General features: G+C 35.1%; 9 protein-coding genes and 2 long non-coding RNA genes across 21 annotated transcripts; 5 read left to right on the forward strand and 6 right to left on the reverse strand.

The window, feature by feature from the left end:
• Positions 1–13629: 13629 nt before the first annotated feature.
• Positions 13630–26314, reverse strand: LOC127858321 (uncharacterized). Of its 2 annotated transcripts, none has more exons than XM_052395359.1 (10): positions 26148–26314; positions 20196–20311; positions 19489–19552; positions 19091–19285; positions 18093–18249; positions 17431–17568; positions 16523–16561; positions 16206–16291; positions 15668–15884; positions 13630–15413 (listed from the first exon to the last, which is right to left on the reverse strand). In XM_052395359.1, the coding sequence occupies exons 2-10, from the start codon at positions 20269–20271 to the stop codon at positions 15294–15296; spliced, it is 1092 nt and encodes a 363-aa protein (XP_052251319.1). In that variant the 5' UTR covers positions 20272–20311; positions 26148–26314; the 3' UTR covers positions 13630–15293. The 2 variants fall into 2 exon arrangements, with proteins under 2 accessions (XP_052251319.1, XP_052251318.1); XM_052395358.1 differs by having other exon boundaries at positions 26122–26313.
• A 1357-nt stretch (positions 26315–27671) lies between these two features.
• LOC127858333 (uncharacterized) lies at positions 27672–28918 on the reverse strand. Its single transcript, XR_008038854.1, has 3 exons — positions 28701–28918; positions 28083–28147; positions 27672–27812 (listed from the first exon to the last, which is right to left on the reverse strand). It is a non-coding gene; the product is annotated as an uncharacterized LOC127858333 (long non-coding RNA).
• Positions 28919–31106: 2188 nt separating this feature from the next.
• LOC127858322 (SPRY domain-containing protein 3-like) lies at positions 31107–126981 on the reverse strand. 6 transcript variants are annotated; one of them, XM_052395363.1, is made up of 9 exons: positions 126964–126981; positions 36705–36813; positions 35973–36036; positions 35314–35517; positions 34833–34986; positions 34192–34329; positions 32542–32564; positions 32264–32364; positions 31107–31929 (listed from the first exon to the last, which is right to left on the reverse strand). In XM_052395363.1, the coding sequence occupies exons 2-9, from the start codon at positions 36772–36774 to the stop codon at positions 31742–31744; spliced, it is 942 nt and encodes a 313-aa protein (XP_052251323.1). In that variant the 5' UTR covers positions 36775–36813; positions 126964–126981; the 3' UTR covers positions 31107–31741. The 6 variants fall into 6 exon arrangements, with proteins under 6 accessions (XP_052251323.1, XP_052251321.1, XP_052251322.1 ...); XM_052395361.1 differs by lacking the exon at positions 126964–126981 and adding an exon at positions 55154–55619; XM_052395362.1 differs by lacking the exon at positions 126964–126981 and adding an exon at positions 51407–51424.
• LOC127858332 (uncharacterized) lies at positions 66591–68600 on the forward strand. The gene is made up of 3 exons (XR_008038853.1): positions 66591–66692; positions 67682–67906; positions 68450–68600. It is a non-coding gene; the product is annotated as an uncharacterized LOC127858332 (long non-coding RNA).
• On the reverse strand, positions 86159–141165 carry LOC127858320 (histone-lysine N-methyltransferase SMYD3-like). The gene is made up of 11 exons (XM_052395357.1): positions 141008–141165; positions 138234–138297; positions 135616–135781; positions 132144–132274; positions 130605–130672; positions 118606–118714; positions 116073–116183; positions 115359–115425; positions 89279–89410; positions 87479–87653; positions 86159–86718 (listed from the first exon to the last, which is right to left on the reverse strand). The coding sequence occupies exons 1-11, from the start codon at positions 141106–141108 to the stop codon at positions 86490–86492; spliced, it is 1353 nt and encodes a 450-aa protein (XP_052251317.1). The 5' UTR covers positions 141109–141165; the 3' UTR covers positions 86159–86489.
• On the reverse strand, positions 98324–111373 carry LOC127858319 (uncharacterized). The gene is made up of 3 exons (XM_052395355.1): positions 110654–111373; positions 105981–106957; positions 98324–105784 (listed from the first exon to the last, which is right to left on the reverse strand). Exons 1-3 carry the CDS (start codon positions 110983–110985, stop codon positions 105432–105434), a joined length of 1662 nt encoding a protein of 553 aa, XP_052251315.1. The 5' UTR covers positions 110986–111373; the 3' UTR covers positions 98324–105431.
• Positions 141166–141168: 3 nt separating the features above from the next.
• Positions 141169–154813, forward strand: LOC127858318 (uncharacterized). Of its 3 annotated transcripts, none has more exons than XM_052395353.1 (14): positions 141169–141249; positions 141792–141992; positions 142840–142928; positions 143758–143864; positions 145133–145329; positions 145895–146078; positions 148642–148767; positions 149599–149731; positions 149942–150060; positions 150484–150600; positions 151539–151650; positions 151771–152132; positions 152298–152399; positions 152854–154813. In XM_052395353.1, the coding sequence occupies exons 2-14, from the start codon at positions 141814–141816 to the stop codon at positions 153652–153654; spliced, it is 2628 nt and encodes an 875-aa protein (XP_052251313.1). In that variant the 5' UTR covers positions 141169–141249; positions 141792–141813; the 3' UTR covers positions 153655–154813. The 3 variants fall into 3 exon arrangements, with proteins under 3 accessions (XP_052251313.1, XP_052251314.1, XP_052251312.1); XM_052395354.1 differs by having other exon boundaries at positions 141183–141423; XM_052395352.1 differs by having other exon boundaries at positions 141183–141411.
• Positions 154814–156500: 1687 nt separating this feature from the next.
• On the reverse strand, positions 156501–166251 carry LOC127858492 (uncharacterized). Of its 2 annotated transcripts, none has more exons than XM_052395679.1 (6): positions 166118–166251; positions 164622–164795; positions 162457–162536; positions 161078–162113; positions 160400–160618; positions 156501–157981 (listed from the first exon to the last, which is right to left on the reverse strand). In XM_052395679.1, exons 2-6 carry the CDS (start codon positions 164776–164778, stop codon positions 157764–157766), a joined length of 1710 nt encoding a protein of 569 aa, XP_052251639.1. In that variant the 5' UTR covers positions 164779–164795; positions 166118–166251; the 3' UTR covers positions 156501–157763. The 2 variants fall into 2 exon arrangements, with proteins under 2 accessions (XP_052251639.1, XP_052251638.1); XM_052395678.1 differs by having other exon boundaries at positions 156501–157984.
• A 1255-nt stretch (positions 166252–167506) lies between these two features.
• On the forward strand, positions 167507–177721 carry LOC127858212 (BTB and MATH domain-containing protein 42-like). Of its 2 annotated transcripts, XM_052395191.1 has the most exons (4): positions 167525–167692; positions 172272–172446; positions 175451–175582; positions 176836–177721. In XM_052395191.1, exons 1-4 carry the CDS (start codon positions 167567–167569, stop codon positions 177120–177122), a joined length of 720 nt encoding a protein of 239 aa, XP_052251151.1. In that variant the 5' UTR covers positions 167525–167566; the 3' UTR covers positions 177123–177721. The 2 variants fall into 2 exon arrangements, with proteins under 2 accessions (XP_052251150.1, XP_052251151.1); XM_052395190.1 differs by lacking the exons at positions 175451–175582; positions 176836–177721 and adding an exon at positions 174224–174801 and having other exon boundaries at positions 167507–167692.
• Positions 177722–197041: 19320 nt separating this feature from the next.
• On the forward strand, positions 197042–200428 carry LOC127858705 (uncharacterized). The gene is made up of 3 exons (XM_052395935.1): positions 197042–197279; positions 199841–199923; positions 200262–200428. Exons 1-3 carry the CDS (start codon positions 197120–197122, stop codon positions 200355–200357), a joined length of 339 nt encoding a protein of 112 aa, XP_052251895.1. The 5' UTR covers positions 197042–197119; the 3' UTR covers positions 200358–200428.
• A 5595-nt stretch (positions 200429–206023) lies between these two features.
• On the forward strand, positions 206024–239950 carry LOC127858144 (transmembrane protein 272-like). Its single transcript, XM_052395108.1, has 4 exons — positions 206024–206196; positions 238615–238680; positions 238840–239034; positions 239255–239950. The coding sequence occupies exons 1-4, from the start codon at positions 206142–206144 to the stop codon at positions 239461–239463; spliced, it is 525 nt and encodes a 174-aa protein (XP_052251068.1). The 5' UTR covers positions 206024–206141; the 3' UTR covers positions 239464–239950.
• Positions 239951–253519: the final 13569 nt, after the last annotated feature.

Consider the following 253519-nt stretch of genomic DNA (forward strand, 5'->3'; position numbering starts at 1 on the left):
ACTACTATATGTACATGCATGTTATACAATCTCCATTATCAAAATCGATTTCTTACCTAAAATAAGTAAACGGGTAATGCTATTGTTTTAAATTCCATTGTTGTTTGGGCGCCAAACGCTACTGTCACTTGAAATAATGTATCGTATACTATTTAAAGTATTACATTTGCTTTAAGATATGACTCAATGCTCCGAGTGCGGAAAGATGTTAAAGACCAGAGCTGGATTATTGCGCCACACTAGGACACACGCTCACTCTGGGAGTTATTACTGCTGTGGGAAAGCATTTCAGGTTAGCTAAAATAACTTAAAAATAGTTCTATTTTTTGCACAGTTATACTTACAAACAGATGAACGAATATGCTCGGAAAACACCCCACACATATACAATATATCTCGTCTATCAGGTTAATATATATTTTAAAATATCTTAATAATCGTCAAATCGTTGGTAGCTTAAAAATAAAGAACGCGCATCTTCTGATACTAAAATTTGTGAATCAAAGAACTGACGGTACTGGTGTGACGATGCTTTTGAGAGGATGGATATAAAAGCATCAAGTTAAGTGTATCTACATCACCACAATTGTGTATGTTGGTACGTAAAAACAATTTGGTACAAAAATTGTGCGAAAAAAATTTGGGTATGAAAACAAATTTGGGTACGAAAAAATATTTGGGAACAAAAAAATTGGGTACGAAATTTTTTTGGGTACGAACAAAAAATTGGGGATGAAAAAAAATGAGTACAAAAAAAACATTGGGTACGAAAGATTTTCGGTACGGGAAAAAATTGGGGGAACGGAAAAGTAGTACCTGTGGGGAACTTGACCCACACTCGCACATTTTCGGCCCTTTCCGTCAAACATCAGATAAGTTCCTCAAAGGCAATAGTATGAATACACATTTCGGAAGCGGTAATGCGGTCCTACTTACGCGCGTCAAAATGTAAGCGAAATATGTACACAAGTCTGTCAGGAATGATTGAATTAACGAAGAAAATCGTGTATTGATGTAAGTTTTTTGAAGAAATGTGCAGAAAATATATTAAACAAGAGCTGTGTTTGTGAAACACAATGCCCCCTGCTGCGCAGCTTTGAAGCCATATATTTTACCTTTGACCTTGAAGGATGACCTTGACCTTTCACCACTCAAAATGTGCAGCTCCATGACATACACATGCATGTCGAATATGGAGTTGCTATCTTCAATATTGCAAAATTTGAACTTTGACCTTGACCTTGAAGGATGACCTTGGCCTTTCACCAATCAACATGTGCAGCTCTATGAGATACGCATGCACGCCAATATTGAACAAGTTATGGCCAATGTTAAAGTTTTTGGACAGACAGACAGACGCTTTATATTTGACATTTGACCTTGAAGGATGACCTTCACCTTCACCTTTCACAACTGAAAATGTGCAGCTCCATGAGATGCACATGTATGCCAAATATCAAGTTGCTATGTTCAATATTAAAAAGTTATGGCCATTAAAGTTTTCGGACGGACGGACAGACTGACACACTGACTGACTGACTGACAATTCAACTGATATAGGCCACCCTACCGGGGGCATAAAAAGCAATGGCGATATTTTTCTCAGCCACATAATTGTTAATAGTTTGATATCACAAAATGAAAGTGACAGTAGAACTGTCAAAAATGACAACCTGTCAACGTGTTGTTTTTGCTGGCACGAGAGGGCGATTACACTCAATGTGTTCACATTTTGACCATAGGCTTTGTCAATGACCTTTACAGTATGGGTAGCTTTGATATTATTTATTGCTATCATGTAACTGCATGATTGTGTATATGTTTACAATACACAAAGCAAAAATAATGATATAAATATACTGATGCAGCTTATAATAATTTGAGAACTATACCCAGGTCAATTAAGGACTTAAAATACAATTTTGTGTCCTGATTTCATGAAGAAATGACCATGCATGTCCTAGATTTCAAATTCAAGGCCCTGGTGTGACACATTGGTAGCATTACCGTTAAACTGTTACCAGGCTTATGAAATTAGTTTTTATTGAACTATCTAAGGAAATCTAAATCAGGCACTGATTTTTCTTGTTTTAATACAGTCATAGATCAGTTGTGGCCTCTGAGTAATGACCAATTTTTGCTTACTTGTCACACCCTTAAAACTTTCCACACGTCTATAATAGCAAATCTGGATTTAGGTGATCTTCAATGGTACATTTAAACTTTAGCTCTGTTACAAGAGTGCTGGTAAAGTCCAGTCACATATTTAAATCTAGGCCATGTCAAAATCAAAGCGTCAAAGACAAATGAAAGATGCGTTTATTAATTATTGTCCAGTTGTTTACTTCTGCTGTAATTTTTTTTATAATATGACTGATGAACATCATGTGAGAGAACATTCACATTATCATTGTATATCAGGTTTAGCAGCCTTTTAGATAACAAAGTATGCTAGTTTTCAATGTCGCTTCTGGGGATCAAACCCGTAGGGCTTTTAGGAAGATTCAGAAATTTTCGATCCCTCGAGAGCAACCAAACCAAAAATTAAGTCAAATATTGCCGACTCGGTTTTTTGAGTCGGTTCATGAGGGATAATGGAGCTCGATTGGTCATTGTCGGCTCTGATACTACTAACTTACATGTACCCCGGGTACTATTAAGTATACTAGCATGTACCCTGGTTACTCTATGTACACTTACATGTACCCCAGGTACGGTAAATAAACGTAATTGTACTCGGTCCATATTAGACTGTACCCGAGTTGTATTCGCGCCCAATCCGATGTGGTAAAACGCGCAACCGATTATCTTAAACACACTTCTCTTTAAAAAACACTGCATCAACATGCTTTTTGAGTATGTGTTCCGATAACATAGAGACCATTCTACAGAAAATTGACATAAATGTGCAGGGCTTAACACTAAGGCACGTCCGAACGACATTCACTGCCTGTACCTTGGTCCGGGCTAGCCAATGTCCCAGAAACATGCCCGACCGGTCGTGTGTATTTTGGGCGGGATTATATGTTCTATATCAATAAACTGCGTTTTAAATAAGCTTTTCAAAGATGCAAAAATCTTAATACAGTACGATCAGATGACAATTAAATCGCAGAGTGAGTTCGGAGACAACAAACGGATCGTATCTCGAAATAGATTCGGAACCTCCTAATTGCAATCAAAAAGAGGCCGACAATTCAGAAAATCCCCGGCGGTTTTCCTGGTAAAACACGTCAGTACCTATTTTTAAACGGAATGCCGCTAGACACGGTTTTTGATTGGTTTCCTCGAAGTGACGTGTTTTCTCAATGAAAATACGTTTGAAACTAAAAGCCGGGATCGCCCAGGATCGTCCGGAATGATGAAGGTATAAAACTCGACATTAACACAAAGTAACTATAAAATTAATATTTATTTATCAATTTTAAATAATTTTAATTTGAAAAGTTATTCCATCCTTTAGACGATTAATAAATCCATTTAGAGAAAGATAGAGACTTTATTTAGATAAGAAGTGTTTTAACAATCTTTTTTACGCAATTCAATTAGCAAAACTAATATTAATGGTCGATCCCGGCTTTTAGTAGAGAGTTAACTCTGTACAATTGTTACAACTACCGTAACACGTTATTTTGCTAAGATTCACTGACCACTTCTTGTAAGACGGTAACCCGGCAAGCTATGTAAAAAAGGTTTTAACGTTCATGTCGTTGTTTAAGTTTGGCTTTACGGGTGGGGATGGGGGTTCCTCGGATACGAAAAGAAAAGGGAAGGAGGAAAGTAAGAGAAAGTATGAGGAAATAAAAAAACATGAAAATTTCTCCAGAAATGGCGTGAAGATTGCAAATAGATGTCTTAAATAGATGAATATTGAAATCAATAGCATTAGTAAGGCAAGCTAATTAGAATGATTTAATCATAATTGCGCATCTCCAAGCACAAGAAAATACAAGTTGAATGATAAATATAAAGGTTTTTATAATACTTGGGTCAGGACACATGAAAGATTGGTCAGGGCTAGTAGGTTCTGCATTTACTAGCCCGAACGGGCTAGTTGAAAAAAGTAAGTGTTTAGCCCTGATGTGTATATATAATTATTACAAAAAATAGTCGACAACGACTGATTTAGTGTTAAATTTCACGGGTACATTTTAGTATATTTACCGTACCCGGGATACATGTTAATATACTTAAGAGTACCCGGGGTACATGTACGTAGTACCCGAGCCGACAATGAACAATCGAGCGATACTGGAAGGTGCAACCTCTCTCACGCCCCCTAGCATCGCCTTTAGCAGTATTCAATTCTCGACAGGAAAGTGCTGGAGTCATTGATCCCGAGGGACAAGAAAACCAATTGATTAATGTTCGAAATAAATAATTTGATTCATGACAATTCTATTATTTGAGCCATGTCACAGGAAAAGCGCAGTCAAATCAGTATCCAATTAAATTATTTGTTATTGTCAGAAAAACGCTTTTAAGCAAACAGCTTTCACGCGACTGCAGGCTGATCTAGATCCAAACTGGCCACAATCGCCTTAATGTCTCTTTTACTGTGACACAGTTCATTTAACTTTAAAATGATAAAAAGTACTATCACTAAGAAAGAGTATATACAAACCGGTAAAGAGTTTGAAATCAATGTTGAATTTCAGGACAGCTTGGTGATCTACAAATCCCCGATGAAATGTTGATATCGGGTATCATAGTCATTCAATAAGTCGCAAAATGCTCGAATACAATTTATAAAGCACAATGTGACTTATATTGATAACTAAAAATGCCAGTATGCCAGTTTTGCCGTGTCAAGCTGTTACGATCGAGAAAGTCCTTCATTCACATCGAGTATATACCCTTCGAACTCCAACTATTGTTGTCATAAGCGGAGATTTAGTGAATAAATAATTCATATATCCTAAATGACAGCTTCTAAATAGCGAAACAAGCCAATTTATGCAGTAAGAAAGTTTTGAATCGAGACTCTCATGGTGGCGGCCATTGTTGAATGTTGAAACACGAACGACAACTCTGCTTGGAGAATGTTATCAATGACGAGCAATCTCCTACGCAGTGGCGAATGCGAAAGGGAAGTAACTGAAATCTCAATCGGACTGGCTCGGTCTTTTACATAGGTCGCCATTGTGAAAAAAAAATCATGGTTATGATTGGACGATGCTGTTCGCATCGTCAAAAAGCGTGTTTACGCATTGCAATGACACGTGAATAAAATGGGGTTTCATGTTTATTTTTCTCAGGATGCCTGCCATCTTAGAAGGCATATGGCGTCAAAACACGAAGGTCCCAAATGTCACGTGTGTGTTAAGTGTGGCAAAAGCTTTGCGGACAAGTACTTACAAACGGCCCATGAAAAAAGTGAAAGTGAAGAAGGGTTCGTTAAATGTGACCAGTGTGGGTTGGAAGTGAGGAGTGCGAATGACCTAAAAGAGCACGTCAAGACCCACATGCCGGATAAAAATTATAGATGCGAGGAGTGTTTAAAGACCTACAAATATAAGACCAATCTGTCGCGACACGTTCGAACTGCACACACATCCGTGAAGAGTGCACAAACGTCTTAACAGTTTACATTTTACCCTGGAAGCTTCTCTTTGCCACTTGATTATCGGTTTACGTTATTTTATTCATTGTTTTATTTTTGTTTTACTTTCAAAGAATAGTGTGTGCTATTTCGTTCACCGATTTGTCGGCACCTACATAGAAATCTTGTTTGCTTTTTTTCCTTTTGTTTACTTTATGCATGTTGTCTTTGCCTCTTTCATACTGGTTCAATGGAATTATAACCTAGACATCCTTACTTCTTTCCCCAATTTCTCAGGTCATAGTTATCAAGAACCAACCATAATACATATATCATATTAAATTTGCACCACATGCTAAAGTGATGAATTGATTATCCATAATTGTTCGAAGCTCTACCTGTATAAGGTGAGTAACATATGAAATATTGTTTTAATTTAACACAAAATTGGCCTACTGTCAAGTATTAGGAGCAATATATTGTCTTTTTTTCCAAGACTATATATATTTTATTGGGTTCTTTCTTAAATCGCCCTCTTTTTCATAACTGCATGCTTTCTGTTTTAAGAACACCGCACTATCCCTTATGTTTTGATATAGTAGTGCTTTCTAACAGTTAATGTATACATAAGCAGTTGCTTTTGCGTGTGATGTCTTAATGTGAATATAAACAAACGTTTAATGATCTGTTTATCTTGTCAACATGTTCCGGTTCATATTTTACATAATGCTTGTAATAAGACATTACTGCAACCAATCTATTTTTCCTGATAATAATACCTATTATTTGGGAACCTTATTCTTATGTCTTAAGCTAGAGCATTTGTTTTTGTGATCAGTAATATGCTCTATTTATCATCTTATTAGTTGGAATCCATGCAATTTTTGCATTTTATCAGTACTTAAACTGATATAATATACTATGCATAAAAATATAGCTACCCCTGCTAGCATGACCCGTTGATGTTTCTTGATTTATGAAAAAATCTGTTTAGTACATATTCAGATGTTTTTTTCCTTTTCTGTGTGCATATTATCCAAAATGTACATATTCTTCATGTATGCTAGTGTTAGCATTGTACTTTGATACACCATCTTATGCGTGTAACAAGAATCCAGTGAAACTATTTAATTAAGACTAAAACATATTTAATAATAATCACATATAATTATGTAACTTAGGATGACGCTATTCTTTTTGATGGGTTTTTGTACATGCTTAAAATATAAATACATCTGCTATTGTCAAATTCTAACGCAATACCCAGCCATTCAGTGTTACCAATCACTCGATAACTTATGTACTTTAATACCTTCTAGTCGATAGTTTTCATTTAATAGGTTAATTTGAAATGTATAGTTTTTAAAGGTATAAAAAGTGGAGGACTTAAATCATCCTGTTATTTTTTTTCATTTAACAATTTATAACTAGCAGTTCTTCATTAATATATTAACAAACTCTTACTTCATTTTAAAATATGAAGTTTTTTAAGTGTTGAGTGAAATTTGGATGTAAAATATAATTACACTGTCTGATTCAATACCACCGTCTTCCAGAGTATTCTCTTTTCTCACATAGATCAGTTACACAATTATTAGAAAAAGAAACATGCTTGTCAAAATATGTTCCTCTCCTACATGCTGATTAAATAATACTGATACTACAAATTAAAAAGGAATTAAAACTGATTATCTAACGACAAGCACAATACGTTTGCAATAAATTTATTATTTAAGTTAGGCAAAATATATGTCAAGGCTGAGTTTAAACAACAAATGCATAGTTATCTTTTGTAAGGCTGAGTTTAAACAACAAATGCATAGTTATCGTTTGTAAGAAATAAAACATTAACAAAAATTATACAATACAATTATGATAGCTTATATCCCCCGACCCCGGAAGGATGTGTTATAATAGGATCATGCCAGAAAAAGATGACAAACTTTAAATGGTGTTTTCAAGGCCCGAGTAAAAACCAGAGATAAAACTTCACTCAATGTAAAATAATTCTGGAAAACTGTACCCGAAAACAACCAATATTAGAATGTAACTGTGGACATTGTGTAACTCAAACATAACTGGTAATTTTAACTAATTTATTAATGTGGTTGGAATTTCAAAAAGTAAAAGTTTACTGATCAAAGTCTAGCGTAGAACTGACCAAAAAACGAAAACCGTGCACAAATCTCGCCTTAGTGACCATCACTCACGTGACAAACATACGCATGTACGAACCGCCCATGTACCTGTTTTTGTGCGGTGCGTGATGTTTAGACATACGTTCTGTGCAATCAATCAAGACCCCGATACCGGAAGTCACTGATTCAGTTCTTAACACAGGCAGCACTCTAGCACCGGAAGTCAATAATATATTCAATCAGTCTCTGATCAGCCTTGACGACGATAGGAGAAGGGAACACGAAGGCATGGAAACAATTGCATTTTTTTTCCACAAATGACTCGCCAATTGATAACAAGTATTGTGTTTGTCACGATGTATTAGGTTTATTGAAATTGATCTTATAGACATATGTGAGAAATTATTGTTTGACATTTAATTTTGTCTTATCAAGAAGAACTCTGAGCTGTATATGTAGCCAAAGCTCAGAGCATTCAAGAAGAACTAATTCTAAAACATCATATATGCATCCAGCACTCAAGCTTTGGAACTTATCAATCTTACACTAGATAACGCTTTTGTCTAGAGGAAAACTTTGGTTTCCATTCTCGTTTTGAAAAAAAGACTAAGAAAATATTTAATTAAACTACCTTCGGTTCAAAATTATATATGACATATTTAATGATATATTGAATACGTTTCTAGATTGGTCGATAAAAAATTAGTATATATATATATATATATATATATATATATATATATATATATATATATATATATATATATATATATATATATATATATATATATATATATATATATATATATATATATATATATATATATATATATTGGGAGATATTGTGTATTGGATATGGATCTTGATAAGGGATTATGAGATGTCAAAAATTACAACAAAAAGTCAAGATAATCAAGAAATATTATTGTTGAATTTGTAGTCCCTTCATGAAAGATATAAATATGCAAGTATTATGACAGGAACAAACCGTATACACAACCTTTGTATTCTTCTAAGCTTAATAGATTTATTTATGACAACGACTGACGCATTCAACACATGATTATCTCAAGGGGCATACAGCAAAGTGTCTAATCTGAATCGATCTATTGCTGAATTACTTGGAAGAAATATGTGGACATTAAGGTCGCCGTGGTGTAATGGATATGGTGTCCGCCTAGCGACCGGGAGGTCACGGGTTCGATCCCCACCGTGGGAGCGTCCTTTAGATCTCCCCAAAAGACACCAAGTACTGGTTTTAGGCCCAGGAAACGGACTCGAGAGCGTTTATATAAGCCTTAGGCTTACGATGCAATCGAGCTAAAAAAAATAGGTTTAAACTAAAACGAATCTATAACGTTCATATTCTGGAATAATCTTCTAATTCGTAGTTGTATCGACGACATCATAAAAAGGATTTTTGGCCTGGAGCATAGCCCCAAGGCCATAGTAATGATACAAATTTCTGTGCCTTTTCGAATTGGCTGACTGCCAAAATTCGAATTCCCAAAACTCAGATTTACCTCTTAATTTATGCACAATAAAAGTAGTTCATCGAACATCTCAATAACCCGCCTTATAAATACAGAACATCACAACACAAATATTATTGAAGCAAAATTGCTAAGCATTTGCTACGACATTGTTTTTATTGTTAACATATTCATACGAGACTAAGTTCCTCACTTGACGGTCTAGGCCGAAAAGATTCGAGTGTTTACGAAGACAGTAAGAAGATTTTTTTTCCTTATGTTTGGTATTTATAAACATATTTTAGAATATTGATATATTATTTTGCGTTAACAAGACATTCAAGGAAAAAAAAAATGAAAAAACAACAACAAATATTCACGACCATTCTCGGAAATAGACGAAGTAACCGGATATGGTACTTCACTGCGCAGATCGAGCGTACAAATCGAGCACGCAAAGTTTTACGTGAGATAAAGTACACAATCTGTACACCGTTCTTTATCATTCTTTGGATTTGTTTTTGTATACACAATACAAAGGAAGTATGATTGTTTCCTGATCTTTTAACTGTTAACTATGTAATAAACAGCTCTTTTAGGCTATTGAAAGGGATTTAATTGACGCCAACAATAACATTTTTTGCAGCCATGTTGTTGTTGTTGTTGTATATCTTCACCGCCTATGTAGACGAACCTCTACCAGATCTGTAGAGTTGAACATGAGGTTATCGTTCCCACCACCAATTTCGTGTAGTCCTCTACCGCCTATGTACACTGTAGTATATACACACATATTGTCTTTTCTTAGAGTCTCTGAGCTTCTGCACTCGACCGCTAGGATTAATCCGTATAAATTCGGACAAAGGGAGAAATTCGGACAATACTTCTTCCCAAGCACACTTAATCTAGCCCCAGGCCTTCAGCGACTACAGCGTCCTGATTTAAGATAGCTTTGTACAAGAACGTCGGTCTAATACCAATATAATGACCGTTAACAATTTGTTAATTGATGATATACTAATTCTAGTTGTCGCCAATGCTTCCATACGATTTGATTGCCAACCTCTATACTTTACATGTATTCGTTCATTCTGTGTTTGTGTTGTTTTGTGTTGTTGTTTTTCTTAATCGGAATATTGATCCATATTTCGACGAGTTAAAATATCGAATTTTGTGCTATTTTCGTATTTCGTTGAGAACTTTTTTATGTCTTGCATGATTGATTTCATATACATTGAATTGTTAGTAAGTCCAAGCAGATGGTTATAATACGTAACAAGTAAGCATATTTATAATATGTATCATAGAGTACACTTAAAACGTATAAGTGGACCAATACTTAAAGGGACCATAGCGCGGAACACTGGTCTCCTGTGGAAATCTGAAAAATATTTTTATAAATTACTAATTAATAAAATACTGTATTCATTATATAGAATAGAATGTACAACAAACACAGTATTTTGATTGCAAGGAAAAAGAAAGCAGTATTATTACTATAAGAAATATCAATTGTACGTGTATATATTTATGTATTTATTTATATATCTCATCGCTTATTAGTACTCCTGATCTCTTTTGTCACTGCACCGCCACATATTTTATTAAAATAATTTGTCAGGATTATATCCCGTGGCAGTAATTCTTGTTAACTCATAGGGACGTATTAGCAGTTGTGAGATATATTTTGATTTAATGAAACCTTAAACAGGGTTTAGTCACTCTAAATCAGTCAACAATTTGAAAAGTGAATCCCTAATCATATTTTGTCACTAAATAATTGTGCGAAACATATAAATTAATTACCCTGAAATGCATACATTACACGAGAATGAATAACAGTGTATTAAACGATTACGAATATAATTGTTATCCTTATACATGTTATAAGTATGATATTTCAAAGTTTTTACTTTACATTGAAATAAACTAAACCCGCTGTCAGAAATTAAATAAATTGACTGCTAATTAAGATTGTTTCTAACGCACTTATTCACATACAAAATAGTCAGTATACTGACTTGATTGAAAATATTTATCCAGCAATCTGAGTTTTAATGTTTATTTGAAGATTGATATTTAATAATGAAAAATAACATTATATGTTACCACAGATCGTGTTAAAACAGACATGTGTCTTTGTGGATATGTAAAATATTGATTATGGATAAATATTTGTTTTTATTTGATGCGGTTATGAATTGATACAGCACCTGATACATAACGTCACATTAAATGAGACACTAAACATAAACTGTATTCGGTAACAAGGACTAATTATCCCATTACTAATGAATAATAGTCAATCAGGGAACAGTTTGAATGATTCTTAGATATAAAATATTATCACATGATCAATGTTCATCTACTATCTTTCACCGTGGAATTCCCTTGACAAAATGCATTAACCTTATGTTAGCTACTTTCATAATTATCAGATATTGCTGACAATGCAGCTATTGAGATTAATGGTAAACATTTACAGCAGCTGCATACACATACTAAGTGTCTGAAAATAAGTGCCGGACCTGAATGAAATGTTAAGAAATACAATTATTTATATCGTCTTTCAATGGTGCATCGATAAGGTTCTAATAACAAACACTGTACACCAGATGCAACTAGCTTGTGCTATAAATACAACTCACAGTATGACAGAAAGTATTGCTTCAGTCTAGCTCAAGGCTTAAGCAGACTTTTTCAAAGTAGATAAAAGACGATGCAGATAAAGGCTTGAAAATACATCCATCATTTTTATAAATATATCATACGCTTACCTTACATATAGCGATGAATTGTCCAGTCATGGGTTGGTCATATACATGAAGTGATTAATAAAAATGCGTCGGTGTGTTTTAAATTGAAAAAAAAAAGTAAAGAACAAAACCAATAACAATAAGTTTTTCTTTAAATATGTATTGTGGTTTACGAAATTCTTATTTATGAAGTGGAGCTATCAATAAGAGCATCGCTATTATGTATTTTATGTGGTTTAAGCTATTGCCATAATTTAGCACGACATCATTCGAGTGCCAACTGTCCAACAAATGAAAAGTTGACCGATTAATGCCTAAAAGTTTAACACGTCAGTGGGCTGACACAAACGATGACAAACACATGCCACTTAGCATTATACTTTGTTTTGATGTGTTTCCGTGTATTCAAAGACGTAAAAATCGAGTGAACATGCATATAATTACGCTTACATGAAAATAGGTATCAATCAAAACCAAGCCATTTTGTCACTGCATGAAGTAAGCTTTTGCGTGTCAGTAGTGATAAACAAATATGTTTCGATATGTCTAAGACGGTATTGCGGCATGTGTGATCAAATGGTGTCAAGATTAATTACGTTTTTTATAAATGTATTGTCATTAGAACACGTTAGCCAGACATGATTTATAATCGTTCGACAACGACAAAGATGTATTAAACATTGAGACTGTCGCACATAAAGAGAAGAACGCGTCTTAGAATCCGATTTTAACCAATATTTTTGCCAGTTAGATTTCCAGTGAGATTGTATATAGTGTATTCTAAGTCGTTAGTAATGGTCTTTTAGGAGATCCATTTACCTGTCGGTAGATAAAATACTATCTAAAATTAACATGCAAGTTGTTGCCAACTTCATTCAATCACATAATGTTGAAAGGTTTTCTTTTAAAACGTTTGCCTTATAGAAGAATGCGAAGTATTGCATCAGCGCCTAGTCCTATTACACAAGTTAATAACAATTTCATAGATCATTATACCTTTATAATGAAGCACGCGGTAAAGTATGCGATAAGTGATAGGAAATTGACTCATGGGTTAAAAACTCATGTTTCGAATCATGATATATATTGTTTCTATGAAACCAAAATAGTTTTCAGCAAATCAGGTCTTCATGTTTACAATTTGATTATGTGGAATGGTTATTTAAGATACTCCCTTTTCGCCTCTGTCTAATTTCAAAATGTACCATTGTATTGACTTTCTTTTTTAGAAAAAAAGACAAATTGAAGCCTCAACCTGTAAGCGATGTGTTGAATTTATCGGAGTATTTTAAACGAGGTAAATTTGAAACGGTAAATTCATTGCAATATTGTTTAAAACGATTCCATGGCATGGATTCTCGTTTTTGTATCAAAATGGTGTAAAACCATACCATCATGTAGTTCAAAAGTCAGTTGGACAAAATATTTATGCATTTGCAAAAGCAATCTGAGCGATTGATTGCATTAAAATGTAGCTTTCCATGGGCTATTTTTTCACAGTTTCTATAGGTATACCCACCGACGTCTGTCTATCTGTATGTACGTGACACTGCTGTTCGCAGAAATTGTTCCTGTGCTTTACCAAAGACAATACAGAAGATACTTGGATGAACGTAGGTATACAAATAGAGGCCGTTGTCAAATCGTATTCGAATTATTTTTTCACATTAGGTAAAACGTTAGGTCGCTGTAAGTTAAAATAACAATAACATAAAACGAGATCAGGAAAATGAATATATTTATTTTGTAGTAAGTCGCATTTGGTCTGTCAATCCTTTAATATATTCACACATCCACCGGTCTGTACTTCAGCATACAACAATAAAATTTTTAAAAAGTACACACAATATAATTATGAAGCTTGGTTAATATATTAACATTGCTCTGCGGATTATGTGTTATCCTTTCTGGCAACGTAAATTATCAGACGATTGTTGCTGAAAAAAAAACCTGCATTCACAAATAATGTTTTTCTAACGATACATAAGATATAATCATAACACAAAGTATAGCTATGTTGCTGGAAACCATTGTAATAAATACCATTTATGGGTGAATTGAAAAAAACTTAATAGTAATATGTAAGTGCTAAATAGACATTGTGTTTTATAATAAGCGTCAACGAGTGTACAGATTAAGGGCAATATGAAGGCAATTCTAATTTCTGGTATGGGTTTCACATTACCGGTATTCCGTACAGTTCTGTCAAAGTTTTGTCTATATAAGCTCGTACAGCTCACATCAATCGTTTTGAAGTAAACGATTATTTTTCACACACATGCAGCATATTTTATCAAATTTATTTTAAGGATGGCGTTCAGTGACATCTATTCTCAATTACTCACTGTGGCGTCTCAGCAGTTGTCGTAATGATGACGTAGACGCAACTTCAATTGTAACAAAATATACTTCCTAGATCACAAACGACCATTACTAAAGATGAAAGGATAAACCGTAGAGTGAGATGTTGTAATTTTAATATGTGTATGGTCATTCGTAAGATATTTAACAAATGCATTGAACGTTTACATAAATCTGATATGTTTAAGAATTTACAGTTTGGTTGCTAAATTATGAATTTATTATGTAATGTGTTCATACTGTAGATTTATAAGAATATTAGTCGTATTTAGGAAAAAGTAAAACGAACAGACACATTTTTCAAAATATTATAATATGTTTATGTTTGATTTGGTAAAGTAAAATAAGTTTTACAACGTTTGGATTGCACATATGGCATACAGAATATAACGTGTTTGACTTTCTCCGTATTCTTTAACGTATTGAACCGGCAATTCCTTATTAAAAGCACAATATTGTACATTTAAAGATGTGTCATTAAAATAAAATTACACTTTTTTATTATTTCAAAATTGTACATGTCGTTTCATTCGACCTTCGATTGCAAAAGTATAAAGAATCACATAAGAAGAAAGATAAACGTGGGCCCCACGTAGTACATCACTCAATTGTTTATGTCATTATGATCACTTTATCTGCGTTTTGTGTCTTTGACGTTATATGACATATTTTTGTTTTGCAATCCGCAATACCTAATGCAAATTCACACCTAACTATATGTAAAAATGAATCATTAACTTAATATAACGACTTAGCCTCAAAGAAAGCCTTTAATAATGAATGGCTTCAGAATGCAATATTGGGCGACTTATTGAAAATAAGAAGCTTACATTACAGACGTATCTGCCAATTCATTACAAAGATTTAGAGCCAAAAACAACTTCATAGTTAAATTAAGTAATAGGATACTGAAGAATGCATAAATTACATAAATAACACATTACAGAAATTGACGCAACTCAAGTTTTTCATATACAAAATACCATATATCTTAAAGAAAAGATTCAGATATCGTACAATGCGCTCATCCTTGAAAGCGCACTTGGGTCAGACGCACATCGCCGTCGATTCTAATCATGTCGTACTTGGCGACGGGATGGAGTCGATGGTGGAACTCGAACATATGCTGGTTGTTTATAGCAATCTGGTGAATAACAAGGAACATTTGCGTCGTTATCATCTGTTTATTATTGAACTGTCTGTTGTATATTATAAGAGGCTCTTTTTAAGTAAGGCTATGTCCTTTATAACGTCAAAAGACGATTAATAAGCGAATACAACACAAGATAACTCATTATAAATAAAATAATTTTGATCAAACTAAATAAACGACAAAATGATATATTGTGTATGTTTATTTAATTTGCGAAATGTAACAACTACTGTAAAGATGTCTACCGTGAAGTGATTATGCTCCACCAATATCGTCATTTCGAACGGAACGTTCGGAGCAAACGGAAAGTAAGGCACCGTCCTCTCCTCGGAACCCCAGCCGCCCTGCTTGTGGTTGCGAACTAAGGTGTTGGTTTCGTTGTTGAACCAAAACCTAGAATCCACACACATCGCAATTTCGTGGGGCTCATGGTGATTGCCTTGTTGGATGTACACAGTGAACCTTAAAAACAAATTGCCTTGATCTTTAACATCGGGTGTTTGGTGTCGCAAGTATATCGTAAACGAAGTGTATCAAATGTTTTAAAAAGCCAACAAGATATACACACATACACACACACTAAGCTCAGACATATGTTAACACCATAAAACGGTTAAGTAAAATATTTACCGATTTTTTAATAGGTGCGACTCACTTTATTGGACACATGGCGGTTTATACATGCAAACATTCTAAAGTTTATTATGATCAGTAACTTTCTACTAAACATATCGTGACGGACTTAAGAGCAAGCAAAATGATGACAATTTACCCGACACATACCTGGACGGATTCGGAAAGGGAATGCCGTGGATGACAATCATCTTGTTGGGATATAGTCCGCCGATATGATGAACAAACGGAACAGGCTGAAAAACAACGATGATAAAGTTACAAGACACGCTTTATATGCAAAGTGGTTTGTAATTAACATAGCATCGAAGTGATAAATTAAGAGGTAACACATTTTTAATAATGCATCCTTATAACAGGATACTCATAATAACAAATACATCAACAACAATATCTCATTTATTAATTTTCTTTGCTTTATATATTAAGTGGCATTCCGTTTTAATAAAAACATTAAAAATTCTTACGGGATTATGTATTGGACTAGAACCAGGATAGCTCGGTGTCTGAAACAAAGGTACAAGAAATTCAAGAATATTTCACATATGTGAAATGTGTCGTCAGCATAATTTCAACATTATGCAAACATATCACCAATTTGGCCTTTAGTGTGAAATTAGCCTTTGTCAAATGGGTGACCAACCTACTCCACATGGTGAAAATTGTTGGTACAATATTTGAAAAATGTATGATGAATGCTGAATTTACAGTCCGGACAAGCTGTTTTATGGCAAAATGTAACTTTTGACCTATAAGTTTGACCTTGACCTTTGATGCAGTCTCCACGTGGTGAAATGTGTGGTCTATTATTTTTTAAAGTGCATGATGAATGAAGTTTAAGTCTGGACCAGAAGTTCTATTGTCAAATTTAACCTTTACCCTTCAGTATTACATATGACACGCAGTCTCTAAATTGTGAACATTTGTGGTATTTTTTTCACTGCATGATGAATGATGCAATTACAGTCCGACCAAGCTATGAATTTCCAAATATAAACCTTTGACTGAAAGTGTTACTTCGACCGTTGAGGTATGAAGACAGGCATTACATTACAAGTTCTGATTTTATTCGACAAAATGTAATTTGTTAACAAACATTTAACACAAACTCATATTGGAGCACAAATAATGAGGTAGCACTGCCATGACAGTATGATTGATTAAATATCCCTAAATTTGGGTTTACATAAACAATATTTAAACACCTTTTGGAAGGAGGAGAAATAATATTTATATCATATGATCTTAGATAAGTGTTTTTTTTATTAGAGCAATTTAACATTTTTGGTAAAACAACAGAGCACACAGGGCTCTTTGTCCTTCGAAATCTAGGATCATATGATATAAATATCATCTTAATATTAATAGAGCGTACCAGTCCATCGAGATTGCTGGCGTGCAATTCATATTGCCACTCGGCGTCCAGTATTAGTCTCACCTTCGCCCCGTCAGATTCCATCCCCACCGCTGGGTACAGGCCCCCAGGGGGATACGGAACAGTCACTGTTCCCACCTGCCCATGTGCATTAACATGAGTAGACTTGTATTTGATTAAATATAACAGTATGAAGTCTTCATAAAATCAAGGGTAACATCTAAGAATTTCATTTTCTTACCCATGGGTAATACTAGAAATTATTCTTGTTTATTAAATGTTGTGCAATAGAGTTAACTAATGACTTCCAAGAACATGTCTATACTGATGTCAAACGCAATTTTTTAAATGGCAGTGTGACCTCGACCTTTAAGTTCTAGACGAATCAAAACGTCCCGTTGTGCATTATGAATTAGGAAGTTACTGACAGGTTAAGCTGTATTATGGTCAAGTGTGACCTTTGACTTATAAGTATGTCATTGCTCTTTAAAAAGTGGCATCATGTAAGCTTCAAATTGTTCCACTATATTGTTTTTATAAATAAATCAAGTTGCTATTGAACTTAAAACGAATTTTTGCAAGACAGAACCGGGATCACGCAATAAATTTACTTATATTCGTGTGAATATTGTATTCATTTACACACGCAAACATTTTTTTACCTCCTTGCCATTTCTTGTGAACAACACCTGAACATCGGGATCAAGCTTACGTCGTTCCTCTTCACTTTTCGAAAACTGTATACCACATCCCATTATATCGCCAATGTTGCACTTTGCACCAAACGGAATGCCGTTCTCACCAGATTCCTTATATATGCTATACATAGTAAAAAATATGAAGCTTAAAGGGGCCTTTTCACAGATTTTGGCATTTTTTAACTTATTCATTAAATGCTTTATATTGATAAATGTAAACATTGGATCGTAAAAGCTCCAGTAAAAAATCAAGAATAAAATAAAAAAAAGGAAAAGAACATTGCCCGGAGCAGGTTTCGAACCAGTGACCCCTGGAGTCCTGCCAGAGTCCTGAAGTAAAAACGCTTTAACCTACTGAGCTATTCCGCCGAGTATACATAATAAACGTATTTTATACATTATATAAGCAATCTTCGTAGTTTCACAAAATTTAACGACAAAAACAGAACTCTCCAAATTTTTCAATCGTTTCGCGTTGCAACGCTTTATAATTTTAAGGTTTTAAAATCGTCAAAAGATGCATATAATAGCTATATTAGAGCATGGTAAATGTTCAGTATTACTGTTTCCTCACAAATATCATAACTAAAACGAAAATTTGCGAATCTGAAACAACTTTTTTCAATTTTGTAAATTTACCAAAGCGTGAAAAGATCCCTTTAAGAAACCCTATCAAGAGTTATTGTTTTACCTTCAGCTATTATTATACAATATAGGAAATGCATAAACAAAAAAACAAAAACATTCACAATATGTTTAGCTTATTTTACACAATATGTACTGAAAGTTAGCGTTGTCAATACTAAATTGTGCCTACAATATTTCTTTTTTATGTTCCACAATAGTGTTCAAACACAGCATATCATATTTTGTTACACAAAACGTACAGTTTGGAAAACATTATGAAGCTATTAACTGGTTGATGATGACCAAGCGGTGTCGTTTGCAAAGCTGAGACTTACCATCCATCATCGGCGTGATATCCAACTGAGTATGCTCTCCATCCAGGCGCGGCATCCAGTGGATACTTGTCGGGTACAATGCCCATTGCAATGCAAGAACAATTCCCAGGGTCAACAATTTCAATTTCAAAGTAGTAATTCTCTGGAGACAGCGGCTTTGCAGCAACATAAAGACCAGTCATCTTGCCATCAAAACTGAAACATAAATGCATGGCTGGTCCGGATATGCGCTGTCAGTATAAGGCATACGAACCATTTGCGAATGTCGTGACTCATTTGTATGCTATCAATCATATTTGTTTTATGAATAAAAGCAATATGTCATTGTGTATTGCCAATAACTTCATTTCAATCTGTGCCCCAAAAATCGTTCCGTCATGAAAAATCTGACATGTTACCTCAGATGGTTCCCATCCACGTTGATACGTTCATGTCTGACCTTCCAAGAAAGATCTCTTGGGGCTAGAAAATAAATGTATGATATATCTGCTTAGCACATTGCTCCTAATTCTAAACGCGTATTGATGTATATAATATTTTTATGTAACTGTTCACATCGACAATGTTCGCGAAAAAATACGTTGTAGCCATTAAGACTCGTTCTACAAATATCGTACGTGATGAACACATATGAGAATGCATGCTTTCATTACATTATAACCTGAAAGTACTGTAACGATGAATCGAAAAACATGCAGTTGTTTTCATGTTTATGTTGATGTTGTTTTCCTACATTAAACCTTGATTTTGGATGCAATATTCTGCCTCACCGTGCTCAGAACGTGTACAAAGTAATTGATTATCCGTCAACGCCAGCGTTCAGGGTTAATTAAATATTATCAACGTTTACCATTGAATTGCACCTAGAACTTGGATCAAGGGAACTTGATTTCTGAACTATTGTGGATGGATGTGAGAAAGTGAGCAAGCGAGCAGGCGGGTGTTTGAGCGAGTGGAATAATGAGTTAATAATTAAATACATAAATTTCATGAACAAAGAAGCGTGTATCCGATGCTTCGTTTATGCACCTTCGACCAATATGTTCGCTTCCAAGTTTAGTGAACTGCATATGATGGATCGATGATATACAAAAAGTGTACATACGTATTTCCGGAGTATCAGCGCAGTCCGAACCCGTTGAATAACTGTCCGCAGAGTCAGGTACAGGTTTTCGAGACATCTTTTTTTCAACAACCCAATACAATGATCCAGATACTATTCTGCAAAGGCATACACGTGTGAGAAAATGATTATTTAAAAATCTGCAACAACAATTTAGAGGAAATCTCATAGTAAAGCCATCGAATGAGCTATAATATATATATACATGAAATAAACAATAGAATACATGAGCAACAATGGAACTTCTTGTAGATTTTAAAAGTTGTGATGCATCACCTCAGAATCGTTAATGGTCTAAATCACCAAACAGAACAGATGGCGGAGAAAAAAGCGATTAATTCCACGCCATCGTGAAATCACTTCCTTCGTATACCAGAGACACGTCCGACTTTCTGAACAAAATACATTATATACAGCCGCCTCTTCGAGAAGGAACAATAAACATTTGTTTGAATGTCCACCGTTACGATGTCACTTCCGCTGTATTATATATCACGACATAAATGATGCCGCTGAAGAAGGCCGTGAAGTCAAAAGCTACTGCTAAATGTACTAATAAGCGTTTTAATTATGCAAAAAGCCATCCATTTGATAAAAGATCTTGATTGGAACTCCACAGGCCAAGTCAATAGACCCCGCCCCAGTGTGAAACAAATGAAAAACATGACTTGAATAATAATCAAACACTAGCAATATGTCATAAAACAACATTTTAAACACTTTGACAAAATGGAAATTTCTGATATAATATATATCCCGTATTCCCATAGTACCGGCCCTCCTCATATGATCAAGACTTAAACAAACAAAACATCAAGAATTGCTGGATTTTTCCACATCTTTTAGAAGTTTTAATTTGTTTGATGGTTATCCATGACTATATATAACGACGATCATTCTCATGATTTCCGGTGTTAATTGGACAGAAGGTCATGTTTATTCCAGAGTTAGGCTTGGATTTTTAAATACGTTACACGCCATTATGTTAGTTTGTTTATGGTCTTGTAGTTGCTTTATCAAATGTTTTATATGTCGTTTATTTTTGGGGAAAAAAGTAAAAGTATTTTAAGAACAGCATACAATAATATTTATAGAACAAGCACATGCGCACAGTAACACACCTTATCAACGTATCAGAAAGCCTTATATTATAAGAAACATTGGGTCTTTTCTAAGGGCTAACAAGAGTTGTCGTTCGTTCGGGACGGTATTGGGTAAAACTGGTAAACAAACCAAACGAAAACACGTTCTGCACCTCCGATCGGCGAAACTAGAATATTTAAAGTTCATTTCAATTCAAATTTACGTATACAATTATATGTTCATTGATTGATTTACTTATATTTCTAGTGTGATGGTATTTGTGTTTAAATTCTGCTCTGCCATATAATTTCGCGACCTGAGACTTTTCACCTTTAAAAGTTTAGAGACTCTGATAATAGCTTTCTTCTTTGAAAACACTGCCTGTTTATTTAATTGATACCCACCATTTATTCCGTCGCTGTAAGGTGTTTCCTTGATTTCTAAACAGTATTAATGTGTGTTAAGTTTAAATATTGATTGATATTATTTTGTCACTGGAACACTTAACTATCAGTATCTGGAAACATTTGTTTTAACAGAAATGTACATACCAATAAAGCGTAAATTCTAGATATTTCAATAAATAAATTATGCTGTCTAATGAAATGGTTTCTGGTTTAAATATTATCTAAAAAATACTGTGTGAGAGTGATTTGATTTGTGATAGTTCAGTGTTGTGTTGTTTATTTTCATTGTCCACTGCCAAAGTTAATTGACCGAGTTCTTCTTCAGATACAGCACTCCTTCTAGATCAAAGAATTTTTGCCCAACAAATAGAGTTGATCTATTCAGCAAGTGCCTTATTCTACTGCTTGCTTAAAGATTCTGATCGAATTTACATTCATTTAATATTAAATTGTCATTTTAATTGAAGAATGTACTACATGTTATATTGTTATTGCAAATCTGGGGGAAGTTTCATTTATTTCAATTCTATCTGAGTTTTGTTTGTATTGTAAAGATTGCAACAAAAGAAGTCATTGTTTTTTATGATTAAAATTTTCATTCAGCAATAAGGTTCAAATGGTGTCTTCAAAACAACAGTAACAGGTGTATAGAAAATGTTCTTAAACTTACAACTTAACAATATCAGAAATAGCTTACATGTGGTAGAAATTATTGTGGCATAAGGGGGAAATCCTCAAAATGAGCACTCTTTCTTTATCCCACAAGTTTTATAGTTGCATGCCAAAACCTCGGTATATTCTGTGATTGTTTGGTGATTAGTTAAAGGGGTCTTTAAAAGTAAACAACTGGTATGTTGTTTTACAACTATTTTATTGATTGTATTCATTACAATCTTTTAATAAACCAACATTCTAATAAGCACCCAAAACATGGAGGTTTGTTCAAAATTTAAAATAGTTATCAGTGGAAATGTCTTTATTATTATATGCACCTATTATTGTATGTATCAATGCCTCTTTTCATCTGATAGTTCAATTGAAACATCCATGTTGATCTATACACACTGGAATTGGTCTTTTTTCATCTATATACCATAAATGTTTTTTCAACACAAAATTTCATGACTTAGATAGCTAACCTTAGATGTATTACATATGCTATTCTGTGCATTTCTGATTGTATTACATGCTTGTGTTATTGTTCATAATTGTATATGCAATCTAGAAATAAAATGTGTTGAAAAAAAAAGTTTAAAAAAATAAATAAATAAATAAAATCAGTGGAAATATATTAATCACCTTTGTCTTGAGCTCTTTATAATGCAATTCAATGAATCATACAAATTGGAAACAGTGTTATTAAAGGGAAAATTGTATGCTACTTTCAAACGTAATTTTGAATGAATGTCACGCAGGTGGGTTATTTTATTATGATAGAACATTGAAAAAAAACATGAAAATAACATGACCTAAGAGATAAGTGTAAGGCGAAGGAAATTGTTATCCACTGGTTAAATCATTAAAAGAGTTAAAACATAATGTTTTATACTGATCACATGCTTGCAGAAAATATATGTTTTCACTTTAAAAAATAAATTTTGGAGCACCATCTTGAAGATCTGTATATTTTACATTGAAAAACTGCAAATAATAAATTGTGATAATATTCTGGATATGCCTCAATTATATCAATATAATTTTAAAATCAACATAGGCCATATTTAGATTAAAAGTCTGTATGAAAGAGGTATTTTGAGAGTGATATTATAACAGAAATAAATTGTTTTTATTGTGAACGAATCATTGGATACACATTTCAGAACAATATAATTTACAATTACAATCCTCATACTAAGGATTTTTAACAAAATAAATACATTCATTGAAAATTGAGAAGACTTGCCAAATTTTGACCAAAAATTATATATTATATATATATACAGACTAACATTAAAAAGAAAGTAACAAGCCATAAAGAAGAGAAACATATTTATAAAATATTATTTCACAACAGTGACAGTCCAGTTTGACATACAAAATAGAACTCAGAATTATTATATATTGACTGGAATTTTTTTCATGCACTCTTGTTCAAACTTACTTTATATCAGATGGCGCCAGTGCAGAATAGTTCACAGAGCAAACAAAAATATCGAATGTTCAAAAAGAAAATTGTTGGAAATAAACTACGTACATTTTGTTATAATGAAGTAGGAAATACTATGCACATGTTCTGGAACAGTCGCGAAAGAGGAACTGGGTTATCATATATAAAGAAATGTACTGCAATACATATTTGTGTTAAATAACCTTTGTTTACAATGATTTACATTGATATATTGGTCACTTCGGTCCATTTTAATGCATGTTTAGAAAGAAAATGTTAGTTCCTCATTCGATTTGAATAAGGAATAAGGAACTGAGTTATAAATAAATAAAACACAGTGCACATTTTTTGTAATTAATACTTTTAATATCCCAGGTTAACAATGCTTTTTATTGATATGTGGTACACTTTGGTTAAATTTCAGTTTCCTAATCGGTTCAATTACTTTATCAGGCACTGGTTCCTTTTTCCTAATTCAGCCGCGAAAAAGAACTAAGTTAACATAACAATTTTTTATAACTAACCTTCATATAAAATTATTTGTGTGTATATATTTTACACTTGGTTCACACTTATCTTTTAATTACAAATGCTAGTTCCTTTGTTGGCTTAATAAAGAATGCTTACTTTCCCTTTATTCAGCCCCTGCCAAAAGAACTGGATTATAAATATAAAAAAAACATGTTTAAATGTTCCTGTTTTATTAAATTCACATTAATGATAAATAATTCTATAGGTTTAAAGTTGGTTGATGTGAAGTTAGTATTCGAAGTTGACATGTCAGTTCGGCTTTGAACAATAAATATTATGAAGCGAAGCATGAAGCATAATTATGATTATGTATCATAATACATAAGTTAATGTATGTGTTTATTGTCTTAAGAATAGTATGTATTATTTTTTCTTAAAACCCCATATATCAAATACTTTAAGTTTGCATAGGGAATAAAGAACTTGTCCTTATTTCTTATTGGAGGGAAGTTAACCTTATATGGCTTTATTGAAAACTATTGAAGTTACATTTGTCGTCCAGTGGACATGAAACTTGCTCAGAATGTTTGTGTTAACGATATCGCAATTGAGCTCGAAAATGATTCGGTCTTTTAAAAACTCTTCTGAAACAGGATATGTTGTTTAGGTTGTAAACATTTTGGCTCAGGTGAAACCTTTAAACACAGGTTGAAGATGCTCCTCTCTGAAAACGATTGCAACCATTAAAGAGATACAATGATAGTGTGATGTTGAAGCTGTTTTCATGATAATTATGATCATTGTGATACTGGGGATGGATTCGGAAACTTGTACAACATTAATTACTAATGATAATGAAATACTGAAGTATTTCAATTATTTCAGATTATTATATTTATTTTTTGAGAAAATCAAATATTGATAGTGGAGGTAAAGCAACAATAACTGTTTCATTTGATTCTTATTTTACCTTTCCTTCTATTAACATGGTATGTCACTAGCTGTAATTGGAATCTCTCACATTGATCTATAAATGATTCACAAGTGACCTATTGAGATTTGTATTGGCAGCCTCTTTTGCAGGAGAGACAACCAGCTACTGGCAAACGGGACTGTTCCAGTAAAGTTGTCTTCCATAATTAAAGCTAAGGTTTAAATACGTTCTGTTTTGGAAATATTTTAAAATATCAAGTTTGTCATAATAATGTGTCTATAGATTAAATATTATGTTTCATAAAGTACGTTATTTCATAACTCCACCTTTTTAGAATAATTTATTCATTCGTGTCACAAGTGAGCGCTTTATAGCTCATGACCCTTTTGTTATAAATACTTAGTATTTAATAAATAGAAACTCTTAAAAAAAGAATTACGGGAATACGTTTATGCAAAGAATTTTATTTCATTTAGCAGGTTTGACATGTTTTTGTTTTCAAATTATACGGTTTATTTAATTCATGGTCTTCTTCGACTTTAAGTCCTTGACCAATGTACATTTTAATTGGTATAGAGACGTACAATCTATCTATGTCTCTGACTGGAACAGTGCAAGAAAAACACAGCAGGATTAGCCTAAAAACGAAAATGTATTTCAACTCGAACGGAATAAAGCTACCCGTGTGCAATACATTTTAAGCAAGACATACATTTCACTGATGTTAGAAGGTATTACAATTTGTGATCGTATTCTACGCGACGCTCAACAGCCGGAAACACACAATCTCTGACTGGAACAGTGCAAAAAAAAACACAGCAGGATTAGCCTAAAAACGAAAATGAATTTCAACTTGAACGGTGATAAAGGTATATCCGTGTGCCATACATTTTAAGCAAGACATACCTTTCACTAATGTTAGAAGGTATTACCATTTGTGATCGTATTCTACGCGACGCTCAACAGCTGGAAACACACAATTTCAGTCAGCTTTCGTCCCAAATAAATAATAAATTTTTGGAAAGAAGCAATAAAAACTTAAAATAATTTCACTGAAAACGAAAGTTAAACTTTTAAAAACAAAACAAGAACAAAGACAAGGAAATTATTAACTAGGAAGTTTGCGAAGTGAATGGACACAAGGGCCTACTTCCGTTGCATAACATTGAAATTGCTTCTTCCGTTGCTTTGCGTCGGAGATTTTCGATAATTCAGCAACATATGAATCATGCATGTATGCTGTATAAAACAGGATAGGAAACAGCGGCAATTCTGTCAAGAGCAAATGTGGCGTGCAAATAGTTCGCATGATTAAATCATTTGTAGAAAAGTATATATCTTTATCACGGCCGTTATGCAAGGGCCCCACCTCTTTTTTGAAAAGCATTAACAACTTAGCCAATGCTACTTCCGAGGTGGCGCTAAGGACCGGATGTTTTGAAAATTCACGGATTAAACTACAGGGTGAGTAGGTTTTATATGGGTTTTTTTCGACATATTTCGCATTATTTAAAAAATCTAACAAAATATAGTGCGGTTCAACGAAGATTAGTTAATTCACAGATGTACAGACACATACAATCACAAGTCATTTGGGGATTTGGAAACGTGATGACCTTTATTAGTTGTAGCATGGCAGAGTTTTTAAAATCTAATCGATGCCTTTTGCCTGTGTGGCAAGCAAATACCAACTAAATTTTATCGCTAATTACATCAAACGATTGCTTTGACCATGGACAAGTTGTTGTATGCTTCTGGTCGCTGTTATAGATACTTTTGCATTTTTCCAAAGAAATGGAACCAATGCTAAGAAGGCGTCGCTAAGAACAGGAGGTGGTTCCGATTGAATATTCCAATCGCGGCTTTTGTTCGAGCGATATTTGTAGTTAACGCTAAGATAGAATGTCCGATATTCCATTAATTGTGCCACTGGTATGAAATAAAATGTTCCTGTTTGACAAATGAGAATTGTAATAAAAGTAAATGGAAAGGCTTGGTCCTTGCTTCACGGAAATGATATATTATTGATTAAAAGAGACATTTGTTTGAATTTCCACTAAGTACTTCTTAAAGAACCCGTGTATTTAACGCATTGTCAAAATTACTCCACATAAGAGAAGCATAACTATATTCAACTATATTTAAAAGCGAGATCGATGTCATCAATCGTGCGACGACGGGGTTCGCCATTTGTTCACAAGGTAAAGTAATCTAGAAAATGTGACTTAATGTCAGAGGGGTAAATTATAATTCATCATTGAATGAAACTAACCTATACCTAGAACACAATATTGTTAAAAACGTAAAGCTGTATACAATATGTAAATTGGTTAAGTAATTGTAAAAGTTAGAAGGTCCTTATAAATCCAATGGAGCGACCAATGGAGCGTCCGTTATCCTACGCACTCTGAACCTGAATTACCAGTATAAAGTGCAAATACCTACCATCAACTGCCCTAGTTTTATATCATGGATAGAAGTGATGTAGAATTAATGCCATGACCAACCACTGCACGTTATTTGTCATGGCCAGGAGTCGAACCTGCGATACTCGGATGTGTAATCAAATCCTATACTACTGAGCAAGCCGCCCGGGTCTAAAAAACAAACAACATGTAGTCAGGTTTACAACAAATGTCCGTCTCCACATCAACACATTCGTAGAATTTACCTCAAGAATAAATACTATGCTCTAAAATGTTAATTTCGGACGTTTTAAAACAAAACGAAACATTGCAATCAACTACTGCATTGTAAACGTAAATATTTCATTCTTCATTGTAAGTTTATTTTTGGTCTACAATATAAAAGTGGCATCTTGAAAACGGACTAGGATTTTAAATTCGCAGAAAAAAACATGTACTCACCTATTTCAGTAACGGAAACACTAATGAATTACACGTCGTTGCCATGCAACTATTTGATATCATAACTGAAAGTGATCACGATGATAACGTTTCTAATTAACATGCACTATAAGACAAGTATTATCTATTAAAAATATACTACTTGTTAGATTCAATACACCGATATGAATCAACAAAGTCATATTACGCGATATTTAGGCCTTTACATAATCAAGAATTGAAACGAAACGACAACATTAAAGCAATACAAGGATATATATTTAGATGGTAATGTGTCTCTTTATAAAGCACAAAACCGTTATAAATCTTTGTGCAAACACCGTCAACAACCCGGGTGAATCACTTCTGTTGAAAAATTAATATCTTGGTACATGTTTTAAGTCACCTATATATATTGCTCAAACATTTTCCCGCAAGTCCGGACGTAATAATGAAGACAATAACCTGTTTAATATCTCCTCAAAAATAAGCTTTACCCATTTTTATTGTACCCTTGAAGATTTTGCACACCCATAAGTGTGTTGTATGTCGTTAATTGAACTGAAACGGCGGTTGCATATCAAGCACATAGTTCGTCGTATAACCGTTTGATGTTAACATTTAACGTTTAAATGTTACCTGCTGTTGTTAGTGTATGAGTTGGTACAGGATCTGCATGCATATCTATTATCGTTCCATTCTTTACTCGTTTTTTTGTTGTTGCTGAAATGAAAAACAAAAAGCGTCAAAATTTTTGGAAACGAATCAATCGAGCTAAAACCATACATCTTGTAACAGAAAAGCATTTGTTACAAATCTTTAAACGCGTAAGTGAATATATAAACAACTTTGCTGACAACTTGTGAAGTATTCAATTGTGAATTGATTTGTTAACGTTTCAGAAAACGTATATATCACAATGATAATTTACTTCAATATTGCTAAAGGGCCGCTTACTTATGCGATTCCTCAGAAGTTGTCATATATAAATCATGCTTTGGTTTTTTGTACTGACGATGTACATTGTGCAAGTCATAATAAAACACATGTTTTGTTCTGTTCTGTACAATACGTCGTGACATTACAACGTATAGAAGAGCACAATCATGTTATCATTTGTGACGTAGAAGCTTCCATAAGTTAAATACTTTACCGAAACCTAGTTTATTCAAATAATATGCAGGAACAGAATAGTTTGGAAAACGTACCAGTATACCGCTGTATTTCTTCCAACAATATAACGTCGTGTTTACCTTATCAAAACACAGGTTGCTTGTGAAACAAGGCAAAAAGAAGCATTATCAATCTTATATTAGTAATATGATGATGGTATTGTCATACAACTGTTAATTCAAATATATTGTGCATTAGCTCCACCTCCTGTTCTTTGCGCCACTTGGTTGGAAACATGCATACTCTATTATATCTAAATGAAGCCAATGGGTTTACGAATTCAGCAACTAGTATATGTTGAACGCAATCTTTTGATATAGTAAGAGATTTAATTGGGTGGACAATCGCTCGTCACGCAGACAAAATGCATCGATTTGCTTTTACAACCTCCATCATCCAACAACTTATAAAGGTTCTCACTTTTCCAAATGGGTTGTGATTGTTTGTTTCTGTGCATCTGTAAATGAATTTATGTCCGCTGAATCGCATTGTATTGCCCGACTTTAACAAAAATACGAAATCCATTTTTAAAAATACATATAAAAACAACTAATCCTATAGATAAATCCGTGAATTCTCAAAATATCTGGTCTTAATGCATCTAAAAAAAGAGGTGGCGCCCGTGATTACCGGACGTGTTTATGACGTCCTATGTCTGCAAAAGTACTTTTTAACTTGCAGATTGAATGAATTTGCTTCTGGTTGCGCGTTCAGGAAAGACATCGTTGTGTACGTTTGTTATATGCTAATTAAAGTTACAGTGACGTTGACCTTTATCCAACTGTTCCAGCTGTTCCCAGATGGGATTTCAAGTTAGGCGTACCTTAAAGATACATACTCATAGTATATTCAGCAAATCCCTCCATTTAAACTCAAGCTATTAAGCAGAAACCCTTCTTATGTTTTTAAATACAGTAACCTTGACCTTTGCATGACTACCCTTATTGAGCTTCCATGGTATGTCTGCATTCCAGCAACATACACGAACATATAATCAACCTACACACAAAATTCCCATGCAATCTCTACACACAAACACACGAATTCACTGGAAACTGTATTTGTATTTTTATTAAAAGTAACATTGGCATGGACCTGACTGGCCCTTAAAGCAATCTCAAGCTAGGAATTCATCAACGCTACGTCCACACAAAATGTCAATCAAATATCTCCATAAAAAATAAGTAATTAAACAGAAGCTTTTGTCTATAAAAATCAATGACCAATGACCTTGATCATGACCCGATATAACACAATTACAATTCCAAGTTAAGTTTCCCTGCAAACTTTAAAATTAAATCAATATTGGTATATGAAAACTTATTTTTTTTAAACAAATTGTCTAAAATCGTCAACCCGCACAAACGCCCGCCCTTATAAACATTTTATCCATGATTTTTAAGTTTTTGAAAGCCTTGCTAAAATAGGTTTGTAAGGTCGAGTAATAGTAGTTGAGTAAGATCTACCTTACCTTTTAATTTGAATTTCCCGCGACGATATCCGAACATTTACGAGCGCAAGATTGGCTTCGGGCAACTTATGAGAACTACGTCGTGCTTCCGACGCTGCCCGAAACCAATCTCGCGTTCGCTTGTAGATGTTCGGATATCGTCGCAAGACATTAACATGGACTATATTGTTTAAAAAAATAAAGATCATTTTGTATCTCGTTAAATCGTTTACAATACATCATCTAGCGTTGGAATTTTGGCTATTGCTATAAGAAACATTATTTTGGATTAAATTTATTTTACGAAATATTTTACGAAATATTCGTTGATTTGTAGTGGTAAAGGGCATTAAGAATAAAAAACAGTAATCTTCTATAAAACAACATCATTTCCTCCATGACTTTAAACTGTTTAAGATCATAGTAGGGATGGCTGTTTTTTATTGCGTAACATTTTATCAAGAAAGATTGTGTCATCTTTATTTACCGTTTTGTATTGATAATCAGAAAGCATCTATTTTTGGATAATACATGTACGTGGGAGTTTATATGCGAAACACCCCCAACAAATCATACAACTGTAGTAGAACGGCGACATGTTTGTCAGTTTGTCTTGGATGAATACATTAATTGCAACTTTGTATAAAATGTTTTTAAACAACAATATGCGAAATTTAAAGAAAACATGTTGAGCCGTTTTTTTTAGAAATTATATAGTTTAATAGTTCAATGATATTTTATTTATTTATTCATACACATGTATATATTATACATATACGCATAAAAGTGAATAGAAGTACCATACAGTGAGATTTACATAATTATAGACGCTTGAACATACTTAATAGAAGTGTCTAAAATAGAAAAATTTCTATTATTCAATTCCGTTTGTTTTTTTTCGTTTTTTTCCCAATACTACTCATCACAATAAAACGCCTCTTATAACTTTACAACAATGGTCCGAAATTTTTAGGGGAAATGATTTCACAAAGCGTGAAGATTCAATCAATTGCAATAGTTGAGTTTTGCTTCTTTCAGAATTCGTGAGGTGTATTGTTTAAAATTTCTGTTTGATTTCCTTAAGTATTTGATCAGAATATCTCTCCATCAACTGCTTATCAACGGGTATTTCTACACCATTTCGTTTCACCGTGATGTTCACACTCCAATTTGTTTTGCCAATTTTTGCCAGTTCAAGAGCGCTTGTCAAAAACTGTATACGCCCTTCTGAAGTTGATGCATCACCTGAAAACAAATTTTATAGTTACATATTTTCTCAATGAATCGGTAATTGATAAATAAAGTCAGTTCACTAAGTCAGTATTTAATCAATTTAATAATTGTTAGCATGTGTATTTCTTAATATATTTTTAATCAAATATGATTTCAATAGTCAAAAAAGATCAAATTTAGTATAGAATGTCCTTTTGGAAACCGAGAACACAGTTCCATTCCTACATTTATTTTAGGAATCATAACTTTTTAACTTTGCTATGGCTTTATCTTGTTCGACACTTTCTAGCCACCGCGGTTGAATATTTACATGATGCTATGTGAGCGGAACCCTAGACCTTCGTACCTTGGTACTGAAACATGTTGTCTGCCTGATCGTAGGAATCTTGCACCTCTTTCCATGTTTTCAGTCCCAGAGCATTCAATACAATCTTCTTGAGCTGATTTCTGTCACAATGTTATAGATATTGCAATATTTATTAGATTAATGCAACGCCGATACAGCCTCCAGAGAGAAAATCTTGTTACCGTTCATTTATCGTTTTATTTAAGGCGAGCGACCTTTACGATACACAACAATACGTACAACAGCAAAATACTTGTATTGTGTTATATTAAACATACCGTTTTGATAGGTCATCACGTCCCTGAAAAAGTAAAAATACTCGGTATTTATCAAATCTTCAAAGTATCGCTTTGATATGCCTTTTGAAACACGGGTCATGATTTCCCTTAAGCACCAACCTAAGTTTAATATACACCAATGGTCGAAGACTAAATCTTTTGACCTAGTGTTTGACTCCACTTAACCTAGGTTCAAAGATGGCCTTTAAATTGTCATTTTAAACATTTTGACAATGATTCATCCTCCGGGTAATCTGACCCCCAAAATAACAAGACTACACCAAAATGTCGAGCTTTAGTGTGTACAGAACCTTTTTTCCAAGAGACAGAAAGCTTGCGGATGACATTGATGGTTATTATTTATTTGATTGCATGATGTATGATGAAGTTATAATCCTGGCACTCTGTATTATCCCCATATTTGGCATTTGACCTTTATGTGTGAGCTTGACCTTTGTGCTTGGAGACAGGCAATGTGCTATCTGCACATGGTGAACTTTTGTGGTAATTTATTTCAAAATTGCATAATGAATTATGAATTTGCTATCCGAACAAGCTAAGTGTGACCTTTACTTTGCACATGGTGAACATTTGTGGTCAATTTTTTTTTAATTACATGATAAGTGATGAACTCTCAATCTGCGCAAACTGTTGTATGGCCAATTTTTATTCTTTGACCTCAAAGTTTGATTCTAACCTTTGAGGTACGGAGACGGTTGTTAAACGTTACTCAATGTCTCCACATGATGTACATTTGTAATAAATTATTTCAAATTGTTAAATGAATGATGAGAGTCCGGTCAAGTAGAAAGTCGAGTTTTACACACCACGAATCATCTTTTTAAAGTGGATAATTGTGGTATGTTATTTAAAATTTGCAAAATGAAAGATGAAATCAGAGTCTAGACAAGACAAACGATTTTATTTTAAATTTGACTTTTGACCGCTAAGTAAAACATTGACATTTGAGGTGACGAATTTTCAATGCGAGAGGCTATATGTTTCATGGCCAAATATGCCAATTGACCTCCTAGAGAAATCTTGACATTGGAGGTAACTCGACGAGTGTTACACGCAACAAGATGCCTCCATATGGTGGTAAATGCGGAACGATGGACAGACGGACAATGACAAATCAGAAAAAAACACTCTTAAAGTTGGTGCATATAAAGGCAAGTCTTTGATGTGGGATCTGCAAGCCCTGAAATTTTTCGGCAAAATGTAAAATTGTTAACGTACATAAAACCTAAACTTATCTAGAAGCACATAGAATGAGGCACCACTGCCATAACAGGGGTATGATTTATTAAATATATCGGGTGGGGGAGGTGGCGGGGTGGATACCCTACCCTCAATCTGGGTTTGCATAAACAATCATATTTAAAACACCGATCAAGTAAAGTTTAGAACTACTTGCAAAGCAAGATTGCAATTTAAAAATGGAAGAAATCACCATTTAGGAGGAGGATGAATCACACCCATGAATAATATTGATTTTTAAAATCCAACATTTTGAAAAACAAAGAGCCCTGTCTACTCTGATGTTTAACCAAACATGTTAAATTGCTCAAATATAAAAAACAATACAACCTTATCTAAGATAATATGATATAATTACCATATTAAAAAAATAATGTATATATAATATACCATTCCAGCGAGTTCGTTATCGTGTAACTCATACTGCAACTCGGCGTCCAGTATCAATCTCACTTTCGCCCCGTCAGAGTGCATCCCCACCGCTGGGTACAGGCCCCCCGGGGGATACGGAACAGTCACTGTTCCCACCTGCACAGAGGCATGAACATGAGTAGACTTAAAACAAGTATAACATTAGGAGATCTTCATAAAAACCAGTAAAACTTTTAAGTTTTCAGATTACAACACAATTCCCCTGGGTAATTCTAAAATTATTATTGTTTGTTTAATGCTGTGCACCAGAGGTAACTAATTACTATGGAGAAAATGTCTATACTGATGTCAAACGCTATTTGTATTACAATTATTTAACATTTGCGTCCCTTTGTGAATTATGAATGAGGAAATAACAGTCCGGTCAAGCTGGTGTATGCTCAAATATGACCAATTAATTATAAAAGTGACATTGCTCTTTTAAAAGTGACAGCATGCATGTTGCAAATTGTTCCACTACACATGTTTAAAAATAAATAAATCAAGTTGCTATTGAACTTTAAAACTACTTTTACAAGACAGAACAGGGACTACGCAATTAATTTTCTAACATTCTTGTAAATATATGATTCATTTACACACGCAAACATTTTTCCTACCTCTTTTCCATTTCTTGTGAAGAACACCTGAACATCATTAGCAAGCTTCCGTCGTTCCTCTTCACTTTTCGCAAACTTGATACCACAACCCATTATGTCGCCAATGTTGCACTTTGCACCAAACGTACTGCCATCCGAACAAGCCTTATATAAGCTATAAAAAGTAAAATCAAATAAACTTAAGAAACAATATCAGGAGAGTAATAGTTTTCGCCTTCGGCAATTATTATACAATAAAGGAAATACATAAACAACAATATTCACAGCACTATATAGCTTATTTTACACAATATCTACTGACAATTAGCATTGAAATACCAAAGTGCAGCAAAAAGTATGTATTTGTTGTATACAATACGATAAAAGCTCTATCACACTACCGGTATATCATAATTTCTATTCAAAACATAAAATTTTGCAAACAATTTGCAGCTGTAAACCAGTTGATAATCATAAAGCAGTGAGCACTGCTGAGACTTACTCCCCATCGTCAGCGCGGTATCCAACTGAGAATGCTTCCCATCCAGGCATGGCACCCAGTGGGTACGTATAGGGTACAAGGCCGATCCCTATCTCCGAGTTTAACCCATTGTCATCAATTTCAATTTCAAAGTAGCCATGCTCTGAACACAGTGGTTTTGCAGCAACATAAAGACCATCCATGTTTGTGTCATCTGACACAAAACTTAAAAAAGAATCATCTTTAAGTATAATAGTTGTCATACAAATAATCTTCAACAGTGGTATTGACATGGTATGTGTCAAGATTTTAATGCAAATGCTTCAAATCACTTTGAAGGCTAGAACTTTGTTGTCCTGTAACAGCATTTGAGTCGCGCCATGATAAAGTTGGTATAAAGCCATTTGCGGTCAGGGTTGCTCCAGATCAGCTGGTGCAATCACACAGTCTGGTTAGGAGCTACCATGCACGCTATAAAGTCAAGCAATATTTTGTGGTCTCATTAGCGGAAAGAGAAGCTGCTGATCAGACTGTGCGAAGGCATACGGTGGTCCTGATCTACGTTGTCCGTATGTAACATAATACCCTTTTTCGCATGACGTAACTCATTTGCATGCTATAAATCAAATTTGCTTATATAAACAAAGGTATTATGTGCAAATCTTGGCCGAAAAAAATACCTCAGATGGTTGCCATCCACGTTGATACGTTCATATCTGGCCGGCCAAGACAGATCTCTCTGGGCTGGAAAATAAATGTATGAAACGTCCGCTCAACACATTGCTCTTTATTATAATCGTGTATTGTATTATCTATAAAATACATTTAAGTAAACAGTTTACATTGACAATATTCGTTGGGGCGAGAAAATAAGGTGAAGCCATTTAGACTCGTAATGAAAGTATTCTACGTGATTAGCACGTATGCTCATGCAAGCTTTTCATTACATTACATGATGGGGTTCGCCAGTTTGACTCGTTCTGTTAAGGTGAATCGACACAAATGCAGTTTTGGTATGTTTATGTTTTTTCCTATATACGGACATTGATTTTGGATGCAATATTCAGTCTCGTCATGCTTAGCACTAGTACAAAGTATTTGAGAATCCGTCAACGCTAGACAAAATTACGCTAGCGTTCTTGATTGATTTACTATTATCAACGTTTGACATTGAAATACAACCTAGAACTTGAATCAATGGGACTTGATTTCTGGAATCTTTTTGGATGGATGTGAGAAAGTGATCAAGCGAGCAGGCGGGCGTTTGGGTGAGTGAATTACGGATGATGAGTGATTTATTAAATACATTGATTTCATGAACGAACAAGCGTGATTCCGATACAAGATTCATTGCATTATGATCAACGTGTTCACTTGAATTGCACATGCTGATATATAAAAAGTGTAAATACGTCTTTCCGGAGTATCAGCGCTGTCCGAATCCGTTGAATAATAGTTCGCTGAGACAGGTTTTCGAGACATCTTTGTTCATAAACCCAATGCAATGATCAACTCACTATTCTGCAAATACATACACGTGTGATAAAATTATTTTATCCTACAATTGAATGTTTAATTTTCAAATCAATATACCGTATGTACATAAAAGCCGTAATTTATCAATCCAAATGCAGTGTTTCTTTAAAATTCGTTTAGCTAAAAAGAAACACCCTGATTGAACTAGTGTCCCCCGCGTGGTAACCAGACACTTGTATCGCGACGCTAAGAAGCTTACACAATTCCTCATATGTTTTACAACACAGCAAGTGCTTATTTTAATAGAAAGATATCACTTGATTACGCAATTCATGTCCATGACGCGTATGTCTGCATTTTGTACGAGTGTGTGTGTTTTCGATGGATTATTATAAACAAAATGAATGCAAGTGCAAGCCTCGCCATGTTAACCTTTCTTCAGCTCGTCGGATAAATTCAAGTACACGAGCACACTAACATAGTATTCTATATATATACAAAAGTCTGCAACAGCAATTAAGTGGAAATCTCATAGTAAAGCCATCGGATGAGCTATGATATATAATACACAATAGAGTACATAAGCAGTAATTGAACTTCTTGTAGATTTTAAAAGGTGTGATGCCTCCACGCACAATCGTTAACGTTTTCTTTTTAAAGGTGAAGGGACCTATCTCAATACTATCAAAAAGGGGGAGGGGTGGGGGTTGAGAGGGGTGTATAGTGTGGGGTGGGGTCATTTATGACATTATCTTTCAAACATAAAAGGGGGATTTATGGGTGGGATGGTGGGACAGTCTTTCAAAAATATAATAACAAAATAAATAATTGTGTTCTTTTTTACCATGTTTAAAAAAACAATTGGGTGGGGGGGGGGGTCGGAGGGATGAGAGGGGTGTATAGTGTGGTTTGGGTGGAGTCTAGTGTGGTATGTCAGGTAAGTGTTTTGTCAAAGTATTAATCAAATCTGATCATAAATAAAGAAGTAATGGCAATTTTATCAAAATTTAATACTTTGACCTTGAAAGTCAAGGTCATTTAAAGGTCAAGGTCAAATTAAACTTGCCAGGTGAAGTACCCTCATAACAATAAGAAAGTATTTGAAGTTTGAATGCAATAGCCTTGATACTTAATAGAAGATAAATGGATCTAAACACAAAATTTAACCAAATATTCAAAGTTATTGAGTCAAAAAAGGCCATAATTCTGTCAAAATGCCAGTCAGAGTTACATAACTTTGCCTTCACAGTCCCTTTATGATATTTAGCAGGTGTTTTAAGTCTGAAAGCAATAGCTATGATAATTTAGGAGTTAAGTGGACCAAAACACAAAACTTAAACAAATTTTCAATTTTCTAAGTAAAAATGGGGACATAATTCTGTAAACTGCAATAGTTATGTTACTTTGCCTGCCCAGTCCCCTCATGATAATAAGTAAGTGTTGCAAGTATGAAAGCAATAGCATTGATACTTTAGGAATAAAAGGGACCTAAACACAAAACTTAACCAAATTTTCAATTTTCTTAGTATACAGTACGTCTAACGCGATTTCTGCCAAAAACACAGTTCCGCCGTGGACCATTTTTCGTCAGCGTGGACAATCACCGTGACCTGGATATCTTTTCAACGTGATAAATCGCTATGACAGTGGTTGATCACCGCGGGCGTTCTCGGGAAATCGATCTCACGGTGGACCGCCGCGATCGCGGTGGATCACCGCGGCCTCGGTGGTTCGCGGTAAAATACAGGTAAATGTGAAATTCACACAGTATATTTCGATATTGCAGACCGTACATGTACATGTATGTTTGCAAAGTTCATGAATGCTTTGTTACATTTGTATGAATTACTTTATTGTAAACAAACGCCAAAATGTTCTCTTTTGTTTACCCTCGTTACAGAATCAGCGTTAGGACGAGTATAGTTTGCGTGTCATACTTTATGTTTTGTTTCAATTGTTTCTGCATGTAGTTTCACTTGTTGTTTATTTAAAGATTCTGTGTTCACATTTCGACAATGCTTTCTTGTTTGTCTTATACTGGCCTATACTTAAACTTTATATATGCACGTCTGTCTTAGAATACTCGTTTATCAGCTTCAATATTTAGTGAACAAAGAGAATTAAAAACACACAAAGTATTATTCCGTCAGACGACCAACTGTATGAGCCTAAAGTAAGCAAAAACAATATTCTTAAAGTAAGCAGTAAGACATTTAGTGGCAATTGTAATTTTGTAGACATCTGCAGACTATTAATTAATGTCTATACATTAACTTAGAGTAAAGATTTCCTTCCGCTGAGACTTTCAGAAATATAAAGCGAGAACACAAACTTATTTATAAGTACTGTTCTTGTTCGAACATGTTTAAGATTGAATAAAACATACTCTTTCGTAAATATTGCTTCTATGCCAATCTCGGCAACATCAAGGATAATGTTCAATGAAAGTCTGTCGTTTTCTCAAAATGTTTTACGGTTCATAATAATCGACACAGAACGGAAGAAATCTGACTGGATTTATTGAAACATCAAATACAACTTGCGTTATAATAATGTGATGAAATCAAAACAAGGGCATGTGTAGATAAAAGGGACCTTGGTGTGACAGGATGCTGCACCCCTGTGTTAGGCCCTAGTCTGTATGGCAAGCGAAATGCACATTAAATCCTTAAACCACGGTTTAACAGTTAACTATATAGTTAAGATACTTTGAACCCGGGTTCAAAGTGCCGTTTGCACATTAAATCCTTAAACCCGAGTTCAAGAGTTTGAACCGCAGTTCAAAGTGTGTCTAAAAATAGATACAAATCTGTTATCTGAGACAACCAATTAGCGGAGCTTAAACCACAATTAGCTATATATAGAAGGTAAATGCCGCGATTTCATTGGTCCTCTCTTAACTATAGGGTTAAGAGACTTTAAATTGCGGTTCAAAGTCTTAAACTGCGGTTAAGAGGCGCGGAATGCACATTAATTATTTAACAGTTAATTATATAGTTAAGAAATTTTGAACCCGAGTTCAAAGTGCCGTTTGCACATTAATTCCTTAAACCCGAGTTCAAGAGTGTAAACTGCGGTTCAAAGTCTTAAACTGGGGTTAACAAGCGCGGAATGTACATTTATTACCTAACTGTTGAATATATACAGTAATAATACTAGTTGTTAATTCATGTTGTCGTTTTATTACCAAATGTATGGATGTAATCTCTAAATTATCTCAATTTCTTAACCCGGAAGTGGATAGTTCCGATTTATTTACGGAACCACATACATTGATAAATATGAAAAAACACTAGTTTAATAATATAAATCCTTTATTAATCAAAATCATATGTTCAACCTCTCCTATACCACTTTACCATTGTAACGATTTGGAAAACAGACCGGACTAAAACATCCGTATTAATAATAATAATAACAACAAATAAAAGCTTTATTTTCAAAACGTTACACAAAAAAGAAAAATGGAAAAATGACATGACAACATTTTTTTATGACAATTTAACTTAACTTATACAAGAATAATGGTTATGCATTAATTAAAAATAATTTAACAAAGCGGGATGCTAAGAGTTCTTTATCGACGCACTCCCACTCAATGAGGTCTATTAATGTATAAAGTTTCAAACTGATGCTATTAATACTTTTTAACGAGACAAACGACGGACAAGTGATCCCTATAAGAAAACATTGGTTAGAAAACAATATTAATGCACAGTATTCGATACAAAAGCATTTGTTCGTTAACAGAAAATACTATAATTGTAACATAATTATACTATGTACAACAACCTCAAGGTAGACATAATGTAATACAAATTTGTAGTTAATTAAATAAATAAAGTATAAAATGAATCATAAACATTATTGTCTCGCGTTCTGAGAAAACTGGACATAATGCTGGTGCGTAAATTGTCATCCCAGATTAGCCTGTTCAGTCCGCACAGGCTATTAAGGGACGACAATTTGCTCTTTTATGGAATGTTTCGTTTTAATAATGTCTCTTCTTAGCAAAAATCCAGATAAGGCGGAAAGTGTCACTTTACGCATAAGCATTATGCCCATTTTTCTCAGAACACGACACAATTATGCATGTTCAAAACCATTTCTAGCTACATTTTCCCACATTCTCTTTCACTATTGCTTTAACTTATATTTTTATGGGACCGTTTCATCAAAGATCGTACGACAATCTTAATATATAACTTAAATTTAAAAACTAAAAATATACAAGCTGTTGATAAATAGCTCCGCAAGATATAAGCCATCGGTAAGAAAATGATGAAATAAATGATTTTACTTGAAATAAGCAAAAATATGCTTCGGTCTGTTAAAATAATGTTTCTTTGAAATTTGTATCGTATTCTAAATTTGCCGTACGATGTTTGATGAAACGGCCTATAAGAATATAAGTTAAAGCAAGAATTTGACAGTATTTGAGTGATCTCAGCTATATCACACTCTTGGACACACTCAAATACTGTTTACAGAAAATACTATATTTGTAACATAATTATACTATGTACCACATCCTCAAGGTAGACATAAGTGTAATACAAATTTGTAGTTAATGAAATTAACAAACTATAAAATGAATCATTAACATAATTGTGTCGCGTTCTGAGAAAACTGGTCATTATGCTGGTGCATAAATTGTTATCCCAGATTAGCCTGTGCAGTGTGTAAACTAGGAATAAATCGGCCTTTTTTGTGGAGATAAATAACGAAATACACTTTTGTACAAAGTCTACATCTTAACGTGTCTTTTTCGATCGTAATAACCTACCATTTATTGACCTTTTTGCCATTCAATAAAGCATATATTAAATTAAGAGTACGCTTTATGGAATGGCAAAAAGGTCAATAAATAATAATGCCGGTTTCACGGTCCTGAACAAGGGGTATATATGAAAAAAAAACTGCATATTTTACAAATTGAACTTTCTTTGCATGTACTTGTATATTGAAATCTGTTTACTAGTGATAATGAGTGACAACAATCTAGCATTTAATGATACCATAAATCTTTACTTTTAATTTATTTTATGCAAGTATTTTATATCCCTATTGTGATCAAACGTGATTGCTTGTTTTCATGATATTTCGAACACTGCAGTAACGTACGATCTTTAAACGTAATAGCAGAGGTTATATTTGCCAGTACCCGTTCAATACGTTATTATTATGTTAAAACTGGCTAGTATATATACTATAATACTATGTAGTTCATGTTCATCCATTTCGGACAAATGTCTTTTTGTATGCCCCTGAAAGTGGGCATATAGTGATTGCACTGCCCGTCTGTCTTTCCGTTACACTTTGCGTTTAGGTTTCGAAAAATGTGAAAAAAGGGGCTTATGCTATCCTATGGTGGCAAGCATTGTTTAAACATGTTAAAATATTTTATTAAAGCAACTGTTTAGTTATTGGCTTTAAACTGTGGCTTAAATGTCTGCTCAATATGCCAAGAGATGACATGAAGGCATCATAAATTGTGTTTAATGACCTGCCACATGTGGTTTAACTTTATTCAGGGACCTACACAAGTATGGGTCCCTGGAAAGGCCTGGATTTATGACACCCTGTTTTAGTCTGGACAGTATCCGATCATATCGAGATAATCGGTTTGTGATGAACGAAGTGGCAATTAAACACTGGGTTAAAAAGGCTTAAACAAAGAGTGTCAAAATTCGTGTGAACAATAAAAAAAAAACAATTACATTTATCAAGAGGATTTATTTAATCTGTAACAAGGTAAGTTTTTACAGACATATAAAGGTTCAAATCAGTTAATACTATATGTTGATTACATAAAATCAATCTTTTTGTTGTTTGTTTTCGTCCTTATTTCTGTTCGTTCATTGAATTCAATTTATTCTGAAAGAATTTCCAATCTGAATATTTTTTTGTTCTTAAAAATGGTCGCGAAGATGTGCCAAATAGAGATTGTTATGGTAACCGTATCACGATGCGGTTCATCAAATGCAAACAATAGCGAAATGGCCGCTGTCTTGACGGCCAAACCTTGCGCATGTGAAAACCTGACGTCATTATCGGAATCCCCAAAACCTCCTATGATATTAATAAGTAAAAACATCATTTTGAATGAAAAAAAATCAAATTATAGCGAATAATCAATTTCTCTGAAAACACTATTTTCACTATCAAATATAACAAGGTATTCAACTCAAAATGACCCGAATATAGGGTGCATCGCTTTGAACAGCTATTACTTCATCAAGTGTGCAGCGATTTCCATGAACTCGGTCTTATTAAACGCAGAAATAAGCGATCCTGTAATGGCTGAATCAGTGTACCATGACATTCGCGCTGTAAACAAATAATATTTGTTGGAAATTTAAAACCGCTGGCATGTTTCAATAAGAAAGACATTTGTCTTTCGAGGTTTAATAATTTAATTACTGAATGCATTATGCATACGTTGCAATGAGACTCGAAGTCACTCGGCTTAGCTATCCGTTATACAGTCAAGTTACCATTACCGGATCAGTAGCGTAATAAAGTTGTTCTGACGAAAAGCAATAAATGTTTTGAGACTTCTTTTGCATCAGTTTGATTAAATATTACTTTGCTTACTGATTCAGCACATAGTTTTATTTTTAATCGCAGGCAAAATGTATTTGTGATACCTTTTTTTCACCGCAGAATTCATGCATTAACGGATCAGTTGTAGCCATAACGGATCACGTGATCGAAACCACTCCGGGGGCATCTAACATGCTATTTGAATTGTCGACACATGAACTGTGTTGTTTACAATGACCAAGTTACATTGCCAGTTATAAATAATATTCATTATTTTTGTATTGTTTTCTATATGTGATCTTGTATATACACGTTTCGCATGGTGTTCTTGTGTGAATTATCTGTTGAAAAACCTAAATAGATCGAAAAGATGGGCATCTTATAAACCATGTTAATTGTTTTAATCATATCTAATCATCGGTATTTGAACATGGAACATAAATAAAACATTACGAGTGAGATCATTTATTGAAAGAATCAACAAGATGTGCATATATTTTTATATATTATATTATCAATACGCATATTATCACGCTTGATCCGTTATTGCCCTAATTCTTCATTTCATTTAAGGTGTTGCAAAATCTTAGACACGAATCAAAACTGAAACGGACTTTTGCAGGGAGAAAGACTACTAAATGGCCTTTAAATCAATGCGTAAACTCTTTACTTTTCAACAGAGTTTTAGAATGTGGCCGCGAATAATGTTAAACCTCTTTTTGGAAACGAGACGGAAGTAAACAAAGTCGTATATACATGTCGCCAAAACATACAAAAATGTTTAACAACGAATAGCTCCAATTACGACTCAATCAATGCATTTAGAAAAAAAAACGGCCTTGAAGATGCTGTGTGCAAAATATCATCTAAAAATGTCAACTATTTATCGCGATACGCATGGTCTTCAACATCAAAGTGATGCGCTATGGGTAATGATCAGGAATGGTAACTTGACTGTACAGTCAGTCAACCAGTTTAGAATAACCTGGCAAAAAACGTTAATTCACAAGTCCAGTCCACAATAATTTATTTCGGGATTTAGTGTCAATGTGAGATGATGTAAAAATAAAGGGTAAAATTTATTTTGTATGATAACAGGTTAGGCCAGACGGCATATGCATTTTTTTGTCAAAAATAGCCAATTAAAGTTCACCTTTTCGGAAAATTATTTATAATCTTTCAACTTACAGAATTAGTATTTCAAAACATTATCATGGCATTTGTTTTCAATCAGCAATTTTTGTATTTGAAAATAATAAAGCCTTCTATTTCCATATGCGCATTTCAAAACATAACTCATTCAATCAGTTCTGGTTAACTTTTTGCTGCATTTATCCCCCCCCCCCCTGTAAGCATAATACAAAAGCTTTCTTACTAAAACTTTGTTACTTTATTCCTTTATCTAATGTAGAGCTTAGACACTTATCATTTTTTTTTATTGGGGAATTATGGAAAATTAAATACAAATTAATCGGAACTGCTGATTTTCCAGAGCTGATTGACAAACTGTACACTAATCCGAATCGACTGTATTTCGGTTAGGGGTATTTCTATCAGATTTATACCATAAAAGGATCACAAAGAAATTATATAAATATAACCTTATTTGCTGCAATAACCTCACACTTTTGACGAAGTCTGCGTTGTCTGCAAAACCACTTTGAAGTTTTCTTTCTATATCTTGGAATGCTGTTTCAAACGTACGTAATAATTCACTAACTTCATCTGCCGCCATCTTGATAGAAATGTGCCAGGAACAAAACAATATCACATGACGATATTGGTTAATAATTAATGTGCAGAGACAACCAAACACCTAAAAGTCTTAACCTATTTTTCAAAGTCTTAAACTGCGGTTCAAAGTCTTAAACTGGGGTTAAAACGCGCGGAATGCACATTAATTATTTAACAGTTAACTATAGAGTTAAGAGACTTTGAACCCGAGTTCAAAGTGCCGTTTGCACATTAAATCCTTAAACCCGAGTTCAAGAGTTTGAACCGCAGTTCAAAGTGTGTCTAAAAATAGATACAAATCTCTTATCTACATAATTCAGAGACAACCAATCAGCGGAGCTTAAACCACAATTAGCTATATATAGAAGGTAAATGCCGCGATTTCATTGGTCCTCTCTTAACTATAGAGTTAAGAGACTTTGAACTGCAGTTCAAACTCTTGAACTCGGGTTTAAGGATTTAATGTGCAAACGGCACTTTGAACCCGGGTTCAAAGTCTCTTAACTATATAGTTAACTGTTAAACCGTGGTTTAAGGAATTAATGTGCATTTCGCTTGCCATAAGTCTGATAGCGATCAATGTTTATAAACAATCCCAGAATCGATAAATTGACCGCCGATGGCTATCACGTGACCCGCTGCCATTATGGTACCGAAGAATTTGGCATATTACAGCGTAATCATAGTGTACATCCGCTTTATTCCAATTAACAGTATTTTATGACGTCGCACAGTAGGTTCGAAAACAAGTCAAGCATGTAAAAAGGTTTCTATATGTATCACATAATTAATCAATAGAAGTTAAATAAGAAAAATACGCGATAGATTAATAAAATATGTGTTTCTGCAAAAATATTCAGTGGCAACACGTACTGTTTGAGGTCGATTTAGTTTTTTTAAGCACGCCTGTCAGTAATGCCTATGCATAAAATGTAAATATTTCTTTATGGATTTAATTATTCAATGATACTTATAAAGGTTATATCAATATCTAAAGTCAGAAGTAAACTTTGTGTTCCGGAGATACTCATTAAGAAACTTTGTAAAATTCAAGACCTAGGCAGACTTTCTTTATTAAATAATACTTTCTTTATTGAATAATACATTTGTTTGTTTGTCTAAACATATATTATTTCGTTATTAATATCTCCCTTGTAAGTGTCATTTTAAAGGTATAAAACAATCTATAGCCGAAAAAAAGCACTAAAAAAATAGGTGATGATTTTCTTCGTTAATTACGGAGTATCTATTTAAACAAGATAATGGTCATGCAAAAACATCTGCGATAGAGGCACGAACGCATTCGCTCCATGGGACATAGGTATGTCCGTGTCACCACAGGTCTGCACATGTGTCATACCGTTATTTAGATAAGATATCACGCGTCACCTTCTAATAGCATGTCAAATCACAATCAAGACCTAATTAATGATGAGTTTTCTTACTCTCAAAAGAATGCAGAAAAACCTTGTTTCTATTATATATTTATATTTTTTTTTGGTTATAAAAACGACATTTCTCCTTTAATATTGGCGATCTGTATAATAAGTAAACTTATTTGCGTCCATGACTCAGTGGCGAGTTTAAATGAAATTATGACTCGTGAAATTCACCGCGATTTCATATCAACACTCCTTATCGATACTGTATCAATTTTATGTACATTTACATTGCATTGCACAGTGATTTACATGTATATCAATCGAAATGCATAATTTATATGTTTCACTCAATGTAATGCACAACATTAGTGTAATGCAATATGAACCATTACACGTATATAACGATTTCTTCTTATCCATTTTTACATACAGTGTATGTTTTAAAATGAACTTGTTATTGAAAAAATAACAGGTATACAGATAGTAACTCGCCAACATGGCAACTGATCTTTTCGGATGACTATGATATTAAAAAATCGCGGAATTTAATACTACATGCGGATGTCTCGAATTTATACATTTACATCTGTTCAATCCAATACATATCACAGAAGAAACAGGAAATCGTTAAATAGTCTGATATCAAATTACATGTTTGTATGTAATTGTTGGCGATTTATATAAGTACACAACCGAGCAAGGGTTTTCAAAAGGTTAACAAAACACAAATCTTTAATTAAAAACAAGTGAAATTACATGCAGAAACAATTGAAACAAAAAATGAAGCATGAAACGCAATCTATACACACGCTCGATGTATGACATGTCAAATGATTCTGTGAAGAGGGTAAACAAACGAGAAAAGGATTGAATATTCGGCGATTTAAATATTAAGTACATGTAATACATGTACATACAAAGTTTAAACAAACATTATACGGTCTTCGATATCTGAAAGTACATGTTCATGTGAATGAATATGTACATTTCGATATTGCAGACTGTACAATTGTATTATGTTGTTGTTGTTGCTGTACCTGTATTTCACCGCAAACCACCGAGACCGCGGTGGTCCACCGTGAGATCGATTTCCCGATTACGCCCGCGCGCGAGTTCTTATCAACATTTTTATAGCGACTAGAAACCGCAATTCACCACGGCGACATCACCGTGTTCCACGGTGTATCGGGGTGAGATAGTAATCTTCCACACTGGGCTGAATACGGTGATGCGTGGAAGAAGGCAGAAATCGCGCTAGACATACTGTAAAAAGGGGACATAATTCTGTAAAAATGCCAGCCAGAGTTATGTTACTTTGCCTGCCCAGTCCCCTCATGATAGTAAGTAAGTGTTGCAAGTATGACAGCAATAGCGTTGATACTTTAGGAATAAAGTGGACATAAACACAAAACTTAACAAAATTTTCAATTTTCTAAGAATAAAAGGGACCAGAATTCTGTGAAAATACATGTACCAGTCAGAGTTACATTACTTTGCCCGCACTGTCCCCTTATGATAGTTAGTAAGTGTTGCAATAATGAAAGCAATAGCTTTGATACTTTAGGAATAAAGTGGACCTTAACCCAAAACTTAACAAAATTTTCAATTTTCTAAGTATAAAAGGGGCCATAATTATGTCAAAATGCCAGTCAGAGTTACATAACATTGCCTGCACAGTCCCCTTATGATAGTTAGTATGTGTTGCAAGTATGAAAGTAATAGCTTTGACACTTTAGGAATAAAATGGACCTAAACCCAAACCTTAACCAAATTATCAATTTTCTAAGTATAAAAGGGGCCATAATTCTGTCAAAATGCCAGTCAGAGTTACATTACTTTGCCTGAACAGTCTCCTTATGATTGTTAGTAAGGGTTGCAAGTATGAAAGCAATAGCTTTGATACTTTAGAAATTAAGTGGACCTAAACACAAAACTTCACAATTTTTTTCAATTTTCAAGTATAAAAAGGGCACATAATTTTGTCAAAATGCCAGCCAGAGTTAACTAAATTTGCCTGGCCAGTCCCGTCATGATAGTAAGTAAGTGTGCCATGTTTGAATGCAATAGCTTTGATACTTTATGAGAAAAGTTGACCTAAACACATAAATTAACCTAAACACAAAACTTAACCGGACGCCGACGCAGACGCTCAGGTAATGACAATAGCCCTTTTTTTTAAAAATAGATGGGCTAAAAACGATTAATTATGCTCCACCGTGACCTCACTTTCGTTGTATACCAGAGACACGTCCAACGTTCTGAACACAATACCCTATATACAGCAGCCCTTTCGTGAAGGAACAATAATATTTTGTTTGGACGTCTAACGTTACGATGTCATTTCCGCTCCATATATATCACGACATATATGATGCCGCTTAAAAAGGCCGAGAAGTCAATGGCTACTGCTAATGTACTAATAAGCGTTTTTAATTATGAACAAAGCCATCCTTTTAATATAAGATCTTGATTGGAACTCCACAGGCCGAGTCAATTACCCCCCCCCCCCCCTTCACTATCCCCACCCCCATGTGAAACAAATGAAATACATGACCTTAAGAAGAATCAGACACTAGCAATACGTCATAAAACAACAGGGTTTTTTACAAAATGGTAATTTCTGTTATGATACAGTCGATTTGTGTATAGCGGATAGCTAAGGATTCCGAGTCTCATTTCAGCGTATACTCAATGCATTCAGTAATTTTAACATTAAACCTCGAAAGACAAATGTCTTTTCTATTGAAGCTTGACAGCTTTTTTAAAATCCGAGAAATATTCGTTGTTAACAGTGCGAGTTTCATGGTACACGGATTCAGCCATTACCGGATCGTCTTTTCACAGCTACAAATAGGTGATGGCATTTTGGTGTTTAAATAAAATAGACGTCATAATCATCACGAAGATTTATGATGAAATAACTTGAATGCACTGGGACATTTTAGTAACGAATAAATTTGATACAAACATTATCTGTGAGATCATAAGGTTTAATCGATAAAAATGATTGACAAAACAAATACTGTCTTTCAAAGAGAATCATTGACTAGGATTACAGACAAACATAACAGATACAAAACAAGTGATTGCCAAGCAATATATATAGTCCCCTACCGGTAAAACTCCACCATTGTCAGTATTTTGTATATATATTTGTTGCCATAGCAACCAGAATTCTTGACGTAGGAACAAAATGAAATGACATGCATAATCTCCATATTGCCATCTATCCATGTTTCAAGTTTCATGAAAAAATATGAAGTAAAAGTTATCGGAGGATCCAGAAAAGTGTGACAGACAGACTGACAGACAGAGCGCAAACCATTAGTCCCCTCCGGATTCACCGGTAGGGGACAATTAGAATTATAACTGCAAAAAAACACAGCAATTATGAAGTTCAATCAGGTTTCATTGACAAAAATGATTGGCAAAACAAAACAGTAAATCACAGAGAACCATTGACTAGGATCACAGGTTAATATATATGGAATGAGTGATGTATTGGACGTCATCATTGATGACGTTCATTCGAACGAATGATAAAGGGGGCTAAGTTTCGTTAAGCTGAGGCAAATCACTGCGATTTGGGTCTCTTGAATACTGGTCAGTTACTTTTGCTGAAATTTTGCATGTATATGGAGAAGAATGCGATCTACCTGTTGGCGTAGGCGTTATACCTGGGAAAAATCTAGTTTTTTTATTAAATCACGTAAAAGTTTCGCAAGTTTGACAAAACCGGATTTACAAAATGCGGTATGTGGATATACCGAATTCCCTACCGAAATCCCCGAAATCAAACTTTGATAAAACAATGTTTCATTAGTGATTTCAGTGTATTTCGCAACGATCTATATTAAAATACGCAGTTTTTCAATACACAATCAATATTAATGGGGATTTCGTCGGATCTCGTGGTTTTCTGCGGATTTTGGTAATTACGGGAAATTCGGTATTTCTTCACACCCGTCAAAATGGTCGACTTCGTCAGAATGAACGCTTAGAAAGTATTTACAAAAAAAATCATCTCAAACGATGTAAAGTGAACGCTACTTATCTGTTTTGTAGATAAGTATACGATCCATTGGAAAACACTAACATTTGACATAAAAAACCGCCAGTGGATATGGAAATCTTCAGCGGTCGAAATAGCAGACGGCGTCGACCGATTGCTGCCAATACAGGTTCGAAAAAAACGCGAGAAAGTATTAACAAAATAACATAATTAAAAATGATGTAAAGTGAACGCTAATTCGCTGTTTTGTAGATAAGTATACGATCTATTGAAAAACCGTAACATTTGACATAAAAACACCCGTGGATATGGAAATAGCAGACATCACACGGCGTCTCATCTGATTTTACGCTGTTTGCCAAGGCCGATAATATAATGAATGGAAATGCACAAACTCAGTAACTGGCAAGATTATATGCATTAGTAGGTTGTTTCGTGATTATTTAGAAACAACTGCATAATTCTTTTGGTTCAGCCAGTGCAACTTAACAGAAATAAGTATAATAGTTTCTACACCTGACAACAATGTGCCAACTTATACAAGGTAAGTTGTTTACATTATTTATATTGCAAGCTTACAGTATACAACAATAAACAGCTGGTACAATGTAATGTCATCGTTTTAATTTTAATAAGCCCGTGGTTAATTACCCTTTTTTATCTTATGGATCAATGCATCTCTAACACCTTCAATTGACTTGTTCATGAAAAATATACACCCTCAGTGCATGTTATCCCATACACCATCACTCACTTACTAAGGCTCGATTGGTCATTCTTGGCTCGGGTACTACTTACAAGTACATGTACCCCGGGTACTCTTAACTTTACTTACATGTACCCCTGGTACGGTAAATAAACTTAAACATACCCGCAAATATTAGATTGTATCCGAGTTGTATATCCGCCCAAAACCCGATATCGTTAAACATGCTACCAATTAACGTAAAACAATATTGTTTACCTTAAACAAACTTCTCTTTTAAAAAATCTGCATCAACATGCTTTTTAGTATGAGTGTTGAGAGGACGCCGTAGGAATAATCAAGTAATCAAGAATACGTCTCTGTTTCTGCTTTTATTTCCTTCATGTATAATGATGATAAGGATTGACGACTAACATTGACAACAATGATAACAAGCATTGAAAACTAACACTAACGACAAGCATTGGCGACTAGATGTAACATTGACGATTCTCTACAATAAATGAAATTAACAATAAAGAATGAATAATAAGATTATAGTACAACAGATCTGCTATTCGAAGTATAATATGATAGCATACACTCATAAGAATAAAAGGTTTCATAAATAACAATTTGAAACATTTTCAATAAATATCGAAATATCTTATACAATATTTATTACACAGCATGAATTAATTGTTAAAACATAATATAAATACCAAATATGGTGTTCCCCATTTAACGGACCTCGCAAACCAAAAAATGTTTCTTTAAAAAAATCTATGACGGTAAAAAGTGAACGTGCGACGTCGCGGAAAATATACTTGACAACGTCATACAATGACGCGACTTCAAACAATTTAAGATTTTAAATTGAATCACATTGATGATTTTAAAAATGAGTTTTGAAAATACATTGTTTAAATGCCATTTAACAGAAAATTGACATAAATGTAAACATAATTAATTTTTACAAAATAGCCGACAACAACCGATTTAGTGTTTAAATTCCCGGGTACGTTTTAGTATATTTACCGTACCCAGGGTACGAGCCTTACTAACTGTATTATTATTATATCTCACCGACTACCTTTACCTTGTTGTGTTTCAACCTGAAATTTATGTAAAATCCGGCTTTCTTTACTTTTATTTTTCATTCATTTGATTACGCAATAGTTGACGTATCTCGTGGAAAAATATTTGAATCTTTGAATTTTAGTGACGACAAGCTGGAAGTGTGAATTTATTTTAAAAATGAATCTTAGATGTATTTAATTTTTGTGTGTTTGTCATGCATAGTTCAGTGTTTTCCAGAAAAAATTGAGTAGCCAGTTATATGGCCGGCAACTATGCAGTAAAACCAAAGCATTTATGACATTAACTTGATATATTTGGGAAAAGTAGCCGGCATCAAGAGTTAATGTAACCGGCAAAATCGCTAGCTGCCGGTATTTAAAGAGAACACTGATAATAGTAAACTAAATCTCTACGACGGGATTACAGCTTTGTAAAATTGTTTTTTGGGTGATAATGGTTAGTAATTCATACTAATGTTATTAAAAAATATTGTGCTTTAAATTTAATTTTGAGAATGGGATGGAAGAACAGAAAATGAAGAGCATACAGGAATGGAAATAAGTGATTTACTGTGAGCCCGGGGCAAGTATATTTTGGCCTGGGCAACTCAATTTCAAAAGTTGGTAAACTTCTTTTTTTTAAAGCTTAAAACAATTCACTGCAATAAAAATTGAAAAACAATTGATCACCATGGATCAATACTAGTTAAATAACATTCATTATTTAGGAATAGGACATGATTCAATTCAGGCTCATAATAAAACATCATGCATTGAACATGTGTTGTCAGCAAATGTATTTAATTATCTATTATTTTATTAAAAGAATGTATAATATTCACACGTTCATATTTCTGGGCTCGTTATTCTTTATCTGGGCAACCAAAATACTAAAGATGGTTGCCCACAATAGTAAACAGTTAGTTTCAATCCCTGGCATATCATTGTATCTCTATTGTTATAAGCATTGCATTAAAGTTGTGATTGAGGTTAGCTTGTTGTTTATAGTATATTTACATTTTAGCTTGACTGTTATATATGAAATATATATAGTCGAGCTATCCTACTCAACCCGGCGTCGGCGTGCGCGTTGGAATGTTTGCGTACCACCTCATTGCCTCAAATATATTTCCTATGTCCATTGACATATTGCTTTTATATTTTGCATACTTCATAACCGACATAACCCCAATCTATAAACAAGAGCAGACAACTCATTAACTGTATCAAGCATTTTAACAGAATTAGGCCCTTTTTCACTTAGAATATGCATATTATTGATAAATCTATGTTAAAGTTTGCATATGACCTCAAATATTTTTTATGTCCCTTGACATATTGCGTTCATACACCATGTATTTTGCTTATTAACCAACATGACCCCAATGTATAAACAAGAGCAGATAACTGTATCAAGCATTTTGTAACAATTATGGCCTTTTTTTCACTTAGAATAAGCATATAATTGATAAATCTATTTTAAAGTTTGCGTACCACCTTTAAATTGCCATAACTTGTTTATTATGCTTCCCCCCCCCAAATTTTTTAGGGGGAGCATATAGTCGCCGCTTCGTCTGTCCTTCCGTGCACAATTTTTGTCCGGGCTGTTTCTCAGCAACTAATGACTGGAATTCAATTAAACTTAATGGGAAGCTTCACTACCAAGAGGAGACATGCATGTTATCAGCCGGTTCTGGTCGGATGATTTTTCACAGAGTTACAATGTATGGCCCTTTGAAATTTTCCATTAACTGTACATAAAGTGCAATTCTTGTCCGGGCTATTTCTCAGCAACCAATGACCGGCATTCAATGAAATTTATGGGAAACTTCACTACCAAGAGGACATGTGCATATTATCAGCCGGTTCTCGTCGGATGATTTTTCATAGGGTTATGGCCCTTTGAAATTTTCCATTGAACATATAGTGCAATTCTTGTCCGAGCTATTTCTCAGCAACTTATTATGGGAATTCACTGAAACTTCATGGGAAGCTTCACTACCAACAGGAGATGTGCATATTATCAGCTGGTTACTTAACCATCCATTGTATTATTTTGTCCAAAGTTATGCCCCTCAAGACGTTTCCTTTTATTTGAATATATAGTGCAATATTGTAACCAAAAAACCTTTGGGGAGCATCACCCGTCACCGATTGTTTCTTGTTTATCATCAAATTTGATTCATGCTTTGACAAAACAACACTAACCTGACATACCACAATGGACACCACCCAAACATGAAATAAAATCTTATTAGTTTGTTTTATGTCTTTACAAATGTTAAATGTTTTCGTACCAAAATAGTTTTCGTACCTTCATTTTTTTTGTTCCCTATATTTTTTCGTACTCTAATTTGTTTTTGTAACCAAATTTTTTTTTCGTACCCAAATTTTTTTCGTAACCAATTTTTTTCGTACCCAAATTTTTTTCGTACCCATTTTTTTCGTACCGAAATGTTTTTCTTACCCAAATTTGTTCGTACCCAATTTTTTTTTCGAACCCATTTTGTTCGTACCAAAATGTTTTTCGTACCCAAATTTGTTCGTACCCAAAAATTTTTTTGTACCTAAATTGTTTCGTACCCAAATTTTTGTCGAAATAATCGGCTTTCAATTTGATTTGATCTCCCCACTCATTCCATCCCGCGAAACCCTTAAGGTGTCGCAACTCTAGTAAATATATAATTTAGTTGTCCAATATGTTATAACAGCTGAAACTTGTACAGGTTAATATAAATAAGAATAAATAAATAAATACACAAATAACCTGTATATTAACGTGCAAAAGTTTCAGCTGTTATAACACATTGGACAACTAAATTGATTGTATACATGTATGTAGTTTGAGACAACCCCACATTCCTGAATATGGGTCACCGCATGTCCGCTATCACTAAATCATGTGTTGCAACCCTCACGCTTATTTTTACATGTATATGGTACAAACCTTTGGAAGGGAAAGACCGCCAATATTATTCATCACAAGAAATGCTGCACGTGTTGAGAATTAAGCTGATATGTTCCATCGTGCAATTATAGATTATACATACATGTCAAATAATATCCGTTCAAATAAGCAATGTTTGATATTTTATGTTTCAATTTTCAATAATGTTAATTGTTCAGGTGGAGACATCTCAAATGTTCATCTTGTTCATTGTCCAATTAAAACTTTTCAATGAATAAAAACTTAAATGTTCAAAATGTAAAATATACATTCACTTGTATTTTTAAATCGCATACACAACGCATAAAACTTACAAATGTGCAACGGTAACTTTAACGAACCGCCAATTTCCACTGTTAGCATGTTAACATGTCTAGATTGGTCAACGCGTATCTTTACACATTGCAATGATACAAGTTTACATCTGCACAGTTGTAATGTCGGTTTAACAACAATCTATACGCGGTGAATAATATTGGCGGTCTTTCCCTTCATATACGCGGTGGACGCGTCAAAATTATTTTTCGTCTTAGCCAGGAACCAATGCCTCGCTTACGGGCCGGGAACAATTGTAAATGTAAACAACCAGTCTTCTGGTGCACAAGTGTTTGGCGCGTAGCCAAGTCATTATAACACTATCAATATCTCATAAAAATGTTTTCAACATTTTGACCAAACTGTTATATATATACATGTATATATATATATATATATATACATATATATACTAATACATAGTGCCAGTTACGCGGTCTCGTTAGTTTTCAGTCTATACTTAAGGGGTCAAAATTAAAAACGGGGTCTGTATACAAACCCGCGTTCTAGGCACCTTTGATTACTATGAGGGGGTGTAGGGGAGGTAAGGTAATGCAGTCAAATGTCACAATAAGGTCTTGTATTGAAAACCACAATCACGTCTGAAATTGAAATTGTGTATACCTCGCAATTAATGTTGCTATATATTTCCTTGTATTCGACGTTAAATAAATGACGTATTTATATATAAAACTATATAAGGTACCCCTATATACCCTAATTCGTGTTTATATCGGATAAAAAAGGGTATGGGGATACATGTATTTAAAGTAGGAACCCCATGACCTATTTCTAAATCAGAGACCCCGTAACTGGCGATATATATATATATAAAAACACATTTGTGTTTTTTGTCCACACCAAACAATAATATAATCGTTATGTTTGAATGTTTATTTCAATCGTGTACGATGATCCGTCATTCACCTTATGCTATTTATCCAACTATTGATTCCGCGCCTCAGAGTTACCGAATACCTGAAACCGAGAACCGTATTTACCTTAAGCGTCTGATCGACATGGGGCTGGACTCGAAATTGCCGATAAATAATTCCCGATTTACAACGATTTCGACGTTATAACGCAAAAAAAGGATAAATCTGTGTTGTAAATTGATAAACTCGTATTTGTTTATTGTACTCATGTGGATTATATTCGGTAGCTGGGATATTTCGATAGTTTTACTCTTGTAAAATGTGGCACTGAACGTTCGGTCAGACGAGAGCCGACCTTGCATTACTGCGAGTTCGAGAAGTGTTTTCTTGTAGTTTATGTTGCCAAGTAGCCGTTCGTGGTCATTTTTCGTCACGAGGCAGTCTTTCCTAACAAAATGGTACATAGTTTTCGAAAATAGACCACCATTTAGGCACTTAATGGCTTAAAATGTTGATGTATGTCATTTCCTGTGTCAAGAGATACCTAAAATGTTGTTTTATGACTTATTGATAGTGTTTAATTGACTTTGCCACGCGCCTAACACATGTGGCTACTACTAATGACAATTTGTACCCTAACACCGGTTGACTTGAAAATGCGTTGTCATATGTTGAATTGCGATTCGTCAACTTGTATTCTGTACAATTGTATAGTGTACACTTGTTAGATGCTGACTTGTAGCAGATTACTATAACCGATTGTACAACTTAGAAAATATTCAACATGCTAATGTAGTTTGTCATCAACTTACTTTCAGACGGATCTATTATCTTTTATTTATTATCATGACTATAATATAAGGTATATAAAGATGTAGACTTCATATATGCAGTATCTTCATTGTCAGATCTGTAGTTTAAGAAGTTACATGTTTGTTTATAAACATTTAAACATTTTGTAGAATCGGAACATGCAACATTGTACACTTTACAATTGTATAAAACAGATATTAAAATGTTGCATTGTTGCATTTTAAAATTTCTCTGTTCAACAAATGAGCTGAATTATTCAACACGTGCAACATTTCTGGTGTTGAATAATATTGGCGGTCATTCCCTTTCATACACACCGATCTGGTTTCTGAGTAGCTTACGAAACTTTAGCGAACAGTTGATATAGTATTGACTTTAAAGTCGCGCCAATCAAAAATCATAAAAACGCGAAATTTAAAGTTATGGTAGCCAGAGCTAGTTTCTGAGCGTTCTAACGTTTGTACAGGACACCTTTTATTACAATATTACAGCCATGAACATTATATTTACCAAACAAAATCTGCAAAATTCACGAAACCATTCGTCTGAACTTTAGTCTCGTCACAAAAATTGTGCGTAAATAACGCCACATTGTTTTGCTTTCGAAAAAAGAAAAAGTTGTACAAATTGACACACATGAATATACTGAAAAATAAAGCCTTTTTGCAATCAATTCGAAGAAAACTATAAATTATAACATAAATAAATGCATTTTGCGCTGGTACCGCACCTGCAACCCATTTATAATACATACATAACGTCATATTACACGAATGCAATGCAATCTAAATCTTTGTACCTAAATATTAGTGAAACCCTTTTTTTAATTTTTGTGACACGCTGAAATACTTAAGACAAGACACGGGGTCACGTGTAGCATTGGGGAATTTGATGAGCCCCGTATTCTGGAATGGGAAAACAACAGCCTTTGAAATACAAGTATATAATGGATTCACAATAAGATATATTATTTTTAACATTTGGCAGAACAGTGACCCGCATAATATTGAGCAAACAGGATCGGATATTTATTTATGTAGTGCATTTTCAGTCGTGATGTGTTGGAACTTTATTTATTGTTTGACTGTGAGTTGTATTTTGAATTGTAATAGTGAAAAAAGAACCTGGTGACTTAGTAAATATTCCCCTCTAAAGGGGGGGGGGGATATAAAATTGGCCTTGTCCGTCCGTACCTTAGTTCGTCCGCCCGTATGTCATAAACAAAATGTTGCGGGGGATATCAAGTCAACAAATTTGCTTGTTTATCTGGTTTCTTATTTCTCATTGATAACCCACGACCCATTTGGCTAAATTGGAATGAAATCTGTATGCGGGAAGGCATTACAAGTTGAAAGTACGAAATTATATATTGTTTAATTTTCCGATTAACTATGTTGATATCCATTTGATGTTTTATGGTATTAAATAAAATTGTAATCATAATTATAAATGGACACAGATAATTACATTATTTTCAACAGTTTGTTCACATGTGTGCTCAGTTTTGTTTTTTAGGCATATTTGCGAGGTGAACTCACACGTTCAAATAGTCGTTTAATTCAAAGTTCAATAAAACAAATAAGAACACCCGTCATCCTCGATTTTTTTTTAAATATCAGCAAAAGAAAGATCAAACATTATGCTATATGTAATAAAAATAATAAAAACTACCGCGTACGTTCTTAAAATGTATTCTGTACTTTAAAATATCTGAGTCATTGTAGATTTAAAAACAAAATACTGATTTCAGTATTATTACATTACATTTGCGTATCAACAACTCATGAACTATTATAATTTGAAAACTCATTATAACTAACGCAGTTCATGGTTAGTGAATCGTTGCTTTACATGTACGCCATAATTGCCTTCTGTAGTATCTCTATTCACATGCAAACTTGTTACACGAACTGTGAAGATAAAATTATTTTGCATATATATTTTCCTAGCAATTCCAATAATATGGTACTGCGTTTATATACATTAATTCATACAAATGATATGCAGTGAATTGGTTAAGTCATATCAAGAATAATACCGTTGATATGACCCTTTAAGTGTACTGTATACGTATTGTTTTTAATTGAATACTTAATTAACCTTATGTTATGATCTCGATACACATATTTTATAATTTGTATTTCCATTATATTTAACTCTACATTTGCATACAGAAATACATTGATAAAGTCATGTCAAGAATTAAAAAAAAATGTGGTATGCCCCTTTAAATGTATTCAATTATCTTTTTTCGTTTGGTTCCATATAAACTTATATTTGTTTGATCTTGCTACACATAATTTGTGTTTTCACTTAAATTAAAATCCACTTTTGAATTGGCATACATAAAAACATTTGTCAAGTCATGTCAAGAATTACAATTAATACTGTCGATATGCCCCTTTAAATGTTTTGTTTACATCTTTTTTAAGTTGGATGATGTATTAACCTATCATTACTGATCTTGTTACGAAATTCTCGTATTTTCATTTACATTTAGATCTATTTTTTCATTGGTATACAGCAATACATGTACTAGTATGTGTTTTGACCTGCACCATTACAACACGGTTTTCACTGCGTTTTAAATAGTTTTTCAATACATGCAATCAAACTGCATTTGTGAACAAACGACCCCGGTGACCTATTGTTTTATTTTTATATTTGTATTAAGTTATAAATCATAATATAAATATTTTGGTAAATTTGGAAAAAATCTAGGTGGAGCAAGGCATGCAAAAATAACAAGAGCACCGCATAACGGGTGCCAACGCTCGGCTGCGGGTGCAGTTTTGAATTAATAAAAGCTTGTCAGATTTTTTTTTAGAGGTCACAGTGACCTTGACTTTTGACCTAGACACCCAAAAAATGGGAGTGGCGCGTAGGACTCATCAAGGTGCATCTACATATAAAGTTTCAAAGTTTTAGGTGGGAGCACTTTGATTTTAGAGCCAATGTTAATGTTTTATCACGGCGGACGGCGGACGGCAGACGCCGGTCGGCGGTCGACGAGCTGGCAATGACAAAACCTCGGGTTTTCTCCGATAACCGCCGAGCTAAAATGACTTTGATGCATTTTATTTATTTTCATATGTGAAATTCTGTTGTTTTTGTTTTTGTTTAAAAATTTATAAAACAAACATAAATCAATTGATTCATGTAACAAAAAATAAAATTTGCAGTCAAATTAAAACAGTATTACAGAATTTTTGAGAAATAGAGGTTGTTTTCAACACTTTTCTCATTAATTTACTCAAGGTTTCATATTATTACCTTATTGGTGAATTGTTCTTGTGCTGAAATATGCTTGTTGTTCAAGTGCGAATAGAAAATGAACAACACCGGTGGCCCATGATTTTTATTTTTATTTTTCTATCCACAACAGATGGTTCTACCTAAATACCAAAAAATATCAAATTCTAGGTGTAGCAAAATTTGCATTAAAACTGCAGCATACGCCCTTAATATATGAAATTTTCTATGGAGCATACTCTTATTTCTTTTTTTATTTAAAGTAATAAAAATATTACTTGTATATAAGTCCTGTAAAAATACTATAAATTCTTTGCTTTTTTCAAGAATAAGTTTAAGAGATGTACTGAATTACAGTACCTTTACTAATTTACTTCCAGGTTAAACCAATCTGGTTGGACAGGGACATCAAAATTCAACTCATGTGTCGTCCAGCTGGGCCATAGGATTGTTTGAGAAGCTTACAAAAAATAACAAAAAATAATTTCCCACACTATTTTAAAATGTGTGTGTTTGATATTTTCGCTTTATGAAAATGTAATGAATACTTAAAAAACAAAGTTGAAATACATGATATATGTTAGTTTTACAACATAGGATGACCACGGCATTGTACTGTTGACTAGATAATTAGAATACTTGAGATGGTTGGCATGGCAAGTCTTGGAAACTGACCATGGAAAGTTAATGTGCATCTGTGTTGACAAAACAGTATTAACAATGTTGGATAAATGCTTACCTCAAACTTGCTCCAAGAAACTTGACTTCAAAGATGATTGTGTTTTATGTCTAAAGCACTATAGTTATGAAACAAAAATATGTTATGTTAGTTTAATAGAAATACTGCTGACGACAACTCGAACCATGGGGAGAAGTTTAAAAACAAAGTTATACTACAGAACTTAGATATCCGAATATTCTATATTCCTCTCCGATTCCCGGGACACAGAGTTCATAATTTTGGTCTAAAATCGAGGCAATCTATAGCATAACTGCACTGCATACTTTATGTATCGCTATCCTAAGTATTGGCATGATTTGCACTTTGTTTTCCTTCAATTGACAACTGTCCATGGGCGCGGCCATTTTGCTCGAAAGAAGTCCAAAAACCAAATTATACCAGAGGCTGGTTTATGCAATAAAAAGCCGGTTGGGTCCAGAGTGACGCGCACCTGCAAAGTTTAGATTCCGCCTACTGGTTGGCAAAAGGTGGTATTCAAGGTGCAGGATAAACGGGGTTTTCAGGGGTTTTCACACGGGCTGGACAGAATGTAAACACGCCGATAGAACTTTATTTTTACAAATATCTCAAGTTATTGCAATACATTTACAAAAACATTTAGTGCATTAAAGACCGTTTTTCTTGCACTTTTTGCCGATGTCTTTAGGTATAAGAATACATCATTGAATACGTCTATAATCGGTGACAAAATTTCACGTTACGTGAAGATACTTGTGATGTACTGTAGTATTTACCACGGTGAGCTCTTCGCGGGTTACATCTACAACTACTGGAACTACTAGCAATGATAATACATAAGATACTCGCATAAACATCGACTGGAATCCTCGTCAGGATGTCATCAATCGTCCTCGACGTCCTCGAGGGAAAAGCGTCGGCTCGTCGGCCACACTCGGCGGGTACACGTCACGGAATGGCACTTATACCTTGTGGGAATGCTTCTTCAGAGAAATGCGAATATCACACAGTCACAGGCTAACATACAAAGGCTCCGGGTCACTGGTCCACACTTATCTTCTTGGCAATACTTACCTCAGGGCAACACATCCATCCACGTCCGCAGCCAGTGCACGAAGAGCGCGCGTCATCACGAGTGAGCCAATCCAGCTCCTTGCGTATTGGTCGACGGTTCCCTACCACGCGAAACGTGCGTGTGTCGTGGGCTGGTCACCGGCACTACAGTACACAGGGAATTTTTGAACAAAAACACAGGCGTATTAAATACGTTTGATGTGTTTCACATTGCCATAAGCAGAAAAAATCTCTTTTTTATGCACTAGTTGAAAAATTGTTTTAAACAGTTATTTATAAAACATAAGCAGCACTTATCGGTGTATTTACATTCATTAACGTTCAAATGGAAGCCAACGAAGTCACGTGATCCTGCACCCTGGTATTATTCATATTAGCGCGTATAGACCAGTTGATTGCTATTGTTTACAATCGAGGTTTCCGCGCATCCCCACTGACTGGTTGGCAAAAGTACTGTTTACCGTAACGGAATCAAAGCACTGACGGCATTGAAGTACTTTTGGCAAGATCCAGGGATGTTTCTGCTGAGGTTAATGTTCAAGGAACAATTAACAGAATGAAAATTTAAATTAGCATAAAAATAAAAACGTTGGCGTAAAGGAATAAATAAAATTAAATGCAAAATAGATTATAAAACATTTCTAGTGTCAATTGCATCAATAACAAGTGACAAAATTGTCACAAAACCAGGTTTTCAATTTGAAAAAAAAATCTGATAAAGGGAGACAATTCAAAATATGCATTGTTACCCCCTTTGTGTTAAATTCAATCTATTTTTACTCGTGGCGACCTTGATTTTAATTTGAAAAAAGTCTGATAAAGGGAGACAATTCAAAATGTGCGTTGTTACTGATTGTTCATAGTAAACCCCATTGTTTCAAATTCAATCTATTTTTAGTCGTGGCGACCTTGACCTTGGAGATATCGAATTAATTCTTTCGCGCGACACACCGTCCAATGTTGGTGAACAAATGTACCAAATGATTTCCAAATCTCACAATGAATGACATAGTTATGTCCCGGACAAGTTCATTTATGGCCATTTTTGACCTTTAAACTTAAAGTATGACATTGACCTTGGATATATCGACGTAATTCTTTCGCGCGAAACACCGTTTAATGACGGTGAACAAATGTGCCAAATGATTTTAAAATCGCAGAATGAACGACACAGTAATAGCCCGGACAAGCTTGTTCCGCCCGCCCGCCAGCCCGCCGACATTCGCCAATCTAATAACCACTTTTTTCCTTCGGAAAACCTGATTAAAATATGGCCGTAGTTCGCTCCAAAAAATGTAAACTTGTATGCTTATGACATGGAAATGGATAAGTCCAAAGGCACTTACACGTGTGGATCATTGGGGATGAGAATGTTTAACTCGGCAATATAAACCTGAAACTGACTTTTATGCATGAATATATTAGTTTCCGTTATGGAAGAGAGTTGGAACTAAGGAAAAAGTATGTAATGGCTTCAATAAACTCATGCGAAACGTGCACTATTTAAACCGAATGCAAATACGGGAAATCTAAGCGTATACCGCGGTAATTAGAACTTATTGAGTTCATGAGTGCCGGGTTAATGTTGTCAAGCTGTACAGAATGTTTGACATGTAAACATCACAGTGATAACTCATTTTACGTATAAATGTAATCGTTATATAAATGTTAAAGAAGGTTGCTTGACTAAGAAACTAGAGGCCTGTTTTGTCAGAATGTGAATAGAAACTACAACAATACACAGGGACAATATTTATTTTGAAAATAACAGTAAAAAGACATGCATGAAAACCGATATCGATTAAACTCATCAAAACATTAACGGAATAGACATTGGTAGCTTACTTTGTTTACCTGCTCATCAAAGATGTAGCAGAACAAATGTAATATAACAACTGTTACGAGTTGGCATGTATAAATGGCATGTTTTGGCAAATATAACGGAACGCGTATATTCTGTAAGGTACAACTTTATCTGAGTGCCAAATATTGGTAATGGATGAAAGACGATTTTCAAAAAGGTTCAGGAAATCATTGTTGCAATACAAAAATACTTTTTACAATTACCATTTGGTCAACTAAAAATATTGTAACCACCTAGTATTCGAGTTCATTACTTAGCACTGTTAATAACTGATCACAAGTATTGCTTAAATGTACTAATATTACATGAAGTGAAGGACAAGGCAAAGTTGCTGTTGTACATAATAACTTGCACCGGAATGATGAACCAAGCACATGTTGCGTTACTGTACATAATTACCTCTAACAAATGGAAACTGGCACATATGTGTGTGCTTTCAATAGTGAAATTCGATTATGTGATATCAATTGTTTACAATACAATCTTACAGCCTCACTTAAATTAAGATTTTGAAAAGGGAAGGAAGACTGCATCTTTTCACGAAAAATATCCAGATATGAATGAATAACACTACAATTGAGAACGAGTAGCACTACCAGTATGTAAATAATTGGACTGATGCAGACAGCCATACGCATGACCTTGTCTGTAAACAGTTTTGTAGTTGCAGAATACACGAGAGGTGTGATATTGGAAAAAAAAATTAAGGGAATGCAAAAACCCTTTCCCGCATACCGGTAAATAGGAGATAAATAAAATTTGTAGATTCAGAAGTTAAGAGCTAGTAGTAAAGCTAGTTCTGAAATGAAAAAGTGGAAATTTGCTGAAATGATGCGCAATCACACCCTTTTTCATTAATTAGTGAACAAAGAAAACATCGTTGCAAACAATCATATTAAGCCATCAATATTTTTAAAGAGTATCTAGAGGATGTTATGTCTTTTAGACATTTATTCTTGTGTGTGAATAATTTCGTAAAATGTTAGTTTTATTTTGTCGAAAAAAATCAGACTCGATCCAAATATATTTAATCAAAGAACTGACAGTACTGGTGTGACGATGCTTTTGAAGAGGATGGATATAAAAGCATCAATTTAAGTTTATCTACATCACCACACTTGTGTATGTGGGTACGAAAAAAAAATTGGTACGAACATTTTGGGTACGAAAAAATTATGCCAAAAAAAAATTTGGTTACGAAAAAAAATTGAATACGAAAAATAAATTGGGTACGAAAAAAATTGGGAACGAAAAAAATTGGGTACGAAAAAACAATTGGGTACGAACAAAAAATTGGGGGGACGGGAACGTAGTACCCCTGGGGAACTTGACCCACAATCGCACATTCTTGGCCCTTTCCGTCAAACATCGGATAAGTACCTCGAAAGCAAATACACATTTATGGCGTACCATTTGGGTCGAAAGTCAACAAAAGGTAAAAAGAGAAATGTACTTTGATGTACAATATGTACGTCGAAGTACATTTTTTGTACTTCGACGTACAAAATTGTAATTCGACGTATAGTCTTTACTGACCCTTGAGTGTTAGCCAATCAAAAGACACATTACATCTGTTGCTTTAATAGATATTTGACATTGAACATTATTATTATTATTATTTATACCAAATTATGCGCCTATCGACCGCTAACTAATAGATATTGAGCGTATTTATTGAACATTATTATTATTATTTATACCAATTATGCGACTATCGACCGCTAACTTATAGATATTGTGCGTATGTATTGACCTGGCGTGGCGGAATTAACCTCTGACTTATGCAAATAATGGTTAACACAAAAAAACGACCAAACCAGGGAGGTTATTATAAATGTTTAATCCCGTAATCGTTTGGTAACTGTTTGGTTACCGTTGGGAATTTCCTACACAGTAATGCGCTGGACCGTGATATTCCGCCCCGCATGGTCAATAAATACTCACAATATGTTTGATAATTTTAATTTTTAAAAAGGTAACCTTGAATCTTCTTCAAATGGGTATATAATCTATTTCAATGCTTTAAAAACTCGAAACTTCTTTGTGAAATGTTGTTTTTTTTAATTTTTATTTATTTTGTCCTCAATTAAGTGTTAATAACCACCTAAAAAATCTATTATAAGCCTCTGTAACCTTGACCTTGACCTCAGTGACCTCAAACCTCATCCAAAGGTAGAGGTCCATGCAAGGAACCTACATTCCAAATATGAAAGAGATCGGTAAAGCATTGAAGGTGCTATGAGAAACGGTAACCAAAGTGTGACGGAAGGAAGGAAGTACGGAAGGAACTTCAAACTGGCAACTATTTGCTCCCTGAAAATTTTCGGGGAGAATAAAAAGAGATTTTAGGAAAAGCGGCTCAAGAGACAATTGTTTTGATTGGCTGTTCAGAAAATTTGTACGTCGAAGTACAAACATGTACGTCGAAGTAAAAATTGTACTTCGACGTACAAATATATTTGTCTAAGTACATTTCTCTTGTCACCTAGTAGGTCTTGTTGACTTTCGACACAAATGGTACGCCATACATATTTCGTAAGCAGTAATGCGGTCCTACCTATGCGCGTCAAAATGTAAGCGAAATATGTGAACAAAGTGGTAGCCTGTTAGGAATGTATGAATTAATGAAGAAACTCGTGTATTGATGTAAGTTTATTGACGAAACAGAAATATATTAAATAAGCAATGGCGAAATTTTTCTCAGTCACATAATTGTTGATAGTTTGATATGACAAAATGAAAGTGAAAGTAGAACTGTCAAAAATGACAACCTGTCAATGTGTTGATTTTGCTGACACGAGAGGGCGATTACACTCAATGTGTTCACATTTTTTACCATAGGCTTTGTCAATAACCTTTATTACTATCATATAACTGCATGATTGTGTATTTGTTTACAATACACAATGCATAAATAATGATATAAATGTACTGATTGAGCTTAAAATAATCTGATAACTATAGCAAGGTCAATTAAGTACATAAAATACAAATGTTTGTCCTGATTTCATGAAGACATGATATATTTATGTACATTGAATATCAATATATGGGGTGATCCGCAAATAAAAAGTATTTTTGATCTGTGTTGTGCAGGCTCTTTTTCCATGACTGAAAGTTATATTTTCGTGTGAAAAGGATGTCATTTTTTTTCTAAAGTATTTCATTCAACCATTGAATATAATGAACTGTTCTGCATATAATTTGCCATTTTGATAGGTGTTTGTTAGATGATCAACAGGAGATGACCAGGGTGCCGAGAAAAGGGATAAACACTTGAGATCTGGTCAGGGCTTCATATAAAAGTGGTTAAATGGTATACATTTAATATCTGCCCATACGAAAATGTTAGACAAATTCCACCAGAAACTAAGACGGAACCCACCCTGAAAATGCAAAAATATCTGTTTTTCCTGCTAGCAATAGGCGGACACTGAATTCTGAAATAAATCCGTCTAAGAAAATCAGAATTCCGCCTTAATCTTAACAGGAAAATGGTCCCTCTAAGGTGGAAAAAGAAAGGCGTATTTGTTTCCGTGTTAAATGAGCGGATAATATTACTTTGCTCTTTTACTTAGGGAGAGTTTTTCACTTTGATATATAAGTAAGTACTTAAATTAACATTTCATTTTCAGATTATGTCATAGAATTGGGAAGAAAGGTTGCTGGTGGCATAACATTTCCCATGTCGGACCTCGAAAGCCGCATCACAAATGAATTGAGGAATTCGATTGCAAGAAAGCACTGTTGAAAAAAACATCTTGTGAAAAAATGAACTTTTTTATATTTGCTCTGTGTGCCGCACCCGGATAATGAGCGCAAAGCGGTCCTTAACAAAGGAATGCTGGATTTGTTGATAGGTAAATCACAATTTTACTATACAAGTTATTGTATTAATAGTTTGAAATAGTTAAGTTCAAAATAAAGATTAATTCGAATTATACGATTAGTGATCCTCATGGCTAGGCCTATAATAACAGAGGGTCTCAGTACCTTGCCGCCCCAAGATCCAAACATGCCCCCTTTGACCCCCAACATGCCGTTAATTGGATCTGATCACATTATTTTACAGAAAATTCAATGAATATTTAATAAACTAATTTTATTTTAACAGTGAAACTAGTTTTATCAATTAAAAAATATTAAAAATGAAAATGCATGTAATATTAAATAATATGCATATAAAGCACATGCTATTTTAAAATATTCCACAGGGATAATATCCGAGCGCGTTCTAAAGTGCACTATATATTGCCAATTTGGACCCTGCCAAATTTCAAATCCTAGCTGCAGTTCCCTGGATAAGATAAAAAGTTCGAAAAAGCGATTTATTCTACATAAGTTATCAACAGTTTTTGCAATAGGTGAACTTTAGTTGTACTAAATATCAATTTGCATTTCAGATTATTCCATAGGATGGGGGAGAATCGCGGACATGAACAATGCTGTGATTGAGAGGAATTTCTACTCAAGAAAACAGTTTAAAAAAGGCCTTCAACGTGAAAGAGTGAACTTTTTTATTTTGGCCGTATATAAGAAAACTTTGTTTTTAAAAAAGTGTATGTCTATCAAATAATTTTTTTATGTATATATTATTAATATTTTTGTTGTATATCTTTAAAAGCTACATTGTATCTTCAAAGTATTATCGAAATGCGGAACGAAAATGCGTACATTTTCCGCATAAGTTTAAAATGTATTGTCTTAAAATAAAGATACTATGTTAAATATATCTTGTCATAAATTTTACTACTTTTTAGCTCGACTATTATACTACCCCAAATATTTCCTATGTTCTTTGACATATTGGCTTCATATTTTGCATACTTCTTTACCAACATGATCCCAATCTATAAACAAGAGCAGACAATCAAGCATTTTGACAGAATTATGGCCCCTTTTATACTAAGATAATTGAACATTTGGTTAAGTTTTGTGTTGTGGTCCATTTTACTCCTGAAGTATCATAGCTATTGCTTTCAGACTTGGAAAACTCGCTAACTCGCCAACTATCGTAAGGGAACTGTACAGGGCACGTCGCATAACTCTTGATGGCTTTTTAACGGAATTATGGCCCTTTTTGTCTTAGTAACTTTGAATATTTTGTTAAATTTTGTGTTTACATCCACTTTACTTCTTAAGTATCAAGGCTACTGCTTCCAAACTTCAAATACTTACTATCATGATGGTACTGCACCTGGCAAGTTTAATTTGACCTTGACCTTTGAATGACCTTGACTCTCAAGGTCAAATTAATAAATTTTGCTTACATTGCCATAACTCCTTTATTTTTGATCACATTTGATTCATACTTTGACAAAACAACACTTACCTGACACACCACAATGCACTCCACCCAAACCATCCCCACGCCCCACCCCAGAACTCCCCCAACCCCCCCAACATTTTTTTTGTCTTCTTATTTTTGAAAGATCATCTATTAAATGATCGCACACCCACATTATACCCCCCCCCCCTCTCCATGATGGCTTACGTTATACTGTCAAGCACTCGAATAGTCGAGCGCGCTTTCCTCTGACAGCTCTTGTTAGCTAACCTGAGCACAACGTGCTCATGGTGAGCTTTTGCGGTCGCCTTTTTTTCAAATGGCCTGTCCTTATATGGGTATATTTACAATATGCATGTAATCCGATTTCCGACCGGTATCTAAATTACGCCCGTAATCTAAGTTACGCCCGTATTTTTAACATTCCGCCTGTAATCTGAATTCCGCCCGTAAACTGCTTTCCACCGGTAATTTGAAATTCCGTTCCACATATTTCGCCCCTGTTTTCTGCCCGGAATCCACCCCTCTTCTTAAAATCATATATAGGAACATTTCGTACAGGAACAGTGCAGGACGTGAGCTTCCTTACTAAAGGATTCCTTCACAATGCCTTACTGTCACAATATTTTTTATGCTTTTGCCAAGGCGGACTTTTTTCTGGTTAAGGTTTTCCGTGTAATTTTTCCGCCTAAGCTCAGAATGATCTTGGACGGACAATTTTTCTATTTAAACTGTTTTACGCATATTTAGGCGGTTTCCGTCTACCTTAGCGGAAAAATTAGCATATTTCGAGCTCTATTCTCCTTAAGGTCCTGCTAAAGCATTTTCTGTACATTTCAGAGAATTTTACCATTTAAAAATGTTTAAATACCGCTTGACTAAGGCTCTTAATTCATCTAGCATGAACATTTGTACTATATCTTTTTAACACTTAAAAATAATATTTAATGTTCATATTTAATCTACCAATGTGTACAGATACTACTTAACATATATTTGACTGTATTGAATGTATGAACTAGCTAAAATATCCATTAGAAAACATATCAGGGGTGAACTATTCATTGCCTGAAGCTCTGACGCTGGAGCTATGTTTATATATCTTTAAACACACTGATTTAAGAAGTACAACAATACAATGATACAACAGAGGAAAAATCATCCCCTCTAAACAACATAATACATAATTATGTATAATATTTTTTGGATCTGGATCTGGATTGGTACACAGCAGGACCTTTAGGAATGTGCGCTGCGGGAGAGAAATGGGAGTGACTTACATTTTAGATTTAATTAAATCACTGAAATTCATCACTGAAGTTACAGTTACATTTGCTATAGATGAACATGATTGTATCAAGCAACATATATTTAATAATTATCAGTATAAATTACTGTCATGATTTCAGTATCATTTAAATGATTTCAGTCAAGTTTATCATTTATATACATTAATTTTGTAAGTATTATCAATATAAGTATACTAGATGCAAACATATTTGAAATACTACAGTTTGATATACTGTATATCATGTAATTAAACATCCAAGCAGTCCATCAAAACATTGCAACAGAGCCACCTGGTGTGCCAACGCAACAGCAGACAAGTCAAATGCCTTCTGACTTAGTGCATTTTACTATTTATAACATCTACATTTGTAACATTAGTTACAGACACATGTTTACATTTGTATGTGTTTGAAAAAATGTATAATCTTTAATTACATCATCTAATCATGCATGTCCATGATCCCAAAATCAAGGCCCTGGTCTGACAAATTGGTAACTTTAACGTTAAACTGTTACCAGTCTTCTGAAATTAATTTTTATTGGCGTCGCACTGAAGAGCGGCGACTAGTATGTAATACGTTTTTTTCGCTGATGGGAGGAGAAGTTATTTTACGGATCAATGTATATTTTTGTTGTCACAATATCTTGCATAGTGGTGTTTTTTGTGTAAATTAGTGTGAATAAGTACTGCATTTGTGCCTATTACATTTACTACAAAATTTATTGCCAATAATGCAAAGCTAATTGTTTTAATAAATAATTGATCACATGGACTGGGCAATAATAAAAGATCACAGGGACTGGGCAAATACGCGAACCGGTAAAACTTTCTAGTTTTGTATAAAAACAAAACTTCTTTGTTCCACTATCCTATCAACTACCTAGTTACTAATAAAGGCGCTATTGAGCGCGAAGCGCGACACGTATTATTAATTGTAATAATGAGTCTTGATAAAGGAAGCAGCCGCTTATCAATGAGGAGCACCATCACAGCACCCAAGTCTCATTACTATCAAGTCCTCCTACAGGTTTTTTTAAGGACCACATATAGGAGGCCGTAGGCCTGACCTGTATATTGCCAGTGGTATGGACCCTTTGGTATGGACCTTTAACCCCGCTCACTATCCAGCGTTTTAACTTCCGGGTTTAAATTTAAACCGACTATTAACAGCTTATTAATATCTTAGTTAAAAGGTGGTTTTTCAAGCGGTTCTGTAGTGTAGTGGTTACATGCTCGCTTCACATGTGAGAGGCCCGAGGTTCGAGCCCCAGTAGAAATAAATTATTTTATTTGTGTTCTATGTTAACTTTTTGTTTTGATGTAGACATTTTAGTTAAAATAAATATGTTCTTTTATTGTAAGCATTTTTTGTTTTTCTTATGCCCATGAAATATGTGTGAGAGGGTGGGGGGTTCGTTAACACATTAAAACTTTTACAGTGTTTTCATATCAATGAGTACTCAACCCCTATCGTAAAAGAGCAACGTAAGAATAAGTTTAGAATCATCTCCCCTTGAAGTCGAGAAAAATATGAAATTACGCTTACAAGATGAAGCAGATTTTTTTAAAACCTACACAGTTCTGTTCCATTAATGAAAACTGCACACGGATGCCAGAAAAAAAGGAAACCAATGTAAATAAAATGAACTATGAAATATTTGGGGGTTACAACACAAAATCATAGATAATGGTTATTTGGGGGTTATAACACAACATCATAGACAATGGTTATCTGGGAGTTAGAACACAAAATCATAGATAATGTTTATACCAGTATCTTTTTCTATTTTGTTTAAAATAATCGGCCAATATATTAATATTTACAGTAGAAAAAAATCGTTCCATGTAACTTCATTGAGTGCCTTTTACACTAAAATTCCCGACGCCCTTTCCCAACTTATCTTGTTGAACTATGTAATGAACTCTAAATCGGGCACTGATTTTTCTTGCTTAAAAACAGTCATAGATCGGTTAAGGCCTCTTGGTAATTACCCGTTTTTGCTTACTTGTCACTACCTTAAAACTTTCAACGCTTCTATAATAGCAAATCTGGATTAAGGTGATCTTCAATGGTACATTTACACTTTAGCTCTGTCACAAGAGTGCTGGTAAAGTCAAGTCACATATTTCAATCTAGGCCATGTCAAACTCAAAGTGTCAAAGACAAATGAAAGATGCGTTCATCAATTATTGTCCCATTGTTTACTACTGCTGTGAGTTTTTAACCAGGTTTTCCGAAGGAAAAAACTGGTTATTACATTGGCAAATGCGGGCGGGCTGGCTGGCTGGCTGGCGGGCTGGCGGGTGGAACAAGCTTGTCCGGGCCATAACTTTGTCGTTCATTGTGAGATTTTAAAATCATTTGGCACATTTGTTAACCATCATTAGACGGTGTGTCGCGCGAAAAAATTACGTCAATATCTCTAAGGTCAAGGTCACACTTTGAGTTCAAAGGTAAAAAATAGCCATAAATGAGCTTGTCTGGGCTATAACTATGTCATTCATTATGAGATTTTAAAATCATTTGGCACATTTGTTCACCATCATGGGACGGTGTGTCGCACGAAAGAATCACGTCAATATCTCCAATGTCAAGGTCGCCACGACTAAAAATAGATTTATTTTAAAACAAACTTACAAAGGGGGTTAATTTTGTTTGTTCATTTCAAAAGTTCAGTTTGAGTTGTCTCCCTTTATCAGATTTTTTTTCACAATGAAAACCTGGTTTTGTGACAATTTTGTCCCTTGTTATATAATATACTGATGACCATCATGTGAGAGAAAATTCACATTATCTTAGTATATCAGGTTTAGCAGCCTTTTAGATAACAAAGTTGGCTTGTTTTCAATGTCGCTTCTGGGGATCAAACCCGCAGCACAACCTCCTGCAATCAAAGACAACACTCTACCACTAGGCTTTTAGAAAGATTCTGAAATTTTTCGATCCCTCGAGAGAAACCAAACCAAACATTAAGTCAACTATTGCCGACTCGGTATTATTGAGTCAGTTCATGAGAGATAATGGAAGATGCGACATCTTTCACGCCCTCTAGCATCGCCTTAAGCAGTATTCAATTCTCAACACTTAAGTGCTGGAGTCATTGATTCCGAGGGACCAGAAAAAAAACACACTTGATTAATGTTCGAAATATAATGATTTGGTTAATGACAATACTATTATTCAAGCCAGGTCACATGAAAAGGGCAGTCTAACCAGTATCCAATTACTATTTTTTATTGTCAGAAAACCGCTTTTAAGCAAACAGCTTTCAAGCGACTGCAGGCTGATCTGGATCCAAACTGACCACAATCCCTTTATGTCTCTTTTACTGTGACACAGTTCATTTGACTTTAACATGATATCAAATACTAAAATAGAAAGAAGAAAGAATACAAACCAGTAATTTGAGTAAAAACTTTGTAATCAATGTCTTCAGGACAGCTTGGTGATCTGCAAATCCCCTATATGTTGATACCGGGTATCATAGTCATTCAATAAGTCGCAAAATGCTCGAATACAATTTACAAAGCAAAATGTGACTTAAATTGATAACTAAAATTACCAGTACGGCAGTTTTGTCAAGCTGTCAAGATCCAGAAAGTCCTTCATTGACATCGAATATATCCTTCGATTTCAATCCATTGCTGACATTAGCGGAGATTTAGTTAATAAATAACTCATATATCCTAAATGGCAGTTTCTTAATAGCCAAACAAGCCGCTGTATGCTGTAAGAAAGTTTTGACACGAGTGTGAACATTCTCTCATTTGCGCGGCCATTGTTGTATGTTGAGGCACGAACGACAACTCTGCTAGAGAATGTTATCAATGCTAATCAGTGAGGTATGCCGATTAGAACAAGAGGGCCAAGATGACCCTAGTTCGCTCACCTGAGAGGAGTCGGTTCTTTAATCTTAACCAAATGTCAAACTTGACCTAGATATTGTCCAGACAAACATCCTGGCCAAGTTTCATCAATATTTCATCTGCGAGTCATGATCAATGTACCTATGAAGTTTCATGATCCTTGGCGTAAGCATTCTTAAGTTATCATCCGGAAACCATTTTTCTAAGTTGAGTCACCGTGACCTTGACAGCCATTGTGTAAAAACGTTTTTTGGCACTGTGACCTTGACCTTTGACCTAGTGACCTGATAATCAATAGGGGTCATCTGCGAGTCATGATCAATATACCTGTGAAGTTTCATGAACCTAGGCATAAGCGTTCTTGAGTTATCATCCAGAAACCATTTTACTATTTCAGGTCACCGTGACCTTGACATTTGACCTTGAGACCTGAAGATCAATAGGGGTCATCTGCGAGTCATGATCATTGTACCTATGAATTTTCATGATCCCAGACATAAGCGTTCTTGAGTTATCATCCCGAAACCATTTTACTATTTCAGGTCACCGTGACCTTGACCTTTGACCTAGCGGCCTGAAAATCAAAAGGGGTCATCTGCGAATCATGATCATTGTACCTATGAAGTTTCATGATCCTAGGCATAAGCGTTCTTGAGTTATCATCCAGAAACCATTTTACTATTTCAGGTCACCGTGACCTTGACCTTTGACCTAGTGACCTGAAAATCAATAGGGGTCATCTTCGAGTCATGATCAATGTATCTATGAAGTTTCATGATCCTAGGCCTAAGCGTTCTTGAGTTATCATCCGGAAACCATTTTACTATTTCGGGTCATCGTGACCTTGACCTTTGACCTAGTGACCTGAAAATCAATAGGGGTTATCTGCGAGTCATGATCAATGTATCTATGAAGTTTCATGATCCTAGGAATCAGCGTTCTTGAGTTATCATCCGGAAACCATTTTACTGCTTTGGGTCACTGTGACCTTTGACCTAGTGACCTGAAAATCAATAGGGGTCATCTACGAGTCATGATCAATGTATCTATGAAGTTTCATGATCCTAGGCATAAGCGTTCTTGAGTTATCATCCGGAAACCATTTTACTATTTTGGGTCATCGTGACCTTGACCTTTGACCTAGTGACCTGAAAATCAATAGCGGTCATCTGCGAGTCATGATCAATGTACCTATGAAGTTTCATGATATAAGGCATAAGCGCTCTTGAGTTATCATCCGGAAACCATCTGGTGGACGGTCGGACCGACGAGCAGAACAATATACCCCCTCTTCTTCGAAAGGGGGGGCGGCATAATGAGAAAACTGCCCCCCTCCCAGCAGCCATGTTATTCAACTGACCGGAACCATTTATGAACTAAACTGTCGTATTAAGGAAACAAATATTCTGAGCAAATTTCATGAACATTGGGCCAAAAATGTGACTTCTACTGTGTTCACATGTTTTCACTATATACATATCGAGAAAAAAGCCCCGCCCACTGGCGGCCAAGTTTTTTTTACCGATCCCGACCATTTTCAAACTCGTCCGAGATATCAATAAAACCAATGTTTTTACCAACTTTCATGATGATTGGGCAAAAATTGTGACTTGTAGAGTGTTGACAAGGTTTCTCTATAGCCAAAGAGGGAAAACTGCCACTATATACATATAGAGAAAAATGCCCCGTCCACTGGCGGCCATGTTTTTTCCACGATCTCGACCATTTTCGAATTCGTCCGAGACATCAATTGAACCAATGTTTTGATCAACTTTGTTATGATTGGGCAAAAATTGTGACTTCTAGAGTGTTAACAAGGTTTCTCCATAGCCAAATAAGGAAAACTGCCCCGCCCACTGGCGGCCATGTTTTTCAACGGATAGGAACCACTTTTGAACTCAACCAAGATATCATTAAGACAAACATTTTGACAAAGTAACATGAAGATTGGGTATGGAATGTGACTTCTACAGTGTTTACAAGGTTTTTCTATTTTTGACCAAGTGACCTAGTTTTTGACCCGGCACAACCCAGTTTCGAACTTGTCCGAGATTTCATTGGGACAAAGCTTCTGACCAAGTTTCATAAAAATGGGACAAGAAATGTGGCCTGTAGAGTGTTTACGAGCAAATGTTTACGGACGGACGAACGGATGGACGGACATACGACGGACAAAGACCGGTCACAAAAGCTCACCTGAGCAATCAGGTGAGCTTAAAATCGAACTGTCTCAATCGGACTGGCTCGCTTTTACATAGCTCGCCATTGTGAAGAATTGTTGCATGGTGTGATAACTTAGACGAGCTGCTGAAGCAGCATCGTCAAAAAATGTAGTTACCATCCTGTGAATGGGGTTCGTATATTGTTACAATAATTTATCATACCACCACATTGATATCTGCTTGATACCCTGTTGCTTGATATCTTTTTTATATCACGGTCAACAGGAAGTTCATATATCAGTCATGTGTGGAGGCTATTAAGACTTAAGAACAATGTTTTGTTTTATTGTAAAACTGAATCAGATTTATCAAAACAAACAATTTGATATCAATATGTATTACATCTAATCCACAAACAACAACAAAAACAAGGTATTTTACAAATATTAAGAATGAATAAGTACATTCTGATGACGTCATGTAACAAACGGACTACTTTTTTGACACGCCTTCATATGCAAACATCAAAGGTCATAGGTTATGTCAAAAGTTCAGCACTTAATATAAACAGACCAAACAAAAAAACAACAATAAAAAAGCAGTAAAAATAGTTAAAAAATAAAATAGTAACACACTTCACAATAAAACCCAATGTAATATGCATTAAATAATGAAAAAAATTTAAATCATAAATTATTATTAAGGTTACATTTCTCGTCTTCCACAGTTTGACAATTTTGCCACATGAATTGTGTTTGATAAGGCTCGTTAAAAGCTAATTTCTTTTGAAAATAAGGACTTAAACATAAAAAACATATATAAATACAATAAATAAACATTACCATGTCAGAGTTTGCGGATGGAGGTAAGTTTGACATTGTTTGGGACGGTTTAATGGAGGAATTTGTTATGTCTGAGGAAGACTTTGCCAATCAGTTTGGAATAAATCCGAGTGTGTTTAATGAACTATTTCATGAAATCACGAATGCAAATGTCAATTTAAATAAAAGTTATTTAGAATCCCTTGCTGAAACAAAATCAAAAACTGAAAACAGTGAAAACATATCAGACGCCATAGAAATAACAACCGAAGATGTACAAAAATTAATTGAAGCCGAAGATAACAAAAACACTATCCGGCAGATGTCAGTCGATTTCAAAAATATCTCTCCAAGAAAGGCAAAACGAATGCAATCCACAATTTATCAGTCGACCATCTAGATGAATATCTTGCCACATATCTGCTCTCCATTTGCAAGAATGATGATGATGAATACGAGCCTGACACATTGCGTAGCATCGTGGGAAGAATTGACGGAAACTTCAAAGAGCAAAGTACCCATACATATCTTTCGGAGCAGTGGTCCAGATTTTCCCTTACACGTGACTGCCTGAAAGCAAAGCAAAAAAATCTTTAAAAAACACAATGAAAATGTATTTTTAATCACTGTTTAATCACGGCAGAAACTTAGTGAAAAAAAGTTGCCAAGATGTTGAAAACTATGGCAATCGAGGCCGGTTTTGAAAAAACAAAAAAAACATAAGTAATCATTCTGCTAGATAGTCCATATAAACGGACTCCCAGAACCTTTGATAATTTTTGCGATGGCGGCTCTGGCAGTCCATATGCACCCCTTCATAAACATGGGTGCAGTTCAGCGCAGCGAATCCGTGCGCTTCACTAAAAGACGTCGTTCGAGACAAATTGAGTAAAATAATGAATAAAATTAATAAACATGTTAAAATTACCCGAATGGCAACCTACGGATTTTATCCTTTGCATGCATCCGATAAAAACACGACGATGTTTCAACGCATTTTTCTCGCTGACAATGTTATGTTTAGATTTGAAACAGTGTATTCTGTATCGAATACCACATCGTTATCGACTTTTTGGCTCCAACACATAACGCGACGTACACAATATTGGTGCAATGCGACCTGACCTATATTGGGTCAATTTTCCAATATGGCGTATACAGCGTACAAAACAAAACCTTTGTCAATACAAATCAATTATTTCTTGCTTTAATGGTACCATTTGGATGAGTTTGTGGTTTAGATAGGTAAATTTTAATAAGCTCTTGCAGTTTCAGTGTTCAATAACCTTTGAATTGTTGATAACATTTTGCACCCATGGACAAGAGAGAGCGCATTGCAACTCTCAGCCTAAGCTGAGAGTTGAATTATTGCAACTATCTGCTAGAAAACACCTTGTTCCAAAACTAAGGGATTCCAATATCGCACCCACCTAAAAACCATGCAAATAACAGGACACAAAAACGTACAGTCAATAACCAATTACAGTGAAATTTCCGAACAAACACAAAAAAGATGTTCAAACCTTTTGGCAACATGTTCTACTGCAACTCCATCTGTTTCATGCACTTCTGTCAACACTTCCGAAATGAAAATTTCTCTCCCCACCCACCCGGCAGTTTCACAAGCACAGTTTCCTGGCCAAAATCCAATAAATGACATATTTTTTGGAGCTGTACTTAACGTGCAGAACCTCAATATCTACGAAAAACCACCACAGTAAACCAAACGCGCAGTATATATTCCAAAATCTAATAAAAACATCATTCAATTCTTTACACGTGTTGACACACTGCGAAGACGTGAGCGACTGCACTGGCCTTGACATGTTACAACGGTTATCAAGTTTTCCTTTAAAATGTATAATATATGCTTTCATTTTGTGTAATAAAGTATTGCTGCTTAAAGACTTAAAACTGATTGGGTGTTATATATATACAAGAACAATCAAACTTCTATCTATCTATCTATATATACTGCCAAGCGCCCTTTAGAGCATTATAGGCAGAGGGACATTATCGAGTCCGTTTCCTGGGAAGAACCAGTACTGGGTGTCTATGGAGGAGATAATGAGAACGCTCTCCGAGTGGGGAGCGAACCCACGAACTCCCGATCGCTAGGCGGACACCTCATCCACTACACCATCCACTACACCACCGCAATTCCAATTGGTATTATTTATCAAATTTAAAAATACAATATAACATACAATATCAGCGACAAAGCACAGATTATTTTCGGCAAAATGAGCTGATACAATTGTTGTGAAATATTAAAGCTTTTCCTGCACGGAATCTTACCATTTTGATTGGCTGAAGTGAGTGGTAATATGAGCTGCAGTGCCTTCCCCAGGAATTTGTTCAGGCGCCCCGGGGGTGGGTTCGGGAGGGGTGTCCCCTCCCTACGTAGATTTTTTTTTCATTTAACGTGTCAATTCACGTTCTGTGGTGCGTTATAACTAAAAAAAAAACAGCGTCAAAAGACGTCGTTTGGTGCGCTATGACTCTTCAAAAAAATCCCCCAGTCATTTAAAAATATACTTTTTTTTTATATTGTTTAATTGTTTTAAAACTTTTCCGCACAGATAGTAAAATCCCGACTCGAACGATTCCCCAATACATCCGTTTCAACCCGACTCTATTACTGTATACTTACTATTTTTCAAGTTTCTATTTATTACCCGATAATCCCGTTTATTCCGTTTTTATCAATCTCTTTCTGGTAAATATTTACGATAAAAGCTTTCAGTTATTTCTTTAACACAAACCTTGCCATTTTTTAAGTGACTATTTATAGATTTGATGAAATATTGCCTCTGAATATGCGTCAATCCCCTGACCTGTTGTGTGCTTGTTAAAACGCTCAATACACGCCATTTGTATGCAATAGACGCGACGTTGTACATGCTGCATAATTTTCGCGCTCTTTTTAATTGAGAAAAAGTTTCGACACAAAATAAATTTGCACTGCTAATTTGAAGCAAAATATTTAACGTTGCGGTAACATTTACATTCGGAAGTGTGTTTCGGATTCAAAACGCGTCAACATCGACTTACGGTAATGGGTTTCGGATTACAAATTTAATTATTCCCATTTGAGATTTCAACAAATATTAACCGTTGCGTTATAAATTCAACGATAATTTGTTTACACACTTTACGAGTCGAATAAATGTTTTGACGGAATTATGCATGAAATTCACGTTGTCCACGAGGATCACGGCCGGTTGCCATCATCAGTCTTCTAACTATCGATTATCTGACGAAACATTTACAAGTGTGCGTAATTAATTCAACGAAAATTTGTTAAAGCGCATTACGTGTCGAATAAATGTCAGAAAAACGAGGTGAATCAGTTCTATAAATGGACATGTTGAAATATACATGTACTGGAATTAAATAAATTGTTATCACATAATTGTAACCGGGAGTCATTTGCACAACTTACTCGCTATAATAATTAATTGTTTACCACTTACAATTAATTTTTCGTATTAATTATGAGTCATAGGTAACACTTGTTTACAGTAAAAAGGTGTGATGATGATGCCCGAAACCGTCTTTAATGTTCTGTACTGTACTAATTACCATATATTTTATATTACTCAAATGGTACAACTTCTTGCTAATTAAGCTGCGATAAACTCTTACTTCATGCCCGACGTCAATCAAAAATAATGGTCGATAGTTAACCCCGCCCTCATAAGCATTCGCGTAACCGATTGGACGATGAACTTCACAGTTTGACGACTGGAAAGTTACCAGATACTAGTACATCCTTGTCAGCATTTAAATGACCGTGTAAGGTGGCTAGAATAATCGATACGCGCGTCATGCTATTCTCTTATCAGTGGATTATCCATTACCCCATGTGGTGTTTATGGCGATTACTTGTGAAAGTAGGTACCGAGTGCTCTTTTTAAAACAGGGAATATTGATACACTGATAGGGAAACCTTGATTTTTTTGGACAATCTCCACTTTCTTTTACTGAAGAATTCACTGATCGGAAAATTTCAAGCGCCCCGGGGACTCTGATTTCGAAATTCAAGCGCCCCGGCAAGGGGCGCTTAAATGGCCTGGGGAAGACCCTGGAGCTGCAACAGTTTCATTTGTTGTGCTGTACGAATATTGCAGTGGTTGATACATGAAATTCTCACCTAAGAGACCAGAGTGAACTTGGTTGGTGGACACATAACTAGACACGTGGAATTTTCTCCCGGTACTCTGGCTTCCTTCCACAACACAATACCACGCACATATTGACCATATTTCAGTAAGAACTAAAAAGCTTAATACTGCCGCTCGAGATAAATTCGTTTTAACTTAGGTAAGTCTAGTAAGTTAATTAATTAGGCACATTCGGTGTCCTCACATTATGCAGCCGCAGGTGTCAAAGGAACTCATGCACTTTGAAATACACACATATTGTCATTTGAATTGTTCCTATATAAAAGTGGCAATATATTCTTTGTTTAGAAAAAAACTGACATAAAAAATATTTTCAGGAGTAATAACTCATAATCAAAATAAAGTTGTTGTAAATACTTAAAATAATATTTTTTTATAGATACACTTTATTCTTATTAATAACTTTAACCTGTAATTCACATGTTTAATTGTTAATTATGGTATCAGAAAAAAGGCAAATATTGAATAAAGTCAAACCTTCAAATCACTAATTATATAAAAAAACGGCATCGTAGTTTGCATATAATTTGTTTTATAATAAAGACTATTGGAATATAACAATTTCTTTCAAATGTGAATCTATCAATGAAATAATTGTAACAAAATCTGACTAAACACTGACTGATTCTGTAATACAAAAGAGAAGAAATACATACAATTTGTTTGGTATCCGGAGAAGTGCCCCCCCGGAGAACTGCCCCCCGGAGAACTGCCCCCTTATTTTAAAGGTGGCGGAGAGGTGCCCCCCCCCCCATCAAATCGGTAGGGGCGGAGAACTGCCCCCCTGTCAGAATTTAGTAGGCGGATATCTGCCCCCCCCCCCATCAAATCTGTAGGGGCGGAGAACTGCCCCCCGGTGTCATATTAGTTATTAGTTACGTAGTGAAAACAATACTTACGGGTAATTTTACGTTATCGCCGTACACATTTTATCCGGTAACAATTTAATTTCAGTACAAGTATATTACCATTTATCGAACTGAATAACACAAATTGTCTAGAGGCATGTGATAATACTGTTTAAGGCCCTTGGTACGCATCTGCACCACTCACTATACATGAATGCCTTGTAAAAGTCGTGTTTTAATAAGAGCGCGAAACATAGTCGAGATCCACACAGGAAACGCGTGCGTGTTAATACTGGCAATGTGTTGCAACTAAATATAGACGTGCAACTCGGTACTTATGGAGGAAAAGTTACATCGGAATGAATTTACATTATAAAGATAGTATTGACCCATGGAAAAAACGTTAATTGACATATAAAAAAGTAAATTAATAGGCAAGGCAAAGGCAATAATTTAGCTGACTTGAAGAAAAAAGTGAGGTGAAGTTGAATTTATAAGCAATTTATTTATGTTGTTTAGTTAATTCATGTCTTCTAGCACCTTATCCGTCGGTAGCATCGCCAGACCGTCGAGTCGTCCGCAGTTTGCATTTTGAGCAGATCATGTCGACATGCCAAACAAACAAAATCGGTAACAGTTGCTTTAATTAGCAGCTAATAAGGCAGGCAGAGAACTTGTTACCGTTAACGATAAGTACCGCGATCTTTTAATCTTTTAATTGGTAGACCGGACCGACCTTAATTGTTAAGAACTTGTTAGCTTTGAATAAAGCCGCATACGGGTTTATTATATTGAACCGTCCAAATCCGTAATTGGCGAAAACAAACAAATAAATTATTGTTTTCAGCTGGCATAAGGATGGATTAAATTGCATGCTAATTGTTTGTTTTTATTACGGGGAAAATATCAAATAATTCAGCCGCGAAAACTTTTTATTAGCAAAAAGTTATTTGTTTTTCTTTGTTCACATTGACGAAAATCACGTGATTATCAAGTTGGCGACGTGACGACTTCCATGCCGAGGCAGGTATTTTATGCCGTTTTATAACTTTTATTACTTGTACAACTTTATATTACTTTTGAAATTTCCATCAATTTCCATACATAATAGCAAGAAAGTTACTGGCGTTATTGTCATTATAATACTCGCTTTATATATCACCGCTATTTCTTTAATTAAGGGGCACTTCTCCGGGTCATCAATTCTGACAGGGGGGCAGTTCTCCGCCCCTTATTAATCAGCAGGGGGGCAGTTCTCCGCCCTATACAAAAACAGTGAGGGGGCAGTTCTCCGCCCAGTGAAAAATCTTTGGGGGGGGGCAGTTCTCCGGGGGGGCACTTCTCCTAGAGCCAATTTGTTTACTTGAACTTTTTACCATTTTTATAGTATTTCGGTCATAACTCTGCGTCAGTTAAATTGTTCACGCTCTTTCTGTGCTAGCTATTTAAAAAGTACTTTGTGCACATACTTATGCCAATCACTGACATCTGCCCTGATTCAATCAGTGGTAGGGGAACATATACACTGTAACTCCAATATAACGCGCTCCGTTATAACGCTGAATCCAATATTACGCGGAGGGTGCTTGGATCCCATTTTTTCTCCAACCTTCCATTTGATTTCTGATTCAAATCCGTAATATGCAACTTCATGTATTTTCAGACAATTCAAAGATGGCGGCAATCACATGTTGATTGCTTTATTTAACCGTCCGTTGAACCGATTATATTAATAGCCTCGAGGTTAAACAACACCGACAGCTAATTGGTGTTAATCTGTTGTGTAATGTCAATAAAGGTGTGAAAAACTCGCGTGTCAGTGTTTATTACATGTATTCCTCATCAGAGCGGTTTAGTGTGATAATTTCCATAAGTTAAGTGCAAGCGGGATAGTTATCCAACTAAAGTAATTCAAAACGATTGAAACATTCTTACTTTGATATGGTTGCAGTTTGACTATATTAAATGAGCGGCTGTGAAATATACTGCCTACTGTATAAAACAAATTTTTCTGTCATTTCATTATCATTCTAGTATTATGTCATTTAATCTTTCAGTTCGTGTATAAGAAATTAAATAATGCAGACGATTTATTTACATGCAAACGCAGTGTACCGGTAATTGTTAACAGAGTTTCACTTTCATTTTCGCGCGGTATCAGAAAGTCCCCAGGAAACACGTGTTTTGCATGCGTATGACGCAATAAAACAATTTTGTGTACATAAATCGTATTGCATTAATTCTAAATTTAAAGTCGCTCGTCCAATGAAAGCTCTGCTCCATAATGCACTGTACTTTTAACACTTCTGAAAATGGCATATATGCGTACGGTTGTGTTTACGAATTTCTTAAACATATATCGTCATTAATGTTCAAGATTATTATTTTTTAAGTGATGTTGCAATTTTATTGGATTATCGGATAAATGTGTACATAAGAAAAGCGGTATGTATACTTTTATCGATACGATTCGGTTTATATGCATGTATTTGCGTCAACACAGCATGGCAATATACATGACCCATTATAGGCTATTCTATACCTGTTTTTTTATAGCGCCCTGCAGTAAATGAGCTCAAAACCTAACGCGGAGCCTTTATAACGCTGTTTCGCGGCTTGGACCCCATTGACCGCGCTATATTGGAGTTACAGTGTATTCATAACACAAGCTATGTGGTCTGGCAAAGAGTAACACGCACACTACTCCAATTTGTAGTAAAGCACTTTAAAAACTTGGCTAGCTGGCTTGGAAGCACACTAAAGTAATTGTTCTCCGAGATTATTTTCATTATTGATCATCAATCAAGAAGCATAATATCAACTTGGTGTTGACAAATGCATGGATTATATTGCACTAAATATTAACAAGATATGTGTTTGTCAGAAACACTATGTCCCCTTTTGCGCTGCTTTGAAGCTATATATTTGACCTTTGACCTTGAAGGATGACCTTGACCTTTCACCACTCAAAATGTGCAGCTCCATGAGATACACATGCATGCCAAATATCAAGTTGCTATCTTCAATATTGCAAAAGTTATTGTAAAATGTGTAAGTTTGACCAAACAAACCAACCAACCAACAAACCAACAGACATGGCAAAAACAATATGTCCCCCACTATTGTGGTGGGGGACATAAAAACAGTTTTGACTAGATCTGGATCTATTCCCAATTTCAGTTTTTCCCCGCTAAGTTGTATTTTTTTTTAAATAATGATACATATAACTTTTGCTTTCAACAAACCTTCTGTGATCGTGGACTTTTAAATAGCAGAATTAAATTAGCATGATCCTTGTCTTTTGTAATGGTCAAGTTTTTTAATTACAGTGAGACTATGACTTGCCTGACCTCAGGCTGGGACAACACTTTAGTGATGATGACTGCAACATCGAGGTAATTATGTGTTGCAAAGCAATAAAGTATAACCAGACTGTTATGTTATATATGTTATATTGTATGTACATGTGTGTGTATTTTTGTTAATTAATTTTTGTTTACATTTTTATAATTCAAATTAAATCTTAAGAAAATGTTTTTGCCCATGTACAAATGTACTGCAAAAGTGTAACAACTTTATTTAGCAGTTATAAGCAATTTATTAACACCTGACCCCATAAGGTAAAACAATTCCTTAGCATCTGACCAAATTCATTTAACAGTTTACTAGCAAGTGACCAAATGTAATCAACATCTTATTACCACCTGACCAAATTTATTAAACAATACACTAGAAACAATCTGGATAATGCTTCACAATTAAGTCTTGACCGACTCAATTCACTTAACAATTTACTAAAACATACCCAATTAGGTTTAATAATGTACATGCAACTTTCCTAAGTTTTAAACAGTTTACTAGTAACTGACTGAATTTATTAAACAAATCACTAGCAACTCACCGAATTTATTAATAATTAATAAGTATCCGACCACGTGTACATCACAATTTACTATCAACTGACCCAATTGATACACCAATTAAGAAACCGACTTCTCCAGCTGAACTCTCAACTCTTCCCTACACTGTTCCACAAACAACGTCACATCCTTGTAAATCTTGTGTTCGATGCCGTGGGTTACGGCCAAGATTTTCCGCGACATTTCCAGCAACTTCAAGGCCGTCTTCATGTCCTGGAGGTAGAGCTGTATCTTGCCAACCATGAACAGCTGCAGTGCAACATTGGGGCTGTTGTCACCGTAGTAGAGTCTGGGACAATGGAAAGAGAGAACAAACAAGGGCTGTTTGTAAAACATGCATGCCCCCCCATATGGACTGTCAGTTGTAGTGGCAGCCATTGTGTGAATATTTTTTTTGTCACTGAGACCTTGACCTTTGACCTAGTGACCTGAAAATCAATAGGGTTCATCTGCGAGTCATGATCAATGTACCTATGAAGTTTCATGATCCTAGGCGTAAGCATTCTTGAGTTATCATCCGGAAACTGTTTTACTATTTCGAGTCACTGTGACCTTTGACCTAGTGACCACAAAATCAATAGGGGTCATCTACCAGTCATGAGCAATGTACCTATGAAGTTTCATGATCCTAGGCCTAAGCGTTCTTGAGTTATCATCCAGAAACCATCTGGTGGACGGACGGACCGACCGACCTACTGACATAAGCAAAACGATATACCCCTTCTTCTTCGAAGGGGGGCATAAATATAAGTATTGTACCATTATCGCTCAAGTATGTGTTGTAAATTGCATTACTGAACAAGAATCAGGATCTAGAGCAAAAGAATAGGCATAGCCAATTATTGCTGACCCTTAAATATTTACCCAATCATGCTGTTTTGAATTGGAAACTCAACATGCCCATGGCTTTTTTTTCACTATGCCTTTTTCCCAAAATGATGTTGGAAGATTTTTAAACTCAAACTCCATTTTTTAAAGTGGGCGTGTTTTGGTGAAATAAGTATCAAAATCAATAATCAATAAGCAATAAAACAAACAAGTTTTCATACCTGTACGGGTCCAGAGTTCGAGGTCCATATTTCGCAGCTAGTTCAAACTTTTCAACCTCGATTGCAGCACAGAATGCTGCATCTAGAACCCTGACTAGATAAATGTTGTTGGCGTGCAGGATGCTGGCAGATTTTTGAAGCAGGTCCTTGCAACTGTCCAACACCGCTTTCCATTCTGTAAAGATTATATCAGAAATAGTTATATTGGGCATTAACCTTTTAAACAGTTAACAATTATTTAGGCTTTACATTCAAGGTTTATCAATAAACCGTCCTATCAGAATTTTGTGTTAATGGCTTTAAGGCCTTCAAGCGTCTTTTTTTTCAAACGTTTCATTTTTGTATTTGTATTTCCAAGTTTTCCTAAAACGGCAAATTGGAGTAGCGTTCTCATGATCTTCAATCAAGGGTGTCAAGAAAATAAGATTAAGTTATTGGGAGCAATTAAGCTAAATTTATGTTTTCATTTAACATATCTAATAAATAAGCATGAACTTCAAATCTTTTAATACTCCAGGCGTTTTTTACCTACCTGGGAACAATTACATAAATGCTTCAGAGTTAAGTTTCCAAAACATATTATTAAGGGAAAATAAGTCAAGTACCATATATTATTGCACATGTGATATTAATTTGTGTTTCAACAAATGTTAAAATCAATCTCTCTCGTGAATGAACATTATCAAAATGTAACCCTTATTCTTACAATGCCTGCATGTTATTTACGAAACAAATGTACAAACAAGAATATCAGTGAAACTGATGGATGCTCCCCGATGATGCGCTTTGTCAATGTATGTGTTAATAAACACCTAAAAAAATCTATTATTAGCCTCGGTGACATTGACCCCAGTGACTACAAACCTCATCAACAGTTAGAGGTCCATGCAAGGTACCTACATGCCAAATATGAAATTGATTGGTAAAGTATTGAAGGCGCTATGAGAAACGGTAGCAAAAGTGTGACAGAAGGAAGTCTATTATTAGCCTCGGTGACCTTGACCTTGACCCCAGTGACCTCAAACCTCATCAAAAGGTAGAGGCCCATGCAAGGTACCTACATGCCAAATATGAAAGTGATTGGTAAAGTATTGAAGGCGTTACGAGAAACGGTAGCAAAAGTGTGACAGAAGGAAGTCTATTATTAGCTTCGGTGACCTTGACCCCAGTGACCTCAAACCTCATCAAAAGGTAGAGGTCCATGCAAAGTACCTACATGCCAAATATGAAAGCGATTGGTAAAGTATTGAAGGCGCTATGAGAAACGGTAGCAAAAGTGTGACGGAAGGAAGTAAGGAAGTAAGAAAGGACAAACTGGCAACTATATGCTCCGCCGAAATTTTATTTTGGGGAGCATAAAAAATAAAAATATGTAAGTAAATTATACATTTGTATATGCAAAAACCAACTTTAAATGTGATAGAACTTTGAAACAATGCAACACAATTTCTTTCTTGATAATTGCATTTTGAGGACTTTCCCAGCAGATTGTTGACAATTTCCAGAATGAGAAAATGGCTTGGAAAGGGAGTAATTTACTGATCTTCAAAAAACAAAATAACTGAATATAACATGAGTTTATTGCTAATTACTGATATCGGGTGGAAAACAGATTAACATTAGATAGGCATAAGGCCGATTTGCAGTTGTGCCGTTGAGTAACCAACATTGGTATACTGGCTTTTTTATCAGGATGTATAAGAGATGGTGAAATTAAAGTAACATTTTGCTTTGGGAAAGGTTCAGATGCTCTGAAACGTGAAAACAGACCAATGCTTAGATACCATTTTCACAACATACTTTTGTCTTTCTTTTTCTCCTGTATCTGCCCCAATCTGGTCTTACACTCGTCTAGTACAGCCATGGCTCCATCCCTCAGACTGGCAGGAAAGTCTGAGTTACCACACAGCCGACATCTCCCAAATACACGTTCTGATATAGAAAGGGTGGATTGTATAAAAGGATTCTCAAGAATTGTCTTTCTATATATTAGCTAGGAGAATTAGCATAAAAATCTTGCAAATCTGTAAGCAAGCATGAAATTTTGCATGAACTCTCAGTTTGATATGCACTATTGATAATATTGTAAGCCAAGCAAAAATTCAAAATGGCGGCAATTTTCAAGATGGCCGCCATTTCCGATTCAATCTATACAGCCATGTTGGGTATATCTTAAGCAACCGTGCGTAAAAATTGTGCAAATCTTCAATTTAGCATGACATTTGGTATAAACACTAAGTTTGATACACACTTTTGATAGTTAGTCAAAAATACAAGATGGCGTCCAGTTACAAGATGGCCGCCATTTCTGGTCTCAGTTCATGTGAACAAGTTGGGCAGCTTACATAAGTATGCATAATAATTTAGAAAATCAGTAAGGAAACATGCAATTTGGTATAAAAACTAATTTTGATGTGCGTTTTTAATAAAACCTTTTAGCCACCCGAAGCTAGAAGATGGCGTCGAATTTTTTTCAAGATGGCAGCCGTTTCCTGTCTCAGTTTTGATGTCCAAGTTGGGTTTATCTTAAACTAGTATTATTTGGGTATTTTATACATAAGTATTAGTATATGTGACATTTAAGGCTTGTAGAGCTTAGAGTTATATATATTGCAACAGCCAGCCTCAGTTTGTGTGACAAAAATGACTTCAAACTTTAGAACTATGAACTTTGATTCCTCTAAACATTTTCTAAAATTAAAGCTTAGTTTCAAGAAGAACAATACAATTTCGTATCTTATTTTGATATTTAAAACCTTACTGACTGATTTCAACTTGAATGCATTTTTTGTATAGTTTATTATTTCTAGCGATTGTAAATGCAAATACCAATGAAAGTTCCATTAACAACAAACTAAAACTTAAGAGTTGAATCCAAACAATTAGCTCACCATGTTAGGATTTTAAACAAAAGCATGAACTGATTGGATTTAAAATCGGATTATGAAAAATCAAATATTTTATTTTTTGACTTCGTTTATGACATTCAATTTTAGAAATCAACACTGATACAGAACACAGACAAGATGTATCTAGGATGGTCATACTTGTAAATAAACACACTGATGGTATGATTATTGTTATTTTCCCATTACACAGTCATTGTTTCAGTCTCAGGACACGTTCGTCTTTGAATTGAAGTTAAATGAAGTTCACATTATTAATTGCATGCGTGCAGGTCACATTATTAATTGCATGCGTGCATATGTGAACATATTTATCAATGGATGTTTGTTTTGCAAAAAATATAGGGTGATGCAGAGAATTTCTTTGTACGATATTCATGATTGAAGAAGTTTTTAATGTAAAGCTTTTTACACTATTGATAAAATGCAGATGCCAGATTGTACTGAATCGCAATTTGCAACGCTGAACCCGTTATATAAAAGCAATAGCAAATCCAACGCGAATTCATTTGTTTAGAAATTCTAATAAAACTTTGCGAATGTCGGTGTTGATACGAATTCAAAATGAGCAATGAGCTTGCAAAGTATGCGGTTGTGATAGATGAAACGGTTTCCTGTTTTGCTGTCATATGCATTCAGAAAAAGATGAGTGCATATGTTTGCAACTGATAAATATGATATATTGTTACATGCAGTTATGCGCCTTCTATTGCCTTAGTTTCATTAATTGTGGAACAACTTGCGGTATTTTGGCATATGATTTGTATGGTGATTTCCGCGGAGTTCTTTCTGAAATACCTGTTAACTCTGCCTTGTTCTTCTTGAATGATTGGAGCTTTTATGAGTACATTCGTTTACCGACCCTGGGTGTCATATAGCAGAGAGTTTGATTGTTGCAAGTGTCCTGTATAATAATATTGTGAAAGTAAGTCATTGAGAATATGTGAAAGATTGATAACAATGCTCACAGGGATCGAAAACAAAATAATACACATCTAAGAATTCAACCCAATGAATACTGTTACATATGTATCCTTAATATGAGAAGTATAAGAAATAAGAAATGGTTTTTATACATATTTTGTGTTGAAAAGTCCCACTAGCAATACCAAGTGTGTGTATTATTATGTCTGTTTTTAAAGATTTGTCACTTAGTTATGCATGTCACTTTTCCAGAGTCATCGTACTTAATGGCCCCCTGTGACTTCTTTGTGATCACACCACTTCAATTTCTTTAAATTACAAGTATTTACATTAGGTTTACTGGTACCTCAGTACGTACTTTTTCATTTGTAGTTATTATTTCCATTTGTTTGTGAACAACTTCGTAAACGGTATTGAAGATATTACAAAATCACAAACATATTATATTGATGTAGAGTATTTTTTACGTAAGTTCAAGAATCATACCTCCTTTCAGTCTATTAAGACACAACTAAACGTTACAACACATGTTTATTTAAATGTATTGAAATACATGAATCAACTACCATAGGTATGTTTTCTGTATATCAAGCTGATATTATCAGCAGCTAATTGCTACCGAGAATTATCCAGTGATGATTGAATCACGCGTGTCACCTATCACTCACAAGATGCGATTGACACATTTGAGAACACTTCATCCAAGGTCAATAAATTTAAATAAACTCTTGTTTACATCTATTGATTAAAATATGTTTAGTTTTGAAAAATATGGTTTTGTTTTCGCAAATAGCACAATACTAGACCTTATCTGAAAAGTAACGTAACAATCCTTACTGCGAGTTCATGAAAATTGAGTCGTAACGTTTTTATGAAGTTTTTCACTAGGTTTTATATTTTGGGGTCAGCTTGTCATTTGTATACTGCAAATCAATGAAACGATTGAATATCCATGCACAACATTAAATGCTGACTTGGCTAATACCTTGCAACCTTTATCTGAATATCACGTTATAGAAAAGGACACTTTGATTTTATCATCCCGCGTTCTATAAATTAAATATCTAAAACACAGATACTATTTGAATTATCTTATGTTTAGGTCACCTCGTCACATGAATGATCGCATGTTGTAAAAGCACCTGATATGCATATACAGGTTAAATGCTAGGAGGTCAACAACATGTGTTTGGGGTTTTATCTGTATTTATCTTGATAAAGTCTATTGACGAGTGTTTACATCATTTATTTATCTCAAACTAAGATAGTTGCAATATAGATTGCCATTTTATCAGCCAAGTTACATATTTAATATAAAGCAATCTTCAGACTATGAGTTTGCATACTCTGCATTGATTGTAGGGCGTATGCAAACAGTACCAATTACAATAAAGTGCCAGTAAATGTCTTAATAAGATCATACGTTTAATCATACCATAGTAAAACACCCAACGATCCTTAAACAATATATGTGAATAAAGAAAGTTCATATACATTATAAGGAGAGAAGTTCTGAATAACCCTGCTAGTATTTCAAACTCAATTAAAAGTCAGTAAACAAGATTGATCACACATAACTTAGAGTCAATAAATATAAGTCTTCAAGTAATGATGTTGCACCTCTAGATTTACAATAAACTATTATTAATAATCTTGAAGTTCAAACTAGTCTTTATGACAAAGGTGATGATTGTGGTTTATATTGTGTTATTTTTATTTTTTGGAAGGTACTGTCCAACAATTGATACCAATAAATCAATAATATGGGCACCCCTAGGTGTAAAATAGTTTTCTTTTTAAATGCTATATATACTTATTTATTCAACATGTTTTAACACAGCTGTTTATGTGTTCCATACATGTGTGTGTATTGTCTTTATACAATAACTTTATTGTGATATATACGTACATATGTGGTTCACAATTATTGTGCAATTTTTTTTTGTTCATACCACATTTATATAGCGCCCTTTTTATACTCGAGATGTGCGTTCAAAGGCGCTTTACAGTTTTTCCCTGATCACTGGGTCATAAGTCGTCCGTTAACATCAAATTGCGACAATTTTGATACAAATGTACAATATTTCACATCTTAATGTCAAAGAAGAATAAATTGTATCTTTTAAACATTCTTAACAACAAAGCAACCTGAATAATGTTTGTTCATTAGTGTCCGAATGCAAATACCTTGATTTTCAATAAAAATTGTATACACAATTATGCAGCCGCCATTTTGGAAAAAAATGGCCGCCATGTTATTATTTTTGGTGGCTAACGGGTTTTTTGGAAAGAGCACATATTAAGGTACATTCATGGAAAATTTGGTGCTTGCTTCCCGTCTGTAGATTTGCCACCGATTTTCATCGTTTTACATGGAAAAAAAGAGTGGCAAACGGTGGAGTATTGGAACATCAAATTTGATGAAAATTGGTGGAAAACAGTGAAAAAAAAGAGGACAGTGAAGAATTTACATCATCGATGGCATTTGGTGGCATTTTCTGGCAAACGATGGAGTATTGAAACAAAATGCCATCGTTTGCCACCCAGTGGAAAACGCTGTAAAATTTTACATCGTTTTCCACAGACCATGGCAAACGGTGGAGTATTGAAACAAAATGCCATCGTTTGCCATCCAGTGGAAAACGACGTAAAATTTTACATCGTTTTCCACAGACCATGGCAAACGGTGGAGTATTGAAACAAAATGCCATCGTTTGCCATCCAGTGGAAAACGATGTAAAATTTTACATCGTTTGCCACAGACGATGGCAAACGGTGGAGAATTTGGACAAAATGCCACCGTTTGCCATCCAGTGGAAAATGGTGTAATATTTTACACCGTTTGCCACAGACATTGGCAAATGGTGAAGCAAGATGTACAATTAGTCATTGTTTTACGGATATTGATGGCACTTTGCATTCTCAGTTTGAAAGTCAACTAACTGAAAAAAGGATAAATAAAATACAAATTAGGTAAAGAAATAATGTATAACAATTTATTATTTGAAGTAGACAATGGATATATACACTCTTAACAAAACAGAATATTTCAAGTACTCTAGTGTTTCACAGTCCTTCGTTTTATTTCACTCCTCCCTGTACAGGCGGCGGAACAACTTCTTTGCAGCCTTACTGGCATCTGTTATGCCAGTGATGTCTAATAGCAGCTGGGCCTGAAATAAATGTTTACATTAAATTCTGTAACTTTATATACAAAGTTTGAATTCCTTACTTTCCTTTTTGCTCAAAGAAAATTAGTTCTTTTACCAGCACTTTTCTGTGACATAATAAGACATTATAATAATTTTACAAATTACAGAGTAAAGATAAAATTGATTGAATCTGTTATAAGTGAATTGAGATCAGTAAGCAATAACTAATGCTTCAGTTTGCCACAGCATACTGTAGCTTTAAGTTATATACTTTTTGTAATAATTACTTTTGTGTACCCACCATAATTATGTCCTGTTGACAGGTAGCTCTTGACAATCTGGTTGAGGATCTGGTTGTTGTTGCTGGATTTGTTTTTGCTGCGGTTGTTGTTACTGGGGTGGTTGTTGCTGCTGCTGGGTTGATTGCTGCTGGAGTTGTTGTTTTCGCTGCTGCAGTGGTTGATGCTGTTGGAGAAGTTGCTGCTGTTGGAGAAGTCGCTGCTGAAACTGTTGCTAATGCTCTGTAAGTCGGCCATCAAGCTGTCGAAAAAAGTATGACAAACCATAGAAATCAATAAATCTGTAGTCATCTACCCTTAATATTGAAGTCCTACTGGTTACTCAAATAAATGTAATTTTGATCTTATATCACGTTTTGAATAAGTCAATTTAGTAGATAAATTGTCAGGTTGCGGGATAGCTCAGTCTGTAGAACACCAGCCAAGTTAATGATCACTTTTTGCTCAGGTTAGATTAAAACTAAACAAAATTATGACAAAATATATTTAACACATTATCTTTTTATTTTAGCTTAATTTGTTGGAATGATAAGTACAAATTTAATATTGCTACAATTATAATAATGTTTAATTCTAATTTCTATTGGTATGAAAATGCACAGTGAAACATAAAAATTTAATTAATTAATTTATTATTATAAACATTATCATCATTAATGAGCATTGAGTGCTCATCATGCACAGCACAAAACTCCCTTTAAGCATCTGTTCCCTAGCATGATAAACTTCCAATACTACATTCAACCTTATTAATTTCTACACATTAGGTCTAATTACTTCCTTAATCAAGCTGCAAACTGCACTTATTGTAAATTCGTATTACATCATTTAAATTAATATTTGCCATAAATATCACATCAAAAAAAATTCTACAATGATGACATAAGAAGCATTAATTTTAAGGAATATTTAGAAATATTATGAAAAGCACAAACCTTTAGTTGTTGTTCTATTCCTAGACAGACTGCTGAAACACTGTATTCATCACTCTTTAACAACACTTCATGTCACTATCCAAATGATATTAATTATACATAATTATTTTAAGAAATTGTTGGTAATGGAATAACTCATCTCTACTGTTTGTGAAATTAATTTAGTTTCATTTTAACAACAAGTTAAACCTGTATATTTTCTAACATGTGTACCGGCCAGTATTTCAAACCAAGGGGAAAACCATCTGTGTTTGAATTCAGCCAATCAGAAAAGGCTGTTAAGCCAACAACACACAGTGGTTATCTGAGATAGTTTGTAAACCTCAGCTGTAGTTGCTGTATTCAGAGAGAGTGTATGTAACTTGAACAGGGTTAAGAAATTTTTATTTGTAGAAATTGCTTTGCAACTTACAACAACTACCACTGCTGCTACAACAACAACAACTGCTGCTGCTGCTACTGCTGCTACTGCTGCTGCTACTGCTGCTGCTGCTTCTACTGCTGCTACTACTGCTGCTACTACTGCTGCTTCTACTGCTGCTACTACTGCTACTACTACTACTACTACTACTACTACTGCTACTACTACTACTACTACTACTACTACTACTACTACTACTACTACTACTACTACTACTACTACTACTACTACTTCTACTACTACTACTACTATTACTTCTGCTACTACTACTACTTGCAACTACTACTGCTACTACTACAACTATTACTACTTCTACTACTATCACTACCACCACCACCACCACCACTGATACTACAACAACTACAAAACTGCTATTACAACAATAACTACAACAATAACAACAGCAACTACTTCTACTTCTACTACTTGTACTGCTGCTGCTGCTGCTACTTCTACGACGACAATGACAACAACGACGACACCACTGACTACTACTACTGCTACTACTGCTACTACTGCTTCTACTACTACTACTACTTCTACCACCACCACCACCGCTACTGATACAACAACAACTTCTCCTACAACTCCAACAACAACTATTACTATTACTACTACTACGTTTACAACTACTACTACTGCTACAACTTCTATCACTACTACTACTAGCTATACTACTGCTGCTACTGCCTCTGCTACTACTAATACTTCTTCTACTACTACTACTACCATCAAACCACTACATCCGCCACCACCACTGATTCAACTACAAATGCAACTGCTACTGCTCTTACAACAAGAAACAGCACTCAGATTTGTTTTTTAATGCCTATGTCTAGAATACTTGTAAAAATGACAAACAGTGTTTTCCGCACACATCTGACTTCTGAAATAGCCTGAAATAACTAGTCCTATCTTTCCCCAAAAGTGTATTCTCCGTGTACAAAATCAAGCTTTGTGCAAACAAAAATCTACTTTCCGCCTATAAAAACCAAATGTTCGCAAAAATATGCGGACAAATTTTCTTGAGCATCCGCAATCTCATAAAAAATCAAATATCCGCACATTTCAGTCTTTTTCCCCATTATTCCGCATATTTTCTTCATAATTCCGCATATTTCTGCATATTTTTACTAGTTTTCCGCATGGAATTGCGGAAAATGTCATTTAATTATATGAACATTCAATTTAAATTAAAAGAACTGTTTTTCGTTTTCTGTTCTGTCAGAGAGCATTTTGTTTGAAAATGTTCTAAGTTTTTTTTCCACCGTTTGCCACTCAGGTTTTCTTGCAAAATTTTCTAAGAGCCATTTTCTCCTATTCAAAATGTACATTTTCCACTTCAAAAAATGACAAAGTCCTATTTTTCACCGTTTGCCATCAAATTTCCACCGTTTTACATCGAATGCCACTGTTGATTTCCATCGATTAGTGGAAAACGATGGCATTTTACCATTTTCCATCGTTTTCCATCGAATTTTCACCGTTTGCCACACTTTTACATGGCAAATGGTGGCATTTGGTGGAAATCGGTGGCAAATCTAGAGACGGGCTACAAGTTTGCAAGATTTTGCTGATAAATGAACCTAAATCCTCAAGCTATATCACCAGCACATGATGTCATACCCACAAAATATCTTTCTAAATTATGTATTTTGACCCTAAAGATAAAATATTTGTTTGTTTAGCCTTCTAAATTTTCCTTTGTCAACAGTTAATACACTAAAACAAGAGAACAAGAGCCCTGGGCCGCTCTTCCAGAAGCAAAAGAAACTTAAACATGATAATATGAAGAAATTTAAATTGGAGTTATTCAATATAATTAGAAATACGAGTTGTTGCTTGTATTTGTAACTTCATTATGAGTCCATCATCAGCATCATCATCATCATCACAATCACCATCATCATCATTACATTCTGGAATATAATGCGCAACACTTTCACGTACAACAGTAACGTGCGTCTCATATTCCCATACGTATCAAAAGTGGATCAACTCAAATTGTTTAGTCAGGTTTAAAGTCAGAATTGAGCATAAATGAGCAAGAGATAGACATTATGGTTTGTGTTGTGCTGTTTTATTTTAGACAATTATATTTTATCCAAAAATTTGTAACAACTAGTATTGGGGTTATTGGTTAACATACAATGTACTGTAACTTTTAAAGGTAAAAATAATAGAACATAAAACAACTCAAGATAAAAGAAGTCGCAAGATAAATTTATTTTATGTTATTTAACGATCGTCCCAATTCATTACAAACTGCAACTAAATACAAACAAGAGCACCGCCTTTCGGTTGTAGACCGCTCATCTTTTTTCTTTTTAAAGGTGAAGGGACCTATCTCAATTTCAATCACAAAGGAGGGAGGGGTGGAGTGGAGAGGGGTTTATAGTGTGGGGGTGTGGTCATATTACATTATCTTCCAAAAATGCAAAAAAAATAAATCAAAAACAAAATATTATATTTTGGGGGAGGGGGGGGATTCTTGGGTGGGATGGTTGGACGGTATTTAAAAAATAAAATAATAAAAATAAATATTTGTGTTTTTTAACAATGTTTGAAAAAAACAAAAGATGTGTTTGTCAGAAACACAATGCCCCCTATTGCGCCGCTTTGAAATTATTTTTTTTGTTTTTTTTTACCTTTGACCTTGAAGGATGACCTTGAACTTCCACCACTCAAAATGTGCAGCTTTATGAAAACGCCGCTTTGAAATATTATCTTTTTGACCTTTGACCTCGAAGGATGACCTTGACCTTGAAGGATGACCTTGACCTTGAACTTCCACGACTCAAAATGTGCAGCTTCATGATAACGCCGCTTTTAAAAATATAATTTTTTTGACCTTTGGTCACCTTGAAGGATAACCTTGACCTTGAAGAATGACCTTGACCTTGAACTTCCACCACTCAAAATGTGCAGCTTCATGAGAACACCTCTTTGAATTTGTTTTTTTTTTTTTACCTTTAACCTTGAAGGATGACCTTGATCTTGAAAGATGACCTTGACATTGACCTTGAACCTACACCACTCAAAATGTGAAGCTTCATGAGAACGCCGCTTTGAATTTATTTTTTTTACCTTTGACCTTGAAGGATGACCTTGACCTTGAAGAATGACCTTGACCTTGAACTTGCACCACTCAAAATGTGCAGCTTCATGATAACACCGCTTTAAAAAAAATTATTTGTTTTTTGACCTTTGACCTTGAAGGATGACCTTGACCTTGAAGGATGACCTTGAACTTCCACCACTAAAAATGTGCAGATTCATGAGAACGCCGCATTGAATTTTATATATATTTTTTTCCTTGAAGGATGACCTTGACCTTAAACTTCCACCACTCAAAATGTGCAGCTTCATGATAACGCCGCTTTTAAAAATATAATTTTTTTGACCTTTGGTCACCTTGAAGGATAACCTTGACCTTGAAGAATGACACATGCATGCCAAATATCAAGTTGCTATCTTCAATATTAAAAAAGTTATGGCCCATGTTAAAGTTTTCGGACGGACAGACGCCATATATTTGACATTTGACCTTGAAGGATGACCTTTACCTTCACCTTTCACCACTCAAAATGTTCAGCTCCATGAGATACACATGCATGCTAAATATCAAGTTGCTATCTTCAATATTGAAAAAGTTATGGCCAATGTTCAAGTTTTCGGACGGACTGACACCATAAATTTGACATTTGACCTTGAAGGATGACCTGACCTTTCACCACTCAAAATGTGCAGCTCCTTGAGATACACATACATGCCAAATATCAAGTTGCTATCTCAAAAAGTGAAAAAGTTATGGCAAATGTTAAAGTTTTTTTCGGACGGACAGACAGACTGACTGACATACTGACAGACAGTTAAACTGCTATATGCCACGCTACCGGGGGCACAAAAATTATTTTTTTGAGGTGGGGGGTGGTGGGGTATAGTGTGAGGGTGTGGTGGTCATTTATTAGATGATCTTTAATTTAAAAAAATGGGGGGGATTGAGGGTGGGATTCCGGGGGAGGGGGTTGGTTTGGGTGGAGTCAATTGTGGTATGTCAAGTAAGAGTTGTTTTGTCAAAGTATCAATCGAATCTAATCATAAACAAAGGTCAAGGTAAAATTCAACTTTCCAGGTACAGTACCCTCATGATAGCATGAAAGTATTTGAAGTTTAAAAGCAAAAGCCTTGATACTTCAGAAGTAAAGTGGATCTAAACACAAAATGTAACCATATATTCAAAGTTAGTAAGTCAAAAAGGGCCATAATTTCATAAAAATGACAACCAGAGTTATGCAAATTGTCCTTTACTGTCCCCTTATGATAGTTTGCGAGTGTTCCAAGTATGAAAGCAATATTTATGATACTTTAGGGGTAAAGTGGACCAAAACACAAAACTTAACCAAATTTTCAAGTATAAAGGGCCCATAATTCCGTCAAAATGCCAGTCAGAGTTACATAACTTTGCCTGCACAGTCCCCTTACGATAGTTAGTAAGTGTTGCAAGTATGAAAGCAATAGCTTTGATACTTAAGGAATAAAATTGACCTTAACACAAAACTTAAACAAAATTTTCAATTTTCTTAGTATAAAAAGGGCACATAATTCTGTCAAAATGCAAGCCAGAGTTATCTTACTTTGCCAGCTCAGTCCCCTCATGATAGTAAGTAAGTGTACCAAGTTTGAATGTAATAGCATTGATACTTTATGAAAAAATCAATAGGGGTCATTTGCGAGTCATGATCAATGTACCTATGAAGTTTCATGATCCTAGCCCCAAGCGTTTTTGAGTTATCATCCGGAAACCACCTGGTGGACGGACCGACCGACCTACCGACCGACCGACATGAGCAAAGCAATATACCCCCTCTTCTTCGAAGGGGGGCATAAAAAGTGGACCTAAATGCAAAACTTAACCCGACGCCGACGCCAAGGTGATGACAAAAGCTCATAATTCTTTTTCAAAAAATAGATGAGCTAAAAAAATATAAATGCAAAAAAATTTCAATCAGTTAAAATGCCAGTTTTAAGTAAAGCAAAAAACTCGACATAGCAATCATTTAAAATACTGGTAGTTAAGCATAAAACTCAACAAACACAATTAATAAGCATAATGGTCATTTACACACCACTTATTATCATGACTTCATTCGGTACATCACAAAATCATAAAATACTAAGTATCACTTAAATAGTAGAATTCATTTTCACAAAGAAGCAACATCAATCAGAGTGAAAATTTTCCCCTTCAGCGAACATTGCAAGTTAAACTACAAAATCCCATGGCAGCCATATTCTTAAACAGACAGTTTTAACTGATCTAAGATAACATATAAACAATTATTCGAAACAAGATTGGACGACATATAGTATTAACAAGGTGCACTATAGACATATAAAGAAAATGCCCTGCCCACTTAGACCCATGTTTTTAAAAGAATGGATACCGATCTAAGCACAATCCACCAAGTCATGTACTGGTATATTATAGACTGGGCTTGTTCACATTATTAGATTTCTGTAGGTGGAGTAGAAAAATTTTTTTAGGTCCTAAGTAATAATACAAAAAATAAGACTCTCTTTCTCAAACTACTTAATTTGATAACTGAATGAACGGGAACCATTTTCGAGCTACCCTTCGATCATTACAAAAAAATTATGAGCAAGTTACATAAAAATTGGGCCAACATTGTGATGAAAGCGTGTTCGTATGCTTGTAGTAAAGTCATACAAGGAAAACTGATCGACGGACATGAACCATTTAAGAATTCGTTTGAGATATGATTGGAACGAATGTCCTGAGCATGTTTCATGATGAGTTGGCAAATAATATGACTAATACAGTGTTCACAAAATTTCATGATAGCCATGTAATTAGAAACTGAGCCCTTAATTACCCTCCCCCTTTTCAACCATGTTTTTCAACAGACCAGAGCCCAAACCAATTTATGCATGTTATCTTACTATAAACATAACTAGACCTTTGTCACAGACGTGACGTATACCCCCACGTGCTGCATTGACACAGACTTTTTTGCATGCCGTCTTCACAAAACAAGAGAATGTAATTTATGGCAATTTTGAAGAATTATTATGCCCTTATTATTTACAGCCATTTTGACCTTTGAACACTAGAATTCTTTCCCATGACACACTGTCCAATGACTGTGATAAAATTAATGTACAGAGTCATTTTAAAATCTCACAATGAATGACATAGTTATGGTCCAGACAAAATCATATATTGCCATTTTTGACCTATGACCTAAAAGTGTGACCTTGACCTTGGAGATATCTACATAATTCTTTCGCGCAACACACCGATTAATGATAGTGAACAAAAGAGCCAAATGATTAAAAAATCTCACAATAAACGACATAGTTATGGCCCTGACAAGCTCATTTATGGCCATTTTTTACCTTTTAACTCAAAGTGTGACCTTGACCTTGGATATCACGTAATTCTGTCGCGCGACACACCATCCAATGATGGTGAACAAATGTGCCAAATGATTTTAAAATCTCACAATGAACGACATAGTTATGGCCCATTTTTGACCTTTAAACTCAAAGAGTGACCTTGACCTTGGAGATATGGACGTAATTCTTTCGCCCGACACACCGTCCAATGATGGTGAACAAATGTGCAAAAAGTTTTTTAAATCTCACAATGAATGACATTGTTATGGCTCGGACAAGCTCATTTATTTTCCAGTTTTGACCTTTGAACTTTAAGCGTGACCTTGACTTTAGAGATATCGACGTAATTCTTTCGCACAACACACCCTCCAAATATGGTGAACAAATGTGGCAAATGATTTTAAAATCTTATAATGAATGACAAAGATATGGCCCGGACAAGCTAATTTATGATCGTTGAACTCTAAGTGTGACTTTGACCTTGGAGATATCAACGTAATTCTTTCGCGCGACACACCGTCCACTGATGGTGAACAAATTTGCCAAAAGATTCTAAAATCTCACAATAAATGACAAAGTTTTGGCCCGGACAAGCATTTGACCTTTGAATCCAAAAGTGTGACCTTGACCTTGGAGAAATCAACAAACATTTTTCACACGACACACCGTCCCATGATGGTGAACAAATGTACCAAGTCATTTTAAAATCTAACGATAAATGACATAGTTATGGTCCGGACAAACTTTTGGTTTAAAACACACTAAGTGACCCTGTGACCTAGTTTTTGACCCGGTATGACCCATATTCAAACTTGACCTAGACATCATCTAGATACAACTTGTGACCGAGTTTGGTGAAGATTGGATGAATTTGGGACAGACGGAAGGACCGACAGACAAAGTGACTCTTATATAGCCTCAATTACCAGTAATGGGGGTATAATTACACTGTTACTATTTTTATTAACAGTGACATACAAATGGCCCATATATACATTCAACACACATGTAAGCAACAGACACAACACAAAAAAGAAACATGGCATAACCAGTTAACTAGTTTTTCAATGCATTGATTATTATCTAGATACAATAACTGTTTAATCCCAAGTCTGCATTTAAGCTTACCACACACACACTTTCAGTCAAATACCTCAGCCAAAGGACTTCTCCATCCAAACTCAAGTTACTGAGCCGAATACAGTTCATATATTCTAATACTCAAACTGTTGAGTGGAAACAGATTTTCCATTTCCATTGATCTTTACCCAACTGGACCAAGATGGAATCCAAAGCGAGGCTCAAGAAACCCATCCAAACTCAAAGTTATTGAGCAGTAGCGGTTTTAATATATTTAAAAAAAACTAACCAAAGAATATGAAAGTCCCACATGAATTCCAATGCTAGGTCTGCATACATTGTACAAGCAACCTATACTCAAATTTTGATTGCAATATCGCCATCTAAACGCTATGTATTCACCCAAAATCAGTCTTCTGTTTTTAGAAACAGTGTCCTTCAGCATAACCTGACCTGCCGCAAATGCAATCCCAAGGTAGGTATGAATATAAGCTAAACACCCTCACAATCAATACCTAGTACTAAACTGAGGCAAGTGAGCATACAATTGTTCTCTTTGTATGTACAGTAATTATGATCTTAACTGAACATGCCTGAAATAAAATCCGGAAATAGGTTTCCATGCAAGCTTGCTATATCCTAAGTTTTATCAAGATCGGTAAATGCGACCTAAATACTGTAAAACCATTAAATTTCCTGTGGTACGAATTTTCGTGGATTTTGTTGGTCCGCCCAACCACGAATTCAAGTACCAACGATTATTTATACATTTTTAATCCAAAATCTGTCATTTCCGAATGTCATTTCCAACATTTTCTTTTGTTGTCGGTTATCCAAGATATTTATTTTTTGTAATAGTTCACTTCAGTATCACGTAATTATGTCAATTAGTGCCAATAAAAGTTAAAAGAGACATAACGGTTTTCACACGTGTATTTTGGGAACCTTATTACTCAATTGTTACAACTAGGGGACCGATTGCGCTGAGAATCGCAAATATTGTCAAAACTATATTGATGCCAATTAGCGAGCGGGGACCCACAAGTGCGCCGCTTTATCGCTCTTATCGACAATTATCGGCAACACTTTCATGCTTCAGTGCACATTAACCTCAATTCATGCTGTCAACACAAATTAGCAGATTATGCTTCGTTATTACTCTGGTTGTTTTAATAAAAGATTAATTATTATGACGGTCAGTCTTCCCCAAAAATTTGAAATGCACGAAATTACGTATCAACGAATTAGCTGTTTTTCATTTGAAATCCACGAAAATTACGAGTCAAAGAATAAGTTGTTTTTTATGAAAGCACGAAATTTCATACCGACGAATTACTATGCGTTTACAGCATATTGAATGGAAACCACATCTTTGCTGATTTTCTTTTTATAGTAACATTGACCTTTCCCTAAATGCAATCTCTATTTAGGTTTTAATGTAAGCTAGCTACACAAACTCGAGTTATTAAGCGAACACTGTTTTCAGTTTCCATAATACAATTCCAAGCTAGCAATAAAGCTTGCTTTATCCAATTTTAATTAAATTTTGTCATTTCAAACTTAACGTAGGGACTGAAAACCACCTGTTTAACGCCACCCGCATGCCCATCCGTCACGTCCCAATCTTATAATCAGGATTTATTTGCAAAATAAATATTCAAAAGTCATTTACAAAACAATCAACACTATGTACAATTGTAAAGCTAGGTTTCTTTCAGCCTGAGGTACAAACTATGATGGGTTATTTTTTTATTCTTAAAAACAAATCATAAATAACACTAACAACAGTGTATACATAAATATTCAGCAAGCGGAGCTATTGGAGTTCCAGAACAATGATTTTGTTGTTGTAGCATAGTCCCACAGTGATCTGGTCAACATTTTTGTTTACGCAGACAGACGTTGGGCTGCTCAATCCATCTTTCTGAGAAAGCAGAGTTGCCAGCTTCTTTCTGCCCTCATGATCCACCTGTATAACAGAATTGGAGGTATTTCCACATACAAGCACATGTCCTGCAGGTGTAACATGGACGCCATGTGGATGTAGTAGTTCAGGGTCAGTGAACGAGGATATAAGGGTCCCATCCATGGCCAATGTGATCAGCTTGTGCTGGGCATAGTTGGTGACATAGATCATGTCCCTAGCAGGACTCACTGCACACTTCCAAACTGCAAAACATTAAATATGTCCTATATAGATAAATCGTGATTAAATACATTAACAAGTATGTTCATCACAACAAAATATAAATAATATCATAATATTTCATGAAAGTATGAAATTTATCTTTTTTATGTTCAAATACTGGAACATACATGTATGTATAATATATTTAAGATTGAAATATAATGAAAATACATTAACCTGAATTGCCACCTACTGTATCCGTATAAAGCTGTTTCATGAGTGTTCCTGTTAGAGTATAGTGGTAGAGAACAGTGCCTGATGTGACATACAACGTTCCATGATGGTGGGCAATACCACGAGCAGCATGCTGTAACTGAATCCTCCTCCCATTAATCAGTGACTCATTTCTTACAGAGATGAACTGCACAGCATTGCCAACAGTCACAGCCACCTCACTGGATGTAATGAGGCAAAAGTCCCATAGCTCACCAGACACATCACAGTGGCTAACTTCATTGTATTGCTGGTCAAACAGCTTAACTCTTCTATTTACATTATCAACAACAATGACATGGCCATTAGGTAAGCTGCAAATGCCTGTGATGAAACAAGTCTTGGTGTCACTTGATATTTGTATATTATACTCAGACTTTCTCTTCACTGTCATCAACTGGTTTGGATTCATCACTCTAATGCTCCCTAGACCTGACAGTTTAGACAGGTACTCATCAATGTCAATGTTTGCCTGGAATTTCATTGAACTCGGAATCTTTACTGGGCTATCCTTCATATATGTCTCACATTCTTGAATTTTGTCAAGACATTTCCTATTGGCTATGAACTCCATTTCTTTTGTGCTCTTATTACACAGGCCCTGTACAGCTTCACCAAGTTGTTGCAGTTCATCCTTCAGTCTGCTGCAGTTGTCAACATCTTTCTTTAGAGAGGTTTGCAATGTGGTCCTAATTTTATCCAGTTCTTTCAGAGATGCTTTTTCTAGCTCATCCAGATAAGCATCTATTCTGGCACGCGTGTCTCGGATTTCTTGCAATGTTTCATTATATGATACCTCCACGAACTGAATAATGGACTCTTGTGTACTCTTAAACGTATTAAGTTTGTACAGAATAGTTTGCAGATTGATCGACAGCTGTTGCATATCCAATGATAGCTTTTTTATTGACTCAGAAATGAGAGTCACATCGATGCACTGTCTGAAAAAGAAACATTGAGTATTATAAACAAACAAGCATAGTTGTTGAATAAATATCCGCTGCCAAATTAACTGTTTTCATGGATAGAAGAAAGTGATGATTTAAAACTTTGGTACATGTCATGGTTGTGGATCATATCTATATTGGAGATACAGCTCAAGACAGAAAAAATCTTACATAAATGTATGTTCAAGTCAAAAAGGGCCATACCTCTGTAATTTGAAAATGGATTGTGTTGTAATCTGACACACATCATAACCATATCCATACATACACTCATACAAAGTTTCAATTAAATCTGCCCAAGAAGTTACAAGATGTGGTCCTAGACACAATAGTATACTTATTTTCAAGTCAAAAAGAGCCATAACTCTGTTATTTGAAAATGGATTTCGACATCATTTGAGGTGCATCGTCCTTTTATCTATGTAAATACTAATACCAGTTTCAATCAAATCATCAAAAAGCGAATTCCGAGATATGGCTCCATACACAAAAGTGTTCCGGAAGGACGGGCAAAGGTGTGATAATTTTCAAGTAAAAAAAAGGACTGTAACTCTGTTACTTGCATATGGATTGCATTTGGCAATTGATGTTCATCATCCTCTTACCCAAATAAACACTCATAACAAGTTTCAATGAAACCGGCACAAGCAGTTCCAAATATGTATCTAGACACAAAAATGTTCCAAACAGACCAAAACGTCAAAACAACATCGAATGATAATAAACCATTTTGACATATTTAATATCTCGGTGAAACAAAATATTCAAACAGTATATTATAAATCAAAGTTTAAATTAACAAACATATTAAGTATATGTTTCAAAATTGGCCTGAAAAATAAATAACAAGACTTGTTTGTGTAAAACATGATGCGCCTACTAAGATTTGAAGCCAACTGAAGTTATTTTAAAGAAAACTGTTCGGTCCGGAACACATCGCCAAATATCAATGGACCTGAACGAAACGCACACCTCATCTGTAAGTCATGTTGGTAGACTCACATACCAAACATCAGCTCAATAGCTCAAAGCGTTTATTAAAAAAAGTCGGAAAACAGTTGTTATAGAGAAATTTTCCAGGCCAATATCTTAGACAAAAATCAATGGATCGGAACGAAATTCGCACTTAATCTGTAAGTTATGTAGGTAGACTCATAAACCTACCAAAAGCCACTTAATATATGAAAGCGTTGCGTAAAATACCTCTGGAAAACGGCTATAATAGAGAAAATGAATGAACTGGAACATAACTCACACTTCATCTGTAGGTCATGTAGGTAGAGTCACATGCCAAAAAAGAACTTAATTTCTAAAAGCATTTCGTAAACAAGAGGGCCTGAAAGGCCCAAAGTCGCTCCTCTGAGATTCAAAGGATCTGATCTATTCTGTGCAGCCCAAGATGTCATTAAAACAAATGTTCTTACCAACTTTCATGACTAGTGAACGCCATGGCAGCCACGTTTTTCAACAGACCAGAACCATTTCCATACACATCCAAGATATCATTAAAACAAATATTCTGACAAAGTTTCATGAAGATTCATGAAGCCATATAAGGACAAATGCCCAGCCCCCTGGTGGCCATGTTTTTTAAGCAACTGGAACCATTTTCGAACTTGTCAGAGATATCATAGGGACAAATCTTCTGACTAATTTTCATGATGATCAGACAATAAATGTGGCTTCTAGAGTGTTAACAGTTTTACTATAGCTATATAAGGAAAAATGCCACGACTCCTTGGCGGCAATGTTTTTCCACCAACCGGAACTCATCCAAGATATCTTTAGGACAAATTGTCTGGCAAAGTTTCATGATAATCGGACAAAAAATGTGGCCTCTAGAGTGTTAATAAGGTTTAACTAAAGCAATATATATCCATATTAGGAAAAATGCCCCGCCCCCTGGTGGCCATGTTTTTAAAGCAACCAAAACCATTTTCGAACTCATCCAAGATATCATTGGGACAAATCTTTTGACCAAGTTTCATAAAGATCAGAAAATAAATGTGGCCTCTAGAGTGTTAACAAGGTTTTACTATAGCCATATAAGGAAGAATGCCCCGCCCCCTGGCGGCCATGTTTTTCAACCAACCGGCATCATTTTTAAAACTCGTCCCAGATATTATTGGGATAAATCTTCTGACCAAGTTCCATGAAGATCGGACAATAAATGTGGCCTCTAGAGTGTTAACAAGATTTTACTATATAGCCATATTTAGCCATATAAGAAAAAATGCCTAACCCCTTGGCAGCCATGATTTTCAAGCAAACGTTACCATTTTGGAACTCAACCAAGATATCAGTGAGACTAATCTTCTGACCAAATTTCATGAAGATGGCCTCTAGAGTGTTAACAAGGTTTTACTCTAGCCATATAAGAAAAAATGCCCTGCCCCCTGGCGGCCATGTTTTTCAACCTACCAGCATCATTTTTGAACTCGTCCAAGATATTATTAGGATGAATCTTCTGATCTTTTTTCTAAATGATCAGACAATATATGTTGCCTCTATAGTGTTAACAAGATTTTATTTAGCCGTATAAAGCCATATAAGGAAAAATGCCCCGCCCCCTGGTGGCCATGTTTTTAAAGCAACCATAACCATTTTCGAACTCATCCAAGATATCATTGGGACTAATCTTCTAACCAAGTTTAATGAAGATCGGAAAATAAATGTGGCCTCTAGAGTGTTAACAAGGTTTTACTAAAGCCATATAAGGAAAAATGCCTCGCCCCCTGGCGGCCATGTTTTTCAATCAACCGGAATCATTCTTAAACTCGTCCAAGACATTATTGGGATGAATCTTCTGACCAAGTGTCATGAAGATCGGACAATAAATGTGGCCTCAAAATTGTTAACAAGATTTTACTATAGCCATATATAGCCATATACATGTAAGGAAAAATGCCCGCCCCTTGGCAGCCATGTTTTTCAAGCAAACGTAACCATTTTCGAACTCATCCAATATATCATTGAGATCAATCTTCTGACCAAATGCCATGAAGATTGGACAATAAATGTGGCCTCTAGAGTGTTAACAAGGCAAATGTTGACGCCACACGATGGACAACGCAAGACGGACAAAAGGCCATCACTCAGGTGAGCTAAATATCAGGAAAACGGTTATTGTAGAGAATGTTTACGTCTAAGGCCCATAACCAAAAATCAATGGACCAGAACAAAACTCACACTTCATATGTAGGTGATGTAAGTAGAGTCATATACCAAAATCAGCTCAATATCTGAAAAAGTTGCGTAAAAACTCCAGAATACAGAATCCCAGATGGACTGACGGACAATGCGACTGCTATATGCAAACCTTCTGGGGGCATTAAAAACTTATTGCATAGTGAGTGACCCTACACTTATCATAAAATCAACAAATTGATCCTAAGATTAACTACCTAATACAAAAGTATATAAACAAGGCTTTGACAATGATTACAATCAATACAGTAATCCCCTACATGGGAAAAAACACATTAACTACACACTTGTTTTTACAATCAATGTAGGCACCAATTTGACATTTAGACATCTAGCAATAATGTCCTTTCATATAAGTACCATAAAAAATTAACAATTGAATGCTCAGAATGAAGATATTTGATGGATGAATGTGACTGTAGCCCTATAATTTTATAAAACCTTAATACAATTCAATCATATTCAGGACTGTGTGCCACATACCTGTGGTGAAGCAGAAGGCAATCTGAGCAGCACAGTTGACTGTGGTCCTGGCAGAACATTTTCAGTTTCTCGTCCTTATGTACATCACATTTCAGAAGCAAATCCTCCATTTTCTTTGTAACAGGCCAGTTATTTGTTGCTTCTCTTCCATATTTGGAATGGTTTTTGTACAATTGATCATGATAATAAACACATTTTCCACAAAAAAACTTCATACATGTTTCACAAAAAATATCGGCACTTTCAAAAATACTTTGACTTTCGCATGCGCTGCAAACATAGTCCTCCACAAAATCTGAACTTTTTCCAACAGAATTGACAGAAGTTGTCATTTTCAATACTTATTATAAACTGTTTTCCAATTAACAAGCTATGTAGTCGCTTTTTTTACTCTTTTTATGAATATATAGAGAAATTTGTGTTATTAACACCAACATGTGTAGCATGACGAAACACACACAGTTTTTTATGAAACAATTCAATAAACCTGAAACTTTTTAATCTAATATTATACTGGTTGTATCCACTATCAACACACTTTGAAAACACACACTCAAGTCCATAGTCGAGTTATAGATGTTAATCACACAGAGAGATAAACCAGTGTCTGAAAATAGGCTTAAACTTGCTACATGTAGATTGTATTCACTTAACAAGCAAGTCACTGGTAGCTACAAATCGTCTAATTTACCTTTATTCACATTTTCATGACAGATTTTACCTGTTTTTATCAATTGTTCAGGTCTGAACTGAATTGAATTTTTTTATTATCAGAACCCTGATTTGCACTCAATTTAATATAAGATTGTACACTCCAGAGACAAATCTGTCTTAATTTAAGACGTTTATGCAAACCATTGAGTAATATGCATCGGAAACCACCTGTTAAACACTAGCTCTCTTAACATGCTCCAATCTACTATCCAGGATTTTAAATTGGGTTTTTAATTTTAATAGAGCAAAATATTTCAATACAAACTGAAGTTATTGAGCAAAAACGTCTGTTAATTTTTAGTAACTGTGACTTTGACCCTATATTGTTTTTAAACTTGGCCGAGATACCATAAGAAAACATGTTCTGACCAAGTTTCATTAAGATTAAACTAAAATGAGACTACTAGAGAGTGTGCAAGAGTTTTCTTAAATTTAACATAACAATCTAGTTTAGATCTAATGTGACTAAGTTTCGATCAGGGTAAGGATATTATTGAAACAAGAGCATAGCGGGTGCCACACTCGGCTGTGGGTGACCTTGACACAGTGACCTTGACCTTTGACCTAGTGACCTAAAAATGGGTTTGGTGTGTAGAACTCATCAAGGTGCAGCTACATATGAAGTTTCAAAGTTGTAGGTGGAAGCACTTTGATTTTAGAGCCAATGTTAAGGATTTAGCATGATGCTTACGGCGGACCAGCTGGCTATGACAATACCTCGGGTTTTCTCCAAAAACAGCCGAGCTAACAAATTTTCTGAACAATATATGACAATAAATGCAGCCTCGAGATCTATAAGGATCACAAAGTAATGTATATAACACACAATACAAAAAGGCAATCACAAAAGCACACCATAAAAATGTTCTGCTCAGGTAATCAAAACATGGAGAAATCATATTAAAGCCGTATTTTTGTGTAACAAATAATGGTGCATGATAGGAAAAATGGCGTAAAGACATATTTCTATTCATAGCTATGACAGTCATCTTGTGCAGTGATGTGGAACCATATGCATTCATAAGGTAGAGGACCCTCCAAGGAAATTTGTGTAAATGTTCATGAAGATTGACCAAGAACTAAAACATGTCAATATATATCAATCTTAAGTGCTACTGCTGTTTTAAGCTCAAGCGTACATTGTGTGCAATGGAGCCAAAAAATTGCAATACCTTTGGGAGATTACCTAATCAACATATGAGTAATTTTTTTACAAATCTTACTAAGAGTAAGAATAACAATAACAAGAAGAATAACAAGAAGGCGCAAGGGCCGTAGGTCACTGTGACATATAGAAACACAACTTTTATATGCAGATTTTGAGATGTTGTGTATCAATTTTGATTGTCATCTAGTGTTTGCTATAACCTTTTTGGCAAAAAGCACCATATGTTCATATATTCAAGGCGAAATACCAAATCTTAGGGCCATGCTATTTTACAGATTTTTCATTGTTTCACTTTAAACATTAAGGGAAATAAGAACCCCCCTCACCACAGAAGGATGGGGCTTATTTTGACCACAAAAGCATGATTTGAACCAACATGGCAGAGGTCCAACGTATTGTGTTTCATGACAAATATCTAACCTAATACTTTATCATGTCAGAGACGATTTTTAAGTTTCCACTATATAAATATAGGGCAAACAAGGTACACCCAGGGAAGAGAAAAGTTTGATCCAAGGGTCATGTTTTTTCCAAACTTGGTAGAGGACTTAGATGTTGCATCCAAAATATAAAACCTCTGTGACATCTGGTTCAAAGGAAAACATTTTCAAACTTTTCACCAAATACAATAAAGGGAAAACTCATAACCCCAAGAGCAGACCCAAATTGAACCACTGGGACATGATTTTTTGCTTAAGGACTGCTCTACAATGTTACATGCCACATACCTAACCTCTGGGCCTAGAGCTTTCTGATGAGGAGATCTTTAAAGCTCTCACTATATACAAATAAATGAAGCAAGTTTGCCCAAGGGCAAGGCAATTTTGACCCTAGGGGCAAGATTTGAACAAAATTGGTAGAAACAAACATATCATGTTGCATATAAAATATAAAATATTGAACCTCTGTGCCTTTTCATGTTTTTTTTTTATGTTTAATATGAGATTTGTAATGTGTTATAACTAAAAGTCAGGGGGGGAAGGTATTTGACCCCAGGTTCATAACATAAAAAACTAATTACTGGACCAATAGACATTAATTTACACAAACATCACACCACTGACCCTTGTGTTTCACAGAAAAATGTTGAAGTTCTCATTTATCAAAGACATTTTCAACACTAAAGATTTACATATGCAACAGACTAGAATGATGTGTCTCCCTTGAAAAAGAGTGGTCCAATCATAATTACTGTGAAGTGTTGTAAAATTCAGGAGGAGTATTGACAGAAAAATGTAATGGTCAACCGCAATTATGCATATATTTTATATACATTCCCTATATAAGTCTATTGACCCAAGGCGCATGATTTGAACAAACTATGTACTTTGCTTATGTCATAAATGTTTTCCTCAGAGTGTTAAAACGTTATTTTTGTATAGATTTGACCTGTAGACCTAGTTTATAGTTCACATGAACCTGATTTCAGATTGGCTAAGATTTTGTTAAGATAACAATTATTACAAAGATTCATCAAGAATAAGTCTTAATGTGCCTTAAGCGTGGTAAGATGGTTTAATAAGATATTATACCCTGGTGACTTAGTTTTTGAATGCACATGATCTAGATTAAAACTCTGTCAAGAAATTGTCAAGATAAGAATTCTAATTAAGTTTCATCAAGATTGAGTCGTAAATGTGTGAGTTGGGAACAAGCGTATTCTAAGATTTGATTGGTAAACCTAGATACTGAATGCATTTGACCCAGATAAGAACATGGCCTTGACATCCTGACCAAGATTCATCTGCAATTTTGTCCTACATGTTGACTCTAGAATAGTAAAAAGATATTTCTAAGATTTTACATGATGACCTAGATTTGGTCCCGGTCTTACAAAGATTCTAACTTGACCTGAATATTGTCAAAATGAACATTCCGACCAAGTTTCATGATTGTTCAGTCATTAATATGTCTTCTAGAGTGTTTACAAGCTTTCTCATAGATTTAACCTAGTTACATAGATTTAGGAGGCATGTGAATCCGTTTTGAACCTAGATATTGTCCAGTTAAACATTCTGAACCAGAATTATCAAGATTAAAAACATGTGCCAATATTCTGACCAAGTTTCATCAACATTAAATGAAAAATGTGGTCTTGAAAGTGGTAGCGAGCTAAAACTTGATGATGCACACAGCATACAGCATGAAGACAGGCGCCAGACAAAGGGTGATCACAATAGCTCGCTTTCAGCACTTTGTGCTCACGTGAGCTAAAAATTATGCCAAATATTCAAAACTTTAATCTAAATTGTAAACAACAGCACAACACTCATGTTTAGGGGGTATATGGCAATTAAACTATATTATGGTCATGTGAGCTTAAAAGAAATCAAGCATTTTCTCATTACATTTGAGCCCCACTTTGAATAAACAGGGCTAAATTCATGTCTGTTAAGTTTTGTCAAAGATCAGCCTGTGCAGTCTACACAGTCTAACAAGGTACACAGTTTCCACCTAGACTGGATTTTTACTAAAAAGAGACTTCCTTTAAATGTAAAATACATTCCTGATTAGCCTGAACGGAAACATGCTAATCTAGCCCTTTGCATGCTGGGAAATTTGTCGTCTGCTAAAATGTCATCTGCTCAATTTCTAAAAAAAGCATTTTCTTCAATCTTTTTCAAAGAATACTATCCAAATAGCAAATAGTTTGGATCCAGATGAGACGCCACGTTATGTGGCGTCTCATCTGGATCCAAACTGTTTGCACAGGCCTTCCGTTCCCGCACTGAAAGAGCAATGGATGACACTTAAAGCACATACATTCAGCCCTGTTTTCACAAAGAGAGGCTCATTTCTGCATCCAAAGCAGCCCTGACTTACTTTTGTTGAGGCATACTGCTCCACAACATTGAGAATTTGGGCAACAAAAACTAAGCATGGTCTCCTTCTGAAAACAAATATAAACTTTTATTAAAGAATTGTTTTAAATGGATAATCTAGTTCTCAACATTTGAATATAATGTATTTGTAATGTGCTCACAAAATCTAAAAATCCTAAAGATCAAATAATTGGTACATTATTAGACTTCTTCATTTATGTTACACTAAATGCATGTTTGTTTTGCTTTTAATTTATGTAAGAAAGATATTAACATGACTGTGTAACTATTACTGTATGTTAAAAATAAGAGGACTTTTTTTTTTTAGAGATGGTTGTAATGGATTATTGATTTTAAATTATGAGTGATCAGAAAATTTATATTATTTTTTTCCATACCAAGACTTAACAAATAATAAATAAAGTACCAATACCAACAAATTTGCTTTCAATTAAAAACTTTTGTTTTGCATGCTTACATTTTCAAAGGGTTAAATATTTTTGCTGCAATAATCATGCCCTGGTGAAAACAAACATTTCACAAATTTTGAGTCCAGCATGGTTGAAAATTATGTTTATTTACAGTACTTATTCTGGAACCAGGTAAAATTTGTAAAGTAAACGGTGAAAATTATAAATATTATTTTTCTCTCAACAGAAACCACTTCATACAAATATTAAAGCTATTATTTCAAGGAATGTAATTCCCTACTTACAAATTCTTCATCATTACACTTCTCGCATGTACACTGGAAGTAGTACTGCTTTCTCAAAGCCTCCTGCCTCTCTTCTAAGGGAGACAACTGGTCTATGTAGCTAATGAACACCTGCAATTATCTCCCTTTTAGTTCAAAATAAGGAGTACATATTGAAACTGAAATCATGCTTTGTTTTTGTTTGTATCATTTGCTTTTGCATATAAAAAATATTTACTTTAATAGAAATCAATAGTTAATCAACTATAAATAGGCATCGACATTCACTCTACACAGATAAATACATCATAGAACATATCACATGTCCCACAAGATGTTTAAGAGTAATAAATTAGAATGAGTTTCTAATGGTATATTAACTAGCAATTTTGACTGATGTTTAAAAGCACACAATATGGATGCAACAAGTCATCAATGCATAACATGTACATTGGTCATTTACAATGAGGCTGTATCCACATACATATGAAATAAGGAATATACAAAACTTCAAATGGGGTCAATCTGACCCCAGGGTCATTCTTTGAACAAATTTGGTAGAAATACACTAGACAATAGTTCATGCCAAATATCTAAGCTCTAGCCATTGGTGATTCAGTTTTGAAGTTGTTCACTCCATAAACATACAGAAATTCAACTTTCTCAGACGTGACGAATACCCCCATATGTCGCATTGACACAGAATATTTTGCATGTTGTCTTCACAAACAAGAGATGTGTTCCTCAGAAACACAATGCTACCTTCTGCGCTGCTTTGAAATAAAATTTCTATTTATCATTTGCCAGGTATAAAAATCATCTCCCTTTAAAGCTTATTACTTCCCTTGGATTTTTCCAATCCAATCGGTGGGGGGGGGAGGGGGGGGCGTCTGTAGACAGTCAAAAATGACCAAGTCAGACATCACTGACAACCAAGGCCTGTGGTTTAAGAAAGAGATCATAGCCATAGTTCATCATGTATCTATGGACATAAGTCCACAGGTATGTAATGAACCCTACCATTCACAAATTAGTACAGGAAAGAAATGATAATCATATCATTTAAAAAAAATGACAAATCAATCATTTGAGTTATAAATAATTTAAAAAAAAATCTGTACAGTAACTGTGGAAAGAACTTAAATTCTTGGTAAGGAAATATATAATCTGAGATTTATAATTATATAAATTACTTCCCTTGAAAATAATTGTCTCTAACAAAGATCTATTTTTAGTAGCAAATAATTAAAAGCCACAACCGTGACTGTAGATTCACCACTTAAAATGTGCAGCTCAATGAGATAAACATGCATGCCAAATATCAAGCTGCTATGTTAAATATTGAATAATTATCTCACTTTAAAGCTTATTACTTCCCTTGGATTTGTATTTTTGACCTTAAGCCTTGAAGGATGACCTTGACCTTTTATCACGATGTGTTTGTCAGAAACACAATGCCACCTACTGCGCCGCTTTGATTTATTTAACAAAAATATATAATTTGGCAGGTCAGATAATTATGTCCATTTAAAGCTTATTACTTCCCTTGGATTTGTTTTTTCGACCCTGTGACCTAGTTTTTGACCCGGCATGACACATATTCGAACTTGACCTAGAATACACATATTCGAACTTGACCTAGCTATTGTCTAGATAAAATTTCTGACCAAGTTTCGTAAAGATCGGATGAAAACTATTTGCCTTAGAGAGCAGACACGAAAAGTGTGACAGACTGACAGACAGGCAGACAGACTGACTGACAGACTGACGGACAGAGCGAAAACTATATACTATAAACTATAAAAGATTTTCCAATTTTTTTTAGTACATATTTGGAAAATCAATGACTCACCTGAGTGGAGCGTATTTTGACCTCAGGGCTATCGTATGAACAAACCTTAAGACAATGAGTCATGACAAGTAACTAAGCTGAGCTCTAGCTCTTGCCAATTTGGAGGAAATGATCCTTCTTTCAGTTACATTTTTATGTCCCCCACCACTCTAGTGGGGGACATATTGTTTTTGCCCTGTCTGTTGGTTGGTTGGTTTGTTTAGGCAAACTTTAACATTTGCCATAACTTTTGCAATATTAAAGATAGCAACTTCATATTTAGCATGCATGTGTATCTCATGCAGCTGCACATTTTGAGTGGTGAAAGGTCAAGGTCAAGGTCATCCTTCAAGGTCAAAGGTCAACAAAAAAATCAAAGTGGCGCAGAAGGGGACATAGTGTTTCCGACAAACACATTTCTTGTTTTTTATAGTTTTTAATTGAATGGCAATATTTAAATAACTTAACAAGAGATAAATGAATAGTTTAAGCAATTTTAGCCCAATGGTTAAGAAAGAGATCTCTTTGAAGTCAAACTGTTGATGACACGCAACAATTGACGTTAGATATCCATTTGCCACTATAGCTATACTTCAAAATTCATCATAGCTTTTGTATCTGTAGTAAAATAATTTGATAGGAGCGCAGGGCGCAAGTCTGCTCTCCCACATAATGCAGCCTTATACCCGGAAGAACTATGTAAACTTGGAAATACACACATACTTTGTCACTGGTCCCATCTGGAATGTCGCTCACTGCTCGGACTACCAGTGTCACACCGTGAAATGTGGCAACAGCATTCGGTCGGCAGCTGTGATCGAGCTTGCTGGCACTGAAACGTTTGTAATTGTGAAGAATTGAGCTGTGTTCTATGAAAACTTAGATTAATGCATGTGTGTATTGTGTTGTCCTAGGTAAGCCTGTTCAGTCGGCACAGGCTGATTAGGGACGACAATTTCTGCTTTGATAGAATTGTTCTTTAAAGGTTTCTTCTACCAAAGTCTAATCTAGGCATAAAGTATCCTCCTTGATTAGCCTGTGTGGACAGGTAAATTTGTTACAAGGCTTGTTTCGTTTTTATGAATCTTTAATAGCAATTCATCTGTCAAAAGTGATAAGACATCATGAATTTGTGCGAGTGTGTATGATCTGACAATGGAATAATAAACTTAACAAGAACACTGCCTTACGGGTGCAGACCCCTCATCTATTTTTCTTTTAAAAGGTGCAGGGACCTATTTCAATTTCAATCACAAAGGAGGGAGGGGTGGAGTGGAGAGGGGTGTATAGTGTGGGGGTGTGGTCAATTATAACATTATCTTCCAAAAATGAAAAAAAACCTTGAAGGATGACCTTGACCTTGAACTTCCACCACTCAAAATGTGCAGCTTTATGAGAACGCCGCTCTGAAATATTATTTTTTGACCTTTGACCTTGAAGGATAACCTTGACATTGAAGAATGACCTTGACCTTGAACTTCCACCACTCAAAATGTGCAGCTTCATGATAACGCCACTTTGAAATTATTATATTTTTGACCTTTGACTTTGAAGGATGACCTTGACCTTGAAGAATGACCTTGACCTTGAACTTCCACCACTCAAAATGTGCAGCTTCATGAGAACTCCGCTTTGAAATTAAAAAAAAAAATACCTTTGACCTTGAAGGATAACCTTGACCTTGAAGGATGGAACTTCCACCACTCAAAATGTGCAGCTTCATCAGAACACTTTGATTTTTTTTTTTTAAATTTTCACCTTGAAGGATGACCTTGACCTTGAACTTCCACCACTCAAAATGTGCAGCTTCATGATAACGCCGCTTTGAATTTTTATATAAAAAAATTTGACCTTTGACCTTGAAGGATGACCATGACCTTGAAGGATGACCTTGACGTTAAACTTCCACCACTCAAAATGTGCAGCTTCATGATAATGCGGCTTTGCATTTTTCTTTTTTTACCTTTGACCTTGAAGGATGACCTTGACGTTGCAGAATGACCTTGCACTTCCATCACTCAAAATGTGCAGCTTCATGAGAACGCCGCTTTGAATTTAAAATTATTATTTTTTACCTTTGACCTTGAAGGAGGACCTTGACCTTGAAGGATGACCTTGACCTTAAACTTCCGCCACTCAAAATGTGCAGCTTCATGAGAACGCCGCTTTGATTTTTTAAATCTTTTTTTTGACCTTGAAGGATGACCTTGACCTTGAACTTCCACCACTCAAAATGTGCAGCTTCATGAGATACACATGCATGCCAAATATTAAGTTGCTATCTTCAATATTAAACAAGAAGGCCAAGATGGCCCTCGTTCGATCACCTGAGAGGAGTCGGTTCATTCAATCTTTACCAAATGTCAAACTTGACCTTGATATCGTCATGACAAACATCCTGGTCAAGTTTCATCATTATTTCATCTGCGAGTCATGATCAATGTACCTATGAAGTTTCATGAACCTTAGCTTAAGCATTCTTGAGTTATCATCCGGAAAACCATTTTTCTAAGTTGAGTCACCGTGACCTTGACAGCCATTGTGTGAATACGTTTTTTGGCACTGTGACCTTGACCTTTGACCTAGTGACCTGATAAACAATAGGGCTCATCTGCGAGTCATGATCAATATACATATAAAGTTTCATGAACCTAGGCATAAGCGTTCTTGAGTTATCATCAAGAAACCATTTTACTATTTCAGGTCACCGTGACCTTGACCTTTAACCTATTGACCAGAAAATCAATAGGGGTCATCTGCGAGTCATTATCATTGTACCTATGAAGTTTCATAATCCTAGGCCTAAGCGTTCTTGAGTTATCATCCAGAAACCATTTTACTATTTCAGGTCACTGTGACCTTGACCTTTTACCTAATTACCTGAAAATCAATAGGGGTCATCTTCGAGTCATGATCAATGTACCTATCAAGTTTCATGATCCTAGACATAAGCGTTCTTGAGTTATCATCTGGAAACCAGATTACTATTTCGGGTCACCATGACCTTGACCTTTGACCTAGTGACCTGAAAATCAATAGAGGTCATCTACGAGTCATGATCAATGTACCTATGAAGTTTCATGATCCTAGGCCTAAGCGTTTTTGAGTTATCATCCGTAAACCATCTTACTATTTCCGGTCATTGTGACCTTGACCTTTGACCTAGTGACCTGAAAATCAATAGGGGTCATCTACAAGTTATGATCAATGTACCTATGAAGTTTCATTATCCTAGGCCCAAGCGTTCACCAGTTATCATCCGGAAACCCTTTTACTATTTCAGGTCATCGTGACCTTGACCTTTGACCTAGTGACCTGACAATCAAGAGGGGTTATCTGCGAGTCATGATCAATGTATCTATGAAGTTTCATGATCCTTGGCATAAGCGTTCTTGAGTTATCATCCGGAAACCATTTTACTGCTTCGGGTCACCGTGACCTTGACCTTTGACCTAGTGACCTGAAAATCAATAGGGGTCATCTGCGAGTCATGATCAATGTATCTATGAAGTTTCATGATCCTAGGCATAAGTGTTCTTGAGTTATCATCCAGAAACCATTTTACTATTTCGGGTCATCGTGACCTTGACCTTTGACCTAGTGACCTGAAAATCAATAGGGGTCATCTGCGAGTCATGATCAATGTACCTGTGAAGTTTCATGATCCTTGGCATAAGCACTCTTGAGTTATCATCCGGAAACCATCTGGTGGACGGACCAACCGACATGAGCAAAACAATATACCCACTCTTTTTCGAAAGGGGGGGGGGGGGGTGCATAATGAGAAAACTGCCCCCTCCCAGCAGCCATGTTATTCAACTGACCGGAACCATTTTTGAACTCAACTCTTGTATCAAGGAAACAAATGTTCTGAGCAAATTTCATGAAAATTGGGTCAAAAATGTGACTTCTACTGTGTTCACATGTTTTCACTATATACATATAGAGAAAATGCCCCGCCCACTGGCGGCCATGTTTTTTCACTGATCCCGACCATTTTCAAACTTGTCCGAGATATCAATAAAACCAATGTTTTGACCAACTTTCATGATGATTGGGCAAAAATTGTGACTTCTAGAGTGTTTACAAGGTCGCTCTATAGCCAAATAGGGAAAGCTGCCACTATATACATAGAGAAAAAAATGCCCAACCCACTGGCGGCCATGTTTTTTCACCGATCTCGACCATTTTTGAACTCGTCCGAGACATCAATTGAACCGATGTTTTGACCAACTTTCATGATGATTGGGAAAAAATTTTGACTTCTAGAGTGTTTACAAGGTTTCTCTATAGCCAAATAAGGAAAATTGCCCCGCCCACTGGCGGCCATGTTTTTCAACGGATTGGAACCACTTTTAAACTCAACCAAGATATCATTAAGACAAACATTTTGACAAAGTTACATGAAGATTGGGCATAAAATATGACTTCTACAGTGTTTACAAGGTTTTTCTTTTTTTTTGACCTAGTGACCTAGTTTTTGACCCGGCACAACCCAGTTTCGAACTCGGCCAAGATTTCATTGGGACAAAGCTTCTGAGCAAGTTTCATGAAGATGGGACAAGAAATGTGGCCTCTAGAGTGTTTGAGAGCAAATGTTAACGGATGGACGGACAGTAGAGCTGCAACGATTTGATCCGATTCATCGAAAATCGATTCGAAATGCTTCAATTCGATTACAATACCAAACCTACCAAATTTGATTCGATTCTTTAACATATATACCTATATATACATAGATACGTAAAGCACGCTGTATTCTGACTATTGATACGGGAAGGTGAAGGTTTTATGTTTACCTGTAATTACGACCCGCGAGATTGGTTGCTTATTACTTTAGTCATCCAATCAATAAGCACGTTACGGTCTACTTTCAGAAAAAGCGTCAAAATGGCTGAACAAGTTGTTGCCGACAAATTGAAATTATCAGATGCGCCTAAGAAGCTAAAATCAAAAGTGTGACAGTATTTTGGGTTTCGGGATGGTAGCTCTACCGATAAAGCAAAGTGTAAACTGTGCTTCACGGATGTGGCGTACGCAAAGTCCAGCTCAACCACTAATCTAATGCAACATGTCAAACGCAAACATAACGTTGATTTAGCAAGACTAAGAGGTCGCACAAGTGCAACTACTGAAGTCGCAAGCCAGAAAAGTAGTTCTATTTCTGTTGGAATTTTGTTAAGTTTATTAGAGAATGTGATTTGTCCTACAGGTAACAGGTGATGCTGTCATGTCACAATGGTAGACATGCTTATTGCGGTTTTGGGTAAAAGTATTATGTGATAGTACTACCATTCAACTGATTCCAGATACGTTCTTATGATTATTTATTTATTTTGTTTTATATTATTGTGTAATCAACACAATCTTCTAGTCAGAAGTTTTTATATTAAAATTCCTAATTTGCTTTTCTTTTTTATGTGTTTTATTGAAATCACATTTGAACAGAAATATTAATTTTGAGGCATAAGAGTGAATATATGATAAAACTAGGTTTGAAGATGAATCGAATCGAACAAATCGGTATCGGAGTGTCTGAAATCGAAATCGAATCGAATTGAGCTGTTGGTGAATCGTTGCAGCTCTAACGGACAGACGGACATACGACTGACAAAGACCGGTCACAAAAGCTCACCTGAGCAATCAGGTGAGCTAAAAAATTATGGCCAATGTTAAAGTTTTCGGACGGACAAACGCCATATATTTGACATTTGACCTTGAAGGATGACCTTGACCTTCACCTTTCACCACTCAAAATGTTCAGCTCCATGAGATAAACATGCATGCCAAATATAAAGTTGCTATCTTCAATATTGAACAAGTTATGGCCAATGTTAAAGTTTTCGGACGGACAGACACCATAAATTTGACATTTGACCTTGAAGGATGACCTTGACCTTTCACCACTCAAAATGTGCAGCTCCATGAGATTCACATGCATGCCAAATATCAAGTTGCTATCTTCAAAAGTGAAAAAGTTATGGCCAATGTTAAAGTTTTTTTCGGACGGACAGACTGACTGACATACTGACGGACAGTTCAACTGCTATATGCCACCCTACCGGGGGCATAAAAATTATTTTTTGGGGTGGAGGGTATAGTGTGAGGTTGTGTTGGTCATTTATAAGATGATCTTTAATTTTAAAAAAAAAATGGGGGGGATTGAGGGGGGATTCGGGGGTGGGGGGATTCGGGGGGCGTGGGGGATGGTTTGGGTGGAGTCTATTGTGGTATGTCAGGTAAGAGTTGTTTTGTCAAAGTATCCATCGATTCGAATCATAAATAAAGAAGTTATGGCAATTTTAGCAAAATTTAATAATTTGACCTTGAGAGTCAAGGTCATTCAAAGGTCAATGTAAAAATTCAACTTGCCAGGTACAGTACCCTCATGATAGCATGAAAGTATTTGAAGTTTAAAAGCAATAGCCTTGATACTTTAGAAGTAAAGTGGATCTAAACACAAAATGTAACCATATATTCAAAGTTACTAATTCAAAAAAGGGCCATAATTCCGTAAAAATGACAACCAGTTATGCAACTTGTCCTTTACTGTCCCCTTATGATAGTTTGCGAGTGTTCCAAGTATGAAAGCAATATCTATGATACTTGAGGGGTAAAGTGGACCAAAACACAAAACTTAACCAAATTTTCAAGTATAAAGGGCCCATAATTCCGTCAAAATGCAAGTCAGAGTTATATAACTTTGCCTGCACAGTCCCCTTACAATTGTTAGTAAGTGTTGCAAGTATGAAAGCCATTATAGCTTTGATACTTTAGGAAAAAAGTGGACCTAAACACAAAACTTTACCAAATTTTCAATTTTCTAAGTATAAAAAGGGCACATAATTCTGTCAAAATGCCAGTCAGAGTTACATTACTTTGCCTGCACAGTCCCCTTATGAAAGTTATGATAGTTAGTAAGTGTTGCAAGTATGAAAGCAATATAGCTTTGATACTTAAGGAATAAAACGAACCTAAACACAAAACTTAACCAAATTTTTTAATTTTCTAAGTATAAAAAGGGCATATAATTCTGTCAAAATGCAAGCCAGAGTTATCTAACTTTGCCTGCCCAGTCCCCTCATGATAGTAAGTAAGTGTACCAAGTTTGAATGCAATAGCATTGATACTTTATGAGAAAAGTGGACCTAAATGCAAAACTTAACCGGACGCCGACGCCAGTGTGATGACAATAGCTCTTTTTTTTTTTCAAAAAATAAACGAGCTAAAAAGGATTCTCAATCCGTTATACAGTATACAAATACATTGTGATCCTTCAGAGTGCTTGAAATATAGCGGCTTATATGCACGGTGTGTTGTATGACGTAATAATATCAATTGAATTATTTATTTATTTATTTCCAACAGATTAACATAATCAGACTTTTCTGACATTGAAAAGTAGCTTTAACAGTTCTTAGAACATATACTTTGCCAATTACTGACAAATGCTCAACTCAATCAGAGGAAGTGGAAAAATGGCGGAAGAAAAAATTTCAATTACCAATCACCATACAAGTTCAGTGACCAAATTTGGAATCAACCCCCGCAATCATGGGATTTGTAGTCCTTTTAGTGTTAATTAAAATATGGAATGAGTGATGTATTGGACGTCATCATTGATGACGTTCATTCGAACGAATGATAAAGGGGGCTAAGTTTCGTTAAGCTGAGGCAAATCACTGCGATTTGGGTCTCTTGAATACTGGTCAGTTACTTTTGCTGAAATTTTGCATGTATATGGAGAAGAATGCGATCTACCTGTTGGCGTAGGCGTTATACCTGGGAAAAATCTAGTTTTTTTATTAAATCACGTAAAAGTTTCGCAAGTTTGACAAAACCGGATTTACAAAATGCGGTATGTGGATATACCGAATTCCCTACCGAAATCCCCGAAATCAAACTTTGATAAAACAATGTTTCATTAGTGATTTCAGTGTATTTCGCAACGATCTATATTAAAATACGCAGTTTTTCAATACACAATCAATATTAATGGGGATTTCGTCGGATCTCGTGGTTTTCTGCGGATTTTGGTAATTACGGGAAATTCGGTATTTCTTCACACCCGTCAAAATGGTCGACTTCGTCAGAATGAACGCTTAGAAAGTATTTACAAAAAAAATCATCTCAAACGATGTAAAGTGAACGCTACTTATCTGTTTTGTAGATAAGTATACGATCCATTGGAAAACACTAACATTTGACATAAAAAACCGCCAGTGGATATGGAAATCTTCAGCGGTCGAAATAGCAGACGGCGTCGACCGATTGCTGCCAATACAGGTTCGAAAAAAACGCGAGAAAGTATTAACAAAATAACATAATTAAAAATGATGTAAAGTGAACGCTAATTCGCTGTTTTGTAGATAAGTATACGATCTATTGAAAAACCGTAACATTTGACATAAAAACACCCGTGGATATGGAAATAGCAGACATCACACGGCGTCTCATCTGATTTTACGCTGTTTGCCAAGGCCGATAATATAATGAATGGAAATGCACAAACTCAGTAACTGGCAAGATTATATGCATTAGTAGGTTGTTTCGTGATTATTTAGAAACAACTGCATAATTCTTTTGGTTCAGCCAGTGCAACTTAACAGAAATAAGTATAATAGTTTCTACACCTGACAACAATGTGCCAACTTATACAAGGTAAGTTGTTTACATTATTTATATTGCAAGCTTACAGTATACAACAATAAACAGCTGGTACAATGTAATGTCATCGTTTTAATTTTAATAAGCCCGTGGTTAATTACCCTTTTTTATCTTATGGATCAATGCATCTCTAACACCTTCAATTGACTTGTTCATGAAAAATATACACCCTCAGTGCATGTTATCCCATACACCATCACTCACTTACTAAGGCTCGATTGGTCATTCTTGGCTCGGGTACTACTTACAAGTACATGTACCCCGGGTACTCTTAACTTTACTTACATGTACCCCTGGTACGGTAAATAAACTTAAACATACCCGCAAATATTAGATTGTATCCGAGTTGTATATCCGCCCAAAACCCGATATCGTTAAACATGCTACCAATTAACGTAAAACAATATTGTTTACCTTAAACAAACTTCTCTTTTAAAAAATCTGCATCAACATGCTTTTTAGTATGAGTGTTGAGAGGACGCCGTAGGAATAATCAAGTAATCAAGAATACGTCTCTGTTTCTGCTTTTATTTCCTTCATGTATAATGATGATAAGGATTGACGACTAACATTGACAACAATGATAACAAGCATTGAAAACTAACACTAACGACAAGCATTGGCGACTAGATGTAACATTGACGATTCTCTACAATAAATGAAATTAACAATAAAGAATGAATAATAAGATTATAGTACAACAGATCTGCTATTCGAAGTATAATATGATAGCATACACTCATAAGAATAAAAGGTTTCATAAATAACAATTTGAAACATTTTCAATAAATATCGAAATATCTTATACAATATTTATTACACAGCATGAATTAATTGTTAAAACATAATATAAATACCAAATATGGTGTTCCCCATTTAACGGACCTCGCAAACCAAAAAATGTTTCTTTAAAAAAATCTATGACGGTAAAAAGTGAACGTGCGACGTCGCGGAAAATATACTTGACAACGTCATACAATGACGCGACTTCAAACAATTTAAGATTTTAAATTGAATCACATTGATGATTTTAAAAATGAGTTTTGAAAATACATTGTTTAAATGCCATTTAACAGAAAATTGACATAAATGTAAACATAATTAATTTTTACAAAATAGCCGACAACAACCGATTTAGTGTTTAAATTCCCGGGTACGTTTTAGTATATTTACCGTACCCAGGGTACGAGCCTTACTAACTGTATTATTATTATATCTCACCGACTACCTTTACCTTGTTGTGTTTCAACCTGAAATTTATGTAAAATCCGGCTTTCTTTACTTTTATTTTTCATTCATTTGATTACGCAATAGTTGACGTATCTCGTGGAAAAATATTTGAATCTTTGAATTTTAGTGACGACAAGCTGGAAGTGTGAATTTATTTTAAAAATGAATCTTAGATGTATTTAATTTTTGTGTGTTTGTCATGCATAGTTCAGTGTTTTCCAGAAAAAATTGAGTAGCCAGTTATATGGCCGGCAACTATGCAGTAAAACCAAAGCATTTATGACATTAACTTGATATATTTGGGAAAAGTAGCCGGCATCAAGAGTTAATGTAACCGGCAAAATCGCTAGCTGCCGGTATTTAAAGAGAACACTGATAATAGTAAACTAAATCTCTACGACGGGATTACAGCTTTGTAAAATTGTTTTTTGGGTGATAATGGTTAGTAATTCATACTAATGTTATTAAAAAATATTGTGCTTTAAATTTAATTTTGAGAATGGGATGGAAGAACAGAAAATGAAGAGCATACAGGAATGGAAATAAGTGATTTACTGTGAGCCCGGGGCAAGTATATTTTGGCCTGGGCAACTCAATTTCAAAAGTTGGTAAACTTCTTTTTTTTAAAGCTTAAAACAATTCACTGCAATAAAAATTGAAAAACAATTGATCACCATGGATCAATACTAGTTAAATAACATTCATTATTTAGGAATAGGACATGATTCAATTCAGGCTCATAATAAAACATCATGCATTGAACATGTGTTGTCAGCAAATGTATTTAATTATCTATTATTTTATTAAAAGAATGTATAATATTCACACGTTCATATTTCTGGGCTCGTTATTCTTTATCTGGGCAACCAAAATACTAAAGATGGTTGCCCACAATAGTAAACAGTTAGTTTCAATCCCTGGCATATCATTGTATCTCTATTGTTATAAGCATTGCATTAAAGTTGTGATTGAGGTTAGCTTGTTGTTTATAGTATATTTACATTTTAGCTTGACTGTTATATATGAAATATATATAGTCGAGCTATCCTACTCAACCCGGCGTCGGCGTGCGCGTTGGAATGTTTGCGTACCACCTCATTGCCTCAAATATATTTCCTATGTCCATTGACATATTGCTTTTATATTTTGCATACTTCATAACCGACATAACCCCAATCTATAAACAAGAGCAGACAACTCATTAACTGTATCAAGCATTTTAACAGAATTAGGCCCTTTTTCACTTAGAATATGCATATTATTGATAAATCTATGTTAAAGTTTGCATATGACCTCAAATATTTTTTATGTCCCTTGACATATTGCGTTCATACACCATGTATTTTGCTTATTAACCAACATGACCCCAATGTATAAACAAGAGCAGATAACTGTATCAAGCATTTTGTAACAATTATGGCCTTTTTTTCACTTAGAATAAGCATATAATTGATAAATCTATTTTAAAGTTTGCGTACCACCTTTAAATTGCCATAACTTGTTTATTATGCTTCCCCCCCCCAAATTTTTTAGGGGGAGCATATAGTCGCCGCTTCGTCTGTCCTTCCGTGCACAATTTTTGTCCGGGCTGTTTCTCAGCAACTAATGACTGGAATTCAATTAAACTTAATGGGAAGCTTCACTACCAAGAGGAGACATGCATGTTATCAGCCGGTTCTGGTCGGATGATTTTTCACAGAGTTACAATGTATGGCCCTTTGAAATTTTCCATTAACTGTACATAAAGTGCAATTCTTGTCCGGGCTATTTCTCAGCAACCAATGACCGGCATTCAATGAAATTTATGGGAAACTTCACTACCAAGAGGACATGTGCATATTATCAGCCGGTTCTCGTCGGATGATTTTTCATAGGGTTATGGCCCTTTGAAATTTTCCATTGAACATATAGTGCAATTCTTGTCCGAGCTATTTCTCAGCAACTTATTATGGGAATTCACTGAAACTTCATGGGAAGCTTCACTACCAACAGGAGATGTGCATATTATCAGCTGGTTACTTAACCATCCATTGTATTATTTTGTCCAAAGTTATGCCCCTCAAGACGTTTCCTTTTATTTGAATATATAGTGCAATATTGTAACCAAAAAACCTTTGGGGAGCATCACCCGTCACCGATTGTTTCTTGTTTATCATCAAATTTGATTCATGCTTTGACAAAACAACACTAACCTGACATACCACAATGGACACCACCCAAACATGAAATAAAATCTTATTAGTTTGTTTTATGTCTTTACAAATGTTAAATGTTTTCGTACCAAAATAGTTTTCGTACCTTCATTTTTTTGTTCCCTATATTTTTTCGTACTCTAATTTGTTTTTGTAACCAAATTTTTTTTTCGTACCCAAATTTTTTTCGTAACCAATTTTTTTCGTACCCAAATTTTTTTCGTACCCATTTTTTTCGTACCGAAATGTTTTTCTTACCCAAATTTGTTCGTACCCAATTTTTTTTTCGAACCCATTTTGTTCGTACCAAAATGTTTTTCGTACCCAAATTTGTTCGTACCCAAAAATTTTTTTGTACCTAAATTGTTTCGTACCCAAATTTTTGTCGAAATAATCGGCTTTCAATTTGATTTGATCTCCCCACTCATTCCATCCCGCGAAACCCTTAAGGTGTCGCAACTCTAGTATGCTTGTTCTTTCAATATTTATGGTGCTTAGAATAATGAGTTTTCTTATTGAATTCAATTTGCGCAGCTGAATATATATATAATCCTTAATCTATATGCTGGTACACCACAAAGGTACCACATTAATGCATATATTTTATAATTTATTTTATAATAATTAATGTACCTGAGATATATCCCAATACCGAGGTCTCTCAGTTCACCGTCATATATTGTGTAGCTGTTGATAACCATCTGCAATGATAATGATCATAGTCTGTATCACATTTTCAAGCCATAATTGACCATGTATAACCAGGGCCCAGTTGGTAAAACAAGAAAGCCAAAGGTCCCAGATTGCTGACCTGTGAACAAAAGCTTAATAACTTTCTTAAGGATCTTAAGATGTTTATTCTGCAAAAAAGTCACAACCAAGATTAGAGAAATTGTAGCTCCATATCATACATTTCATATGACAGACAGAAGAATCTGCAGTAAGTGATGTTGACACCATCTGGTGTGAGGCAACTGTTGGAGATTGTACTTAGATAAGCTTTGAATGTTTACATACAACCTAGTTCATTTTTTATCATACCTTTTTGATAATCATTTGTGAATTTATCAGTCCAAAATCAGAAGAAAATATTTCTTTGTTCTGTAGAATTACAACTTCATGGTCGCATGCTATAATTTTACATTTGGTCAATAATAATCATGTTTAATTTTCTGACATGCATAGATTTAATAATTCGGTGAATTTTGCTATTTTTCCAAAATTAAGTCAGTGTTTAATTGTTCTCAAGATTTAAGCCTTTACTTGGAAGATTATGCAGTAAACAAAAATGTGAAGTCCTAACTTAAACCACCATGAACTGTTGTAGCTACTTTTAAAAAGTAACATGAGGCCCATTATGGCTCCTAAGTGCAAGGCTGAGTTTAAGGTACACAAATAGCAGAGATTGACACTGTTTTTAACTCCAACAGAACCAGATGGCCTATGTATTGTCAGGATGAACAATCTCATGATGTTTCATGAAGATTTGTTCATAATTATAGTGTTTTCTAAAGTGTGACCTTATTTGTATTTAAACAAATGGGACCCAGATTCCAACTTGGCCTTCATATTGTCAAGATAAACCATCTGATGACCTTCCATCGATCAAGTTATCAATATATGAACTTGCCTTCAAATCCCAAATAGCCATCAACCCAATTTGCATGTTTGTAGGGAAGGCGTTCTCTAAATGTCATGCAGAAATTAAAGGTCTATGGACCAACCTACGGACATACGTACTGATCTACTACCCGACAGGTGCTAAACAATTCTCCCCTAGTTCTTGTGGGCATATTTATAAACTCTTGTATCCTGAAAATGTTAAGCAATTGTGTTCAAATTAATTTTTAATGAAAATTATCTCAGAAATTATAAAGTACATATCAATGTTTTTGTTTGGACAACAAAAATGACTATTGCTTGTAGACATCCAGATTTTTGCAATACAATAATTTTTTACATGAACAGTTGAAATGTTGATACCTCCATGCAGGTAGAAGCGCTTGGTCTATGGTTCAAAGGAATATACATCAGCTTCTTCTAAAGAAGCTCAACAAAAAGTCATGATGGTTATTTACTAACTAGCTTTGACAAATTTTAAAATACTTAATTCCCAATTTTAGTTTAGTACTTTTCCCCAAAAAAGTTCTAAAAGGACCTTCCTGCCTGTACCTTTCCAAACAGTTTGAGAAGCCCGTGCAAGTCAGGTAGGGTGACAGTTTTCCCTGCATACTCTGACAGTGTGTAAGCAAACTTTGCAAACTGCTCACTTCGATCTGGGTCAGCTTTGATTTCATCGGTGTCTGAAAAATCGACAATTCCAAAGCTAACACTTATTTGACAGACCTGTCAAAGAACAAGATTGTTAAAACAACAATTGCAAATGGCTTAAACAAAAGCAATTATTTTTAATATATGACTGCAAAAAATAAAAAATATTGATGTACTCAAGATTGTCATTTGACAACAGATTAATATATGCAGAAACATGTAATAATTATGTTATATAACAAGAGCTGTCAGAGGACAGCGCGCTCAACTATTCGAGTGCTTGACAGTATAACGTAAGCCATCATGGAGAAATTGTTCATATCGGGGGGAGGGGGGGGGGGTAGGTGGGGTTAAGAGGGGGTATAATGTGGGGTGTGGTCATTTATTAGACGATCTTTCAAAAATAAAAAAAGGAAAAAAAAAATAAAAATTGGGGGGGGGGGTAGGGGGGGGGGGGGGGGGTTGAGAGGGGGATATAATGTGGGGTGTGATAATTTATTAGAGGATTTTTATAAAAATTAAAAAAAGGAAAAAAAAAAGTTTGTTTGGGGTAGGGGGGAGGTGGGGGGGGGGGGCAGGGAATCTGGATTGGGGCGTGGGGTATTGCTTGGGTGGAATCCATTGTGGTATTCAGGTAAGTGTTGTTTTGTCAAAGTATTAATAAAATCTGATCATAAATAAAGAAGTTATGGCAATGTAAGCAAAATGTTCAATTATCTAAGTACAAAAGGGGCAAAAATTCTGTCAAAATGCTTGATACAGTTGTCTGCTCTTGTTAATAGGTTGGGGTCATGTTGGTAAACAAGTATGCAAAATATGAAAGCAATTTGTCAAAGGACATAGGAAATATTTTGGGTAGTACGCAAACTTTAACATAGATTTATCAATAATATGCATATTATAAGTAAAAAAGGGGCAATAATTCTGTCAAAATGCTTGATACAGTGGTCTGCTCTTGTGTATAGGTTGGGGTCATGTTGGTAAACAAGTATGCAAAATATAAAAGCAATATGTCCAAGGACATAGGAAATATTTGGGGTAGTATGCAAATTTTAACATAGATTTATCAATAATATGCATATTCTAAGTAAAAATGGGGCAATAATTCTGTCAAAATGCTTGATACAGTTGTATGCTCTTGTTTATAGGTTGGGGTAATGATGGTAAGTATGCAAAATATGAAAGCAATATGTCAAGGGACAATGAAAATAATTGGGGTAGTACGAAAACTTTAACATTTGCACGCTAACAGAAACGGAAACGCTGAAGCCGGGGTGAGTAGAATAGCTCCACTATATATATTTCATATATAATAGTCGAGCTAAAAATCAAAACAGGGCCCTCAACCCATTTAAGGGGAAGCGGGTCACTACCCTCATGAGGCGGAATTTTCGCGGCGTTTTGCTTTTGGGGGGATTTCTTTTACTTACTCTCTCATTATTACATTTGTGCATGTTTGCACTATATTCATTTCTTTTTTCATAATTTAGTATGTTTGACAAGATTAAATTGAAATAGAATTGAGATATAATAATCATGAGACACATCTTATTAAAAAAAAAAAAAAAAAAATTTTATTTCAGGGAGAATTTTTCCCCCGAAAAGGGGAAAAAAGTATACTTTTCAGGTGGGGGACTGCGGTCGAAATTCGGCCGCAGATTTGATAGATTGAGGGCCCTGCAAAAAAAGGAAAAACTATGCCATTGTTTATGTAGGATAATACAAGTTACACATGTACAACTTCATATCATAAGGGAACAAGAACTGTCTCAATAGGATGACATATGCCCCCAAAAACGCTTTGATAGAAGTTATGAGTATTTTTCGAAACCCAAACGCAGATTTCGAAACCTAAACGCGGACCCGAAGTTCAAGGTCAAGGTAAGAGGGGTCAAAATTTGTGTGCGTATGGAAAGGCCTTGTCCATATACACATGCATACCAAATATGAAGGTTACATCTGAAGTGACATAGAAGTTATGAGCATTTTTCAAAACCTTAACTCAGATTTCGAAACCTAAACGCGGACCCTAAGTTCAAGTTCAAGGTCAAAGGTGTCAAACTTTGTGTGCATATGGAAAGGCTTTGTCCATTTACACATGCATACCAAATATGAAGGTTACATCAGAAGCCACATAGAAGTTATGAGCATTTTTCAAAACCTAAATGCAGATTTTGAAACCTAAACGCGGACCCTAAGATAAAGATTAAGGTCAAAGGGGTCAAAATTTGTGTGCCAATAGAAAGACCTTTTCCATATATACATGCATACCAAATATGAAGGTTACATCTGAAGTGACATAGAAGTTATGAGCATTTTTCAAAACCTAAACGCGGACCCTAAGTTGAAGTTAAAGGTCTACGGGGTCAAAATTTGTGTGCGCATGGAAAGGCCTTGTCCATATACACATGCATACCAAATATGAAGGTAACATCTGAAGCGTCATAGAAGTTATGAGCATTTTTCAAAACCTAAACGCAGATTTCGAAACATAAACGCCGACCCTAAGTTGAAGGTCAAGGTCAAAGGGGTCGAAATTTTTGAGTGTATGGAAAGGCCTTGTCCATATACACATGCATACCAAATATGAAGGTTACTTATGAAGCGACATAGAAGTTATGAGCATTTTTCGACTTCTTAATGCAAAGTGTGATGGAAAGACAGACGAACAGACAGACGGACGGTCCCATCACTAAATGCCCTCCTTCGGGGGCATAATAATAAGTACAAGTGCAAGTTTTTATGTTGTACATTGATAAGTGTGGAAATACTTTGTAGAACAAGTTTTGTCTACAGAAAAATGTCTAAGGTTAGTCCAGTACACACCTCCTCCACCTTGATTATGAGGGAATATAAAATGTATGGGCTGAGTTCTGTGAAAAGGGGGTTTAATGCCTGAGTGAAAAGTGTCATCCCAGATTAGCCTGTGCAGTCTGCACAGGCTAATCAGGAACAACACTTTCTGCCTAAACTAGATTTTTGCTAAGAAGAGACTTTCCTGAAACAAAAAATATCATAAGAGCGGAAAGTGTCGTCCCTGATTAGCCTGTGTGGACTGCTCAAGCTAAGCTATGAGGATTCGTTACGCACATGATTTAAACCCCCTTTTCACAGAGCAAGGCTCATACATATACTCCACATTTATGGTACATAAAGAAGAGAATCTAATGATTTCAAACAACTTTCTTCATATAATTATAGCAAAATGAACATCATAATTGTGTTCAAATTTGTTTTTAAATTTCAAACCGAGACATAATTCTACCCTTACAGTCATAAAAATGAAAACATAAATAATAATAGAATTCTGACACTAATACCAGTCAAGGGATCAAACAGGAAAACACAAAAAAATTAAAAGACCATATCTTACGAGCCATCAAATCTTCAACTGTTCTCGACCACTGATTGTTCATGGGAAGATTGAGGTTCTGACTGATGACCAATCGCAACAGAAGTCTCACAGAATCCATCGGAATCTTAGGAGCAATAGCCTTCAGACATTTGCACTCCAGCTTGTGAACCATCCAATCTCGTTTCTTGCACACAAAAAAGAGAACATGGTCATGTAGAGACTTAAACAAGAGCACCGCATCACGGATGCCAAAGCTCGGCTGCAGGTGCAGTTTTGAATAAATGAAAGCTTGTCAGAAATTTTTTTAGAGGTCACAGTGACCTTGACATTTGACCTAGTGACCCAGAAATGGGTGTGGCATGTATCTCCGAGAACAGCTGTGCTAATAACTTATCCGCATGATGAGAATGAAAGAATTTTGGTTTTGATTTTGAGTACCTTTTCGTAGAACAGATGTAAGCAGTTTCCGTGACCAATGTAAACAGTATCAAGGAAATTAACCCCTGAACTTTTTACCACTGTTCTCAACAAGCAATGGCAGCCGACGCTTTCACCACTTATATCTCAAGGGACATAGAAGTTTTGAGCATTTTTCGAAACTTAAACGCAAAGTGTGACAGAAATACGAACAGACAGACAGACGGACAGACAAACGGACAGTCCGATCACTATATGCCCCCTTTTCTTTGAAAGGGGGCATAAAAACTTTTTTCCCAAGATATCAATTCAAAACAGCGCAAATAACACCCATTTTAGTCCTTAGTCATGAGAGAATATAACTGGCTACCGGTACTCAAATTTTATGGAGAACACTGTTTTTACACTTACTAAAATGTTTACCTGGTAATCAGCTAGTAGTATAAGAATGTTAAAGACAAATAAATGATATGCATCTTCTAGACAGGGCTTTTTTTCAGCTTTTTGGGAAGATAGCCCATTGCTTTGAAATTGGGAATTTTATTGGCATTTTCAAGAAATTGGGGAAATCAATTGGGATTGAAAACTATATGTCAGAATGAGTTCAGCATCTTTAATCACAAACACGATAATGATCAACAGTTTTCCACATAGGGGTAATAAGCTCACACAAAGTCTTCAGTCACATCAGGCACCATTTTATTAGGAGGCGCTTCATCTTCTTCTGAAGAACTACTGCTTTCAACATGTTGAATATCAGTCAGCACTTTGCTTTCGGCAGGGGTGTAGGTTTTGGGGAGGCAGGGGAAGCATCCGCCTCCCAAATATTTCGGCTAGTCGTTGTTATATAAATAAAAGGTAAAATCCCCCAAAATCGCCGCCCCAAAACCAGTATTTTTGTTATCATCCGCCGTCAGTGCAGAAGCCATGTGTCCCCTCTCAGTCTGCTCCGGGGTTGCCAATAGTGATGTGTCAATATCCCTTGTTAGGTGTCATAAACCAGGGGCCCGGGTAAATGTCATTGTGTTAATTGGTTATTGTTCTTTTCCGTGATTGCACTGTCTGTGTTTTGATTAAGGACAGGCTTTTCTTTTAATTTTTATTGATCACTTTAATTCAAAGGTAACTACCACTAAAAACAATTTTGAGTAAATATACGCGTGTAAAACATTAATTTGATTAAAAATATTTTTGTTCTCTAAGTATAACAGTTATTATTTGATTAGAAACAATTGAAATAATATCATATATGTAATTGTTTAATGTTCAAAATGAGTATTCCTAATCAGCCTCAAAATTTTGCTTTTCCTAAGCGTACATTTGGGAAGAAAAAGCCAGAACAGCGCTCATTCCAATCTAATTGGTTTGATTCGTTCACATGGCTCCACTACGATGAGGTATGTTTATTAGTATTAAATTTTAATTTGCGACCATTCTTACCTTTTATGAACCTTACGTCGATCTAAATACAAACAAAATTTAGAAAAAACAACAACATACAAATAATACTTGTATTGTTGCTTAATAATGCTTTTTTATTATTATCATTAATATTAAACACAAAATTTATTACATTAACAATGTTATTCTTTTAAGAGCCGGGACCTTGCGTCCGCCTCCCCAATGTTTGGAGGTTATCTACGCCCCTGGCTTTCGGAAATCAAGTATGACGATGCAAAAGAGTCACTTCACTTGTTATTTAATCACTATCATTAACAATGGAGGGAGTTTCAATGGTAAGACTTGTACTTCTTGACGATGTTTGTTTATTTATTATTTAATGACGCTTGCTTAACAAAATAACAGTTTTTGTTTTGCCGCCAGGGTTTTGCTTAGGAATATTTTTCATGTTATATTTAGAATTGCGCAACATATTTATTTTCCATGCAGCCGAATCATAAAACACTTGAATTTCATCACAAATAAAATAAGTTTCTTAACAACACGGAGAATATCTTGCACACAAATAATGCCGACATTATCCAAATCGAGGTATAGTCTAAAACCCGTATGAGAACGAATCTGACAAGGCTTTGTTAAAAAGCGAACCAGCCAATGTCATTAGCAGTTTTTTTCTATTTGGGAATTTTTTAGCAATTTTTGGGAAAAAAGTATACTTTTTGCGATTGGGAATATAGCCGAATTTTGGCTATAAAATCGGGCAAAAAAAAAGCCCTGCTAATGAAAACACCACTGTTTAGTACTTTCTACAATCTTACCTGACAAAGGCGATTGCAGTAATACACCCCACCACATCCTGTGCATTTTTTTAAGTCATCAGATCTATAAAGTAAAAAAGAAACCATTTGTTAATTACTGTTTTGAATAACATGATGACCAGTACTTTTTTTCACAATTTTTGGAATGGGATCAAGGCCATTAGGATTTGGAAAAAATTGTTTTGACTAAGAATTGAGTCATTTAAATTGAATACCTATACAATTCACATTTAAAATGTGTGCTTTTTGTTTATAATATTTACTAAGTATCAACTAATAGAGCTTGATCAAAAAGATGATCTGATATTTTGATACATTTTATTAATCCTTTCCATATGGAATTTTAGTCACTTATTCTGGAAATTGAAGACTTTTTTGAGATTGGGAATTGGGCCTAATTTGAGACTCAAATTTTACACACAACCCCTTTATGTTCCCAGGACAGAAACTGGAAGGCCTCCCCAATGTTTGAATGTTATCCACGCCCCCTAAGATTGCTGAAAATTTTAAAGATGGCAGCCCCTATGGAGTTTAAATCAATAATGATTTGAAAAATGTTACATTATGTCAGGCCTTTTCCCCTCCATTTTGGGAAAACGCCACACTGGAATTTTGGGAATTTCACGTCGTGAAAAACCCCATTTTGGGAAAAAAATTAATCACAAAACTGGCTCAATTGGGAAAAATAATCGCATGTAAATAGTGTTTCCTATATTTCAAAGAAGCCGTTAACTGGTAAATTATAAACCACCATTTTGATAACATATGATTAAAATTTAAAAAAATATTATGAACATGTGTGATAAATGCAGTTTTTTTTTTCTTATTTTGGGGCAAGGGCCTGGCCTTTTTTTAGGTGAAAAAAATCGCGGAAACGCCGGATTTTGGGGGAAATAAGGAAAGTCTTAAATAATGAATTTAACATATTTTACTGTTTTTAAAACAAATTTTAGGCAACGGATAATTTAATTATGCAATTTGTTTTTATTTTCTACACTGGATCAGGTTAACTTATATATTTTAAGGTTAAAAAAAAAAAAAAAAAAAAAAAGAAGAATTTTGGACCCGTGGCATAGGGCGGAAAAGGCCTGAATGTAGAATTTTGAAATAAAAAGGAAAATTTAGAGTGATAGCCAATGATCGCAAATACACCATTCAGTGAGTGAACGCTGGGGAAGACAACCATGGTTGACTTCAAATAAAAAGAATGTAATGCCAACGCTGGTTAATAACAGTTAACTTATGGCTCAGTCATACATGCCAGGATTTTTTAGGTCCAAAGTGGGACATTCCATAAAAAATTGTCGGGACATTTGACCAAAAAGCAGGACACCTAAAACGATCTATCATTCCACCTTTACTGTAGTCAGTTTAGTACTAACAATCCTCTTGATACTTTAATTCAAGACATAAAACATCTGATATAAAGCATGAAATCTAAAACATAACAATAACAGTTTTATTAAATAAGACAATAGCAAACAACGAAGATAATATTCATCTTTTTAGAGTACAAAATCTGGAACATTACGACAACAATAATCATTATATTACTTTCAATGGCAAACATTAACGCAGGGGAGGCTATCCAGTACACTTAAAGTACGGGTTACAGTAAACTATCTACCGAACATTTTTTTAAGCATGTATCCATGCGCAGTTTGTTACTTGTTAATTGTCGCGGCTTAATTGGAGTAGGGTCAAACTGTCATGCATAGCACCTCATTGTTTTTATTACAATTACACCCAATTACACTAGACAGGATGGGTATTACTTATTGGACTGTTTGTTGCGAATTTGGTATATTGCACATTCGGATTATCCCGCTATTTTGGACCTAAACATTGAATGTAAAAGACTCATTAATGACGTAGAGTTCATTTTACAAAACAATTTTTTTGTAAACCATTTAAAACAAAGACAAAAACAAACACATTTTCAACATTTATTTCATTATAATACAACTATTGATAGCAATAAGCGACCACTACCTTGAAGACCACCATGGTGTGAATGCCTGATAAAATCAATAATTAGCCAATTAATCACTGATAAGGTGCCATAAACAACATTGGTACACACGAAAAGTAGAATCGGATTGTTAATTGGGGGCAAAAAAGGGATTAGCGATGGTAAGTGTTAGCGAAACAGAGCTTGAATAGCGAATTTTATTGGGAACCTATAGACCTTACATCGTTTTTTACGAATGTCGGGACAAATCGTTTCATATGGGGACGCCGGGACAAAGGGCCCAAAAGCGGGACTGTCCCGCTGAGATCGGGACGTCTGGCATGTATGGCTCAGTTGCTATTTGTGAAAGGGATAATCAATGTATGTGGGAGGAACTGAGGATAAACATTACTTATTTTGTATGATTTTGATGCTTTAGTTAAGAACACTTACATGAATTATGGTACTCATTTGCCACTTATGATGTCTTAATTTATTCTCAAATGTAACAAATATTTCTGTAATAATTTGTTATTTTCTTTCTGATTTCAGGTCAAGGACAAGTATTCACATGATGAGGATATTGAGATCCTGTTTTAAATGAGTTTGTCATCTTTTCTGGATACCAGACTTAGGAACAAACTGATTTCCGTATTTTGCAAATAAGATATACACTGTGTCCATTTGTTAGTTTACTTTTTATCCGATTTCCATATCCGAAAATTCATTTTCATCCGAAATTGCAATCCGAAAATATATGACAAATTGAACATTCCATTGTTTTATTATAGGTACATCAGAAAAGTCAGCAAATGGTTCTTACGAATCAAAACACATGTCACAACGAGATCCCCGATGCTGTTGAAGCAAAACGTGACAAAATGGATCTTCCTGCAACACATTTTCTCCTTCATCGAGTTTCATGCTTTTTCGCGGAAAATTTGCCGGTGTCAAGGCAAAAACTTCTTTACTTATAAAGTTCGTGTTCAGGTGTAAGAATGCTGTTTATGTTATCATTTTTATTTTAAGATTAACCTTTTGATTTTCAAAATTATAACTAAAAAGGTATGAAAATACACGAGTTTATGTTAAACCTACATTTAATCTTGAATTTTTGTCAGAAGAGTGTATAAGTTACTGTGAATTAAGTGCATGTTCATATATTTGATAAGTTTATTTACTTAAGTGTGTTAGATTCAGTACAAAGGAGTGTCCCATTACACAAAGGTCCGATTGAAAGTAGGATGCATTGTTTCATTAATGTTTCCATTATCAATAAATCATAACATTTATTACTGATTTTTTACATTTATATAAATGTTGATAATTTCTAAGGAAAATAGTATTACAAAAGAAAATTACTTGGTAATTAACCAAGTGCAGTTTTCTGTCTTTATTGAAAGATCATTGCAATTTCACAACTTTAAATTACAAAATATTGTTTTGTTTAAATGATGAGTATATGCTGGAAATTATTTTTGTATTTGTATTAACAGGTTCCTTAAAGTATTATTTGTGTTTACAAAGTTATTGTTTGTGTTGACAGGTTCCTGAAATTATTTTTTGTATTTGTGTTTACCAGTTTCTAACATTATTTTTTGTATTAGTGTTTACAGGTTCCGTCAAGCCATGGATCCTGGTATAATTGGGGTCCATCTTCTCAGTGATGTGACAGGATCGCAGGCTTCGAATCTGGGTATTCTACACGGCATTGATCCACGTGTCACGACACTGAAGGATCTCAGGGTATCTCTGTCTAACCAATTGTTGTCATGCCCCACAAATTACTGCTTCTGCACAAAAGAAGGGTAAGTGACTACTATTCGTGTTTTTTAACTTTTATATAGAGCTGTTTTTGGGGTAATATTCTCAATCTTGAAAAGTATCTGTTTTTTCCGCATTATGTCTTATTTACCAACTGAATGGAAATTTTCGCTAATTTTGTAGCTCGTATTTGGAAATATTTTATTCTCTACAATTATCTTTTTTTCCCCAAAACCAGATGTGTTCAAAGTTCCAAGTTTGTCTTATTTTGTAGCCGTTATTTGGTTACATTTCAAATTTACACTTGAATTTCTGATTTTTTGTTTGAGAGTCTGAATTATTTTTCTTGCAGGTAGAATAAGCATTTTATTTTTTTGTTTTGTTAAGCAATTCTGTTCTGAAGGACAGGTTTTATTTGTGTTTGTTTATTGTTTTCAATTATTTGCGAGTTTGTTTCCTAGGGAACTCAATACTAGAACTAATTAATGTGTAAGTTTGAATATTAATTCACGTCTTATCTGCAAACTTAAAGTTCATGTCATAATGTTATTGTTTTACTATGAGTGGTAACCTGAAAAGGGAACAAAGGGCTGGTATTAAAACAGCCTATTGTTAATGTGTAATTCTCTTTTTAAATGTATACATGTGTATTTGAAATCAATAAAAACAATACAAATTATCTATTTTGGTCTTGAATTTAGTTCAATTTTGACATCCAGAAGACAACGTACGTAAATGACTTTCAAAATAAATAATTAAAATTGTCAGTTTGAGAGAAAATTGGTGATTGCTTATTCAAAACATTCTACAGCAATTAACAATTTTGTATGAATATTTTGATTTAATTGATGGTGATGTGTGGTAAAAAACATCATTGTTGGATATTTTCAGATGGATTATTTCAGAAGCACAAGAAACAAATATGTGTGTTGCCCAGTTACTGAATCAAAACAACGAAATCAACTTAAAGATAAAATACAGTATGTTTAATCAGAAATATTTTACATGAATGTCAGATAAAAATATCAGTACTGATAAAGAAGCTGTATACCCCAACATAAACTGTTAAAAGTGATATTATGGGCATTTTTCACTGTTGAATTGACCTGAAAAGAATAAACAGGTTAAAAGAGTTAGTTAAAATGTGGTTACTGACCAATTATCTACAACTCATCTTGCTACCAGTTGTTTATAAAAATATATTTTATATTCGATATCTTACGTGACTCACCAAGTCCTGTAAGCTGAAATGATCCGTAAAACAAAATTGTGTCTTTGTGCCGTATTAACGAATCTGCACTAAAACCTATTTAGGTTCACATCGTACATGCATGATCAGTTGTCAAACGAAAGGACGGTTGATATTCAAATGCATTATTTATTTCTTTTCAGGATTTTGTTTTAGTATGTTGATTCTGCATTAACAAATATAAGTGTATATGAAGTGAAAACACCAAAAATAAAAAAACGGTTGCGATAGTAATATCACTTTAACTTACCCGTAATTATTGTCAATATATTGTACAAACTTTCCCCATAAATAATAATTCTATGGATAATTTTAAAAAAATATATAGGTCAATAAGCATGTTGAATTTTATAAATTGTATTGGTCAATGAAGCATTTAAAAACAGACTTTAAAGTTTATTTTTTTATTTTTCTGTGATATATAACAGAGAAGTATATAGAAAATTGAGCAAAATTTGTTATTCTTAGTACCAGGTCCAGAATCCCCCAAAATAAACTGACACTGTTTAGATTTTCATCCCTTTTAGGTCTGTCAACTACCAGATTAATTGTGTTTTCAGATTTACCAAAAGTTGGAATTCGAAATCGACAGCATGTGATGATTGGGTTTGTTCATGCCTCATTTACCTCCAAATTATCAGGACTAAGGTCCTTGATAGAACAGCAGGTATGATAAAACATGGTCTTGATGGAACAGTTTGCTTGACAGGGCCCTCGTTTTGCACTTTTTACCGCCGAATATTGGCGGCTCCCCCAATGAAAAAAGTATATTTTTTCCCCTATTTCAGCTAAAAATTCCCCCCTTTTTTTAACTTTTATACTTATGTTGCCAGCTGGTATCATGCTACTAACTTTTTATTAAATGTATAATTATGTTAATCACATTAAAATATAGCAATTTTAGGTGTTGAATGGCTGGTGAAAAGATCTTCTAAAATTCCCCTTTTCGCCCAAAACAACGCAAAATTCCCTCCTCTAAGGGCCCCGACCCCAATCACCAAAAGTGTACCAAGGGCCCTGCTTGACAAAGCAGTATGCTTGGTATAATAGTGGGCCTGATAAAATCCCTAATTATTGGAAAGTGGGTTTGATAGAACAGTTTGATTGGTAGAACAGTGTACTTGACTGAACAGTATGTTTGATAGAACAGCAGGTAGCATGAACATTGGGCTTGATAGTTGGCTTGAAATAACAGTGGGATTGATAGAAAAGTGCCCTTGATAAAAAATTCTGCTTGACGGAATGTGTGCTTGATAGAACTGTGGGCTTGATAAAACCTGTGCTTGATAGAAATGTAGGCATGATAGAACAATGTGCTTGACAGAACTATCAGCTTGATAGAACAATGGGCTTGCTTTAAATGTGTGCTTGATAGAACAATGTTCTTGAAACTGATAGAATTGTCTGCTTGACAGAATTGTGTACTTAATAGAATAGTGTGCTTGAAAGAACTTTGGGCATGATATAATAGTGAGCTAGGTATTATGGAAGAAATGATAGAACAGTGGGCTTGATGGAGAAATGAAGCTTATAGAACAGAAGCCATGATTGGAAATTCTGCTTGATAGAACAGTGGGCTTGATATCATATTGTGGGTGATTCAAAAGAGGTTTGATAATATACTAGAAGATAACATTCTGTTTTTATAGGAGAATGGTTTGATAAAACAGTGTTGCCTTCAGTTGTATTCACCAATAATTTGTATGTGCATTTGGTGTATTTGTTGCGTGTTTGTGTGCTGGGTCTACTGCTTGGTTGCTGAGTCACACTGTTTACCATAAATAAAGGTATTTGGGACCCAATTCTATAATAAGTTTTCTTTCTATGTTGTATTTATTTGGCTTGATTTTCTTTATTATGTATTCTTTTGGACGCAAACTCAAATACCTACATCACTGCTGCTTCCCATAATTTTGATTCTTTGTAACATTGCAGATTCTGTTTTTCAACAAGCCTGCTGTAACATTCCAATTCCTCGATGGTAACCTCTGGCCAATCAGCCTGCTCCAGGAGGATCACATGATCATTGCAGACATTCTGATTGGACATTGCGTTACAACTAATTTGCATATGATCATCCAGTCACCTCAAATCTCTCCAACAAAGGAACCACCATTTAAAAGAATGAAAATGTAAGTGTCTGGTTTGTTGTGTAAAATCAATATGGGCCGTGTTAAGTGAAAAGGGAAGTTGATGCATATGCGTTAAGTGTCGTCCCTGTGCAGTCGCAGAGGCTAATCAGGTACAACACGTGCCGCTTTGATGATATTTTTTGTTTACAGAAAGTCTCTTCTTTGCAAAAATCTAGTTTAGGCTGAAAGTGTCGTCCCTGATAAGCCTGGACTGCACATGCTTACCTGGGACGACGCTTTACGCACACGCATTAAACCCCCGTTTTCACAGATGAAAGTTCATATGTTATCATCCATACATAAACAAGAATGTGTATAAACAAGTATATAGATACTCTCTTAATCATAGACAGAAATTCAAAGCATATACATAAGTTTTTAAGGGAACGCTCCACAACTAGTGAGCATTGGGCTAAAATATTATATTTGACCTCATATGTCTTTAAATCAGTTGCTTTAAATTTGTAATGTTTCTTTTTATAAAGCACATACAGGCACAAAAACTGTGATAATAAAATCAAGCACTGTGTTTGATGCTTAGTTTTTGTTGCATGTTGCCTTTCAGCAACCCCCAGTTGTCGTTCCGGTCTAGTAAGGACCTCTCGCGGCCAAGCACACTGCCGACGGACATGACCGACGGGCAGCTAGAGCCCAAACAAGTGCTTATCAGCTATGTGCGCTCCGAGGCCGCTAGCCATGCCCTGAGGTTGAAGGAGTGGCTATCAAAAAAAGGCCTTAGTGTTTATCTGGTAAATTTGTGTCCATGCTGCTGTTTGTAATTGCCATTGACAACATCAATGCTTTGCATTTAGCACTCCAAGGTGGTGACGCAAAATGTAATCATTTTTGTTGATCCCGTTTGCCAAAAGCTTAATATAGCAGTCACAATGGTCAAGGGTATGTGAGTGCTTGTGTATATGCACTATGACATGCTGGGTTGCCCAGATTGTTACTTGGTCATTGTTCATAACCTTGTGTGAGGTTGAAAATGTTAGTTCATAACCTTATGTGAGGTTGAAAATTTTAGTTCATAACCTTGTTTGAGGTTGAAAATGTTAGTTCATAACCTTGTGTGAGGTTGAAAATGTTAGTTCATAACCTTATGTGAGGCTGAAAATGTTAGTTCATAGCCTTGTGTGAGGTTGAAAATGTTAGTTCATAACCTTGTGTAAGGTTGAAAATGTTAGTTCATAACCTTGTGTGAGGTTGAAAATGTTAGTTCATAACCTTATGTGAGGTTGAAAATTTTAGTTCATAACCTTGTTTGAGGTTGAAAATGTTAGTTCATAACCTTGTGCGCAGCTGAAAATGTTAGTTCATAGCCTTGTGTGAGGTTGACAAAGTTAGTTCATAACCTTGTGTGAGGCTGAAAATGTTAGTTCATAGCCTTGTGTGAGGTTGAAAATGTTAGTTCATAACCTTGTGTGAGGTTGAAAATGTTAGTTCATAACCTTGTTTTAGGTTGAAAATGTTAGTTCATAACCCTGGGTGAGGTTGAAAATATAAGTTAATAACCCTGGGTGAGGTTGAAAATGTTTATAACTGTGATGAGGTTGAATATGTTAGTTTGTAACTATGTGTGGTGTTGAAAATGTTATTTTTCAACGCTGGATGAGAATAAACATGTCAGTAATGCAAAGCAATGACCCAGTGTCTATCTGGTAAATGGCTCATTGTCTATCTGGTTAATGATTCAGTGTCTATCTGATTAATGGCTCAGTGTCTATCTGGTTAATGGCTCAGTGTGTATCTGGTTAATGCCTCAGTGTCTACTTGGTAAATGGCTCAGTGTCTATCTGGTTAATGGTTCAGTGTTTATCTGGTTAATGGCTCAGTGTATATCTGATTAATTGCTCAGTGTCTATCTGGGTAATGGCTCAGTGTATACCAGGTTGATGACTTAGTGTATATCTGGTTAATGGCTCAGTGTCTATCTTGTTAATGGCTCAGTGTCTATTTGGTTAATGGCTCAGTGTATACCTGGTTAATGACTCAGAGTCTATCTGGTTAATGATTCAGTGAATACCTGATTAATGACTCAGTGTCTATCTGGTTAATGGCTCAGTGTCTATCTGGTTAATGGCTCAGTGTCTATCTGATTAATGGCTCAGTGTCTATCTGGTTAATGGCTCATTGTCTTTCTGATTAATGGCTCAGTGTATATCTGGTTAATGACACAGTGTCTATCTGGTTAATGATTCAGTGTATACCTGCTTAATGGCTCAGTGTCTATTTGGTTAATGGCTCAGTATATACCTGGTTAATGGCTCAGTGTCTATCTGGTAAATGCCTCAGTGTCAATCTGGTTAATGGCTCAGTGTCTATCTGATTAATGGCTCAGTGTCTTTCTGGTTAATGACTCAGTGAATTCCTGGTTAATGACCCAGTGTCTATCTGGTTAATGACTCAGTGTCTACTTGGTTAATGACTCAGTGTCTATCTGGCTTATGGCCCAGTGTATACCTGGTTAATGGCTCAGTGTGTATCTGGTTAATGCCTCAGTGTATACTTGGTTAATGACTCAGTGTCTATCTGGTTAATGGCTCAGTGTCTATCTGGTTAATGGGTCAGTGTCTATCTGGCTAATGACTCAATATATGTCTGATTTATGCCTCAGTGTCTACTTGGTAATTGGTAAATGATTAAGTGTCTATCTGGTTAATGACTCAGTGTCTATCTGGTTAATGACTCAGTGTCTATCTGGTTGATGTTATGCTGGTTGGGTTGCTGCAAACAAGTAATGGTTGGACTTGTGTTAATTATAGTGTGGGGAAAAGTTAATAGGAAGCATTTTTCCCATCTCTTTGTCTCCAATTGTGTCCGCTCTTTTTTTCTTTTTAGCAAAACGGTTTTCTTAACGGCAAAAAAAGGACAAATTTGATATATGACATGTGTTGTTTTCTACAATCATGGGATCAAGACACATGTTAAATATAAAGATAGAAGCTATGATATATTTCCTTCAGGACGTTAATGAGATACAAGTTGTAGTCGATTGGCAGGAATCTCTTAAATATGCCATGAGCTATGAGGCTCGGTCTGGAAAAAACAGGACTTAATGCTTCTTTGTAAAGTGTCATTTCAGATAAGCCAACCAGTCCAAACAGGCTTACCAGAATCTACACTTTCAGCTTCATAGAAGTTTTTGTTTACAGGAAGTCTCTTCTTAGTAAAAATCCAGTAAAAACTTAAAGTGTCCTTTTTGATTAACCTGTGCGCACTTCACATGCTTATGCATGATGACACTCTTAGCAGCTGCATTAATCCCTGTTTTATCAGAACGCGGCTTACATTATATTAAATTGTTTTCAGGACGTTCATGAGATACAGACAGGCGTAGATTGGCAAGATTCTCTGAATTTTGCCGTGAGTGGCTGTGAAGTGTTTGTTCCTTTGGTAACCAAAACGTATGGAGAGACACAATGGACCAACAGAGAGGTATACATGTATTTAGAATCTTACTATCTGAAAATATAGGATTGGCAATTTTAAAACACACATACCTATCTTAAAATATACATGATATTTGTAAGAAAAAACATGACTGCCTTGAAATATCTTACGCTTTAAAACCATATACATGTACAATAGATGAGTTATTAAATGATCCGAAGTCTTTCCAGTTAACCATTTACCACTTAGATACATATTTTGATACATTTGTAGTCCTTTAGATAGTTACATTTAATTTAATACCTTTTTTACTAAATTTCAGTTTTAAAGGCTTCATCTCCAAACCTTAGATACTGATGAGCAGCAAAAAGCATAAAACCTAAACAAACTGCAAGTTACTTGCAGGCTGTTCTGGTTTTATGCTGATTGCAATTCCAATTTTCACTTTGCTTCTTATGGGGGAAGGGTTAATGTAGTAAGATATTGAGTCATTAAATTTACCCAGAGTGTAAAATTTGTCTATCATTAAGTTGACATAAGCTTTTGTTTTAGAGATATACGGGTAGTCATAAAATGATTTAGAACATTTACCAAGCTTTATCATAGCTAATCAGGCAAGCTTGCACAGTGTGTAGAGCGCTGGACTATGTATTGAAGGATTGGGGGTTTGATCTAATCACCTTTTTAATTATAAGGTGATGTTTAAACCCTACCATGCTGAAGTTAGCTAATCATTGTGGCCATAAGTAAGCAACAAAAAGGTTATCAATTTTGATAATAAGTCATAAAACAGATTTAAACAGATTTAAAAACTCACATTAGAGTTAACTAATGATGAATGCTTGAGTGATAAAATACTGTAACATTTTGTTTCAGATAAAGCTAGCTGATGTGTTGGGCAAGTATATTCTACCTGTGAGTTTCCTAAAAGAGTGGCCACCAAGGTGTCTTGCCATTCAGTTTGCCACGACACAGTTCATACCATGGAGACCAACAGACCTGAATCCAGGTACAATAGTGAATAGTTCTCACAAATATGATACCCGATTTCACAAAGATCATTCTGGATTCGTATTATTATGCATACTTTTTTAAAGTCCTGATTTTCAAAATATTCAACATAGTCACAACTCTTACTGACAAGGTGATGGGATAAGATATCTGCATTACACAAAATGTTCACTGCTCTAAACACTTAATGTTTCTTCTTTTTACCTAGATAATGCTGATGATGATATTCTGAACTGGAAGACAGAAGATGTCAAACTTGTGTCGGAGAAAATAGCAAACCGCGTCAGAAAACTTGTGAATTCCGTAATGCCGTCACTGTTAAAACGAGTATGTAACCGTTCAGAGGGTATTATAATAGATTTTGTAATGCAGTTTGTTAATTGTTTAATTTACATTTTACTAGATGTAATTGCTTATCAAATTGTGAATGATTTTGATTTTTTAAATTTTCAATAACTATTAATTCAAATGCAATTGGGTTTTAAATTGAATGTTTTAAAATATTATTATTTTATACTTGAAAGTGTATTTCGTATAAAGAATATACATTGAGATAATAAGTTTGTTGAAAGCTTTATTCATCGAAAATGGTGACATTGGGAATTTTTACTGACATAAAAAAAGATCATTTAATGCGAAAATGTTTTGTGATGCAAACCATCATTTTGTGTAGATGTATTAAACTTTGAATCGACTTATTTTCATATAATAATATACCTATGTCGTATGAAAATGTGTGTAACATTTCAGGGAACAGTAGTTAAAAGTTGTGCATGCGTAGAAGAGGACAACTTAATGGCAACCATAAACGATCGCGAAGGAAAACCTCTTGTTATGATCTGCCTGCATCCGGATCAAGTCAGCTTTGTAAGTGGCTGGATCTTTTAACATTATAAAATAGCCCATAACTAGAAATTATAAAGTCATTTTGGTTACCAAGTTGTTTTAAGCTTCACTTACCTTATGTAATTTCCATTTGCCCGCACATTTGTTTGAATGTGTGTAACATTTTCTTTTAGAAGTTAAACCATATTTTATGGAACATCAGAACATGTTCCTTAAATGGCTGTACAAAATGGTTATGGTGTGCTGCAAGAAAGCTATGAATACAGACATGGAAACATTTTGGAACATCTTAACATAAAAAGTAAAATACAAACACATCCACTGAAATTTACCATAAGTGTTTTATACCAAAGTTTCGCAAAGGGATCTGCACTATTGAAATACATGTCCAACAGGGAGGGCTATGTTATATGTTATAGCTTGTTTGAAAACTCGACGTTTTAAATCACTTATTAGATGTTGAAATAATTAAGTTTTGCTCAATTGGTTGCCATCGAAACCAAACTTGCTTAAATGATTTCATTAGGTAACAAAACATCCATCAAATGATGACTTTTTAACCATGTCAAGGTCATGTTTCTTCACTTTATACGCCACAGAAGTAGGAGTAATGCATGTATTGCGTGGCCCGTTTATGCACACAACTAGAGAGTATCTTCAAATTATGTTTCCAATGCATCGGCTTAGATGCTTTTAACCCTTTCTCACTGAGAAGGAAAGTAAAAAAGTGCAAACAGCATAAAATCAGAACAGCCTGCGAGTAACTCGCAGTCTGTTCAGCATATGCACTTGCTGTTCATCAGTATCTAAGGTTTGGAGATGAAGCCTTAAAAACTTGAATCTAGTAGGAAAGCTCTTAAATAAAATATAACTTTCTAAAGGACTACAAATGCGTGAAAATACGTATCTAAGTGGTAAAGGGTGTAAACTTACTGAGTGCTGTTTTGTGTTCTTGCCAGGCTGAAGAGTTACAGAGCCTTTTAGAGCGGTCGGGCTTGGAGGTCTGGTGTACCACGCAGCTGGATAAGGCACACCTGGAGTACATTGACAGCCTTGCCAACAGCCAAGAAGGTAGCGTTGCTATGACATTGGCAACTATTGAATTATTTTACAAAAAAAAAGTCAACAATTCTTCACCAGGCATTATTAAAACAATTATTTCAATAAACATCAACTCGATTTCTATTTCAGGAATCACATACTCCATCCTCAACAAGTCAGACTGTAAATCGCACCTGTCAGCTAGCGAAAAGAATAGGGACCTAAAAAAAGAGGAAAGGGACCTAAAGAATAAGGATTGGGATCTAAAGAAAGAGGAACGGGACCTAACAAATGATCACATGGACCTAAAGAAAGATCATTTGGACCTAAAGAAAGATCATAGGGACCTAAAGAAAGATCTTAGGGACCGAAAAAAAGAGGATCTGGATCTAAAGAATGAGGAAAGGAACCGAAAGAACATTTGCAAGTTTCAAGAGATGGCCGATGAAGCAAGTGTTGTGTTGTTTATATTGTCGGAGGTGTTTGCGGATTCTAGAGTCTGTCAGCAACAGGTAAAAAAGACTAATCTTAAAACTGATATGTTCTAAATGTGTTTGAAGTAATATTTCTTGATTTTATTCTATTATATTACATCTTCAATAGTCTAGGAGTGGTTTGGTAAATACAGACCCTACTATTCGTGCTCTTGACTTAATTTGCTTTATTGACCTGTTCAGGTGTTTTACTGTGAGCATCGGAAGAGGGTCATTCCGATCCTTTATGAAGGCTTCACGATGCCAGACTGGATGGCCATGCTTGTTGGTTCACATAGATTGGAGGTAAGACTTGGTCTCATTTTTCCAATGTGTTTGTCATTTATTTATTTTTTTAAGTTGATTTTTTTACTCAAAACATATTATGTATTGTTCTTATTTGCCACTTACTGATCATAACAATGTATTGATTTATTATCAGAAATAATTGTGCACAAAGAATTGTTCTTTATAATTATATCCTGTACTTGTTTTTCTTCATTATGGTCTTAATAGAATTAAATTATTTTATCAATTAAATGGAAACATCGGCTTCCACATGTAGTCGCACCAATCAGATATCTATCTTTATGCTACTCGAGTATTTTTGCTTATCCCTTGCAGCCATTTCATACTTATCAAAAAATCTTAACACATGTATAAAAATGTACTTCAATAGCTGTGAACTACAGACTCGCCGTTAAATTCTCGATAATGCATCAACAACTGTTAAGATCTGCTTTATTTCGTTTCGGATTAGCGTCGCCAAGATGAAGATTTTCAGGAAGTCCTCGTCCAGAGAATTAAATCTTCAGTCGATCCAGCTCTTCGATTGAAGCAATCAAAAAGTGTCGGTTTTACTCCCAGCCCAAGCGAGTTCCAGATGTTTCAATCAAACAGATCACTGTCCAACAGTTGGGGATCACCTTGGACTTTCCCTATCAAAGTGCCATCACTCCGCCGACAGTCTTCACTTAAGGAGCAGTCTTTTGAAAATGGGACAAGTATTATGCCTGATGACGTGATTGTGTATGGAAAACCTGGTTCTAACAATAGTAGCAAAAGTGACGAGCAGTCTGAAAATGGAGAATCAGTTAAGTATTCAACTGGTATTACTCCGACTCTGGAAAATGGGATAAGTGCTAGACCCGAAGAAGTGATTGTTTATGGAAAACCCGGTTATTATAATAATAGCAAGAGTGGCTTTGAGGGAGATTTACTCAAAGGTCATGGAGAGACATCGGCAAATGGAGAAGCAGAAACGAATCATGAAAACGGGTTAATTGCACTGTCCGAAAGAGAGAATCTGTATGGAAAACATAGTTCTTACAATAAGAGCAAAATAAGTATCGATGTTAATGTACTGGAAAGTCAAAGGCAGCCATGGGAAAATGGAGAAGCAGTAAACAATTCAAGTGGTATTACAAATGCAGGAGTAAATGGGGAGTCAAAGTCGAAAGAAACTGATGAAGCTGTGCTTCAGAATGGACAAACAGCTCTGCATGCTTCGCCTAAACAGTTGAAACCGAATCTTGTCACTGCACAAACAATAATTTTGTAAAATGTAAAGGCTAGTAAATCCTATTAAAAGTAGGAAGTTACTTACAGGATACTTGTATTTAACACTATTGAGTGTTCTTTTGACACTTAAGGTGTGGTATTTATTTATATATTATTATGCTTATTTTTGAAATCCATGTTCTTGATTGATAAATAATGCCTTTTTACTTGATTTTATATTGTATATTTTGACGTTTATTAATATTAATTTTTTTCAAAGTACTTAAAGAACAAAGTACATTACCCCCCCCCCCCCCCCCATAAATAAATAAAAACATACATTTGTCTGTTAACACATTTATTCATGTAATAACTTTTTATATAATCTTATATATCTAAAATATGACTGTTGAATTCATGTATATGTGTGGAATAAACAAAATACAGATAAAGTAGATTTTTCAAGATTTGTTTCTTTTGAATTCTTACAACATACTTTTACAAAAAAAAGCTTGACAATTAAATATCTTGCCCCCATCCAATTTTATGCATATAAATATTTATTATAACTACATATTCAAAACAGGTTTAATTAAGAATGGCTGAAGAAAAAAGACATACTATGGTTATATCGACATAATATGGTTAATATCTATTCTTTTCATAATACTTTTAATATTTTGAATTCCTTTTCTTGACATAATATGGTTATGTCCTGTATTTTTAGATACAATTATTTTGTTGTTTTCATGACAATCTAAGGTTTTATCATTTTTTTAAAAAGCAACATCTTGTCGTTGTCTCAATATTATATATTATATTGTTTTCTTGCGATAATATGGCTATGTCATTTTCTTTACATAATACTGTATATTAATTTTGTTGTCTTTACATTATGTGGTTGTGTCGTTTTCAGTTAAGCATGTTTTAAAAAATATTTTACTTTATTAAAACGTGTTTCTTTAATATTCGAATAAGTACGTTGTTTATTATATTTTTACATTAATTAATTTTTGCAGGTGCTATATTATTCACTTAACTTTTTTTGTTTTCTTCTTCAGTATTGGATTTATTTCGCGTTGATAAAACATACATTTCTTCTGTTTTATCTTACGATGTTTATTTTAATCACTCTTCATATATGGCATGTACTATTTGTGATTGAATAACAATAACATTAACCTAATAACTGTGCATTTCTAATAAAATTCATTAAAGTCGTGTTCTTTTGGATTACTTAAATCTACCTTTTACTTATAATTACTACATTTTGTGTCAAACAATTTGTGTAAACAACTAATGAGCGTAATATTGAAGGGACGTTTTCACAGATTGTAGCATGTTATTATGCTCCCGGTAGGGTCGCATATAGCAGTTGAATTGTCCGTCTGTCCGTCCGTCCGTCCGTCTGTCTGCCTGTCTGTCTGTCTGTCTTTTGCCCGCCCGAAAACTTTAACGTTGACCATAATTTTTGCAACATTGAACATAGCAACTTGATATTTGGCATGCATGTGTATCTCATGGAGCTGCACATTTTGAGTGGTGAAAGGTCAAGGTCATCCTTCAAGGTCAAATGTAAACAAAATCAAACCGGCGCATAAGGGGGCATTGTGTTTCTGACAAACACATCTCTTGTTTTTCAGTAAATTCTTTAAATTGCGAGATTTAAAAATCTAAACTGAAGAGCGCCATTTTAATTAGCATACAACTCAAGAAATTATTCCCCAAAATTGCGTATACTTTTCTTTAATTTTCTTAATCAGTGACAAATATTGGAAATTCTTAATTTCGACAATCCGTGAAGAAGTCCGTGTAATGGCAGCTTATTTAGCGCGTGACACACTTTCTCATGTTTGTTGATATTTATTCAAACGTATTTCAAAAACCATCAATACATGTCCAATAAAGATAAATGTGTCACGCGCGATGTTGCATAGTCGGTCTTATTTTAACACTATGAAGGATGAAGATATCACGATATTACCTATAAAAGTCGAAATCTTACTTTGACGAAAAGTTTGATGTCATTAGCGGTATGCAGTTTAAGTTTAAGTATCGATGTAATCACCGAAGCGAAATCAGCTTTGAGCCAGGGGTTAATCATTTAAGACTGAAGAGGCCCAGCGTCGAATGTCACATGTACGATATTAAACACCTAATTATGCTTTTTTAGAGTAACGGTGTATAACGATTTTAAAAGGTAATTTATTTTTGTGACCTGACACAAAAATATGAAAAGGAAGTCGCATACGGCTCAATCATCACTGTAACTAAGTACAGACACGCACGGTGACGCCAGTAGGAAAAGCCGAGCTAATAAATACAAATGTTTGTCATGATATAAAGTGACTTGCTAACATTAGGCACTTAAAGGCGCGGCATTTTTACAACAAACGACAGACGAAAATGTTACACAGATACTCCACTGTATATATTTCTAACACATGCGTGTTCGTGTGTAAATTCGTAATAATGCACGAGGAAATCGTTGTTAGTAAAACTGGTGGGCACTTGTCAAAACATAGACCATTACTGAGAGCAACATCTGACAAGACATGAATATACACTTTACCAATAACGTATATTATACATGCTAGGTCTTTGTGTAAGCTATCGGTCACAGCACACTATTTAAACGCAACACCTCCATGCAAAATCAACCTATTGACAGAAAACAGTTTTTTTACGAAACTTTGACTTTGCCTATAGGTCGCAAATGCAATCATAAGCTGATTTTGTATAAAAGACAATAACATACAAAATTACACATCAGTATTCGCATAACAACTCATGTTTTTGAATGGAAATATGTTTTAGCTCACCTAACAACATGTTCATGGTTAGCTTTTGTGATCGCCTTTTGTCCATCGTGCGTCATCAACATTAAAATATATAACTAATCACGTATTATCAATCTATATTTTATTAAATATATCTACCGAAAGGTTTATACACAGATAAAACTAAAAGTGGCTATTAGCAAAACAATATTTAACATACTTATACTAAATTTCTTTTAAAGTTTCAAATGTCTCAAGTTAATATGGGTTATCAAAATATTGTGGTGATTCGATTTCATCATTGTATCGTGATCCTGTATAAAACTCCGCCAATGCTGTCACTGCCCATATGCATGTACAGATTCAACATTTACAGTCGCCCTTCCATTCTTTTCCACCCAATTTCTGTACAGATTCAACATTTAACGGCCCCGTTCACCCTTTATATGTGCAGATTCAATATTTTGACAGTCCATTGACTTCGTTCACACCACAATGCCCCTTTTAACGTTCTATGCATGATGTCCCCACCCACTTTTTCACACACTGTCCGTAGAGATTCCATATTTAAGCCCCTTGCATTCTGCACACACACCTTATCTTATAGATCCAATATTTTTAAGGCGCATAGTATGCTGCCCAACCCTGAGGTACCTGTACAAGTTCACTATTTTCATATGCAAATCGAATTCTTTCCCATCTTATTAAGTATTCGAGAAGTATTTTAAGTAATTGCTGTTTATAACATTACAAAATCAGCAAAAGTTAACCGAACACACAGCATATGGTATTCTAGAAAGCATAGCGCATTAAAGCAAGCAAGTCGTATTAATATTAGTTGTGTTCTGAGAAAACTGGGCATAATGCATGTGCGTAAAGTGTCGTCCCAGATTAGCCTGTGTAGTCCGCACAGGCTAATCAGGGAAGACACTTTCCGCTTTTATGACATTTTCGTCTAAATGACGTCTCTTCTTAGCAAAAAATCCAATTTAGGCGGACAATGTCGTCCCTGATTAGCCTGTGCGGACTGCACAGGCTAATCTGGGACAACACTTTACGCACATGCATTATGCCCAGTTTTATCAGAACGCAACACATATCATGCGATTGATGCGAATGACATCAGCTCAACAGTTCATTTTATAGTATGCGTTCCTAAAGGATTTTCACCAACATGATTGAAAACGGTAGCAAATCAAGTTGTACATTTCTTTATTAAAACAATTTCACATATAGTTGATATTTTTTGGATTGTAGAACCCTGTTAACGTATTCAACCTGCAACGCACTGGTGTGTCATTGTTTATGATGATCACTCGGAGATTTTCCCATCAAATCAACGCAACCAAAGTCTCTCGTATGAAGCTAACACAAACTTTTTTACGCGCGCTTATTTCTTCTTTTTGTCAGTTTTAGTCGGCATCATTGTGTTTGGGGTTGGTGGCAAAGGTCTTGGCTCAACGGTTTTGCTGCCATCCGTCGGGAGTTTTGTGCTTTCAGATTTGTGGCCCTTTACAGCGGTGTCCGACATAATGGGTAGATCGTTTCGTTTTGTTCTTTCATCAAGCGCGAGTTTCTGTCCGGCGACTCGGACCACAGTTTCAATACCTGCTAAATACAATAATACAAGTGGTCAATGAAACGGTAATGTTTACATATTAATTGTGCTTAATACAGACATGGCTAGGATTTTACTATTATTTTAAAATGGCCAATTTTCAAGGCATTTTTCTGATATGTCCTTTTTTCCAGATTGTGGAAGCCTAGCATCAATTTAACTAGAAATAGCGCGTCAGAGGCCGACGCGTATCCCAACGCCGCATGTTTGACCCAGGGGCGCCCCATGGTTGGTAATGGGTCCATGCATAGCTGAGATTGACCGTATTGTCATAAGAAAAGTTCAGTATCAATTAGAAGTGAATCGGTGTAGAAATGAAGAAATGATAGTAAAAGACAATTTTTGGTAGGTGTGGCCTATTATGGGCGGGGCGCCCCAGGGTTGGTAATGGCGCCATGCATAGTTGAGATTGACTGTATTGTCATAAAAGAGGTTCAGTATCAATTTGAAGAAAATCGGTGTAGGAATGAAGAAATTATAGTAAAAGGCAATTTTGAGTGGGTGTGGCCTATGTGGGCGGGGCGCCCCAGGATTGGTTATGGGGCCATGCATAGTTGAGATTAACTGTATTGTCATAAGAGAGGTTCAGTATCAATTTGAAGTGAATCGGTGTACAAATAAAGAAATTATAGTAAAAGGCAAATTTGGGTGGGCGTGGCCTATGTGGGTGTGGCCTATTATGGGCGGGGCGCCCAAGGGTTGGTAAAGGGGGCCATACATAGTTGAGATTGACCTATTGTCATAAGAGTAGTTCAGTATCAATTAGAAGTGAATCGGTGTAGAAATGAAGAAATTATAGTAAAAGACAATTTTGGGTGGGTGTGGCCTATTATGGGCGGGGCGCCCCAGGGTTGGTAATGGGGCCTTACATAGTTGAGATTGACCGTATTGTCATAAGAGATGTTCAGTATCAATTTGAAGTAAATTGGTGCAGAAATGAAGAAATTATAGTAAAAGGCAATTTTGGGTGGGCGTGGTCTATGTGTGCGGTGCGCCCCAGGGTTGGTAATGGCGCCATGCATAGTTGAGATTGACCGTATTGTCATAAAAGAGGTTCAGTATCAATTTGAAGTGAATCGGTGTACAAATGAAGAAATTATAGTAAAAGGCAATTTCGGGTCGGATTGGCCTATGTGGGCGGGGCGCCCCAGGATTAGTAATGGGGCCATGCATAGTTGAGATTAACTGTATTGTCATAAGAGAGGTTCAGTATGAATTTGAAGTGAATCGGTGTAGAAATGAAGAAATTATAGTAAAAGGCAATTTTGGGTGGGCGTGGCCTATGTGGGCGGGCGCCCCAGGGTTGGTAATGGGGCCATGCATAGCTGAGATTGACCGTATTGTCATAAGAGAGGTTCAGTATCAATTTGAAGTGAATCGGTGTAGAAATGAAGAAATTATAGTAAATGGCAATTTTGGGTGGGCGTGGCCTATGTGGGCGGGATGCCCTAGGGTTGGTAATGAGGCCATGCATAGCTGAGATTGACCGTATTGTCATAAGAGAGGTTCAGTTTCAATTTGAAGTGAATCGGTGTAGAAATGAAGAAATTATAGTAAAAGGCAATTTTGGGTGGGCGTGGCCTATGTGGCCGGGGCGCCCCAGGGTTGGTAATGGGGTCATGCATAGTTGAGATTGACCTTATTGTCATAAGAGAGGCTCAGTATCAATTTGAAGTAAATCGGTGCAGAAATGAAGAAGTTAATGTAAAATAACATAAAAAATGAGTGAAAATCTCTGACCCGGCCCCGCCCCAACCCCATAACTTTTGACCCAGGGGTCAGATAAAAATTCCGTCACTGTCACCGTCGCACATATGCTCATAGCTACCATGTTTGTAAGTTTTAAGGTTCTAGTGCTAATAGTGTAGGAGGAGCAGGTGGCCAGGACGGACGGACAGACGCACATCAATACAATATCCCCACTTTTTCTCCGAAAAACGTGGGGATAATAAGAAAATTAAAAATAACTTCCGAGTTTCGGTTCAGAACTTCCGACAAAAGCCAAGTAATACATTAAACGCTTTTCAAACCTTCACCTTTCAACTAAGTCTGAAATTAAATGCCTCGCAATTTTCAAGACAAATTCAGGATGTGTGAAATAACCACAAAGTGCGTACATCCGATTAATACATGGCTTCTATTTGAACAGAGAAAAGGAGCTCTTGACACAAAATTTTGAATGGAGAGTTACAAAAATAACTAATTTTAATGTTACCACACTTTCAAGAACAGTTAACAAATCACACGCGAAGCTACACAAACAATACACATTCACGTACCTACATGTGATTACGTGTTTGCCACGGGATTTAGTTTACATAAATTGATACGATGAAGATTTAATCTTAAAACTTAATAAGCTAGTAGTCATGGGAACTGAAATGTGGATGTAGCTTTAAATCTCACACCGTCAAATTCCCTGTAAATTCGTCTGGCCTTATCCAGAAGATGCACACTTCCCTGCTGAATCATTTCTCGTAGAGAAGCGACTGTAAGACCGGTGTTGTTCTCATCATTATTCACTAAATGGATCTCCGTCAAGCCAGCGTCAGGGTATAAGCTTCCGAACAGGATAATGGCGTACAGAAACGACCTTGTACAAACCTCCACTGGGCAGCCGAATATTCCTGAAAGAAAACCAATAACTTAATATTAACTACGTTTAAATCAAAACACATCTCAACAAACATATTCCAGAGCAAGCTTGTGAAATCGCATGTACATTTATAGCGATGGGTCTCTCGTGAGACAACATGCATACAGATGATGTTTTCATCCAGCATTACGTTTAGAAAATGGACACTTTTAATGTAGATTGGTCTGATGATTTGCGTGTTGCATTTGTTTTATAATTACAAATAGAATATTCTCAGATTAGTGTTAAACAACTTTAATCTCCGAAAGACTTGTTGACAATACAAATTTTTTATTGTTTTTAATACTGTCCCCTTAAATTCAAATCACCCCTTTTACAGTTTTTACTGTTGCTTTTGACCCAAGTACTTCACTACATAAAACTAAAGTAATGTATCATGCACCAGAAATTAGTCAAATAAAAACCAAATTACACCGTTGTGACAACCTACCAGAGCTTATAAGCGGAAAGGAAATGGATGACACACGTAATTCTTCGTTCCCATACTTCAGTGAGTTCAAAAAGGTCATGGTCAGCTTCCGCATACACTTGTCATCTTGATTCAGGACGTCCCACACCGGCCCAACCGCGTGAATCACGTGCTTTACGTTCTGGCTCAACTTCCCGCCAGCGACCGTATGCATGACGCCTGACGTGGGTACGTTACCGTGTCTTTTGACGTACGCGTCGCACTCTTCCTGAAGCTTTGGGCTAGCGTTTGATGCAATAGCCCAGGCGACGCCCCCTCCGTTGACAAGCGGCCCCATGGCGGCGTTAACGATCACGTCTGTCTCTTCCATTGTGATCAAGCCCGCGTAGACGCTGACTTTCAGTTCTCCATACTTTAAGTCCAGACTCAATAGGGTACCCGGTTTACCCAATATTTCTATTTCACATACACTAACTGCGCTTCCACCAGGCTCGTTGTATTCACTTGTTGTCTGCGAAGTATGTGTCGCCGGCTTTTGGTGTGTTGTCTGCGCTTTTACGCTCGCCTGAGATTTCTTTGGGACTTCCTTTTGAAGGTCGAATTCAAAAGTTTGAGTTTTGGCTATGTTTGCGTTCGCTCGTGCATCATCGTCACGAATCTGCTCTGTCATTGCCGCCGAATGATTATCTATCCCCTTATACATTTGTGGATTACTCATTTTTACATCGATATCATCATCGGGCCTGTTGCCATCATCTCCATGTTTGCTTTTCGTTGTCGCATGAAACTCCGATTTCATCGAATCATCAAGGCTTTTCGTACGATCAATCTTTCGCTGTATTCTGCGCTGGATGTGTGACTGTTCTTTCGTGAACCTTTCAATCTTTGCCCAGACCCATTCCAGCTGGAACCAATCGCCTGTTATACCCAATATGACGTCATCTTTAACGTTCAGTGTAAGGCCTTCGCAATGTTCTATTTCATCTCGGATCTCTTGATCGGCTTGTATGATGTTGGCGGCTGTTGGGTCCAGCTCCGCATGAAGCTTTGTATAGATCTGAAAAGAATAAGCTGATGAACACAATCTACCCGGGCAATGTATAATAACACGAGCCATTTTTAAGAGTACGTAGATATGTATGACTATTATATTCGTTACAAAAAGAACCTATCAAAATAACAAGTGAAAGAGGCGACTAAAATACACACAACGCCGTTTGTAAGACAAGTAAACGTGAAAGCCAATCTAAGACAAAACACTGTTTTATATTTAAAGTGTGATGAAAGTTAGGTAAAAACAGAGGGGATAGCTGTCATAAAGACACGTTTTAAAAAATCTGTTCAAATGTATCTATGTAATGCGATATAAAGTGATATTATTTACGCTTTTCTTTACTTACCGGTGGGTAACGATATGGTTTAACAGAAACGCCTTTCCCTTTTATAGCATGCTCCGTATGTCTACAGACGAATTCTGCGGCTAAAACAAAGTTTAACCAGTTAGACAGTAAATTACCGCTTAAATGATGCATTGTTTTACAAAATTTAGGCTGATTTTCAATTTATATAGAAACTTGTGACCGGGGTAAAAAGTAAATATTTATTTGTTTGACATCATGCGTTTTTACAAATATTGCAAAGAGAAATTTAAATCAAATTCAAACGTCATTCTAATATGGTCACATTTTTATATTCCAAATGGAAGAACATTTATCAGCAATGTATGACTTTTGTATACAGATTAAAGTTGGAATATCACTACATTCGGTGGCATGCTAGTTCCCCTCCCGTGCGCATGCGCAGAACATTTATGTTGGCGTGTATATCGCTATGTTTTGCCAAATTTTAAATGGGGTCTGACAGAGTACATCATAATTTTCAAAATCCACGGTAGTTCTTTTTTTTCGCTTTATTATAGTTTGGTTCAAGATATTCAACTTTAAGTATTACATGTTTCTATAGCAAGAGGTCAGTTATAAAACTAGAGCTGGTAACAAAGAATAACTAACGATGCGGAAAGTCGAATTATGAAGAAAGTTGATGAACAAAAAATCTTGACACATTGGGCTTGGACAGTTTTGATCACAGACGCATTGTTTAAAAAATGTAGAAGTCCCCCGAACAATTGATATGTAAAAAAAGTACGCCGTGGTTTCAATAAACAAGATTTTTAGGTATAGAAGACCATATACATGTATAAATCATGTGACCTAGGAACATGATTTGAGACAAGTTCACCGAGGAAACTTTATGATTTTTCATTGTTTTTTGTTTTTGTTTTTTTTTATCGAGTGCACCGGTTTGTCTCCCATATGGCCATCGCCCCCAGAAAGACGTGTTAGTTGGTTACGGGGGATAGTGCAAGATACAGGAGACACCCCGTTCCAGAGGTGACCCTGGGTCTTTTAGTGCTCGGTGTATAGCACCTAGTACACTGCACCTCGGTTTAACGTCTCATGCGAAAGACGAGTTAGTAGGTTAGGTGCAGCGGGGGATCGAACCAGCGATCTCTGGATTGTGAAGCCAGTGTGTTACCACTAGACCACGGATCCGCTACTGATTTTTCATTGATGCTGTTCCTTCTTTATAAAGTACCCGTAAAAGACGCCTTTCCCATTGCGGAAAAATAACAAAATTCCAAGTGGCAGTAAAAAAAATCCGAAAAGGAAGGAGCGCTGCGCCTTTTCTGCAAGTACAAAATTAAAAGGACTTGAACATTTCAAGAAAAAAGACATGTAAATCAATATTAAAATGGATTTGTGCAATTAATTACCAAGCATTAAAAAAGACCCGTAAAACCAATCTGAAGATCTCAGGGCGCGAATTTTCTATATTTCACGTTTTAAGTGCTATTGATTTCCAAATTGCTTCGGTACCGGTACTTTTCTGCATGAGACACAATAATCGCTTATTTTACAATGAAAACATGTGAACGCTATGCCTTGCGGTCTAAGGTGACAAGATGTGTACGTTATTGTGCTATATATGACTATACTGACATTGTGACACCAATTGCGTGACCAGTGTTTAACCCATGAGCCTGATTCGAGGAAATTTGTAGAATACTAATTACGAAATAGAAACTCCAAGTGAGAGTCTTTGTCCAAATACAGACTGACCAGGCGGTCCAATTTTAAATATTAAACGAAAGAGACGGCTGCCATTGGGCTAACGCGGGGGTTTCTAATTGTTGTATTGTACCGAGCATTTTCATCGTGTGTCAACTAGGGCGTAATCAACGATTTAAATAGCAACAATACACATCGAAAAGTAATCGAAGTTAGTTCTAATCCAGAACTTATTAACATTTTAAATTCTTTTTAATAAAGAATATCGCAGCGGCATGTAAACACTTTGATTAAATTATTATTGATTAAAAAATCAGTTTTAAACAATCTCCTGCGTCAAAATCGAAATAAAATAAAGTGGTAGTGGTTTATCTGCCCCTAAAGGAGAACGACGTACGACAATTCAAAAGTGTACGAACAGACGGTCTTGGTGATTCCAGTATACTTCGTAATTGTAGGAGTATAACAGTAGGGAATCCATTCGAAGTCGGGCATACTTAGCTGATCTTCAAAGATGATTACAGCATCGTTGTCAAACAGTGGGTAATATATCTGTTTGATTGGCCCACCGCCATTACTGGGGTTCGCGAAGTGAACTTGTAAATCCTTTTTGGAGCAAGACGACGGCAGATAGATCACTTGGATACTGGACATTGTAATTGGTCTGAAATCTTTTTTTAAAGAAAATATTTATATTCCTAGTATCAGTTTTGCAGCTGCTTTGATCACAACAACAAAACCAATACTCCTACTGCTTCTGCTGTTGCTGCTGCAATTACTCCTGCTGCCGCTTCTGCTGCTGCTCCTCCTAATACTTCTACTACCACAAAACAACAACAACTACAACTACTTCTACTACTATCACTACTACTAGTGGTGGTAGTAGTAGTAGTAGTAGTAGTAGTAGTAGTAGTAGTAGTAGAAGTAGTAGTAGTAGTAGTAGTAGTAGTAGTAGTAGTAGTAGTAGTAGAAGTAGTAGCAGTAGTAGTAGTAGTAGTAGTAGTAGTAATAGTAGTAGTAGTAGTAGTAGTAGTAGTAGTAGTAGTAGTAGTACTAGTAGTAGCAGTAGTAGTAGTAGTAGAAGTAGTAGTAGTAGTAGTAGTAGAAGTAGTAGTAGTAGTAGTAGTAGTAGTAGTAGAAGTAGTAGTAGTAGTAGTAGTAGTAGTAGTCGTAGTAGTAGTAGTAGTAGAAGAAGAAGTAGTAGTAGTAGTAGTAGTAGTAGTAGTAGTAGTAGTAGTCGTAGTAGTAGTCGTAGTCGTAGTCGTAGTAGTAGTCGTAGTAGTCGTAGTAGTCGTAGTAGTAGTAGTCGTCGTCGTAGTAGTCGTCGTAGTCGTCGTAGTCGTCGTCGTAGTAGTCGTCGTAGTAGTCGTAGTCGTAGTAGTAGTAGTCGTAGTCGTAGTAGTAGTCGTCGTCTAGTCGTCGTAGTCGTCGTCGTAGTCGTATAGTAGTCGTCGTCGTAGTAGTAGTAGTAGTCGTCGTAGTCGTCGTAGTCGTCGTAGTCGTCGTCTCTAGTCGTTGTTTGTTGTTGTTGTAGTAGTACTAAAACTACAATTCTTCTTAATCTTAACTACTAAAATAAATGATGTGCTGCCGCTTAAACTACTTTTGCTGCATTACTACAACAATCAATTACCACAACTAAATTACTTCTTTTAGCCTATCACTAATTTGAATCGATATAAGAAAGGCTTATTTTAAGCAAATTTTAGGAGGCCAATAGAAGGCTTTTTTAATAAATAAAAGATCAGTAAACTGTATACAGTTGTACCAATTGTAGTTTAAAATTAAATATATTTAATTCACAAAATTGTATGGATATATTGTTCTTTAAACAAAGAATGAATGTCACTTATGCACAACGTATTTATTACAATTTATACAGAAATGTCACTGCTCCATTACCCTCAGGCCGTTACCATAGGCCCGCAATGTTTTATTAAAGATGAAAGTACACAAACATCTATGGTTATGACAATATTAAAAACTAGCATACCTTGACGACCAATAATCGCGCAAGATGGTATTTATTGATACTGATACGAATGAAAAGTATATTTCAAAACGAAAGTAGATTAAGAACACCCCACCCGCTCATCAATTTTGTTTCCTCCCTTTGCTAAGTATAATACACAATCAAGCGAGACTACCGCGTTTGAAGAAAATTCATCTTATTATCGGTTACTAATCTTGGCATGACTAGTTGCATTCTATATAATAGAGTTAAAACCAACGTTGTAATGCTCGCACAGTGTATAAGAAGAACTGATTTAGTTACTAGGTCTGGATCAACAGAAATACAGGACATTTAATCTCTTTCAACACAATTCAAAATAATATAAGTTTAAAGTAGTAAATATAAGCAAACACGAATATAAAATATAGAATACTAACACATAATATACTAACACTCAATGCTTAAACTAGTAGATGCACGTCATTTAAAGTAAACGTTTAAAACGTAACTGAGCCTAAATCAGTCAATTATTTTTGAGCGTGAATACAGACAGGCATAATTATTTTAATGTTGATACTATTATATATAATTGAAATTAATGTCCTGTATATTTTATCTGTACCGACAATATTGTTATGTATAGTTAGACGTGAGTATTTCGAATAGTTATGAATATCGCCAATCTGCTTGTAAGCAGTAAAAATATTAACACTATACATTGTCATGTCATACAAACATATGCCGTTAAGCATGTTTTTGTATTGATACTACTCTGCCAAACTCAAATGGTTAAACTTCAGTTTATTGAGATACACTCTCACGCGTCAAATTTCTTAAATCTTTTGTTTAAACGTTTCGCAAATCGATAGTTTTTCATTCAATTACTAACAATACACTCTTGATTTTTGATATCGTATTGCAACATTTCGGCATTGGCACAAACAATAACCTTTTTTAATTTACTTGTATTACTGCAAATCTTATTTTTCAAAATGCGAAATAAATGTGACGATAATGTGAGTAAAGATGGACATGAATAAAACAAGAATTTCAGTGAATTTAAGCATGAATGTTTTAAAATCAAGAATGAAATAATAAGTTCTTGAAAGCATCTAGTACTACGGGACAAATACTTCGACCATTGGTACAATTACTTCATTACATCAAATAACTACTCTATACTATAATTCAACTCACAATGGAACAATATCAAAATTGCAGCATTTTGAAGTGTACGGATAAGTTGAGCTAAATCAAAGTGGAGCAATAGCATAATACAGCTGTAATAATATTGGATCAACAACTGAAGAAAATATTACTTTACGTTGAATTGTTACACATTGGATCGATATACAAATCGACAACAATAATACGTATTACACAAACCTTCAAACATTGGGACGATATCATAATCAGAACCAGCAAACATAGTCAGCATTGGACCGTCGCACGCACTGAAATCGTAAAGAAAAACAAAGCAATAGCGGAATGTCGAACCGGAAACGTCAAAACATGGTGAAGACGACGCGGCCGCCACTGCCACCTATTATCAACGAGGACGACGGGGAGTTGCCGTTCTTTAAGCAGGATTTCTTTTCAGACGTGGGCCTGATAGTAAGTAACACGGGGCAGCCGAGGGCGCCGCCTGGAAGCGTGGACGCCGCCCAGCACGGCGGTAGGCGCCCACTTCCTGTGGTAAATCTATCCGCTGTTAAAAAATGTTTTGAAAAAAAATGATTCACCGTTGCGCTTTTTTTGTGGTTATTTACACTTGCAAATGCTCAAAAGGAACATGTTACAACTATCAGCGTCATTGTGTGAAATTCGGACTTATTGCATGTGCATAAAGTATCATAACTGATTAGCCTATGCAGTCCGTACAGGCTAATCAGACAGGGCTCATTCCGCCTACATTACATCTTCGTTAAGAATATAACTTTTGTTAAACTAAAAATTACAAAGCGAAAAATGTCGTCCCTGATAAGCCCGAGCGGACTAAACTGGTTAATCTGGGACGACGCTTTACGCACAACCATTAAACAACATTTTTGCCCGAATGATGTTAATTAGATAAATTCTTCTTTCGCTATGATGTGTTTAAAATCATCCTGACATTGTTAAAGTATGCTAAAGCGCTTAATTAAGGTCGTTAAAAAAGGGGGTTACTATATCAAAATGTAAGTTTTAAATATCAAGGTGCGTGTACCACGTGACTTTTTCGGCTATGTGTGGGACAATCGGATGTCAACAAACCATCGCTTCAGGTAACGTTTTTGATAATTTTTTAATTAATTCAAAACCATTTTCAAAAAAAACAAAGACGAGAGCCCGGTCATTGTCAAAATACACGACTGTGTTAAGTTTGCGCAAAATTAATTTAGTATTTTTTCCAAAAAGTGCAACCGCGCGTTTGAAAAGACAAGAATTCAATTGCTATGTGTGGTATATTTTTTATTTAATCAACAAAAACGTTCATTATGATATTGTCGAAGGTTTAAAAAATAGGGCGGACATTGTAATTTTTCATAGAGAAGTTGCATACATTGTATGTTTGCACAAATACTTCTGATTCGGAGTGTGTGCTTAAAAATGCAATAATGCTTTGTGGGACACGTTTTTGAAATGCTATGTGTGGTATACAAACTAAACTAGAGAATCGAAAGATTGAAATAAACACCAATAATATTTAAGTCTGTCTAAATAACAAAAGTTGGTCAATAAAACATTGTTGGTACAGTTTATCGTGCTTAAAATATGATAATCTCGACGTTCATGTTACTCAAAATTATCATGATTGTCGATAATTTATATTCATATTTTTTACTTGTAGAATGCCATTTGTTTGGGAACAGTGTGGTAGAGAGGTCAAAACACAGTCGGGAATCTCCAAACACAAAGCCAACCACGCACTGGAAGGAAAATATTTCTGTTGCGGCAAACCTTTTCTTGTGAGTTTACAGTTGTATATAAAATTGATTGTTACAAAATGTTAAATTTTCAGTGAATTGTTACTTCCAACTAAGGCACTTGTTTAATACACAAAATCGTAAGGATTGTTTGTACAAGGTGTCATGTGAATATAATTGTAACAAAATTACAAAAGTGTTATTGAAATTAAGGTTGTGTGCTTTTTATCAGGAATGTGTAAACATATTAGACCGTAACGAGAGTTATTAAATAAGCATAAAGAGATAATACAGCATTATTTAAACAAATAGACAAAAGGATCAATAGCTTATTTTTCTGTAAAATCATGTATTCGTATCTAAATCCTATTGAGCTATCTTATATATCACGCATGACAATTATTTATTTATTTTTTAAGTTTTACAGTTTATTTCATGTGTATTTTGTTCTTTTCAGGGAGATTAAAGTATTTTTGGAAGCACCTTCAAGAGACGTACTGATATCTTATTCAATGAAAAGTTGTCATATATAGTTAATGTTCAAAAGTTTAAAAGACTGTTTGTTTTGTTACCAGATGGTGCAAGTATTGCAGTGAAAGAAAACAATCAAAGTAAACATTAAATACACATTTGACAATTCAACAAATTGAACAACATGTATTGTTTATTACTTGGTGCGGTGGTAACAAGATCTTGCAGCCCCTTTCATGACCGGGTCAAAGGAGTTTTTTCATTAAACATCTTACACTATTTTCAGTTATTTAGATTTCATTTGAAATTGAGTTCATGAAGTATTAATACAATTAAATATGTTTGTTGGTATAATAAACCCCCAAAGCCAATACTTTTTTGCGATGATCATTTGTTACGTGATAATTAGATCATTTATATGTTTGTATAGCAAGATTTGTTACTTTGCGAATACTGATGTACTTCTTTATGCACTTGGTGTTTTAATTTCTATTGTAACATGTGCACGCTGGTTATAAAGCAATGTTATTATTAATGAAGTGTTTAGTTTGATATACTTAATATATTCATATGGAGATGATATTGGAAACTAAATAAACTTAATAGACCACAAACAATCATCATTGGATTTATCTTGTTATTTGTTATGAAACAATTGTTTTATTAACATATATACTCAGATTTTATATTCATCTCATCAATTTCATTAATAACATAGATACAAAACACATAAATGTACACAAATATCAATACATACACTTTGTTTTGATTATGCCAAAATACATATTAAATGGTATGTTTGCATAGTTAGTTGAAATAGCTTTAAATGGTATGTTTGCATAGTTAGTTGAAATAGCTTTCCGTAAACATCACAGAATGAAGCTGGGTCCGTCTCTGTCACTGTGGTTTTGATAATAAACTTGCCGCATAACACCTTCCGTGTGGTTTGATGGTGTTCATCTAATTCTAACACAGCTTCGCGCCTTAAAGCGTTACAAATCCTTCGACTAATCCTTGTCAAGTCTGAAAAACAACAGATGTAAAACCCATTTTAAAGCAAGTGTTTTTACTTTCTTTGTCATTCATTTACAAAAAAGGACCGAAATTAATAATCGGGCAGAATTATCAATCATGATATTTATTTAAAGACAATAAGTAAAAAAAACATAACGTGTTTGTTAAAAAAGACCATTGGTTGGATAACAATTACGCAGTGTATTTTATTTAAAATTTATGTTCAATTAAACATAAATTGTTTAAACATTACACAATTACTTCAGTATTCCATCATGTAACATTTGGTTAATTTGATATATTTTCAGTACAGACTGAAGTATATGTTTTAGATTCTTACAAAACTGTGTTCAGATTAAATGCAGAACTGACGGGAAAATTCTTGCATACCACACATAGCATTTCAAAAATGTGTCCCACACACAGCGTTATTGCATTTTTATACACAGACTCCGAATCAGATGTATATGCACAAACATACAATATATGTAGCTTCTCTATGAAGAACTACAATGACCGCCCTATTTTTTTTTAAACCTTCAACAATATTATAATGAATGTTTTTGTTGATTGAATAACAAATATACCACACATAGCATTTCACTTTGTGTGTTTTCAAACACGCGGTTGCACTTTTTGGAAAAAAAAAACATAATTAATTTTGCGCAAACTTAACACAGTTGTGTATTTTGACAATGACCGGGCTCTCGTCTTTGTTTTTTTAAATGGTTTTGAATTAATGAAGAAATTATCAGAAACGTACATGAAGCGATGGTTTGTTGACAGCCTATCGTCCCACACATAGCCGAAAAAGTCACGTGGTACAGGCACCTTGAATATCAGAAACGCGTTTTAAAGGATTGTGGGTGTAGTAGATATACAGAAATAATGGGTCAGTTTTCTGTGTATTAACGCCCAATTAATTGGAAACGGAAATAATTACATTTTCCGTTAAGAAGTAGTTGTAGATGTAGCTGAGGTCACCGTGGTGTAATGGATTAGGTGTCTGCCTAGCGACCGGGTGGTCATGGGTCCGATCCCCACAGTGGCAGCGTTCTTAAGATATACCCCAAAGACACCAAGTACTGGTTCTAGGCTCAGGAAACGGACTCAAAATAAATAGGTTTAAACTAGTTGCAGTAGAGGTAGTAGTAGTAGTAGCAGTAGCAGTAGCAGCAGCAGTAGTAGTAGTTGGTAAATTTGTTTCTCCACTATGATAATGATAACATTATCACAACAAAACATATTAAAAATAAACGTTGCGATACAATCTTTCACTGATACTGCTTACCTCGGTTTTCGCTGCAAAATCACAATACCGTGCAATGTCGAAAACAGTCAAATTATTTGAATGCAATACTTTTTAAAGTAAACTTAAAGGGGAACTGAACCAAAAGTTATAATATAAACAGAAAAAAGACATTCCAAATGTTCAATCGAGTATGAACGATTACGATATCAACGCAAATAAAATGCCGAAAAAAATCAGAAATAGAAAGAAATGCATATTAAATATAAGAGATTAGATATGATGGCATAAAACCTTAAACTGTTATCAATTGGAACAATAATGTTGTTGTTGGTTTTTTAAATGCCAAGCAGATATAAGCAAAAACAAATGTTATTAGTTTAAGACTCTCTTAAAATTTGATTATGGAGATACGTATCACAAAAAGCTTTTTGGATAGCAAATTGTGATATTTATCAACAAATTGTTGCTATGAAAAAATAGATGATTGAAATCGACAACTACTTACTAGATAAGTTACAAACACATATTAACCATTTAATTCCTTCTCTAGGTGCAGGGCAAGAAGCTTTGGACTGCGAGGTGCATCCTCGCCTACAACTCGCCCGTCTTCGAGAAACAGCTTGCACCGGCCAAGAAGACGGAGATAGAACTGCACAACAAGAACTACGATGATGTTGTAGAGCTGTTGTGCTATCTCGACCCCCGTGTCCAATACACCATCACCGGTAGGTTTTTCGAACAGCATAGCCATAATATTAGAAATGAACCTCGCTCTGTGAAAATAGTTTTAATGCATTAGCGTGAAGTGTCGTTTCAGGTTAGCATGTGCAGTTCGCATAGGCTTTTCAGGGACGACACTTTCCACCTTAACTAGATTTTTGCTTAGAAGAGACGTTCGTTCAACAAAAAAATAGCATACAAGCGAAAAGTGTCGTTCCTGATAAGCCTGTGCGGACTGCACAGGCTAATCTGGGGCGACACATTACGCAGATGCATTTATCCCCCATTTCACAGAGCACGGCTCAAATAGTGTGTTATTTCCGAGGTGTTGCAAACAGCGACAGTCGTATCACAGCGCACTACAAGACAGTTTGACTGTTCCTTCTTACGGTTATATACATTCTTTAGCATGCTGTTTTATTAAATATCAATTTGTAATGCAAATGAAAGTTGTAATGTATGCTATTTAGTTTCAATTTCGGCCTAGATCCGTGGTATGCACGCATTAAAGTAGCATTACAGTGTTTGTAGTTTTCCATCTTTGTGCTTTTGATTCTTCGTACTAAGCGAAATATATGAGTTATATAAGAACTTTTTGTTTTATTGAAATTCAGCTTCGAATTTACCAATTCCAATTTTCTGAGATAGATTGCTTAAGAGTTTTGTGGGGATCCATAACTTACGTTTACAATTAAGGCTTGATTATGCATAGGCCGCCCAAGGTTATTATATCCTACCGATAGCGGAGGGATAATTTTGGCGTTGTCCGTTCGTCCGTCCTTTTGTCAGGAACTCTTCTGTTTCTGGAGCCAAATCTCGAAATTTCTTGAGACGATTTCATTGAAACTTGATTAAAGTGTTCATATGGATAAGAGAATGATGTAGGTCAAATACCGTCGCAATCTATTTGCAAATAACGGAGTCATTGTTTACTTGAAAATAAGCACATTTTGTGTCTGGGGCCACTTATTGGTGCTACTTGGACATATTTCATTGGAATTTGGTACGAGTGTATCATTAATAAGAGGTTGGTGATCGTCAAATTGTCATTTGTCAATAGCGTATGTATGGCCCTTTTCGACTTGGAAATACACTTTTTATATAGTGTCTAACTTTCTTAAGCTGTATCTTTAATAACATATGAGCCGCAGGCATAACACTTATCATAGCTGTTTTCCACCATATGTGAATGAGTCACATGCAATACCCATAACCATAGAGGCAATGTAAAGGTCACATTTTGGAGTCAAATATCACATATTTGAGGAATTGCGCATACTTTATCTATAACACCGACGTCTATCAAGGGATTTCGTAATCACATTCTACGATTGTTCCCCTTTAATTGGCTGTGTGTCACACGTAAGACTCTTTTTTTATTGCGTCAATTTCAAGGTCACACACCGAGTTCTAATTTTACAAGTTTTTATTTAATATGCCTTATTTTTAGGATTCTAGCATGCATCAAGGTCCGCTGCAAACCCAATTGAGGTACCAATTAGTTGAAAACATAATTAAGAAATAAGAAAAAACACAGCCTTCACGTGCACACTTTCTTTTAGTTCTGCACCAATCCATAAACAAATTTTTTTTTTGGCGAAGGATATCAATTCATCGCATTTGCCTGTGTACAAAAGAATTATCCAATTTGGAAAGTTCATGTAATACATTTCAATATTATATACGCCCCCTTATCAAATGAAAATGCGCATTTTTTACAAGTGCTTTGACGAAACTATGCATTGAAAGATTGTGCATATGTTGCAACTGTCTCCTTTGTAGCGAAGTCCGCTAAACAGTTGATACCAATGGCCGAAGAATATGAAATGCACAAGTTAAGAAGAGAGTGTGAACGGGTATTGATGGAAACCTATCTAAGCCTACGGAAAGACCACCATATTGGAGGAATCCAAGCGGAAATCAACGAAGAGTATCTGCTTTTGGCAGACAGATACAAGATACAGAAGTTACTGAACCTTTGCATCGAGGAGTTCGTCGCTAACCCGGACATTTCAACGGCAAAGAGCGCGGTGAACTCGGAAACGATATCGGAGAAGGTGAAGCTGCTGATATTGCAGAAGAAGCTGGCGAAACTAACCTACCATCTAGAGAAAGAGCGGCGATACAAGAGCGAGGTACAAGATGAGGAAAAGAAACTGACGCCGAAAACGGACTGGCAGAAATATTGGCATCCTCATGCTCTGGAATAATCGACATTGTTTTTTTGGACATATTTTTATAACAGTTGTTTGGACATACATTATTTGTATTGTAATCGTACTTGTGACAAGATGTTTTATCGTAATCTAGCTATACGTTTGTTTTGTATGACAGTATGGTATGTTAAATCATAATTTAAATGTGAGTGTCAACATGTACTATCGTAGTAAACAGTTAACATTCGTTCATAAAATGTTGTTTTTTTACTTCTAATTGTTGCTTATTTACTGGTTGTTTAAAAACAAGACATTTCATAATACAACCTTAAATAAAAAAAATAAATAATTATTATTCATTTTGTTTAGATTAATATATATTTTATAGGATGAGTTGAACTGCAATGTTCATAACTATTTTTGCATGTGCTGTGTATGTGTTATATATATGATCACGCTTGATTCTCAATACTTAGTATTATTTTATTTTTCGAAATGGTGAAGATTTTACAGGATGTCGCCTTCAAATCATTTACGGCCATTATATATACGCCGTCTTTGTTAACTTTGAAACCGGCTGTTTGAAATTTGACCACGCAAAACAACCTTGCATGCAAAGGTAATTATAAACTTTATTTTTACAAAATCTTCACCATTTCTCAGATGTATTCAATTCATTTTAATATGTTCTTGCTGTAATTACATTTATGTATGTAAACTAAAATAAAACGTAAAATGCTTTAACATCAAACTTGTTGTTATTTATATATTGATCAGTAAAATGCTACTAATAACTGCTTTTCTATGGTATTTTTAAATATACAATCATGACAATGTCGAACTACTTTTTCAGCGCAATCAGCCAAGCAGTTGTTGCCTCTCGCGGAAGAATACGAAATGTTTCGACTCAGACGAGATTGTGAGATCGTTTTGTATCATGCCTATGGGCAGCTTCGGAAAGACCATCGACTTGGCCACATGCCACGTGAGAGTTCTATTTACTGAAGTTAACCATTAACCCATTTAGTGGACTCTCCCATCCTTCTAAATTGGATCAATTTATTTCCAAAATTAGGGATGTCCAGTATATTTATTTCTATATTTATAATATTTCTTATAGAAATTCCTTTAAGCAAACAGCGCAGACCCTGATGAGACGCCGCATCATGCGGCGTATCATCTGGGTCTACGCTGTTTGCCAAGGCCTTTTTTCTAGACGCTAGACATAAATGGGTTAAACATATTGGACGCCTTTTTTCTAAACACAATTCCTCATTTAACTTTGATCTCAATATAAACATGATTGACCTTACGACATTTATTTTTGCACATTATATGTTTTGAAGGCCCAATTAAATCAACTCTTTTTAATGAAGTTGAAACTTTAAACTTAACATATCGAAAATCACCAGGTTTGATGTATATGCTAAATTTTTGCATCACTCTGACAGAAACAATAATTAATTTTATATATTTCTGTTTTGTTTGTATGTTTGACAGTTGTATTTGATACCTATATTACCGTCAACATACCACATTACGTATGCGTTTTTTTTTAATTATAACTAATGATGTGATACAAGCTGATATCTGACATATGCTTTTACATCGATTTTCACAGCATATGATACCGAACGTAATAGTGTTAAATTACCTCATCAATCGAACGCTATGCCGTTAAATTGGTAAAAAGCCTAAATAAGCAGACATGTATAAGTTCCGTTGTTAATTTTATTATGATCACGCTTGATATCATCATGTAAACGATGGCCAACTGACAAAACAAACGTTCATGAAAACTTTTTTAACCTTGAGCAAACATACATACTAAAAACAAAATATGTTTTCACCGGGCTAGATCGAACTACTTGTTTTGGCTTGAATATCGTAAATTTATCACATGAAAGGGAGACGACTGATTAGATTTGAAAATTATCAAATTTCTACCTTAAACGAGTAATTATTTTATATTGAGTCTCGCTAAAAAAACGGGACTTAATGCATGTGCGTAAACTGTCGTCACAGTTTAGCCTGTGAAGTTTGCACAGGTTATTCCGCGTCAACACTTTCCGCTTGTATTATATTTTTCTTAGTGTGTTGTAAGCTATTCCACCTAAGGCGGAAGGTGCCGTCCCTTATTAGCCTGTGCGTACTGCACAGGCTAATCTTTTACATTTTACGCGCAAGCATAAAGCACCGTTTTCCTAGGAGCGAGGCTCAATTAAAATACGTTTTCAGCGGACGTAAACGAGGAGTACCTTATCATAGCGGACCGGTACAAGTTCGAGGAGCTACTTCAGATGTGCATAGCCGAGTACGTGCATTGCACCAACCCTGACGTCACGAAGAGCATCGTAAACACCGAGACAGTCAGCGAGCGGGTCAAGCTTGTCATCCTGGAGCGGAAGTTGTCGCGCCTGAACGCCGCTCTGGAGCGCGAGCGGAAGTACAAATACGACATGGAGAACAAGCTGGGAACCATGTCTCCGAAATCAAAGTGGACTAATAAGTTTGGACTCTACTGAATTCTGCAAGCGTTTATTTAATGTATGCATTATTGTTGCAGTGTAGACCGTTGTACTACATGAATACGAATTACTGAATTCTGTATTTTTTTTAAATATTAATCGTTTTGTAGAACATGTTTGAATTCTTAAAATGCCAATTAATGTGTCAATCGTATGATATATCATTAACGAGATGATTTTGTGTGCACTTAATTCTTCAAATGATTATTTAAGTGCCAATAAAAAAAATGGCATTGTAGAATGATAACAGACACAAGTATTCAATGGTATGAAAACGACTTCTCACATAATGTCATGATGAATATGACTAGTTCCATCCAAGAGAAACATCGCTATTCGTGAGATCAAAGGTAAAAGGTAAAAGTACAGCACTAATAGCCAAAGCTTTACAGCTGCGTCAAAATTGTATGTAGAGGGTATTTGTATCACCGTCACCGTAAGGGATATGTTCAGTGTATAGTGTGCACTTACAATAGATAGTGATCATTTTTTCAGTATTTGTATTTTTTTGAACAAATATAACTATAATAAAGTAATGAAGAGAACGTTACATTACAACTTCGTAACGTGGGTGTATAATGATTGTCATCGGGTTTGTATGTGGACACTCTTTGTGGAGGAGATCTTTACAATATATCATACAAAGGTTGAAACCTTTGGAAATAACTTTTGTAAGTATACTACAATATAGCCCGGGTACTCTTAAGGGCACAGTGTACTTTTAAGTAAAACATGATCTGACAATGGCCGATCGAGCCTTAGTTTTGGTTTCATGTTTTGTTTCTCCGATTTACATTAATAAATAAAGCACTATGCATAAGCTATGTTGGCCTTATATAGGGACCGTAACAATTTTAACTACTTTTAAAAAGGGTCACCCAAGAATCATGCCTTTAAAGTGTGTTTTTTTTTCTTCAAAATTTACCAAACGGTTTTGGAGATGTGTGTCGCTTGAATGAAGTGTTGAAGGACCACGCAAAATGAACGAAAAGCAGTCAAACAAGCTCACCCTGTTTTATAGGTGAGCTAAAACAGAACGTGTCCGCTTGGTATTAACCAATATTTATTCAAACAGTGATACAACATTACCGTTTTTTTATACAGATTTATGCATTTAGTTACTGAATACTTTTTGTTTTATAAGATGCTGCCTTCATGATTTTTCTTACACAGCTTTCTGGTATTCTGTTATAATTTCGAACACACAAAAACAAGCCCGTACAAACACAATTGTGTCACTTCCTTCCAACGCGCCATTAATGTTTTAAAAGGAAAAACAAATGGGCGAAAGTTCCGTCAATCTCCTGTAGTTTTTTCTCACTTGTTTCTTCTCTTAGTATTTTTTGTTAAGCATCATCGTGCTGAAAGTGCTGGAAGATGTATTTGCCGTCAGCCGACAGACCGGTGCGGTTACGTTAACAATAACAATATGCATACACCGACGACGGCCGTTGTGTGTGTAGTATAGCTTAAACTATATATTGAATAATCAAGATAAACAACTTTACATTGAATACCAATGAAAACACGAAATATCATTTAAGATAAGGATCGAGAGGGTCACCTAAGCTGAACTCATTATATTCTCATTATATTCTGTCCACACACCTCATCTGTTCAAATTCAATATTTTTAAGGCCATTGGCATTCTGTCCCTCCATTTAAAACCATTTGGTTTGCGAGATTCGATATTCTTTCAAATAACTGCTGTTTGAAACTTTACCAAATCATTTGAATTAAACTGAATACAATTCATAGCGTATTCTAGACAGCATGTCTTATTTAAGAAAGCGAATACTATTAATTGCATTCGATTAATTTGGGTTGTATCATCTTTAAAGTCCGTTTGACTCAATAGTATGCGTTCCTACAAAATTTTAACACATTTTAAACATGATAGATAGCAAATCGAATGAAACCTTCTTCAATAGAACAATTTCATACATATTTGCTAGTTTTCAATTGTACCACCCTGTTAACGTATACAAACTGCAATGAACTAGTATGTTGTTAATCACCGAGGGATGTTTCCAAAGTATCACGTATGAAGCAAGTATAGCTCTTTCTTCCCTCGCTTATTTTCTACTTTTTGTCTGTTTTATTCGGCATCATTGTGTTTATGGTTGGCGGCAAAGGTCTTGGCTCATAGCCAACTACCTGTTTTTCTGTTTCATTCGGAATCATTGTGTATAGGGTTTGCGGACAATGGTCTTGGCTCATAGCAACTCTATGTCTGCTGTATTCGGCATCAATGGGTTTGGGGTAAGCGGCAAATTTTTTGGTTAATAGCCAACTACCTTCCATGTCTATTTTATTTGGCATCATTGCGTTTAAGGTTGGCTGGCAAAGGTTTTCGCTCATAGCCAATGGCCTTTATGTCTGTTGTATTCGTAATCATTATGTTTGGGGTTGGTGGCAAAGGTCTTTGCTGAAAGACAACTACCTTTATGTCTGTTGTATTCGGAATCAATGTTTTTAGGGATAGCGGAAAAGGTCTTGGCTCATAGCCAACTACCGTTATATCTGTTGTATTCGGCATCAATGTGTTTGGGGTAAGCGGCAAATGTCTTGGCTCAAAGCCAACTACCTTCATATCTGTTGTATTCGGCATCAATGTGTTTGGGGTAAGCGGCAAATGTCTTGGATCATAGCCAACTACCTTGCACGTCTGTTTTATTTGGCATCATTGCGTTTAGGGCTGGCGGCCAAGGGCTCATAGCCAACGGTCTTTTTCTGTTTTATTCGGAATCATGTTTGGGGTTTGGTGGCAAAGGTCTCGGCTCATAATCAACGGTCATCCGTCTGGAGTTTTGTGCTAACAGATTTGTGGCTCTTTGTTCTTTCATCACGCAAATATTTTTTGCTATCGACCCGGTTGACTGTTCCAATATCTGCCTTGAAAAAGTAAACATGAAATTTATACAAGAGCTGTCAGAAGACAGCGCGCTCGACTATCCGAGTGATTTACAGTATAACGTAAGCCATCATGGGGAAATTGTTCATATTCAAGGTAATATAGTCATAATCTAAGTGGAAGAGGACAATAATTCAAACATATGATCGCTAATGTTTTTAAGAAGTTGTAGTTTATAGACGATTCTGAGTTCAGGTATATTTTCCACAATCTATTGAACATTTGTAAAGACATAAAACAGACTAATAAGATTTTATTTCATGTTTGATAGCAATAGCTTGGGTGGGATGGTTGGACGGTCCTTCAAAAATAAATAATAATAAAAAATTGTGTTTTTTTAACCATGTGTCAAAAAATATTTTTGGGTGCGGGGGTGGGGGGATGGAATATACTGTAGGAGTGTGGTCATTTTTCTGATGATCTTTCAAAACTAAGAAAACAAAAAGGAAAAAAAAACATTTTGGGGCGGGGATTCTAGGGTGTGGCATGGGGGATGGTTTGGGTTGAGTCCACTGTGGTATGTCAGGTAAGCGTTGTTCTGTCAAAGTATGAATCAAATCTGATCATAAATAAAGAAGTTATCGCAATTGAAGCAAAATTTAATAATTTGACATTGAGAGTCATGTAGTTCAAAGGTCAAGGTCAAATTAATCTTGCCAGGTACAGTACCATCATGATAGTAAGAAAGTATTTGAAGTTTGAAAGCAATAGCCTTTATACTTTAGATGTAAAGTGGATCTAAACACAAAATTTAAAAAAATATTCAAAGTTACTAAGGCAAAAAGGACCAATTTCGTTAAAATGCCAACCAGAGTTATGCGACTTGCCCTGTACATTCCCCTTACGATAGTTAGCGAGTGTTTCAATTCTGAAAGCAATAGCTATAATACTTTAGGAGTAAAGTGGACCAAAACACAAAAACTTAACCAAATGTTCAATTATCTAAGTATAAAAGGGTCATAATTCTGTCAAAATGCCAGTCAGAGTTACATAACTTTGCCTGCACAGTCCCCTTATGATAGTAAGTAAGTGTTGCAAGTATGGAAGCAATAGCTTGGCTACTTTAGGAATTAAGTGGACCTAAACACAAAACTTACCAAAATTTTCATTTTCTAAGTATAAAAAGGGAACATAATTCGGTATTAATCGCAATCAACACAAAACAAACTACATATTTTAATACTCGCTGGGCGCTTTTTTTTGCCCAATAAATACACATACCATAAAAACATCTCTACACATACTAACATAAGAACACCTACCTTAAAGCAACAAACACCCCTTTTTTTCTTTCTTTTTTGTATATTTGTATTATAACCTTTATTTACCTGTGTAACATTACACCATTTTTGCAAACTTTTAAATATTGTTTGAAACTAATTCAAACATATTCATTTCGCACCAACTATTGTCTTCATAGATGCTGTGTATCAAAAGTAATATAAAAAACTTTGTGAAACATTTTGCTCAATGTATGTATTTCTAGTAATATGTAATAGGCAAAATACACATGCTTTATCTACAACAATCATAGTCTTCAAAAATGCTATGTACCATTATATAGTAATACATTGTGAAACAAACATACTAATTGTGTGTATATTTGACATATTATGTATTATGTTATATGCTAGGTGTATTATGTTTACGAAGGAAATAAAAAATGAAAAAAAAAAGTTTAAACCCGATAATAAATCCAGATCAGTAAAAGATGCACAACAAAAACACGAAAAATGCAAGACGTCAACAATCCAATTATATTACATGAATTCGTAAAATGTATCACATGTGGGGTCATACGTGCGAAATATGAATTATCGCGTTACATTTGATTAATTTATTTCCAAAAGAAGTGATGTCTAGTATATCTATTTCTATATTTAGACGATTTCTTGCAGAAATTCCTTTAAGCAAACAGCGCAGACCCTTTTTTCTAGACGCTAGACATAAATGTGTTAAAGTTACGCTTTTTGTGTACTAACAAGGATGTCTTCTGGAGCTCTAGTTTTTCTAAAAACGCAGCTTCCCGCTATCAGATTAACCTAACACGAATACCGGTTATGTGCTTTTCATACATTATTATGTGAGCAAATGTGTTATAGTACATATTATTTTCAGGTTTAGAAAATAATTTTCCCTGAAAACTTTGCAACTGCTTACGTTTAAAATCAGTGCAGTCAGTCTAAAACAAAATACATTTATACTCCTTTGAATATTTAGTTTAATAGTTTGATAAACTAAAACAGCACTACGGACGTTAAACTTCGCAGACATGCGAATACAAGCATTACTTATTAAGGTACAAAGGGGGCGTTATTCTATGTAATTGCAGGCCAGAGTTATGGAACTTCGTTAGTGACCTCACACAATTTCCCCAAACACATCTGTAAAGTTTTAATTAAATACATGTAGTATGAGCAGTGAAACGACGATGCCGCAAAGAACAAAAAGGGACAACTTCTTCTTAAGTGGTTAAGGTTAATAAATTCACACTATGACCTTGGACACATGTTTGAAATTAACATAAAAACCTAACGTACAGACAGTGATAAAAAGATATTGCATTCTAATCTTAACCACATTTCTAAGTACCCAACTATTATACATTGGAGGCAAGAGTTATGGAACTTGGTCAAAGACGTCTCACAATGACCACGAACACATATGTTAATTTCTGTTGAATACCTTTAGTAAAAACAGTGATAAGGCACGTTAACGTTCACAAGAGCAATATACATGCATCGAAGCCGCCATATCGGTTAGTAGTATAGCTCGGTGAATCGTCAAACTAAAAACTATATATAGTATAACAATGAAAACATGGAATAGCGTTTAAGATAAGCAAACAGAGGGTCACTAAAGTTAAATCCTACAATGGCCGAAGCCGTTTGTCTAATCCATATCTTTAAAATCTCATACACCAAGGCCCATTGTAAACGCGTCTGGCCTTATCTAAAACACATGTGCTGTATTGCTGAATCATGCGACTGTACGACAAGTGTTGTTTTCATGATTGTTCGTTATGTGGATCTCCTATAGGCCAGCGTCATCCAATATAAGTACATATTCGACATATTTAACGCTCCTCTGACAACTTTTCCGCCCATTTTCTGCACAGATAAAACATGTGTAGTGATCCCTTGTATTATGTCCCCATCCTAAATATGTGCAGATTCTATAGTTTTAACGCTTGCTCGCAGATTGTCCCACTGAAATCTGTACATTTGCAAAATTTTAAGGCTCCCTTGAATAGATCTCACAGTTTCATATATAGTAAATATTTTCCCATAATGTGTCTTTCGTAGGAAGCCAATACAAATACTGTTATCATCATTTCTTCTTGATCTATGTTTTATTCGGCGTCCATGAGTGTTGCGGCAGGCGTCTTGGCTCACATATAACACATTTGCATCCACCTGCCGGTAATTTTACATTTACACAGATGACGACCTTTGCTTTGGTTTCCGAACGAGCGGGACGGTCGCCGGGTATTGTGCTTTCATCTTCCGAGAGTTTCTGTCCCTTGGTCTGGGAAAATGTTTCAATACCTGTATTGAATACGTGAACATATCACCCCATAAGTGAAACTTCAGCTTCACTTGCAGGAATGAACATAGTTTTGTATGGCAATGAACAAATCGCCAAAGAGTGAGACACGAAACAAAACGCTAAACACGACACATATGTGGATAACAAATGCACATACATAAACACAACTGAAGTAACCTCCATGGATCGGTCAATGTATAAGCACTGGGGATTTAAGTCGGTTTGAAGGAGCTCAAACCATCACAACTGGCCAGTATCATTTATTAAAATATTTAAGTGTACATAACTTATTTTACTAGCATCACACTTCGTTATAAAGCAACTCAAGAGAATAAATTTTGACACAATTCAATTACTATTTAACTACACAATTGTTATATATAAACCAGATAACCAGAACGCTAACGTTCAGAGGCACGATGATTATGTTCGAAAACGTATTGCCATATTAATTTAGATTTGGTAAATGTATTAGGAAGATCATGGTATGAGAAGCCTTGCTTTAAAAAATTATTAGTTCATTGAAACCCTAGGAGAAAGCCTATGGTATCGCAGGACCTGTAGGATTATTTTTATCCAGGCATATAGTAGACATGGTCAGATACCACAATATCCATATCCCATAGGGTCCAATGTATAGATTAGTATGCCCTCTTCTGTAAATTGCATCAACATATTTGGCAGGTACTTCTTATAAAATGCATCTCGATTGAATGCATTCACCGGCAGAATACATTGATTCGGAATACAAATGTTGATAAAAGACTATGCAATATTAACTAATCGCAAATATTTCACTTTCAGATACATTTCTAATGTAATGCCTCACAAACTAGCAGACACGGCGAGAAAATAGAAAATAATCATAAAAAGCATACATCGCTTGTATACTAGCAGAGAAAATCGGAGGTACTTTCGACCACAAAGAGACACAAAGCATTTATAGTGAAATGCAACCACGAATTGTGGTACATATGTCCAGACATTAAGCTTAACTCTATAAAGAATATATACCAAATATACTAAAGCACCGTATCAACTATACGCATGAACAATAACTTACCGACAGGTTTAATTGTGCAACTGGCGTAAAACAAGGCTGCAACCTGTCGCCGACATTGTTTGCAATTTTCGCGAATGACCTTGTGCAAGAGGTAAATGACCTTGACGTTGGTATGAAGGTTAAAGAACATAAACTGTCAATTCTTATGTATGCAGATGATATATTATTAATGAGCGACTCGGAAGAAAAACGTCAAACTATGCTTGACACAGTGCAAAATTGGAATAAGCATTGGAGAGAACTGCAACAAATCCAAATACATTCATTTTCGTCAAGGTAGAGCCCACATAACTACGTTTACATTCAAAATAAGAGACACTATTCTTGGAAACAATCGATAAATACAGATACCTTGGTATACTGTTCCACGAGAAAATGAATTTACCCATAATTGTTACATTTTAGGTAAAGCAGCTAGACGCGCACTTGTGGAATTATTAATTAAGTGCAGCACCTAATGGACTTTGGTTTCAAAATGTTTGATAAACTTCACAGCCCTTGTGTCATACCGATAATTGATTACTGCTCTTAAGTTTGGGGTTATAAACAGTATCAACAAATTGACAACGTCCAACACAGATCCATGCGACTTGTCTCGGCGTTCAACGTTTCACGCCAGTTCTCGGAATGATCGGAGACACCGGGTGGATTCGAAGTGTATACCGACGTTGGCTTTCCATGCTTCGGTACTGGAACAAGCTCGTGCAAATGGACGATTGCAGAATCACAAAGAAAAGGTTTACTATTGACTATACTAGCCACACGAAAAGAAAATAACGACAAAATATTTGAAAGAGGTACTCAGTACAATCGGTTTCTCAAACAATTTTGATAATAAAACAGTGGTAAATATTTTACAAGCAAAATATCAGATTCATCTTTATTATGGCAATAAATGGAGCCTGGATATCCAGCATGTTCCTTAATTAAGGACTTACCGACTTTTTACAGAGTACATTCAAGACAGAGGAATACATTGAACTTAACCTTAAAACAGAATGAACGATCAATGGAGTGTCAATTAAGAGTGTGTATACTTCCATTTAGGGTTGAAACTGGACGATGTGTAGGAGAACCTTTAGAACAGACAACTTGTAGATTGTGCAACGGTGAGCGTATCGAACATGAAGAACACTTTCTGTTTGAATGCGATACTTACAGTGATTAACGGCAAATACAATTGACAAACATATCAGGTCATATCATCATATGAACTGTTATCTATGCATCTCTCCCTCCTTCCCCCTCTATCTCTCCCTCCCTCCCTACCCCTCCCTCCCGCCATCCCCCTCTCTCCCTCTCCCTTTCTCTCTACTTCCCTTCCTACCTCCCTCCCTTACTCATTCCATCCCTCCCTCCCTCCCTCCCGCCCTCCCTCTCTCTCTCTCTCTCTAAAAGATGCAAGCTTCCCTGCCGAATTATTTCCCGTAAATGAGCCACTGTAAGACCAGTGTTTTTCTCATGCTTGATCACTAAATGGATCTCCTTTAAGCCAGCGTCAGGATATTCGCTTCCAAACATAAGGATTGCATAGAGAAATGACCTTGAGCAAACAGCTACCGGGCAACCAAATATCCCTGAAATATGGCACACCGATTATTTTCTGTTATTTTATTTTAATCCAAAGCAAATTCATGCAAGGTTTTGAATTTGCGAATATAACAATGCATCCATCGTAAGACACAATACACATGATATTGCCCTTATCGTTTTTTTTTTTACTTCTGCTCTACGATCCCCTCCATCAAGACCTTCGCTATAGTATTGGGACAATCATTTTACTTAAATTCACACTAGAATTAACAATTAAATACCGCACAAAAGAAACCTTATCTCAGCTTATCAGCGGAAAGGATATCGACCTCACTCTCAATTAATCATTCGCATACGTCAATTAGTTAAAAAATGTCATGAGCAATGGCCGCATAAATTTGTCATCTTTATTCAAGCTGTCCAACTCCGGACCCATCGCGTGGATCACATGCTTTACATTTTGGCTCAAATTTCCGCCCGCGACCGTGTGGATAACGCCAGACTTGGGTTCTCTACCGTATTTCTTGACGTAAGCGTCGCACTCTTCCTGAAGCTTTGGGCTGGCGCTTAAGGATATCGCCAGTGAGACGCCTCCACCGTTGGCAAGCGGTCCCATAGCTGTGTTTATTATTACGTCTATTACGCCTGTCTCTGCCAAAGTGATCAGGCCTACATAGACGCTAAATTTCAGTTCGCCACACTTGAAGTCTAGACTCAATACGGTGTCTCGTTTACCCAATACTTTTATTTCAATTCTGCCTGGTTCTATTACTTGTGGATACTTGTGAATACTGTTCGAATGATATGTAGTCTGCGGTTTGTGAGTCGTCTGCGAGTTTGAAGCAATATTAAACAGCTTAAAGCCATATTTTCACAGTCTACTGGAGTGGTCTGAGAATGAGCTATATTCGCTTTCGTATCCGAGCAGTCTTTGCCACAGCGTTGTAAACACCTCCATCAGAACGTTATGAAATACTCATTTGAAAATCGTCCGTTTCGTCAAAAACAAAATCAGAGGCTTTGTAATAATCTCCAGGTCTGCTTGCCGTTGTCCTAGGCACCTCAATTTTCGTGAAATGTTCATGAGCTTCCTTACTTCCCCTTGTATGATCAATATTTTGCTGTCCTCGATGCAGGATGTATGACTGTTTCCTTGTGAATCTTTCCATCTGTGTCCACACCCATTCTAGTTGGAACCAATTGCCGGTTATAGCCACGATAACACCGTTCTTCGCTCTCAACGTAAAGCCTTCATAGTGTTCTATTTCATCTCGGATCTCTTGATCGGTATGTAGGATTTTTGCGGCTGTTGAGTCCAGTTCCGCGTATAGTTTGGTATAGGCCTTAAACAAAAAATCCTTGATTGCTTACATGAGACCCGAAGAAACTGCACTGATCTAAGCAGCTTTGATGTTTCCGGGACATTTGTTAATTTGGTCGAGTTATTGTTGCATAATATGTTCAAATCATTTAATTTATGATTATTTTGCAAACATGTTTTTTCAATATCGTTCACATTTTTTACATAAGCAATATAAGAGAACAGCCACGAACAGCCACGACATATTGCGGCAATGCTTTGAAACGGATTGGAAACATTTTAGAACTAGGCATAGACTTCATCAGAAAAAACAAATGCTCTGTAAGTTTCATGAAGATTTGAAATAAGGTGATCCAGAGTGTTCACAAGGTTTCAATATAGTCATATAAGAAAAGATGCTCAGTTACCTTGCGTGCGGCAATGTTTAAAAAAGACAAGAATCGTTTTCAAAGTCTGTCTGTAAACTATTAAACAAACTTTTCCGAAGAGTCAATAATTGTTCGACAAAAGCATGCGACCTCTAAAGTGTTCACAAGGTTTCACTAAAGCAATATGAGGACGCCTTGTCTCGTATTCACCAAACTGTTCGTTGAATGAGAATAAAGAGTAGAGTTATACACAATAACACTTATTTTGAGTTTTAATATAAAAATACTGCACATTGGGCTTTTGCCATCAAAACCTGTTCGAAACATAACCAAATATTTTATTAAAGGTGTTCCCATCCGCTGCTAGACTTAACTTTCAAGTAATTATATAACTTTAAAATTTGCAGCACATTCTTTTTTAATAAATCTACGTATCCGTTGGTGATTACGGACCCTGAACTGCCCCTTGCGGCCATGTTTTTATGCAATTTATTAAAACAAATGCTATTCAAAATTGTAATGTGTCGATTGGACGACAATATTGTTTCAACATACATCCATAGCCAGAAATAAAAACTGTCCAAGCCATTTGCGGCATTTGTTTTCAACGTCCGGATCCATTTTCAAACTCGGTCGAGTAATTATCAGAAACATTGTTATGAACAAGATTTATGATTTTTAAGCAAAATAGTGGACGTCTAGTGAGTTTTTAAAGTTGTATCATAGCCGCGTGAGAAAAACTGATTTTCCCCATATTGGCATTTTTTATCAAATTACCAGAACCATTTTCCGGCTAAGCCAGGATAGCATAAAACAAATTGTTTTAGGAAGTTTCATGATGATTAGGTAAACAAGAAGTTCACAAAGTTGTCCTACAGTCATTTATGTTAAACGGAGCATGTCCAGAATTTGACTTCTTGAGTCATCCAAGTTTATGGAACATAGTGACTTAGTGTTTGACACCACTTGACCCAGTTTTGAACACGAAAGACAAAGCATTTAAAAAATGTTCTAACAACGTTTCAAGTAAAGGATAATTAATCTGATATTGTTTATGGTTTATGGTTTCTAATTAATGTCCACGTGGTAAAGGTTGACGACAGACGACGAACGACGTACAATTGGTAATCACAAAAGCTATCTATGAGCACGCTGTGCTCAAGTGGGCTTATCATGGGTTTACAATACGAGAGCTATTTAAAAACGGCTTAATGTGTATGTAAGGTGTGTATCATCAATTATAAAACAAGAGGGACTTGATTGCCCTTAAGCAATCACTTGAATTTTCGGAATTATTGGACACTTGACCTGGTTATCTAGTTTGTGACCATTCGATAAAAGATTGCATATGGTGACCTAGATTTGACCTATTTTAGGATGCACGTGACACAGAACCATTTGTCTTGGATATTTGCCATATTAACATTAAGATTGGATGAAAAATTAGGCATATAGAGTAAGAACGAGCTAAGTGTTCAGTTTGAAACACGTCACACAGTACGACAACGGAAGCGTCATCACAATAGCTTACCTTGGATATCAAGCTTGGTGGCAGATGTATTAAAACATAGATCGAAGAAATTGATAAAAAGGCCAATATCAGATAAATCAAGGGAAAGTATATAGGTGCGATTTAGTTGATTGTTGATATCGGCTTAGATGTTGTCAAACTAAAGATGTCAAAGACATTTGACGATAAGAGAGTCTAAGGCTGATCTGCGACCAGAAAGAACAGAACTGATTTTAGCGGCTATTGTATTTTTTACGAAACATTTCTACAAACCATTCAAAACGATATACAAACAAAAGCTCTCAGCACGTTTTAAAATTATTTTGCAAAACGGATGACTTCTAGACTGTTCACAAGGTTTCCCTAAAGCCGTATAAGGTATACAGACACTCACTGTGGTGGCCATGTTTTTCAACGGACAGGAATCATTTTCGAACTAGGCTCACAAATTATTACATCAAATTTTCTGATCAAGTTTCATGATGATTGTGCACAAAAATGTAACTTCTGGAGTGTTTTGAAGCTTTTTATTTAATTTGAACAAATCAAGTATTGTTTATGTTATCAATTGTCAAGCTCGGCCGAGATGCTGTTCGAATAAATGTTCTTATACGCTTTCCTGAAGGTTTGTCTTAAATGCAGCTTCTAGGGTGTTCCGAATGTTATTTTTTACAACGCAGTACGGACGCCGGACAACAGGTGATCACAAACATGTGTTATTCTAAACGAGTCATAATATCATAAACTTAACCTCAATAATTTCATACCGGCTGATACTGCAATGGTCGGACATACATTGTTTCCCCTTTAATAAGATTCTCTGTGTGGCTAATGGCGAACTCAGTGGCTTAAACAAAATTTCAACAAATACAAAGGCCATTTTTGAAGAGGTTTGTAACATGATAACTGCTTCTGCCATACGCCAATCTGTTCCGACGGCTATCTAGAAAATTGTTTGGCTAACGATCAAACAAATTAATGTGCCACTTATTCTTGATGTAAAGAAGACAGTGTAAGGTCCAAGGTTTCAAAGGTTAAGGTCTTAGCGGCAAGTTAGGCAAATAATCAAACATGTTTATTTTATATATCATGTGTACAACAAATCAAACTGATACATTGAATTGCTAATTAGAGGTTGATATACAATGTGTATATGTATAAGGATAGATCCTTTCTTGTCAATTCAATGAATATTGAGACCAAATATAGGTTATTGATTGCTATACTATTTTCAGTTTAAGTCACACAATAATATATATATATATATATATAAGTATCTACTTAAAACGTTAAGAATGTTTATTATAAACGTTCTACACAAAATGTGACATACTTAACTGATCTGCGAAGATTATTACTGCATACTTGTCAAAAAGGCGGAAATATATAAAAAAATTATTGGGCAACCGTCATAACTAGAGTTTGCGAAGTGTAGTTGTGCAAGTGCCTTTTGGAGCAAAACGTCGACAGACAGCTTAAGCTGAAGCGAATACTGAACATTGTATATGGACTGAAATAACGCATTTATGTAGAAAATATAGGCATTTGGTTTGGTAAAGGTCTATAAAGAATCACTTTGCTATTCTACTACTAATACTTCTGGTACTCGCGCTGCTACTACGTCTAATACAAGAACAACAACAACACATACAACAGCAGCAGCAACATTAAAAAAAAATTACTACTAATAATACTACTGTGAGTCTTTTACTGCTGCTACTCCTGCAAGTGCTCGTACTGCGAACATCCCCCGAACCACAACTACAACTTCCAAAACATAAATGTAATTGAGATAAAGGTAAGCTAATTAAAAACATAACTATAAATACGGCCATTTTTACAAACAAGGGAGTTACGATGGTCCCCAGCGTTCAACTGAGTTGAAAGTACATCCATTGTCACATTAACTTGGCGTTGTGATATCATTTCTAACCAAACTTGAAAACAAACATCGCTTTATAGTGTTATGACAATATTTCATCAAGATTATGACATAAGTAAGTTTTTGATATTAATCAAAAGTTTTTTGAGGGAAACACGACCTAGTTTTGAAACTTTTTTGGACAAACGTCACCCAAATTCGAACATTGCCTATATAATGTCAACTTCAATCATCTCACCAAGTTTCATGAAAAATGAGTTGTTAATCAGGAAACAAGGTTTGTATTAGATTTTACGTAGTGATCTACTTTTTAGACAAACCAAACAGGTTCAAACAAAGCCTAGATATTGTCATTCGGACATCAAAATTAAGTACTTAATTCGTCTTCTCGAGTGGTGACACTATTTAACAAAGATTTGACCCTTTGACAAGTCACACAGATTCAAACTTTGCATTGATACGGTAAAGATAAACATTCTGGCTAGGTTCTTTAAGATTGAGCCATAACATATTGCTTCTAGAATGGAAAAAAAAACTCTTTCCTACATAGGACCCGGTGACCTAGTTTTTGTACCCACGTGTCCCTGATTTAGACCAATCAAAGATAATGCCAAGACAAATATTCTGGCCAAGGTTAAATCAAGAATGGTTCATAAATGTGTCTTATACAGTGTTGATAAGTGTTTATATTCGAAGATGAAATCCGATGACCTAGTTTTAACACGATGGTGAAATAGATTCGATCTTGGTCTAATATTATACAGATAAACGTTCTCCGCAAGTCTCTTCAAAAATGATAAAAAGTGGCCTCTTGATTGGGATTGGTAACGAGCTTAAAGAGCTAGACGACGCAACTGACATTAAGAGTGGATAAACAATATTGCCTTTAGAGTGGTAAAGAGCTTAAACTTGACACCGCACGACGCAAGAGGCCGAATTTAAACTGACCACACTAGCTGACATTGAGCAATATTTGCCCTGGTGATCTTAATGCTGTGTAAGCTCTAAACACTAACAAACATTTACGTATAACACATTCGTTGGGGGACATATGGACAAAAAGCAACTGTGCACAACCTATCCATTACAAACAATTCATTATCTAGTTCCATTATTGCTACATAATACGACCCTTCAAAGAAAAATCGCGCACAAGAATTAAAATGATACATATGTAAACAGACCTGGACGACAAACAATGTATCGAGTGTTGACGAATGAACAGAGGTTTAACAACGAAATATGGGACCAGCTCAAATAGGGAGTTGTCAGAGTGCAGGATCACGGGACTTTGTTGGGTTCCCAATTAAACGTACAATGGAGGTAAACACACCGGTAAGTGCTGCTTTTTTCCAAATAACTTAAAAAAAACACATTTTCTTTAGAAGTTTAATCAGTGCATAAAAGACAGATTTTTAATGCTGCTCGTGGCAATGTGTAATACATCAGACTTATTTCTTTTTATAAGCCTGTGTTCTTGCTAAACATTCCATGTGTGCTTCGTGAACGTGAAACGCAACGTGAAATTATGTCACCGATTTAGACGTATTCAAGGATTTATTCTTATACCTTAAGATATCGGCACAAACTGCGAGAAAAACTGTTTTTAGGCACATAAATTTTTGCAAACGTATTTCAATAACTTGAGATATTTTCAAAAATAAAGAACTTAACGGTGTGTTTATATTCTGTCCAGCTCTTGTGAAACCCGCTGAAAACCCACGTTGATTTTGCACCCTGCGATACAAAAAGCTTATAAATGGTGTCATAATATAATAATTATTCTTTTATTATAAAACCTGGTTTTAACTATAGTGACGGGCGATGGGCTCTTAATACAGGTAACCACAAGATACATATATCGACATTAAAATTTGCACACCCAAATCATACAAAACGCATATCAGTCTTATTTAAACAGTATTAAATATGAAAAATAAGTTTAATAAAGCTTTAGAATAGTCCCTACACGTCTAGCACCCGCATGCACACAATCACACGCGCACGCGCGCACGCACGCACGCACAAACAAACACATGCTTGTATAGGTACCTTTCCGGGGACATGGACTTTAAAATGGTTTTTAAGGACATCATAAAACGGTGTCATTTCTCTATTGCAAAACAAATGAATACGCAGATATAGGTAGGAAAGAAATATTTACAGTGTATATCCAAAAAATAATTATACACGCAGTAGTTACCACAGAAAACACTTCGAGTACTTCTCTTACTGAGCTACACTTACGAGAAAATCAAAGCGAGGACGTTCATTTTCATATTTTACACACACTGGACAACTACAAACAACACGATGACCTTCGTTGGTATAATCACACACTGGAAAAGTTTGTACAAACTAAGGACTTCCAACGCGACGACCTTCATACATACAATGTGCAGATTTTAAATGACAAAAAGTACACAAATTTGCAGACACCTGGATCAAAGTTTCCAATTAATTAATCGACTTTATTTAACAGTATACTTAATCTGTTACATCGCCAGTGATGCTTTACATCAGCTCATAAAACAGCTTTGAAATAATATTGCTCAAATCAGTCTTTTACCTCAAGGTTTCCATGTGTAAAACCATTTTCATCCCGAAAGAAATCAAAATTGTTGCTGTAAGCGAGTCCCAATATCATCAATAGTGTGTCAATACATGCGTAAAACTGCATGTCCTATTACTTAGGCAATAAAGAACAGAAGTGGTTTGTATCATAAATAGATATTCAAAAAACACTGTTCTATGTGGTTAGAATATTCAGGTTCGCTCACAACTGTTGACACATCGGAATTTATAATTCACATCCTTTAACCAAGAAAACCACTTACAAAGTCACAAATATTTTCTGATATTTATTTTCTTAACTACACCGTATTCTTAAGTAAAAATAATGTACAACAGTTAACTTGTTTGTAATAAAGTTAATGAACAGAGGTTTAAATTAAAAATAGCTTGATTTTTATAGAATTTGATATAAATATAAACATAGTCAAGTTTATCAATTTGATAAGAGAAGCTCGCAGTTCTTAATAAGTTCTTATAACCAAAGCATTAAATATTGAAAAAATGTTTCTAAAATGACACTATTTTATACACATATTGTACATTTTTTGTTAATCATGCATCAATAATATCGACAACAGACTTACATCGTTAATCGTTATTTTACTACATTGTAGATATACGAATAATCAGAAAAACTGGTAAATCTGTGTTTTAGTTCCACTTAATGAAAGAAGAGGGCCAAGATTGCCCTATATTGCTTACAATCACTAATCACTCATTAAAACTTTGTTTTGATGCATCACCTACTTTTTACCCTTGATAACCCATCTTGTCCTTCATATTACTAATGCAAAAATTCAGACAAAATTTGGTATAGATACAATCGAAACAGTGACTTCTGGAGTATTCACAAGGTTTCCAGAAATTTGCCCTAGTGACCTAATATTTGACCGGAAAGTACCCATTATCAAACTTGACCTACATATTACTGAAACAATCATTCTGACAAATTTCATACATATCCAATCAAAACAGTGGGTTTTAAAGTGTTCATAATATTTTTATTTTTTCCCTCGTGACCTGGTTTTTCACCCTAAATGGCCCAATATCGAACTTGTCCAATGTTTTCAATATTAAGATCCTGACCCTGTTTTGCTTAAATTGGGCTAAAATTGAGTTCACTAGGTAAAGATTGACGAGTCTTTCTTAATATGATGCGTAGCGGCTAAATAACAAGCGTATGAATTACGCAGGAACAGGTGTCCAACGCAAACACAATTTGTTATTCCGAGTACTAAATTCGGGCCACCTGAGCGTGTCGGTGAGGGCGGTTAAATCCTTCTCGGTCGGGGCTCAGCAAGCAACAAAGTGCATCACATTAACCCATTTATGCCTAGTGGACTCTCCCATTCTTCTAATTTTGGGTCAATTTATTTCCAAATTAGGGATGTCAAGTATATTTATTTTTATATTTAGAATATTTTTTACAGAAATTCCTTTAAGCAAACAGCGCAGACCCTGATGAGACGCCGCATCATGCGGCGTCTCATCTGGGTCTACGCTGTTTGCCAAGGCCTTTTTTCTAGACGCTAGGCATAAATGGGTTAACTCCGGTGTACGATCTATGAGCATTTAAATTGTTCTGTGCACTGATACTCATAATTTTGATTACTATTGAAAAATAATAAATACTACAGTGCATATATATTCGTTAATGCTGTTTCTCTTGTTGCGATAAGGAGGGCTGCTGAGTCGCCATAAAATCATCGAGCTCACCTGCGCAGGAATTCATTCAAAATGTGGTTTTAGAGCACCGACAACTGCTCACCATGACGAAGCTACTTTGCAATATATCAGCATATATTGTTTGAAAGATAAGGTTAGAACCTGTAAACAAAATATGTGTCTTGTACCTAATCATATCGAACTTACAGATTATCATTCGGTGGCATGGAGGCTGCCAAAAAACTACACAAAAGATGTGAGGCTAAACACAATGACTTGCAATGGAAAGGGGTTGTTTTCAAATTGCTAACACAGATACCTACAAATTGATATCAAATTACACAATTTATCTGTCTTTTAAAAATTAAAGGCATCTTGAACTCAAGCGACCTTATTATCAAACTTATACTTTTGTGTCAGGACATACAGGTTGCTCATTTGTAATTTACATCGCGATTCTCGTTTTGGCTGCACCAATAACATAGGACAATCGTTTGCGGGCGTTGACTGCGTGTACGTTAGGTAGTGTTGAAACTGACTCACACAATGGCGTCGTTTTCGTTTCTAATTCAAGAGGATGGTTTCTTTTTACCCGGAAAACAACTTTATATTTCTATATCTCTTAAATGAAATGACCCTTTAAGCTCTACTTTTTTCATTCTTCCCATGTGTTTCAAGATTCAGGATACCGGCATAAAAAAGATTTTTTTTTAAAAATCTTCCACAATTCAGTTGAGAGTGGGTGGATAAATACTGCTCGTGATTTTAGTCATTTTTTCAAATTGTATTGCTATTATAGGCATGCACTCATGCATGTTTATTACTAGTATGAGTGAAAATAATTAACTAATTAAATTAAAGTGGCCTTTTCACGTTTTGGTAAATTGACAAAATGGACAAAAGTTCAAATTCGCAAATTTTCGTTTTAGTTATGACATTTGTGAGGAAACCGTCATACTGAACATTAACCATGCTCTAAAATGGCCTTTATATTCATCTTTTGACAATTTAAAAACCTGAAAATTATGAAGCGTTGCAACGCGAAAAGTTTGAATAATTTGGAGAGTTCTGTTGTTGTTGTTATATTTTGCGAAACAACGAGGATCGCTTATAATTATGAAGTACAAAGAACATCCATACTTGTATAAAGAAGGATGGTCGAGAGGTCTAATGTGCATGTTTTTTTACTCCAGGACTCCGGGTGTTAGTGGCTCGAGTCCTGCTGAGGATTACCTTTTTTTCATTTTTTTTATTTCATTACTGATTTTTTGCGGGAGCTTTTTAGATCCAATGTTTACATTTATTAATATAAAGCATTTAATGTCAAGCTTCAAAACATGCTAAAATCTGTGAAAAGGCCCCTTTAACGGAAATGATTGTAAAAATGTTTCAAACGAAATTGAAAGTGAACTCCGAATGGTATTAATAAACAGCATAAAACACTTCATATCAATTCATGGAACACAACACTTGACTATCAAACCCTCAAACGTGCACATTAGATGTGGAAATCCTATCTGTCAGGTGTGTCATATATCTAACACCTCTATATAAATGCAAAAAAGCTAGTCTTATCTCAGTCGCTTTGGCTGTGGGCTACAAGTCACACTGCACAATGTTTCTGTATCTGTTACTTTGCGCGCTTGTGCTCGTCGGTGCACGTGCTGACAGGAAGAGACCGACCGGAAGTGTGGAGTTCGAACAGCCGAAGGCGGATATTGAACCGTTCAGTGAAGCCATCGTTTTCAATGACGAGGACTTCACCAAGTATCAAGGTTCGTTTGATATCTATGTCTATACGTATTTTTGTTAACGGCATCTTATGTATGGAGCAACACTTTGTTGTATTCCATTATCTCATTACCAGATACACCATTCAGATACTAATTTCCTTATGAGTCGTAATAAATGATAACGTTTATAAATTTCGTCTAGTTGAATATGAAAATGTTTGTTCATAATTTATTTAATTATTAAATGAATGACTTACTTTTTTAATTTGCGGAACTTATCTAATTGATTAATTAGTTTAAACCGATTTATTTTAGCTCGATTGCATCGAAAGCGTAAGGCTCCTATAAACGCTCTCGAGTCCGTTTCCTGGGCCTAGAACCAGTACTTGGTGTATTTGGGGGAAATCTAAAGTACGCTCTGACGGTGGGGGTCAAACCGTGACCTCCATATAGGCGGACACCATATCCATTCCACCACGGCGACCTCAAAATTAAGTGACTCATTGATTGGTTGATTAATTGATTGATGGATAGATAGATGAATCCATTCATTATCATTTAAGCCTATCGTCAGTAAAAAACATCGGGCCTTTCGTGCATTAATAATGTATAATAACTATTTTCTGCGAAAAATAACATTAAAGTGCATTCAATTGTGAACAATTGTAAGTTCACCAAATAATCATGATGCGTATTCAACAAATCTAAAAGTTAATTTATTATATATTTATAAATGACATAAAGGAGAAATTGAGCAAATAAATGAAAATAACAGTAAATCATGTACCTGTTGCTTGTTTAATACAAACTACCATGTTGGTCCTTTCGTTCATGTATCATACATCGCTTTATACAAACGTTTTTTTCAGTATGATATCGTCTTTTATTTCATGCACTGCCATATAAAACTGACATGTTTAAGGGTGGTGTAGTGTTTTATATGACCACTCGTTGAATTGCATACAATCCTTCGTTAAATCCATCATAAATCATGTACGGCCCTGAATCAAGGAGAGACATTTTAATCAGTTATCCTTGTTTGGTATTCCCTCTTTCGATAAGACGGAGGAACAAGCTTAATACATATTTCCTTCATTTATTCCAGGGCCCGTATTAACTCGGGAAAAAGAGAAAATATCCAGCATTTTCATTTTTATTAAGTAAATCTTTGAATGAAACCCCTATAATTACATATTTCTTTATCAAGGACATTTTGTTTCTGACATAGGCACCATCGGTAGCCTTAACTATTCAATGTAAGAAATGTTTTTCTTGGACTTTTCCTTCATCAATTGAGTCGCGTTCTGAGAAAACTTGGCATAATGCATATGCTTAAAGTGTCGTCCCGTGATAATATGCCGCAGAAGTGTATTTGAATAGCCGACGAAATATACTTGCATTTTTTGTCGTCTCTCAACTAGCCTGTGTGCTTATTCGTACTGCATGCTGGGTAATACTGTGTTACTATTTTCATTTTGCACCAACATATGCATGACGCGATCCCATCAACATGTGCTAATATCACCATACTGTAAATTACTCACACGGTTCATTACTTAACCCATTTATGCCTAGTGTCTATAAAAAATGGCCTTGGCAAACAGCGTAGACCCAGATGAGACGCCGCATGATGCGGCGTCTCATCAGGGTCTGCGCTGTTTCTTAAAGGAATTTCTGTAAGAAATATTCTAAATATAGAAATAAATATACTAGACATCCCTAATTTTGGAAATAAATTGATCCAATTTAGAAGGATGGGAGAGTCCACTAGGCATAAATGGGTTAAATCAACTTTAAAATGCTTACCCATGGTATTTTATTAATGCTTGAATGTTTTTTTTTTCAATTGCATATGCTTTCTTACACATGCGGCAGTGAATGTAGAAACTACATGACAGAACAAGTATACGCACATACATGTATAATACATGGTTCATGGTGTTTGAAGTTAATACAATCTTAACCCTTTGCATGCTGGGAAATTTGTCGTCTGCTAAAATGTCGTCTGCTGAATTTCTAAAATTATCATTTTCTTCGATTTTTTTTAAAGAATACTATCAGAATAGCAAACAGTTTGGATCCTGTGGCGTCTCATCTGGATCCAAACTGTTTGCAAAGGCCTTTTAAATTCGGTGCCAGCGCTGAAAGGGTAAACGTTATCACATTGAAACAAAAATGCAAGAAATTATGCTTGTTTGGACACATTCCTCTGCGGACTATATATTAGTGCATGCATAATGTAGAAGTGTGTCTACGCATCCGGGTGCAGATGGCAATAACGTAGTGACGCCACGGCATATATAGAATGCTTAGATCATGGGTTTCAAATTCTAGAATGTCGACGACATTATGTATATATATGTGAACGCTTAATCGCATAAATACGCTACCACAAGTTTAATTAATAAATTGTTTACCTCATAGCACTTAAACAACACCAGATCATCCTTGACGCATATTCAGATTAATATTATATATTATTAATATTATAGGGCATCCTGTCGAATCATCACATATACAAGACTAAGCAAAATAGCAAATACATGAACGTATATTAATAATTCATTAACCAATCCAGCTGAAAGATATTGGTATGTTTCCAGATTGCAATGAAATCCTGGCTTCCGGTTCCTACAAGGAGGCGGGGGCGTACTGGATCTACCTGAATCAGTCGGAACCCATCGTGGTGAGTGAAGTCGAACTCATATACCAAGCCCTTCGTCAAATTATTAGTAGTTTGTTCTTGATAACAAAGTTATCGCACCGATATTTCTGTAACTGCTCTTCGACGGGGGTGAAAACATTGTGTTTTATATCGTATATAAACGGTTTGATTGTTTAAAGTATAATACATATGGTGGACATCGTTAATCATACACGTTTACATTTACCAACCAACCAGTCAAACATTTGCGCAATAGAAGCAATGGAACATTCATACAACAAAGTAACAAAATTGCCCCAAGGGGGTATCAGGTCTAATCGTCACAAAGGTCTTAATGCCTTGCCATTTTAATATTACAGGTGTTTTGCGAATTTGAGGCGGGGGACCCCAGTTACGTGCTTTTGATGCGAAAATATGGGAATGTGAGTTTCGTACAAAACTTCAACAGCTACTAAATCGGGTTCGGAAATATTGCCGCAGGGGACGGATGGATAGGTCTGAGTCGCATCAAGGCTCTGGCAGACGCTGGTACGTGTTCTAATAAACTATAAAGTACGTATCACAAATAGATATAGAGTGGAAACATCAAATACAAGGCGCTCACAGATGCTGATACTGTTAACTTCACATAAAATCGTAAAGTAACAATACTTAATACGAACGTGTCGCAAAATCATATGATTTCACTGTTTGATAAACCTATTTAATCTTCGAGTCATTATGCAACATATCTTTGAATATCACTATATATACTTATATCAATGTTGAAAGTGCCTAGTTTGGAAATTATATTCAAATGACGTATGTGCTGTGTGTTCTATTTGCTAAGGTTACAACGTGCTCAGGGTGACGATGCAGGACTGCCAAAATACGCTTAAAACCATCGTGTACAGTCACTTTTCGCTGGGACCCAAGCCGGATTATAAGCTAAACATCTACGGATACGCTTCCGATAAGGTCCTTCCTGACGACTTCTCCGCCAACAATGGACGACCGTTCGCGACCATCGATAAACAAGATGAACACGCATGCGCACTCCACATGCGCGCCGGTTGGTGGTACAACTTCTGTTCAAACACCTTGCCCACCGGCAAATACTACCAGCCTTGCGGTCCGTACACCCCTCCCGGGCAGTACTATGATGGACTCTACTACACGGATTGGCGCGGTAGAGACTACTCGCTGAAGTTCTTCAAAATGGAGCTGTCCGTTGAGTAGGGAACGACCCTTCAATAGTTAAAGAACGTCCTTTCACTTATGGTGTTGAAGATGTATTTTTGTTCTGTATATCGAGAAATTTCTAGTAACTATCCTGTTTTGTATACAATAAATATGCTTACACAAATTTACGATAATATAATAATTAAAGAACCCTCTTTCGAGAGCACTGTTGAAAACAATCGTAATATCAAATTGTTTTGACAATACATGCTGTTGTTGCTGTTTCAGACTAACTCTGTGTCGCTATACCGATATTTCATTCAAAGATACTAAATAATACGTTAATCGAAAGCCAAGAGTCATCATTTACTCATATGAATAAAGCAGTTGAGGGCGCCGCCATGCAAAGGTCAATAAAATGTAGGGAATTAGTCGAACTGCTGTACGGGCAACTGAATGTTAATAGATCTTCTTGGTCCGGATAGGAACATAATACATAATTCAGTTCTCATTAGATTTATCCCATATACGCTTTTTAAGTAACACAGTAATACAATTTAATGTAATGCCTTTACTTAATTCAACTGAAACATGACAGCATTCTAAGAAAAGGACACATTGAAACCAAGTACACGAATCAGTTACGTTCCTTATAGTTTAAGAATAACTAATCATCAGTGTTCGAAGTTAACGACCAAATATCATCGTCTTAGTATAGGAATTATAATCAGTATCGTCTTAAGCCTAAGGCAAATCATAATTACTGTCTTAAGTCAAATTTTATATCATCATAATCATATGTCTAAGTCTGCCAAAATGTTTTTTTAAGGCAAGATGTTACCATGGTCTCTGTTCGTATATAAAGGGTTTAAATAGCTCCACCACCTGGCCGTTGTTTTAATTGTGACCATGTGAATACACACTGGAAGACGACAGTACGATGATGATAGCCAGATAGCATGACGATGACTGGATCTCAATAATGAATATAATGCTCATAGAGAAGGCTACTTCTTGCTTAGACTATTATAACAAATCAAAGCTCTAAAATAAACCACAAAAAGTATATAACATAGCATAATATAATTTAATATTATAACACACGCACATGCACGCACACGCACGCACACGCACGCACGCTCTTACGCACGCACGCACGCACGCACGCACGCACGCATGCACGCACACACACACACAAATATATATATATATATATATATATATATATATATATATATATATATATATATATATATATATATATATATATATATATATATATATATATATATATATATAAATCAAAATTTTATAGGTTACAGTATACTAAATAACCGTTTCATGTAGGCTGTACTCTCTTAAAAAATGTCATAGTTCATTCGAAGGCATGTTGTACACTTTAAACTATTGTTCTGGCTTTATCTTTTGGAGAATGTAGTAGGGCATGAATAGGTGCTCACTGCTAAATCCCTGAAATATGATAAACTTAGAGACTATAGTAAAACATTGAACAGAAAAAGGTTACATTCCACTCGAAAACGTCCGGAAAAAAAGTTGCAAAAACAATCGATTTTGACTTTTGACAAGTTCTTTTTTGGTTCGTACATGACATATCTTTTTTATTGCACAAATCGACTCCGCTTAGAATGGCCTTTAAGAAAAGGTAAGGTTATGGGGTCTCTATGTGCAAAATGTTGCATTTATTTTCGCTTAAAGATGTCGCTTTTACATTGAATTATATAGGGAAACTATTAAGTATATTGTGACATAAACGCAAACCAGGCTCCGTCATTAAGGAGCTGTATTTACATTATATCACCATTTTTTGGGTGGGGTTTTACGCGTTTTGGCAATTTACACAGAATAAATTCGTTTGCTTCATGATTTTAAGGAGCATTGTGTGTTTTTACGAAAAAACTGCTTTTTTAGAGGAAAATTATAAAAAAAACTCGTACAAAAACGTATCTTGAGCGTCTCAACTCGCAACAATTATTGCTGAAAGGACCTCAAAACACGTTTTAATAGTTGTTTACTTCTTTATGGAGGTAGCTTGTAACAATATTCCAGTATTTTGACTGATTGTTATTATATAGGGCAGTCTTTTTACTCATGAACGCCTTTTATAAATCAAAGCTCTGACCGCGAAAGCCAGATGGCTTACCAGGCGTTATTATAAAATGCAATTTTTAAGCATTTCTATGCGAAAGATCGATCTGAAATTAGGCACGCGTGTTGAAAATAGGTTTATAATTATCAAAAAAGTGTTTATTTTTCGCAATGTTAACAATAAACGTTGTCTTATAGGTTACAGTATACTAAATAACCGTTTCATGTAGTCTGTACTCTCTAAAAAAATGTCATAGTTGATTCGAAGGCATGTTATACACTTTAAACTATTGTTCTGGTTTTATCTTTTGGAGTATGTAGTAGGGCATAAATAGGTGCTCACTACTAAATCCCTGAAATATGATAAACTTAGAGACTATAGTAAAACATTGCACTGAAAAAGGTTACATTCCACTCGAAAACGTCCGGAAAAAAAGTTGCAAAAACAGTCGATTTTGACTTTTGACAAGTTCTTTTTTGGTTCGTACATGACATATCTTTTTTATTGCACAAATCGACTCCGCTTAGAATGGCCTTTAAGAAAAGGTATCGTTATGGGGGTTGCTATGTGCAAAATGTTGCATTTATTTTCGCTTAATGATGTCGCTTTTACATTGAATTATACAGGGAAACTATTAAGTATATTGTGACCTAAATTATAGGTTACAGTATACTAAATAACCGTTTCATGTAGGCTGTACTATCTAAAACAATGTCATAGTTGATTCGAAGGCATGTTGTACACTTTAAACTATTGTTCTGGTTTTATCTTTTGGAGAATGAAGTAGGGCATGAATAGGTGCTCACTACTAAATCCCTGAAATATGATAAACTTGGAGACTATAGTAAAACATTGCACTGAAAAAGGTTACATTGCACTCGAAAACGTCCGGAAAAAAAGTTGCAAAAACAGTCGATTTTGACTTTTGACAAGTTCTTTTTTTTGGTTCGTACATGACATATCTTTTTTATTGCACAAATCGACTCCGCTTAGAATGGCCTTTAAGAAAAGGTATGGTTATGGGGGTCTCTATGTGCAAAATGTTGTTTTTATTTTCGCTTAAAGATGTCGCTTTTACATTGAATTATATAGGGAAACTATTTAGTATATTGTGACCTAAACGCAAACCAGGCTCCGTCACGAAGGAGCTGTATTTACATTTAATCACCATTTTTTGGGTGGGGTTTTACGCGTTTTGGCAATTTGCACAGTATTAATGCGTTTGTTTCATGAATTTAAGGAGCATTGTGAGTTTTTACGAAAAAAAACTGCTTTTTTACAGGAAAATTAAAAAAAAATCGTACAAAAACGTATCTTAAGCGTCTCAAATCGCAACAATTTTTGCTGAAAGGACCTCAAAACACGTTTTAATAGTTGTTTACTTTTTATGGAGGTAGCTTGTTACAATATTCCAGTATTTTGACTGATTGTTATTATTTAGGGCAGTATTTTTACTCCTGAATGCCTTTTATAAATCAAAGCTCTGACCGCGAAAGCCAGATGGCTTACCAGGCGTTATTGTTAAAATGCAATTTTTAAGCATTTCTATGCAAAAGATCGTACTGAAATAAGGCACGCGTGTTGAAAATAGGTTTATAATTATCAAAAAAGTGTTTATTTTTCGCAATGTAAACAATAAACGTTGTCTTATAGGGTACAGTATACTAAATAACCGTTTCATGTAGTCTGTACTCTCTAAAAAAAATGTCATAGTTGTTTCGAAGGCATGTTGTACACTTTAAACTATTGTTCTGGTTTTATCTTTTGGAGTATGTAGTAGGGCATGAATAGGTGCTCACTACTAAATCCCTGAAATATGATAAACTTAGAGACTATAGTAAAACATTGCACTGAAAAAGGTCACATTCCACTCGAAAACGTCCGGAAAAAAAGTTGCAAAAACAGTCGATTTTGACTTTTGACAAGTTCTTTTTTGGTTCGTACATGACATATCTTTTTTATTGCACAAATCGACTCCGCTTAGAATGGTCTTTAAGAAAAGGTATCGTTATGGGGTCTCTATGTGCAAAATGTTGCATTTATTTTCGCTTAAAGATGTCGCTTTTACATTGAATTATATAGGGAAACTATTTAGTATATTGTGACCTAAATTATAGGTTACATTATACTAAATAACCGTTTCATGTAAGCTGTACTCTCTAAAAAAATGTCATAGTTGATTCGAAGGCATGTTGTACACTTTAAACTATTGTTCTGGTTTTATCTTTTGCAGAATGTAGTAGGGCATGAATAGGTGCTCACTACTAAATCCCTGAAATATAATAAACTTAGAGAATATAGTAAAACATTGCACTGAAAAAGGTTACTTTCCACTCGAAAACGGCCGGAAAAAAAGTTGCAAAAACAGTCGATTTTGACTTTTGACAAGTTCTTTTTTTGGTTCGTACATGACATATCTTTTTTTATTGCACAAATCGACTCCGCTTAGAATTGCCTTTAAGAAAAGGTATGGTTATGGGGGTTTCTATGTGCAAAATGTTGTATTTATTTTCGCTCAAAGATGTCGCTTTTACATTGAATTATATAGGGAAACTATTTAGTATATTGTGACCTAAACGCAAGCCAGGCTCCGTCACGAAGGAGCTGTATTTACATTTAATCACAGTTTTTTTGGAGGGGTTTTACGCGTTTTGGCAATTTTCACAGAATAAATGCGTTTGTTTCATGATTTTAAGGTGTCAACGTGTCAACGGATTTTACTGTTCAATGTGCACAATAAGTTCCCTATTAACAATGAAAAGGACGTGCGGACGTTTGATACGACGAGTGTTCCAAACCAATCGTTTTATATATTGCCAAATAATCATATCACCGATGATAATAATGTCTTATAAATAGCGTGTTCCGTTATTATTTAAAACATTGCATTTGAAAGTGTTATGTAAGTTTTATTAATGTTTATTTGTTTTAGATTTGTTTAGGATTCTCCAATTCACGTATACATTCCAGTATGGCATCAGGAAGCGGAATGAGCGAGAGGTTTCAACTGATATGCGGTACTGCACGTGAGTAGACCAATACAAGACCTTAATTTAATAAAACATCTATCTTATCTATCTTCTGTCCGCTCATTCTATTTAGATATTGTGAAATCGTGAATGCTGTAGAAAAAACTAAACGCAAAATAAATACACAAAATCAGCTATAAGCAAATCAGTAAAGTAATTCATATATAGACAATTTTGATTTTATAATCATAACTATTATGAATCCAATAACCGTGTAAATATAACGAGCATTTCTAGAAAAAATCGCCTGTTTTTGATTATGTCACCCAAAACCGGATGAAAAATATAAAAAAAACTAGATTTAAAAAAGCAACACATATCATAAATTATATGTATTACATTATTATGATTGGAATAATCAAATAAAATAATACAATCTAATACTTATACAATAATGTATACATACAAATTTGATAAATAAAAAAACAATTGGTGATATCGCTTATGCATTGAAATACGACACATTTTCTACAGCTAAAATAATCCAGTGGTAGAGACTTCGATTTCAGTTCTAAAAGATCCCGGTTTCGAATCAAAGTGAAGGAAAAATGTTTTATTGTTTGTATAATTGTATTCCATTTTCTTAAATTATGGTTTATTTTTTATAAAATTGTTTAGATCACAACTAAAAAACAAACATATGAAGATGGACAGAAATTTAATACTTTGAGTCATAGTAAAATAGCATGTTATTAATATTCGACCAATAAACGATCAGTTTGCAAATTGTCAAAAAATGTGATATGTCTGTGCTAAGTGTGAAGTATACGTAGAAGTGGTAGTACTGGTAATGTGATTTAAGCAAAACGAATGTCGCCTTAAATCCAATTTTGAATGCAATTACCTTATACCGTTTAATTCCACGTGTATGTATCATTACGGCAAATGAATATAAGAATTATACAAGATAAGTATTGATGCAAAGCATCAAAGGGTGTCGGGAATTTCAGTGTAAAAGGCACTCAATGAAGTTACATGGAACGATTTTTTTCTACTGTAAATATTAATATATTGGCCGATTTTTTTAAACAAAATAGAAAAAGATACTGGTATAAATATTATCTATGATTTTGTGTTATAACCCCCAAATAACCATTATCTATGATGTTGTGTTATAACCCCCAAATAACCATTATCTATGATTTTGTGTTGTAACCCCCAAATATTTCATAGTTCATTTTATTTACATTGGTTTCCTTTTTTTTACTGGCATCCGTGTGCAGTTTTCATTAATGGAACAGAACTGTGAAGGTTTTGAAAAATCATCTTGTAAGCGTTATTTCATATTTTTATCAACATCAAGGGGAGATGATTCTGAACTTATTCTTACGTTGCTCATTTACGATAGGGATTGAGTATTCATTGATATGAAAACACTGTAAAAGTTTTAATGTGTTTACGACCCCCCCACCCTCTCACACATATATTTCATGGGCATAATAAAAACAAAAATGGTTACAATAAAACAGCATATTTATTTAAACTAAAATGTCTACATCAAAACAAAAAGTTAACATAGAACACAAATAAAATAATTTGATTCTACTGGGGCTCGAACCTTGGGGCTCTCACATGTGAAGCGAGCGTGTAACCACTACACTACGGAACCGCTTGAAAAAGCACCTTCTAACTAAGATTTTAATAAGCTATTAATAGTCTGTTTAAATGTAAACCCGGAAGTTTAAACGCTGGATAGTGAGCGGGTTTAAGGTCCATACCAAAGGATCTATATGTGGTTCTTAAAAAAACCTGCAGGAGGACTTGATAGTAATGAGACTGGGGTGCTGTGATGGTGCTCCTCATTGATAAGCGGCTGCTTCCTTTATCAAGAGTCATTATAACAATTAATAATACGTGTCGCGCTTCGCGCTCTATAGCGCCTTTAGTAGTAACTAAGTGGTTGCTAGGATAGTGGAACAAAGAAGTTTTGTTGTTATACAAAACCAGAAAGTTTCACCGGTTCGCGTATTTGCCCAGTCCCTGTGATCTTTTATTAATTAAAAGAATTAGCTTTGCATTATTTGCAATAAATGTTGTAGTAAATGTTAATGGCACAAATGCAGTACTTATTTACACTAATTTACACAAAAAATCACCACTATGCAAGATATTCTGACAACAAAGATATATACATTGATCCGTAAAATAACTTCTCCTCCCATAAGCGAAAAAAAACGTATACATACTAGTCGCCGCACTTCAGTGCGACGCCAATAATGAAATCATTATCGGCGAACATATCTAAATTGTAATGAACCGATGTAGGATTCAACAAATTCTTAAATACAATTATATGTTTAACACTGAATTTAATCTGATTATAGAAAGATCAAAAAACGGATAAGAGTTTACCATCGATACCAGACTGTATGAGCTTAAACCAGAGATGGATACGATCCGTTAAGCTTTTTGCATTTAAATAATCGACAAAACAGCAAAAAAAAAATGTGTTTATTGTTTATACGACTTTTAATAAATGATTGAAGGACAAATAGATATTTTTAATAGTTTGCCTATGGATAATGCTTACAAATACAATGTGAATAAAGCAAATACAAACATATGGTCACCGGCCTTGTTTTGATTTTATTTGCTTTAAGGTTGCATTCAGTTTAACATTTTAACGTTTAAATTTGTACTTTTGTAAAAACGAACTATAACCATTCATCAAAGATAAAAATGGCAACCTTTCGGTATTTTTTGCACACATTTATATTGACTGAAACAAGTCACCAATAAAATTCAGGACAATTTATACTTGTAAAAAAATAGGGTTTTTTTTAATCTTAAAGACTGATACAATATACAAATCTCATTAGTTTCTCCACATATTAGACATTCAAAAAAATGAAATAAAAATAGTGTTTCAATCTTCTAAAATCTATTTTCTCTAAAAGTTCTCGTCATAAATCTGAGGAAACCGGTTCGAGTTCCTCTGATGACGAACATTCTTGTTTTTGTTTTCTTCCTATAGTTTCTTCTTCATATAGTTGAGTTCTACAGTTCCGTTTAAACTATAGCATGTTTAAGGCATTTAGTTACACACTTAAAAAATATGCCCGAAATATGTAAATCATTCATTTTAAGGTACTTCTAGTATTGCATATTACAGAGTGGTATAATAAATAAATGAATGCAGGAATAGTGGAACACACTGTTGATGTTTTGTCATAAAACATGGCATTATTTACACTATATAGGAAAGCGCGTGCAATGGTATTATGGTTATTGTTTCGCAACAAGTAGTACTAAATTTACTTTATCCTAACAGCTCCCCTATTTTTCGGATTAATGAAACAAAAAGCTTTTGCCGATCTAATTTAATTTTCATATAACGGTACTTTATATGAAATAACGGTCAAGCGTTTCATATTTGAGTTGAATGATCCAGCGTTCATATGAATATATGCATGTGTTACTATAATTTACTTTGACGATTAACGATACCAATATTCAGCCATTTTTGACAATTTACACTACCAGTCGCCTCGTCCCCCATTCTGCACAGTCGCCATCCAATGTTAATACAGGTCTTTAGGCGTTAGTGTGTGTATCTGTAAATTAGCAACAAACATCAACATGTTTCAAAACTGGGTCATGGACATTTTTAATAGTTTGGCAAGATGAAAAATAGAATTTTGTAGACTCAAACGGCATGCTATTCAAACAATTGGAAAATATGTACAGTATAACATGACTAAACGGTCAACACTGAGTGCAACATCCACCTTTTTACAGCGTTCAGAATAGATCCCGCGACGATACTCATTCTATATTCCATCTGAGTATAAAGGTCACATGGTTACAGCGGCATATGGCCAGTACCGTATATTGCACTCGGAAAGCAATGTTCACGTGTGTACAGCGGTCAAGAGGCAATCATTTCGATGTGCGAAAATTAAACACTTATGTAAATCTGCATTTTTTGTATCCCTCCTTTAACGATTGGTGTAGTTTATCTTTTATCTTAAACATTACATAACGGTGTATGTTAACCGAAATGTCACAGACCACAGGACTTTGAAAAAGTCGCTTTTACATGAGATGCTCGTCAGCACAAACGTGAAAAATGGAGTTCAATCGAGAAAAGTCCAATGTGGTATCGTCAACACAAGCCGATGCTTCAATTTGACAAAAGATTTTGATAATAGCAAGGCATGCACTAATTGTTTTCACATATAACTTGCCAGTATGGATATTCTCCCACGTACGCTCCTTATGTAAAAATATCCTTTTGTTAAACATTAGACGTCGCCTGATTTTACATGACTCAATGCAAGTATTTATCTTATGATTTCTGTGATCACACAATTTGTTATTGCAACGCCTCGTTCTGCAACACTCGTGACAGGTTTTATGCTTTCATGTTTGGATATAACGACCGATTATTACGTCTGTGCCTGAGTCTACACCAATGTAGGATGTATAACAGCATTTTTTTTAAAGAAGACATTTTCTGTAGACAATGATACACGGCAGACCTGGGCCGGATGTCTATAATCGGCCAGCTGCCGAAATAACGGCCCGAAGACCTTTTGCCCGAGGGCCATTATGCGGCAAGGGCCGATAATAGACGTCCGGTCCAACTCTGCCGTGTGTTATCGTTTATATTACACATCATACTATTTTGTTCCTTCTCTAAAATTAATTACAGAACCAGCTTAATTTATGTACTATTGTTTTCATTCAATTGATAACGAAATTAATGACTTATCTCACGTGACGTAATTTTTCTGACGAAAAACATTAGTTTTAGATAGACTCTCTGGATTTTAGGGATAACAATTCGGACGATGAGCGTTATTATTAAGCATCGAAAGAATCAAGAACGTATTTCGGATTGCGTGTTTGTCATGTATAATTGGAAGCTTCAATAGGAATGCAATTATTGTAATTGCTCCGACAAGTCTTTAGATTTCGTTAAAATCGTGATTTTGGTGACAGCGGTTAGCTTTCGACACAATTGTTTAAATAAGTGTAATTTCAAATCAATATAGATAAACGAATGGAATAACAGAACAGCACATGATTGTTATTTTATTAGTATAAGCATCGGATCATCGATATTTATCATTTATTTTCACAATAAAATGTGCTGTTTGGTTAATCCTGTTCAAACTCATATAGAGGCATCAATCTTTTGTATAGAAGAGTTCAGTTTCAATCGATATTCGTATTATCCTAATTGTGCGGTTCGTGTCATTATAGTTATTTTCCATTTCTCCGTTGAGCTGTGGCTTAATTTTATTGAGCACCATCGGCTAATTAGACTCGATGCGGACGGCATTTTGTTCAGTTGAACCCGCGTGATCCGATTCTCCACAGATATGAATCAAAGCGCTGAAGGCACTGCAGTTGTTCGCTCTTTGAACGTATTTAATATTCCTTACAGTCACCGGACATGAAGATCGAATTTTGAACACCAATGTAATTTACTTTTAATTGTCTACAGTGGTGAGATTTTGAAAAATGAGGAAAATGCCATTGATTAACAATCTCTCATAATTTCATGCAGGATTCTCACAAACTCCACTTATGATTACAAAGATGAAAAAAGAAATTCAACGTATATCTAAGTTGGCGCTAAGGAAAAGTCCGTAAGTCTAACAAACAATGATCCACACCATAATTCTAATAATAAATGTATTGGTATTAACGAGCTTTGTATTAAATGCTCGATCAAACCAAATCAAAAAGTATTAAATATGTTTAGCCTGAAATTAAATGCTTCATTTAATGTGTTTACATTTCATTTTTATTCATTTTCATGTACTGACATTAACGCGTCACCAATATTTTTATGAACGAACCATCTACTGTAATATTAATTCGTAAATTAATGTATTTTTTCTATAGTTTCAATGGATCAATACTTTTTCATCGTGTGCATTTATTCCGATTTATATTTTTCACCCTAAAATACTTAATGTTCTGAATTCCACGTCTATATTGAGTTACAACACCTGGGGACCGTTTCTTAAAACTACGTACGTTCAAAAATCCCAGCGTGGTATCAGATATGCGGTGCTCTTGTTTATTATCAGATTTCATCGTTAATCAATCATAATAATATCATATTGATTGCAAAACTTTGTTGTTGCTGTATGCGTTACAATCATTTTTTTTCTGAGTTTTTAGGTTTTTTACAAAGAAATTTTAGAACACAAACCATGGGGACAATACAAAATATATCATTTTGTTTTATATATGGTATCATCAACATTCAAAATCTTTAATTTTATTATTATAAATGCAGTTGCCATGAAGAAGAAGTGTCAAATTTTAACTATGGTAATTGTTAATCTTTACTGTCTGAAATATTTAATTACTAATTTTAAGATTATTTTTTAGTTTCTTATAAACCATATGGACACATTAAATGCAGTTTGATTGATATGTTCAAATAAAATTGTTATGTCATAAGAAGTCATTTAGAACCTTTTTTCTTTATAGGTGGTCACACAGATTGACAGAAAACTATCAACAATCAATTTTTTTTCCAATATCTTTGAACACATTTCTTTAAACTCTATACTGAGTTTTTGTACATACTGTAATGTCAATTTATACCATTTAAAATTCTATAATAATGCTGTAAACATTGCAAAACCCACTTTATTTTATCTTATATTGTGAAAAGCAATGCTGCGAATTTTCTCTTTTTTTTACATTCAGTTATTTTATACCATTTTTTGTTGGGAAATATTAGAATAAGGTATACTGTCTTTATTATAAGTAAATGTATTTTTTTAATGTGTTAAATCCATTTACTTGTACAAATAAATAAGGAACATAAAATAGACAATGTTTTTGTTGTGTAGAGCATTTACTACCATTGCAATCAAATAATTTAAATAATACCATTTTTATATAAATTCATAAGAAGTTGTTTGTTTTGCACTAAATAAAGCTTTTTGCGGACATGTATGGTATCAGTTTATGTGTTCAAAAATCAATTGAAAAAAAAATATTAAAGATTTGAACTGAAAAAAACAACAGATTTAAGATATTCACATAATTATGTATCTTTCCCAAACACATGAAAAAACATTTGAATAGAACAATTTTTACTGCTTTTTTTCAAATGTAATAGAAATTTAATATCAAGTATATGGACACAAATTTTTAAATAGCATAATTATTAGGAACTTGCAAGAATAAATTGTGTCATCCTGACATGATTCAACCAGTAAAATTTAACTTCATAAAAATAGGAACATTTAAAAATGGTTTGCCTTCTCCCTGTGTTTTGTTCATATGTACATTAGTTTAGTTTAAACATATTTATTTTAGCTTGATTGCATCGAAAGCCCAAGGCTTATATAAACGCTCTCAAGTCCGTTTCCTGGGCCTAGAACCAGTACTTGGTGTCTTTGGGGGAAATCTAAAGAACGCTCCCACGGTGGGGATCGAACCCGTGACCTCCCGGTCGCTAGGCGGACACCATATCCATTACACCACGGCGAACATATGTACATTAAGCCAGATGTGTTAAACTTTTCCATGAATTTAAGTTTATGCATTTGTTTCCGTTAGTGAATGGCATTATGTTTAAGTATATTATGAGCGACTGAACTTTTTCACAAATATTTCAGTCATTGTGTTGGTAAAGCATGTAAAGTGATTCAGGTTTACACAAGTGCCCGCTTGTCATACCAATTACCCCATACCAATGACCCAGGATGGATCCCAATTTCTCAAATTTTGTATTAAGAACTAATCACAACTGGTACATATCCTGACATATATTTTACCAATCCATGCATTTTTTTTAAATATTTAACAAAAAATATAAATAATTATATATGTGAAGAAGCATACTTTATGATAATTGCAGATGCCTATTGTCTCAAATTTATAGAAGCATTCATGGACAATGTTAATTTATCACAGAAAAAAAGATTCTCATTTTAAATGAACTTATGAGTAAAAATCTGTTGTTGTTTTTTTTAAATATTTTTCACACAAGTATAAATATAAACATGGTAAAAACATGATGTTGATTGTTATAAAATTATCTAGAAGTGCGACAAGTGAATACAAGCTACAGAGTTTGTTAATTTTTCTAAAACCATACTGTACTACTGTACATTATCATTGATCAGTAAATGAAATTAAAAAAAATACTACCTTCTTTACAGAGGCCATTGCTAATGTTCTTCTCATTATAGGACATTCCATTTGTAATTCAGTAACGCACTAAACATAATCAAAGATACCCTTCCAGTAAATTGAATTCCTGCCAGGAAACTCCTTGATTATGTTTCTGTAAATTCAGATGTGTAAGCTACAATACACATGCCTGTCTTCTCAGTATTATCCATCCATTTTTTTCCAGTTTGCTCAAGCAATTCCAGTTTGAAATATATCTGACTAACCTTCGTAAAAGATTTGCTTCAGTAAGAATCATCTCTTCTGTTTTAACAAAGAGCATATCCAGCACAACAAAGAATGGCCACACTTAATTTTAAAAGAATCAAGAGATCGAACTTTTTTTACAGTTGACCCCTTTTTTCATCGCAATTTCGCAAACAAGGGAAAGAACTTTGCTCTTTATAAGGTACTTCTTAAGGATAAATGTATAAATATTAAGTCTACCGAAAGTTTGTCAGAGAAAGCAAATTAAATCAACTTCATGAATTTCTTCAAATGTTCTCTATAAGGTCCGCGCAATCACCAGACTTCTGTTTAGAGATTATTCAAACATAGCAACTAAGTTTTACGCTACGTTCGGTTTACAGAAACGCACTTACGCATTCATAAAAGCGTACGTTACTTTATACGTACGTACATTTTCGTCCGTAAAGTTACGCATTGTATCAGAAACGGCCCCCTGGTCTGTTGCAACATGCACGCTTTTCATGCATGGAACTTGACAGACGACATCAACTATTTCGAAATCTTTTAAAAACACGTTTTAGATGCGTACAAAGGGACTTTAATCAGTCAATATTAACAAATGGCTATAAAAAAGCGAAATATATATTCATGTACTAAAAATAAATTGCTACCGCGTAGATTCTTTAAAGGTTGTTCTTTTGACAACCTACTCGCCATAAGGATTCAATTGCTCACCATTTCCTTTCAACTTTTCATTTGTAACTATTGTTTACAATTAAAATGTGTGAGGATGATGCCTGGTATTTTCTTTAATGTACTGTATTAATTACCGTTTTATATTACGTAAATGGCAACTGTTTGGCGACTAGAAAGTAACAGTCATGACGCATTTTTGTCAGAATACATGACTGTAATGTGGCTTGTCAAATTCACCTCGGCTGCCCGGGTATTCGCGAACGAAATAATTTTGATCCCATATAGACTAGTGCATGTGGCAAATGAAACCTTCATGTGCACTGGTAGAAAATTTAACCACAAATCATGCCTGGTTGCGCTTAAAAGGACAAGAATACTCTGCAAAGATAGTGCTGAAAACTAAAGGAGATCTTCTTCCCGCTCCTCGCGCGCTCCACTGCCTGTATGGCTTCTAGACGCCACAGGCTGTCGACTCGAACCCCAGAACGGTTTCCTCAGCACATTGAGCGAACTGGGTACCGCCGACATTCGACACATCATTATCTTCATAGGCCATCACCTCAAAATCCTGGCCTGTATCTCTGACACGCTTGTCCTCTACGCTGCCAGTTCCTCTGTACCCGTCCCTCTTCCTGCGATGTAGTGAAACCGTTTTGTTTCCTACTGACAATTACCATTCCGCCAAGCGATCCTTCCAAATTCTGGGATTCAGCGAAGTCAGCAGGAGAGGACGTCCGAGTCGAGGGATGACGGTACTCGCTTGATTTACAGAGTCGCCCGTCGGAGTCTTCAATAAAATCTTTTGCGAGCGACTCTCCCCCCGATCGCGACGTGCATTCTCCAGCTGCTGACCGAGCTCTGTTAAACTAATGAATACTATATCATTTATAGAGTTATCTTGATTTTTTGTACAATCGCCATTTTCTTTTACATGTTCAACTTTAATCGCGAGCTGACAGATTCAATGCCATTGGCGATTTTGTCGATCGGAAACGCGTAAATATATTATCGTGACTTTGAAATAGAGTTAGAAAAATACGCTTTAAATAATTTAATTAAAAAAACATATTTAAATTATTGTTATTGATTTTTGTCACTTGTTTGTCGCATATTCACCGCTGAAATTTGTGTTATTAATTGCACGTGTTTCAAACCACACGTAAATGTATGTAAATAAAAGTTATAATACGGGAGATCACATCATTTGTGTCCTCAATTTGTTTATAATGAGTTAATTTTTTCACCATCGAAATATATGGTATTGAAATATTTGATAAGCAATCAGTTTTCTTTCGACATACAGTTTTTTTCGACACATTCAGATCATACTTTTCAAGCCGCGTCATGCGAAAATAGGTCTTCATTGACTAGCGAAGCTAAAACCTTGTTTGCGCAGTTGCGCAAGGTTTCGTGGTCTCATTATGTATCTCCTGACCTACTGCGGGATGCGCTGGCTGGATCATAGCTACGCTAGTCGCAAATGGCATAAGACCCATTTTCGCATGAGGCGGATCTATAAAAATATCTTTGTTTCATATAAATGGAACATCTTTGCACACTATTTTTCGATAGGAAATTGAAGTCAAACTGTGTTATTTATAGCGAACTGGCAAATTTCGGTAGCGTTTCAGTCTTTCAAGAACTACTTCCATACAGACTGAAGATTACGGCAAACATATGTGGTTAGATAATGGAACGATTTCATGAAACTATATTTTTGGCAGTTTGTGTGTCTCATCTTTATAGCAATAATGTGTTATCAACGTTTATCGAAAGTCCATTGTGTATTCCCCGGACGATTAAGTACCGAGTCAAAATGCAAAGTATTATTTAAACATATATGAAACACACAATAATATCCAAAATGGTCAACCCAAGCAGTTTTGTTGTTTTCTGTTGAGTTTTAGCGAAAGTTGATAAATTATTTCCGATTGTCACGAATTGCCGCCCCCCCTCCCTAATGAACTGCGTTTTATTTGTCATTATAAAACCATATTGAAATGGAATTCATATGAATATTAAAATAAAACGTTTTTCTTTAAATATTTTTTTTACTTTTCCGTTTTCTTCCCTTTATCTTATAAAGAATCGGCCGATATTAATTAAGATTGGTAACTTATATCATCTGCACACGTGAATGTGTGAATTTCAAAGTTCATTTATAAGTTCTGCTGCAGATTTCCCCCCGCAGTATTCAAGAAATTAGTAAAGAGTCAAGCGCTAGCAACGAAGTTACGCAATAATCAAGCGTAACCTTATACTATTGCGTTGTTATCACTGTCCCCGCTACACTTGTTTGTCTTTTCCCGCATCTATTAATAGATTCTTGTTATATTTAATTGTTTTTTATATTCGGTTTAAGCGATTAGGAAGCATTTTTGATGTTGTCTATCGTATCCCTGTAGTTATTGTTGAACTCATGTTCAACGTTTTATAAATTGAGAACTGTGAATATAAACAAGCGTAACATTATACTATTGCGTTGATATCACCCGTGCAATTGGACTCTCCCTTGTTTATCGGCAGCCGCATCTATTAATAGCCTCAGATTATGAGCTGAGCAAAAATACTACGTCATAAAGACGCAGAAGAAAGTGAACTATTTTAATCATTCATAAACACTCTCTTCCGCGACACGTATAATACAATCATTGTTTATTGATTCTTTTTTATATAAGCTCCGTTCGGAACCATTACATTTAACACGATATTCATATAATGTTTCTATTTGTGAATGAATGTAGTTGGAGATCTCAAACCTCTAGCATAAATTATACAACTCTTTCTCGCGCGGATACGGCATGTGTGGCGGGAAGTAGGCTTTCCGTAGATAAGCCGAACTGACTTGAAATTTTCAGTAACAACATTAGTCGTGAGCTAACGCTCACAACTAAAAGTCGGCGCTGTTAAGTAGGCCAATATAATTTATATTGGCCCGCTAGATACGAATAACGGCCCGCTCGCGACGTAATTTGGTTACTTTCTTAGTAATATGTGAGAATACAATACACATTAACAATAGAGTGATGAAATGAAAAGCAGCAATTACAGGCGTTGTAAATAAACTCATAGTTCGCGGCGATTTTTGACTAATATAAATCAATAATACGACGTTAATACTGATCAGTTTCTCGTGAGGCACAACTTAAATAAGGACGGAACGTAATTGACAATATATTGCGGGCGCTCATAAAAATATAAACAAAATATTCAGGCATTAATATTCCATTATCAACATCGATATTCGTTTATAAAAAAGAACAGTATTTTTCCATTAAAAAATATTATCTGATTGCATCGGCATCAAATTTTGTAACGCTCATCGTTGCCGTTATGGCCATTTTGCAAGTAACAGTTCTGTTGGAGATGAACAGTATGACATTCAGAACAAAATCTAGATCAATAATCACCATTCATATAATCTGCAGTTTGTTTAGACAAGAAACATATATAATAACGTGTCTTTGGCCGACCAAGGAAAACCAATTAGCAAACAACTCTCATGAAAACCTATAAAGCAACATTGATTGTTTAACTTATTAATGTTTTAAAAACAAAACGCAATGGCATGCATTCTTTTTTTCAACTGCCCAACTTATTATTAATGGAAAAGCTTTCATGATTATTTGATGACACGTGCAACTGTTAATGATAAAACCTGAGATTAATGACATTTAGGAAAAAATTTCAGTACATCAGAATTTTCTACCATCAACCCTTTCAGTCGCAATTTAAGTTGTTTAAGGCGATTATTTCAATCCATTTGCAAAAGCATTAGCTTTTAGCGATAGCGAACCTATATCAAGTTTAGTATTTGCCTCGTGACTTCATATCCAGTCGTTCATATAAATAAATGGATTCGTGCGAGAATGCCATGAGAAAGCTGAATGCGTTGTTTCGGACTCCACGACGTACATTTAGGTTTATTGCACTAAAAGTAACATTAAAACGTTTTTTTTTTGCTCTAGTGTGTTCCATTGATATTGCAAAGCGACTATGGAAACGGATAATATGAATACGACAAATATTACATCGAATGCCACTACTGAAGCTCCTCCGCTGTTAAAGGTTGAATCATGGTCTGTGTACTTAGCGCTCTTTGTCGTCTGGATTCCGGGAATTATCTGCAACCTCATTGCACTTTTCTTCATTATCCGGGACATCAGGAAGACAGTGTTTCCCGCCATTTTTCTGCTCCTTATTCTCGTCTGCTGCGATCTGACAGCCGTCAGTTACTCAGCAATAAATCATATTTTAATGCATTTGTATAGTAGCGTTTTTACATACCCACTTTGTGTGTTCTTGTCCTCAAATTATGTTTTCTTCAGAGTGGCGTCTGGGGTCATGAATCTGTTGATGGCAGTGGACAGGTACCTTGCGCTATGCAAGCCCTTCTACTACAAGATCCACGTGAATGTCCGTACGTGGAAAGTCGTCTGTCTTATCACTGGTCTAATCATGGTTTTCTATTGCTGTTTTCCGCTTATTGGATTGGGAGAAGTGATTCTAATACAAATGAACGACATTACTGTTTGTGGGAATCTTGGTTATCGACACATTCATGCATATCGTGTTATGGGGTTTATTTTTCCCATCGTCGGATATGTCTGCTCTGTAACAGTTGTCGTCTGCAACGTATTTGTCATCCGGGCGCTCATACATCTTAACAATCGCGTGGTAAACGTCGGCACCACATTCGCAGCAAACTCGGTGGAACTTTCTGGTGAAGAATCTGCGCCCCCTAAGGTGACACCTTTCGAAGTGGCATTCGCAAAATTAATGACGTGTCTTGCTGCCGTCTATCTTGTGTGCGGAGTGCCGTATAATGTAAGTAATAATCTCAACATTATACGTGACATCACTATCCGTCTCTTTTCTTATATTAACCAACTAGGTCCATTATAACGTCTTATTGCAAAAAGTAGTTTAGCGGACCTGTAAAATAGCTTAGTGCTTACTGGTTCCGGGCATTATTTAATATCAGTGCCCGCTCAGCTTAAGTGTTTTGTAAACTTCGAAGCACATTTCCTTATATATATATTTTTTATTTTATTTATTTCGATAACCGGTGTAATAATTATGCTATTTATAAAATAAAATACACTTAATACAATTGTCAGTATGCACACAGAAGACTTCCTCTTGACTAATTTATTGATATCTACTATATACGGGATGCAATGGCGACGATAAACAGTACATGTACCGGTCACGTTAATTCATTTGTAAATGCATTCGATAATGTTTGATATTTTCAGCCGGGCTTACACACAGATATGTTGAACTGTGCAGTGTAAAATTGATGTACATTACAACTAGACACGCATTGTCAACTGTCAATATGCTTTGTGTCACATGTGCACTTAAAGGATTCAAATCTTTAAAATCAACTCAAATATGTAAATACAAAGATAAATTTAGTACAGCACCATACTTCTTTTCAGACCCTGGTGTTGGTCGAGCAATTTCCGGGGACAGTAGATCGAAAAATTTCTGGGGTGCTTAACCTTCTCATGGCCTTTATCTTCACGGTGGATCCTATCGTCTATATTCTGGTGCGCAAGACAAACTGCCAAAGAATGAGGACCATTCTTTGCACTTGTTTCCCGTGAATAAACATGCCTATAAAAACATAAAAAGGAAAAATAGCATTTGCAGATGTTCACTCAACCATCAAAATCCGTTGTCATCGTTTTCGGTTCCATGACTCCCCTGGTTGTATTAATCTGCACGGGCTGATCATGTTGTCTACATTCTGCTTCGCAAATCAAATCGTGAACGACTCAGGAGCATTTTGTTCCCGGATTGCGATCGAAAGACAAGAACTGTAAAAAGATAAACGATAACAAAATAAGTAAGCCTAGAATTCATAAATTCTATATTTATGGCGATCATGTTTAAAAAAAAAAACGTAAACACTATGGTAGGATTTTTGCATATTATTTATAAAAAAATCATCAGCTGCACATGCAACAATCTAGAGTTCAGACGTTCCTGAGGAAACGTATGTGGTAACTTTATATACTGAACAATTTAACAATAACATTATTTGTTGTATATGCTCTTTTCGCCTATGTCGTTGTTGTGTGTCTTTGCTTGTCAATAAAACGTTGTAACTAATTAAGCGTAAATGGTAGATTATACGAGTAGTTATTTAAAATCAAATTTACTTGTATCATTGTAAATTTGAAATATTCTCTATTAATTTTGTAGATATTAGTGGACGAACTTAAAGTTAAATACATTTTATATGAATATTTAGCAATAAAAAAAGTCAGTGCTTCGATGAGAGTTCGTGCCAACCGGAAATTAGAGCCATGCGAGTTCGAGCCATCGGGTTACGTCTGTATGCCATAAGATAAAAAAATATTAATATATTAATAAGGTCGCCGTGGTGTAATGGATATGGTGTCCGCCTAGCGACTGGGAGGTCACGGGTTCGATCCCCGCTGTGGGAGCGTTCTTTCGATTTCTCATGTAGACACCAAGTACTGGTTCTAGGCCCAGGAAACGGACTCGAGAGCATTTCAAATAAGTAGGAATTACTTTCTTTGCAATCGAGCTAAAATAAATAGGTTTAAACTAAAAAAAATATTAAAATAATGATGCAAAAAAAAATCTGCACCAATCGCTCTTTTTTAATCGTATTTCTATGATGTTAATAAAAGGTCTTATCAATCAAAGATTTTTTTATTGGTATTGCTACATACTATAAAATAAGTAGAGTTCTCAATACAATATGTTAATGTTTTGGAGTTATTGCGGATTTGTTTTTCATAAGTACCACGGTCATGCTATGAGCAATACTAAGATTTAGGACACAAAGAGTTTAAAATAACTCGAATAATACAAACTTGCGTGTTGCTTAATTGGAAATTTACATCAAAACAAGGTCGGTGACCATATGCTTTTATTTTATGTCCACATGGTATATGTTATAGTATTTGCTGGCAAATGTGCAAAATAGTTATTATTGTGAAAAAAGTCTCCAAATTAACCTTAAACCTTTTAAAGGTAGAAACACCAAACACCAGAGACATTATCTGGATAGATATATGTGTTAACTCGTTTAGTCGATATTTGAAGGAAAGTGACAATGAATTAATGCAATATAATCAAAGAAATATATTAAATACAGTTAAACATATACAATTAACGCCTTGGACCTGTTAATTCATAGTATCGCAGATGTACTCTGGTTTGATTGTTTGCATGACCACGTGACGAATGTCCCGGACTTTATGTCAGAACCTACACGTGTAAACACAAATTTAAGTCATAGCATCATTATTCAAATGGAATTAGCAAAATAGGCGAAAATACATTGTACATAATTGCAATTAAAGAAATCTGATACATCAGAGTAACATAATAAAATGCGTTTAGATGCACGGTGAAAAAAATAAATGGAAACACGTATATTTAAAACTAGACTTGCATTTTTTTATTTTCTCTTCGGTGAATTTACAATTCTAAGCCATTTCATTTTTTATCGAACGACGTTGAAGTGTGGTTTCATCTTAAGTTATAATCCTTAACTGTTTTACGGGCTTTTATTTCATTAGTATCACATATACGCTGTCAATAATTACTTAAAAGGTTTTAGCTGTTTTCCCGATGGTTCAAAGAGTTTGTATCTTTTTATTGCTTCGGAATCCAGTTAACATTAGCAATTAACTTACTTCTGAACTACTTAATAAATAATGATTAAAAACACGTGATCAATTGAACCAACTTTACTTTTTTCTTATTTGTTTGAGATTTCTTTAGATTAATAAAGAAATATCTTTAAAAAGATGTACGTAATAGATCCTGACTTTAAATGAAGGTATAACATTGACGTTTCTTAAAGTTAAGTATTGTTGTGTTCTTTATTCACTAATAGCCGCAAATTCACTGCATGAAATGTTTGTGATGTGGTGCACGTATTTAAAACCACATACAAATGTTCATAGATGTAAATTTACTACGGGAAATCACATCATATGTGTCCTCGCATGGTTTATTATGAATTTACATATTCCTCATCGAAAAAAATATGGTATGTCGATATCTGATTAAGACGCAGTGTTCTTTCCACACATTCAAATAACTCATCCGCGTGATGTGAAAATTGGTTAAATGGCATATGAACTTGCGCAGTCTGGTCAGGGGCTCCGATTTTCGCTAAAAACATGCACACAACGTTTCGTGGAATCTCCTGAGTTGCCTATTCATTATGCATATCTTACAAAACAGCGCAGATACGCAGGCTGAGCCGGGGCTACGCAAGAACATATTGCATAAGACACATTTTCGCATAACGCGAGTATTCACAAATATCATTGCGTCTTGTAAATGGAACATCAAACCATGATACTTTGCGATAGAAAATTAAAGTCACATTTTTCTTATTTATAGTAAACTGGCAAATGTCGGTAGCGTATTCTGGCTTGCTTACGTCACACATGTGTGGCTAGATAATTAAGCTATTTCCCGTCTATCATGGACACAATACTTTTTCGGTAGTTTTGCCTCACAAAACAAGACGATGCCATTTACCAATCATTCTTTCCGTAAAATTCGTGTTATTTGATATCGTGAGAGCAATACTGTGTTATCAATATACGGCGGTTATTAATAGTACATAGCGTCTTCCCCAGATGATAAACTGACCCAGCTCTGACCCTGAAAGTCTTGGAGATGGAATTTACCTATAATCCGAAATTGTAAATGGGCAAAAATGTGTGTCCGCATCTCACTACACTGAACAGGTTTACATACCACAATAACGCATTGACGTTTCCAATGCTCTGGGTCATTATGCTCAAATCAGACAATATATAAATGAAGATTATTTACTCGGTTCTACTGGTGTTATGTAATAAGTCATTTACGGTGAAGAACTGAGTTGAACAGCTGCGCCGAAAAAACAACAATTATTGAATCTCGAATTGCAGTATTGTTGGTCTCCGAATTAATCCTACTGTGACGTAGCCTGCACCATAAGACTGTGTGACGTAGTCTTTAAAGCATAATAAACGTACATAAATCCATTACAGTGTTCATAGCGATTTATTTCTGTTGATTAAATTCTAATACAACGTTTTCCAACGTTCGTTATATAGTCTGAACTACAATCTAAATGAAGCGGCCTATCGGCCCCACGACAATAACAAAATGTGTGACCATAATATTCGGCCGTGTGTCTGGTAATCGACTCTACACTGAAAAATAATATATAAATATAGATTGGAATACCCAATAGTGACTTGTACAAATTCCGACGGGAACGTTTGCTTGCCAAAACCACGTGCCACCAGTGTTACAATTTTCAGGGAGGGAGTTCATAATTTCACAACACAGTTTATACACTCTACATTTTATTTGCACACTATAATAATAAATATATACACCAATGAATAAGTCTCTCATACTACTTGTACTTTTACATCTCTACATTTAATTCTACGTTCTCTCCAGCTTCTCATTGCACCTGGCTTTTTATACCAATCTGTCCACCCTCCCATATTTGGATGTGTGGAAAGACACTGATAGGACCTAACATTTAATTGATATTTATTATTGCAACTGTTGAAATCTTTGACAAGCAGACTTCGCCGAGCAACAAACCAGACTAGTCTTTATTATTAAATGATGACCACATGGTATCCTGTTCTGATAACAAATGTCCATCGTGCCCGGATGGCATCAAACAAAGCAGTCTAAATTGAGTTCAGAAATTAAAAATTACAACACTCTCCTCACCTTAGCTTCTTAATTGTACTCAATTAAGCCAAATAGTTGTATTAATGACTAAATAGCCACACTCGAACTCACAACATGTTAAACGTGTATATCAAAACACTTTATATGAATATAATATTACTACGAAAATCTACAGGAACAAATAAACTATATGTACTATTAATACAAAGATTAAAAACCTTCATCAAAACAAGGAATATTACTTGTAAATTACTACATAACATGACAAAAAACATCCATATACATTGACTTGTATTGCAAATAACTTCTCAATACAAAATACATAGATTTTTTTTCATAAATATATTGAATTGTTAACAGTACTGTCCTTTTAATTACTAAGAAACACATTCAAAGAAATAATATTCTTCGAAAATTTGATCTCCAACATAATGCATTATATTTAAAACATAGTAAGAGTTTGATTATATGAAAACATGAATATACATTCTTGGACATATGCAAAGTATACACACTGTTTAATAAGCACATCCACAAACTCGTCTTTCATTGTCCAACTTATTACTTGAAAGTCTTAATATTTAGTGGCACGAATTCACACAATCACACATATCACTATCACACAAAAGTCCTAATATGCATCCGCGTTAAGTGCCTTACACTTATTACTTTAAATTAACATTAACGATTGGATAATTTAGGCACAACAAAATTGTAAAGTTAATAAAATTATAAGTTACAGTCGTCCTGCTTAATTGTCCTGTGCGCCTTTCTTATTAAATGAACATATTTTATAAACAGTTCTATGAAGAATATGGCGCAAATGTTTGATTCTGAAAAAGAATAAATCCAAGTGTGCACGGTTTTAAATCCAGGGAACTTTCCAAACACTCCGTAAAAAACTCACTTAATCCAACAAATTATAAACCAAAGTCATTGGTTTGGAATTAAATACACACAAAAAAACAACACTATAAAAGCGCACACAGTGACACTACATATTCCATTTCTACACTGTAGACACACACATGAAGAATTAATTTGTGCTCTTAGTTGTAACATGCTTACAGATTCCAGTTTGATCTGTAGCGTAAAAGTTGAACTGCTCTGGAATGTAAACAACGAACCATGAATTGATGACCACTTTATCAGCTAAACGGCCATTAAATCAGGCTGTTGTCTGGTACTAGCTTTGGTAACGATGAACTGGATTTCTTTGACGAAGACTCTTACGGGGAATAATAACATCTTTCTTGACCTTGCTAGCTGTCTGGGATGAACCTGCTCTGCACTCTTGTTTCCTTTGTTTTCGGGTTTCTGCAACAGGTCATGACCTTGAATGCACCAGTCAGGGAATCTATTGCCTGTGTACGGTTTCAATCTGTCATGATGTACAACTTTAACATGTGATCTCCTGCCTTGTTTCAATGTGAACAAAATGTCGCTGATTTTTCTTTGAATTTGATAAGGTCCTTCCCATACATTTGGTGTAATTTTCTTTGATAGTCCTTTATATTTTGAAGTATTAATGCACAACACTATGTCCCCAACTTTATAATTATGTTTACTAATTCGTGAATCATAATCCTTCTTTTGGCGAACTGCGTTTTTCTTGAGCGTTTCTCTGGCAATTTGATACATATACGATAGTTTTTCCTTAAGTTTATTCACATATTCCACTGAACTGTCTGGTGTATTCTTTGTCACTATGCATCCCAACGATATTTCTGCTGGTGTAGTCACTTCTCGACCCAACATTAGCATGTTTGGTGTAAATCCGGTTGCATCATGCTCACAGCTACGATATGCTGACGTTATTAGATTCAAGTCTTCATCCCAATTAGTTTGATTTTCATTAACATAAGTTAAAATCATATTTTGGAGCACCTGATTGAATCTCTCTGGGGCACCATTAGCCATGCCTCTATAACCAGAGGTTCGTGTTTGATGGATTTGCAATAAGCGACAAACTTCCTTTAACAGATTTGACCGGTAATTCGAGCCTTGATCCGAATGAATGTCCAAGCACATTCCATATCTTGACAGAAATTCATACACTATTTTTGTTGCTACTGTACTTGGCAATTGATCCTTCATTGGGTACACTTCAACCCATTTTGTGAAATTGTCGATTACTACAAGGCAATATCTATTCCCATTTACAGTTTCCGGTAATGGACCCAAAATGTCTGTTGAAAGTCTATCCATTGGGTATCCAACAGTGTATTCTGTCAATGGACTTCTAGGTGTTTTTGCTGGTCGTTTCCGCTTTGCACATTGTTTGCAAGACTTTATGTGACGTTTTATGCTGTGTTTCATTTTGTACCAAAATAATTTAAGTTTAATCTTCGAGTAAGTCTTATCAAGGACATTCTTCACTCGTTTTCAAAATGAATTGCTTGAATAACACACCATCAATCAATGCTTATAAGTCCCAATCTAGCCATAAATTTCGAACAATGGGTGAACAGCCAGAAACAGTGTCTCTTGGAGGTCTTTGGCAGTCATATTTTAGCCAATTAACAACAACGCCAATATCTGGATCCTGCTGTTGTAATCTGGCCATTCTCTGTGGTGAACAGTTAACTGTGCCGAATTTGACAAGACTTTTAACAAAAGATGGCAATTCACCTTTATTCTGCATTTCGAAGTTTCTGTCACCCGACTTTGAACTGTGATCTGCATCAGGGTTGTCAGAATTTTCATGGAAGCGCAGTCGGTATATCCGGTAGCGACAATATTTCCTAATTCTGATTAATCCACAATACATGAAACTTGCACAGTTGAACAACTTCATCACCAAAAGCTGTAGCAGCACGAATATCCAACTCCAGAATCCGGATTCCTGAAGTTTGACTCTAGAAACTCGTGCTTTTGACGACCCCGAGGTTTGTGCTGTCTCAGCATTCCTTTTGGCAAATAAAGGAACCGCGTCGTCAAACTGAGAGAAATATGACCACTGCTTATGTTTCCTCGAACATGTGTCACACCCTTTACACGGTAGCTCCGTTAGTGTTAGATGTCCTTCATAACACTCACATGCTCCTGGTTCACTGGGTATTCGACTAAGGCTGTCCACATTAACATGTTTTCGGCCACTTCGGTGTTGCATCCGAAAATCGTACTGCTATAACACTTCCAACCATCTTGCCATTTGATCTGTTGGTAATCGGAATGACATAATCCATCTTAAACTTGAACAATCAGTCCGTAAAATAAACTCTTTACCCATTAGGTAATGTCTGAACTGTGTTACAAATGTAACAACAGACAAAAGCTCTCTTCTTGTTGCACAGTAACGACGCTGGCATTTATCAAGTGATTTGCTTGCAAAGATGATATATTTCGACATATTCTTTTGCAAATTCACACCACTGCATCTGACTTAAACATCCACCAATCGCGAAATTACTAGCATCAGTATCAACAATAAATATTCCGTCATTCTGTGGATACGACATGACTTCCTTTCCTGTCAACACAGTTCTCAGATCCACAAATGCACTTTCTTGTTCATCGCCCCAATTAAACGCTCTACCGGCCTCCATCAAGCTATTAAGAGGTGCGGCACGATGACTAAATCCTTTTATGAAGCGTCTGTAATAGGAACAAAAACCAAGAAATGACCTTAAATCACTTAGATTTCGAGGTCGAGGCCACTGGCGAACGGTTGACACGTTTTCGTCATTTGGGCGAATCCCATCACAGTTAATTGTGTGGCCATGTATATCAATTTGTTTTTGAAGAAGGTGACACTTGCTAGGTTTCAGTTTCATATTTGCCTTTTCTTACCTTCCCAAAATTACATCGAGTCTCTGAATGGCTTCTTCAAATGTTTTCGCATATGAACAAATGTCATCTAAATAAATTATTAGTGTTTTCCATTGAAGACCTTTGAACACTAAATCCATACATCTTTGAAAAGTTGCTGGCGATCCATGAAGACCTTGTGGCATGGTAACATACTGATACAATCGCCCATGGAAAGTGCAGAATGCAGTTTTCTCTTTATCTGCAGCATTCAATTCAATTTGATAAAATCCACTTAACAAATCCATGGATGAAAACCACTTATTTCCACCCCAACTCTCCAAACATTCGTCTATCCTCGGTAGAGGGTATCACTTTTTTTCGTTATCTCATTCAGGCGTCTATAGTCACACACTACGCGAACACCTCTATCTTTCTTTCTTATAAAACACAATGGTGCTGACCATGGACTGGTGCTTTCTTCAATAATACCCATATTTAATTGCTCTTGAATTTTTTTATTTTCCTGGTCTATAAATGTTCTAGGTACTCGTCTTGGTGGTATTTTAATTGGCCTTATATCCGGTTGAGTCTCAATATAGTGCTTCACTACTGATGATCTTCCTAAATCAGGTGGCGATTTGGAGAAAGTCTTCTTGTATTTTTCCAGGAGACGTTATAAACATTCTTTTTGTGAATTGTTCAAATTTTGCGACGATCTTTCATACAAGGCTTTTAAATCATCACTCCATAATGTCATATTTGGTTTAATATTACTCAAGTTTTCACTAGCACAGTTCTCTGAATTTAAATCGACATGTTCTTTCAATAATTCATTTGAGTCAATTTCTTGTAAAAATCCCAGTGTAGCACCTTTAACCAGCGTAACATTCCTCGAAGAAGTATTCACCAGCCTTACAGATATTTGATTGCTTTTAACTGTCCCCGGGGAGATTAAAGTGTGCCCTAATGATATCCCATTTGCAGGCTGTTTATTTAACACAGGGCATAGCATTCCAAGTGGTGAGTTAATTGACCCAAGATTTATTGCCTGTCCAGGTATTATGCACTCCGAATTGGCTGGAATTTTTACCTTGGCTCGTGTAGTGACCCTTACTGCCCTCAGAGGTATTTTCTCCACAATTGTTTTACACCTCTTCCCTTTCAAACGTAATCCATTCTTAGCACTTAATTGATAATCATAGTCATATAGAAAATCCATACCTATAAGTCCGTCTTCACGAATTGGTGCAACAAACACAGTATATTCGAACCACTGATTTAAACGATATTTTACACTGTCCATCTAAAGCTAAAATTCCATCATCCGCTTCTTCAAGACGCACTGACGGATCAACGTTCATAAGTTCCGGTCCTTTTTTTTTATTGGTATCTTTTTGTACACGCCAGTTGATATAATTGTTGTACATGCACCTGTGTCTATAACAAAATTCACATTAAGAGACTTGCACAATTTAACAGGAAAAAGCACAGTAAGTCCATCACTCCTAGTACTTCTACATTTAATTGTCTGAAAATGTTCGCCTGTCTGTGAGACCAGCGCTGGGCCGTTAGCCTTGGTCTGCCCTAGTTTTTCGAACGGTTATGGAACACATCTGCAGTACATTCAGATGCGAAGTGTCCACGGCGGTGACATTTAAAACATTCAATGTCTTTTCTGTCACGTGTTGAATTTCTCTGTCTTTGGCCACCATTGTGAGTAATGAGCTTGTTTGCTAAATTATCAATCTTCTTTCCAAGATTTGTTTTTTAATCCCGGCAAAAATCTTGAAGTCTTGCTTCTGTTACTTAATCGCCTTGCTGTGGTTTCGACTCGACGCTTATAACACGCGCCCCTTTAACCTCTTCCCTAAAGCTCTGGTACGTCTCCAATAGATCACGATTGTGTATCGAAAAGCCCCTTGAGGAAGTGACGTATGTTTATAGTTTCCCGCGTTTCATAATCAGCGGTTGGAAAACCCTACAATACAAGTCGTTTGATATCTGACACATATTCTGCTAATGTCTCTTTATCCTTGTTGAAGCGCCTGACTTCAAGTTCAGCAACATATGATGATACTGAACGGATCTCCTTAAACCGCAACTCCAATGCTGATTTCAACATGTCATAATTGTTCAGCGTTTCTGTTGCAAGCTGCCGAAAAGTATATTCTGCTGCTTCTCCTCGCAAACTGTTTTTGAGACGAAACAGTCGTTCGTGTTCATCCCAATTGCACGCGTTGACCATCTCAGAGAAAGGATGTATAAAGCTCTCCCAAGAAGACTTCCCGTCAAACAACAGTTGTCTGGGCATAGGAACCTCATAATTACGTCGTTCTGCTCCACGTCTTGCGCGCCGCTGACTACCATAGTGAGACTGTTCACGCAACAAATTTTTTTCTTGCTGAAGGTCATTGATTTGTTTTTCTTTGTCTGTATTTATGTCATTTATACGTTCTTGATATTGTCTTACAAGTTCATCTCGTTGGTGTACGGCTGTTTCTTCACCAGTCCTTAATCTTCTTTCTAATTGTGCACTTTTCGTCTCCGCTAAACGTAACTTTTCTCGCAATTGTATTAATCATCATCAACATCAACACTATCTTCGTTATTGCAAGAGTCCTTCTCATTTTGGCGTTTTGGTCCCATGTCTTTGCTTAAAATATTATCAACTAATCCATATAAAACAAATATGCGACGTGTTAAAGTTTTGATCCTGACACAATTATATAATATGCACTTTCCTCACAAGCGTGTTAAAGTCCTTATCCCGACGCTGCCACCAGTGTTACAATTTTCAGGGAGGGAGTTCATAATTTCACAACACAGTATATACACTCTACATTTTATTTGCACACTATGATAATAAATATATACACCAATGAATAAGTCTCTCATACTACTTGTATCTTTACATCTCTACGTTCAATTCTACTCTCTCTCCCGCTTCTCATTGCACCTGGCTTTTTATACAAATCTGTCCACCCTCCCATATTTGGATGTGTGGAAAGACACTGATAGAACCTAACATTTAATTGATATTTATTATTCCAACTGTTGAAATCTTTGACAAGCAGACTTTGCCGAGCAACAAACCAGACTAGTCTTTATTATGAAATGATGACCACATGGTATCCTGTTCTGATAACAAATGTCCTTCATGCCCCGATGGCAGCAAACAAAGCAGTCTAAATTGAGTTCAGATATTAAAAATTACAACAAAAGGTAGCGATGTAACATGATACATGCAACGGACGTCAGCCCGCCATTTGCATGAAATTATACAACAATCAATGGGCCGCATGCATACCCAATACATGACTAATTAGAGATAAGCAATGAATAATCAACTTGAAACGTTCTTCTCGTCTAAATGGCGTTATTTATAAGATACATATGTACCAGCCATCTGGCATCGTTCATTCATAAATTAGACGAGTTGCATCTATAACAAGATAAGTATTGATGCAAAGCATCAAAGGGCGTCGGGAATTTCAGTGTAAAGGCACTCAATGAAGTTACATGGAACGACTTTTTTTCTACTGTAAATATTAATATATTTGCCGATTATTTTTAACAAAATAGAAAAAGATACTGGTATAACCAGTATCTATGATTGTGTGTTATAACCCCCAAATAACCATTATCTATGATGTTGTGTTATGACCCCCAAATAACCATTATCTATGATATTGTGTTGTAACCCCTAAATGTTTCATAGTTATTTTTATTTTATTTACATTGGTTTCCTTTTTTTAACTTGCATCCGTGTGCAGTTTTCATCAATGGAACAGAACTGTGTAGGTTTAAAAAAATCTGCATCATCTTGTAAGCGTAATTTCATATTTTTCTCAACTTCAAGGGGAGATGATTTTGAACTTATTCTTACGTTGCTCATTTACGATAGGGGTTGAGTACTCATTGATATGAAAACACTGTAAAAGTTTTAATGTGTTTACGACCCCCCCACCCTCGCACACATAATTATATTTCATGGGCATAATTTAAAAAAATGGTTACAATAAAACAGCATATTTATTTAAACTAAAATGTCTACATTAAAACAAAAAGTTAACAAAGAACACGAATAACATAATTTGATTCTACTTGGGCTCGAACCTTGGACCTCTCACATGTGAAGCGAGCGTGTAGACACTACACTACGGAACCGCTTGAAAAATCACCTTCTAACTAAGATATTAAGGTAGTGGGAGACTAATGGGTACTTTTCCAGAAACACTCTTTGTTATTATTTCCACGTTGTAAATTGTATATCACAACTAATTGCAAAGTTTTATAACTTTTTACTAGCTGGTTAACTTTTTATACTTGGTTGAATACACCTACCCATTGACTCGGTTGGGCGTTTTCTATGGATTTACCCTATATCCAAAATATATAGTTTTTTTGTAATGGGATATACATATATTTTGACAATTAACTTAAAAAACGTACTCGACTGGATTTTGTTAGTAGAAACAGAATTTAAAAAGTGTCATTGAAAGAGAATTGTGCCTTTGATGTCCAATAATATATGCACTTATCTGGATAAAATGACAAAAAAGACAACATATGGTTCAGTGACAAGAAACTTTAATTACGTTTTATGTCACTTGTAGTGTGATGAAATGCATATATTGTACATATTTATTTAACACAACATATTTTCTACACACTGAATGAATTTCAGGAAGTTTTACCGTTCCTATCTCAAGAAATTTTACGTCAAGTATGCCTATCCCAATTCATTTTCACGCAATAAATATATAAATTTGTATAACACTTCTTTTTGGGGGTTTTCTAGTTGCTTATTAAAAGCTACAGTTATAAACCATGACATGTGAAGAAATTCAGCTTACTTTGAATTAATGTTGATATAATAATGCATTAACAAGAGCACCGCATAACGGGTGCCACGCTCGGCTGCGAAAGCTTGTCAGAATTTTATTTATTTTTTAGAGGTCACAGTGACCTTGACCTTTGACCTAGTGACCCAAAATGGATGTGGCGTGTAGAACTCATCAAGGTGCACCTACATATGAAGTTTCAAAGTAGTAGGTGGAAGTACTGTGATGTTAGAGGCAAAGTTTAAGTTTTATATTAGAGATCACAGTGACCTTGACCTTTGACCTAGTGACCAAAAATGGGTGTGGTGTGTAGAACTCATCAAGGTGCATGTACATATGAAGTTTCAAAGTTGTAGGTGGAAGCACTATGATGTTAGAGGCAAAGTTAAAGTTTTATATTAGAGGTCACAGTGACCTTGACCTTTGACTTAGTGACCCAAAAATGGGTGTGGCATGTAGAACTCATCAAGATGCATGTACATATGAAGTTTCAAAGTTGTAGGTGGAAGCACTATGCTGTTATGGGCAAAGTTAAAGTTTTATATTAGAGGTCACAGTGACCTTGACCTTTGACCTAGTGACCCAAAAATGGGTGTGGCGTGTAGAACTCATCAAGGTGCATGTACATATGAAGTTTTAAAGTTGTAGGTGGAAGCACTTTAATTTTAGAGCCAATGTAAAGGTTTAAGCACAACGGCGGACGTCGGACGGCAGACGACGAAGAGGCTATGACAATACCTCGGAGTTTTTTCAGAAAACAGCCGAGCTAATAATACAATCTTAAGGTCACCTAAAGTCAAAAGGCAACATATGAATACAGGCGCAATTCACCACAAAATGTCAAAGTTGTCCCAATATTATATAGCATAAAGATGTATAAGTTATTATGTTTCTTTAAACATGTAGCACAATAATATACAACTTATATCTTAATAAAAACAGGCAGATTAATGACAACTAGATGTACATAATTTAGTATCAGTATTAAGCCATTGCGTGATTTTGACTGGCCGCGTGTCATTTGAAAGCCATAATATCTCGTTCCGTAACTTTTCGTCACTGAAAAACTGACCGATTTTAGGGACCACTTCAGATAAAATATTTTTTGGCGTTTGTGACTTTTGGTAGTTTCTCATTGTTTTAAGCAATGAAAGTATCCCTAAAGTCATCCTCTCCGGAACTAGAAAATATGGCTTTCAAATGACACAATGCCAGTCCATATCCCGCAATGTTTTCAGCTGTTTGTCGCTTTAGAGTTCCTCTATGCAACAGCACGTCTAACAATCTAATGTTCTTTGCCTTTAAGGCTTTTCATGTCTTAAACAAACCGAATTATGCATTGCAGTAACAGTAAAAATGTGGGCCATATTGTCAGTAATTTTACATGTTTTAAGCAAAGATCCCAGTGCTTCAACATCATCAGGAGCACTGTGGGCGTTGCAGGTTGCCCGGAGAACACGTTCACTAGATCTTCCTGTTTGTGTGACTTTCCAGGATACGATTTTTGAAACCGCCAAAGAGTCAACAAAACTGCTTCCACAATTACAAAACGTTTCAAAGCAGTGTGTGTTAAGCAATGCACTAACCAAAACCGGAAAATCAAACCTGCGCCCATTATGAGCAACAAAAAATGGCTCTGGGAAACTTTGCAAGCCACATCATACAATCATGTAGAGAAGTTTTAATTGATACACTATTAACACTTCCAGCATTTACATGCATTATGCCATGATGCAACAGAGATGCCAATCACTTTCTGAGCTTCGGAAGAAATTGGCACTGTTGTCTTCACATATGTCGAGAACGTAAAACCCGTCTTCAAATGCACAGCAGCAATCTGAGTTATATCAGGCATTACTGTACCTCGAACTGAAATACAAAATTAAATTCACACGATGCTTATTTCATGAATTTTATAATTCCCCTTTAAGTTTCATTATGACGCCTTATATCATCGTTGGTTATGAGAAAAATCAATTTTCAGCACAACAAGCACATTACATATTGACAAGTCGTTGAACTAAAATTTTCGCTTGTGAAAACAATTCACCATTTATATGAATAGCTCAGAATTTTAATATACCTATGCTCCTTCATAAGATTTATTACTAAAAGTAATGAATTTATTTTAAAAAATTGTAATATTTGGAATAGCTTTTAATATTTATAATAACAATCACAAATATTTTTATAATGTGCCTGTCCTGGGGTTCTAACCAAACATCTTTTAAAATATGTAATTGTACCAAACTATGAACACAGTGTCTTTAATAAAACAATTATTATTAATATGTTTCATGTTCATCTGGAATAGGAAATAAGAAGACAGTTGATGAGAACAAATACTAAAATTTGGCACCAGAATAGTCAATAACATTGTATTAAAAGTTAGTTTTTGCACTTACTCCATTTATTTCTCATAAGCATCAATAGCAGCCTTGTTAGATGACGCAATTGAGATTTTCTTGATGGCCTCCCCAGCACGAGCCTCCTACTTCTTAAGATTTCTATTTGCAATAAGCGTTATGTTTATAGTGGTTAGGAAGTTATTTACCTTCACCGGCCTGCCCAAACTGACTTTCATTGCTGAAAAGAGAATTGAAAATGAAAACAAAATAAGGTCGTAGTTACTTAATAATGACGTCACAATGTATTTTCATAGAATCCATTCGTATCATCATTACATTATGAAATAACATGAATGAGCAATCAATTGGATTTAACAAAACAAATGCGAAACTAAATTTGAAAACTGAATATGATGGACACCGGAATGTTCCTTATATATTACACGATAAACAAATATTCACTAGGAATGACACTTGGAATTTTAAGGGGTCTGAAAATGTGTAAGAAGTCCAAAGATCAATGGCAATTGTACAATGATTAAACATTGATAGAAATGTCAGGTTGAAAAATGAAGACATGCATACCTGTTCCAAGCTTGGTATTAACGTCAAAGCATGGCATTCCCCTGATCTTGAGATGGTGCTGCTTTCCATAAGCAACACGGTTGACTTTTCTACAGTCAAGGTTTTCACAAACAACGTACAAATAACCACTGAGGCAATTTTGTAGTTCGCCAACAATGTTATATTTGTCAAAGGAATGGGACACAGATTACAATCTGACCATATTGTAATTTGTTTAGAAAACCTCCAGCTCAACGAGTCTATCAATCTTCCCTCATCCCCACACCCACTTCTGCTTACTCTTTTCACGCCATTTAGCAAATGCGAATAGCTTTTACGTGAGTCATTTTCACACAAATCGCCATCGCAGAGCTCGGTAAATGAATAAGTGTTATCGAACACAACGTTGTCGATCGGTGTTTGCTTCTTTTTCGATTTTGCAAATCGCTCGCTTTTATTTCGCAGTTTCATTTTGCTAAGAAAATGTCAACAACTGTGACGTCATGAACACAAATATTTCATGAAACGAATTAATTTAACGTATATTTGTATTGTATAGTTATTAAATCTTAAAGAGATAAGCCAATTTAACTCTTTAATAAAAAAATACAAATTTGTTTTGTGTATTTAGTATAATTTCCGGACTTTACCGTAGATATCGCTTATAAGCGAAACGCTTTCCGAATACGGCGATATCGACCGACTATTCCCGATCTCACTAGGCACCTACTGCCTTAATAAGTGACTGTAGTGTATCGGTTATCAATAAAGCAATACACCGTGTAATCGCTGTCGTCTTGTAAAATTGAAGAAAATACGCGTTAACCAAAACTCGAACAGCAAAAGTCTGTATTAATGTTAGAAAAACCACAAAATAAATATATTTTGATTATGTTTAGTTTTTATACAAAACTAGAAAGTTTCGCGTATTTGCCCAGTCCCTGTGATCTTTCCCCTGTGATCAGTTATTATTTAAAACAATTAGCTTTGCATTATTGGCAATTAATGTTGTAATAAATGTAATAGGCACAAATGCAGTACTTATTTACACTAATTTACACTAAAAAATCACCACTATGCAAGATATTCTTAAAACAAAAATATATACATTGATCCGTAAAATAACTTCTTCCATACGCGAAAAAAAACGCATTACATACTAGTCGCCGCACTCCAGTGCGACGCCAACAAGCAGAAAACATATCGGCGCCTATTTAACGGCGTCTTTCAAAACTGCAAGCAAACCGAAGATTATAATAGTGTGTCTATGACGTGTTGTTTCCTCTCAACTTCCATCGCGACCCAAGTTTGCTATCGTCAAATTTATGCTGTTTTAAAAATAAATATGAAAAAACATGAAAGACCGTTGATGGTTTTACTTAAATTAAATAAACAGAATCAAAGTTAAAATTTCGAAGAAAAAAACAACGAGGTAATATATTTCGGGCTTAATCAAATTAGTTTATTTTAAACTGACTTTGAATGCGGACTATCGTCTTTTATCGTTTGGGTAAGTATTTTATTTTTATAATTAATATATTTTCCTCTTTTTGTTTATGATATGATTTCGAATTACTTAATACACACTGTGTGTCTACTTCATTTTTTTTCAAAATACATGCATTTAGCTAATGATGTTTTATAATGGCGACGGCAGATGTAATGCCAATGTTAATTACATTGTCATAACACTTTTATACAGGGCACATTTCGTTAAGAGAAATGTAAACTAAGCGTACACCAAAAAAACACACAATAGTAAACATAAATTAATAAACAAGGCGGTTCAGATTTAATTATTCTTCAATAGATATACAAAGAACATAACAGATGAAATCATGCCAACTAACTTAAACGTAAAAGCAAACAAAACCAATCTGCGCGTGAAGGTAGTTACTAAATATTATTGAATACGATTATTGTTCGGCCTGTATCTGTTTAAACTTATTTATCTAGGATCGATTGTATGCTTCTTAAAACCACGTCTAGTCCGTTTCCTCTGTAAGGCTCTTTTTAAAGAGGAATACTTGGTACATTTTGGGAAGGTCTAAAGGACGCTCCCACAGTTGGGATCGAACACGTTACATCCCTTTTGCTTTGCGGATACCATTTCAACTATGCCAATAATATTAATGCAATGTGTGCTTTCTTTCTGTTTTCAGTGTTAAGCTCCATCTTTATAATATGTATCGGGCTTGCTGGACTTGGGATCGCCAGGATCGTAATTGGTGAGGGAGTACACATGTCATGCGTTCGTTTGTTACTTTTACTTCCTTTAACCAGATATGTATATATTTAATATAAACGTCCTCAAGGCACTTTTCGTAATAACCATAAGGATTTTATAAACGTATTAATCGCATACATATATTTCTATTGACTCATAGGTTCTGTGTACCTCCACGACTGCCCCTTGGAGCCTAAGATTCCGATCTGGCTGATCGTGAGTGCCGTGTCTACAATCTACTTTAATATGATGGCTCATCGCTCAAGGGGCGACTCCGACCAGAGCGACATAAGTTGTTCTGGATACATTTGTTACACAGTTGGAGCGTTGTTCTTCCCGACATGGCTTATCTGCGGTAAAAATCCATTTGTTTTTCATAAAGATTGTTGCCAACAGCACATGTCATCACGTATTTGAAAACTCTGAAACTTCGAACAATGTTGAGAAGCTACCCAAATGCTTGTCTGCATAACTTTGTTATTATCAATTTAAAAAGCACTTTAAAATATATCATTCTACATCATGACATAAACAACTCCAAGCTTTTGTAATAACTGAACCGTTCATTTGTTTAGGGTCCATCTGGGTGTATCCAAACTTTGGAAAAATCAGAGCGGACGATTTTATTCCTTGTTCTGGCAACATAACGACTAATTGTACAGCGGACTGTCACCGACCACTCATGGATTTCTCCTTAGCCATGGTGACCATTGATTGGATACTCACATTACTCGCTGTTGTCTGCTTTGGGTTCAAGATTCGATCGTTTGTTTCTAAGCAATAGAATGCCCAAGTAATAAACCAGCAGCAACATCAAAATGAGACTGGCACCAATAACTACATTCTTTCTAAAATTATTTTTTCCTTTTCTATTTTGTAAGATACGAAACTGTGAAGATAAAGTGATGTATATTTGTGTGACGCGCCAATAAACTCGTATGTATTCAACGCTTAGCTGACATTATTTTGTTCTTTTGACATGAAGAACAAGTATAGCTGAACAAAATTCAAACAAATACACAACCGCTGGACCTCGATTTTTATTTTTGTTTCAACTACGTTGAAATTAACCTTTGTAAATTTTACAAAGAGGTTTAGCATCAAAGCCCATGTAGTTATGACAAAAAATGACATTGTAGTTTATGTTTGTCAGTGAAAAAAATAAATTCAAAGGAAACTGAAGTTGCAATAGTATTATTGTTAAATAAATTTATGTATGATTTATACAGTAATTTTTATTTGGTACACTGGGCATGTTTTTACAGCGTTTATTTCAGATTTGTTGCTAACATTTCTGAATTATATACAGACATTTATGCTCATGAAAATACTTTTTGATGAGCACTCATACCAAACTAATCCAACTTCGATATACAAAGAGCCACCGCACACATGACAAACTGAAAAGAGAATAAGTTTTTAAATATGTCAATTAATTTATGATCCGATCGCCATATTGCTAATTTTATATAACAAGCGATTTTTTCGTTTCATTTGTGGCTTTGTGATCGGTTAGTTATCGCGTCATGACGTGTTTAATTTTAAAGAAAGACGGTTCCTTTGTAGCTGAAGCAACTGAGGACTTTAACAAAATCCTAAAGTGATATTATGGGCATTTTTCACTGTTGAATCGAGCTGAAAAGAATTAACAGGTCAAAAGAGTTAGTTAATATGTGTTTACTTACCAATTATCTGCAACTCATCTTACTACCAGTTGTTTTAAAAAAATATATATATATTACCGGTATATTCGATATTTTACATGACTCACCCAGTCCTCTAAGCCGAAATGATCCGTAAAACAAAATAGTGTCTTTGTGTCGTATGAATGAATCTGCACTAAAACTAAATTAAGATTCGCATAGTAAATCGCATCATTCCTGTCGGCAGTTGTCAAAACGAAAGTACGGTTGATATTCAAATGCATTATTTTTCTCTTTCCGGGATATTGTTTAGTATGTTGATGCTGCATTAACAAATATAAGTGTATATGAAGTGAAAACACCAAAAATAAAAAACGGTTGCGACAGACACCTATAAACTGTTAGATGCCCATAATTTCAATTTCAAGATTGCTTGAACGGTTTGATTAGAGAGTTTGACATTTAACATTTACGGCTTATTTGAGAACTTTGTATCGTTTCATATAATTTACCAAATACCAAATTACCGCTCACAATTAAATGATGTTTACTTTCGTCAAAAAATGACTTTATGCTTGATATTGTTATTTGTAATTTGTATTTTTATACATTTATGACCAGTCAATCTGATGAATTTCTTCAATCTTATCTACGCCAGTTTTGTTCATACATTACATTAAATGGTTTTTGTCTCCGACACGCCCTGAATAATACTTCGTTAGTACGTGAACATTGTGACGCGTATACGAAAGGTTCGGGCAAGCCAATATGTACACGTACAATATGTACAATATGTACACGTATGCTTTTATTGCGGATTGCACAAGCTGATCTTAGCGGCTTATTGTTAAATAACGTGTATTCCCACATGCGCCGTTTTACTTCTCTTATTTGAAGAAAGAGTATAATACTTCGAAAAATTCAGTACGATAATACCATAAACGCTCATAATATCGTACATACATTCGTCCCTTACTTTAGTTAAGCGTTACGGTTGTATTGAAGTCTCGCCTTAAAGGTACATTTGTCCTTAGTAATCTTTTTTTCGTTTCGCTCACGTTGTATTTGCTATAAATTATTATTATTCGTACTGCTTTTAAACGATACGTTGTTTAAATTAAGGATTCAAACAATTGAGATTGAAAATCTTGTATGTACAAAAAAATATCAGTTTAACGTCCGGTCACAAACATTGTGAACAGCAAGAAAAAGTAATAGCATCGCTGAGCACGAATCAATTAATTTGAATTATAAACCTTTGCTAAAGCGAGATGTAATGTTTATTCCGCTTTTCGTTTTTATTGCCTTGACGGAAGCAACTGTTTTCGGTATTGTCCCGTGTTCCTCCTTTGTCAAAATGCTTAATGATTTGCTTAAATGTTTATGCATCTTAAATTATAACTATTTACTTTCCTGGTAGTGTTTCTGTCATATCTCATACGCCTCCGCGCAGAGATTTGACATAGTTCGATTATAGCTCGTTCGATTATAGCTCGCATCAAATCAATGCCGCAAAATCACACACCACACGACGACAATTTCCTAAAATATAGTTTTGTATCGTGACATATGATATAATTTGGTTTCTTTCAATTTGTCTCATTTTTTTACGTTATTAAAACCATACATTGACAGGACTATTCATTATAAGAAAATAGCACTGATTGTTAATAATGGTGCAAGCCGATAAAACATTCAGAATTGGGCGGATTTTTATTAAAGGGGTAACTGATTGGAAGGTAAACTAGCAATTAAAGCCCAAGAAAGCGATACTACTGATGATGCAGAATAGAACCATTGTTTCAAACTAGCAGAATGATGATATAACGGTGTTCCGGGCCTGAAAAGGTCGACCGCTCATAAATCTTCATTGCTATGTCACATCTAAAGCTTAACAATTCTTTGAAGTTTCGACACTCCGAATATGGTGATGGCATTTCCGGAAGTTTCCAAATTTGGTTAGGGGTCTATTTAGAACGTGTTGCTGGGGCTGATACTAGAATTCGATTGGTAAAAATGATGTCATTTTCATGGCTTTATTTAGAAGTATTTTACGTCCGATTGGAACGACGCCCTCAGCCCTCAGAACACATTAAGACTCTGAAACAAGTGGGTCGTGGTTTCAAATTAAAGATATATAAATATTGGGGATTGAGAAGGCATTGACCAGTTAGTTAATATTGTTATACTATGGTTATTTTTTGTATAAATCTTTTTGCATTTTTGTAAAAGTGTAAATTAATTGATACATTTGAGTTTGAGTGAATATTAAATTCTGATTAATTAACTCTGTAATAAAGATACAGGAAAACTACACAGTCATTTGGGAATAGAATGAAATTGTCATTTCAATTATGTGTTATTTGAACAGTTGAGAACAATGTTCACATTATTAATTACAGATAACCTCTACAAACGTTGTACACCATGATATTACGTAACAATCGTCACTTGATTAACATCACATAACCGTCGTAGACGTCATTGTCGACGCAGTGCTTGTCCATGTCGGCGTCGTCGGCGGCATTGTTTATATAGACGAAATTTAGCCGTTCAATAACAGAATTTAAAATGCACTTTTCTCACCACTTATCATATCGCGTTTCATTCACTTTTCGAATTGACCTTACACACACATACGCACGCACGCGCACACGCACGCACGCACACATACACACACACACGCATGCACGCACACATACGCACACCACACACATTCATTTATAACTTATTTAAAAAAAGTTTTGCTAGAAATCATTTAAGTGAAATATTTAACAATATTCATCTTTAAAAAGTTCATTATAGCTATAAATCAATACACGTGGTTTGTTGTCATTAAACAAAATTGTGTAATTAAAACGTTTGTTGCTGGTGTATACGGTTTAAGTGCAACTTTTAAATATTTATTTATTGTTTAATAATTTTTGTTTTAATTTTTCGCAAACATTAATGTGTCGCTCTTCTTTCAACTACGAACAATACATACTGAGTTCAGTTATTGTTAAATAACATTTAGGAAATGCAAAACACAGGGAATCATTCAATTCAATTAATAATCATTCATTTTATAATTTTCTTCTGCAAATCAGCACTTCAATTTTAAAGTTAGTTAGTATTGAACTTCATACGTTGGACCATTAAACGCATGTTAATGCCAATATGAATATATAACATATGCGAAAAGTAAATTATGCATTTATTAAAATCGACTCAAACACATATGAAAAGTGACATAGAGAACGTAAATACGTTATATCGGATCATTACACGTTGCAATAAAACTATATAAAGCGAATAACGGCTAAAACTTTGGATCATAACTAATTGGAACAATAACCTTGATACACCAAAATGCATTCCACGCGGGACCATTACATATTGGACCAATATTTCGGTCTTCGGCAAGACCACCATTTCGGTGGAATCCAGTTGGAAATAAAAGAAGAGCATCTGCTTTTGGCAGACATTTACAATATACAGAAGTTACTAAACCTTTGCATCGAGAAGTTCGTATCTAATCCAGACATTTCAACTTCCATGAGAGCTGTGACCTCGGAGACGATATCAGAGAAGGTGAAGCTGCGGATATTGCAGAAGAAGCTGGCGAAACTAACCTACCATCTAGAGAAAGAGCGGCGATACAAGAGCGAGGTGCATGAGGAAGAAAATTAAACTGACGCAAAAACGGACTGGCAGAAATATTGGCATCCACATGCTCTTGAATAATATACATTTTTTGTTTGGACATAATTTTTATGACAGTTGTTTGAACATTTGTTTGAAAAGTTGTTTGTATTATATGTGTAGTAGTAGTAGTAGTAGTAGTAGTAGTAGTAGTAGTTGTTGTAGTAGAATTAGTAATAGTAGTAGTAGTAGTAGTAGTAGAAGTAGTAGTAGTAGTAGTAGTAGTAGTAGTAGAAGAAGTAGTAGTAGTAGTAGTAGTAGTAGTAGTAGTAGTAGTAGTAGTAGTAGTAGTAGTAGTAGTAGTAGTAGTAGTAGTTGTAGTATTAGTAGTAGTAGTACTAGTAGTAGTAGTACTAGTAGTAGTAGTAGTAGTAGTAGTAGTAGTAGTAGTAGTAGTAGTAGTAGTAGTAGTAGTAGTAGTAGTAGTAGTAGTAGTAGTAGTAGTAGTAGTAGTAGTGGTAGTAGTAGTAGTAGTTGAAGTAGAAGTAGTAGGTAGTAGCAGTAGTAGTAAAAGTAGTAGTAGTAGTAGTAGTAGTAATAGTAGTAGTTGTAGCAGTACATGTAGCAGTAGTAGTAGTAGTAGTAGTAGTAGTAGTAGTAGTAGTAGTAGTAGTAGTAGTAGTAGTAGTAGTAGTAGTAGTAGTAAAAGTAGTAGTAGTAGTAGTTGAAGTAGTAGTAGTAGTAGAAGTAGTAGTAGTAGTAGTAGTAGTAGTAGTAGTAGTAGTAGTAGTAGTAGTAGTAGTAGTAGTAGTAGTAGTAGTAGTAGAAGTAGTAGTAGAAGCAGTAGTAGTAGTAGTAGTAGTAAATAGAAGTAGTAGTAGTAGTAGTAGTAATAGTAGTAGTGGTAGTGGTAGTAGTAGTAGTAGTAGTAGTAGTAGTAGTAGTAGTAGTAGTAGTAGTAGTAGTAGTAGTAGTAGTAGTAGTAGTAGTAGTAGTTGTAGTAGTAGTAGTCGTAGTCGTAGTAGTTGTTGTTGTAGTAAGTAGTAGTAGTAGTTGTTGTTGTAGTAGCAGTTAGTAGTAGTAGAAGTAGTAGTAGTTGTAGTAGTAGAAGCAGTAGTAGTAGTAGTAGTAGTAGTAGTAGTAGTAGTAGTAGTAGTAGTAGTAGTAGTAGTAGTAGTAGTAGTAGTAGTAGTAGTAGTAGAAGTAGTAGTAGTAGTAGTAGTAGTAGTAGTAGTAGTAGTAGTAGTAGCAGTAGTAGTAGAAGTAGTAGTTATAGAAGTAGTAGCAGTAGTAGAAGTAGTAGAAGTAGTAGTTGTTGTTGTTGTTGTTTTTGCTGTTGTAGTTGTAGTAGTAGTATAAGTAGTAGTAGTAGTAGTAGTAGTAGTAGTAGTAGTAGTAGTAATAAAGTAGTAGTAGTAGTATAGTAGTAGTAGTAGTAGTAGTAGTAGTAGTAGTAGTAGTAGTAGTAGTAGTAGTAGTAGTAGTAGTAGTAGTAGTAGTTGTTGTAGGTAGTAGTAGTATCATAAACAATAATAATATTTAAGGTTTTATAAATATACATATATAATATATACATTATATATTTATTTATCAATACTTAATTATTTTTATTGTTTATAATGCTTTATCGTCAAATCAAAGGGAGACGACTGTAAAGGGCGAGCGCTTTTGAAAAGAATATTCGTATCCCTTCAACCATTAAATATCATGTCTATAAACTATGTTCATAGCAGACATAAACGAGAAGTTACTAATCATAGCGGACCGGAACAAGTTCAAGGAGCTACTTCAGATGGATGAGTGCGTTCACTGCACAAACCCTGACGTCACGAAGGTCATTGTCAACACCGAGGGTCAAGCTTGTCATCCTGGAGCGGAAGTTGTCGCGCCTGAACGTCGTTCTTGAGCGCGAGCGGAAGTACAAGTACGACATGGAGAACAAGCTGGGAACCATGTCCCCGAAATCAAAGTAAACTAATAAGTTTGGACTATACTTAATTCTGCAAGAGTTTATTTAATGTGCATGCTAATTTTGGCATGAAAAAATACATGTTTAAAAAAATATCGATTCTGCAAATGAATGTTAATGTTTAAATATATTTATAACTATAATAGAGCAAGTATACTTAATCCTTAAAGTGCTAATCAATGTGTGCAAGTTAAAGGTATTAAATACTATATCACTACGTGAATGTTTGTGCTTAATTCTTCAAATGCTTTTTTTGTGCGTAAATCTTTCTTAATGTATACCATTGTACTAAAAAAGGCACCAAACTGTTAAAAGAATATTTATGTATGTATTGTAAATATTTTTGAATAAGAGCGCTTAAATAATGATATTCATTACAGCTCCGCCAGCTGTCCTTAAAACAAAAATGGAACAATTAGCTTTGACAAGTAATTATTATGTTACAAAAACGTGTATTGTATGGTTTAACATGTCTGATCACAAATGTTAAGATGGTATGAGTCGTCGAGCACAGGTGCAATATCACTATATTTATACTTGGATATCAAAGGTCCAAATACAGCACTTATTGCCAAAGCTTTGCATCTGTGACAAAACTGTAGGTATGCACGGTAAAGGATCAACGGGGTTCGGCACGGGGTTCGGCACGGGCTAAACAGAATGTTAACACAGCGTTAAGAACTTTATTTTTTAAAATATCTTAAGTTTTTTAAATACATAAGCAAAAGTCTTTAGAACATTAAAGACAGTTTTTCTTGCAGTTTGTGCCGATATTTTCCCAATTTGAGAATAATTCCCACGTCTGAAATCGATGCCAAAATTGCACTTTGCGTGCAGCATAACCGTGTACATGCATGCTGTACACATCGAAATTTTAGCCAAGAACATGGTCCGCACAGGCTAATCAGGGACGACACTTTCCGCTTTTATGGTATTTTAGTTTCAAGGGAGTCCCTCCTTACCGAAAATCAAGTTTAGGCGGAAAGTGTCGTCCCAAATTAGCCTGTGCGGACTGCACAGGCTAATCTGGGACGACACTTTACGCACATGAATTAAGCCCAGTTTTCTCAGAACAAGACACAAATAATGAAGTTAATGTGACATTGAAGCTTAAATCAAATTCGTAAAAGAGCTTAGGGGTATCGTATCGCATTATTTGTGTTCAACATTACTTCAACATTACTTAAGTCTCGATTTTGTTCACTTGATTTTTCACGTGCTTGTATTTTTATATGCATATCCATTTTATTAATGTTCAAGAAACTTAGATTTAAACATTCAATAAAATACGGAGATAACCAAAGGATACTTTCTTGATAAATTATTCAAATGCGGCACTCAACTACTTAAAACACATTTTTCGTATTGTAATATATTGACAACGCAAGTCGGAAGTAAATGTGAAAGGTGACCGAAAAAGGGAAAATTCCTTGCAAATATCTTAATTTTGTCTAGGTCAATTAACTTACTGTTATGGAGTTCAGCTCGCTCGTTTCCTTTTCCATGTTGGAGCAAGTGTGCACTGGTCGTGCATGTCATTGGCTACTCGCCGACAAATAACGTCTCCTAGGGACAATGCATGGACAAGCGTTGACGCTTTTCCTCAACAAGTAGGAAGATACGTGTAGTTCGTCATTATTCACGTAAGCCTGCCTGGCGCTGTTTTAACGCAATAATCTTTGCTCCCAGAGGTCCCGAGTTCGAATCATTGTATTTTATTTAACCTTTTTATGTCCCCTAGTCTATACTGGGGGACATATTGTTTTTGCCCTGTCTGTTTGTTGGTTTGTTTGCGACAATCTTTAACATTGGCCATAACTTTTGCAATATTGAAGATAGTAACTTGATATTTGGCATGCATGTGTATCTCATTGAGCTGCACATTTTGCGTGGTGAAAGGTCATGGTCAAGATCATCCTTCAAGGTCAAAGGTCATATATATGGGGGGGGACATAGTGTTTCACAAACACATCTTGTTCTTGCTATTTTTATTAGGTAAGAGTATTCAAAACATACTAGATTTGTTGATTAATATCTTAAATGACATAACATGTGTTAACATTCCCTTTAATGAGTTGATTTCAAGCGTATAAACGACAAACGTGTTTATTAATGGTTCATTTAGTTGAGAGTCTTTGCATCGACACAAGACATGATATTAATAATATAAAAGTGTTCTGCATTTGATGCGATACTTTTCACGATTTAAGTAATAGATTTGAATACGACTACACATCTTACTAACAAGTGCATAGATCGCTGTGAATTACGATAAACTGTAGCAAGCATGTATTTAGTTCGATTTAATTTCAAACTAATAAGTGTTTATATAAGTCTTTACTATTTATTACAGTATTTATTGAACCGTTCCTCTCGGATAATGTTTATTCTATAAAAGTGTTTTTACTGTTTGTCACCAACATCAACCTATTAAAAGCGTTGTTAACGTGTAATTCTCGAAACAATAAACATAAATGAGCAATTTTAGTAAATAATATGTTTCAAATATTCATATTCCACTAATGTACGTGTCAGATGCCGCGGGTGGTATTTTTACAAATGCCAAAAATGGCAGATAATAATACGCTAACAATACGAACATAATAACAGTTTATTGCTGATTATGACCGCTTTAAAGGTCGTTATCTACATGTCTTAATGAAAACTGTCAAATCCCTTAATAAAAACTGCCAAATATAGAAAGACAGTAGATAGAATGCTGAATGTAGTTAAGGTTTACTTTCCGGTGTCGCATCTGGTTAAAATCCAGTTTATGCATAATTCTCGCTGCCGCTTGCGTCGTCAGCAATTCGAGTTAATTGGCCTGCCGATGGCATGCAATTTATGCGCTTTTTTACAAGTAGCAACGGGGGCTTGAAGAAACTTAAATGGCGTGCAAGGTTATTTTGTTGGATCTATGTCTGTCTTTTTTTAATGATAGACATGAGGTCTGGACGATTTGGAAAAAACACGCGATACACTGCCAATCCTAAGTAATATTAGCCTCGCCCAGGGAAAACGAGGCTTGATGCATTAACGTAGTTTCACAGTAAAATACATGCAAATAAATTAAAGGAAAACGAGCTGTTTAAAATAGAAATAGAGATATGTCTTCTTCATTCTTGTCATTGAACACCATACAGGGCCGTTAATCACGGGCGCCACCTCTTTTTTTGCGATGCATTAAAAAAGGAGCCAATGCTACTTCAAAAGTGGCGCTAAGGACCGGATGTTTTGAAATGTCAAGGATAATTCACCAGGGCGAGTATATTTGATATGTGTTTTTAACATATTACGCGTTATTTTAAAAATCGGGCAATGTACTAGTGCGATTTAGCAGATTAATTCATCCATAAAAGTACAGAAAAATACAATCACAACCTTTTAAGAAACGTTGAGACCTATATAAGTTGTGCCATGGTGGACTTTTTGTAGCAAGTCGATGTTTTCTGCCTGTGTGATTAGAAAATGTCCACCAGATTAATACGCTTATGACATAATACGATTGCGTTAAACATATTTATACTAGTTGATTTACGAACAAACACATAGGCTTCTTGTGGAACTTATAAATTATCTTGTATTTTTCCAAAAGAGATGGAGCCAATGCCAATCAGTTGGCGCTAAGGGCAGGAGGTGGTGCCAATGCACGATATATGAATCATCACATGACTCACATTTGACAGATTATGTTCCTTTTTATACTTTTATTTTCAGCGTATATACGTAACCCCAAATCTGTAGAAAACACGTACACATTCTATAAAAATATGTAAATAAAAAACTAAATATGTATGTAACCATATAAGTAACCAACTCAATAAGTCAGCAAACTTAATTAAACATATTGTACGATATAAACCCAAAATATGTTATACTTAATTTATCGTAAAACAAAATTTTCAAAATTCTCAAAATATTTCTTGTACAACAAATGTGTTTATGCAGAAAGATAATTCCCGAAATAATAAAACAATGCTACTTCTGTGTGAAACGATAATGCTTTATTCACTTAAAGGCAAAGGTGTACGAATCTTAATTAGGCTAAAACATGTCGTTTTCCCCACTTAATCTACAAAAAGCAGAATAGCTCGGTTTTAATCGTTTACTTTTTATTATACTCAAGTTACTTTCCAGTGTTATAGTATATTCAATGCCCGAAATCTTCTAAATCGTTTTGCAACACATGTTTCTTTATAATTATGTACACTTTACTTGCTCGATTATATTTCACTATTATCGAATGAATAACAAAAATCGAACATTCAACCTGAAATACCACACAAAAAAACGCACGGTTGGCAACGAAAATTCAAACAGCTGAAAATGTGCATCTGCGCCACTTCCTGCCATCAGCGCCACCTCCTTGGCATTTGCTCCATCTCTTTTGGAAAAATACAAAATATTAAGTATATCCACAAAATGACAATGCAATGCATGCAACAACTTGTACACGTTTAAAGCAATGGTTTATGTTATTGGCGAATTTATTGGTTTGAAATAAGCTTGTTACATAGGCAAAATACATCAATTTCTTTTCAAAAACACCTCCATGGCACAACTTATAAAGATCCCAACGTTTCCAAATGGATTGTGATTGTTTGTTTTTGTACATTTGTGGATAAATTAATCTCTGAATCGCACTACAGAGCCCGATTTTTTAAAATAATGCGAAATATATTGAAAAAAAACACATAAAACTTACTCACCATGTAGAATTATCCGTGAATTTTAAAAACACCCGGTCCTTAGCGCCATCTCGGAAGTAGCATTGGCTCATTTATTAATGCGTCGCAAAAAAACGTGGCGCCCGTGATTAAAGGCCGTGCAATAGGCTTAAAATGTTTGAATTAAGATTATTTGTATTCTTTGAAAAGAAGAAGACGAAGATAAGCGGAGTTGTTCATGTACATTGCTTTCTGAGCCTCGTTTTGAGAAAATGGGACCTTTGCATGTACATAACGTGCTGTCCCAGATGAGCCTTAACAGTAAATGGGCGGAAAGTCTGAACATTATACCTCCACCAAACGAAAATACCATAAAAGCGAAATTGTTGTTCATGATTAGCCTACACAGGCTAACCTGCGTCAACACTTAACGCACACGTATTAACTCCAGTTTTCTCAGAATGCGACCATTATTGTCATACAACGCAAAAGTAAATTTAATGACATCAACAGTATTTTACTACCAAGAATAATTGTTACTTTTTATTCTGAACAATCATAATTCAAACAACTCATTATGGTTTAAAATTATCATATAAAGTAACTGAATTCAAATGAATGCATGCATAATAGATTTATTTTAGGAATGTGTTTATCTTCTTTTTCAATTAAAATAAATACGATTTCTAGGTTCCCATTTGTAAATTCATGTTCGAATGAGTTCCTAAAATACAAATCTCTGTTTTCATACATGGCAACGGAAACATTTCCCAGTCAATATGCGATTTTAACTTCGAGTCAAGCTGTCCACGGATTTAAATGCCAATGAATAATAATTCTAGATAAGCTGTATTCCTTGCGGGGATATTTATCCCGTGGATTTTTCCTGGCAGAAATAAGAGACTAATATTGTTTGACAGCATGGATAGGTCACTTCCAGTGTAAGCAATTGAAAGCAATCAGTTCTATGACGTGCGCTCGCGATGCATGCTTTGTGTTAATTTTTGAAAAATTAATGTCTTGTACAGGCAGTTTATTAAATTATCCAATCTCAATATGCAGACGAATACAAAATATCATATCGTGGTAGATTAAAAAAATAGTCCAAAAGCAGCATTATTCGCCCTTTGTGGCAATTACTTATCCGAATACGGTCCAACCAAATAAATCTTCTTGATAAATATACACACGGGTATCAAAACGTTGATGTAACTTCACATGGGTTTGAACTTGACGCATTTATCAAACTATTAGCTCGTACGATCGTAGACATCGATGCATGACAGTGTACTCTGGGGAAATCAAATAAGCCAGTTTAGACAAAATGATATGCCCTTCACGTGTCAACGAACTATTTTTTCTGTTTTTATAAGACCATTTTATGTGACCGTCGGGGACTACGATGGAAACGCTATCTTTTACTTATTGATTGAAACTAAAGGTTCGGTTAAAAAGCTCGAATAATGAAAATCAACTAGAACAAGTGCAAAACGTGTTTTGATGTGTACATTTGCAACTGTACAACAATTGTGAAAAAACATCGCATCATGTACCGGTTTTGCTACTTTTTAAAATGCGACATAAATTATATATTTACATTTTAACTATTTTGCTAAATTGTAACTTTCTACCAATATGGAATTTACGTGTTTCATACAATCGTATGCGATGCATGTTAGTCCTTTCCAATTATTAAAAGTAACAATCCATTATTGAAAGTGATCCGAAAAGCTGAACTGAAGATTAATTCAATTGTTAAAAATGAAACATTATTAAATTATTTAGTAAAAAATCTATCGGGATTCTATGTTGCAAAACAACCTCTTATTAAACCATAGCCTTTTAATACGACCTCCTATTAAACAATAGCCTATCAATACGACCTTTTATTAAACCATAGCCTATCAATACGACCTCTTATTTAACCATAGCCTATCAATACGACCTCTTATTAAACCATATCCTATCAATACGATCTTTTATTAAACCATAGCCTATCAATACGACATCTTATTAAACCATAACCTATCAATACGACCTCTTATTAAACCATAGCCTATCAATACGACCTCTTATTAAACCATAGCCTATCAATACGACCTCTTATTAAACCATAGCCTATCAATACGACCTATTATTAAACCATATCCGATCAATACGACCTCTTATACGACCTCTTATTAAACCATAGCCTATCAATACGACCTCTTATTAAACCATAGCCTATCAATACGACCTCTTATTAAACCATAGCCTATCAATACGACCTCTTATTAAACCATAACCTATCAATACGACCTCTTATTAAACCATAGCCTATCAATACGACCTTTTATTAAACCATAGCCTATCAATACGACCTCTTATTAAACCATAGCCTATCAATACGACCTCTTATTAAACCATAGCCTATCAATACGACCTCTTATTAAACCATAGCCTATCAATACGACCTCTTATAAAGCTGTTTTCTAAAGAAAGAAAAACAAAACAGAGCTCTTATTCAATATCCAACAAGGGCTATTTGTAAAACATGCATGACCCCCATATTGGATGTCAGTTGTAGTGGCAGCCATTGTGTGAAAACGTTTTTTGTCACTGTGACCTTGACCTTTGACCTAATGTAAGTTATCACCCGGAAACCATTGTACTATTTCGAGTCACTGTGACCTTGACCTTTGACCTAGTGACCTGAAAATCAATAGGGGTCATCTGCCAGTCATGATCAATGTACCTATGAAGATTCATGATCCTAGGCGTAAGCATTCTTGAGTTATCATCCGGAAACCATTTTACTATTTCGAGTCACTGTGACCTTGACCTTTGACATTGTGACCTAACAAGAACTGTCAGCGGACAGCGCGCTCGACTATTCGAGTGCTTGACAGTATAACGTAAGCCATCATGTTCATATTCAATAATTTATTAGACGATCTT

The sequence above is a fragment of the Dreissena polymorpha genome, chromosome 14 (assembly GCF_020536995.1).
Source record: "Dreissena polymorpha isolate Duluth1 chromosome 14, UMN_Dpol_1.0, whole genome shotgun sequence".
NCBI lineage: Eukaryota > Metazoa > Mollusca > Bivalvia > Myida > Dreissenidae > Dreissena > Dreissena polymorpha.

Excerpts from the sequence above, each read along its gene's own strand:
- LOC127858321 (XM_052395358.1), bottom strand. The coding sequence starts at position 26,150 with ATGGTAATACCTTCTAACATTAGTGAAAG. Across the intron at positions 20,312-26,121 it reads CCTTCTAACATTAGTGAAAG|AATAGTATCTGGATCATTGT; the intron begins GTATGTCTTGCT and ends ATGCCTTTGCAG. Across the intron at positions 15,414-15,667 it reads TGGAGCATAATCACTTCACG|ATTGCTATAAACAACCAGCA; the intron begins GTAGACATCTTT and ends GTTATTCACCAG.
- LOC127858322 (XM_052395363.1), bottom strand. The coding sequence starts at position 36,774 with ATGTCTCGAAAACCTGTCTCAGCGAACTATTATTCAACGGATTCGGAC. Across the intron at positions 35,518-35,972 it reads GTGGATGGCAACCATCTGAG|TTTTGTGTCAGATGACACAA; the intron begins GTATTTTTTTCG and ends TTCTTTTTTAAG. Across the intron at positions 31,930-32,263 it reads CAACATGTTTCAGTACCAAG|GTGATGCATCAACTTCAGAA; the intron begins GTACGAAGGTCT and ends ATTTGTTTTCAG.
- LOC127858319 (XM_052395355.1), bottom strand. The coding sequence starts at position 110,985 with ATGACAACTTCTGTCAATTCTGTTGGAAAAAGTTCAGATTTTGTGGAG. Across the intron at positions 106,958-110,653 it reads TGCCTTCTGCTTCACCACAG|ACAGTGCATCGATGTGACTC; the intron begins GTATGTGGCACA and ends TTTCTTTTTCAG. Across the intron at positions 105,785-105,980 it reads TACAGTAGGTGGCAATTCAG|TTTGGAAGTGTGCAGTGAGT; the intron begins GTTAATGTATTT and ends AATGTTTTGCAG.
- LOC127858320 (XM_052395357.1), bottom strand. The coding sequence starts at position 141,108 with ATGAAACTCGATGAAGGAGAAAATGTGTTGCAGGAAGATCCATTTTGT. Across the intron at positions 116,184-118,605 it reads CAGATGGGACCAGTGACAAA|GTGTTCATTAGCTACATAGA; the intron begins GTATGTGTGTAT and ends AGATAATTGCAG. Across the intron at positions 89,411-115,358 it reads AGCAGTATGCCTCAACAAAA|AACGTGTATTTGGGAGATGT; the intron begins GTAAGTCAGGGC and ends TTTCTATATCAG.
- LOC127858318 (XM_052395353.1), top strand. The coding sequence starts at position 141,814 with ATGGATCCTGGTATAATTGGGGTCCATCTTCTCAGTGATGTGACAGGA. Across the intron at positions 145,330-145,894 it reads CCATTTAAAAGAATGAAAAT|CAACCCCCAGTTGTCGTTCC; the intron begins GTAAGTGTCTGG and ends GTTGCCTTTCAG. Across the intron at positions 150,061-150,483 it reads TGCCGTCACTGTTAAAACGA|GGAACAGTAGTTAAAAGTTG; the intron begins GTATGTAACCGT and ends GTAACATTTCAG.
- LOC127858492 (XM_052395678.1), bottom strand. The coding sequence starts at position 164,778 with ATGTCCAGTATCCAAGTGATCTATCTGCCGTCGTCTTGCTCCAAAAAG. Across the intron at positions 162,114-162,456 it reads AACCATATCGTTACCCACCG|ATCTATACAAAGCTTCATGC; the intron begins GTAAGTAAAGAA and ends TATTCTTTTCAG. Across the intron at positions 160,619-161,077 it reads CTTTCCGCTTATAAGCTCTG|GAATATTCGGCTGCCCAGTG; the intron begins GTAGGTTGTCAC and ends GTTTTCTTTCAG.
- LOC127858212 (XM_052395190.1), top strand. The coding sequence starts at position 167,567 with ATGTCGAACCGGAAACGTCAAAACATGGTGAAGACGACGCGGCCGCCA. Across the intron at positions 167,693-172,271 it reads TTTCAGACGTGGGCCTGATA|GTGCAGGGCAAGAAGCTTTG; the intron begins GTAAGTAACACG and ends TTCCTTCTCTAG. Across the intron at positions 172,447-174,223 it reads TGTCCAATACACCATCACCG|CGAAGTCCGCTAAACAGTTG; the intron begins GTAGGTTTTTCG and ends TCTCCTTTGTAG.
- LOC127858705 (XM_052395935.1), top strand. The coding sequence starts at position 197,120 with ATGTTTCTGTATCTGTTACTTTGCGCGCTTGTGCTCGTCGGTGCACGT. Across the intron at positions 197,280-199,840 it reads GGACTTCACCAAGTATCAAG|ATTGCAATGAAATCCTGGCT; the intron begins GTTCGTTTGATA and ends GTATGTTTCCAG. Across the intron at positions 199,924-200,261 it reads ATCAGTCGGAACCCATCGTG|GTGTTTTGCGAATTTGAGGC; the intron begins GTGAGTGAAGTC and ends TTAATATTACAG.
- LOC127858144 (XM_052395108.1), top strand. The coding sequence starts at position 206,142 with ATGGCATCAGGAAGCGGAATGAGCGAGAGGTTTCAACTGATATGCGGT. Across the intron at positions 238,681-238,839 it reads GATCGCCAGGATCGTAATTG|GTTCTGTGTACCTCCACGAC; the intron begins GTGAGGGAGTAC and ends ATTGACTCATAG. Across the intron at positions 239,035-239,254 it reads CCCGACATGGCTTATCTGCG|GGTCCATCTGGGTGTATCCA; the intron begins GTAAAAATCCAT and ends TCATTTGTTTAG.